Below are 207,415 nucleotides of genomic sequence, written 5' to 3'. Positions count from 1 at the left end.
TCTTGCTAGATCCCTCTGGGTGCCTGACACCGGCCCTAGCAGTCCCAAAATCTTGATCATACATTCACCTGATGATTCAAGTCAAATACACAGTGAGATGTCCGGCAAAAGTGGCGGTGATGATGATGGCTGGAACTTTGCCCCCCCCACCCCACCCCCATCAATTGAGTCCTACTGCATCAGATCATGGATTGAAAAAAATAATAGTGACAGGTTCTTTTTTGTAAAGCACATCTACCACCAGGAGAAGGATTGTAAACCAGGCACACTGACATACTGGTGTGTGCCCCCCCTGGCAGGATCTGCTCTTGTTTTATCTTCATATGTCCTGGTTTGTTAGAAAAATAATACTTCCAAAATGATGCAAATGAGCCTTAGGTGCTCCAGGCTCCATTAACACCTATAGAGCCTGGAGCTCCTTAGGCTCGTTTGCATCATTTTAGAAGTCTTTAAAAAAAAAAACAGGCCATAAAAAGCTAAAGAAGAGCAGATCCTGTCAGAGGGGGCACACACCAGTATGTCAGTGTGCTTGGTTTACAATTATTCATTCTTGGTGGTAGATGTCCTCTAAAGGGGTTATCCGGGTATAAAATTTACATGAGGCTATGGAGGGCTATTTAAAAATTACAAACGTGTACTTACCTCATCCGGTGCCGCTGATGTCCTGCTCCGCGGTCCGTCTCCTCTGTGCGCCGGTTTGTATACAGGGGCGCACAGGGAGCTTCCGGCCGGCATGAAACTCCCATCCAACACCATCTTCCAGCGCTTATAACGCTGAGAGATAAGGACGGATAGAAGGAGCCAGCCACATCCCGGAACGTAAGCTCCCTGTGCGCGGCTTCTGTGCCCCTGTAAACAAACATGTGCACGGATCAAACGGACCGCAGCATGGGACATCAGCGGCGCCGGAGGAGGTAAGTACACATTTATTATTTTTAAATAGCCCGCCCCAGCCCGGCCATAAGCATCTTTTTATACCTGGATAACCCCTTTAAGGAGAATTTTTAGGGAAGAAAAATTGCCGATACGAGGGAATATGACCCAATGCCGGTCCAGCGCTCTCTGCCAATCTCTGTTTCCAATGCTCCACCAATCATGTCACAAATCAGTGGCCTGGGCAGTTTGGTGGAGAGGTCGGTGACCACCAGAGACAAAGCACAGAGCAAAAAGGAGAAGACATTCCCTGCCCTTGAATAACTTGGTAACTTGGATAAGTAGTAAAAGCTGGATAACTCCATGACCTACATTACTCAGTGATGTTTGCTGGGGACGTGATAGAATCATCTAATCATAGTAAAGAAGGTTGAACAAAGACAATGGTCAACTAGGTCAAATCTATAATCCCAGAAGAAGGCAATAAAAACAAGAAACAAATCGCTCCGAACATAGAAATGAGAACAAGTTCCTGGATCGGTGTCTGGTGTATGGAAATCTAGTTCTCACATGGTCAATCGCCTCGTAATACAGAATCCTGACTCAAGGTCATGGCTATGGCTTGGGCATAGAAGAGGCAGGTCCTCTGTGTCTTTCATTTTTACCTGTTTTTAAAGGGCCACCTAAAAAGCCAATGGACCTTTCCATGCAGAGATGTAAGTGGAAACTCCAAATGTACATTTTGCTGCATCCCATACATGATAGTTTTGTCGCCTGGGACCTCCCAAGACACCGGGGTCGGGGTATGAACCTTTCCACCCTCTGTAGCAGTTCCCAGACTGCTGGACATAACACTTACACAGGCAAAACTAAAAACACTTCCCTTGAATTCATAACCCATATGATAATTTACATGTTTTTGACCTTTTAAACCCTATATAAAAAAAACTGATAAATGACATCCTCCCGATCACTAGGTGGTAATTGGATCTTATGAAATCAAAGCCGATTCTAAATTGACTTCTCGAATGTGGAGACAGCAGAATCTTCTTCAATATTCTCTCATTTCTTCTATTCCGGAGGTGTCACTAATCGCTTGCAAGAATATCCGTTTTTCAATATTTATGAGTATTATAGTCGTGTTTCATCATATTCAGGATATGGATGGTAACGTATGATTATCCATCAGCCATGACCAGTGGCATCTCATGACCCATCACTACTCCCAAAATATAGAATAGAATATCTCAGTCAATAGAGCATGTGCGACCAGAGGGCAACTGGAGTACAGTGGACCCACATTTTCATGACCCATGTGGGTCCCATCAATGAGACCTCCACCAATCTCCATGTTAGCTCCTAGCCTATGGATGGGGGCTAACTAGTTGTTGCTGGACTTTCGGCTCTATGTTGGGAAGATACCTTTATAATATGAATTAGATACAGCGGCTCAGCTCTGTGTATGGTGGATACCTCTATAATGGTGGCTTAGATACAGTGGATCAGTTCTATGTACCGTAGATATGACTCTAATGTGCTATGTATGGTAAGATGTATAGTATCCCGTTGTACACAGTGAGCAGTGATCCGGTTCTAGTTACATTCTGCGACAATCAATGGGAGTAGAGCCAAATCTCCTGTCTCCTCCATACAGACATACAGACGTGTCCTGGTAGAATACCGTCACTCCACAGCCGCCTCCCAAAAATACCCTGACCTATTGCTAACAAAAAGGTTCATAATCCCCGAAACAAAACCATGTCTGCTTATCATAACTCTCAGTGCACAGAGCAGGTGAAGGATTTATGATACTTAGACTGCCAGACATCAAATCACATTTATCAGTGTTGTGCGTGGGTCATGTGTCCCTCTCTGCAGGGCAGGTGGGTGGGGGGTTGTTTTGATTGCCATCTTGATGTCAGGGACATGTGCTATAATCTGGATGTGTGATCTAAAGACCCTGAACCAGCAGGGACTGCAAATATATGTCCAGTCCTCACTCTCTGATGATTAACATAATCATATATAGAATCTCAATAAGAATAAATGATGTTTTTTCTTATGTTCTCTGTCCGCGATGATGATGGGGAATATTTTTGTATAACGGAATTTTAATGAAGGTAAAACACTAATTTGCACAGATTTGCATCAATATGTTATAGGATGGAGCAGCAGCAGCTGGTAACTTTCTCTTCCACTCTTTCCTAATGACACAGAAGATAATGTAACCGGAATCACTGCCAAGCAGCGCCCTCCCCCCCCCCCCCCCCTCCTTCCCGCTCCGCTATCTTTCCATCCAATCTTAATTAATGACTTGATTACTGGACACCTTTATGAATAGTAAACATGCGTGAGGTCCCCGATCCGGGTCACCTCATTTACTGCACTTCATGAGACTGGAATATATTAGCGCTGCTAACAGACATAGGAAATGGCACAAAAGGACACGGCCGTTCCAGCTGTTAGCGATTAGATCCACCACCTGTTAAAGGGAATGTGGTATCAGTAAATTACATATAATTCAAATACTTTTTTTTTTGTATTATAAACAAATATTTTTCAACAATAATTTTTGAATTAAAAGAAAAAAAATTTATATTTCACTTCCCGGGCGAATATTCACATCGGTCACAATTTGCTGTTGCGTCCTGGTTTCTTCAATTCACTTGTGAGCTTAACTGTACAGAATGGAACTGAATGAGCAGAGTCATAGAAATGACAGTGGACAAAGTCTCCTTTTACATAGACAGAGGCCTAGAAATGTTGTAATCAGCTCATATATATATATATAGAATACACCATAGGTTTTGTACGTGTCACTTTGCTGTGTAGCCCTGGACAAGGTGAGCAGAGTCATCTCATTCTCACTTATTAAGGTATTGCCAGCTCCACTGGATTGCTGGTAACTTAGATATGGCTGGTTAAGAAGGTTCTGACACCATTATGGTAATTATTGGGGACATTCCCAGGAACACTTTTTCCCGATAAGTGCATCTTAAAATTATAAATTTAACCCATGCACAACTCCCCTGTTACTCCTTAGTCCATATTCCTTCACTTTCTGGAGGCTGAAATCATCTACGTCATCTATCTGACTGCCATAAATTTTAGCGCTTCTAAACCTGATGCACCTTCTATAGAAACCATAATGGAATGAAGTATACATTTCAAAATGGCCGACCTGGAGAAGTGTTTAAAAATTGCTTAACTGTGTACATTAAGAAACAGAACAAGTTCAAAGGTCAATGACTAAAATTGACAATCAATAAAAATAAAATAACATGATGCATCCCTTCCTTCCTCTACCACAGCAGGAAATCCCAGCATCAGTCATTCTAATCATGTATAAAACAAAGTGCCTAAAACGTATCATGGGTTTCACATGTAAACTCCGTGAGTTGTAATACAAAGTATGGAATGACCCCTATTTATAGGAAGGGGGTGGGGAAGGACTAGAATTTTGTAGAGAATTCTCAGACTGGTTCTATAACACTTCCTCCATGAAAGTGAGACAATCTGCCGAAATCCATTTTTAGACAGAACTATTGGAGCAAAACAAAGCAACCTGCGGTAAGACATGAGTGCAATTAATCTTAATATTAGAGACGTTTCTAGAAACAAAGTTCCTGTGACACGTCTGGCATTTCGGAGATTAGCAATGGTTTGGAAAGTCTCCAGATAACATCATCGGCCACATAACTATAAGACAGACCTGGAGTCGGGACAGATACTCTCTACGTGTGACTGAGGTCATCGCGAGGGCCGTGTCCATAATAAGAGGTCACTACTTATAGAGAGCCTCACGAGGTGACACAACCTATACACTGGCGGAGGGATGGGTGGGATTATGCCAGGAGAGAGAGAGTATTCCGATTATTATCTGCGTATTGTCCATCCATAACAAGATTTATCCCCTAGATGGTCATCTACTCATACAATGGGGTGTCCTCAGGTCATGATATGGTGGTGGCATTATCTGGTCATATGGTCTTGGTATATGTACACTCTATAGAGGTCGTATTATCTGCTTACAGTATAGCGGTGTTGTTTACTGGTTATAATATGGAGGTTGTATTTAGTCTTAGTCCAGTCACAATCCTGGCTTGAGTGTGGTCATGGTTCGGTGGTGCCGTTATCTACTCACAGTATGAGGGTTGTGTAATCTGGTCACAGTATGAGGGTTGTGTAATCTGGTCACAGTATGAGGGTTGTGTAATCGGGTCACAGTATGAGGGTTGTGTAATCTGGTCACAGTATGAGGGTTGTGTAATCGGGTCACAGTATGAGGGTTGTGTAATCGGATCACAGTATGAGGGTTGTGTAATCGGGTCACAGTATGAGGGTTGTGTAATCTGGTCACAGTATGAGGGTTGTGTAATCTGGTCACAGTATGAGGGTTGTGTAATCTGGTCACAGTATGAGGGTTGTGTAATCTGGTCACAGTATGAGGGTTGTGTAATCTGGTCACAGTATGAGGGTTGTGTAATCTGGTCACAGTATGAGGGTTGTGTAATCTGGTCACAGTATGAGGGTTGTGTAATCGGGTCACAGTATGAGGGTTGTGTAATCGGGTCACAGTATGAGGGTTGTGTAATCTGGTCACAGTATGAGGGTTGTGTAATCGGGTCACAGTATGAGGGTTGTGTAATCTGGTCACAGTATGAGGGTTGTGTAATCTGGTCACAGTATGAGGGTTGTGTAATCTGGTCACAGTATGAGGGTTGTGTAATCTGGTCACAGTATGAGGGTTGTGTATTCTGGTCACAGTATGAGGGTTGTGTAATCTGGTCACAGTATGAGGGTTGTGTAATCTGGTCACAGTATGAGGGTTGTGTAATCTGGTCACAGTATGAGGGTTGTGTAATCTGGTCACAGTATGAGGGTTGTGTATTCTGGTCACAGTATGAGGGTTGTGTAATCGGGTCACAGTATGAGGGTTGTGTCATCGGGTCACAGTATGAGGGTTGTGTCATCGGGTCACAGTATGAGGGTTGTGTAATCTGGTCACAGTATGAGGGTTGTGTAATCTGGTCACAGTATGAGGGTTGTGTAATCTGGTCACAGTATGAGGGTTGTGTAATCGGGTCACAGTATGAGGGTTGTGTAATCGGGTCACAGTATGAGGGTTGTGTAATCTGGTCACAGTATGAGGGTTGTGTAATCTGGTCACAGTATGAGGGTTGTGTATTCTGGTCACAGTATGAGGGTTGTGTAATCTGGTCACAGTATGAGGGTTGTGTCATCGGGTCACAGTATGAGGGTTGTGTCATCGGGTCACAGTATGAGGGTTGTGTAATCTGGTCACAGTATGAGGGTTGTGTAATCGGGTCACAGTATGAGGGTTGTGTAATCGGGTCACAGTATGAGGGTTGTGTAATCGGGTCACAGTATGAGGGTTGTGTAATCGGGTCACAGTATGAGGGTTGTGTAATCGGGTCACAGTATGAGGGTTGTGTAATCGGGTCACAGTATGAGGGTTGTGTAATCTGGTCACAGTATGAGGGTTGTGTAATCTGGTCACAGTATGAGGGTTGTGTAATCGGGTCACAGTATGAGGGTTGTGTAATCGGGTCACAGTATGAGGGTTGTGTCATCGGGTCACAGTATGAGGGTTGTGTAATCTGGTCACAGTATGAGGGTTGTGTAATCGGGTCACAGTATGAGGGTTGTGTAATCGGGTCACAGTATGAGGGTTGTGTAATCTGGTCACAGTATGAGGGTTGTGTAATCTGGTCACAGTATGAGGGTTGTGTAATCGGGTCACAGTATGAGGGTTGTGTATTCTGGTCACAGTATGAGGGTTGTGTAATCTGGTCACAGTATGAGTGTTGTATAATCTGGTCACAGTATGAGGGTTGTGTAATCTGGTCACAGTATGAGGGTTGTGTAATCTGGTCACAGTATGAGGGTTGTGTAATCTGGTCACAGTATGAGGGTTGTGTAATCGGGTCACAGTATGAGGGTTGTGTAATCTGGTCACAGTATGAGGGTTGTGTAATCTGGTCACAGTATGAGGGTTGTGTAATCTGGTCACAGTATGAGGGTTGTGTAATCTGGTCACAGTATGAGGGTTGTGTAATCTGGTCACAGTATGAGGGTTGTGTAATCGGGTCACAGTATGAGGGTTGTGTAATCGGGTCACAGTATGAGGGTTGTGTAATCGGGTCACAGTATGAGGGTTGTGTAATCGGGTCACAGTATGAGGGTTGTGTAATCTGGTCACAGTATGAGGGTTGTGTAATCGGGTCACAGTATGAGGGTTGTGTAATCTGGTCACAGTATGAGGGTTGTGTAATCGGGTCACAGTATGAGGGTTGTGTAATCTGGTCACAGTATGAGGGTTGTGTAATCTGGTCACAGTATGAGGGTTGTGTAATCTGGTCACAGTATGAGGGTTGTGTAATCGGGTCACAGTATGAGGGTTGTGTAATCGGGTCACAGTATGAGGGTTGTGTAATCGGGTCACAGTATGAGGGTTGTGTAATCTGGTCACAGTATGAGGGTTGTGTAATCTGGTCACAGTATGAGGGTTGTGTAATCTGGTCACAGTATGAGGGTTGTGTAATCTGGTCACAGTATGAGGGTTGTGTAATCTGGTCACAGTATGAGGGTTGTGTCATCGGGTCACAGTATGAGGGTTGTGTAATCTGGTCACAGTATGAGGGTTGTGTAATCTGGTCACAGTATGAGGGTTGTGTAATCGGGTCACAGTATGAGGGTTGTGTAATCGGGTCACAGTATGAGGGTTGTGTAATCTGGTCACAGTATGAGGGTTGTGTAATCGGGTCACAGTATGAGGGTTGTGTAATCTGGTCACAGTATGAGGGTTGTGTATTCTGGTCACAGTATGAGGGTTGTGTAATCTGGTCACAGTATGAGGGTTGTGTAATCGGGTCACAGTATGAGGGTTGTGTAATCTGGTCACAGTATGAGGGTTGTGTAATCTGGTCACAGTATGAGGATTGTGTAATCTGGTCACAGTATGAGGGTTGTGTCATCGGGTCACAGTATGAGGGTTGTGTAATCTGGTCACAGTATGAGGGTTGTGTAATCTGGTCACAGTATGAGGGTTGTGTGATCGGGTCACAGTATGAGGGTTGTGTAATCTGGTCACAGTATGAGGGTTGTGTAATCAGGTCACAGTATGAGGGTTGTGTAATCGGGTCACAGTATGAGGGTTGTGTAATCGGGTCACAGTATGAGGGTTGTGTAATCGGGTCACAGTATGAGGGTTGTGTAATCTGGTCACAGTATGAGGGTTGTGTAATCTGGTCACAGTATGAGGGTTGTGTAATCTGGTCACAGTATGAGGGTTGTGTAATCGGGTCACAGTATGAGGGTTGTGTAATCTGGTCACAGTATGAGGGTTGTGTAATCGGGTCACAGTATGAGGGTTGTGTAATCTGGTCACAGTATGAGGGTTGTGTAATCGGGTCACAGTATGAGGGTTGTGTAATCTGGTCACAGTATGAGGGTTGTGTAATCGGGTCACAGTATGAGGGTTGTGTAATCTGGTCACAGTATGAGGGTTGTGTAATCTGGTCACAGTATGAGGGTTGTGTAATCTGGTCACAGTATGAGGGTTGTGTAATCTGGTCACAGTATGAGGGTTGTGTAATCGGGTCACAGTATGAGGGTTGTGTAATCTGGTCACAGTATGAGGGTTGTGTAATCGGGTCACAGTATGAGGGTTGTGTAATCTGGTCACAGTATGAGGGTTGTGTAATCGGGTCACAGTATGAGGGTTGTGTAATCTGGTCACAGTATGAGGGTTGTGTAATCGGGTCACAGTATGAGGGTTGTGTAATCTGGTCACAGTATGAGGGTTGTGTAATCTGGTCACAGTATGAGGGTTGTGTAATCCGGTCACAGTATGAGGGTTGTGTAATCTGGTCACAGTATGAGTGTTGTATAATCTGGTCACAGTATGAGGGTTGTGTAATCTGGTCACAGTATGAGGGTTGTGTAATCTGGTCACAGTATGAGGGTTGTGTAATCGGGTCACAGTATGAGGGTTGTGTAATCCGGTCACAGTATGAGGGTTGTGTAATCTGGTCACAGTATGAGGGTTGTGTAATCTGGTCACAGTATGAGGGTTGTGTAATCTGGTCACAGTATGAGGGTTCTGTAATCGGGTCACAGTATGAGGGTTGTGTAATCAGGTCACAGTATGAGGGTTGTGTAATCTGGTCACAGTATGAGGGTTGTGTAATCGGGTCACAGTATGAGGGTTGTGTAATCGGGTCACAGTATGAGGGTTGTGTAATCGGGTCACAGTATGAGGGTTGTGTAATCCGGTCACAGTATGAGGGTTGTGTAATCTGGTCACAGTATGAGGGTTGTGTAATCTGGTCACAGTATGAGGGTTGTGTAATCTGGTCACAGTATGAGGGTTGTGTATTCGGGTCACAGTATGAGGGTTGTGTAATCTGGTCACAGTATGAGGGTTGTGTAATCTGGTCACAGTATGAGGGTTGTGTAATCTGGTCACAGTATGAGGGTTGTGTAATCGGGTCACAGTATGAGGGTTTTGTAATCTGGTCACAGTATGAGGGTTGTGTAATCGGGTCACAGTATGAGGGTTGTGTAATCTGGTCACAGTATGAGGGTTGTGTAATCTGGTCACAGTATGAGGGTTGTGTAATCTGGTCACAGTATGAGGGTTGTGTAATCTGGTCACAGTATGAGGGTTGTGTAATCGGGTCACAGTATGAGGGTTGTGTAATCGGGTCACAGTATGAGGGTTGTGTAATCTGGTCACAGTATGAGGGTTGTGTAATCTGGTCACAGTATGAGGGTTGTGTAATCTGGTCACAGTATGAGGGTTGTGTGATCGGGTCACAGTATGAGGGTTGTGTAATCTGGTCACAGTATGAGGGTTGTGTAATCTGGTCACAGTATGAGGGTTGTGTAATCTGGTCACAGTATGAGGGTTGTGTAATCGGGTCACAGTATGAGGGTTGTGTAATCTGGTCACAGTATGAGGGTTGTGTAATCTGGTCACAGTATGAGGGTTGTGTAATCTGGTCACAGTATGAGGGTTGTGTAATCTGGTCACAGTATGAGGGTTGTGTAATCTGGTCACAGTATGAGGGTTGTGTAATCGGGTCACAGTATGAGGGTTGTGTAATCTGGTCACAGTATGAGGGTTGTGTAATCTGGTCACAGTATGAGGGTTGTGTAATCTGGTCACAGTATGAGGGTTGTGTAATCTGGTCACAGTATGAGGGTTGCGTTACAAGTTTTCACTGTTTAATGGTGGTGTTTACTACAAAATGGTGTTGACATAGTGGTTAATGGTTGCAGGTTGATGTTCTTTTGTCATGGTTGGGGGATGGTGTTATCTAGTCATAGTATGGTGGTGGTGGTATCTAGTCACAGTATGGTGGTGGTGGTATCTAGTCATAGTATGGTGGTGGTGGTATCTAGTCACAGTATGATGATGGTGGTGGTATCTAGTCACAGTATGGTGATGATGGTATCTACTCATAGTATGGTGGTGGTGGTATCTAGTCATAGTATGAGGTGGTGGTATCTAGTCACAGTATGATGATGGTGGTGGTATCTAGTCACAGTATGGTGATGATGGTATCTACTCATAGAATGGTGGTGGTGGTATCTAGTCATAGAATGGTGGTGGTGGTATCTAGTCACAGTATGATGATGGTGGTGGTATCTAGTCATAGTATGGTGGTGGTGGTATCTAGCCACAGTATGATGATGGTGGTGGTATCTAGTCACAGTATGATGATGGTGGTGGTATCTACTCATAGTATGGTGGTGGTGGTATTTAGTCATAGTATGGTGATGATGGTATCTACTCATAGTATGGTGGTGGTGGTGGTATCTAGTCATAGTATGATGATGGTGGTATCTAGTCACAGTATAGTGATGGTGGTGGTATCTAGTCACAATATGGTGGTGATGGTGGTATCTAGTCACAGTATGGTGATGGTGGTATCTAGTCACAGTATGTTGGTGGTGGTATCTAGTCCCAGTATGTTGGTGGTGGTATCTAGTCACAGTATGTTGGTGGTGGTATCTAGTCCTAGTATGGTGGTGGTGGTATCTAGTCACAGTATGTTGGTGGTGGTATCTAGTCACAGTATGGTGATGGTGGTATCTAGTCACAGTATGGTGGTGACGGTGGTATCTAGTCACAGTATGATGATGGTGGTGGTATCTAGTCACAGTATGGTGATGATGGTATCTACTCATAGTATGGTGGTGGTGGTATCTAGTCATAGTATGGTGGTGGTGGTATCTAGTCACAGTATGTTGGTGGTGGTATCTAGTCAAAGTATGTTGGTGGAGGTATACAGTCACAGTATGAGATGGTGGTAACTAGTCACAGTATGGTGATGGTGGTATCTAGTCACAGTATGGTGGTGGTGGTATCTAGTCACAGTATGGTGATGGTGGTATCTACTCATAGTATGGTGGTGGTGGTATCTAGTCATAGTATGGTGGTGGTGGTATCTAGTCACAGTATGGTGATGGTGGTATCTACTCATAGTATGGTGCTGGTGGTATCTAGTCATAGTATGGTGATGGTGGTATCTATTCACAGTATGAGATGGTGGTAACTAGTCACAGTATGGTGATGGTGGTATCTAGTCACAGTATGGTGGTATCTAGTCACAGTATGGTGGTGGTGGTATCTAGTCACAGTATGGTCATGGTGGTATCTACTCATAGTATGGTGGTGGTGGTATCTAGTCATAGTATGGTGGTGGTGGTATCTAGTCACAGTATGTTGGTGGTGGTATCTAGTCACAGTATGTTGGTGGAGGTATACAGTCACAGTATGAGATGGTGGTAACTAGTCACAGTATGGTGATGGTGGTATCTAGTCACAGTATGGTGATGGTGGTATCTAGTCATAGTATGGTGATGGTGGTATCTAGTCAAAGTATGTTGGTGGTATCTAGTCACAGTATGTTGGTGGTGGTATCTAGTCACAGTATGGTGATGGTGGTATCTAGTCACAGTATGGTGATGGTGGTATCTAGTCACAGTATGGTGGTGGTATCTAGTCACAGTATGTTGGTGGTGGTATCTAGTCACAGTATGGTGGTGGTGGTATCTAGTCACAGTATGGTGATGGTGGTATCTAGTCACAGTATGGTGATGGTGGTATCTAGTCACAGTATGGTGATGGTGGTATCTAGTCACAGTATGGTGGTGATGGTATCTAGTCACATTATGGTGATGGTGGTATCTACTCATAGTATGATGATGGTGGTATCTAGTCACAGTATGGTGGTGGTGGTGGTGGTATCTAATCACAGTATGATGATGGTGGTGGTATCTAGTCATAGTATGGTGATATCTAATCACAGTATGATGATGGTGGTGGTATCTAGTCATAGTATGGTGATGGTGGTATCTAATCACAGTATGGTGGTGATGGTATCTAGTCACAGTATGGTGATGGTGGTATCTAGTCACAGTATGGTGGTGGTGGTATCTAGTCACAGTATGGTGGTGATGGTGGTATCTAGTCACAGTATGGTGATGGTGGTGGTATCTAGTCACAGTATGGTGGTGGTGGTGGTATCTAGTCACATTATGGTGGTGGTGGTATCTAGTCACTGTATGGTCGTGGTGGTATCTAATCACAGGATGGTGGTGATGGTGGCATCTAGTCACAGTATGTTGGTGGTGGTATCTAGTCACAGTATGGTGGTGGTGGTATCTACTCATAGTATGGTGGTGGTGGTATCTAGTCACTGTATGGTCGTGGTGGTATCTAATCACAGAATGGTGATGGTGGCATCTAGTCACAGTATGTTGATGGTGGTATCTAGTCAAAGTATGTTGGTTGTATCTAGTCACAGTATGGTGGTGGTATCTAGTCACAGTATGGTGGTGGTGGTATCTAGTCACAGTATGGTGGTGGTGGCAGTATATAGTCACAGTATGAGATGGTGGTATCTAGTCACATTATGATGATGGTGGTGGTATCTAGTCACAGTATGAGGTGGTGGTATCTACTCATAGTATGGTGGTGGTGGTGGTGGTATCTAGTCACAGTATGGTGACGGTGGTATCTAGTCACAGTATGATGATGGTGGTGGTATCTAGTCATAGTATGGTGATGGTGGTATCTAGTCATAGTATGGTGATGGTGGTATCTAGTCACAATATGGTGGTGATGGTGGTATCTAGTCACAGTATGAGATGGTGGTATCTAGTCACAGTATGTTGATGGTGGTATCTAGTCACAATATGGTGGTGATGGTGGTATCTAGTCACAGTATGGTGATGGTGGTATCTAGTCACAGTATGGTGATGGTGGTATCTAGTCACAATATGGTGGTGGTGGTATCTAGTCACAGTATGGTGGTGGTGGTATCTAGTCACAGTATGGTGATGGTGGTATCTAGTCACAGTATGGTGATGGTGGTATCTAGTCACAGTATGTTGGTGGTGGTATCTAGTCACAGTATGTTGGTGGTGGTATCGAGTCACAGTATGAGATGGTGGTATCTAGTCACAGTATGGTGATGGTGGTATCTAGTCACAGTATGGTGATGGTGGTATCTACTCATAGTATGGTGGTGGTGGTATCTAGTCACAGTATGGTGGTGATGGTATCTAGTCACAGTATGAGATGGTGGTATCTAGTCACAGTATGGTGATGGTGGTATCTAGTCACAGTATGGTGATGGTGGTATCTACTCATAGTATGGTGATGGTGGTATCTACTCATAGTATGGTGGTGATGGTATCTAGTCACAGTATGGTGATGGTGGTATCTACTCATAGTATGGTGGTGGTGGTATCTAGTCACAGTATGGTGGTGATGGTGGTATCTAGTCACAGTATGGTGATGGTATCTAGTCACAGTATGGTGGTGGTGGTGGTATCTAGTCACATTATGGTGGTGGTGGTATCTAGTCACTGTATGGTCGTGGTGGTATCTAGTCACAGTATGGTGGTGATGGTGGTATCTAGTCACAGTATGGTGATGGTGGTGGTATCTAGTCACAGTATGGTGGTGGTGGTGGTATCTAGTCACAGTATGGTGGTGGTGGTGGTATCTAGTCACATTATGGTGGTGGTGGTATCTAGTCACTGTATGGTCGTGGTGGTATCTAATCACAGGATGGTGGTGATGGTGGCATCTAGTCACAGTATGTTGGTGGTGGTATCTAGTCACAGTATGGTGGTGGTGGTATCTACTCATAGTATGGTGGTGGTGGTATCTAGTCACTGTATGGTCGTGGTGGTATCTAATCACAGTATGGTGGTGATGGTGGTATTTAATCACAGTATGGTGATGGTGGCATCTAGTCACAGTATGTTGGTGGTGGTATCTAGTCACAGTATGGTGATGGTGGTATCTAGTCACAGTATGGTGATGGTGGTATCTAGTCACAGTATGGTGGTGGTATCTAGTCACAGTATGTTGGTGGTGGTATCTAGTCACAGTATGGTGGTGGTGGTATCTAGTCACAGTATGGTGATGGTGGTATCTAGTCACAGTATGGTGATGGTGGTATCTAGTCACAGTATGGTGATGGTGGTATCTAGTCACAGTATGGTGGTGATGGTATCTAGTCACATTATGGTGATGGTGGTATCTACTCATAGTATGATGATGGTGGTATCTAGTCACAGTATGGTGGTGGTGGTGGTGGTATCTAATCACAGTATGATGATGGTGGTGGTATCTAGTCATAGTATGGTGATATCTAATCACAGTATGATGATGGTGGTGGTATCTAGTCATAGTATGGTGATGGTGGTATCTAATCACAGTATGGTGGTGATGGTATCTAGTCACAGTATGGTGATGGTGGTATCTAGTCACAGTATGGTGGTGGTGGTATCTAGTCACAGTATGGTGATGGTGGTGGTATCTAGTCACAGTATGGTGGTGGTGGTGGTATCTAGTCACATTATGGTGGTGGTGGTATCTAGTCACTGTATGGTCGTGGTGGTATCTAATCACAGGATGGTGGTGATGGTGGCATCTAGTCACAGTATGTTGGTGGTGGTATCTAGTCACAGTATGGTGGTGGTGGTATCTACTCATAGTATGGTGGTGGTGGTATCTAGTCACTGTATGGTCGTGGTGGTATCTAATCACAGAATGGTGATGGTGGCATCTAGTCACAGTATGTTGATGGTGGTATCTAGTCAAAGTATGTTGGTTGTATCTAGTCACAGTATGGTGGTGGTATCTAGTCACAGTATGGTGGTGGTGGTATCTAGTCACAGTATGGTGGTGGTGGCAGTATATAGTCACAGTATGAGATGGTGGTATCTAGTCACATTATGATGATGGTGGTGGTATCTAGTCACAGTATGAGGTGGTGGTATCTACTCATAGTATGGTGGTGGTGGTGGTGGTATCTAGTCACAGTATGGTGACGGTGGTATCTAGTCACAGTATGATGATGGTGGTGGTATCTAGTCATAGTATGGTGATGGTGGTATCTAGTCATAGTATGGTGATGGTGGTATCTAGTCACAATATGGTGGTGATGGTGGTATCTAGTCACAGTATGAGATGGTGGTATCTAGTCACAGTATGTTGATGGTGGTATCTAGTCACAATATGGTGGTGGTGGTATCTAGTCACAGTATGGTGGTGGTGGTATCTAGTCACAGTATGGTGATGGTGGTATCTAGTCACAGTATGGTGGTGGTGGTATCTACTCATAGTATGGTGGTGGTGGTATCTAGTCACTGTATGGTCGTGGTGGTATCTAATCACAGAATGGTGATGGTGGCATCTAGTCACAGTATGTTGATGGTGGTATCTAGTCAAAGTATGTTGGTTGTATCTAGTCACAGTATGGTGGTGGTATCTAGTCACAGTATGGTGGTGGTGGTATCTAGTCACAGTATGGTGGTGGTGGCAGTATATAGTCACAGTATGAGATGGTGGTATCTAGTCACATTATGATGATGGTGGTGGTATCTAGTCACAGTATGAGGTGGTGGTATCTACTCATAGTATGGTGGTGGTGGTGGTGGTATCTAGTCACAGTATGGTGACGGTGGTATCTAGTCACAGTATGATGATGGTGGTGGTATCTAGTCATAGTATGGTGATGGTGGTATCTAGTCATAGTATGGTGATGGTGGTATCTAGTCACAATATGGTGGTGATGGTGGTATCTAGTCACAGTATGAGATGGTGGTATCTAGTCACAGTATGTTGATGGTGGTATCTAGTCACAATATGGTGGTGGTGGTATCTAGTCACAGTATGGTGGTGGTGGTATCTAGTCACAGTATGGTGATGGTGGTATCTAGTCACAGTATGGTGATGGTGGTATCTAGTCACAGTATGTTGGTGGTGGTATCGAGTCACAGTATGAGATGGTGGTATCTAGTCACAGTATGGTGATGGTGGTATCTAGTCACAGTATGGTGATGGTGGTATCTACTCATAGTATGGTGGTGGTGGTATCTAGTCACAGTATGGTGGTGATGGTATCTAGTCACAGTATGAGATGGTGGTATCTAGTCACAGTATGGTGATGGTGGTATCTAGTCACAGTATGGTGATGGTGGTATCTAGTCACAGTATGGTGATGGTGGTATCTACTCATAGTATGGTGATGGTGGTATCTACTCATAGTATGGTGGTGATGGTATCTAGTCACAGTATGGTGATGGTGGTATCTACTCATAGTATGGTGGTGGTGGTATCTAGTCACAGTATGGTGGTGATGGTGGTATCTAGTCACAGTATGGTGATGGTGGTGGTATCTAGTCACAGTATGGTGGTGGTGGTGGTATCTAGTCACATTATGGTGGTGGTGGTATCTAGTCACTGTATGGTCGTGGTGGTATCTAGTCACAGTATGGTGGTGATGGTGGTATCTAGTCACAGTATGGTGATGGTGGTGGTATCTAGTCACAGTATGGTGGTGGTGGTGGTATCTAGTCACAGTATGGTGGTGGTGGTGGTATCTAGTCACATTATGGTGGTGGTGGTATCTAGTCACTGTATGGTCGTGGTGGTATCTAATCACAGGATGGTGGTGATGGTGGCATCTAGTCACAGTATGTTGGTGGTGGTATCTAGTCACAGTATGGTGGTGGTGGTATCTACTCATAGTATGGTGGTGGTGGTATCTAGTCACTGTATGGTCGTGGTGGTATCTAATCACAGTATGGTGGTGATGGTGGTATTTAATCACAGTATGGTGATGGTGGCATCTAGTCACAGTATGTTGGTGGTGGTATCTAGTCACAGTATGGTGGTGGGGGTGGTGGTATCTAGTCACAGTATGGTGGTGGTGGTATCTAGTCACAGTATGGTGGTGGTGGTGGTGGTATCTAGTCACAGTATGGTGGTGGTGGTATCTAGTCACAGTATGGTGGTGGTGGTATCTAGTCACAGTATGGTGGTGGCGGTATCTAGTTTACAGTATGTTGGTGGTGGTGGTATCTAGTCATAGTATGGTGGTGGTGGTATCTAGTCACTGTATGGTGGTGGTGGTATCTAGTCACAGTATGGTGGTGGTGGTATCTAGTCACAGTATGGTGGTGGTGGTGGTATCTAGTCACAGTATGGTGGTGGTGGTATCTAGTCACAGTATGGTGTAACTACAGGGCTAGCAGCCATAGCAGCTGGAGGCCCCAGCATCTCCTGTACTGGGTGGGTGTGGTGTGTATATATGTGTATCTGCTGTACTGGGTGGGTGTGGTGTGTATATACTGTGTGTATGTTGTATTTGTGTATTTGCTATGTGAATATACAAATATGTATACAGTATTTAAGGGTAAAGTTGGCCCCATTCAGAGGTCTGCTATGAGGCCCTGTCTCTCCCAGTTCCGCTCCTGCCGCCTGCCCCCATAGTAGGTACACCTCTACCTGCCTCTAAGGTAGACCACTTAGTGCCCACAGACCTCGTATATCTCCAGCCCGAGTAACTTCAAGGATTCCTTGTACAATTACAGACAATCAACAACAATGACTTATGGAGCAAAAACTTGGAAATTTCTCACAAGGTTAAGGAACATGGAGAAGAGGAACGTTGATGAATGGGAGATTGTGACACGGCGACAAGTCGGGCAATTAGATCTGATGTATGAGGCCGAGACCAGGAGAGGAGACAAATGAATAAGGTTTAGTGGACGATAAATAAGCGCGGTGAGCGAGCGCGGATAATAAATGCTGATTATTCCACAAAACGTCTAATGACAGAGAAAAATGATGACGCTAATAACTACACGGAGCGGGATAAGTAAATTACAACGTCAGAGAGACAACGATTATAAGAGAGAGGTCAGGGTGTCCCCGTGCTCCTGGCATTGTACCTCTGGCTTCCATGTACCCCCCTGTCATGTGACCATTGCCCCCGACTGACCAACCAAGACTGGCGAGTGGTCCTCAAAACAACAAACATACATTGATACATTGACCAAGGGAAACGTTATTTCGGTTATTACATAACTTGTTTTCTGCAGTCTTTGTAAGTTTTCCCCTTCTATAGGCTCGGTCTCTAATCCTCCGTTATCTCAGAGCCGGTAGCGGGAGACCGGCTGCTATGATGTCTCCCATACACTGCACACAGCAAGTAGAGGAGAATGGGGCAGATTTACTTACCCGGTCCATTCGCGATCCAGCGGCGCGTTCTCTGCGGTGGATTCGGGTCCGGCCGGGATTCACTAAGGTAGTTCCTCAGACGTCCACCAGGTGGCGCTGCTGCACTGAAGAGCATCGGAACGTACTCAAGTTCACCGGCCTATTCCTAGTGAAGGTAAGTGCAAGCTCCACAACACTTTTTGTTTTTTAAATGCGGCGGTTTTCCCGAATCTGTCGGGTTTTCGTTCGGCCACGCCCCCCGATTTCCGTCGCGTGCATGCCAGCGCCAATGCGCCACAATCCGATCGCGTGCGCCAAAATCCCGGGGCAATAGAGGGAAAAACGGCGCAAATCGTAAATATTCGGGTAACACGTCGGGAAAACGCAAGCCCTTAGTAAATGACCCCCAATGTATTCAGAGAGCATTGAAGTACTGACTCAAACTTATGTAAATAAGCACTTAGGGTAAGAGAGAAACTTACTTTTATCTCCAGCAGCGGGTTATAAAGGACACTATGGAGCAGTACTGACTTAAATTTATGTAAATGAAGAACTTCGGGTAAGAGAGAAACTTACTTTTATCTCCGGCAGCGGGTTGTATAGGACACTATAGAGAAGTATTGACTTAAATTTATGTAAATAAAGCACTTGGGGTGGGAAAGAAACTTTATTAAAGTAGCACCAGCTGACCCTGTTTGTACCTGTGCCTTTTATATCTCACTGAGATGCATCATGAGAATAATACAGGGCATTATAGTGAAGTACTGACCTCTTCTGATGTGGATAAAGCACCTGGGGTGAGATAGAAACTTACAATTATCTCCAGCATCCTCTCTATGCCTGTGTCTCTTTTTGCATTCATAAATATTGTCAGTTTTATATAGGACATAAAAAAGAATAACTTGTATTGATGTAAGTAAAGCATTTGTGAAGAGAGAGAACTTACTTTTATCTCCAGCAGAAGAATATATAGGGCACTATGGAGAAATAATGACTTAAACTTATGTAAATAAAGCACTTAGGGTGAGAAAGAAACTTTATAATAGCAGCAGCTGCCCCTGTTTGTACCTGTGCCTTTTCTATCTTACTCAGATACATCATAAGAATAATATAAGACATTATAGTGAAGTACTGACCTCTACTGATGTGGATAAAGCACTTAGGGTGAGATAGAAACTTAGAATTATCTCCAGTATCCTCTCTCTCCCTGTGTCTGTCCTTACATTCATAAATATTGTCAGGTTTACATAGGACATTATTATAAAGGAATAACTTGTATTGATGTAAACAAAGCCCCTGTGGTGAGAAAGAAACTTACTTTTATCTCCAGCAGCTTCTGCCTGTACCTGCACTTGTCTCCCAGAAGCAGCAGTAGGATTATATAGGACACTATAGAGAAGTACTGACTAACAGTTATGTAAATAAACCACTTGGGGTGAGAAAGAAACTTTCTAGTAGCTCCAGCTGTGTCCGTTTGTACCTGTAGATTTTCGCTTTCACTCAGATGCATCATGAGGACAATATTGGACATTATAGTGAAGTATTGACCTCTACTGATGTGGATAAAGCACTTGGGGTTAGATAGAAACTTACAATTAATTTGAGCAGTTTCCACTCAATTGATCAGTTTCCTCTCACTTTGCATCTCAAGTATTCTGATACCTTTGTGAGTCCAGTCAGTGTTGGACTGGCCCACCAGGGTATCAGAGGATCCTCCGGTGGGCCCAGACTCTAACCCAGTACTGGACCCCAGAGATACAGCAGAAGACAACCCAATTTGGAGGAGGATTCTAGAGTTGATTTTCTAGAAGTTGATGGAGGGTGGGCCCCCAGCATAATTTATCTGGTGGGCCTGAGGAACCCCAGTCCGACACCAAGTCCAGTCCATCTCGGTCAACCAAGACAGATTCAGCAGTGATTTCTGAGCTATTTTTAAGTTACCTTTTCATGGGAAGGAGCCTGATAAGTGAAAGAAGAAACAGAAGGGACCCATTTTAGTCCGATAAGATATAATAAATAGTATAATTATAAAATCACTTGTCTAATAAAATTTATTGACCCTCAAACACATTCCCATGATTCTGTGGGGATCCCAGTGAGCAGACCCCCTCCTGTGATCAGACCCTCATCCGCCTGAGGCTAGACGATACGTGTCATTGGTGGGAAATCGCCGAAAATTGGATCTAAACATAACATAGGGAACTAAACCTTTTTTTCTAGGAAAACCACAAAAACTGAAAGAAAACGAAAAAAAAGAATTTAAATGGATAAATAATAAGTAAAAATAATAGACAATATCATTGACATGTAGAGGATATTGTGAGAACCCCGACTCCAAGAACATTGTTCCCATAAGTCAATGTATTTTGTAAAACGGGCACTCGCTCTATAACTGCGGTCTAGGGGCGAGCCCAGAGGTCAGGGAAAGTTTACAGTGTTCAATATTTGATGTGCAAAATGTATTTTTATTGGCCAAATCTGGGGAAAAATATATAAAAAATGGATTAAAAGAAGTGAAAGTATGAAGTGGATATTGATCCCCCTAGGACGGATCGGGGCAGATCAGGCGACTTCTCTGTGAGATTGTGAGTGGGTTTTAATTTGGGGGCCATAGTTCTCAGGCAATGGGGTGATGGACACATTTCGTACTTTGGTGGCCGTGTGTCTCTTGTTTTTTGGTGTTGAAAAGACGTTTTGTGTAAATGGAGGTTTTTCAAGTCCTAATCACTTTCTACAGGGGTAGCAGCCATAGCAGCTGCTAAGGGGCCCACAGTGTCAGGGGGCCCTTGCATCTAGGATATTTGGTGTCAATATGCTCTATGTGTGTATTTGTGATTTGTACTTGTTGTATATGATACTGTATGTATGTGTGTATAAGCTACATGTATGTATATATGGTGTGAATATACTTTATGAATATTTTAAAGGGGTAAGTGGGGTCCCATGTAGAAGTCCGCTATGGGGCCCTGCCTCTCCTACGACACTGCCTAGTGCCTAATTTATTACAAGACCTACGCTACTGCAAGACCAGCAGGAAAGTCGCCCCAATACAGTCCTGATTTAGCGTTACTGTACATTATTCACATTCATAGTATCGGAAGCCGGAGGACAGGAAACATATCGGCGCTCAATGAGTGCAACTTCTTAATCGGGTTAGGTCTCACCTCTACGATAATCCATTCAGGACCGACCCTTTTCCAATTTTTTTCTCCCCCCTTATTTAAAGCTAAAGACTTTATTTTTCCATTTACAGAACCATATGAAGGTTTGTTAGTTATGGGACAAATTGTGAAAGTCACACAGGGAACCGTTCAGGGTCAGTAAGGCAGGACCCCTGCACCACTGTCATTTAGGTGCTGCAGACTAGTTCAACTATGACACAGCAAGTTCAGTTAAACCAAAAGGTTGGGTTCAAGTTCGGATACCAGAGCCTCACCCCTACTGGTAACACCCAGGATATATGTTACCGATTGTGGGGGTTACCTTTTAAACTTAGTCAACCCTTTTAACTGCAGAGATCAGTGAATTGTACAATACAGCAGACACCTGCCCTGTCATCCGGTGGGGATCCTTGCTTTGTCATTGGAAAGTGGCATCTCCTGTGCTCCATGTTGCTTACTCTGCAGGATGATGTCTCTGTCTTGTCCCTCACTACTCGGGTAAGTAATGATCCCTCACTCATTTCCAATGTATGTATCACTGTGGGTGCAGATTTTTTCCAGTATATACTGCTATGGATGTGAGGAAAATACTAGATTAAAAAATTGAAAGCTAAAAACACTAAGCAGTAATGTAAGATCGGATAGAAGCATTTTGGCTAAGAGATGATCTTCCACCCATGAGATCTATTGGTGAACATTAATCTACAGCGAGTTGCAGTGATTCTGAGAAGTAAAGGATAATGGCCAGGAATGGGGAGGCGAGAACCATTCCACTGGGCTGGAATAGATAATCTGACACTTCCCACCTGACAGTAGTCAGCATAATTTACAACTTAGGTGCACAGTGTGGTCGAGAAAGAAAAATTGTAACCCTGCCGGAATACGTGGATCTGCATCTGAAGGATAAATGGAGAGTTGGAGTAGTGAAAAGTTCTCTTCACACGCATTTCATATGTATATCTTTCTTAGAAAACAATACTATACAGGGGTACAACAGCTATGAGTCGAGTTAAGCCTCTTGCCTCAGGCGGCACCACCTGTAGTAAGATGAGGGGCAGCATCAGGGGCGCAGTTATCTGCTGCAAAGCAGGACCTGACACTTAAAGTAGTGTCTCTTTACACTCAATGTCAGCATAGGGACGGGAAACTGCAATAACCTGATATATTATTACTGGATGGGGCAGAGGGGGCGCCGTTGCATAGTTCGCCTCAGGCGGCAGAGAAATTAGGTTCACCCCTGATACTATGGTTAAGATTTTGGCTATCTTCACAAATCAAAGCTCTCTTCCCCAAACATTATTCCATAAGTTATTACATTTTAACTTTTTAGAATAGGAGCAGGTAATGAAATGTCTTCTTTGAAGGGGATTTCCAGGAATCCTCAAAATTCCAGTGGCGGAGAGATGAGGCAAGGGTGCAAACCTTGTTCCAGAACCCAGTTCCATTGTTGCAACTCTCTCCGTCGTCGTCAGTGAGCAGCCAAAGTGGTTTCCTTTGACCTCACTTCTGGCCGGGCCCGAGGTGTTGAAGACCAGGAGAACCACCACAACGTTGCTGATCTTCCGACGGATATTTTAGGACAAATAACGGTAATATAAATATAAATTTAGAAAATAAGTGGCACGAAGCCTGTAAGTCTATGAATTACTGTGTAACACCTGTGGAGAAAGCAAGGCCCCTGCAGAAGTGATGGACTGTGTTCCTCTATATTCGGCGCAGCCTCCACTTAACAGGACAATTATTCACGCCAGTCGTGTGGTCCTGTCAGACGGTGCGGAGAGCGATTCCTGCTCCGGCTGATTGATGATCAAAGCGCTCACAATGATAGAGGTTCAAGGCGAGAAAAATTGAAGTTTAAGAAAATAGCATCTGATCCTTCCACCTGCTCAAAGAAGCCGTAAATCATTACACCCAATCCCTCCGCGTCGCCCTACGGAGATTGATTCGCTCCAGAAGTCAGTGATTTCAGTTATTCAGTTTAACGAGGAGCTTCTTTCATTTCCTTCATTGACTATTTCTTACAATTATCGTCCAACGTTAGAAAAACATGGCTGCTTTTGTTCGGGGGGAAAAAATGCCACCTCTGCCTATTGGTTGTGTCTGGTACTGCAGCTCGGCTCAATAGAAGTGAAGAGGATAGCACTAGTGTAGGAAGCCAGGATACTCAATGGTCTTGGCTGTGGTCCCACCACTTGCCACGTCTACGTCTTCTTAAGTGGATGAACGTCTCTTCTTAGTCTTCTATGTCTCTTAAGTGGATGAAGATGAGCATGAAGAATACATGCAGTTATTTTGAATGACATGCAATCCCATGTACAATCTACGGACAGGAGGGGCATAGAAGATCCCACCATCAGCCATGACATGAAATCCACCGGCCTGATATTGTTTGGACCACATTGTCCCATCAGAACATGTCACATTACAACGAGGACTCCTGGGAATCGCTGAAGGTGTCCTGCTAATATCTGGCACCAAGATGATAACCATAGAACTTCTTGGTCTGGGGCTTCATGCTTATTATTTGGGGTGCATGATACGGTAGGTCCGGGAACACCACTGAGATACCAAAAACTGTAGAAATTGACAGGGAGGATCGGGTATTTCTGAGACCCATCTCTAGAAGTTTCTACTCTTAATGGTAGAGCAAGATGCTTATAGTTTGAACTGTATTGGCCTCCTGAGGACACTCGTTTGGGGCCCCAATGATCTTCGTGGCCCCCAGCAATGACTTGGGTTGTTTTATTGGTAGATCTACCCCTGGATAGGTGCTAGGTGAATTGAACATTTGTAGTGGTTTCCATTTAGTGTACGCCCTCTGCATATTGAATACCAATAGCACTTAATGGACCCCGTTGATTTGCATTGGGTTTTGGCACATTTTGCTTCGGTCTTCTTAATTTTGACATCGGAATCGTAACTGACTGCATGTGTGGCTATTCCCATTCCCTTTCAATGAGGGCCACACTGTGCGTATTGAACCGGCTACACCAGAGCAGTAGAGTCTCCAGCCCTCAACTTAAATGGAACCTGTCATGAGGTTTGGTGGGACCTTACACCTCCAGCGTATCCTTAGACTTAAAGCAGTTGGCTACTCTTTTACATAAATTGCCCTTGAAATCTTACTGCCTTAAAAATAAGAATAATCCCCGTTTATCGAGTGATTCAGCAGCCCTGCTACTTACTTTAGTGCTGTCTGTAGATTCTCTGTGGATCTTTGTTAACATGTCTGAGCTCTGATGAATAGGAGGAGCTGTAGCAGGAGATTATGACTAGATTCTTCTCCATCCCCTTCCCCTCTTCCTGTGTCAGTGAGACGGACTATGAGAGAAGAAGTTAAACCTCTAAAAGTTAAGGATTCTGAAAGTCTTATTAACGGGGGGCAAAATTACAGAATAAACCTTGCCCAATTGGAGTGCAGTTCTAAGCAGTACTGTATGTGTCCAGAACCATCTAGGTCTCATTTCTGGAAAATCTAGGCGGAACCATTAAAGGCAAAGAAGTGAAACACAAAGCTTCTCTCCACAAGCTGATCACAAAATTATCCCCAAACTGCAGCGCCCCCAGAGGAGAAACGAAGCATTACACAATCTCCTGTAACATCAAGGCCATCCATGGAAGTCACCTACTTGTTGGGTCCACCGAAAAAAAGAAAGTTTCCCAAGTCTGTTCTCCTTCTTTATATAGAAAACCCTTGGGATTAGAGTAAACTGTAAGGAACGTGGATCTGAAATAGAGACCAGAACAATCATCTCCTTCTTATTGTGGCATCACAGATGTGGATCTCATATACATCGCAATTGGGTCTCGAGTCTCTTCCTCCCTGTTGTGCTGACAAAGCGCAAACCGGTTTATAGGTTGTACAAGACAATAATGGAAATTGTAGGAACAAGCGGGATCGGTGAATACAACATTCATAATTTTGATGATACTTTAGTGCTGTCTGTAGATTCTCTGTGGATCTTTGTTTACATGTCTGAGCTCTGATGAATAGGAGGAGCTGTAACAGGAGATTATGACGCATTCTTCTCCATCCCCTTCCCCTCTTCCTGTGTCTATCAGTGAGACGGACTGTGAGAGAAGAAGTTAAACCTCTAAAAGGTAAGGATTGTAATTTAGTGTAGGATTATGGTAATTATGTTACTGCAACATAATCCAAGATTTATAGATGAGCCCTCCATTAAAATGGTCAGAATGTGGTTGAAGGGAACCAGTAAATTACATTTAACTCACTCATCTACCGCCCCCCTCAGGTAAGGGATGAAATGACCTTTCTCAGATTCCTTCTTTCATGTGAATTCTCACCTCTTATCCATAAAAAAATCACCTCCAAAGTCATCTGCAAATCAGCTGAGAAGAGTCACCTTTTTTCCAGATGTGAATCACGCTTAGAGGCTTGTGGGTGTGAATTACACCAGACACCCCTATCCTGGGTTCAGTAGCACATAAAACCATGATGCAGGTGTTGTTTTAAGGTTGAGTGGCCCAACTTAGATTTAGCGCAGGATTAAGAAAGCTGTGGAAGATTAAAGGGGTTGTCCGGAGGTTGAAAAACATGGTTGTTTTGTACAAAATCAGTGCTTCACCTGACCATGGGTAGTGTGGGGTAGTGCAACTTAGCCCCATTCATTTCCATACAGATGAGCTGCAATACCAGCACGAACCACGGTAAGAAGAGGAGCTGTTCTTCAAAAAAAAAAAACTAGCCATGTTTTTCAACCGCCACACAACCCCTTTAAGGGGTGGCCCCTAGGGTGGAACTTAAAAGAAATTTACAATCAAAATCCATCCTGATAAAACAGGGACACTTTCTCATAGATCCAGAAACCGTGACTGTGAGAATCTCCTTATATTTGTTATCCATGGTCTCCGCCCTTCTAAAATCAACTTTTAGAATTATGTTAATGGAGGGTGTTACCAAAGCCTCTCCATGCTATAGCTACACAGACTGTTACACTGACTCCTTCTGTTCCCTCAGCACTCCCCCCTTCCTGCCGACTGTGGGAATCTTCTTATATTTGTTATCCATGGTCTCCTTCCTTCTAATATCAACTTTCATAATTATGCTAATGAGTCCGAAGGACTCTGGTAGGGTGTTATCAGAGTCTCTCCATGTTGTAGCTTCACAGGTTGTTAGACTGTGCAGGAACACTTCCTCCATCTCACAGTGGGAAGAGGGAGCGGGAAGTGCTGAGGGAACAAAGGGGAGTTAGAGACAGTGTAACAGCTTGTGAAGCTACAGACTAAAGCCTCCCGAGAGCCCTTCAGGCTCATTAGCATCATTTTAAAACTTGTTTTTAAAAGGAAAGAGACAATGGCTGACAGATATAAGTCACTGTGCCTGGATCTATGAGTAAGTGTCCCTTATCATGAAGAATTTTGTTAGAAGATTTTCTTTTGGGACACTTCATAGTTTGCCCTCCCCATGGGGTTTTCCCCTCCCTGCCCCCCCCTCCTATTGTGTTTTCCAAGATTGTCTAGAACTCCCTGTCGCTCCATTGTCTCCTTTGTAATTATTTCTGTGCAGAATTTTTGATATAATAAGAAGCGACTATAACAAGAAATGTTTCTGAAACACCCTGCAGGAACATTGGAGCAGACTTGGCAGACGTGGGGTACAAGGTTTCCCAAATGAGCTGAAGATTCAAGGTGACTATAAAATCTACATATAATATATTCATATGACTGGTGGCAGAGAAGGAGGGGAAGTGCAAGACTAAAACTACATTTCAGTAAGTTATTTTTCTGCTCGGAATCCAAGAGATCAATTGTGATCTGCAGGAGAATCTGACAGGAAGTGAATCATTTCCCTACAGCACTCCCGCAGGATGGAGGAGGTATTACAACGTGTCATGTCAAAATCAATAACTAGAAATTACAATGTATAAATTTGACAGTTATTTAGAGAAATAGTTTCAAAGCTTCCCTTAAAGGGTTTTTAAAATTATTTTTTAACAAGATCAACTTAGATAGGGCTCATTGATACCTCTACTTACTAATAGGAACCATTGAATTCTTACTAACCTTGGACCAGAAGGTGATTCTGCTCTTCCCACATACCCAAGCGTGTGCTAGGCATGCTGGGTAGCTCTGCACCCGCGCCCCCATACATCTGCTCCGCTCTGTTTACTATTCCAGGGCTTTCCCTGGTGTTTGGAGGCTCCATACATAAAGTATAAGGATCAACCCCTGTAATAGATAAAGAGCAAATGACTTGAATATATTCAATTTACGGCTTTAGATGTCGCGTTGGCAGAAAACCACAGGATATAAATTCATTCCCCGGGAGCCGCTGGCGCGGACATTACACATTCACAGAATCTTACATTTATATTGTATTTCTGAATATCATTTCTAGTTCAATCTTAACAGAAATATAAAAGGAGCAAATTCACCTGGAGCCACATCTCTAGTCTATATCTTGGATACAGATACATGGAAGTCACTTTACAGACGCACTGAAATACTTACCTGTATAATTAATTATTTATATTGTATTATACTTCAGAGCTGCACTCACTATCCTGCTGCTGGTGCAGTCACTGTGTACATACATGACATTACTTATCCTGTACTGATCCTGAGTTACATCCTGTATTATATCCCAGAGCTGCACTCACTATTCTGCTGCTGGTGCAGTCACTGTGTACATACATGACATTACTTATCCTGTACTGATCCTGAGTTACATCCTGTATTATACCCCAGAGCTGCACTCACTATTCTGCTGCTGGTGCAGTCACTGTGTACATACATGACATTACTTATCCTGTACTGATCCTGAGTTACATCCTGTATTATACTCCAGAGCTGCACTCACTATTTTGCTGCTGGTGCAGTCACTGTGTACATACATGACATTACTTATCCTGTACTGATCCTGAGTTACATCCTGTATTATACTCCAGAGCTGCACTCACTATTTTGCCGCTGGTGCAGTCACTGTGTACATACATGACATTACTTATTCTGTACTGATCCTGAGTTACATCCTGTATTATACCCCAGAGCTGCACTCACTATTCTGCCGCTGGTGCAGTCACTGTGTACATACATCACATTACTTATTCTGTACTGATCCTGAGTTACATCCTGTATTACACTACAGAGCTGCACGCACTCAGTTTGTATGTTCTCTCCGTGTTTGCGTGGGTTTCCTCCAGGTCCTCCGGTTTCCTCCCACACTCCAAAACATACAGGTGATTGTGAGCCCCATTGGGGACAGGGACCTATTTGACATGCTTTGTGCAGCGCTGTGTAATCTGTGTGCGCTATTTAAATAAACAATTATTATTCTCGTGCACCAGCCTATGATAAATCCCCTCCCCTCTTGTGTATGTACAATACAATATGTGTGCAGATTTGATGTGTATATAAATGTATGGATGTGATTATACTGTATGTATAAATGTATATATGTGTGTGTACTATACATGTATGTGTGTAAAGGTATATAAATATGTGCGTGTACAAATTTATCAATATTTTTTTTTTTAGGGGAAGGGGGCCCCATACAGAAATCTGCTATGGGGCCCTGTTTTTCTAGTTACACCTTTGAACAATCTGAAGCTGGAGTCTTTAATTCAGCCATAACGGAGAAGTTCCCAAAGACCCTCGTAGAGTCGGCTGCATCTGTCTCACATTTTAAGTTGCTTTATGTAAAAAAAAAAAAAAGGAAGGCACCTCGGGGGACTTCACCTTTAATACAGCAGGAACAGCACAAGCCTCCAGCAGTCACTGGAAATCACAAGACAAAATGGAAAACGCTTGCGTCTCGCAGGAAAGAAATGAAGAGAAGCACAATTTTAGTAAAACCAATTGTTCCAACAATATCTCTGCTGCTTCTCCTCTGACAACGTCTGGAGACCGTCCCCCGGGAGCCGCCTCATCCTCTACCTGCTGATTGTTCTACTTCTACCAAGTTCTTCCAGAGAACAATCCATAGAGATGGAGAGCCCTATAAAACAGAGACCTGGTGCCACACATGGGATAAGCTGATTCCGATGGACAGCTAAGGGTTAAAAGTAAATAATCTTATTCAGAAGTTTATTCTGTATCTTATGTGGATGAGATACATGTATTATTACTATAAACATAAAAAAAAAAATCTTTGTACTGCTTTACTAGTATAAGTCTATGGCTTTGCTTCATTGGCACAAGTCCACAGCTCTGCTTTACTGCAACACGTCTACAGTTCTACTTCATTGCCACGAGACTATGGCTTTACATCATTCGCACAGTTCTGATTCAGGTTTTCAGCTCTATATTATGGGTACAAATCCTGAGCTCTGCTTCATTGGCACATGTCCACAGCTCTGCTTTACTGCAACAAGTTCACAGCTCTGCTTTACTGCAACAAGTCTACAGCTCTGCATTACTGCAACAAGTCCACAGCTCTGCATAACTGCAACAAGTCCACAGCTCTGCCTTACTGCAACAAGTCTACAGTTCTACTTCATTGCCACGAGACTATGGCTTTATATCATTCGCACAGTTTTGATTCAGGTTTTCAGCTCGATATTATGGGTACAAATCCTGAGCTCTGCTTTATTGGTACATGTCCACAGCTCTGCTTTATTACAACAAGTCTACAGTTCTGCTTCAATGCCACAAGACTATGGCTTTACATCATTCGCACAGTTCTGATTCAAGTTTTCAGCTCTACACTATGAGGCTCATTTACTAAGGGCCCGATTCACTCATTTTCGTCGGGTTTCGAAAAAATTACCAGTTTGCACCATTTTGCCCCTGGTTTTTGGCGCACGCAATCGGATTGTGTCGTATTGGCGCCGGGTTTCTTACAACGGAAATGGGGGGGGTGGGTGTGGCCGTCTGAAAACCCGATGGTTTCGGAAAAACCGAGGTATTTTTTTTTAAAAAATGTGTCGCTTGACACGCACTTACATGCACCAGGAAGAGCATGGTGAACTCCGGCGGACCTTGGCGCAGCAGCGACACCTAGTGGATATCGGGCACATGACCTTAGTGAATCCCGGCAAGCTCCGAATCAACGTCAGACAACGCACCGCGGGATCGCAAATGGACGAGGTAAGTAAATGAGCCCCTATGGGTACAAATCCTGAGCTCTGCTTCATTGGTGCATGCCCACAGCTCTGCTTTACTGACACTAGTGCACAGTTCTGCTTTATCTACACAAGTCTTTGCCACTAGTTATAGCCCTGTTTCATTACTACACATTTACTAGTTTGCTTTACAGATGAAGCAAAGTTAAACTTGTAAACATGACTGTGACTATTCAATTCTTTTTGTTGTGTACTATGATTAGATATAAGGTCATTGCCAGGAGTGTCCAATATATTTTGCTAGATGTGTAAAACTGCTCCAGCACTGCTTCATGGCTACCAGTCTATTCCTCAGGACTGACCCAGCTCTTTCATAGTCACATAGACTAAAGCTTTATTGTAGAGCTCCGATTTATTGCTTGAAAGACTAAAGCTATAATGTTCAAAAAGCATCTCTAGAGCTACGGGAGTGTGGCTAAGAGATGTGTGAACTCACCGTAACAGAGATAAATAGGGCAGCACGGTGGCTGAGTGGGTAGCACTTCTGCCTTGCAGTGCCGGGGTCCTGGGTTTGTATACCACCCAGGTCATCATCTGCAAAGAGTTTGTATATTCTCTCCGTGATTGCGTGAGTGACCTCTGGTTCCTCCAGTTTCCTCCCACACTCCAAAACATACTGGTAGATTGTTTAGATTGTGAGCCCCATGGGGACAGGGACCAATTCGGCTTTGTAATCTGTAGGCACTATATAAATAAAGAATTATTATTTATAGAGCCACATAAATGGACACCAGTATAATACATAGTGTGGGGTGGTCCAGGGGTCCGGTTACAGATTTAGCATTGGAGCCTCCTAAACTCCCTGTGTGTACTGTCCTAGTGGTCTGTTATCATAACCTGACTACTGCTCTATCTTATAGCAGATGTTTCTGTCCTCGAGATGACAGGGAAAAAACTCATAAACAGGTAAATATTCCCTGGTGTCCCGGAGAGAATCCGTATGATCCAATTACATCCCCGCTCATAACCACTGATATTACGAGCAGAAGTAGCTGATTGCATTGTATTTCCGGATGCCCGGCTACACTACAAATGTATATTCACAGTTATATGGTGAGTTTCCCATTAAAATGAATCCAGACCCCCCCACCTATGGAATTCCGACTCTAGTAAATGAAGGCTGGAGCTTTATCTAATGGCTGCAGCAGCCGAGGTCATGCAATTAATGTTACAGAGTGCCTTGGAATTGATGCAATGTATCAAGAGGATTGCAGTCCCATTAAAGGAGATGACACTAAAAGGGATCCCCTTATCTCTCCAGCGCACGTGTCACCGGCCACGTCAGCCAATGAATTACAATTACGGATCATTCCACCTGAAAATTACAATACAGGTCAGCTGTGAAGAGTTAGAAGCCTTCGAGTCGTCTTCTTGAAAGATGGCCGACAACCTCATAACGGGAGGTAACCCAACTTCACTGGACTTCTGATGGCGTGATACGCAGCTCCTGCGAAATATATAGAAGATTCAGTAGGGAAATGCTGTTCAGGGCACTAAGAAAGCTGGATGACAAACTCCATGATAGTACATGGCTGCAGATAACAGGCAATACTCACATATGGACGGGGTCTTTTATTGCAGCCGGAATGAGGATTCTGAAATCACAGACAAGGTTGGGGCGGTTTTTGGGTTAAAAACAGACTTTTTTGTGTTCTCATAAAATCCCTTTAAGGGCCATTTAAAAATGGTTGACCGGATCCATTTTTTCTCCATTGATTTCAATAGACTTACAATGTTTTCCGTAAGTTTCTTCCGTTATTTGAAGGGATAGTTGGAATAAAAAAAACGTATGGCTATAAAAAAAAAAAGTTAAATGGAAATTAACTGACACTAATGGGAAGTGAAGTATCTATTTTTCAACGGACCAGGGCCAGTTCCCATCTGTGCTTTGTTTTTGGTTTTTTCAAAAAGTGGATTGCAATTTAAAGGAAACCTACCATTTGATTTGATTCATTGTGAAGCAAACAAACCGTGAGAATGCTGCAGCTACACTGATGCAGAAACATATCTTGTTCAATCCCTGTGCTGAGTGGTTCTGCTAAAAAAACAATTCAGCATAATAAGGCTCTGTCGCTCCTGTGGCTGCCTCCTCGCTTCTCCTCTTACCCTAATCATGCACTGCTCCAGAGAATGATGTCATCACTGTGTTGTCCCTGACAGGCAGAAGTAATCAATCAGATGCTATGGATCAAGCTCAGGTTGATTAGTCCCGTCTAGACAGTTCAGGAAGCTCTGTGTGTAAAATCCAGGCTGAATGCAACCTAGCTTTCTCAAGGTCCTGAATGTTATAATTGTTTTGTCAGCAAAACCCCTTGGATCAGGGATTAAACAAGATATGTTTCTGCATCAGTGTAGCTGCAGCATTCTCAAGGTATGTTTGCTTCATAATGCATCAAATGATAGATTTCCTTTAATCAGCTGTCTGGACGGATACATTAATAGCAAAGTATCAAAGTATCAGTTTTTATAACGGATACCTTTGACGGATACTGGGATACTTAGTTTCATAGATATCCGCTTTGTTATTCCAATTTTCCGCTACAATAATAGAAGATGTACAAACGGACACTAACAGAGACTGTTGCTCTTTGAAATCAGTGGGGAAAAAGGAGGATCTTTTATTTATCCGTTTTTAAAAGGAAACTGCAAAATGGAAAGCAAAAACGCAGACAGGAACCGGCCCTCGGACTGTTCATTCAGTGATTTTTTAACTTCTGGAAAAAAACGATATAATACATCTCACATTCATTCAAATGAAGCGACTTTGGAGATGGTCTTTATGAAAAGGTGCTCAGATTCTCCATGGTAACAGACTACAAACAAAACCTGCGTAGTCTGATCCTGCAGTCATGTTCCCTTTCTGGCTGATCCTTCCGCCTAACTAACATATTCGCATTTATTACAGTAACGAGTAGGAGACAGATGAATGACAATGTGAATGCAGGATCAGACTACGCCAAGTTTTCCTGTTGTCTGTTGCCTTGGAGACACATTGCAGATGCTGAAGACACATCAATCAGGATTCTTAAAGGGGTTGGACACTTTTCAATAAATCTCTTCCATTAGACCTGTCTCTGCATATACACTCAACGGCCACTTTATTAGGTACACCTGTCCAACTGCTCGTTAATACTTAATTTCTAATCAGCCAATCACATGGCGGCAACTCAGTGCATTTAGGCATGTAGACATGGTCAAGACAATCTCCTGCAGTTCACACCGAGCATCAGTATGGGGAAGAAAGGTGATTTGAGGCCTTTGAACGTGGCATGGTTGTTGGTGCCAGAAGGGCTGGTCTAAGTATTTCAGAAACTGCTGATCTACTGGGATTTTCACGCACAACCATCTCTAGGGTTTACAGAGAATGGTCCGAAAAAGAAAAAACATCCAGTGAGCGGCAGTTCTGTGGGCGGAAATGCCTTGTTGATGCCAGAGGTCAGAGGAGAATGGGCAGACTGGTTCGAGCTGATAGAAAGGCAACAGTGACTCAAATCGCCACCCGTTACAACCAAGGTAGGCAGAAGAGCATCTCTGAACGCACAGTACGTCCAACTTTGAGGCAGATGGGCTACAGCAGCAGAAGACCACACCGGGTGCCACTCCTTTCAGCTAAGAACAGGAAACTGAGGCTACAATTTGCACAAGCTCATCGAAATTGGACAGTAGAAGATTGGAAAAACGTTGCCTGGTCTGATGAGTCTCGATTTCTGCTGCGACATTCGGATGGTAGGGTCAGAATTTGGCGTCAACAACATGAAAGCATGGATCCATCCTGCCTTGTATCAACGGTTCAGGCTGGTGGTGGTGGTGTCATGGTGTGGGGAATATTTTCTTGGCACTCTTTGGGCCCCTTGGTACAACGCCACAGCCTACCTGAGTATTGTTGCTGACCATGTCCATCCCTTTATGACCACAATGTACCCTGTAACATCTGATGGCTACTTTCAGCAGGATAATGCGCCATGTCATAAAGCTGGAATCATCTCAGACTGGTTTCTTGAACATGACAATGAGGTCACTGGACACAAATGGCTCCACAGTCACCAGATCTCAATCCAATAGAGCATCTCTGGGATGTGGTGGAACGGGAGATTCGCATCATGGATGTGCAGCCGACAAATCTGTGGCAACTGTGTGATGCCATCATGTCAATATGGACCAAAATCTCTGAGGAGCTTCCAGCACCTTGTTGAATCTATGCCACGAAGAATTGAGGCAGTTCTGAAGGCAAAAGGGGGTCCAACCCGTTACTAGCATGGTGTACCTAATAAAGTGGCCGGTGAGTGTATATGTACCTGTGTTGTTGCCTTCTTAGAGAATTTCAACCTTTCTCTGTTCTCACTAGTGATGGGTCATTCGCGAACAAGCCGCCTCACTGAACCCCGCCCCTAAACTGCTCACCACGCCCCCTTTAACCCGATAAAAATCGGGTTAAAAGTGGAGTGGTGTGGGGCGACTGACTGGTCTGCGGCTCCCTATTATATATTTAATAGGGAGCCGTTCAGGAGCCAGAAGAGACAACTCACTAAGAAGAGCTGGAATTTCCATCACTAGTTCTCACCATGCTGCCCTCTGTAATACTCTTTTTCTCCTGTGGGGGCATTGCAGTAAAACTGATTATCCTTTAGACACAATCCCCTTGATCACTGCTGATTGCAGAGATTTTACCAGCAGAGTAGATATTAGGAAACCTACTAACAAAGGGGGATTATACAAAGTGGAGGATCTCCTTAAAGGAAATCCCCCATCAAAACCCATAATGATAAACCAAGGACATCACTCATAGATCCAGGAACGGTGACTGTGAGAATCTCCTTATATTTGTTATCCATGTTCTCCGCCCTTCTAAAATCAACTTTTATAATTACATAAATGAAGAACTCTGGGGAGTGTTACCAAAGCCTCTCCATGCTATAAGCTTCACAGGCTGTTACACTGACTCCTCCTGCTCCCTTAAGCACTCCCCCTTCTGCCTGCTGTAATCTCATTGCTGCAGAGGAAGTTTCAGCACGTGGAGGGAGGGGGAAAGTGCTTACGGAGCAGGGAAGTGAAAGAAAGTGTAACAGTCTGTGAAGCTACAGCATGGAGGGGCTTTGGTAACACCCCCAGGAGCCCTTCAGGCTCATTAGCATCAATTTAAAAGTTGATTTTAGAAGGAAGGAGGCCATGGATAACCCCTCCCCCCTCTCCTCCTGCGCTATAAATCCGAGGTTCTTGCATACATAAGAGACTTTCATATTAAAGCCAATTCAGCTGGAGTGGACTCAGACGCTCTCAAAAATGACAAAATATGTTTACCTGGCAGGGCGCACGAGGCGGCGGCGCCACCGTTTATCAATGCAAAGATGAAGTCGGAGTAAATAGAAATTATAATTGAAATTCAGCAGTGAGAATTGCCGCAGATTTTCAGGCTGCGAGGAGCTGATTGAGAAGACAAAGCTATTCTGGCAGCGGTGAGCGCCGGGAGCCGGCGGGGTATTATTGTCAGCTAAAGTGCCGGCTCGCCCCTGAATTTTAACCTTTTGGAACGGTATAAATATTCATTACGCGCTAAGCTGATACATTATGTATAGAGTAATCAATGGCGATTTGCATTGAATTGAAACCATGACAATTGTGAGCAAAGTGGAATAAGTTAAAGGAGTCTCCAGGTCCATTCTTTTATAGTTTTTTTTTTTTTTTTTTTTCAGTTTAAAGGAAAAATAACATCAAAAATCCATCCTAATAAACCAGGGACACTACTCATAGATCCAGGCACCAGGACTGTAGTATCTTCTTATATTTCTTATCCATGGCCTCCTTCCTTCTAATATCAACTTTTAAAATTATGCTAAAGAGCCAGAAGGGCGCTGAGGGTATTACAAGAGCCCCTCTGTACTGTAGCTTCACAAGCTGTTACACTGTCTCCCCTACCTCAAATCACGTACAACTTCCCTCTCCCACTGTGTGCTGAAACTTCTCTGCTGCCATGGGATTATATCAGACAGAGAGAGGGGGAAGGGAGCAGAGGGGTAGATAGTGTAACAGCCTTTGAAGCTACAGCACATAAGGGCTCTGGTAGGGGTCACCAGGTCACTAGAACAGTTTTATACAAAATTTCCAAAGTATCAACGTAAAAATGTGTGAGCTCTGCAGAATAGGAGGAGCTGTAGAAGGATCCAACATGGCCGCCATAGTCAACACCAATCTTGAAAAGTCCCCCCCCCCCCCCCCCCCCATATACAGGAAGTTGATTTCACCAACCATTCCCATTTTATGTAGCAGGCAGCCACACTGCGCTCCCGAATTTTTCAGGGATGGGTCCGTACACCATGACTTCCTATAGAATCCAATATCTGGTTTGATCGTCCATTTTTTACCAGGACAACGGGGTTTTTTTTCCATAGAAAAGCTGATTTTTTGGACAGAAATAGACATTTTCCACTCTGAGCCTCCTCCGTCGTGGTGATTGTTCTCAGCGATCACTTTCATCTTCTACCTGAATTCTCCAATATATTACATGTCACCGAGTTTTTAAAAAGTGCTAAACCTGCGGCTGCCGGAGGAGCGGCTGATGGCTCATTCTCCAGCTCATGTCTGTGATTTGGAGGGAAAAGCTCGGATCTTATTCCCTGTGGAGTCAGTAATTCGGGGCTGTTAGATGGAAATGACAGAGTACAATGGAGCAGGTGACACTGACCACCGGTCACACTGTCAGTAATGGGCTGACAATCCATCAGCCGCTATGAAAGATGCTTTACTATGAGCTATAGGGGTGCGGTATTATTTATCACTCATATGGGGGCTGTAATGGATAGGGGAACTATGACAGTATGCCTTATACCTATACGTAATAAGCAAGATCTCTGCTAGATGTCAGGAAATAGAAAACATATTACTGATATTAAAGGGATTGGCCACTTTTCAATAAGTCTCTTCCATTAGACAGGTCTCTTGTATCTGTAGCCTGTGTCTTCAGCCTTTCCCTGTTCTCACCCTCTATCAAAATTACAGAACAATCTGATCACAGTCACAGATGGGCGAACCATCAGAGAGTCTCTGTAGAAAGAATCTGTGGACCCCCTGGACCACCGCGAGGGTAGGTAGTATGTTCACGGTGGCAGCCAAGGTAGCAAGCAGGAACCGTCCGAGCCTGGGATGACAACAGGAGCGCAATGTTGGTACACAGGATGGCACAGGAACGCTGGGATGGATCACTGGAGTAGGAACCACACGGACGGACCTCGGGAAGGCAGGACCTCAGGAAGGCAGGACCTCAGGAAGGCAGGACCTCAGGAAGGCAGGACCTCAGGAAGGCAGGACCTCAGGATGACCACCGGAATACAGGACCGCTACAAGAATACAGACACACGGAGGAATCCTGGGAACGCTGGAACACTAGGAAACACAGGAGGTCTTTCACTTCAGGGATAATGACTTGAAAATCCGGCGGTGAGTAACGGGAGGTGCCGGATTATAAGGGTGAGCCGGATTAGCCAGCGCCAATCAGAGGGACGCTGGCCCTTTAAATCGCAGAGTACCGTCGCGCGTGCGCCCTAGAGAGCGGGGAAACACGCAGGGCCTTGTCCTGGACAGAAGCTGGAGCCAGGACATAGAAGACCGGGACCAGAGCCGGACCAGGAGTGGGGAGAGCAGAGTGCAGGTCGGGGGAACAGCGCGCCACGGGGAAGGGCACGGGTGCATCCGCGATCCGCACCGAGAATCGTGACAATCACTTGAGTTTTTTTCATAAATAATGTCATTTCTACTGATGAACATTTCATGTATTTTTGTAAGGGGTCACCAGGTCACTAGAACAGTTTTATACAAAATGACCAAAAATGTGATGCTGATAATTAGAGAAGAGCAATGACTGTAGCACAGAGAAAGATTCTAACAACATTTTCTGCAGGTCCCAGCAGTCACCAATCAGTAGGAAGAGTACAGGACCTCAGCCCCCGGCCACAGAACCTCAGCCCCCGGCCACAGGACCTCAGCCCCCGGCCACAGGACCTCAGCCCCCGGCCACAGGACCTCAGCCCCCGGCCACAGGACCTCAGCCCCCGGCCACAGGACCTCAGCCCCCGGCCACAGGACCTCAGCCCCCGGCAACAGGACCTCAGCCCCCGGCCACAGGACCTCAGCCCCCGGCCACAGGACATCTCTAGCCTCCGATCTGCTGTGATCCTGCTCCGCTCTCCTTCCACAGTTCTGTGACTTCCACAGTTCCACAGATCAGGACTCCGGGCTGTGACCATTTCATTGTGTCAATGTTTTCTGGAACTACTTTACCTGTTTCGCTGTGTGACAGGGGGCAGTGTCCTGCATGATAATTACTGCTGTTTGAGCGATGAACATATGGAAAGGAAAACGTGTTGTTGAAGAAGGTTGTGATACTTGTATTCACTCTGCCACGTAGCTGCATGAGAGGTCCGACTTCTGCTGCAGAAAACATTCCCCAAACCATGACACTTCCTCCACCTCCTTTCACTGAATTCTTTACACACTTTTGGTTCAGTCTTTTACCAGGTTGTCGACGAAAATAATGTTTCCCATCAGATTCAAATAAATGAACTGTGGACAACTTCTCATCTGTCCACACAACATGCTCCACAGCAAAGGTCTAACCTTTTGACTTTTAGTTATATTCTTGTACATAGGGGGCAGCATTATAGTAGTTATATTCTTGTACATAGGGGGCAGTATTATAGTAGTTATATTCTTGTACATAGGGGGCAGTATTATAGTAGTTATATTCTTCTACATAGGGGGCAGTATTATAGTAGTTATATTCTTGTACATAGGGGGCAGTATTATAGTAGTTATATTCTTCTACATAGGGGGCAGCATTATAGTAGTTATATTCTTGTACATAGGGGGCAGTATTATAGTAGTTATATTCTTGTACATAGGGGCAGGATTATAGTAGTTATATTCCTATACATAGAGGGCAGTATTTTAGTAGTTATATTCTTGTACATAGGGGGCAGTATTATAGTAGTTATATTCTTGTACATAGGGGGCAGTATTATAGTAGTTATATTCTTGTACATAGGGGGTAGTATTATAGTAGTTATATTCCTGTACATAGGGGGCAGTATTATAGTAGTTATATTCTTGTACATAGGGGGCAGTATTATAGTAGTTATATTCTTGTACATAGGGGCAGTATTATAGTAGTTATATTCCTGTACATAGGGGGCAGTATTATAGTAGTTATATTCTTGTACATAGGGGGCAGTATTATAGTAGTTATATTCTTCTACATAGGGGGCAGTATTATAGTAGTTATATTCTTGTACATAAGGGGTAGTATTATAGTAGTTATATTCCTGTACATAGGGGGCAGTATTATAGTAGTTATATTCTTGTACATAGGGGGCAGTATTATAGTAGTTATATTCTTCTACATAGGGGGCAGTATTATAGTAGTTATATTCTTGTACATAAGGGGTAGTATTATAGTAGTTATATTCTTGTACATAGGGGGCAGTATTATAGTAGTTATATTCTTGTACATAGGGGGAAGTATTATAGTAGTTATATTCTTGTACATAGGGGGCAGTATTATAGTGGTTATATTCTTGTACATAGGGGGCAGTATTATAGTAGTTATATTCTTCTACATAGGGGGCAGTATTATAGTAGTTATATTCTTGTACATAGGGGGAAGCATTAAAGTAGTTATATTCGTGTACATAGGGGGCGGTATTATAGTAGTTATATTCTTGTACATAGGGGGAAGTATTATAGTACTTATATTCCTGTACATAGGGGGCGGTATTATAGTAGTTATATTCCTGTACATAGGGGGCGGTATTATAGTAGTTATATTCTTCTACATAGGGGGCAGTATTATAGTAGTTATATTCTTGTACATAGGGGGCGGTAATATAGTAGTTATATTCTTGTACATAGGGGGCAGTATTATAGTAGTTATATTCCTGTACATAGGGGGCAGTATTATAGTAGTTATATTCCTGTACATAGGGGGCGGTATTATAGTAGTTATATTCCTGTACATAGGGGGCAGTATTATAGTAGTTATATTCTTGTACATAGGGGGCAGTATTATAGTAGTTATATTCCTGTACATAGGGGGCAGTATTATAGTAGTTATATTCTTGTACATAGGGGACAGTATTATAGTAGTTATATTCTTGTACATAGGGGGCAGTATTATAATAGTTATATTCTTGTACATAGGGGGCAGTATTATAGTAGCTATATTCCTGTACATAGGGGGCAGTATTATAGTAGTTATATTCTTGTACATAGGAGGCAGTATTATAGTAGTTATATTCTTGTACATAGGGGCAGAATTATAGTAGTTATATTCTTGTACATAGGGGGCAGTATTATAGTAGTTATATTCCTGTACATAGGGGGCAGTATTATAGTAGTTATATTCTTGTAAATAGGGGGCAGTATTATAGTAGTTATATTCTTGTACATAGGGGGCAGTATTATAGTAGTTATATTCTTGTACATAGAGGGCAGTATTATAGTAGTTATATTCTTGTACATAGGGGGCAGTATTATAGTAGTTATATTCCTGTACATAGGGGGCAGAATTATAGTAGTTATATTCTTGTACATAGGGGGCAGTATTATAGTAGTTATATTCCTGTACATAGGGAGCAGTATTATAGTAGTTATATTCCTGTACATAGGGGGCAGAATTATAGTAGTTATATTCTTGTACATAGGGGGCAGTATTATAGTAGTTATATTCCTGTACATAGGGGGCAGTATTATAGTAGTTATATTCCTGTACATAGGGAGCAGTATTATAGTAGTTATCTTCTTGTACATAGGGGCAGTATTATAGTAGTTAAATTCTTGTACATAGGGGGCAGTATTATAGTAGTTATATTCTTGTACATAGGGGGCAGTATTATAGTAGTTACATTCTTGTACATAGGGGGCAGTATTATAGTAGTTATATTCCTGTACATAGGGGGCAGTATTATAGTAGTTATATTCTTGTACATAGGAGGCAGTATTATAGTAGTTATATTCTTGTACATAGGGGGCAGTATTATAGTAGTTATATTCCTGTACATAGGGGGCAGTATTATAGTAGTTATATAGCTGTACATAGGGGGCAGTATTATAGTAGTTATATTCTTGTACATAGGGGGCAGTATTATAGTACCGGTAGTTATATTCTTGTACATAGGGGGCAGAATTATAGTAGTTATATTCCTGTACATAGGGGGCAGAATTATAGTAGTTATATTCCTGTACATAGGGGGCAGTATTATAGTAGTTATATTCCTGTACATAGGGGGCAGTATTATAGCAGTTATATTCTTGTACATAGGGGGCAATATTATAGTAGTAATAATGAATATAGGAAAACTAATATTTTAGTTACATTCTTAAATTGTAACTGTAGAAGGAGCTGGACTGACAATTTACAGATGGTCATGATTTTTATAATTCAACATCTTTGTGCAATGAATTAGAAAGAAGAATATACATGTATTTAGAAGACAGAATAGAAGCTTTTACACAATTTATAGCGCGATGCTGACTGTTGATGTAATGTGGTAAGGGAATCATCTTTAAATAGCATAGTAGGTAAGTGGTGCTCCCGGCCATCAAGTGTGAGACAGGTAAAGTATTCCAAATTGTTTCAAACCTGGAGGAAATTCACTTCACTTATTCTGTGACAACTCATTCTGAGAGCCGTTACTAAAAGTATAGGGTTTAGAAGACTTTCCCATCCTAATTGACACCTGGAAGACATTACATCTAAGAAGAAAAGAACAGTCTAATTTTCAACATCACTGAATTTCTGCAATCTATACAGAGGCAACAAATATCTCCAGTAACAACTTATCATACATCACCCCGCTAACTCCTATAATACTGCCCCCTATGTACAGGAACATAACTACTATAATACTAACCCCCTATGTACAAGAGTATAACTACTATAATACTGCCCCCTATGTACAAGAATATAACTACTATAATACTGCCCCCTATGTACAAGAATATAACTACTATAATACTGCCCCCTATGTACAAGAATATAACTACTATAATACTGCCCCCTATGTACAGGAATATAACTACTATAATACTGCCCCTATGTACAAGAATATAACTACTATAATACTGCCCACTATGTACAAGAATATAACTACTATAATACTAACCCCCTATGTACAAGAGTATAACTACTATAATACTGCCCCCTATGTACAAGAATATAACTACTATAATACTGCCCCCTATGTACAAGAATATAACTACTATAAAACTGCCCCTTATGTACAGGAATATAACTACTATAATACTGCCCCCTATGTACAGGAATATAACTACTATAATACTGCTCCCTATGTACAAGAATATAACTACTATAATACTGCCCACTATGTACAAGAATATAACTACTATAATACTGCTCCCTATGTACAAGGATATAACTACTATAATACTGCCCCCTATGTACAAGAATATAACTACTATAATACTGCCCCCTATGTACAAGAATATAACTACTATAATACTGCCCCCTATGTACAAGAATATAACTACTATAATACTGCTCCCTATGTACAAGAATATAACAACTATAATACTGCCCCCTATGTACAAGAATATAACTACTATAATACTGCCCCTATGTACAAGAATATATCTACTATAATACTGCCCCCTATGTACAAGAATATAACTACTATAATACTGCCCACTATGTACAAGAATATATCTACTATAATACTGCCCCCTAAGAACAGCAATATAACTACTATAATACTGCCCCCTATGTACAAGAATATAACTACTATAATACTGCCCCTATGTACAAGAATATAACTACTATAATACTGCCCCCTATGTACAGGAATATAACTACTATAATACTGCCCCCTATGTACAGGAATATAACTACTATAATACTGCCTCCTATGTACAAGAATATAACTACTATAATACTGCCCCCTATGTACAGGAATATAACTACTATAATACTGCCCCATATGTACAAGAATATAACTACTTTAATACTGCCCCCTATGTACAGGAATATAACTACTATAATACTGCCCCCTATGTACAAGAATATAACTACTATAATACTGCCCCCTATGTACAAGAATTTAACTACTATAATACTGCCCCTATGTACAAGAAGATAACTACTATAATACTGCTCCCTATGTACAGGAATATAACTACTATAATACTGCCCCCTATGTACAGGAATATAACTACTATAATACTGCCCCCTATGTACAAGAATATAACTACTATAATTCTGCCCCCTATGTACAGGAATATAACTACTATAATACTGCTCCCTATGTACAGGAATATAACTACTATAATACTGCCCCCTATGTACAAGAATATAACTACTATAATTCTGCCCCTATGTACAGGAATATAACTACTATAATACTGCCCCCTATGTACAAGAATATAACTACTATAATACTGCCCCCAATGTACAAGAATATAACTACTATAATACTGCCCTCTATGTACAAGAATATAACTACTATAATACTGCCCCCTATGTACAAGAATATAACTACTATAATACTGCCCCCTATTTACAAGAATATAACTACTATAATACTGCCCCCTATGTACAGGAATATAACTACTATAATACTGCCCCCTATGTACAAGAATATAACTATTATAATACTGCCCCCTATGTACAAGAATATAACTACTATAATTCTGCCCCTATGTACAAGAATATAACTACTATAATACTGCCTCCTATGTACAAGAATATAACTACTATAATACTGCCCCCTATGTACAAGAATATAACTACTATAATTCTGCCCCTATGTACAAGAATATAACTACTATAATACTGGCCCCTATGTACAAGAATATAACTACTATAATACTGCCCCCTATGTACAAGAATATTGCTACTATAATACTGCCCCCTATGTACAAGAATATAACTACTATAAAACTGCCCTCTATGTACAAGAATATAACTACTATAAAACTGCCCCCTATGTACAAGAATATAAATACTATAATACTGCCCCCTATGTACAAGAATATAAATACTATAATACTGCCCCTATGTACAGGAATATAACTACTATAATACTGCCCCCTATGTACACGAATATATCTACTATAATACTGCCCCCTATGTACAAGAATATAAATACTATAATACTGCCCCCTATGTACAGGAATATAACTACTATAATACTGCCCCCTATGTACAAGAATATAACTACTATAAATCTGCCCCCTATGTACAAGAATATAACTACTATAATACTGCCCCTATGTACAGGGATATAACTACTATAATACTGCACCCTATGTACAGGAATATAACTACTATAATACTGCCCCCTATGTACAGGAATATAACTACTATAATACTGCCCCCTATGCACAAGAATATAACTACTATAATACTGCCCCCTATGTACGAGAATATAAATACTATAATACTGCCCCCTTTGTACAAGAATATAACTACTATAATACTGCCCCCTATGTACGAGAATATAACTACTATAATACTGCCCCTATGTACAGGAATATAACTACTATAATACTGCCCCCTATGTACAATAATATAACTACTATAATACTGCTCCTATGTACAGGAATATAACTACTATAATACTGCCCCCTATGTACAGGAATATAACTACTATAATACTGCCCCCTATGTACAAGAATATAACTACTGTAATACTGCTCCCTGTGTACAAGAATATAACTACTATAATACTGCCCCCTATGTACAAGAATATAAATACTATAATACTGCCCCCTATGTACAAGAATATAACTACTATAATACTGCCCCCTATGTACAAGAATATAACGACTATAATACTGCCCCCTATGTACAAGAATATTACTACTATAATACTGCCCCCTATGTACAAGAATATAAATACTATAATACTGCCCCCTATGTACAAGAATATTACTACTATAATACTGCCCCCTATGTACAAGAATATAAATACTATAATACTGCCCCCTATGTACAAGAATATAACTACTATAATACTGCCCCTATGTACAAGAATATAACTACTATAATAGTGCCCCTATGTACAAGAATATAACTACTATAATTCTGCTCTTATGTACAAGAATATAACTACTATAATACTGCCCCCTATGTACAAGAATATAACTACTATAATTCTTCCCCTATGTACAAGAATATAACTACTATAATACTGCCCCTATGTACAGGAATATAACTACCATAATACTACCCCCTATGTACAAGAATATAACTACTATAATACTGCCCCCTATGTACAAGAATATAACTACTATAATACTACCCCCTATGTACAAGAATATAACTACTATAATACTGCCCTTTATGTACAAGAATATAACTACTATAACACTGCCCCCTATGTACAAGAATATATCTACTATAATACTGCCCCCTATGTACAAGAATATAACTACTATAATACTGCCCCCTATGTACAGTAATATAACTACTATAATACTACCCCCTATGTACAAGAATATAACTACTATAATACTGCCCCTATGTACAAGAATATAACTACTATAATACTGCCCCCTATGTACAAGAATATAACTACTATAATACTGCCACCTATGTACAAGAATATAACTACTATAATACTGCCCCCTATGTACAGGAATATAACTACTATAATACTGCCCCCTATGTACAAGAATATAACTACTATAATACCGCCCCCTATGTACAAGAATATAACTACTATAATACCGCCCCCCTATGTACATGAATATAACTACTATAATACTGCTCCCTATGTACAAGAATATAACTACTATAATACCGCCCCCTATGTACATGAATATAACTACTATAATACTGCCCCCTATGTACAAGAATATAACTACTATAATACCGCCCCCTATGTACAAGAATATAACTACTATAATACTGCTCCTATGTACAAGAATATTACTACTATAATACTGCCCCCTATGTACAAGAATATAACTACTATAATACTGCCCCTATGTACAGGAATATAACTACTATAATACTGCCCCTATGTACAAGAATATAACTACTATAATACTGCCCCCTATGTACAAGAATATAACTACTATAATACTGCCCGTTTGTACAAGAATATAACTACTATAATACTGCCCCCTATGTACAAGAATATAACTACTATAATACTGCCCCCTATGTACAGGAATATATCTACTATAATACTATCCCCTATGTACAGGAATATAACTACTATAATACTGCCCCCTATGTACAGGAATATATCTACTATAATACTATCCCCTATGTACAGGAATATAACTACTATAATACTGCTCCCTATGTACAAGAATATAACTACTATAATACCGCCCCCTATGTACATGAAAATAACTACTATAATACTGCCCCCTATGTACAAGAATATAACTACTATAATACCGCCCCCTATGTACAAGAATATAACTACTATAATACTGCTCCTATGTACAAGAATATTACTACTATAATACTGCCCCCTATGTACAAGAATATAACTACTATAATACTGCCCCTATGTACAGGAATATAACTACTATAATACTGCCCCTATGTACAAGAATATAACTACTATAATACTGCCCCCTATGTACAAGAATATAACTACTATAATACTGCCCGTATGTACAAGAATATAACTACTATAATACTGCCCCCTATGTACAAGAATATAACTACTATAATACTGCCCCCTATGTACAGGAATATATCTACTATAATACTATCCCCTATGTACAGGAATATAACTACTATAATACTGCCCCCTATGTACAGGAATATATCTACTATAATACTATCCCCTATGTACAGGAATATAACTACTATAATACTGCCCCCTATGTACAGGAATATATCTACTATAATACTATCCCCTATGTACAGGAATATAACTACTATAATACTGCCCCCTATGTACAAGAATATAACTACTATAATACTGCCCCCTATGTACAAGAATATAACTACTATAATACTGCCCCCTATTTACAAGAATATAACTACTATAATACTGCCCCCTATGTACAGGAATATAACTACTATAATACTGCCCCCTATGTACAAGAATATAACTATTATAATACTGCCCCCTATGTACAAGAATATAACTACTATAATTCTGCCCCTATGTAAAAGAATATAACTACTATAATACTGCCTACTATGTACAAGAATATAACTACTATAATACTGCCCCCTATGTACAAGAATATAACTACTATAATTCTGCCCCTATGTACAAGAATATAACTACTATAATACTGCCCCCTATGTACAAGAATATAACTACTATAATACTGCCCCCTATGTACAAGAATATTGCTACTATAATACTGCCCCCTATGTACAAGAATATAACTACTATAAAACTGCCCTCTATGTACAAGAATATAACTACTATAAAACTGCCCCCTATGTACAAGAATATAAATACTATAATACTGCCCCCTATGTACAAGAATATAAATACTATAATACTGCCCCTATGTACAGGAATATAACTACTATAATACTGCCCCCTATGTACACGAATATATCTACTATAATACTGCCCCCTATGTACAAGAATATAAATACTATAATACTGCCCCCTATGTACAGGAATATAACTACTATAATACTGCCCCCTATGTACAAGAATATAACTACTATAAATCTGCCCCCTATGTACAAGAATATAACTACTATAATACTGCCCCTATGTACAGGGATATAACTACTATAATACTGCACCCTATGTACAGGAATATAACTACTATAATACTGCCCCCTATGTACAGGAATATAACTACTATAATACTGCCCCCTATGCACAAGAATATAACTACTATAATACTGCCCCCTATGTACGAGAATATAAATACTATAATACTGCCCCCTTTGTACAAGAATATAACTACTATAATACTGCCCCCTATGTACGAGAATATAACTACTATAATACTGCCCCTATGTACAGGAATATAACTACTATAATACTGCCCCCTATGTACAATAATATAACTACTATAATACTGCTCCTATGTACAGGAATATAACTACTATAATACTGCCCCCTATGTACAGGAATATAACTACTATAATACTGCCCCCTATGTACAAGAATATAACTACTGTAATACTGCTCCCTGTGTACAAGAATATAACTACTATAATACTGCCCTCTATGTACAAGAATATAACTACTATAATACTGCTCCCTGTGTACAAGAATATAACTACTATAATACTGCCCCTACGTACAAGAATATTACTACTATAATACTGCCCCCTATGTACAAGAATATTACTACTATAATACTGCCCCCTATGTACAAGAATATAAATACTATAATACTGCCCCCTATGTACAAGAATATAACTACTATAATACTGCCCCCTATGTACAAGAATATAACGACTATAATACTGCCCCCTATGTACAAGAATATTACTACTATAATACTGCCCCCTATGTACAAGAATATAAATACTATAATACTGCCCCCTATGTACAAGAATATTACTACTATAATACTGCCCCCTATGTACAAGAATATAAATACTATAATACTGCCCCCTATGTACAAGAATATAACTACTATAATACTGCCCCTATGTACAAGAATATAACTACTATAATAGTGCCCCTATGTACAAGAATATAACTACTATAATTCTGCTCTTATGTACAAGAATATAACTACTATAATACTGCCCCCTATGTACAAGAATATAACTACTATAATTCTTCCCCTATGTACAAGAATATAACTACTATAATACTGCCCCTATGTACAGGAATATAACTACCATAATACTACCCCCTATGTACAAGAATATAACTACTATAATACTGCCCCCTATGTACAAGAATATAACTACTATAATACTACCCCCTATGTACAAGAATATAACTACTATAATACTGCCCTTTATGTACAAGAATATAACTACTATAACACTGCCCCCTATGTACAAGAATATATCTACTATAATACTGCCCCCTATGTACAAGAATATAACTACTATAATACTGCCCCCTATGTACAGGAATATAACTACTATAATACTACTACCCCCTATGTACAAGAATATAACTACTATAATACTGCCCCTATGTACAAGAATATAACTACTATAATACTGCCCCCTATGTACAAGAATATAACTACTATAATACTGCCACCTATGTACAAGAATATAACTACTATAATACTGCCCCCTATGTACAGGAATATAACTACTATAATACTGCCCCCTATGTACAAGAATATAACTACTATAATACCGCCCCCTATGTACAAGAATATAACTACTATAATACCGCCCCCCTATGTACATGAATATAACTACTATAATACTGCTCCCTATGTACAAGAATATAACTACTATAATACCGCCCCCTATGTACATGAATATAACTACTATAATACTGCCCCCTATGTACAAGAATATAACTATTATAATACTGCCCCCTATGTACAAGAATATAACTACTATAATTCTGCCCCTATGTAAAAGAATATAACTACTATAATACTGCCTCCTATGTACAAGAATATAACTACTATAATACTGCCCCCTATGTACAAGAATATAACTACTATAATTCTGCCCCTATGTACAAGAATATAACTACTATAATACTGCCCCCTATGTACAAGAATATAACTACTATAATACTGCCCCCTATGTACAAGAATATTGCTACTATAATACTGCCCCCTATGTACAAGAATATAACTACTATAAAACTGCCCTCTATGTACAAGAATATAACTACTATAAAACTGCCCCCTATGTACAAGAATATAAATACTATAATACTGCCCCCTATGTACAAGAATATAAATACTATAATACTGCCCCTATGTACAGGAATATAACTACTATAATACTGCCCCCTATGTACACGAATATATCTACTATAATACTGCCCCCTATGTACAAGAATATAAATACTATAATACTGCCCCCTATGTACAGGAATATAACTACTATAATACTGCCCCTTATGTACAAGAATATAACTACTATAAATCTGCCCCCTATGTACAAGAATATAACTACTATAATACTGCCCCTATGTACAGGGATATAACTACTATAATACTGCACCCTATGTACAGGAATATAACTACTATAATACTGCCCCCTATGTACAGGAATATAACTACTATAATACTGCCCCCTATGCACAAGAATATAACTACTATAATACTGCCCCCTATGTACGAGAATATAAATACTATAATACTGCCCCCTTTGTACAAGAATATAACTACTATAATACTGCCCCCTATGTACGAGAATATAACTACTATAATACTGCCCCTATGTACAGGAATATAACTACTATAATACTGCCCCCTATGTACAATAATATAACTACTATAATACTGCTCCTATGTACAGGAATATAACTACTATAATACTGCCCCCTATGTACAGGAATATAACTACTATAATACTGCCCCCTATGTACAAGAATATAACTACTGTAATACTGCTCCCTGTGTACAAGAATATAACTACTATAATACTGCCCTCTATGTACAAGAATATAACTACTATAATACTGCTCCCTGTGTACAAGAATATAACTACTATAATACTGCCCCTACGTACAAGAATATTACTACTATAATACTGCCCCCTATGTACAAGAATATTACTACTATAATACTGCCCCCTATGTACAAGAATATAAATACTATAATACTGCCCCCTATGTACAAGAATATAACTACTATAATACTGCCCCCTATGTACAAGAATATAACGACTATAATACTGCCCCCTATGTACAAGAATATTACTACTATAATACTGCCCCCTATGTACAAGAATATAAATACTATAATACTGCCCCCTATGTACAAGAATATTACTACTATAATACTGCCCCCTATGTACAAGAATATAAATACTATAATACTGCCCCCTATGTACAAGAATATAACTACTATAATACTGCCCCTATGTACAAGAATATAACTACTATAATAGTGCCCCTATGTACAAGAATATAACTACTATAATTCTGCTCTTATGTACAAGAATATAACTACTATAATACTGCCCCCTATGTACAAGAATATAACTACTATAATTCTTCCCCTATGTACAAGAATATAACTACTATAATACTGCCCCTATGTACAGGAATATAACTACCATAATACTACCCCCTATGTACAAGAATATAACTACTATAATACTGCCCCCTATGTACAAGAATATAACTACTATAATACTACCCCCTATGTACAAGAATATAACTACTATAATACTGCCCTTTATGTACAAGAATATAACTACTATAACACTGCCCCCTATGTACAAGAATATATCTACTATAATACTGCCCCCTATGTACAAGAATATAACTACTATAATACTGCCCCCTATGTACAGGAATATAACTACTATAATACTACCCCCTATGTACAAGAATATAACTACTATAATACTGCCCCTATGTACAAGAATATAACTACTATAATACTGCCCCCTATGTACAAGAATATAACTACTATAATACTGCCACCTATGTACAAGAATATAACTACTATAATACTGCCCCCTATGTACAGGAATATAACTACTATAATACTGCCCCCTATGTACAAGAATATAACTACTATAATACCGCCCCCTATGTACAAGAATATAACTACTATAATACCGCCCCCCTATGTACATGAATATAACTACTATAATACTGCTCCCTATGTACAAGAATATAACTACTATAATACCGCCCCCTATGTACATGAATATAACTACTATAATACTGCCCCCTATGTACAAGAATATAACTACTATAATACCGCCCCCTATGTACAAGAATATAACTACTATAATACTGCTCCTATGTACAAGAATATTACTACTATAATACTGCCCCCTATGTACAAGAATATAACTACTATAATACTGCCCCTATGTACAGGAATATAACTACTATAATACTGCCCCTATGTACAAGAATATAACTACTATAATACTGCCCCCTATGTACAAGAATATAACTACTATAATACTGCCCGTATGTACAAGAATATAACTACTATAATACTGCCCCCTATGTACAAGAATATAACTACTATAATACTGCCCGTATGTTCACTGCACTTCAATATGGCTCAAAATAACTCCTGGTAATTCCCTTATTCATTGAAGAATTGCACAATCTCCTCTGCACTGGGAGCTGCGGTCTTCGGGGACCCCGGTGGGTGACTATTACTCATCCCTGTCTATTTTGGCTGCAGGTCTCCACTGATAAAGAGGAAATGACTGAATGTAGGACAGGACTATTTTTAACAAGTTTGAATAAAAAAATCCTGTCTTCATGTCTTCTATGAGTCGTGTCATTGGCTGATAAAACCCAACAGAATCTAATTGCGCTCAATGGCGGTAGAATAATTCATAGCACACGGGTATATGGCGGTAAGCATTTACTTACATACAAGAGGAAGAAGCTCCATGTCAAGAGATTTTCTGCTGATTGTCTCTTGAAATCAGGAAAGATTTACAGAATATCTCAGAACTGTCAATCAAGAAGCAGAAAGCTGGAAAAACAAGAGGTGCATATGTTTACATCGAAACACCCCCTCGTACAGGGCTACCAACAGGAATTTCGGGGCCCCTGACCCTCCACCTTATCCTCACTCACATTAGTTTCCCACCTTATGTTTGTGATAGATATAGGACCAGAACCAAGCTTACTACATAGGAATGTTACCAGAACCTAAATTACTACATAGATAAAGCAGTGGAACCACGATGTATCATAGATACAGGACCAGAAATAAGCTTACTCTACAGATATGTTACCAGAACCAAGCCTACTACATAGAAACAGCACAGAAACCAAGCTTACTTACCTAGATACCGGACCAGAAACCCACCTACCAAGATTTATACCTAGATACAGGACCAGATACAAGATGTTTACTACATAGATAAGGTACCAGAACCACATATTACTGCAACAATGCGTATTACATGGATACAGCACCGTAATCTCACCAATGGATGGAGGGGCATCCTCCTCTGCTTTTGATATAGTGCACATGTGCTTTGCTGACTCTTTACATACCAGGCCAACTACACAGGCACAGTACGCATGCGCCATTACAGCGAGAACCACTAAATATTATGGGACTGCAGGAAACTTCTGACATTCCCATAGTATTAAATGGAGGAGCTGAGTGGATGCTCAACCTGCCGCTCCATCCATTAGTGAGACCGGGACCCGCATTCCCGTGATCAGTCAGACCCCCTCCAATCGGTTTGGTATCCCCTATCCTTTGATTAGAGGATGACAATTAAACTTTGTACAATCCCTTTAAGCATTTACCCCTTACTTTTGTACATGGTGTTCAGTTAATAGAATTAAAGCTTATAGTGACTATATATATGTGTAATATATATATATATATACACACACACATATATATACACATATATATAGTGACAGGATTACAGCCAGCATGGGAGCCTCTCTGTATCCCAATATGCTGCCGGCTGCTTTGCTGTCAGGTCGATTACTCACGTCCTGCACAGGTAATTCCAGGCTCTGACCACTGTCATCTGCTGGGCTTCACCCAAATAAGAACTTCCAGTAATGATGTGAGTGTTACAGATAGGATCCATCTGTGCAGGTCCAGGTATATCCAAAACAAATGTACAAGTACATGGCACTCCATTCATTCTCTTCGGCACTGCCGGAGAGGAGCTAACATAACTCCGCAATCTTTGACCGCCCTCCTTGTTGCAGTTAAGACTTCTGCTCCATTTTCATTCTGTGGACCCCACTGGATATAGGGGATTACATTTCACCTTGTAATAATTGTAATATTGCACAGCCCTTTTTATTAATGTATTATTGTTTAATTAGCAACATGGATGACAATATGACTGCAATATCAGACTACACAAACTTTTTGTAGTCTGTTACCATGGAGACCTTTTATACATAGTATAACTGTGGAGTCTGTTATACATAGGAACCTTAAGCCAACTAGGAAATGGTAAATTAATGGGAAACTCTCACCACCGATCCACTCCCCACCAAACCATCTTCGTCCATGTTCCACGGATTCCTCTATCCATGGGATTAGAGACACCATTGCTCTCCCCTCTGTTACTAAATATCCAGACAAAGAGGCCAAGGAGCTACAGTCAAGCTGCCCCACCTTCTCCCAGCCGCTGACACTCCTAACACTGACCCCACTCTGGCAACGCCATCCTCCTCTGCTTTTGATATAGCGCACATGTGCTTTTCCTGATCTTACCTGGCCAACTACACAGGCATTGCACGCATGCGCCATTACAGTGCACACTGAGGGAGAAGACATCTGCTAGCCACTCCGATGCTCAACGATGCCGTGCACGTGCACTCTGGTACATGGCCAACCAGGTAGTTTGCAATGCCACAATGCACACTGCAAAGGCGCATGCGCAGGACACATGTGACGACTGCTGAGGTAGCTCACAGGTGCACTGCTCATGTGCAATATCTCAAAAGCAGTGGAGGATGAGGTCATTAGAGCGGGGGGCAGGGTTAGGAGTAAAGATAAGATCCCAAGATCATGTTTGCCCATCTGACCCGGATATTGCCGAACAACCAATCCGGCAAATTGACCGCCCCTAGCAACTAGCCATGGCTTTGATTGGCCAGAGGGATTCCCCCTGGCCAATCACAGCCATGGCTAGTAGCTAGAGTCGTCAATTTGCCGAAATGGCTGTTCACAACCAATCCGGCAATATATCTGGGTCTTCTCTTTCATCCCCCATGGCACGATTACCCAGACAGTACAGGATTAAGAGAAGAAGTGCTACTCATCTTCATGGTCCCTCTCAGCTCTTCTCATTAACCTCTGACCCCTATTTAAACAAGAACACTCCTCGTTGTAGGTTTCGCCATTAGTGTTTTATTCCGCAGCCACGTTTTCCATTAATCTCTTAATTTAGATTTGACAACTTCATTTACTGTGGAAAGCGTAACAAAAAAAGCAGCCGGCACTACGATAGCGGAACGTGAAGCAATTAAATTAAAGAGTAGAAAAAAAATTCGGTGACAGGCAAATAGAGAAATTGATTTCACCTAAGAAATTAATATTAACAATTTAAATTTACATATCATTATGGAAGCTGCACAGTCAGACAGTATCGGGGACCAGAATATATAGGGGTACAGTATAGTGATATTGACTATTCCGGCTGTCCTCAAAATAGAAGAAATAGACATTAAGTGTTTAGGGAGTTTTAACTGAACTCTGCGAGGGCGGTAACATTTAGTGGGTGTGGCAGCAACACTAACTCTGTCTGGATTGGTCAAACTAAGCAGTAGTGTTCACTCAACTCTTCATGGGTGGTAACACTAAGTAGTGCTGCCACACCCACTATTGTCTGGATTGGACAAGCTAAGTGGGAGTGTGCACTCGACTCTTCATGGGCGGTAACATTTAGTGGTTGTGACAGCACTACTAACTCTATTGTTTGGATTGGACAAGTCAAGCGGAGGTGTTCACTCGAATCTTTGGACAGGAACATGAAGCAGACACACCACTAGCTCTAATATCTAATAGTTGAAATAGTAATGGTACATACTCAACTTTTTAGGGGAGGTAACATTTAGCGGGTGTGGCACCATCATTAACTTTGTTGAAGTTAAAGCAGGGGTTTTTAATCGACTTTTCAGGCGGGAACATGGAATGGATGTGGCAGCACCACCAGTTCTGATATTTGTGTTAGAGGAGCAAAAACTGTTTAAGCAGAGGTGTTAACACAGCTCTTCAGGGGAGGTAACATTTAGTGGGTGTGGTAATACTACTAACTTTGTTGTCTAGAATGGACAAGTTAAGCAGGGGTTTTCACTAGTCTCTTCCGGCGGGAACATGGAGTAGTTGTGTCAGATCCACTAGAGGAGAGAAGTGTTGAAGCGGTGGGGTGAACATCGATTTTTGGAAGCAGGAGCATTACGTAAATTTGCCAACACTACTAGCGCAGTTATCTAGCTTGGACACGTAAACACAACTTAGTGGGTCTGTCAGCCTACCTAGCTTTGTTGTATAGCTTGGCAAAGCCAAGAAATTAAGCAGGGGTGTTAACTTCTTTTTTCGGGGGCGGAACATTCTCCACGTGTGGAAACCACTTGCTTAGTGATCTAGGTTGGACAACATAAGTGTTTAAGCAGGGGCGTTAACTTCACTATTCAGGGGCGGAACATTCTCCACGTGTGGAAACCACATGCTTAGTGATCTAGGTTGGACAACATAAATGTTTAAGCAGGGGCGTTAACTTGACTCTTCAGGGGCTGGAATATTTAATGGGTGTGGCCACCACTAGTTTATAGACTTGAGTAACACTTATTAGCAGTACTGCTACTGTTTTTCATTGACCTGTACATGAATGTAGCGTTGAATGAAGAGATTAAAGGGGAAGGCATTTTTCTGGAATGTGAATACAAATAAGAAAACTACAGTCAATCGAATGGCTGACAACAAAGTATCGATTGTATGCAGGGGCTCAGACAAGACGTTCAATATGTTGTCCCTTTAAAAATTATATTATTATTAATAAGGTTTCAGCACCAGTACTTTTGACCACTATTTTGGAGCACTAGAGTGCATGGGTCAAATTGGGCATAGCCCCTGGGACACCACCCTTTGTCCACAGGCAGTGTCTGGTATTGAAGATTTCAACTGCATGTGTTGAAATCATCCAAAAGACTTAATCTAACCAAGTGCATCAGTCATAACCATGATCCATTTTTATAGTTTCACATAAAGACTCTTGCAATATCTGCAGAAATCTACCAAAAAGACTTGAAAAATGTTCAGCAAGTTTTTAATTTGTAATGAAAAACCATCTCTTCTGCATTCACAGCTAGAGCTGGAATTGCCCAGGGGTCAATTTAAAAAAAAAAAAATATATATTAATTTTATTTAAAGATACTTTTTTATAGGGGGTGTGGCCTGTGACTTCCTAGTTTCCTCTCTTCCCAGTTCTTCGGGAAGTTATGGACACCCACACAGAACCTTGGAGATAAAAAATAGACACATTTTAAGCTTTTGTAGATGTAATGTGTGCTGGACATGTAGACCTATCATCATTATTATACATTAATAGACTTAAAGGGGTTGTCCCGCTAAGAGCATTTTCTCAAAGAATATGGAATAGGTGTTTGATAAATGTTGGGCTAACTTCTGGAAACCACTACAATCATAAAAACAGGGGTCCCTAGTGTGAACAGCACCACAGGCTCCCGAAAGTAAGTGAACATTAGCTTTTGTTTTTGCAATGATTCGACGTTTAGGTCACATGATACACGTACAAAGCTGCTGATTGGCTCAATGGCATCATATGATACCACATGTGACACCACAGATCCCGATTCTTTCTCTTATAGTGTTGAAGTAGTAACTGCACTGTCCTGTTGAGCTGAAATTTTATGTGAGGTGTCATACTAGCGAGGCAGCTTTAAATATTTCAAATAAGATGAAATCCAGCATTTTAGCGTAAATGTTAAAAACTTAAATATGAACAGATTCCACACTGAATACAGACAGACCAACAGAAACGTTCCTTATAAACCTGTACAAATAATATATAACGCAGCGGAGGAGAATCCGTTCCACGCATGAGAGGACGAGTTTTGTGTGATCCTACAGGTTTATTCTAAAGCAGGGAGTGCACTTCCATCCCGGGGATACATCACATTGGCCCGGTCAGAGGGGATCCACGGGAATTATCTTTTTGGCCGGTCTAGGTCATCGATAGCCGCCAGTAGCTTCTGCCTGGCCTTTTTATTGATGTGGGATCCGAGGCAAACGTTCACCAGGTTGGTCAGCTGCTTGGTGGAATATTCCTGGTGCAAATAAGACAAAAATAAGTTACATTCACGACCACGGGCTGGGTCATTGCACCCTGATTGGTTAGGGTCAAAGTGCAAAGACCCTGATTCCATGACAATAAATGGGATTATGTATAAATTAAGTTTTTTTTTTGGTGCAAAACATTATAAAAGGAACTGTACAGGATTATAGGTTATCCAAGTGCCCTGGGGGTGTGTCCTCACACTGCTGTGCTCTTTGCTCACTGCTTTTAACTTCTCCACAGCTTCTTTCTTCTGCTCTGAGTAAATGCTGTGTAGGTATAATTTTAATTGCAGTTACCCAGTGCTTAGGGAAGGGGCTATGGAGCAGAGAGCTAAGTGCACAGCAGTGTGAGGACACACAGATCTTCATTAAGAGCTCAAGTAGGACTGGGAACCGTAAAATATTCAGCTATAAAAAAAGTGTCAGAGTTCTAGGACCTCACGTGTCTGTGTGGTGTTGGACTTTGGATACCAGGGCCAATGGAACCAATGAGTAGCTCCAAGAACCATGATTCCATAACACCAATGCAAAATTCTATTTGGTTCTGACCCACAACAACAATGCTCATGTGAGGCAAGTATGATTTTGTTATTGGTTAGGGTGGGGTCATAGGAGGAGCCTTTAAGGCTCAAGTACGGGATGTCTTAAGAGTCTTCATAGTCCCGACCCAAGGTCAATGGACTTGCATGGAGGTGCCAAGTCTCACCCTGTGCTCCTTGATCCAGCGCTCCATGTCGTTTTCGGTCAGGTAATAGGCCTTGATGTAGGTCTCCACAAACTCCTTATCGGGAATGGGCCGGATGTCGGTCAGCTTCTCCAGTTTCATCAGGAATTGTTGGAAATCGAGCTGCATCAGAGCTCGGCCCTCGTTGCTGCACTTCTTCACGTTGGCGTAACTAGAGAGCGAGGAACAGCGCTGAGACTATGACTACAAGAAGAATAATTACATCCCTGCCCTGGTGACCTGTACACCCCCTTTAAGGGATCAGCACCTTCATCTACATGGTGATCACATATTACGGCAGCGAAAGGTGCTACCTGTTGATTACTACAGAGGCAAGAGGCGGCCAGCACTGTGGTAGGTGCCCATTATACGAGATCTCTAGGAGGAGGCGGCTTTCTTCTTCATGTTATAAGACTGAGACTTCCTATTCTGTAAAGATCACCTTATTTTCATCAAAGACAGAACAACAACCACAGGTAACATCTACATAGCATAGCATGATGTCACAGCTTCTCCTCCCCCTACCTGTACAATGACCTCTATATAGATAACACTGACCCATCATTACATCACTACTGACAATAGATGATGTCACAGCTTCTCCTCCCCCTACCTGTACAATGACCTCTATATAGATAACACTGACCCATCATTACATCACTACTGACAATAGATGATGTCACAGCTTATCTCCTCCCCCTCCCTGTACAATGTCCTCTATATAGATAACACTGAGCCATCATTACATCACTACTGACAATAGATGATGCCACAGCTTATCTCCCCCCTCCCTGTACAATGACCTCTATATAGATAACAGTGACCCATCATTACATCACTACTGACAATAGATGATGTCACAGCTTATCTCCTCCCCCTTCCTGTACAATGACCTCTATATAGATAACACTGAACCATCATTACATCACTACTGACAATAGATGATGTCACAGCTTATCTCCCCCCTCCCTGTACAATGACCTCTATATAGATAACACTGACCCATCATTACATCACTACTGACAATAGATGATGTCACAGCTTCTCCTCCCCCTTCCTGTACAATGACCTCTATATAGATAACACTGACCCATCATTACATCACTACTGACAATAGATGATGTCACAGCTTATCTCCTCCCCCTTCCTGTACAATGACCTCTATATAGATAACACTGAACCATCATTACATCACTACTGACAATAGATGATGTCACAGCTTATCTCCTCCCCCTCCCTGTACAATGTCCTCTATATAGAGAACACTGACCCATCATTACATCACTACTGACAATAGATGATGTCACAGCTTATCTCCCCCCTCCCTGTACAATGACCTCTATATAGATAACACTGACCCATCATTACATCACTACTGACAATAGATGATGTCACAGCTTATCTCCTCCCCCTTCCTGTACAATGACCTCTATATAGAGAACACTGAACCATCATTACATCACTACTGACAATAGATGATGTCACAGCTTATCTCCTCCCCCTCCCTGTACAATGTCCTCCATATAGAGAACACTGACCCATCATTACATCACTACTGACAATAGATGATGTCACAGCTTATCTCCCCCCTCCCTGTACAATGACCTCTATATAGATAACACTGACCCATCATTACATCACTACTGACAATAGATGATGTCACAGCTTATCTCCTCCCCCTTCCTGTACAATGACCTCTATATAGAGAACACTGAACCATCATTACATCACTACTGACAATAGATGATGTCACAGCTTATCTCCTCCCCCTTCCTGTACAATGACCTCTATATAGAGAACACTGACCCATCATTACATCACTACTGACAATAGATGATGTCACAGCTTATCTCCTCCTCCTCCCTGTACAATGACCTCTATATAGATAACACTGACCCATCATTACATCACTACTGACAATAGATGATGTCACAGCTTATCTCCTCCTCCTCCCTATACAATGACCTCTATATAGATAACACTGACCCATCATTACATCACTACTGACAATAGATGATGTCACAGCTTATCTCCTCCCCCTCCCTGTACAATGACCTCTATATAGATAACACTGACCCATCATTACATCACTACTGACAATAGATAATGTCACAGCTTATCTCCTCCCCCCTCCCTGTATAATGACCTCTATATACATAACACTGACCCATCATTACATCACTACTGACAATAGATGATTTCACAGCTTATCTCCTCCCCCTCCTGTACAATGACCTCTATATAGATAACACTGACCCATCATTACATCCCTACTGACAATAGATGATGTCACAGCTTATCTCCTCCTCCCTGTACAATGACCTCTATATAGATAACACTGACCCACCATTACATCACTACTGACAATAGACGATGTCACAGCTTATCTCCTCCCCCTCCCTGTACAATGACCTCTATATAGATAACACTGACCCATCATTACATCACTACTGACAATAGATGATGTCACAGCTTATCTCCTCCTCCCTGTACAATGACCTCTATATAGATAACACTGACCCATCATTACATCACTACTGACAATAGATGATGTCACAGCTTATCTCCTCCTCCCTGTACAATGACCTCTATATAGATAACACTGACCCATCATTACATCACTACTGACAATACATGATGTCACAGCTTATCCCCTCCCCCTCCCTGTACAATGACCTCTATATAGATAACACTGACCCATCATTACATCACTACTGACAATAGATGATGTCACAGCTTATCTCCTCCCCCTCCCTGTACAATGACCTCTATATAGATAACACTGACCCCCTCATTACATCACTACTGACAATAGATGATGTCACAGCTTATCTCCTCCCCCTTCCTGTACAATGACCTCTATATAGAGAACACTGACCCATCATTACATCACTACTGACAATAGATGATGTCACAGCTTATCTCCTCCCCCTTCCTGTACAATGACCTCTATATAGAGAACACTGACCCATCATTACATCACTACTGACAATAGATGATGTCACAGCTTATCTCCTCCTCCTCCCTGTACAATGACCTCTATATAGATAACACTGACCCATCATTACATCACTACTGACAATAGATGATGTCACAGCTTATCTCCTCCTCCTCCCTATACAATGACCTCTATATAGATAACCCTGACCCATCATTACATCACTACTGACAATAGATGATGTCACAGCTTATCTCCTCCCCCTCCCTGTACAATGACCTCTATATAGATAACACTGACCCATCATTACATCACTACTGACAATAGATAATGTCACAGCTTATCTCCTCCCCCCTCCCTGTATAATGACCTCTATATACATAACACTGACCCATCATTACATCACTACTGACAATAGATGATTTCACAGCTTATCTCCTCCCCCTCCTGTACAATGACCTCTATATAGATAACACTGACCCATCATTACATCCCTACTGACAATAGATGATGTCACAGCTTATCTCCTCCTCCCTGTACAATGACCTCTATATAGATAACACTGACCCACCATTACATCACTACTGACAATAGACGATGTCACAGCTTATCTCCTCCCCCTCCCTGTACAATGACCTCTATATAGATAACACTGACCCATCATTACATCACTACTGACAATAGACGATGTCACAGCTTATCTCCTCCCCCTCCCTGTACAATGACCTCTATATAGTTAACACTGACCCATCATTACATCACTACTGACAATAGATGATGTCACAGCTTATCTCCTCCTCCCTGTACAATGACCTCTATATAGATAACACTGACCCATCATTACATCACTACTGACAATAGATGATGTCACAGCTTATCTCCTCCTCCCTGTACAATGACCTCTATATAGATAACACTGACCCATCATTACATCACTACTGACAATACATGATGTCACAGCTTATCCCCTCCCCCTCCCTGTACAATGACCTCTATATAGATAACACTGACCCATCATTACATCACTACTGACAATAGATGATGTCACAGCTTATCTCCTCCCCCTCCCTGTACAATGACCTCTATATAGATAACACTGACCCCCTCATTACATCACTACTGACAATAGACGATGTCACAGCTTATCTCCTCCCCCTCCCTGTACAATGACCTCTATATAGATAACACTGACCCATCATTACATCACTACTGACAATAGATGATGTCACAGCTTATCTCCTCCTCCTCCCTGTACAATGACCTCTGTATAGATAACACTGACCCATCATTACATCACTACTGACAATAGATGATGTCACAGCTTATCTCCTCCCCCTCCCTGTACAATGACCTCTATATAGATAACACTGACCCATCATTACATCACTACTGACAATAGATGATGTCACAGCTTATCCCCTCCCCCTCCCTGTACAATGACCTCTATATAGATAACACTGACCCATCATTACATCACTACTGACAATAGATGATGTCACAGCTTATCTCCTCCCCCTCCCTGTACAATGACCTCTATATAGATAACACTGACCCATCATTACATCACTACTGACAATAGATGATGTCACAGCTTATCTCCTCCCCCCTCCCTGTACAATGACCTCTGCAGTCGACACAGTGCATGCACCTATGGTCCATGTGACTGCTGTAGAGCAAATCTTTGAATGCAGTTAATTAAAAATGGCCGCCCTGTAGTCATGTACAGGAAAAATACAAGAATCATAAACATACTAGAATAAACCTTGGCCGCTGTCTGTTCTCATTAGCAGAATATTCTCAGTGATACGTTCTCTATAAGGACGAGCCCCGTCCCGGTTTTGAGGACGCAGCACATTTACGGGTCTTGCCTCATTGCATTCTGGGAGCTGTACCTTCAGTATTTTATTTTTCGCTGATGTCGCTGTCCGAGCTCTTGCAGTGTTTGTGCTTTGGTGTAATTGTTAATAGTTTTATAAAAATAATCAGATTTTTCTTTTACATGTAAGCTTTTTTTTTAAGCAATTACTTTATTAGGATTTTACCCATAAGGAGTTTTTTCTTGCTGCATAGATCTAATTTCTCTTTATTATAATACATTACATAGTTTGCATGTAAAACAGCCACATTATCAGGACAGCTTCAGGGTCCTTCTAAAGCCCAGAGTCGTCCCCCTATCAGCCCTGGTGATCCCTTACACCAGGATCGGGATCAGAAGAGACCTCCCATCCTCGTGATCGCTACTGATCACACCATTAGAATCCATAAAGGAGCTTTCTATTGGGAAGTGCTGGGAGTCATGGGAACTGCTTCAGCCAATCAGTGGCATCCTCGGACCGTAGAACCTCACAAGTGATGAGCCAATGAATGGCTTTCTCGAACCATGGGACATCACAAGTGATCAGCCAATCAGTGGAAAACTCGGACCATGGGACGTCCCAAGTGATCAGCCAATCAGTGGCCTCCTTGGATCCTGGGACATCACAAGTGATCAGCCAATCAGTGGCAAACTCGGACCATGGGACGTCACTAGTGATGAGTCGATGATTGGCATGCATCGACCATGGGACGTTACAACTGATCAGCCTATCAGTGGCCTCCTCAACCCATGGGACGTCCCAAGTGATCAGCCAATCAGTGGTCTCCTTGGACCATGGGACATCACAAGTGATCAGCCAATCAGTGGCATCCTTGGACTGTAGAACCTCACAAGTGATGAGCCAATGATTGGCTTTCTCGAACCATAGGACATCACAAGTGATCAGCCAATCAGTGGCCTTCTTTAGACCATGGGATCATCCAAACAATGGCAAACTCGGACCAAGGAATGTCACAAGTGATGAGGACATCAGCCAATCAGTGGCCTCCTCAGACCATTTGACAATTAAGGTTTAATGGCTTGAAGAGTCAACTTAAGTCAGTCCTATAACCCCCAGCACTTCTAACAAGGTCAGGGTGTGCCCTGATAGGTAGGGGGCGCGCACTGGCCATTTGAATCCCAACTGTCACGCACCAGTTACGGGGGGTGAATAAACTTCCCCTTTTTTATTGCTCTCCCCCATTTATTAGTTTTTCATAATCACAACTTTTCCTATTTTTCCATTGCCTTTCTAGTCCGGGACCTCCGCACTTCCTCTTTAGGATAACGTTTTCCAAGTCATTTCCTCACTTTGCTCGGTTTTCAAGGTCGTTCCAAGAGCGGGGGAATCAGAAGTCAGTGATATTTGGTTATTTTATTACACTCACCCATCCATTTAATTAGTTTTAGGCGCTGATCTCCTATACATTGTGGAGGTGATAATACAATAATCTCGGAATAGATATTTCCCTGCAGGAGGCGCCGCTCATCAATCATTCCTGGCGTCTCCTAACTAATGACACTTACCCCTCCACCAGCGTCCTATTAGCCAGGCGGATGCAGTGTTCCCATAGGATGTTGGAGACCGGGAGGGGGATGCGCACGTGTCTTGACAGATCTGACAACTTCTTATTAAAAAGCTCGAATTCCTGCAACAAAACGTCACTAATAAATATCACACCGATAGCGTCAGGATAAATGATGAAAAACTGGAGTGAAGAAGCCCTGGAGAGATGTGTCATTAGACCTTTGTGTACGTTGTTAGTAGCAGCAGGACTGTGAAACGTAGATTTATGTTCCTGGATTGCAGCTTATGTGAACGCACTGTCCTCACACTGCTGTGTTCTGGGCTCTCTGCAGCCCCTGTAAGGTATAATACTTAGAGAGAAGTGTTCTAATATGTTTATGTATGTAGTTAGTAGCCGTATTATTGCAGTATTGGGAATTTTTTTATTTTATTATTATTATTATTATTTATATTCCAGGATTGTAGCTTCTATAAGTGTACTAGGGGTGTGTCCTCACACTGCTGTGCTCTTAGCTCTCTGCATTAAACTGCACTTAATATCCTCTCTCATTGCTCTAAGTGACTCTATTTAACCAGAGGCCTACTACAGCTTTTACTTAGAGCGTAGGTAGAGAAGCGGCTGTGGAGCTGTGTTGTGCTGAGAGCCCAGAAGTGTGAGGATGCGGCTCCTAGTGCACTTGAAGAATCTAGAATTATGGAAAAGGAATTTATTTTTCACAGTCCTGCTGCCACCAGCAACACACACACACAAATGTATAATTACACCTCTCTATAGAGACAATATCCAACACTGGTTGAAGAGAGCACAGAGCACAGCAGTGTGAGGACACAACCCCTAGTGCACTTATAGAAGCTACAATCCTGGAATATAAATCTACATTTTATGATCCTGCTGCTACTAACAACACACACAGCGGTAAAATTACACATCTCTTTAGGGACTTACCTAACACTGGCTGCAGACAGAATAGACCACAGCAGTGTCAGGACACACCCCTAGTGCACATGGAGAAGCTACAATCCTGGAATATAAATCTATATTTTAGGGAAGGCAAAAAGTGAGAGTGTAGAGGGGACCGTGTACCTTCAGTAAGGCGTCGACGTAGACATTGTGCTGCGACATAATCTCCTTCACGTCCCACTTCACATTGGTCATAAGTAGCAGGAGCTGCTCGTAATCGATGGCCTTAGCAGCTACGATCCAGTAAATCGGTTTGCGGAGTTCGCTGGCGGTGGACACGGTCTACGGAATGAACCAAAAATACAACAATTTTAGTATAAAGGGGCTGATTCTGGTGCAGTCACAATTTTCCCTCTAGCCCAAACCTTTACCAAGCCAATAAGTTTTTTTGCCTCTCTACTGTCAAGTGGGTGGGGCCAGACTTGTCTGCCCTGAACTAGAACCACTCACCTGACAGTACGGAGCTTCAGGATTCAATATACTAATTAGGATCTGTACTGTCAAGTGGGTGGTGGAGGGTTGGGAAAAGAAACTATGGCTCCGCCCATCTGACAGTACAGAGGCAAAAATAACTCTTGAACTCTGGGGTCTACAGAGAAAGTTCCAACTGGGTCATAATAAGGAAAGTGCTACCTACTAAAGGAAGCAAAGAGTTGGAGTTGGTGGAGGTAGTGAAACATTCACTTTAAGCCCCTTTAAGAGGATAATATAGGGATTGTTCACTTCTGGGACCCTCCTGTGCCTTATTTTATTTTTTGGGAAAAGTTATGCGGGATACAAAAACCACGGCTGTGCTACTCCTGTCCTCATTCATTTGCCTAGACCTGAGCTGCAGTACCAGACACAGCCATGGACAAGTGTGGCGCTGTTTCTGGACTACAGCCATGTTTATTCTGAATCCCGATCAGTTGGCTCTGCTACATCAGCGCACTGTCCGTGGCTACGCAGAAGGTTGTGTGCGCTCGCTAGGTCCCTGCATTGTCCTATGTAATAAGCCGAGCTGAACGGAGTCGGTGATTGACTGAGCACAATGATGATTATACACGTCCTATTGTCATGCGTCACGTTCCTCCATCCCCCCAGCAGTACCGAGACACCGAGACTGTTCCGTAGCCGAAGTAATGAAGATTTATCACACGGAAAATCTAATTCCGGAGCCTCGGACCCGAAATAGAAGAGGAGAAAAATAACATTGCAGAGGAGATATGGATGTAGCAGTGCTGAGAGTGGTAGCATAGCAGAGCTGAGAGATCACGTCTCATATCAGGGTCACAGCAGGTGGGGGTCTCTTTCTTTCTGATACTATCATTGGGGGGGTCACTGTCACTAAGGCACTTACTGGCTAACACTGGCTTTGGATACTCTGTGACATAGAGTATTGTCTGGCACTGTTCATGGGGCGTTCTTTCTGTATATGGGGTAAGTATCTGCAACTGACTAATAATAGGGGCAAAGTGTGCCTGACACTGTATATGGGTGCGCTATCTGTTACTGACACTATTTATAGTGTGTGTCTGACACTGGATATGGGGCAGTATCTGTAAAAGACACTATTTATAGGAGCACTGTGTGTCTGACACTGGATATGGGGCAGTATCTGTAAAAGACACTATTTATAGGAGCGCTGTGTGTCTGACACTGGATATGGGTGCGCTATCTGTTACTGACACTATTTATAGTGTGTGTCTGACACTGGATATGGGGCAGTATCTGTAAAAGACACTATTTATAGGAGCGCAGTGTGTCTGACACTGGATATGGGGCAGTATCTGTAAAAGACACTATTTATAGGAGCGCTGTGTGTCTGACACTGGATATGGGGCAGTATCTGTAAAAGACACTATTTATAGGAGCGCAGAGTGTCTGCCACTGTATATGGGGGCAGTATCTGTAACTGACACTATTAATAGGAGCGCAGTGTGTCTGGCACTGTATAAAGGGCAGTATCTGTTACTGGCACTATTAATAGGAGCTCTGTGTGCCTGAAACTGGATATGAGGCAGTATCTGTAAAAGACACTATTAATAGGAGCGCAGTGTGTCTGACACTGTATACGGGGGTACTATCAGTAAGTTACTTTATATATGGGGGCATTGTCTGAATGACACTGTACATGGTGGCACTATCTGTAACACACTATTTATAGGAGCGCAGTGTGGTCCTATAAAAAAAAATACAAATACATTTATACAAATCTTATTCACATTCTGTTCTGCACAGGTAAATTGTACACAATAAGACTCCCCCCTAGACACCGTATCCCAGATGATGAGAGGCACATTTATGGGCGCTGTTACTCAGAGCACAGACCTGGGAATAGAACTGCTGCAGGAACGGCTTCTTGGCTGCCGGCATCACAGAGTCAAGATGATTCTGGAGAAATTCAAACTGTTCTGCCAAGAAAACGCTGGAAAAGAGAAATCCTTGTGGTTAGATGAGAGGGGGGTGATGGCTGCAGGGCCATGGAGGGAAATCGTCATCAAGCTGAACTGTCTATGGTTCCAACAACCCAAATGGTGGGACGGGCCAGGATCTGTTACTGCTGGATGAAGTATTAGGCTGGGTTCACACTACATTTTCTGTATATGTTCAGCGTATATATGTCGGAAAAGCTCCTGTGGATGGGCTGAGCGTATACATTGACATTTAGGGGCAGATTTACTTACCCGGGCCATTCGCGATCCAGCGGCGCGTTCTCTGCGGTGGATTCGGGTCCGGCCGGGATTCATTAAGGCAGTTCCTCCGACGTCCACCAGGTGGCGCTGCTGCGCTGAAGAGCATCGGAACGCGCTCAAGTTCACCGGCCTATTCCCAGTGAAGGTAAGTGCAAGCTCCGCAACACTTTTCTTTTTTTTAAATGGGGCGGTTTCTCCGTCGGGTTTTCGATCGGCCACGCCCCCCGATTTCCGTCGCGTGCATGCCCGCGCCGATACGCCACAATCCGATCGCGTGCGCCAAAATTTTGGGGCAATTCAGGGAAAAATCGGCGCAGATCGGAAATATTCGGGTAACATGTTGGGAAAACGCGTATCGGGCCCTTAGTAAATGACCCCCATAGTGGCAGGTGCTGACATAGTCATTGCCTCCATTTGACCGCTATACGTCGCATCCGACGAAAAAGGCGGAACGGAAAGACGTAATAAGCTATGTTTTTCCATCCCGCTCCCTCCTGCTGAGCACCCCGTACATCCACAGTAACCAATCGTCGACTACTGCTCATATATACAGGACAGGAATAAACACTGTATATGTAATGGGTCGAGGGCAGCAATAATAACATAAATAATAACATAAATATAATAATGGAATAAAAAAAATAAAAGCTGAATGTGAAGATTCCCTGGTAGTACGGTTCCCATTGGGAAAAACAAGTTCACACAGCGCCACCTAGAGGACAACAATGTTGACGGGAAAATAAATATTACAGTAACAATATTATATAACAAAGGTCGGGGCTTGTATGGCATTAAATGTCCTGGATGTGAGAATATGACAGGTGACTGGGCCGTAAATGGGTGAGAAATACCAAACCCCACCCAAAATGGGTGGACCTGTTGGGTTAAGGGCCGGTGTTGGGAGGTCCTGGTCCAGCTATAGAGTTGGCTTAGGGAATAATCAATACTTACAGGGACTCTGTAGCCACTACTCTCTGGGAGAGCCCATACAGGGTGTTACTCTCTGTCAGTACCACCATGTGGCTCAGGTGTGGACTTGGGACCTTCTCTTTTCGCTCTTCTCCTGGGGCTAGAGACCCCACATTTTCACTGCCCACCTCCTACAAACAAAACAATGTGTGTTATTGCAGCTTTCTTTCCAATATACCGTAGGCTTCCCCTCTAGTTATGCCCCAGGTTATTGAGGACAATGTGGAACACCAGGCACCAATTGTCAATCATAGGTCTGTATATGTCCCTAAACTATGCGACTACCAAACAAGATGCAAGGATACAAAAGTGTAAAACGTTATGCATATCCTACAATCAATATCTGACCCTTGAAACAGGCCTTGGAAATTGGTTATATTAGAGACTCATCTGCACAAAGGGCGACTGCACTTATCTGTGCAGAGCAGGATACTTGGATGGGTGAGTGGTCTTTGTGGTCTCCTATTGGAGACTGCCATGTAAGCATAACCTCTGGGAAAAGATATGCAAATAAGATACATTACTGCAGGTGACCACCCTATAAGAGAAACACAATTTCTCCCTCAACTTCTATACTCTGTATGGATTCTAAAGAAAATTCTTCAGAGAGTTACTCTAGGATGGTATTTATTATTGAAAATATTGGAAAGGGAGGAGGGAGGTGAAGCTGCAGGTCCTGTCACTGTATCTCATTGAAGCTAGATGCTGTGAGAGGGGAGAAGTAACTGCAGTTTCCCTTACTGTGCCTCTGGGAAGATAAATGCTGTGATAGGGGATAAGTAGCTGCAGTTTCCCTTACTGTGCCTCTGGGAAGATAAATGCTGTGATAGCGGAGAAGCAGCTGCAGTTTCTCTCGCTGTGCCTCTAGGAAGATCAATGCTGTGAGAGGGGAGAAGTAGCTGCAGTTTCTCTCGTTGTGCCTCTGTGAAGCTGCACGTTGTGAGAGGGAGGATTAGCAGAAGCATTTTTGGAATGTGTGGTAAGTGAGGAGCTGCGCAAAAATCAAACATCACACCAGGAAAAGACAGCCATTTTTGGACAGGTGCAATATCATATTTAACAGTCATGTATCCAAAAATGAGAGAAGACAAGTAGTTGCAGCTCCTCTCAATCTTCCTCTGTGAAGCTGTATGTTATTAGAGGGGAGGAGTAACTGCAGCTCCTTTCACTCTTCCTCTATATGCTGCATGCTGTGAGAGGGGAGAAGTAACTGCAGCTCCTCTCACTCTTCCTCTATATGCTGCATGCTGTGAGACGGGAGAAGTAACTGCAGCTCCTCTCACTCTTCCTCTGTTAAGCTGTATGCTGTGAGAGGGGAGGAGTAACTGCAGCTCCTCTCACTCTTCCTCTGTTAAGCTGTATGCTGTGAGAGGGGAGGAGTAACTGCAGCTCCTCTCACTCTTCCTCTATATGCTGCGAGAGGGGAGAAGTAACTGCAGCTCCTCTCACTCTTCCTCTGTGAAGCTGTATGCTGTGAGAGGGGAGGAGTAACTGCAGCTCCCCTCACTCTTCCTCTGTGAAGCTGAATGCTGTGAGAGGGGAGAAGTAACTGCAGCTCCCCTCACTCTTCCTCTGAAGCTTTATACTGTGAGAGGGGAGAAGTAACTACAGCTCCCCTCACTCTTCCTCTGTGAAGCGGAATGCTGTGAGAGGGGAGGAGTAACTGCAGCTCCCCTCACTCTTCCTCTGAAGCTTTAGGCTGTGAGAGGGGAGAAGTAACTGCAGCTCCCCTCACTCTTCCTCTGTGAAGCGGAATGCTGTGAGAGGGGAGAAGTAACTGCAGCTCCCCTCACTCTTCCTCTGTGAAGCGGAATGCTGTGAGAGGGGAGTAGTAACTGCAGCTCCTCTCACTCTTCCTCTGTGAAGCTGTATGCTGTGAGAGGGGAGGAGTAACTGCAGCTCCTCTCACTCTTCCTCTATATGCTGCATGCTGTGAGAGGGGAGAAGTAACTGCAGCTCCCCTCACTCTTCCTCTGAAGCTGTATGCTGTGAGAGGGGAGAAGTAACTGCAGCTCCCCTCACTCTTCCTCTGTGAAGCTGAATGCTGTGAGAGGGGAGGAGTAACTGCAGCTCCTCTCACTCTTCCTATGTGAAGCTGTATGCTGTGAGAGGGGAGAAGTAACTGCAGCTCCCCTCACTCTTCCTCTGTGAAGCGGAATGCTGTGAGAGGGGAGGAGTAACTGCAGCTCCTCTCACTCTTCCTCTGTGAAGCTGTATGCTGTGAGAGGGGAGGAGTAACTGCAGCTCCCCTCACTCTTCCTCTGTGAAGCGGAATGCTGTGAGAGGGGAGGAGTAACTGCAGCTCCTCTCACTCTTCCTCTGTGAAGCTGTATGCTGTGAGAGGGGAGAAGTAACTGCAACTCCCCTCACTCTTCCTCTGTGAAGCGGAATGCTGTGAGAGGGGAGTAGTAACTGCAACTCCCCTCACTCTTCCTCTGTGAAGCGGAATGCTGTGAGAGGGGAGTAGTAACTGCAGCTCCCCTCACTCTTCCTCTGTGAAGCTGTATGCTGTGAGAGGGGAGGAGTAACTGCAGCTCCTCTCACTCTTCCTCCGTGAAGCTGTATGCTGTGAGAGGGGAGGAGTAACTGTAGCTCCTCTCACTCTTCCTCTGTGAAGCTCTGCGAGAGGGCAGGAGCAGCAGAAGCTCTATGGGAATGTGTAGGCAGAAAATAACATCACGTCAGAAAAGGTTAGGCCCTTTTTGACAGGTGCAATAGCATTTTTGACAGTCCTGTATTTTGTATTCAGTCCAAATCTCAGAAATCCAGCAGGTGATGAGGACTGAGCGGAGGCTGATTGCATTAAGAGGCAGCAGAATCATGTAAGAGCCACTTCTCCAGCAGGAGGACAAAGCGCAGGGCTCCAAGTATCTTATCCGCGCCTTGTCTGAGAGCCCTCCAGCTCTGAGAAACCATTGTGTTTATCGACTCAAGGCTATAACCACCTCGAGGGTCAATACACGATAACACATCATCAAATATAGAAATAGCAGGAATACAAGAAAATCCCAGACCTCAGGAGCTATGTGCACAGGAAAACTCCATCCAAATTTACAGCCAGTAGAGAGACCTTTGTGTATATTTTTAGTAGCAGCAGGACTGTGATATATGGATTTATATTCCAGGATTGTAGGGGGGTATGTCCTTACACTGCTGTGTTCTGTGCTCTCCGCAGACAGTGTTAGGTATCGTCCCTGGAGAGATGTTACCAGATGCCCTCCATGCTGTAGCTTCACATGCTGTTACACTGTCTTCCCTTGCTCTCTCGGGACTTTCGCCGTCTTCGCTCAAGTGCTCCAGCACAGTGTAGCAGCCAGTTAAAATACAGCACAAAGGGGCTCTGATAACCACCCCAGAGCCCTTCTGGCTCATTAGCATAATTCTAAGAGTTGATTTTAGAAGGAGGAAGGCCATGGATATCAAATATAAGAAGATTACCACAGTCACAGTACCTGGTTTATCATGATGGATTTCGGTGGTAGTTCTCACAGCACAAAGGGGCTCTGATAACCGCCCCAGAGCCCTTCTGGCTCATTAGCATAATGTTAAGAGTTGATTTTAGAAGGAAGAAGGCCATGGATATCAAATATAAGAAGATTACCACGGTCACAGTTCCTGGTTTATCATGATGGATATTGGTGGTCATGCTAACGTTATGTATGTGAACCCCTTATTGAATGTGCAGCACCTACTAATGATACTACTACTCACCACGTCAATGAGACTTTCCTGAATCCTGTTTAGCGTTGTCCTTAGTCGGCTGCTGCTGAGTCCCAGTCCGGTGGATTCATACTGCGAGAAGAAATATTAGCGGATAATATTCAGATGACTGAGAGACGGACATCCTGTATATACAGAGGGAAGAGGCGACGCTCTACTTACTGCATCGTTTCTCCCGAAAAACGTGTATACGGCGTACAGGTAGTAGTCGAAAAGCTGCGACATGCAGTGAATGACATCGAAGGCGATTGGCTTCAGGATAGTCATCATCTGCAGGTATTTTCCTGTAGGTAAAGACACAAAAGTGGTCAAAAACTAAATTTTTTGGATCACTTTTAACCGAATTTTGGCTATTGTAGTCAAAAACTTTACATAAATATTTTGTGTTGGATCATGTAGTCCACCAGATATAACCTTACAACAAACTTAATATAAGGCACTAATTCACTGTGTGCACATTGGGGGTCATTTACTAAGGGCCAGATTCGTGTTTTCCTGACGTGTTACCTGAATATTTCCGATTTGCGCCGATTTCCCCTGAATGGTCCCGAGATTTTGGCGCACGCGATCGGATTGTGGCGCATCTGCGCCGGCATGCACGCAACAGAAATGGGGGGGGGGGGGCGTGACCGAACGATAACCCGTCGGATTCGGAAAAACCGCCAAATTTAAAAAAAGAAAAGTGTTGCGGAGCTTGCACTTACCTTCACTGGGAATAGGCCGGTGAACTTGAGCCCGTTCCGATGCTCTTCAGCGCAGCAGCGCCACCTGGTGGACAGCGGAGGAACTGCCTTAAGGAATCCTGGCCGGACGCGAATCCACCGCAGAGAAAGCGCCGCTGGATCGCGAATGGACCGGGTAAGTAAATCTCCCCCAGTGTGAATAAAGCTCTTGGGGTGAGAAAGAAACTTTCTTTTATCCCCACTAATCTCTGTTTATTTCTATTATTCTGGTCTTTCACTCAGAAACATCAGCAAGATTATATAGGACATTATAATCAAGATGTGACCTGCACTGATCTAAATAAAGCTCTTGGGGTGAGATAGAAACTTTATTTTATCCCCACTAACCTATGTTTGTTCATATCAGTCTCCTCTTTCACTCAGAAGCATCAGCAAGAGTATATAGGACATTATATTCACGATGCGACCTATACTGATTTAAATAAAGCTCTTGGGGTGAGATAGAAACTTTATTTTATCCCCACTAATCTCTGTTTCTTTTTATTATTCTCCTCTTTCACTCAATAGCTTCAGCAGGATCATATTGGACATGACAATTGAGATGTGACCTGTACTGATTTAAATAAAGCTCTTGGGGTGAGATAGAAACTTTTTTTTATCCCCACTGATCTGTGTGTGTTCCCATTACTCTCCAATTTCACTCAGAAGCATCACCAAGATTATATTGGACATTATAATCGAGATGTGACCTATACGGATTTAAATAAAGCTCTTGGGGTGAGATAGAAACTTTCTTTTATATCCACTAATCTATATTTCTTCCTGTTACTCTCCTCTTTCACACTGAAGCATCAGCAGGATCATATAGGACATTATAATCGAGAGGTGACCTGTACTGACGTGAATAAAGCTCTTGGGGCGAGATAGAAACTTTTAACTCCACTAATCTAGGTTTACTCTTATTACTCTTCTCTTACACTCAGAAGCATCAGAAGGATCATATAGGACATTATAATTGAGATGTGACTAGCATTGATCTAAATAAAGCACTTGGGGTGAGATAGAAACTTATTTTATCACCAGCAGTCTCTGTTGGTGCCTGTTCCTCCTCTTTCACACAGAAGCACCAGCAGGATCATATAAGACAGTATAAAGCAGAACTAATTTTTGCTGATGTAAATAAAGAACTTGGCTGATATAGAAACTTACACAAAGCTCCAGTACCCTCTATCTGTACCTCGACTTCTACTCTCTTACTAATCCTACCTCTCCTCTCCTAAGACTTCTATGTAATCTGAAATCTTTCTGGGCTGAAGGCTGTCCTGATACCGTAGCTCAAAACAGATTCAGTAGAGTTTTTAAGAGTGAGTGAGGACTTTAGGTGGGAGGGATTAGAGAAGGGGAGGAGCCTACTAACGGGAAAGAAACCGATTTTTTCTTTAGATTTTTAGATTTGCCTTTTCTATTGATTTACATAAGGTTTGTTGAAGAGTTGGTGACCACTTCACCTCTGCTAGTCGATGCTTGCAATCATCATGATGTCCACCCGATCATCGTAGGCAACGCCTTCCAGGCAATATAGATTTTTTACGCTTCCTGCACAGACTTTTGGGCTTTAGCGCGGCCTCATGCGTTCTTACATAATGTCCGCATGGCTCAAAGCAACCGAATCACAAACCTGATCTGCTCAGTGAAGGGAAAAACTGTAAACCTACTGAATGCTACGGGCAATACTGACACATCTATCTGTATGAGCTAGAACAGAATCAGCAGACACTGAACCAGCAGGGATTACCCAATGATGTGAAGTAAGAGTTAACAAAAATGTTTCATATAACTCAGGATGTAAAAGAAGTTCTGTACTTTAATAATATGACGGGTTTATGTTTTATGCTACAAATAAAAAATCTTCCCTGGGGCGTCAAAAAAACCTAATAACCTGATATATTACAACTGGATGGGGCAGAGGGTGGGGGGGCAACATTCAATAAGTGACAGAGGGGCTACATACAAAGCTATACCTGATCAAACAGAGTTACTATCTAAGCACCCAGAAATACAGAATAACTTGAACAAAACTAATTAACTTACTGGCTATTCATAATGAGATGACTCTGCTGATCTTGCTCTAGTCTATACAGCAAGGCTGTATAGACTAGACAGGAAAAGCCAAAACAGGAAAAGCCTACCTGGAATAAAACTTTTTTTTTTTTAAACAGGGAAAACTTAAAAAATAAGTTGATGCAGTTAGGCGACAACCACACAATCTTGTGTTGCTGCCTTCAAAGTGGGTGGTCACCCAGGATTCCTGAACTGAAAAACTACCCAAGTGGTCCGTGGCATTGGGTGTCCACAGCCAATCGGTGGCCTCAGTGGTACAAGGTGTGGAAATGGAAAAGCTGAGTAGTGTTGACACAAGTTTTTCTCTTGCAACTGCCTCCCTGACTTTATACTTTAGTTTGTTTTTTAAAAGCATATAGAAAAAATTATTAAAAAAAAACACTGTCTTCCCAGCAGGCAAAGATGGTCCTGTTTCTATCGGCCGAAGTGATGCTGCTTTGAGGCATCATAGGAATGCTAATCATGGGAGCACAGTGAAAGTGAAATCTGTAAATCTACATGTTGTTTGATCGAAAGAATTTTTGCTGCTATTTTTACCATCAAAACAAAGAATGGATAAACCAGCCAGGGACATTACTCCTAGATCCTGGCACTAGGACTGCCGTAATCTTTTTACATTTGTTTTCCGTGGCCTCCTTCCTTTTAAAACTATTTTTTTTTTTAATTCTGCTATTGAGCCCGAAGAGCACTGGGGGGTGTTATCATAGTCCTCTGTGATGCAGCTTCACAGGCTGTTACACTGTGCATGAGCACTTCCCGCTCCGGCGGTGTGATATTACATCAGGCAGAGGGGGGGGGGGGGGGGGTATAGTGAGGGAGCAGGGGGACACAGTGGCAATGCCCTCCATGGCCATTTTGGCTCATTAGCATAATTATAAAAGTTGATTTTTAGAAGGAAGGAGGCCATGGATAACACATATAAGAAGATACCACAGTCCCGGTGCCTGGATCTATGAGTAATGTCCCTGGTTTATCAGGATGGATTTTGATTTAAGAAGTTCATCACAAAATTTGGATTTAAAGTTTAATGTTAAAAGCCTGGAGATCTAATGAAACAAAGAATTGTGATTTATTTTGAAGAACGGCTCTGTAGAACCTGGATGGCATTCGGCACAACCCGCAATGTAACCAAGTCCTTAGAGGTTACATCCCAGACAAGGAATGAATAATTGTATTTATTCTGCAGTAACATTTCCCTGGAGAAAGTTCTGACACTTCCAGCTCCACAAAGCAAATATCAGCCGTGTACAATCCCTTTAAATATATCTGAAATGACTCTCACGTCCGCGGCCTCCTCCTATGCCGACAGTATATTTATAGAGGCAGGAAATTAATCTCACCGATTATTGCTAATTACTACCTTTATGTCACATCCTTGTGATCTAATGAGAATTAATCAGACTAATCGTCCTCAGGGCTGTGATGGCAGCTACAACAATGTTTGCAAATTCCTAACAAAGGTTTAATAGAATCTAATATATTGGAAATGACATTAAAGAAATTAAATATAGACAATGGGGGTCATTTACTAAGGGCCCGATTCGCATTTTCCCGACGTGTTACCCGAATATTTCCGATTTGCGCCGATTGTACCTGAATTGCCCCGGGATTTTGGCGCACGCGATCGGATTGTGGCGCATCGGCGCCGGCATGCGCGCGACGGAAATCGGGGGGCGTGGCCGAACGAAAACCCGACGGATTCGGAAAAACCGCCGCATTTAAAAAACAAAAAGTGTCGCGGAGCTTGCACTTACCTTCACCAGGAATAGGCTGGTGTACTTGAGTGCATTTCAGCGGACTTCAGCGCAACAGCGCCACCTGGTGGACGTCGGAGGAACTACCTTAGTGAATCCAGGCCGGACCTGAATCCACCGCAGAGAACGCGCCGCTGGATCGCGAATGGATCGGGTAAGTAAATCTGCCCCAATATCTGCATTGACAGGTTTGATTTGAACCTACCAATGGTTATGTGGTTAAGTCACAATTCAGACTAGAGAAAAGTTAAAGTTATTCAAGGAAGAATTGTCCCCACACACAACAAACCCTTTAATAGTATCATTTAATAGTCTTCGCTCCACTGATTCTGGAACAGTTGGAATTTTTTCTCTAGCCCGCACCGTTCCTGAGAAATCAGTGCTAAAACACTTGCCCTTTTTTCACTGACAGATGGGAGGTGTCAGATTAGGACCGCCCCAACCTTCCAAGTAAGAGCCTAATTAGCATACTTGGTGCCGAAACTTTCAGCACTGATTGCTCGTGAACGCTGGGGGCTAGAAAAAAAATTCCAACTGTGCCAGAATCAGAGGAATCGCATCTATAAAAGGGCGCAAAGAGTCAAAGTTGGTGGGGAGGTGCTCTTCAAAGCTGTAAATGTTAAAGTAATTCTACTATGTTCTGTATTTCCTTTTTGGTGAGACACAATCATGTTACATTTTAGAATGTACTCTTTATATTTCATTTATAATATAGTTTTATTTATGTCTGACTAGCTTTGCCTTTAAAAATTTACAACTTTTCATTTTTGCATCAAGAGAGCTTTGTGAGGACTTCACTTTCATAGTATCATAGTTTATACGGTTGAAAAAAGACACTTGTCCATCAAGTTCAACCAAGGAAGGGAAGGGATTGGATGAGGAAAGGATTTAGGGGAAACAATTCTATATAACATAACCATCAATGTTATTTAGGTGTAAAAAGGCATCTAGACCCGTCTTGAAGCTCTCTGCTGTCCCTGCTGTGACCAGCGCCTGAGCTCTCTGCTGTCCCTGCTGTGACCAGCGCCTGAGCTCTCTGCTGTCCCTGCTGTGACCAGCGCCTGAGCTCGGCTATTCCACAGATTGACAGTTCTCATAGTAAAAAGGTTTAAATCGGAGATTTTAAAGAGATGAACAGAAAATAGTGAGTGTCTTTTTTTTACTATGTGATTTAAAATTTTTAATTTGATGCAAATTAGCTTCCCCACGAGCTACAAGTGGGACTGCGTCTGCTAGTGCATGATTTAATTTGTCATCCTGGAATCTAAATGAGGTGTCAATTCTTGCACTAAAAGAATATTTTAGGTATCATTTGGAAGACTAAAAATAACAATATTGGTGCATGAGCAATCAAGGCCACGCCCCTGCTAATTTGCACAACAAAAACTAAATGTACTCCATACTACCCCTCCCCCGAGATCCCAGGGGGCTGCATTCACAACCCTATGGGGCTCATTTAGTAAGGGTCTGAAGGCCGCACTTTCTTCGGGTTTCCCGAATATTTCCGTTTTGCACCGCATTGCCCCGGGATTTTGATGCACCCAATAGAAATTGGGGGCGTGGCCGTCAGACAATCCGATGGATTTGGAAAAAACGCAGAATTAAAAAAAGGATTTGTATCGCAAGATCAGCACTTATATGCACCAGGAAGAAGAAGGTGAACTCCGGCGGACCTCGGCGCATGCAGGAAATTGGACGCACGATGTTAGTGAATCACGCCGGACCCAAATCCTCGTCGGACAACGCAGCGCGGGATCGTGACGGGACCAGGTAAGTATATCTGCCCCATTATGTGCACACTGATACTAGTTGATTATATATGGTGGCTACCACGGATGATACATTGGCGCTTATTTACTTACCTGGTCCTGTCACGATCCCGCGGCACGTTGTCCGACGTGGATTCAGGTCCGTGCGCCCGATGTACAGCAGGTGTCGCTGCTGCGCCGAGGTCCGCTGGAGTTCACCTTCTTCCTGGTGAATGTAAGTGCTTGATCTTGCGACACAAATCGTTTTTTAAATTCCACGTTTTTTCCGAATCCGTCAGGTTGTCTGAAGGACACGCCCCCGGTCGCGCGCGCTTAAATCCCGGCGGAATATGGTGCAAAATGGAACAATTCAGGAAACCCGACGAAAGTGCGGCCGCGGAGTCCTTAGTAAATGAGCCCCATTGTTTGAAAAAAATTCATGCTAATTAAATAGAAGCAAACAAGAAAATTAATTAGTTCTGCAGACAAATCCAGGTAAACATGATTTCCTATACAAGCCCCCCCCCCCAGATTACACAGCGAGTCCCCAGTAATAACCAGAACACAAAACAAACACTAATTTTAATTTTCTAATTCAATTATGAGAGTGACGGCGCGTGTGCACATAACCTGTCACATCACAGGCGCCGCATGCAAATTACCAGGAAGAGGCGTCAGAGATAATTTATCAGGAAAGCGTTTACCGTACTCACCCACAAGGCGAATTACATTCAGTGTAGTGTTCGTCAGGATGGGCGCATTCACCTTGTTCAGACTATAATCTGATCTCTTCCGACTCCTCAGGGTCTCCCTGGAAACACTTTATTAAGACCAAATAGATAAGTTAACGACACTAACCAGCAATTAGGATAAATGTCCCTACACAAGTATAGGAGGTGCAAGGAGTCAGGAGTTACATCCTGTATTATACTCCAGAGCTGCACTCACTATTCTGCTGCTGGTGCAGTCACTGTGTACATACATGACATTACTTATCCTGTACTGATCCTGAGTTACATCCTGTATTATACCCCAGAGCTGCACTCACTATTCTGCTGCTGGTGCAGTCACTGTGTACATACATGACATTACTTATCCTCTACTGATCCTCAGTTACATCCTGTAGATCTTTTATTTTATATAAAAGTAAAAAAACATAACAATACAAACAAAACATAATATACACTATATACAATATCTTACCTGCTGGTCCAGCCCCATTCACACCTAGCAAAAACAATAACTTATAATACACCAAAATTAATAAACACCAATTACCACAACCCCCACCCAACACAAGCCACACCCGCAAATAAACAAAAATGACTATAAATATACATAAACCCACCCCACACCCTCTAATAACAAACCACCCCACACAGATCACATCCCACACCCATTTTTTTTTTTTTTTAATATATAATAACAAATACACACAACACTACACTAAACTAAATCCCTCGCCCGCACCCTCCCCTTCCCCCCAGACACTGGTCTAACGTCCAAAGTTTGCGTTAAGTAGTCCAGACCAGTGCCCAGGGTCATAGAGTCCAAGGTCAGTTCGTAAATCCCATCACCATCACCCCCCTCCCAACCACCATCACCCCCCTCCCAACCTAACACTAATCCCAAACCCCACTATATACAATATATACAGTATTTACAACATAACATAAAGAAAACAGAATACAAATAAAATCTGAACAACATAAATACAAACCACATAAAGCCCAGGTTCGGCGCCTGCAGCCCCAACATCACTACATGCCCAGAACACAAAACAAAAATCTACAGTGCAGCATCAGCCCAACACCAGGAGCGGAGATGACAGACTAAGGGACACTAAAGGAGAACCCCCTCCAAAGGAGAGAGGCCCTCCCCGTGCCCAGCCTCTCATACTCCAGAGAGCGCACCTTCACCAGGTCACCCAGAATGTTCCTAACCACCTCATCCACCGGGAGGATTTTACGCTGCGTCGAAACTAAACACCGTGCGTTCCACGTGTGGTACCTGACCACTAGACTAACTAGGAATAACGTGCAGCGGTCCCGGCCACCCAGGCCTCTGAATGCTCCATAGGCCCACTCCGCATAGGAGAGACCGGCCAACCCGGGCCAATGGATGGAAGCGCCCACCCGGTTGTACACCTCTGTGTTAAAGGGGCACTGAAGCAGGAAGTGGTCCATGCTCTCCAGCAGGCCACCGCACTCCTCCCGGGGACAACCCCTTTCCTCAGAGCTCCTACACTTCAGATTGCCCCTCACACACAGCTTTCCATGGAAGCAGCGCCAAGTCACGTCCCAAAACTTCAAGGGGATCCTTATGGAATTCAATAAACTCAAACCCACCCCCAGATCCCGACTTGGGCAATCCCTGAGGGCCAGAGGCTTCTGGAAATGGGTCAACAGAACCCTCTTGTCAAGGACTTTCCTCGACATGGTCCTGATCTCCCACATTCCCAGACCCCACCGGCGAATCACCTTCAGAACCGGGGTAGCGTAAGCCGGAAGATGCCCATGCGGTGTACGGAGATCCTTCACTTGCCCTCCTGTCTCCCATTCCTGGAAGAAAGGCCGAAACCATCCCCTGCAGGAGTATACCCACGGAGGAGCCCTCTCTTTCCAGAGGTTTGCTACATTGATCTTAAGAAAGGTATTCACTAGGAACACCACAGGGTTGACCATACACAACCCTCCTTGTCTCCTCGTGCGGTAAGTAACCTCCCTCTTGATAAGGTTCAGCCTATTCCCCCATAACAGCTGGAAGAACAGACTGTAGACCCGAGTCCAGAGGGGTTCTGGCAACATGCACACACTGCCCAGATATATCAGCAACGGGAGCAGGTAAGTTTTAATCAGGTTAACCCTTTCTCTGAGGGTCAAAGACCAACCCTTCCACTGGTCCACCTTCTGAGCGGCGATCTTAAGCCTGCCATCCCAGTTTTGCATGGGGTAATCCCCCTGGCCAAATTCGATGCCGAGAACTTTGGCAGAGTCCTGGGGCCCTGGAAGAGTGTCCGGGAGATCAAAGCCTGGATCCCCCTCTCCCAGCCAGAGACTCTCACACTTATCCCGGTTGATCTTGGACCCAGAAGCCTCTGAGTAGCGGTCAACCTCTGACATCACCCATTGCGCCTCCCCTCCCGAGGACACGAAAACGGTGACGTCATCGGCGTACGCTACCACCCTTAGAGTGGCTTCCGGTGCTGCCCGATCCATCCCGACTCCCACCAACGGCCCACGATCAACCCTCCTAAGGAATGGGTCAATCACAAACACGTACAGTAGTGGGCTCAGAGGACAACCCTGGCGAACACCAGACCCAACCTCAAAAGAGCGGCCAATCCAACCGTTCACAAGCGGGAAACTCTCTGCCCCTGCGTACAAAACCTTTAGCCAATTGACAAACTCCCCCGGCAGGCCATACCTCAGAAGGACAGACCAGAGGTACTCGTGGTTAACCCGATCAAACGCTTTTGCCTGATCCAAGGACAGCAAGTACCCCTTCCAGTTACCAGCCCTTCCCTGCTCCACTGCCTCCCGGACACAAAGCACAGCACTAAATGTACTGCGGCCTGGAACAGAGCAGTGCTGGGTCCCTGAAAGGAGCCGGGGTGCAAACTGCACCAGCCGATTAAACAGCACCTTTGCCAAAACCTTTCTGTCCGTATTGAGAAGCGCTATGGGACGCCAGTTCTCAACACGAGATCGGTCCTTACCCTTTGACAGGATGATCAGGGCAGACCTCCTCATTGACTTCGGCAGAGCGCCCGAGGAAAGACACTCATTGAATACCTCAGTCAAGAGGGGAACCAAGGCTTCCTTAAAGGTCTTATAAAACTCAGATGTTAAGCCATCCGGACCTGGCGATTTCTTAAGGGCGAGCCCTTCAATCGCCAGGCTGACTTCCTCTTCCCTGATCACTTCGGTCAAAACATCAAGAGAAGGGTCTACTCCTGGCTCAGGGACAGTTTCAGCCAGGAAAGCCGACATCACATCCCGATCTAGATCTTTCCTGCCCAAGAGGTGTGAGTAGAAGGATCTGACGACCTCCAGAATCCCTGATCTGGACCTTTTCAGGGATCCCGTACTGTCAACCAGTCCCGTGACAACTTTACCATTCACTGACATCTTGCAGTTTCTGTAAGGGTCGGGCGAGCGGTATTTCCCGTAATCCCTCTCAAAAACCAAAGATGTGTGTCTATCGTACTGACACCTCTTCAGAATAAAATGTCGGCCTCAACGCGGCCGAGAAAATCAAAGGCCGCAAATCTAGCCGCATCAGACTTAATGCTGGCGACATTAATGGACGCCAGCGTCAACGGAGTGGGTGCCGCCATCATGAGTGATTGAGTTAGACGGCTTTCTTTTTACCCATCTTACCACCACCCTCGGGAAATGAACACCCCCTTTTTAGACATATTGTGGTGTCCATCTCCCGCACCTCTGATGCTTCAGGGGCAGATCCAGGACCTGCCCCCTCATCCTCGTCTCCAGACTCTGGGCCAGTCTCCCCTCCTGAGGACCCTGACTCCCCAGGGGGAGACTCGGCACCCCCTGCAGGCTCCGCCACCTCTGGCCCTTCTCCCTCAGCCCCTCCATCGGCAGGAGAGGCTCCATCCAGGGCCAGGAATCGATTTGAAAGTTCGACCAGCGGGGGGTCGGTTGCACCTTCCTTGGGTACCTTAGTCAGGGTGGGAGGAGATCTTACACCTCCCTTCTTTTTACCCTTTTTCTTCTTTTTGGCGCCACGCTTACGCTTTTCCTCTAGCCACGCCCTATTATCCTCGTCCATACTCTCATAATGGGAGGAGTCTGAGGACGTGGCACCTTCCTCTCTCTCGATCCTCCTGACCTCCTCATCCAGTACATCATCCCCTGGGGCCTCAGCGACAGGTGTGGTCTCCAGGACAGCGCCAGAGGTTGTCCCAGCAGCCCGAGACTCCCCCCGCTCTCTCTCCTGTTGACGCTTCTCTAGACGCCTTAGCTGGGCAGGCGTCTTTTTCCTGTCTTTCTTCCCTGGCCCCTCCATTCCTCCGCCTTTGCTAGTCCCCTCCCCAGCAGATTCAGCCTCATGGCTTTCATCCGCTGAGGTTGAGCCTGCATTAGCGAAGGAAAGAGGACAACGACTGTACGGGTGACCGAGATCACCACACAGGTTACACCTAATCTGTCCCGTACAGGATGCAGCGAGATGGCCGACACCCCCACACAACGCACACTTCTGCACGGTGCAGTTTGCGCTGAAATGTGTGGGGTCACCGCACCTGTGACACAGCCTAGGCTGCCCCCGGTGGAAGATCAGGATCCGATCCCTCCCCAGGAAGGCTGATGAAGGGATGTGGGCGACTGAGTTACCTGAACGCCTCAACTTCACCATGAAGGTCCAGGCCCCTGACCAGATACCATACTCATCACGATTTTTCTCGGGTAATCCTAGCACCTCTCCATAACGATTCATCCAGGTCATGATGTCAAAGCAAGATAGTGATTCGTTACGGGTAAGAACGGTCACTTTCTTGAGTTCGCTCTGGCGGGACACTGCTTGCACAGCAAAGTCCCGCCACTCGGGCTCGTTGTATCTCAGCTCATAGTTAGACCAGAAGAGCTCAAGCCCCTCCGGCCGAACAAAGCTGATATCAAACTCAGATGTACCATAGGGATGGATCAAGGCAAAGATGTCAGCCGCCTTGAAGTCCATCTTCAGTAGCAGCTCAACTACTCGTGCCCGAGGGGGACACACATCACTGCCACGCCACCGAAGACGGACCACATTCCTACGGTTAGCACCCGGCCCGGTTGTCGGGAGCGACCATGATGTCTCCCTGCCTCTTTGCTCTCGGAAGGCAGACAGGCCGTGCCTCTCTATCCAAAACGACAAATCAACCTCCTGCCCCGCTACATTGATCGTCCTTTCTCCCTTCTGTAAGGCATGCAGGAGCCGCCGTTGCAAAAAGCCGTCCCCAGAGCCCAGAGACGAGGATGATGGACCCCTACTTCCCCCAGCAGCGACACTGGCATAGCTCTTAACGGGGGCCGCCACTGGGGGAGCAACCGGACCAACCCCTGCACCCACCACATTAACACCACCCACCTCCATGTTACACTCAGCCGCGCCACTCACACCACCAGTCACTCCATCACTCACCCCCAAAGCTGGAAAAGATTCTCCACCACTCACACCATTCACATTATCCACCACAACATTACTGACACCATTCACACTGGCTGGACCAGCACCAACATCAGGGGACATGACCACCTCCCCATCTTCAGGCACAAGGGACGGGGGTCCCCCCGCAGCGCATCGCCCAGAGGGGACCCCAACTTGTGTCACACTTGTGCCCTCCACATCATCGGTAGCAGATGTTATTTTACTTCTCCTGGGGCTTGGTAACATTCGCCGCTGTTCTTTAGCCGGTGTGAGGCGCCGCTGATCTCCAATTTCCGTAGAATTCACATTATCCCCAACACCAACACAGAATAACACTTTTTGTCTGGGAGGTCCGGAGCCCTCAGCCTCAGCGACCCCTCCACACTGCCGCCGCCCCTCAACTAAGTGATCAGCGGCAACAGCATGAAGAGGCGCAGAGGCACCGGAAGCTGCCACCAGTGCCGGGCTATCCCCCCCTCCCACCGGGGGACGCACCACAGCACTGGATTTTGATGTTATTGCCACTGCCGAGCCGCCCTTACTGTCCGGCCTTGCGGCCGATGTCTCCCCTGCTCCCCCACTGTTACCACAAACAGAGACGGAGCCCATCGCCACATCAGATGTCACACCTGTAATCTCCCTGCACCTTTGCACCGGGTCCACAGCAGATTTCGGGGGGGTTTGGGTAGCAGGGCTTGCACAGTGAGCTGACCCTGCGCTTTGCCCGGGGGGGTGTACAGGGAGGGGGGTAAAGATGAAACGTACCTCTTCTTGCTGCTTGGGCCTGGTCTTCTTCGCCTTCCTCCGGCTGCTCCCCCCAGCGGCTTCCTCTGGGAGTTCGTCACCAAAAGAAAAGTTCTCCATGCGCACTGGGGACTCGAGCAGCCGGATCTCCGCCATGAGCGCCCCTCCCTGGCTGCCGGTGTCACTGTCCTCCCCCGAGCGAGGTGTTACTGCTGGCTGTCCAGCAGGGGGCCCACTGCACGAGGCCTGCTGATCTTCCTGCAGGCCGCCAGGTGGGAACTGCTGCTCGTTATCATCATCATCCTCCTCCTCCTCCACCTGGCTCGCAGGCTGCAACCCCTTCAGCCTTTGCTCTCTGGTATCAGCCATTTGAGCAAATCTATCATCATTTACAAGTTTTTCTTTAAACGGACCGCTGTTGTCCAATATGAAAGTTTTTCTTTTATCAAGCTTAGCAATCTCTGCCTTCAGGTGGTTAATTTCTCCATTAATTTCTATTTTGCGCTTCTTTGGCGCTGTGTTCGCCCTGGCGCGGGCACAACGCAGCTCCTCCCGGAGCCTCCTGATGGTCTTAGTCGCCTCTTCGTACTCACAGAGGTGGCTCTGGACCCGGGAGGCATAGGTGGACAAAGACTCCCGGGGCCCCTGCACCGCCCAGCCTCCCACCGCATGGTCAGCCTTACCTCTGTGAGCACTCCGCTTCATGTCTCCAGCCCCGGAAGGACCGCTCTCACCTGCACCATCATGGACGTCCGGCTTCTGGGTTTGCCTCTTTACACTGGACCCAGGGGGAGCAGGAGCAGTATTACTACGACTCCTGGTGGAACGTCTCACCCCTGAGTCCTCCATAGCGCTGGCCGGTTCCTGGCTACCCCTGCCCCCCGCCGGCCTGGCCCGGGAAGCAGGAGCCTGGGGCTTGCCGCTCTGGCTCATGCCTGGAAACCCACCCCCTCCCTGGGAAGGGAGAGAGCAGGCCCCAGGTGGAGGTGGATTATTCCTGGAGCTCAGAGCAGCAGCAGCACACAGCCTCTCACAGCAACAGACAGCTAACGATGTAACGAGCTCCAGAGATGCACTCACTATCTGCTGCTGGTGCAGTCACTGTGTACATACATGACATTACTTATCCTGTACTGATCCTGAGTTACATCCTGTATTATACCCCAGAGCTGCACTCACTATTCTGCTGCTGGTGCAGTCACTGTGTACATACATGACATTACTTATCCTGTACTGATCCTGAGTTACATCCTGTATTATACACCAGAGCTGCACTCACTATTCTGCTGCTGGTGCAGTCACTGTGTACATACATGACATTACTTATCCTGTACTGATCCTGAGTTACATCCTGTATTATACACCAGAGCTGCACTCACTATTCTGCTGCTGGTGCAGTCACTGTGTACATACATGACATTACTTATCCTGTACTGATCCTGAGTTACATCCTGTATTATACACCAGAGCTGCACTCACTATTCTGCTGCTGGTGCAGTCACTGTGTACATACATGACATTACTTATCCTGTACTGATCCTGAGTTACATCCCGTATTATACTCCAGAGCTGCACTCACTATTCTGCTGCTGGTGCAGTCACTGTGTACATACATGACATTACTTATCCTGTACTGATCCTGAGTTACATCCTGTATTATACTCAAGAGCTGCACTCACTATTCTGCTGCTGGTGCAGTCACTGTGTACATACATGACATTACTTATCCTGTACTGATCCTGAGTTACATCCTGTATTATACTCCAGAGCTGCACTCACTATTCTGCTGCTGGTGCAGTCACTGTGTACATACATGACATTACTTATCCTGTACTGATCCTGAGTTACATCCTGTATTATACTCCAGAGCTGCACTCACTATTCTGCTGCTGCTGCTTTGGATGAGCTTGAATGCAAGTGTTCCATTTCCGTGCAGCTCCCCCACAGGGGAAATAAAGTATTACACAGTTTACATTTAAATCAATAGGCCGTTAGTGTAATACAAGGACATACAGGGTCCTCCAAAACAAAGACTCTCTTCATTCCCGCTTACACTGTGGCTAATAGGTAAAAGTTGTAAATGTGGAACCCCCCTGTTGAATTAGGATTCCCTTAAATGTTTTTTATAACCAGGACCACTTAAAGGTATACTGAGATCATAGGAAGACTACAACCATCTTCATATTTTGGGGTGCAGTCACCTTTTAGACGGTACATCTCCGGTCTGCTCGTCAACGTAATCCCTCTTCAGTTCCTCGGGGACGTCGCTGTCACTATCGTACTCCTGATAAGCGCTTTTCTCCAGCTCGTCTGATTCGTACTGCGGGAGAAGATGTTAGGTTTATTTATATTACCAGGATCTCACATGTCTGCGGGGCTTATACACCACAACACCCCCTCCCCGCTGCACAGCAATGACACCCACAATTACGGGAAACGTTATCACTGCTGTAAAGCGGCCCCCATGCTGGGGCTCTGCGGGAACCACAGAGACAAATCGGTTTATAAGATCTGCAACGTACAAGTAACGAAACGCTGAAAGGAAACAGCTCCACAAGAAGGATTACAGGGAGGAAAACGGGGGTCATCCCGCACCAGAGGAATTAGGGGACTCATTATCTCCATGGATTCCCAATGATCCTGGATATTAAAGAAGTCAATCTCTATATACAAATGAGCTGATCTGTGCACTAGGGGCAGGGCTGTACAGGTGAGTGCACTTATGCAAATGAGCTGATCTGTGCACTAGGGGCAGGGCTGTACAGGTGAGTGCACTTATGCAAATGAGCTGATCTGTGCACTAGGGGCAGGGCTGTTCAGGTGAGTCCACTTATGCAAATGAGCTGATCTGTGCACTAGGGGCAGGGCTGTTCAGTGTGCACTTATGCAAATGAGCTGATTTGTGCACTAGTGGAGGGTAAGTCGCGTGAATGCACCTATTATCACAGAGAGAAGAAATCTGTCCCCGCTATCGGCTCCTAACACTCCCTCTCTGACGCTCGTTCACCACGCAGAAAAACTCACGCTTGAGCAGCGAGTATTACGCCCGCGCGCCTGCGCAGTTAATCGCTCATTGGCAGGATGCTATGTGGCAGTTAACTGTTCAGGCGTAGCAAGGGTGGTTGGCTCACCGCGCATGCGCCAGGTTTGCTGCGCGGTGAGCCGACGTCAAAGAGGGGGGGGGGGGGGGGTTATGAAATGTGGGAGGGTTAGGGATAAAATATTAACGAGCGAGGGCAGTGCCTAGTGTTATGCTAATTAACCAACCAATGTTAGATTTGAAAAGAGCCATGAACACGGGACTGGGCCTGGACTTGTTGGCAGGGAGCCAGGTAAGCTTTATCAGGGGATATTACAGGAACGGAGGGCAGCAGAGATCTGAAACTAATAGTTATGTAATGTACTAGACAGTGCCTGTTGCAGCTTGTCACCAATGAAATTGTGCCTTCTGGTGATATGTTTTTTTTTTAACCCATGTTAAGGGGAACCTATGTCCATCAAGTTCAGCCAAAAAAGGAAAGGGAAGGGAAGTAAGGGAAAAAATTCTATATTATAATATTCTGGGACTGTAAGGAGAAAAGTCATTAGACACTTTATCAACTTCTCCTTATCTATCAACTGTCAGTGGATACATGACAAAAAGCTACACAAACTGCTTAAATAAGGAAGAAAGGCAGGTGAAAAAGAAGGACACAGGAACAGATGTCTCTAATGAAGTACATTACAATGTTTACTGTTATATTTTCCACTTTTCATTTATAACATTTTATTGAAAGTCAGGTTATGCTTTTAATAACTGTCCCCCCATCTATACACCAGTAGGTAAGGAAAAAACCTCTCATAGAAAACAGTACAGCTTCACTATTCAAGATGACATACACTTTAACTAGCACTTGGCTGAACATTGATGAACCTTAAGACCCGTTGCAATGTGTTAGCGTAGAAAGCAGAAATTTTAGAGCGAGAGAACAAAAGAATCGGCCATGTTGAAATCCGTTATCTGTTGTGAGGGGAGAACAAGGAGACCCTAACACACAACAGCTGGTTGGCTGGATTTGAACCAAATTCCTACAATGTATTTGGCCTCTTTTAGCTTCTTAGTTTGAGCCCTGAAGAGGAGGAAAAACTCTTGCTGGAATAAGGCCTCATCCTATCGCAACCCCTCCTAACTCGGGGAGGTCTTACCCCATTAGCAGCGAGAACATCCTCGGTTTCGTCATCTTTTAATACAGACGGGATCTCAAAAGGATTGCCTCCGTTAGTGTACTGCTCAAACAGTGAAACGTCCCCAGGATCCCCGGAGGTGGTCTGCTTGCTCGGAGACATGGATGGAGAACGCGATTGGCCCAAACACTTGAATTCCTGTGTAAATAACAAAAATTTGCTGATTAAAAATGTAATTAAAAGAAGACTCGGCCAAATCAGTAAAGCCTAAAAAAGATAAAGTTCTCTATGTCTGCAGACACCACTAGAGGGAGCTCATGGCAAACAGAGATACAATACATTTCAGTAGGCAATAAATTACTGAGCTACCACTAATGGTGGCTGCAAAAACCTAAAAGGGATCGTAGACTTTCAGCAGGTAATTTATATTGTTTGTGTAATAAGTGTAAACACTTCGATGTGTTGTAGTTCTTCGCTTCCTCTCATTCTATAGAAAGCTTCATTGTTTACTTTCAGTGGTTAAAAACCAGTGCCTGGTCATTTGATGTCACAAAGGTGCACGGCTCGTTATATCCCTGGTCATGTGATGTCACACAGGTGCAAGGCTCATGCTATACCTGGTCGTGTAGTATAAAACAGGATGTAACTCAGGATCAGTACAGAATAGGTAATGTCATGTATGTACACAGTGACTGCACCAGCAGCAGAATAGTGAGTGCAGCTCTGGAGTATAATACAGGATGTAACTCAGGATCAGTACAGGATAAGTAATGTCATGTATGTACACAGTGACTGCACCAGCAGCAGAATAGTGAGTGCAGCTCTGGAGTATAATACAGGATGTAACTCAGGATCAGTACAGGATAAGTAATGTCATGTATGTACACAGTGACTGCACCAGCAGCAGAATAGTGAGTGCAGCTCTGGGGTATAATACAGGATGTAACTCAGGGTCTGTACAAGGGCATATATCTACTAATGTGCAGTAAAATAAAGCTGTAGGTTGTATGATTACTTCAAAATAATAGATTAAGAGGTGGTCTATAGTTTGCCAGGTCTTGATGCATTTATCCCAGCAGGCAGCATTGCTATTGCATACATTCAGGTCCATAGGTTTACATTGAAAAATCAGATCCTGCAATAAAAGCCTTCATCCTACACAAAGCTAAACACGATACATAATAGCAAATTATCCTCACTAAATCCCATTACGACAGCTCTATAGTTACTGTAACTTCAAGGAAGCACTAAATGAAAATACATTACATATAAAAACAAAAGTAGAAAATACAAAAGCACAAACTATAGAAAGTCATAGAAAGCGATATCTACAATACATAAGTCATCTTCAAGCAGCTCTTAAATTGTATCATAATGACCCCAAATGCAATCTGAGAAGACTTATAACCAACATCCAGTACATAGGGGGCAGTATTATAGTAGTTACATTCTTGTACATAGGGGGCAGTATTATAGTAGTTATATTCCTGTACATAGGGGGCAGTATTATAGTAGTTATATTCTTGTACATAGGGGGGTAGTATTATAGTAGTTATATTCTTGTACATAGGGGGCAGTATTATAGTAGTTATATTCCTGTACATAGGGGGCAGTATTATAGTAGTTATATTCCTGTACATAGGAGGCAGTATTATAGTAGTTATATTCCTGTACATAGGGGGCAGTATTATAGTAGTTATATTCCTGTACATAGGAGGCAGTATTATAGTAGTTATATTCTTGTACATAGGGGGCAGTATTATAGTAGTTATATTCTTGTACATAGGGGGCAGTATTATAGTAGTTATATTCTTGTACATAGGGGGCAGTATTATAGTAGTTATATTCTTGTACATAGGAGGCAGTATTATAGTAGTTATATTCTTGTACATAGGGGGCAGTATTATAGTAGTTATATTCTTGTACATAGGGGGCAGTATTATAGTAGTTATATTCTTGTACATAGGGGGCAGTATTATAGTAGTTATATTCTTGTACATAGGGGGCAGTATTATAGTAGTTATATTCTTGTACATAGGAGGCAGTATTATAGTAGTTATATTCTTGTACATAGGGGGCAGTATTATAGTAGTTATATTCTTGTACATAGGAGGCAGTATTATAGTAGTTATATTCTTGTACATAGGGGGCAGTATTATAGTAGTTATATTCTTGTACATAGGGGGCAGTATTATAGTAGTTATATTCTTGTACATAGGGGACAGTATTATAGTAGTTATATTCTTGTACATAGGGGGCAGTATTATAGTAGTTATATTCTTGTACATAGGGGGAGTATTATAGTAGTTATATTCTTGTACATAGGGGGCAGTATTATAGTAGTTATATTCCTGTACATAGGAGGCAGTATTATAGTAGTTATATTCTTGTACATAGGGGGCAGTATTATAGTAGTTATATTCTTGTACATAGGGGGCAGTATTATAGTAGTTATATTCTTGTACATAGGGGGCAGTATTATAGTAGTTATATTCTTGTACATAGGGGGCAGTATTATAGTAGTTATATTCTTGTACATAGGGGGCAGTATTATAGTAGCTATATTCTTGTACATAGGGGGCAGTATTATAGTAGTTATATTCTTGTACATAGGGGGCAGTATTATAGTAGTTATATTCTTGTACATAGGGGGCAGTATTATAGTAGTTATATTCTTGTACATAGGGGGCAGTATTATAGTAGTTATATTCTTGTACATAGGGGGCAGTATTATAGTAGTTATATTCTTGTACATAGTGGGGCAGTATTATAGTAGTTATATTCTTGTACATAGGGGACAGTATTATAGTAGTTATATTCTTGTACATAGGAGGAAGTATTATAGTAGTTATATTTTTGTACATAGGGGGCAGTATTATAGTAGTTATATTCTTGTACATAGTGGGGCAGTATTATAGTAGTTATATTCTTGTACATAGGAGGAAGTATTATAGTAGTTATATTTTTGTACATAGGGGGCAGTATTATAGTAGTTATATTCTTGTACATAGTGGGGCAGTATTATAGTAGTTATATTCTTGTACATAGGGGGCAGTATTATAGTAGTTATATTCTTGTACATAGGGGGCAGTATTATAGTAGTTATATTCTTGTACATAGGGGGCAGTATTATAGTAGTTATATTCTTGTACATAGGGGGCAGTATTATAGTAGTTATATTCTTGTATATAGGGGCAGTATTATAGTAGTTATATTCTTGTACATAGGGGGCAGTATTATAGTAGTTATATTCCTGTACATAGGGGGCAGTATTATAGTAGTTATATTCCTGTACATAGGGGACAGTATTATAGTAGTTATATTCTTGTACATAGGGGGCAGTATTATAGTAGTTATATTCTTGTACATAGGGGGCAGTATTATAGTAGTTATATTCTTGTACATAGGGGGTAGTATTATAGTAGTTATATTCTTGTACATAGGGGGCAGTATTATAGTAGTTATATTCTTGTACATAAGGGACAGTATTATAGTAGTTAAATTCTTGTACATAGGGGCAGTATTATAGTAGTTATATTCCTGTACATAGGGGATAGTATTATAGTAGTTATATTCTTGTACATAGGGGGCAGTATTATAGTAGTTATATTCTTGTACATAGGGGCAGTATTATAGTAGTTATATTCCTGTACATAGGGGATAGTATTATAGTAGTTATATTCCTGTACATAGGGGATAGTATTATAGTAGTTATATTCTTGTACATAGGGGGCAGTATTATAGTAGTTATATTCTTGTACATAGGAGGAAGTATTATAGTAGTTATATTTTTGTACATAGGGGGCAGTATTATAGTAGTTATATTCTTGTACATAGTGGGGCAGTATTATAGTAGTTATATTCTTGTACATAGGGGGCAGTATTATAGTAGTTATATTCTTGTACATAGGGGGCAGTATTATAGTAGTTATATTCTTGTACATAGGAGGCAGTATTATAGTAGTTATAGTCTTGTACATAGGGGGCAGTATTATAGTAGTTATATTCCTGTACATAGGGGGCAGTATTATAGTAGTTATATTCCTGTATATAGGGGGCAGTATTATAGAAGTTATATTCTTGTACATAGGGGGCAGTATTATAGTAGTTATATTCTTGTACATAGGGGGCAGTATTATAGTAGTTATATTCTTGTACATAGGGAGCAGTATTATAGTAGTTATATTCTTGTACATAGGGGGCAGTATTATAGTAGTTATATTCTTGTACATAGGGGGCAGTATTATAGAAGTTATATTCTTGTACATAGGGGGCAGTATTATAGTAGTTATATTCTTGTACATAGGGGGCAGTATTATAGTAGTTATATTCCTGTACATAGGGGGCAGTATTATAGTAGTTATATTCCTGTACATAGGGGGCAGTATTATAGTAGTTATATTCCTGTATATAGGGGGCAGTATTATAGTAGTTATATTCTTGTACATAGGGGGCAGTATTATAGTAGTTACATTCCTGTACATAGGAGGCAGTATTATAGTCCTTATATTCTTGTACATAGGGGCAGTAGTTATACTATTTTATAGACAGGTTAGTATTATATGGTAATTTGTTATACAGTATAACAGATGTCATTTCCTCCGGTAATTAGAACAGCCATTTACATAGCACAGTTTCTGGTGATTATGGTAATGATATTATAGTGAGGAGCTCAATGATCCTTACTTTAATGTGCGGATGTATTTCGGTAGCATGTACATGGGTGACAGTGAAATCTCCATTATCACCAGAGTCCCTCATCCTAATTTCTTTCACTTTTTAAATCAGAAGAACATGAAGAATACGTTGTAGGAATCATTACGACGGCCGTTACTGTGTCAAAAGTCCACGTCGGCCATAAATCATTAATATTCTGTAATGACTGAGAAGCCGTCATGTGGATGGGAGAGAGAAGACGAGGAGGCGCCATCGTGCTATTCCTCATCCTGACTATTAATGTGTTTTCCAGAAGCGCTAAGTCTTCTAATGATTGAGCTCCTGGCCCCCTGCCCGAGGAGGGAGCAGCACAGAGATTGGGGGCAGAGCGATTCATGGAAAGAAATCAGCAAATGAGAGATAAATTGTCTGTGTGGATCAACATCTCAGTCAAACATTTTCATTTTTCTGTCGCAAAGTTGCATGAGGGTGCTCACAACTTTGACCGCAAACAGACATTAAAGGAAGTGTAAAATGGCTCAATGTATAGTAAGTGTGTATTAAATTTTTAGGGCATTTTATCATCATTTTTATAAATTTATACACTAGTTTATTAAAAAAAAATTACAATATAGTTTACATTATAGCTCCTTTATACCGAGATTTTTACAATAAATGGACTCAAAAGGCAGCCAAAGCAACTTAATGGGGCAGATTTACTTACCCGGTCCATTCGCGATCCAGCGGAGCGTTCTCTGCGGTGGATTCGGGTCCGTCCGGGATTCACTAAGGCAGTTCCTCCGACGTCCACCAAGTGGCGCTGCTGCACTGAAGTTCAACAGCCTATTCTTGGTGAAGGTAAGCGCGAGTCCCGCAACACTTTTTTTTTTTTTTTTTCAAATGCGGCGTTTTTTCCTAATCCATCGGGTTTTCGTTCGCCCCCCCCCCCCCCCCCGATTTCTGTCGCGTGCATGCCAGCGCCGATGCGCCACAATCCGATCGCGTGCGCCAAAATCCCAGGGCAATACAGGTAAAAGCGTCACAAATCAGAAATATTCGGGTAACACGTCGGGAAAAAGCTAATCCCTTAGTAAATGACCCCCACTTGCACCTCCAACAAAAATCCCTGTATATGGATCAATAAAGCTTTATTATATTGTATTGTAAGTAGGATTTTGCTTGTTTTTCACTATGGGTAAAATATGTGGCATTTATATCCTCTGCAGATTTTTAGCTTTTATTTTTTGGAGATTATATGCATCCAAGTTGAAGTTAGTCCCAAAATTAGCCAGAAAGTGGTGCTTTTAATGCATTTTACAGAAAAATACAGTTCAATGTAAAGTTGCATGATGGCGCCAATAAATGTAAAGTATTTCGACAATGCGCCAGGAGTCCGCTTTTAGTATGTAAAGGATAGGATAAAATTTGCTTTTTTAGTGTCATTTAAAAGGGGTTGGCCATTATCAGAAAACTTTAGCAAGTTAATGTAAACCTACAACCGCAGATCTACCTATTAAGATAGATCCGGTGGCAGGTTCCTCTAGTGTAGAGTAGGATTGCCCTTTTTAGGGCTTATTCTTTTGTGGCCCAGAACTTTTATAAATTTTACTTCCCCCAATACGTAAATTTCCTAAAGAGGCTACTGGGGCGTGGAGTAGGCGGAGCTGAGGCTACACGGCGCGGCTACTCCTTGTCCCAGTGGCCTCTTTGATCCTCCTACCAATGCATTCTTCAGCTTCACGCACTCGTCCACAAAGCCGGGTTTTGTGCATGCGCAGAATGCAGGCCGCCGGCTGTGCAGTCTCATCTCTGAAACCGGAGCTACTGCGCATGCGTAGAACCCAGCCTCGCAGATGAGTGTGCGCAGCTCCTTGTAGTTGTGCGCTGAAGATGCATTGGTAGGCAGAACGCAAGAGGCTACCGGGGCGTGGAGTAGCCGCACAGTGTAGCCTCGGCTCCGCCTACTCCACGCCCCTGTAGCCTCTTCAGCAAATTTGCATATTGGGGGAATTATAATTTATAAAAGTTCTGGGCCACAAAAGAATGAGCCCTAAAAAGGGCTCTACTACTCTACAGTAGAGGAACCTGCCACCGGATCTACCTTAATAGGTAGATGGGTGGTGGTAGGTTTCCTTTAAGTACACATGACATGGTGATGTGATGGACACACCTAACTCACACACAGTAGTACAGGTTTCTATTCACTGGAAGTTCAGTGGTGAACGACGCCTGATTTGATGAGCAATGCCGGATCTTCATAGTACACTAAATGCAGCGCCATATATTGTATAGTGGCTGCTCTTGGTATTGCACCTAAGTCTTATTGACCGAGCAACAAGTAGGCAATGTCACTGATCAATGAGACATCACATTATTAAATACTCAGATTAATGTGATTAATACATTAAAAAAACAAAATAAAAATTAACGACTCCCCCTTTAAATCGGTTACTAAAGAATACACACACTCCGTTTAGGGATCACCACTCACGTGTAGCTGTAATATGCTAAAGCTGGACTTGACCGGACAAAGCTCCCAGGTCTCGTTTTCAAGGAACATTCTGAGTTCTTCGAGGCGCGTTCTAGAAAGGAAAAAAAATAATTCTATAAAAAAAAAAAATCAGCAGCTATTGAATTTAAAGAAGACGCTAAAAAAAATGAACGATACATTGTAAAAGTTCACGGAGGTCTTAAAATCCTGGGAACAGAATATGAATTAATTATGGACGGTAATGAGCGGTTTATAGGACGCGGCGAGGGTTAAACGCCGCAGAGATTTAGACATTCAGTCCGTAAAACTTCACCCCGGCAAACGACAATTCATTAACCTTTCCAAAGTGGTCACCCGGGAACTTCAGGTGCCCCCCCCCCCCACACCCGGCAGCCGAAACCTGCGCCGCTGCTAGAATGGAGAATAAGGGGACAATATATAGACATCGCCGCTGATGACCGCGCTCCTGCCGGAGAGGCTAATTTCGGAGCGGACCACATAATGACTCTCATTAATGATGTGTTTTTGGGCTGAGAGTAAATGTGCCAAAAAAAAAAAAACCCTTAAAAACTAAAATCCTGTCCCTGAGAAACAGCCAATGACTTCTAATTAATCGGAAATTTTAATATGGCGAATGAGGAATAGGCAGAATTCGTGATTTGTACGATAAAAATGTACATTTTTTCGATTCGGAAATAGCGCCACTCATGTAAAAAGGCTGTTTGTGGTACTGCAGGTCAGACCTTTCCCATAGAAGAGATGCTCTGTTTTGGGAAGAAATTAAAGGGAACCTGTCAGCAGGTTTCACCCCACTAAACTACCAGTGTATTGATACAATGGGGCTCATTTACTTAACCGTTTCAGTCGCGATCCAGCGGCGCGTTGTCCGACGAGGATTCGGGTTCTGGCGGGATTCACTAAGGTCGTGCGCCTGATATCCCCCAGGTGTCGCTGCTGCGCCGAGGTCCGCCGGAGTTCACCTGCTTCTTCCTGGTGCATGTGAGTGCTTGATCTTGCAACACTTTTCGTTTTTTTAAATTCCGCAGTTTCTCCGAATCCGTCAGGTTCTCCAACGGCCACGCCCCCCCATTTCCGTCACATTAAAGCCGGCGCGATTACGCCGAAATCCGATCGCATGTGCCAAAAATCCGGCGGAAAAATTTGGGAAACCCGATGAAAGTGCACCCGCGGAGCCCTTAGTAAATAAGCCCCAATGACAGGAGATGATAACCCGATCCTCTAATCCTCATCTCATGCTCTTGTATGTAAGTTTTCTCTTGTGCTTCACTTCTTTTCTGGGATCCTCTACCTCATTTTCAGTGACACGGTTAGTAATTATTCTCCGGTTTTTGGTGGAAGGAGATCACGCGATTGGTGATACGATTTGACCTACCTGTGATAATTTTTAAAATAGTTCACACTTTGCTTCCTAACGGATTCCTGTAAAACCTCGGATTTGCTGCCGCAGAACTCCTCTCCGACCTGCATGAGCCTAGACGGGGAGACAGGAATTAACAGGTCAGCGATCAGAAACGTATAGTCACAGTACTGGTTTTAGTAGATAATTAACTACAAATCTCAGGCTGATATTTCACAGTCCTGCTGCTACTAACTAATAAACACAAAGGCCTGATTACACATATATCCAATAACAATACCTAACACTGGCTGCACAGAGCACAGCAGTGTGAGGTCACACGCCCAGTGCAGTTGGAGAAATTACAATCCTGGAATATAAATCCATTTTTCACAGTCCTGCTGCTACAAACAACATACACACAGGTCTGATTAGACTGATCTCGAAGGCCAATTTTTAACAATGGTTGCAGAAAGCACAGCAGTGTGGGGACATACCCCCAAGTGGAGACACTCCAATCCTGGAATCCACTTTCCACAGTCCTACCGCTATATATGGCATACACAAAGGTATGATTACACATCTCTCCAGGAACAATACCTAACACTGGCTGCATAGAGCACAGCAGTGTGAGGAAACACCACCATGAGGAGAAGCTACAATCCAGGAATCCATTTTCCACAGTCCTGCTGCTACTAACAACATGCACAAAGGTATGATTACACATCTCTCCATGAACAATAGCTAACACTGGCTGCATAGAGCACAGAGCACAGCAGTGAGAGGACACACCACCATAAGGTGAAGCTACAGTCCAGGAATACATTTTCCACAGTCCTGCTGCTACTAATAACATACACAAAGGTATGATTATACATCTCTCCATGAACAATACCTAACATTGGCTGCATAGAGCACAGCAGTGTGAGGACACACCACCATAAGGTGAAGCTACAGTCCAGGAATCCATTTTTCACAGTCCTGCTGCTGCTACTAATAACATACACAAAGGTATGATTACACATCTCTCCATGAACAATACCTAACATTGGCTGCATAGAGCACGGGGCACAGCAGTGAGCGGACACACCACCATGAGGAGAAGCTACAATCCTGGAATCCATTTTTCACAGTCCTGCTGCTACTAACAACACGCACAAAGATCTGATTACACATCTCTCAAACACTACTTTACGTGGTTCTCCCAATATCAACGCTCATTGCCTAAATCTAATCACTGAAGGACCTCTTAGGATAGGCGATTTAGATGTGTCCACCCTTAAAGGAATTCCCCTGGTAGTTTATATTCATCCGTCTTGGGTTTATTGGGGTCCGACACCCAGCACTCCAATGATCATGATAGGAAACAACTTTAAAGGATCAATCCTAGAATGATCCCTTTAAGACACATAAATGAAAGAAATCCGTGTAACAATGTTGCACAGTGAATGACTAGATTCACATCCCCTTTAAGGACCGTTAAGGACCTACCTGCTGACTATATCCAGCACTACAATGAAGTCGTCATACTTGAAGTTGGACATATCGGTTCCGAGCAGATACGTCTTGACCTTGAGCTGAACGTCCTGTAAGACACAGAGGGAGGCATCAGGGATAATGCGATGTAGCAGAGTGGACGAGGCTCCGCGTTCCTGCGCCCGACCTGCACAATATGTTCGCGTTCCGGGGAAGAGAACATTCTTTTTGACAATCTGTCTCCTCTTATTGTACACAAACGACAACAACGATGACAATATCAGACAACGCAGCGGGACGGAAAATCGGAGCAGAGGTTTCGAGGTTTTCTCTTCCTGGAATTATCTGAAGCTTAAATTACGAAATTACCATGAAAATAGAAAAGCGAGACTCGGGATCTTGTAACCCATGCTTAAAGGGAAACTCCAAACAAAACATAGGATAATATAGGGAATATTTCAATATTTGTGACCAGGCAGTACATCATTGCTATGGACTGTCCGCTGAGAGATGTGTAATCAGACCTTTATGCATGTTATTAGTAGCAGCAGGACTGTGATACATGAATTTATATTCTAGGATTGTAGCTTTGCCAAGTGCACTGGGGGCGTGTCCCCATATTGCTGTGCTCTCTGCATCCAGTAATGGGTATTGTCCTTGGAGAGATGTGTAATAATATAATTGTGAATATTGATAGTAGCAGCAGGACTGTGAAAACACACCTCCAAGATTGCAGTTTCTGGGGGTTGTGTCTGAACTGAGCTGCTCCATAATCCCTCCTTATTGCTCTGGATGATGGTTGAAGAATTCAACAAGAGGGGAGGGACTATGCAGCAGTTTTATGCAAAGATCACAGCAGTGTGAGGACACGCCCCCAGTGCACTTGAAGAATCTACAGTTCTGCTGTTACTGACAACACACAAACACAAAGGTAAGAATACACATCTCTCCAGGGACAACACTAAACACAAACTGCAGATCGCACAGAGCACAGCAGTGTGAACTCACTTGGAGAAGTGCACTTGGAGAAGCTACAATCTTGCACCATAAATCCATATTTCAAAGTCCTGCTGCTACTAACAATATATACAAAGGTCTGTTTACACTTCTCTAAAGAGACAATACATAACACTGGCTGAAGAGAGCAAAGAGAACAGCAGGGTTAGGACATACCCTAGGATAATACTGTAATATAAATCCATTTTTCACAGTACTGCTGCTACCCACAACAGGTCTGATTACAGATCTCTCCAGGGACAATGTATAACATTGGCTACAGAGAGTACAGAGAACAGCAGTGTTCTGACATACCCCAGGTACAATCCTGGAATATAAATTCATATTTCACAGTCCTGCTGCTACTGGCGACATTCACAAAGCTCTGATTACACAGATGGTACATAATATCGCCTGCATGGTCACACCTACACTAAATTCTTAAAGGGAAAGTACCAAAGATCACACAAAACACAAAGAAAGACATTCGTTAAGAGATCTATGGGAGAATTCTGGAATAATTTTACCCCATTTTCTCGAGTTTTAGAGGCTTTAAGGAAAAAATGGGTGTTGTTTATGGAGAAAGTTTGCTCCTCTTGTAAATAACCATTGGAACAACCAAATGGGGTGGGATTATAATAAAATCATGTAATGAAAGAGTAATCTGGATGAGAAATCCCCACCAGCCCATCAGCAGCACCCAGCATCACCAGATTCTAATGAGCAACATGTAATACTCCACTCCCCCTCCGGAGGCAGTGCAGGGGCAGAAATCACTTGCTGCTGGGATTCCTTGCAGATTAGTGAAATCAGCTGATAGTTCATCCCCATTGTACACATTTACACTTATCCTTGTACCTTTCACCGATTTGTAAATTAGCTAAAGGGGCTTTCATAATCAGTGATAGTATAAGGCCGGAAACCCGCTATAAGAAAACGTAAGCAACAACGAAAGCGGATTACCTGCCATATGCGCGTCAGTCCGTGCTCTAGTTTTTTCTTTATATAATTTCGATCAAAATTGTTCTCTTCTGTAGCGGACGCACTGCTATTATCTGAAAAATAGAAAAACAGCAGAATGTAAGCCAGAAAAAATACAGCATTAAAGGGGTTAACTCCCCTCCAGGAAGACTACAAAACTGCTTCCTCCACTACTAAAACACGATTCTCTGAGGCTACTGTAGGCAGGCGAGTTCTAACGCCGCCCCAGGTCTAGAGCGCACGCCGCCCCAGGTCTAGAGTGCACGCCGCGCCCCGGTCTAGAGTGCACGCCACGCCCTGGTCTAGAGCGCACGCCGCGCCCAGGTCTAGAGTGCACGCCGCGCCCAGGTCTAGAGTGCACGCCGCGCCCAGGTCCAGAGTGCACGCCGCGCCCAGGTCCAGAGCGCACGCCGCGCCCAGGTCCAGAGCGCACGCCGCGCCCAGGTCCAGAGCGCACGCCGCGCCCAGGTCTAGAGCGCACGCCGCGCCCAGGTCTAGAGTGCACGCCGCGCCCCAGGTCTAGAGTGCCCCTCGCGCCCCAGGTCTAGAGTGCCCCTCGCGCCCCAGGTCTAGAGTGCCCCTCGCGCCCCAGGTCTAGAGTGCACGCCGCGCCCCAGGTCTAGAGTGCACGCCGCGCCCCAGGTCTAGAGTGCCCCTCGCGCCCCAGGTCTAGAGTGCACGCCGCGCCCCAGGTCTAGAGTGCACGCCGCGCCCCAGGTCTAGAGTGCACGCCGCGCCCCAGGTCTAGAGTGCACGCCGCACCTAGCCAGTCCTCAGACATGACACCAGTAAGCAAGCATAAAACAGGGGCACTTACTCATAGATCCAGGCACCGTGACTGTAATAATCTGTTATCAATGGCCTCCTTCTTTCTAAAAGTAACTTTTATAATTATACTAAATCAGCCTGAGGGGTTACCCTAGCCCCTCTGTAAAACATTGTCTCACTCTCCTCCCAGCTCCCTAAACACTGCCCCTCTATTCTCTGGCTTTACAGACTGTTACATTGTCTCAACCTCCCCCCCCCTGCAATTTAGCATTACAGACTATTACAATGTCCCCTCTCCCTTCTCCCTCAGCATGGGGAGGGGGGGGGGGGGTTAAAACAGTGTAAAAGTCTGTAAAGCCAGATAACAGAGGTGCAAGCGATTTCGATGGTGATGGAAATGGAAAACGAAAAAGTGGCCTCGAAGATCCCCGATGACCTGAAATGTGGTCATCTCCAGAGCCCACTATGGCCTGGAGCAGGGAACTGTAAGCTTTTTGGAGAGGGGGCCTTGATCTAAAAATCAGTCCAGGATCTCAGTAGGTCACAGTAGATGGATCTCCACTGGATCTGACCCTTTGGATAGAATTGTCAAAATCTTCTCTGCACTTCGGAAGTTTGGAATTACGACCAAACTTCCTTGTAAAGTAGTGTCCGGGATGAAGTTCCTACCGAATTAATCATCTTTAACTTCTGCCGCTATCTCCTCCGACCCGTCCTAATTAACATTCTCCGAAAAACAAGATGGTAATGTGAGGAGAGCGGAGCCCGTGACCTCTCGTCTCCATCGCACGGTGAATAAACTCCGAGGTGCCATCTGCAAGTCAATGAGGATGTACAGAAAGTACAGGTTCTTCAGACGGCTCAGCCACGTCCTCGGGAGCCCTGAACAGGAAGATGTTAATGATAATCCGCTCTGAGCGCAGGTCTCCTGAGATGCCTACGGGGCCCACGTGTGGTGCCCTATGGTGACTGGGCCAAAAGACCAAATAAGGGCGGAACAGGACGGCCAAACATGAAGACCATAGACTCCGTCTGCCTCAATGGCCGCCGGACACAAAGCTGGGCCAAGGGTGGTCATTCCCGTGCACTTACCTATCGAGCCACGAGGCTCAATGATACAAATGTAATACTTCTGGCTCCGTATGCGGCTACTGATACTCGTGGTGATGTCCTATCCCAAGGAGAGGAGACCATGTCCTCCATGTAATAAATCTGGAAGCGGCGCACAGCGTTTTATCACTACCAGCTCATCCCATAAAACCCGCAGCCTCTTGTATCCGACACCATAAAAGACTAATCTGCAGCTTGAGGAGATGTCATTATACTTAGTGCCGGCTGCCGGAGCCAGAAGCGGAAAATCAATCTCTATATAAAATAAAAACATTCTTCATCTTCTAAAACACCTCGTAACAACCTGAACGGAGGAGAGCAGAGCACCCGGTACCTACCCCCAGCCACCCTGAGAATACACAACTAGCAGGACATGCAAGATATACAAATATACAAATATAAGCACTGTACAAAGATAAATCAAATGATAGAAGATATGAGATAGATAGATAGATAGATAGATAGATAGATAGATAGATAGATAGATGATAGATAGATAGATAGATAGATAGATATGAGATAGATAGATATGAGATAGATATGAGATAGATAGATAGATAGATAGATAGATAGATATGAGATAGATAGATAGATATGAGATAGATAGATAGATAGATAGATATGAGATAGATATGAGATAGATATGAGAGATAGATAGGAGATAGATAGATAGATAGATAGATATGAGATAGATAGATAGATATGAGATAGATAGATAGATATGAGATAGATAGATAGATATGAGATAGATAGATAGATAGATAGATAGATAGATAGATAGATAGATAGATAGATAGATATGAGATAGATATGAGAGATAGATAGGAGATAGATAGATAGATAGATAGATAGATAGATAGATATGAGATAGATAGATAGGAGATAGATAGATAGATAGATAGATAGATAGATAGATAGATATGAGATAGATAGATAAATATGAGATAGATAGATAAATATGAGATAGATAGATGATAGATAGATAGATAGATAGATATGAGATAGATAGATAGGAGATAGATAGATAGATAGATAGATAGATAGATAGATAGATAGATAGATAGATATGAGATAGATAGATGAATATGAGATAGATAGATAAATATGAGATAGATAGATAGATGATAGATAGATAGATAGATAGATAGATAGATAGATAGATAGATAGATAGATAGATATGAGATAGATAGATATGAGATAGATAGATAGATATGAGATAGATAGATAGATAGATAGATAGATAGATAGATATGAGATAGATAGATATGAGATAGATAGATAGATAGATAGATAGATAGATAAATATGAGATAGATAGATAGATGATAGATAGATAGATAGATAGATAGATAGATATGAGATAGATAGATAGATATGAGATAGATAGATAGATATGAGATAGATAGATAGATAGATAGATATGAGATAGATAGATAGATATGAGATAGATAGATAGATATGAGATAGATAGATAGATAGATAGATATGAGATAGATAGATAGGAGATAGATAGATAGATAGATAGATAGATAGATAGATAGATAGATGAATATGAGATAGATAGATAAATATGAGATAGATAGATAGATGATAGATAGATAGATAGATAGATAGATAGATAGATAGATAGATAGATAGATAGATAGATATGAGATAGATAGATAGATATGAGATAGATAGATAGATAGATAGATAGATAGATAGATATGAGATAGATATGAGATAGATAGATAGGAGATAGATAGATAGGAGATAGATAGATAGGAGATAGATAGATAGATAATTCCACAAATAGGCAGCACTCCTGGTTAGTGTTCAAAAGCAGTGGGGTATCTTTATTCCATGTGCAACGTTTCAGCTCACACAGAGCCTTTATCAAGCATGATAAAGGCTCTGTGTGAGCTGAAACGTTGCACATGGAATAAAGATACCCCACTGCTTTTGAACACTAACCAGGAGTGCTGCCTATTTGTGGAATTATATACTTAGGACGCTTCAGCCAGAGTGCCAAGGACTTTGCACCTGACCTAGTTGCTGTGCTGCTCTGGACTTTCCAATACTTAGATAGATAGATAGATAGATAGATAGATAGATAGATAGATAGATATGAGATAGATAGATAGGAGATAGATAGATAGGAGATAGATAGATAGGAGATAGATAGATAGGAGATAGATAGATAGATAGATAGATAGATAGATAGATAGATAGGAGATAGATAGATAGATAGATAGATAGATAGATAGATAGATAGATAGGAGATAGATAGATAGGAGATAGATAGATAGGAGATAGATAGATAGGAGATAGATAGATAGATAGATAGATAGATAGATAGATAGGAGATAGATAGATAGGAGATAGATAGATAGGAGATAGATAGGAGATAGATAAATAGGAGATAGATAGATAGATAGATAGGAGATAGATAGATAGGAGATAGATAGATAGGAGATAGATAGATAGGAGATAGATAGATAGGAGCTAGATAGATAGGAGATAGATAGATAGGAGATAGATAGATAGGAGATAGATAGATAGGAGATAGATAGATAGGAGATAGATAGATATGAGATAGATAGATAGATAGATAGATAGATAGATAGATAGGAGATAGATAGATAGGAGATAGATAGATAGGAGATAGATAGATAGGAGATAGATAGATAGATAGATAGATAGATAGATAGATAGATAGATAGATAGATAGGAGATAGATAGATAGATAGATAGATAGATAGATAGATAGATAGGAGATAGATAGATAGGAGATAGATAGATAGGAGATAGATAGATAGGAGATAGATAGATAGATAGATAGATAGATAGATAGGAGATAGATAGATAGGAGATAGATAGATAGGAGATAGATAGATAGGAGATAGATAAATAGGAGATAGATAGATAGATAGATGATAGATAGATAGATAGATAGGAGATAGATAGATAGGAGATAGATAGATAGGAGATAGATAGATAGGAGATAGATAGATAGGAGATAGATAGATAGGAGATAGATAGATAGGAGATAGATAGATAGATAGATAGATAGATAGGAGATAGATAGATAGGAGATAGATAGATAGGAGATAGATAGATAGGAGATAGATAGATAGATAGGAGATAGATAGATAGGAGATAGATAGATAGATAGATAGATAGATAGATAGATAGATAGATAGGAGATAGATAGATAGGAGATAGATAGATAGGAGATAGATAGGAGATAGATAGGAGATAGATAGATAGATAGATAGATAGGAGATAGATAGATAGATAGATAGGAGATAGATAGATAGGAGATAGATAGATAGGAGATAGATAGATAGATAGATAGATAGATAGGAGATAGATAGATAGATAGATAGATAGATAGATAGGAGATAGATAGATAGGAGATAGATAGATAGGAGATAGATAGATAGGAGATAGATAGGAGATAGATAGATAGATAGATAGATAGATAGATAGATAGATAGATAGGAGATAGATAGATAGGAGATAGATAGATAGATAGATAGGAGATAGATAGATAGGAGATAGATAGATAGATAGATAGGAGATAGATAGATAGATAGATAGATAGATAGATAGATAGATAGATAGGAGATAGATAGATAGATAGGAGATAGATAGATAGATAGATATGAGATAGATAGATAGATAGATAGATAGATAGGAGATAGATAGATAGATAGGAGATAGATAGATAGGAGATAGATAGATAGGAGATAGATAGATAGGAGATAGATAGATAGATAGATAGATAGGAGATAGATAGATAGATAGATAGATAGATAGATAGGAGATAGATAGATAGATAGATAGATAGATAGATAGATATGAGATAGATAGATAGATAGATAGATAGGAGATAGATAGATAGGAGATAGATAGATAGATAGATAGATAGATAGGAGATAGATAGGAGATAGATAGATAGGAGATAGATAGATAGGAGATAGATAGATAGGAGATAGATAGATAGGAGATAGATAGATAGGAGATAGATAGATAGATAGATAGATAGATAGATAGATAGATAGGAGATAGATAGATAGGAGATAGATAGATAGGAGATAGATAGATAGATAGATAGATAGGAGATAGATAGATAGGAGATAGATAGGAGATAGATAGATAGGAGATAGATAGGAGATAGATAGGAGATAGATAGATAGATAGATAGATAGGAGATAGATAGGAGATAGATAGATAGATAGATAGATAGGAGATAGATAGGAGATAGATAGATAGATAGATAGATAGGAGATAGATAGATAGGAGATAGATAGATAGGAGATAGATAGATATGAGATAGATAGATAGATAGATAGATAGGAGATAGATAGATAGATAGATAGATAGATAGGAGATAGATATGAGATAGATAGATAGATAGATAGATAGGAGATAGATAGATAGATAGATAGATAGATAGATAGATAGATAGATAGGAGATAGATAGATAGATAGATAGATAGATAGATAGGAGATAGATAGATAGATAGATAGATAGATAGATAGATAGATAGATAGATATGAGATAGATATGAGATAGATAGATAGATAGATAGATAGATAGGAGATAGATAGATAGGAGATAGATAGATAGATAGATAGATAGGAGATAGATAGGAGATAGATAGATAGGAGATAGATAGGAGATAGATAGATAGATAGGAGATAGATAGATAGGAGATAGATAGATAGATAGATAGATAGATAGATAGATAGATAGATAGGAGATAGATAGATAGATAGATAGATAGATAGGAGATAGATATGAGATAGATAGATAGATAGATAGATAGATAGATAGATAGGAGATAGATAGATAGATAGATAGATAGATAGATAGATAGATAGATAGGAGATAGATAGATAGATAGATAGATAGATAGGAGATAGATAGATAGATAGATAGATAGATAGATAGATAGATATGAGATAGATATGAGATAGATAGATAGATAGATAGATAGATAGGAGATAGATAGATAGGAGATAGATAGATAGATAGATAGATAGGAGATAGATAGGAGATAGATAGATAGGAGATAGATAGGAGATAGATAGATAGATAGGAGATAGATAGATAGGAGATAGATAGATAGATAGATAGATAGATAGATAGATAGGAGATAGATAGATAGATAGATAGATAGATAGATAGATAGGAGATAGATAGATAGGAGATAGATAGATAGATAGATAGATAGATAGATAGGAGATAGATAGGAGATAGATAGATAGGAGATAGATAGGAGATAGATAGGAGATAGATAGATAGGAGATAGATAGATAGATAGGAGATAGATAGATAGATAGATAGATAGATAGATAGATAGATATGAGATAGATAGATAGATAGATAGATAGATAGATAGGAGATAGATAGGAGATAGATAGATAGATAGGAGATAGATAGGAGATAGATAGATAGATAGATAGATAGGAGATAGATAGATAGATAGGAGATAGATAGATAGGAGATAGATAGATAGGAGATAGATAGATAGATAGATAGATAGATAGATAGATAGATAGATAGATAGATAGGAGATAGATAGATAGATAGATAGATAGATAGGAGATAGATAGATAGATAGATAGATATGAGATAGATAGATAGATAGATAGATAGGAGATAGATAGATAGGAGATAGATAGGAGATAGATAGATAGATAGATAGGATAGATACTATATACATAGATGATAGATAAAACATTTTCCCCTCACCAGACGCTGCTTGTGGTTCCTCATGATCAAATTTTTCATGCCACTCCATTGTACGGAAGTAGCTCCGCATGACTTCCCATAGTGCTTTGCAGAGGTCGGTCAGACATGGAATGTAGCTGTCCGATGTTATATGCTGAAAAGATACAAAGCGCAACATATTATTCACCAATAGGATCATCCTACTGGACCGATGACGGGTTAGAGACAAAGCCCAGTATATAGTATTTTACTTATATTTGTTTACTTATATATCCACCTCCCAGCAGTCACCTGTTCCCTTGCACTACCAGCCTGACAAGAAGTGTCAGGGGTCATGGGCTCTACTTTGGCCAATCAGGGGTTGCAATAGTCCAAGGTGATGTAGAGCAAGTGATGCAACCGGAGATGGCTGAGGCCACTGATTGGCCGGCATGGAGTACACATGACCAGGGAGGTAGATTAGGAAAAGTCCCTTTTTTTCATACACCCCCGCCCCCTGAGGCATTTTTTAGGATACATGGAAAACACCATTTAGGATTTTAATTAAAAATCGCCGAATATAATTGAATTTCCTTCTGCGGGTCTGCTCTCCTGCTGCACAAGTTCTCTAGAATTGACTGACCTGAACTATCAGACTTCCTCATAAAAAATGCCATTTTTATGTGAGCTTTAAAAATGCAACCATTTGTCACATTATAAAAGTCCATATCCTGCACACAACCCAACAGGGTTCAGATTTCAAATCTGGGTTCCTACTAGGTTTCTTTTACACATAATTAAAGTGGATTTGTCAAATCTGTGATCTGATGGCAGCAGGACATTGAAGGAGACACTAAGGGGATGTACAAAACCCCTGCCAGGTTTAATAGAAAAAGCCTGTGACTCCACCCATACACTAAGTCTAAGCCTGTGAGTCATTGTGCCCCACCCATTCACTAAGTCTAAGCCTGTGAGTCATTGTGCCCCACCCATTCACTAAGTCTAAGCCTGTGAGTCATTGTGCCCCACCCATTCACTAAGTCTAAGCCTGTGAGTTATTGTGACTTCACCCACTCACTAAGTCTAAGCCTGTGAGTCATTGTGACTTCACCCACTCACTAAATCTAAGCCTGTGAGTCATTGTGACTTCACCCACTCACTAAGTCTAAGCCTGTGAGTCATTGTGACTTCACCCACTCACTAAGTCTAAGCCTGTGAGTTATTGTGCCCTACACACTCACTAAGTCTAAGCCTGTGAGTTATTGTGCCCCACCCACTAAGTCTAAACCTGTGAGTCATTGTGAACATACCCACTCACTAAGCCTAAGCCTGTGAGTCATTGTGACCCCAACAACTCACTAAGTATAAGCCTGTGAGTCATTATGCCCTACCCATTCCCTAAGCCTGTGAGTCATTGTGATGTCTCCTACTCACTCAGTCTAAGCCTGTGAGTCATTGTGCCCTACCCACTCACTAATTCTAAGCCTGTCTGTCATTGTGACCCCACAAACTCACTAAATCCAAGCCTGTGAGACTCACTTCTTCTGTCTAGGAGAAAATCTGTGGCCAGAATGCAAATGAATCCTCATTATTAATTATATGTAAATGAGCATTTCGGTGCACCATGGACGTGGTCAGGAAGCCCAGTGCACCCTTCCTTGCTCAGTTTCATAGCGCCCTTTCAAATTTAATAGCCGATACCCTGCTCCTGCTGTGAAGTTGTGCACAAAAGGGTGCACCAGACCTTATGGCCATGCCCATTGTGCACCTAAATGCTCATTTGCATATAGATATCAATGAAGATTGCTTTGAACTTGTGTCCTCCTCTTATGATTCAGGACACTTCAGCTACAAGACTGTATATTATACGTGTGACCCGGTTTAGGGGGTAGGTGCCCTTTAATTGTGGAATTGTGGTTACATCAGAAATAACAAGGGAGTGAGTCACTTAAAAAATGTTAATTTTCATATTTAAAAATCAAACTTCTCATAATCTAAAAGGTGACAGGACAGAGGTGTTTATTCGTCATCCTCGACCTTACGCTCCAGGGTGGAATTCAAGGTCAGAAAAAAAAAAATTTCTGTCTATTTTTGGCCTCTGATAATAAGAAATATTAACATTTAAATGATATATACCATGAAAATGTTTTATTAATCATCCTCCCAGCAAATAACCAAATGTACATGTTCAGCAATTCAGGGAGCGACGCAAACAATATACTAAAAGCAATATAGAGGCTGTACACCCTAAAAACATCAATATACGGCAATTAAACCGTGCAGGTCTAGTGAATACATGAATATATAACAAATCTAAGCCCCGTGTAGGAGAAGCCGTCCTATAATGTGTCGTATTCTATGGCATCTTATAGAGGGGGCCGACAAGATAAGGAAAACAACATCGAAGACCGATCCTCAGGATAGCCAGGGCCCATTCCGGCTTTCTGCTGTCTGTGTCCGACTAAAGTTGTGCAAATAATATAATGAAGGGCAGGAGTAAGTTGGAGAGGAAAGACAGCAAAATCATGTGGGGTACAACATGGATGAGTGCGTCGGAGGGACAGGCGGGCTGGATGGGGAGGGGGCACTGACAGGCGTGCTGGATGGGGAGGGGGCACTGACAGGCGTGCTGGATGGGGAGGGGGCACTGACAGGCGTGCTGGATGGGGAGGGGGCACTGACAGGCGTGCTGGATGGGGAGGGGGCACTGACAGGCGTGCTGGATGGGGAGGGGGCACTGACAGGCGTGCTGGATGGGGAGGGGGCACTGACAGGCGTGCTGGATGGGGAGGGGGCACTGACAGGCGTGCTGGATGGGGAGGGGGCACTGACAGGCGTGCTGGATGGGGAGGGGGCACTGACAGGCGTGCTGGATGGGGAGGGGGCACTGACAGGCGTGCTGGATGGGGAGGGGGCACTGACAGGCGTGCTGCATGGGGAGGGGGCACTGACAGGCGTGCTGCATGGGGAGGGGGCACTGACAGGCGTGCTGCATGGGGAGGGGGCACTGACAGGCGTGCTGCATGGGGAGGGGGCACTGACAGGCGTGCTGCATGGGGAGGGGGCACTGACAGGCGTGCTGCATGGGGAGGGGGCACTGGTGATTGCCGGAATGAGAGCAATGGAAGCAACACGGACGGTTGCGGCTGATGAGCAAGGAAACACTGACCAGTGTGATTGGTGCAACCAAGGGGGAGGCAACATTGTCCTGAGTGACATGACAAAGGGGGAGGCGACAATGACCAGTGTGATCGGTGCAACCAAGTGGAAAGTTATATTGACCAGTGTGACCAAGGAGAAGGCAACACTGTGCTGACCAACATAAAAAAGGAGGAGGCGACACTGTTCTGGCCAATATTATGAGGAGAGACCAGAAAGCGACACTGGGGAATGCAAATCTGTTATAACTGGTGACCAAGAGGAAGGCAACCATGCGGCCATGGGGGAAAGGTGCAACGGAAAAGAGGGCGTCCTGCAACAGAGCGATCAATGACCACCAAGGGGGAGGCGACAGTGACCACAGATTCCGAGGGGGAGGCGACAGTGACCACAGAGTCCGAGGGGGAGGCGACAGTGGCCACAGAGTCCGAGGGGGAGGCGACAGTGGCCACAGAGTCCGAGGGGGAGGCGACAGTGACCACAGAGTCCGAGCGGGAGGCGACAGTGACCACAGATTCCGAGGGGGAGGCGACAGTGACCACAGAGTCCGAGGGGGAGGCGACAGTGGCCACAGAGTCCGAGGGGGAGGCGACAGTGACCACAGAGTCCGAGCGGGAGGCGACAGTGACCACAGAGTCCGAGCGGGAGGCGACAGTGACCACAGAGTCCGAGCGGGAGGCGACAGTGACCACAGAGTCCGAGCGGGAGGCGACAGTGACCACAGAGTCCGAGCGGGAGGCGACAGTGACCACAGAGTCCGAGCGGGAGGCGACAGTGACCACAGAGTCCGAGCGGGAGGCGACAGTGACCACAGAGTCCGAGCGGGAGGCGACAGTGACCACAGAGTCCGAGCGGGAGGCGACAGTGACCACAGAGTCCGAGCGGGAGGCGACAGTGACCACAGAGTCCGAGCGGGAGGCGACAGTGACCACAGAGTCCGAGCGGGAGGCGACAGTGACCACAGAGTCCGAGCGGGAGGCGACAGTGACCACAGAGTCCGAGCGGGAGGCGACAGTGACCACAGAGTCCGAGCGGGAGGCGACAGTGACCACAGAGTCCGAGCGGGAGGCGACAGTGACCACAGAGTCCGAGCGGGAGGCGACAGTGACCACAGAGTCCGAGCGGGAGGCGACAGTGACCACAGAGTCCGAGCGGGAGGCGACAGTGACCACAGAGTCCGAGCGGGAGGCGACAGTGACCACAGAGTCCGAGCGGGAGGCGACAGTGACCACAGAGTCCGAGGGGGAGGCGACAGTGACCACAGAGTCCGAGGGGGAGGCGACAGTGACCACAGAGTCCGAGAGGGAGGCGACAGTGACCACAGAGTCCGAGGGGGAGGCGACAGTGACCAACGAGTCCCAGGGGGAGGTGACACTGACCACAGAGTCCGAAGGGGAGACGACACTCACCAGTGAGACCGAGGAGGAGGAGTCACTGCCAATGACACTGAGGGAGGGGAGGAAGGGAATTGTTGATCATTAATCTAGAAGGTCCGAGGGGGAGGCGACAGTGACCACAGAGTCCGAGGGGGAGGCGACAGTGACCACAGAATCCGAGGGGGAGGCGACAGTGAACAGAGAGTCCCAGGGGGAGGCGACAGTGACCACAGAGTCCCAGGGGGAGGCGACAGTGACTACAGAGTCCCAGGGGGAGGCGACAGTGACTACAGAGTCCCAGGGGGAGGCGACAGTGACCACAGAGTCCCAGGGGGAGGCGACAGTGACCACAGAGTCCCAGGGGGAGGCGACACTGACCAACGAGTCCCAGGGGGAGGTGACAGTGACCACAGAGTCCCAGGGGGAGGCGACAGTGACCACAGAGTCCCAGGGGGAGGCAACAGTGACCACAGAGCCCCAAGGGGAGGCGACACTGACCAACGAGTCCCAGGGGGAGGTGACACTGACCACAGAGTCCGAAGGGGAGACGACACTCACCAGTGAGACCGAGGAGGAGGAGTCACTGCCAATGACACTGAGGGAGGGGAGGAAGGGAATTATTGATCATTGATCTAGAAGGTGCAGCGCTGAGCTGTATAATGAGGAGCAGCAGAGATTTGGTCACACTGTTCAGCACTTCTGTATCTATTCATATAGCGCTAAACCCCCTGCACATCATCTCTGCGGAGCTGAACATCAGGACCTTCGCCTCTTTATATTCTACAGAGAGAGAGAAAGCGCAACGTGACAGCAGAGAGATAAATAAATCCAAGCTCACAGGCGACAACGGAGCAAATATTCCAGTCCTTCAAAATGTATTCAGTGGCAATGAAATTTATGACACATGAAGCAGAGGAAAGTTTTCATGACTAATAAGTCGCTCGTGGGCACTAAGCGCCGCGCCACCCCCATCCCATCATACCAACACAATGACACAGAAGTATCCAGTAGCAAACGCTCATTTACTAATGAAACCTTCAAGGTGCCCCGGGTCTCACAAGTGAGCGGACGTCCGAAGACAAATGACTCAAATGTAAATGCAGAGGAGATAATGCAGGAGCCCCAATGAATATTAAGGAGGCAGAGACAGAAGAAGACAAGGATGTGACGGGTTATTATCCTGAGACTCGGGAAGGAGAAAGAAGTCTCCTGTGTTCTCCCGGCATGTGGTGGATAATAAAGTCAGAACTGTAGAGCATAGGGTTCCATTATCTTCCGTAGTGACAGGTGGATGTGTAGAGTATAGGAGACTGCAATATATACAAGTCACATTCTACACCGGAGGAAGCGGGAGACCTGAATGTTTATCATAATGGAGAGAGTGAGCAGAAGAGAGGGAGAGAGCCAGCGAGTGCAAGAGAACTAGAGAGAGAGACAGCAAGAGATCCAGCAAGAGAGACAGCAAGAGATCCAGCAAGAGAACCAGCAAGAGAACCAGCAAGAGAACCAGCAAGAGAGACAGCAAGAGATCCAGCAAGAGAGACAGCAAGAGATCCAGCAAGAGATCCAGCAAGAAAGACAGCAAGAGAGACAGCAAGAGAGACTGCAAGCACAAGAGAACCAGCAAGAGAGACAGCAAGCGCAAGAGAGACAGCAAGCGCAAGAGAACGAGCAAGAGACAGCAAGCGCAAGAGAACCAGCAAGAGACAGCAAGCGCAAGAGAGACAGCAAGCGCAAGAGAACCAGCAAGAGAGACAGCAAGCGCAAGAGAGACAGCAAGAGACAGCAAGCGCAAGAGAGACAGAAAGCGCAAGAGAACCAGCAAGAGACAGCAAGCGCAAGAGAGACAGCAAGAGACAGCAAGCGCAAGAGAGACAGCAAGCGCAAGAGAACCAGCAAGAGACAGCAAGCGCAAGAGAGACAGAAAGCGCAAGAGAGACAGCAAGAGACAGCAAGCGCAAGAGAGACAGCAAGTGCAAGAGAACCAGCAAGAGACAGCAAGCACAAGAGAGACAGCAAGCGCAAGAGAACCAGCAAGAGAGACAGCAAGCGCAAGAGAACCAGCAAGAGAGACAGCAAGCGCAAGAGAATCAGCAAGAGAGACAGCAAGCGCAAGAGAACCAGCAAGAGAGACAGCAAGCGCAAGAGAACCAGCAAGAGAGACAGCAAGCGCAAGAGAACCAGCAAGAGAGACAGCAAGCGCAAGAGAACCAGCAAGAGAGACAGCAAGCGCAAGAGAACCAGCAAGAGAGACAGCAAGCGCAAGAGAACCAGCAAGAGAGACAGCAAGCGCAAGAGAACCAGCAAGAGACAGCAAGCGCAAGAGAGACAGCAAGAGGCAGCAAGCGCAAGAGAGACAGCAAGAGAGACAGCAAGCGCAAGAGAACCCGCAAGAGAGACAGCAAGTGCAAGAGAACCAGCAAGAGACAGCAAGCACAAGAGAGACAGCAAGCGCAAGAGAACCAGCAAGAGAGACAGCAAGCGCAAGAGAACGAGCAAGAGAGACAGCAAGCGCAAGAGAACCAGCAAGAGAGACAGCAAGCGCAAGAGAACCAGCAAGAGAGACAGCAAGCGCAAGAGAACCAGCAAGAGACAGCAAGCGCAAGAGAGACAGCAAGCGCAAGAGAACCCGCAAGAGAGACAGCAAGCGCAAGAGAACCCGCAAGAGAGACAGCAAGCGCAAGAGAACCAGCAAGAGAGAAAGCAAGTGCAAGAGAACCAGCAAGAGAGACAGCAAGAGATCCAGCAAGAGAGCCAGTGAGCGCAAGAGAACCAGCAAGAGAGACAGCAAACACAAGAGAACCCGCAAGAAAGACAGCAAGCACAAAAGAACCCGCAAGAGAGACAGCAAGAACAAGTGAACCAGCAAGAGAGCCAACAAGCGCAAAAGAACCAGCAAGAGAGCAAGCGAGAGCAAGAGAACCAGCAAGAGCACCAGTGAGCGCAAGAAAACCAGCAAGCGCAAGAGCACCAGTGAGCGCAAGAGCACCAGCAAGCGCAAGAGCACCAGCAAGCGCAAGAGCACCAGCGTGCGCAAGAGCACCAGCAAGCGCAAGAGCACCAGCAAGCGCAAGAGCACCAGCGAGCGCAAGAGCACCAGCGTGCGCAAGAGCACCATCGAGCGCAAGAGCACCAGGGTGCGCAAGAGCACCAGCGAGCGCAAGAGCCCCAGCGAGCGCAAGAGCACCAGCGAGCGCAAGAGCCCCAGCGAGCGCAAGAGCCCCAGCGAGCGCAAGAGCCCCAGCGAGCGCAAGAGCCCCAGCGAGCGCAAGAGCCCCAGCGAGCGCAAGAGAACCAGCGAGCGCAAGAGCCCCAGCGAGCGCAAGAGAACCAGCAAGAGAGACAGCAAGCGCAAGAGAACCAGCAAGAGAGACAGCAAGCGCAAGAGAACCAGCAAGAGAGACAGCAAGCGCAAGAGAACCAGCAAGAGACAGCAAGCGCAAGAGAGACAGCAAGAGGCAGCAAGCGCAAGAGAGACAGCAAGAGAGACAGCAAGCGCAAGAGAACCCGCAAGAGAGACAGCAAGTGCAAGAGAACCAGCAAGAGACAGCAAGAGATCCAGCAAGAGAGCCAGTGAGCGCAAGAGAACCAGCAAGAGAGACAGCAAACACAAGAGAACCCGCAAGAAAGACAGCAAGCACAAAAGAACCCGCAAGAGAGACAGCAAGAACAAGTGAACCAGCAAGAGAGCCAACAAGCGCAAAAGAACCAGCAAGAGAGCAAGCGAGAGCAAGAGAACCAGCAAGAGAGCCAGTGAGCGCAAGAGAACCAGCAAGCGCAAGAGCACCAGTGAGCGCAAGAGCACCAGCAAGCGCAAGAGCACCAGCAAGCGCAAGAGCACCAGCATGCGCAAGAGCACCAGCGTGCGCAAGAGCACCAGCGTGCGCAAGAGCACCAGCGAGCGCAAGAGCACCAGCGTGCGCAAGAGCACCAGCGTGCGCAAGAGCACCAGCGTGCGCAAGAGCACCAGCGAGCGCAAGAGCACCAGCGAGCGCAAGAGCACCAGCGAGCGCAAGAGCCCCAGCGAGCGCAAGAGCCCCAGCGAGCGCAAGAGCCCCAGCGAGCGCAAGAGCCCCAGCGAGCGCAAGAGCCCCAGCGAGCGCAAGAGCCCCAGCGAGCGCAAGAGCCCCAGCGAGCGCAAGAGCCCCAGCGAGCGCAAGAGCCCCAGCGAGCGCAAGAGCCCCAGCGAGCGCAAGAGCCCCAGCGAGCGCAAGAGCCCCAGCGAGTGCAAGAGCCCCAGCGAGCGCAAAAGTACCAGCAAGAGAAGACAGTCCTCCACCAACCCCAGTCACTCACCGTACAGAGGTCCTTATAAGGCAGTTTCTGAAACTTTGTGTCTGAATTTCCGGCGCACAGTTCTACGTATCCGAGGACCACCTGGAACACGGTGTTGTGGATCGCCTGAGTGAAGTGCATGTGCAGCTGGTCCATCGCTGTCTAAAAGGTCAAGTGGAAACATTGAAGTGAATGATAAGTTTATTTAAAAGATGTATACAAAAACAATTACTTATATGTGTGAATTGTCAATGTATTTGGGAACCAGAAAAGGTTAGTCCTAAAAGCTTAGAGGGTGCCCTACACAATGTTAATATGTGTTTGGGAATTTTAGATCATCAAATGATGATGAAATTACTTTTCTGCCCCAGTCTAAACAGCAAAGCAAGCAAGCTAACGATAGAAGAAGGGAAGTGTCAGATTACTGTGACTGCTGTAATAGCCAGAATGAAAGTTGTAAAATGTGAATAGTAACAAACTATTTTCATGATACATCCAGAGCTGTGGAGTCAGAGTCGTGATAAAATGGACCAACTCAGATTCCACAGATAAACAATATAAATAAAAAAAATATGAAATTGTATTCCTGGTGAGCAGCATTTATTGGTTTAAGGGTCATATTCCTCAACTTTAAGGGGTCACAGCAGTAACAAGACGCTCCAACAACCACAGTACAGCACAAAATGCCACCCCACAAATTATAAATTCCACATCACAGCAATAAATAACCCCCATATTGTAAATACTGCACTCAGAGAAAACAATTATTGTGGAGACCCCAGAGCAGACAACGATAATAATGTAGAGACACCCAGAGTAGACAAATAACTAAAAGACTAACCCCAGAGCACATTAACAATACAGGAGACCCCAGCAAACACATTGGATTGTGAGTATCAGCAGGGTGCCGGCTGCAACTAGTGGCCCGTCAGAGGCGGGTTGTGCACCCCAGGTTTTCAGTTGAGATGTATGTAGCTGCACTTTATGTACATGCTCAGTAGTGAAGCTCTTCCTCTACAGATCAGAGAAATACGGCACTAGGAAGGAATGTCCGCATTTATCACAGCGCTGCTAGAGGGACCAGGAAAGCAGGTCAGTGGCATTGTGTAGTTTGAGTCGGTGACCATTTCTGTGGGGTTGGAGTCAGAGTTAGGGAAATTGAGGAGAGAGAATTTTGGCTTACCAACACCTACAGCCACAGCCACATCCATAGATAGAAATGAGATACGAGATAGATATGAGATAGATAGATAGATAGATAGATATGAGATAGATAGATATGAGATAGATAGATAGATAGATACGAGATAGATAGATATGAGATAGATAGATAGATAGATAGATAGATAGATAGATAGATAGATAGATAGATAGATAGATACGAGATAGATAGATATGAGATAGATACGAGATAGATATGAGATAGATAGATAGATAGATAGATATGAGATAGATAGATAGATAGATAGGAGATAGATAGATAGATAGATACGAGATAGATAGATATGAGATAGATAGATAGATAGATAGATAGGAGATAGATAGATAGATAGGAGATAGATAGATAGAAGATAGATAGATATGAGATAGATAGATAGATAGATACGAGATAGATAGATAGATAGATAGATACGAGATAGATAGATATGAGATAGATACGAGATAGATAGATAGATAGATAGATAGATAGAAATAAGGATAATCTTAGTCACAGCATTGTGCCTATTTATGCACTTGATTCTCGCAGTGCTCTGGATTGGTGCCCGCAGGCGCTGCCCGTGAGGTGCCCTTTTATGTTCCGTTTACTTGTGATAACCGTACAGAAGCCACAGGCAGCCGCATACATTTATTGTTTCACTTCTGTATTGGATAAAATCATCTGCATAAATATAAACAGCCCTGCAGGATAATCCTACTGATGTATGAAGAGGATATATCCAGCGCTCACACATGCCCCTCATGGATCCGTGGACCCTGGGGTTTGGTTAATAGATGACTGGCAGTGGTAGCAAGTTGCCCCCTTACCTGTGTTTTTCCCAGGAGTCTATACGCCTGCTGCACCTTGGTGTAATGAGCAACATCAAAGTTCTTGCAGATCTTACAGAGCGCCACATCCAATTGTTCCTACATGGAAGAAAAAAATTGTACGGATAAATGTACCTTTAAATAAAATAAAGTAATAGTACAAACATTTTGTATCTACAACCCTGTACCAACCCAGACTAAAAAACACTATAACAGTATTTATCCCGTATGAAAAGAAACTTGTAAAAACATAAAATGTAATAGATGTGGGGAAAAAAGCGAGAAAATTGGAGCAGCACTTGTGTAGGTCAATCACGGCTGCAAGTCTTCAAAAGTGGCTGATCCAGACGCATCAAAAGTTCACAAGAAAAACATAGTAGAGAAGCAGCATTACTTAAAAAAGTATTTCGTTATTCCACCATAATAAAAAAAAGCAACGTTTTGCCCCCTCTCTATGAAGGCTTCATAATGCCTTCAGAGGGCGAAACGTTGTAATAGAGTAATAGAGATGCCCAAATTGAGATAGAGATGCCCAAATTGACGTCTAGTAATAATCCATCACACAAAAAAAAAAAAAAATTTAACACAACTGAAAAAAAATGTTAAAAAACTTTATGAATCCCAAGTTTACAAATAAAAACAACAGGTCTTTATGAAAAAAAAACAAGCCCCCCACAGCCACAGGGACGAAAAAAAAATGTTAAAAGTTATGGCACTTGGAAGGAGATGATGCAAAACTGTTTTTTTTTCCCCAAAAGGATTTAATTATGCAAATGTATATATATTTGATATAGCTGTGTGTGTATTAACCAGAAAATAACATCTTGATATTATTTTGATTCCACAATAAGTGCAGAAAACACTTTGCTTTATCTTTAAAGCAAACTGCACAGAAAAGGGTAATAAAAAGGTATTAGTAGGAATTATGAAACCCTAAATTGTGCTATTAAAAACTACATTTAGTCCTGGAGAAAACAAGACCCCATAAAACTATTGTGAGCGAAAATAAAAAGTATAGCTTGTAAGAGGAACTGAAGAAAAAAATAATTAAAAAACAGCCTACCCATTAACGTGGAAAACAGGTGTACAGAGATAAACGGTTAAAGAATTTTTTTTAAGGGAAAATCAGTCCATTTACGTAAAGGATCCATGAGGCTCAGACCACTGGGAACACCATGGATTGCGGCAACTGAAGTGCTCCAGTCTTACAGTACTTTACTATCAATTGCCTCTTCAAGGGAACCTGTCACCACATTTTTCACAAATACAGCTAGTGGCAGGTTCCCACAGAGCCCTAGTAACCGAATCCAGCAGCTCCACCCCATGATTTCTCTACATTCAGCAGTAATTTCATGTGACCAGGGTGACATCATTGCAGGTCCTTTAACCTCCTAACATTACCAAACTGTACACCAAGTATATATCTCATTAAATCACAGCACATCATATCACATGGAATCACAGCAGTCTGCATGCAGAGGCGTAGAAGTCCTTGCAGACATGCTGTGATTGTTTTATGTGGTCAGATATATGCATGGGGTACAATTTGCTTATGTTAAGAGGCTAAAGGACCTGCGATGACGTCACCCTGGTCACATGACATTAGACCACGCCCCTGATACACTCTCTATAGATCCGTAGATACCAGGTTTATAACTCTGATTTTATGTGGGGATGTGAAAGAAACAATTTACCTGAAAGAATTGTGTCAGTTAGTTAATAGGGCTCAATAGGAACTGTATTTGTGCAAAATGTGGTGACAGGTTCCCTTTAACTAAAAGGGAACAGAGGGCCATGCCTTAGTGATAAGTGGTGGGTCCCAGTTGTTAATCCCACACTAATCCCCAATATATCATGTTGAGTATTATGACCAAAACATGGCCGTCTTCGTAACATCTTCCTCTTTACACATCCAAGCTGCAAAATTTGACAAGCCTGGCACGAAACGAGGACTAAGTGAGAGGAAACATATTCAATCTCCAACGCAAGCAGCCGGCTCCGAGAGTGACACGTCGGAATGGTTTTTTTACCGGCAGTGCTGCAGGATGTGGATTTTTCAATTTCTTTGAGCCGGGAATACGATTATCTGTATTATACAGTACAGCCAGTTAAAGGGAATTGCAGCCGTCAAGACAGAAGAGACGGAATATTTAAAGTAATCCCTGGGTAACAGACTGGGATTAGATAAGAATCCCCCCCCCCACCTAGGATAGAGAATGACTGTATAATGAGACGCATGCGGATGGAGATATGCTATTTCTATCGTGCCGAGGGATATGCTCCCTGAAGCCTAAACTTGAGGAGATCATACATTGCATTAATGGTGTGCGCACACTACTACTGAAGTGGTAAATGCTGCGATAGCGACTCGCTTTATGGCAGAAAACAACCAGAGTGTTGTGAGTTTGCTCTAAAGAGATCACGGACGCCATCTTGAAAGCCGTCATATTGGATCAAGTTTTTCCAATGGGAAGTAGTAGATCAAAAACCAGATTTGTCTAAGAAATTGATTGCTGCAAACAATGGGGCTCATTTACTAAGGGCAGAGTGCGCACTTTTGTCAGACTGAGTACCGTTTTCAGGGCTTAAACGGCTTGCACAGGTATTAAAGAAGTGTGTGCGCTGGGATTGTGGCGCGTGCGCTGGGATTGTGGCGCATGCGCTGCTTCCATGCGACACAAATTAGGGGGCGCGCCGTTGGACAGTCTAACTGATTCGGACTGAGTGCAGGATTTTACTTTCAAATTGTGTCGCACGCCCTAGCACTGAGATGCACCACTAAAAAGATGGTGAACTCCGGCGGACCTGAGCGGGGAAGCGACACATGCAGGATATCGGGCGCACAATCTTAGTGAATTGCCGCGAGGTACATTATAGACGGACAATGCACTTTCGGTGAACTCCGGTGACCCAGTAAGTAAATGTGCCCCAAAATCGCTTCTGACCCAACACAGTAAGTTGAAACAACAACCAGGAACGTTCCCTGTGACGCACAGCTATGTGTCGTGTTGTCTCCGGAGCTAAGGGCGCTGGTTCCAGTCGTTATGAACCCGCATGAGAATCTATCCAGAATGTCTGTGGTTAAAATTTTTGAACCGCAAGAGATATTACAGATCTGATTGCGGCAATCTGATCTTCTGTGATCTGTTACATGATAGCTTTCAAAGATGGCGGCCATGTTCCACACACTGCCTAAAAATTAGGCCCTCATCCATCTCTTTTTAGGGAATTCAGATATGTTTCCTTTTGACACATTCTTCCCTGTCCCACTTCAGGGCAGTCGAAGGGGCATGTTTCTGACTTACAGAAAGCTCCCCTCAAGAATTTAGCCACCATTTTAGGAAAGACCCAATTGCGAAGTGAATAAAGCAAGTGTCAGACAGCAGGTTACAGGACACATGACTATTACTTCCTAATGTCTAATCAGGTTTTGTTTTTAAGGTAGCGGTGACTTAAATACTCAAATTTGTCCTTGATGCTCATAGCAACCAATCAGAATGCTGCTAACATTGTCTCAGAACAGTGCAGTCACTGGAAGCTGAGCTCTGATTGGTTGCAGTTGTCAACAAGGCCATAAACGAGGCCTACTGCTCCATCCCAGACCCTAACAATATTTCCTCCTTTTCCTCCATAATCTCACATTACTTCCAAAGCAAAATACATTTATTCCTTCCAACTTCCTCAACGATAATCTTAAAATTCGTTTTTTTTTAAAGCAGACAAGGTTTTCTCCATAAGATTACAATTTGCCGCTTGATAAGGATTTGACTGGTGATGTGTGGGAAGCAAATATTTATCTTTGTTGACAGATGGGATGTGTCTGCCTCGCTGGAAATCTTATTTCTCCAAGTGTAATTTTCAAGCTAATTACGAAATAAAGACAAAAAGTGATTTTCCTAAATAATCAGCCTATGGATGGGGGCGAAGGCCTTTATTTTTGATTTATTTTTTGTCATTCTTTGACGCTAACATGACAAGGTGGTCACTTGGGGGTAATCTGTGAGAGAACTTTAAGGCACATACTCAATTTCCCTGTAGCGCCACCAATGGGGAAACTAAGCATTACACAGTTGTCCACTGCAGCCAATGATCACAGAATCTACCATCAAAATTCCTCCTGATAAACCAGGGACATTACTCATAGATCCAGGCACCAGGACCGTGGTATCTTCTTATATTTATTATCCATGGCCTCCTTCCTTCTAAAATCTACTTTTATCATTATGTAAATGAGCCTAAAGGGCTCTTGGGGGTGTTACCAGTGCTCCGCTGTGCTGTAGCTTCCAGCCCGTTATACTGTTAAGGAGCACTTCCACCCTTGAACTACGTGAGATTGCAGCAGGCAGAGAGAGGGGGATAGGTGCATTTGGATCAGACCCAAACAATCACGGCACATTTAATGTAAGGATTTTCACTACCCCCATAAAAGAACACTATTAGGCTACATTCACATGAACGTATGGGGGACGTATATATGGCGAACGTATATATGGCGTATATGCGTCCCCCATACACTGCAATGGGCGCACGGCCCTGTACGGGAGCGGTATGGTGCAGCACACGTGTGGCACCATACCGTTCCGTTGCCGGGAGAAAGATACATGTCCTATCTTTCTCTGGAATACGGCGCTGTGCTACTTGTCAATGTGAATGTAGCCTTATACTGTATACATGTACTGACCTCTGCCTGACTGTCCCAGGCTGTCTTTGACTATTCTTTGCTGGATGCTTGGTACTTAAAGGAAATTTGTCAGTACAATTTAAAACCCAAAACTAACAATCCTCCAAACCTTAAATCCACCTTTGTTCCTAACACCCCCTCTTTTTAATCATGAGAAATTGGCACAAAAGTACTTTGGTTTGGGTTCCTGGAGTGTTGCAAGACCACTGCTCCGCCACTGCAATACCTGCCAGAGCTGATAATTTCAACCCTTCTCTACAACTTGTGAACCTTCATCGCTCGATGTCTCTCCAGGGCCAGTTTACTATTTTGCATGTATGATATTACGGAGCCGGTGAATGCACAGATGAAGCCGGCTACCGCTTCAGCACTCCACCCACACAGTGGGGGTCATTTACTAAGGGCCCGAATCGCTTTTTTCCATCAGGTTTACCGAAAATTACTGATTTGCCCCGGTTTTTTGGCGCACGCAATCGGATTATGGCGCATCGGCGCCGCAGGAATACAGGGAGACAGACAGAGACACATCATGATGTGTATGGAATAAATCCACTTGTTTTTTCATCCACTACATGGAGTGCTGCTGAATTCTTTGTATCTATCCACATGGAGGATCGCCATACTCCGCTGGCTTGCACCCAGGATTAAATGGGTATTCCCATGAAGACAAGTTTTTTAAATGTACTCAGGATAACAAAATAAGACATTCTCTAATTCACTGTTATTAACAAAAATGCAGCATTTCACAGATATAATTACACCCCGTCTCTATCAGTCCTGCTGTACACAGTTTCAGTCACCCCCAGACACGACCCTGTAACTTCTGACTTGGGGTCGGGGAAGCCATCTTGGATTTCTGTGTGACGCTCTGCAGCTGAAATTTCTGTCTCTCTCTGCTCACTGTACTCTAGCCACACCCACTGCACTCTAGCCCCACCCCTACTGTCCAGGACAGAGCTCACTGACAGACACTCACTTCTTGCCAGCAAAAAACACATCATGAGGAGAGAGAAGCTGCAAGCTACAGGCAGATAAGTTCTTTATCTGGAGAAGGGGGAAGGACGCACAGGAGATCTCATAGTGTGAGGGCACGTATGTAACAGAGCTGACAGTGTGTAATAGGCATCTCATGCATCTCATCAACTCTGATCTGTCTCATCTCTCTATGTGTCAGATACTAGTACAATGTTCAGAAGGTATATAAGTGTAAATAAACCCTGGACCCTTATAATCTAAGCACATTATCATCTCACAGAACTAGATGGATCATAATGTCTCTGCTTAGAGAGTCCCCACTCACACTCTGGAATCTTACACTGACCATCACTGAGTGATAGTAGCTAAAACAGCAACTAAACTGAGTAAACTTGTAAAATAAGGGGTTAAAAATGATCTTTATTGGAGATTTAGACTTGAGAATTTTCATTTGTTGGAAAACCCCTTTAAGTATTTTTTCAGTGCTGCTCTGGACTTGATATACATTTTTACTACAGAAACTGACCCCTTCCCCCCACCCCCAGCCAGAAAAGCTTAATGAAGAGAAAACCAATATGGATACATGTATATGCAGAGTGATAGCGTCCTGCAGCAGTTATTCCATGTGACTACATGATGGATATTAGACGATCGCACCGTCAATGCGCAGAAACCGCCTCATAAATTATTCATTCTCCCAATAAAGTCAATACCGTCAGCTGCGGCCCTCGCGGGAAATCACCATGATCAAAGTGTGTGTGTATTATGTGCGCAATAATCATCCGTAATCTACAGATAAAAGGAACCGGCGCGTTCCCAGGCCGAATCAGCCGACAATCACGGCTCCCGCCCGGACGCTGGGGCATTACAATACTGACACGTGTAATTTATACAATGTACACGATTACAATGGAAATCACAAAGGGGCAAAATATTCTATAAAAGAACATAAAATGATACAAAATACAACACAAAAGCAAAGGCAGACCCAGGCGAATGACACGGAACAGATCTGTGAAATCAATTTCTACAACTTCACATCAAATCCATAGAAATTAATCCATAATACGGATTAGTAGCACAATATCATTTTGTCGCCCGGCCATCACCAGAGGGAGTACAAAATGTGACTGTCACCCCTCCTGAACAATCTGGTGATTGTGTTTTTTATATACTTACTCCCTTTTCAAAAGATACGGCCTTCTGAAGTTTATATGTTAATTAGCGCCTAGTCAGGGGGTGGTAACCTTTCATTTCCTCGGGGGTGTGTCTTTATATCCTGTATGACAACCAAAGGTCACTGCCCACTCGGCTATAATATACTAATTCACACAAAAACTTTTCGGGGCCATATCTCTTGAATGGGTGAACGGATTAAAAAACAAAAAACAAACACAATTGTTCAGGAGAACAGCGACAATCACATGATTTATGTCAGATAGCATTTTATTTTCATGGTGGCATCAACCTCTTGAGATTTTGGAGCAAAATAGGCATCGGCTATCCAGAGGAAAGGTGATAACTTGGTAATCTGTGGGCATCTAATGCAAGGACCAAGAACGTTTTGGGGAATTCTGCATATCCCTTTTATATACATATGGGGGTAAGTCATACAGGTCAGTGGCCACTCCATTCATTTCTAAGGGGGGAGTTTGGACACATCTATCTTCTCCGTCAGTCTGGAAAGGTGCAGAAAAAACACCTGTAAGACCTGTAATCCGGCGATTCACTAAGGTAGTGCGCCCAATGTCCACCAGGTGTCGCTGCTGCTCCGAGGTCCGCCGGAGTTCACTGGAGTTCACCAAGCTATTGTGGGTGCAGGTAAGTGCGTGTCAAGCTACACTTATTTATTTTTTTAAAATAAGGCAGTTTTCCCGAATCCGTCGGGTTTTATTATGGCCACGCCCCCCCATTTCCGTTGCGTGCATGCCAGGCCCTATGCGCCACAATCCGATTCTCGTATGCCAAAAAACTGGGGAAATTCAGGGAAAAAAAAATTGGTGCAAAACGGTAAAATTTGGGTAACCCGAATGAGAAACACAATTCGGGCCCTTAGTAAATGACCCCCAATATGTAATTAGTTGTTATAGATGGATTGCAGCTTTTTATTTGCTGACAAGTGTGAGCAATCACCGCATATACCCAAGTATAAGCCGAGGTACCGAATTTTACCACAAATAACTAGCAAAACTCGACTCGAGTATAAGCCTAGGGTGAGAAATGCAATACTCTTAAATAAAATTCCCAGCTGCGGCTTCCCTTAAAAATAATAAACTTATATAATTAACCTCCCTTACTCCCAGCAGCACCTCTTCTCCACCTCCCGGCTTCTCCCAGCACGTCTAAGCGCTCTGCCCGTACACACATTATGACGACAGTAAGTGGAGGCTGTGTGCGTGAGCAGAAGTCATAGATGCCTCTGCCCGCCCTGACAGGAAGAGAAGTGGAGCTGCAGGGAACACTGGAAGGTAAGTATATAAGTTCATTATTTTTATATAGTTGTGTATAAGCCGCATGGGCCTTTTTCAGCACCAAAATTGTGCTGAAAAAAGAAGCTTATACCTGAGTATATACGGTTTGCACATCTTAACACATTGCGTATATTGGTAGTTCAGTACGTGGACATGAGGAGTAATCATTTTTGGAGTTAATATGACTTTTATTCTACAATTATTTTTTTAGCAGTTTTCCCCTCTGCAGTCTTTGAGTGTGATTTTAGTCCTCCCTGAGCTGCTAGGTGGAGGTCTAGAGGCCGCATCTCAATTCCTGATGGCTTCTCCTCCTTCTCCTCCCCCTCCATAGAACTTCTAGGTTTGAACCTCATTGAGCCTCATTCTGTCCATCTTGCTAGCAAGACTGAAAGCAGAAGAGATTTCGGAGTAACACTTATTTTTATCAGGAAGTGTGAGAGGAGCCAAGTAAGTGAAGAAAGAAACACTTTCCTCTGATGAGATCTATTACAAAAATATTTAAAACGTACCCATCAACTTTTATTAACTTTTTTGGGGGTAAAAATGTCATTTTTCCAGCATCAAGTGGAGATATTTATTGTCTGTGCACCTAAAGGTTTTCTAACAAATCTTACCTACCATCACAAAGCCTTAAAACCCAACTGAGAAGATAAAAGAGGCGGAGCTCTCCAATCATTCCATACTGACAATTCTAATTGGTCGGGAGCAACTCCTCCCAGAGCCCCATACATCTTGTCCACATAGATGCCAAAAATCACATAGGCTTGAATATTTGTTATGCTCTTCCGTCTTGTCTGATCACTTACCTCGATTTGTTCCAACGTGTCCTGCAGCTTTGAATTCAGTTCGCTGAAAAAGTAGAGAAAAGGAAAAAAAAGTAGTTACGGTAATTATAGTAATTGGGAAAAGAACAATAATCCTAATCCACTCAGTCCAGGTTGGTAGAAGTGTGCTCGCTCTCTTGATTGGATATCCCACTTACAGCGCAGCAAACACAAAGAGAGCGAGCACACTTCAGCTCTGCTACATCTACAGAATGATGGTAATTACAGAACATGACACAGTATAGAGATGGAATACAGAACACAGGACTGACAGGTCTATTACATGTATTACCGGACTCCAGGCAGGTCACAGCTAATCCCATTGTTACTACATGTATACGGATTGCTGGAGGCGCAGCTTCATTATGGAAAGTATTAATGTGAGAATGAAAGGAATCGATTAGGACATCGCAGGGGGGAGGATGTGGCAATGTACATGATAATAGGTCGGATATAATGGGAATGAGGAGGGGGCCACACTACGCTCCATAAATTTCTTGGCTTGTATGGAGGAGCTGTGTACATACAGGAACACAGTGGGGGAGAGTCATTATGCCTTTTCCCTTTCCCTGCCAGTTTTTGGCATTCTCTGAGCCGCACACCACTATGGCGGGGAGTGGGAACGCCTGGCCTGCCACATTTACTATAGTCTCCTCCAGAAAACCGGAGACTATAGCAAAAAACTCAGCCTAGTCTACAGATCAGAACTGGCGGAGTCTTTATGAATTCCCGATGCCTCAGTGCATGAAGGCTATACATCTCCCTGCACTGCCTACACCATTAGGTATCGTAAGAAAAAAGAATACCTATGTAACATAAAACATTCAATAGGGAAAACCACAGAGAATAAATATGTAGAATTACTCTCAATAGTCTTGGATTTGAAGGTCTGTGCCAGGTCAGTAGCAAACATGTGTCCGTTTCTCAATTTATGCTGCCACCAGTTAGTCCTCAGTGCGGTGTCATCCCTGCCACCAGTCAGTCCTCAGTGCGGTGTCATCCCTGCCACCAGTCAGTCCTCAGTGCGGTGTCATCCCTGCCACCAGTCAGTCCTCAGTGCGGTGTCATCCCTGCCACCAGTCAGTCCTCAGTGCGGTGTCATCACAGCCACCAAACAGTCCTCAGTCTAGTGTTAATAATAGCACCAGTTAAGCCTCAGTCTATTTTAAATACTGCCACCAGCCAGTCCTCAGTCTAGAATATACACTGCCACCAGTCCAAGCATAGGCTAGTGTATACAATGTCACCAGTCTGTCCTCAGTCTAATATAATTCTTGCTGTCAGTCAGTACACAGTCTAGCGAAAATACATACTGTGCCAACATAAAACTCAGTAAAAAATATTACGTATCAAAATAATCTATTAAAAAAGTGCCTCATACACCATAAAGCTTCTCATATATATCTATATATGATGCTTTTTCCAGGGATGTGAGCAACATGCAAATAGTATCTTCACTTCTCGGAAAAAGCAAATCTGGCAAAGAAAAGTCATTACAGTAGAGCAGTAATGAAGGTGAGAGCAGAATAATGTAAAGACATAATAAATAGGTGCCAGAATCTATTAAAAGTCTTAATAATGGCGGGCGGCCAGGAGGGAAGTGCAGACGACAGGTAAAACTAAGGAGCAACTCTGACCTGTAATTATACTGACCGACGTAAAAGGGTAGTTAAAATGAGTGTCAGATTATAGCAATAGCACAACTGGGATTATAGGACATTAAAATATACATAAAATCCAGACCAAGGATCTAAGTAACTGCTCCCATCTGACCAGGGTACAAGGGAGCACAGATTGTGTACACCCTCAACTGACAGCAGTTAGCCCTCTGCCCCTGTAGATACCCCTCCATGGAAGGTGACCAGTGCACCAGTTTGTGTACACCCCTCAGCTGACATCAGTTACCCCTCCGCCCCTGTAGTTACCCCTCCATGGAAGGTGACCAATGCACCCCAGATTGTGCACACCCCTCATCTGACAGCAGTTACACCTCTGCTCCTGTAGATACCCCTCCATTAAAGGTGACCAGTGCACCACAGAATGTGTACACCCCTCAACTGACAGCAGTTACCCCTCCATGGAAGGTGACCAGTGCACCATAGATTGTGTACACCCTCAACTGACAGCAGTTACCCCTCTGCCCCTGTAGATACCCCTCCATGGAAGGTGACCAGTGCACCAAAGATTGTGTACACCCCTAAACTAACAGCAGTTACCCCTCCGCCGCTGTAGATACCCCTCAATGGAAGGTGACCAGTGCACCACAGATTGTGGCTTCCCCTTATTCATTTAGTCATGTATGGATACAATGGAGAAGATTCACTGAAACTGGTTCCAACCTCTAATTCTGGCGCAGCACTGGACTTGGGGTAGATTTCAGCTATAACCTGCTTCGGCATTCTTGCTGAAGGTTATAGTAAATTTGGAAGGTCAGGGCGTCACCAGCCCAACCTGCACCCCACCCTGATGATTATTCCTAAGAGTGGAGTGTGGGATGTAAAACCTGCCAAAAGTCATAATGCCAGTGCGCCAGGAAGTGTGATTTTTTCATGCCTTGTTCACAAGAAGATCCCAATTATACAGTGACCCTAATTCCACATTGCCTAAATCTAGATAAAACATAGAATGATAGACATACACCACCCATGGCCTAGATGGTTCACGTATCTCATCCGCCAATGTGTTCCATGAGCAAAGGAGACAGGACGCACTCTCGAAAATCCTGTAATTATAGCCGTCCGTACTCACAGCACATACATTGTTATTTCTAAAAACTCCATGTGAATAATGGGGAATTTCCAAGGCAATAGAAATGAAGCCTGCGGAGGACTCTCACAGCGCAGCTTCCAATGATTGGATTTCATTTAGCGCCACATGTTTCAGGGTCACAGATTAGATTTCACGCGCACAGTATAACCTGACCGTATAGATTGCCTGAAAAGCCAATACAATTATATAGGACATGACTATACATGCCAGACAAGACATCTTAGGAAATACCATCCATTGTAGGGCAGGGGAGACTTCAGTATAGATTTATCAGAGGAGCGTATTGATTGGTTAAGAGTGCGATGTTGTTTTTAATGATTGAGCCAAGAATAATTAATGTTAAGGAGTCGTATTTAAAGGGAACCTGTCATCTCCCAAGTCACATATAAACTCAAATGTAAGCATGTAGTTCCTGAGAAAAATCTATGGTGCAGAAAAATCTTAAATTTTTTTATTTATATGCAAATATAAATATATAAAATATATTGGGGATCATTTACTAAGGGCCCGATTCGCGTTTTCCCGACGTGTTACTCGAATATTTCCCAATTTCCCCAGGATTTTGGCGCACACGATCGGATTGTGGCGCATCGCTGCTGGCATGCACGCGGCGGAAATCGGGGGGCGTGGCCGAACGAAAACCCGACGGATTCGGAAAAACCGCCGCATTTAAAAATAAATAAAAATCTGTCGCGGAGCTTGCACTTACCTTCACTCAGCCCGGCTCGGTTTATTCCAGTGCGTTCCAGGGAACTTCAGCGCAGCAGCGCCACCTGGTGGACGGCGGAGGAACTACCTTAATAAATCCCAGCCGGACCCGAATCCACCGCAGAGAACGCACCGCTGGATCGCGAATGGACCGGGTAAGTAAATCTGCCCCATTATATGCAAATATAACCATGTCTTCCATGGTTGTGGTCTCTTTGATCCAGTGTCCCCTCTCTTGAACCGAGTGAGCACATAAGGTTTTTTTTATTATTGTAGAACGTCCCCAATAGAACATTAAATGAAACCATAAGTTTCCATACAATTTATAAAAATTATCTGACAAATTCAGAATAAACCTCTCTCGTTGTAAGTGAACTAACGGAACCAGGATTACCCAAATTATTTAAAATTTGCCAAATGCCACAATGATGAGAGAGTGAGAATTTTGTTTTAAAGGCATTTTTATGACTTGATACAGTATCAAAAAGTTCCATACATTTCATTAGTGTTTGGTACCATTGCCCTTGTATAACATGGGTCACAAGTTTTGGATCTCTCACAATAGGTGGTAGGAATTTTGGCCCAATCCTCCAGAACTGGTGTAAATGTAGCCTCTTGCTCGCACCAGCCTTTTCAGCTTTGCCCAAAATTTTTTAGGTAGGACTGAGATTAGGGCTTTGTGATGGCCGCTCCAAAACAATGGGGCAAATTAACTTACCCGGGTCCAGTGGCGATCCAGCGGCGCGATCTCCAACGCCGATTCGGGTTCTGCCGGGATTCACTAAGGTTGTGCGCCCGATGTCCACCAGGTGTCGCTGCTGCGCTGAAGTCCCCCCCATGGAAGTTCACCTTCTCCGTCCCGGTGTATGCGAGTGCTGATCTTGCGGTTTTTCCGAATCCATCGGGTTTTCATGATTTCTGACTATTTTGTGACATGCACCAGTCCCTCCACAACATAGTGCTGCCCCCAGCTTGAGGATGTTCTCAGGTTGCTCCCCTTTTCCTCCAAATGTAACGATGGTCAATGTGGCCAAACAGTTTGATTTTAGTTTTGACACTCTTACCAGCTTCAGAATGTTCATAAGGTCTTTGGATTTTGTTCTTGGGTTGATCTGCACATTTTTGACCAAAGCACATTCATCTCCAAGACACAGGACCCGTCTCCTTCCTGAGTGGCATGATGGCTGGACATTCCCATCTTCTTTGCACTTGCTTATAATTGTTTGTACAGATGAACAAGGCACCTTCAGTGTTTTTGGAAATTTCACCCTAGGATGAACCAGACTTGTGCAAGTCCACTATTCTCTTTCTGATATATTGGACAATTTCTTTAGACTTCCCATGATGTTACACAAATAAGCAGTGTGTTATTGGTGTACCTTAAAATTCATCCACAGGTGTGTCTCTGATTAACTGAGATGTTGCCAACTGACCTATCAGAAGCTTCCAAAGACATGACACCATCATATGGGCTGTCCCAAATTGGTTAAAGGCATAGTAATCTGCCTTTATTCTGATTTCATGTCAGATAGGTGGCACGGTGGCTTAGTGGTTAGTACTACAGCCTTGCAGCGCTGGGGACCTGGGTTCAAGTCCCAGGGTCAACATTTGCAAAGAGTTTGTATGTTCTCTCCACGTTTGAGTGGGTTTCCTCCGGGTCCTCCGGTTTCCTCCCACACTCCAAAACATACTGGTAGGTTGATTAGATTGTGAGCCCCATTGGGGACAGGTAATCTGTGTGCGCTATATAAATATAGGAATTATTATTTCTAAGTACATGTTATCTAAGAAAAAATTCTTTTTAAGGATAACGATCTTAAAAAGTCATTAAACTTTTGGAACCTTATTTTCTTTTCATTACAGAAATGAATACAACAGGTGATGACAGTAAACTTCGTAATTTACGAGCAGCTTCTTCGTCTTTTTTCTGCTCTTTCTCCTGTAGCGAGCAGTGTATCTGAAAGCACAGAGCTCTATCCACTTCAGACAGATAAGGAAGCTAACGATGAACTCTTTCCATATCTGGAGAATATTTCACTGAATGATTCATCTCTCTGAGGAGGTTATACAATCCAGTGAGTGTCTATATGGAGTCACAGGATAGGGGGTAACTTGCTGATTGGTGGGGGCTCCACAGATCACGAGAATTGCTGTTGTACCCCAAACAAACAAGAGTAGCCAGTCAAGTTTATGGTGGCTTCTCTATTTGTGATAGCCAAGTACTGTAATTACCTATCTCCACCAGTTCCATAGACAATTAATTAAAGGGAACCTGTCACCAGGAGACCCATTTTTAGCACTCCCCCAGTCCCCACAGAGCATAGTACATACACTGCCAAAGTGTTTTTGTATAAAAAATAGGTTTTACAGAAAAAAAGATATGTTATATTGTACCTTTCATTAGCATCTGCTGTGTGACTAGGCAATTGCCAATTGGGAGGGGCTGGAAAGGAGCAGTTCCCCCCCACCCTTGGGAAACATGTGACCTTATATATGAATAACTCCCCACACTCAGGATTGGCTGTAGAGGAGCAGGGGGCGTCGCTAAGCCAGTGATGGGTGTTTTCATATATTTGAAAAGGTCACATGGAGAAGCTGTTTCCCAAGGGTGGCGGGGGACTGCTCCTTTCCAGCCCCTCCCAATAGGCAACTGCCTAGTCACACAGCAGATGCTAATGAAAGGTACAATATAACATATCTTTTTTTCTGTAAAACCAATTTTTAATACAAAAACACTTTGGCAGTGTATGTACTATGCTCTGTGGGGACTGGGGGAGTGCTAAAAATGGGTCTCCTGGTGACAGGTTCCCTTTAAGTGGTAACATTCATGTCCAACATGCAGCTCCATTCTTTTGTGGTGCACTGGGTGTACAAAGGACACCTTTTCTCAAGATCCATAAGGGTCATACCACTGAGACCCCCACTGATCAGCAAGTCATCCCCTATCCTCCCCTAACCTGTGACTGGACAATTCCTTTAAGTCCCTAGGAAGATTATAATGTTCTTATCTAGTCAGTGGTGTAAGGGGAGAGAGAGCTGATTTACTTGAATAAAGTAGATTACATTTTGTTTCCATTATCTTTACTTTTTGTTTATAAAATTTTGTCGAAATTTTAGTTATGCTTCAATTGTTGCCACCAATCTGAAAATGGAAGACACTTGTGATACATTGTATCCTTACCAATGGTAACTCTACACTTAGGACCGCTCTTGGGGCTGCAATCAAATCCCATTCATCGTAATTATTTATATACAGAAAATACACGGAGGCGCCAACACTTGTCTGTGAGATTTTCGCTCTTTTCTCGGATCGTCTGTGATTCCAGGCTCCATAGACGATGCCAGACGCACTTCACAGTAATTAGCATTTCACTCCGCTTTCTACCTTATAGCACTTAAGACTTTATTTCTGCTATAAAAAAAAACCACAATCGTTTCATCATCGTCTTCCCTCAATCACTGCACTAATGAAACGGCTGAGAATAAAAGTCGCTAATCACTTTTATGACTTCTGCGGAGGAAGAATCTGGACACATTCAAATGGGAATTACCATAAAGTGTACGGAATTTTATAGAATTACTAAGAGGCAATGTGTCACCCGAAAGTGACTTAGTGTTTAAAATTAAGTTTTTAAGAAATCTTTTTATTTTATTTTTTTTCATATTTTCCAGATCATAAAAAAATAAAAGTTTTTCACTCTGACAACTGAGCCTCACAATCTCACACTTCATGTTATGTAATACTAGAATGAATGGTAAAACAATATATACAGATAACACAGGATCAACCAAGGGCAATAGGTTACATCACAGTTCCTTTGTGCTTAATGACCTCAGCGGAGGTCACTGAGCATGCCCACAACATTCTCCCATTGGAACCAGTCATCTCCATTATATAATATCCTATGATCTATGTGGCTGAAAGATAGACAGAGAGACAGACCGATGGACAGGCCCATGGACAGGCCCATGGACAGGCCCATGGACAGGCCCATGGACAGACCCATGGACAGACCCATGGACAGACCCATGGACAGACCCATGGACAGACCCATGGACAGACCCATGGACAGACCCATGGACAGACCCATGGACAGACCATAGATAGAGTCATACCTTATACAGCTGTAGTGTTTGAATGTACTTGCAGCCTTCTGGCACTCGAGGCACAGCTGGATGGCTCCGGGGTAGTCTTCCTCCTTCAATCAGACAACATAAGACAACATTAAGATTTTCTCCATCTCTGCCACCTGTAAATGGAATCCATCCCGATGACCTTTCCCTGTGATTCATTACCACTGAAAACAAGGATCTCAGTATTAGGAACCTAATGATTAATAATGAAAATCCTATTCTGTCTTTGATGGAAAATGCCTTTTGAAATGAGGTTTTCTGATCGCATTACAGATTATGTTATTGAAGACCTAAGTTAAGCTCTTTAGTTCCATTGAGTGGGGGGGGGGGGGCTCTCCTATTTTTCAGATACTGATGATGGGTCACCAGTATTAAAATCTGATTAGTGATCAGGAATAACTTTAATGATTTAGAATCGGAAGCACTTCCAGGACCTTTCACACAGTTTACATCTGAATTACTTACAAAATTCACCATTGTGAACCAAGCAGGACCCCAGACTTTTTGGATGCACTTTTTATATGTAGGTTGTCGTTTTAAATTTGTTTTAGTTGAAGTAATAAAGTGTTATTTTATGCTTTCTACATTTTGGTTATTGTTTCCCATTTTTTTTGTAGTGTTATTTGATTTTGGGAACAATCTATTCAATCTGGTGGGGCTACATTGTGTCCGTGCCCCCTATTACTTGTATCGGTGTTCTTTCATAACATGTAGGGAGCAACTCCCTGAATGCGGCTGTAAATGGCAGGATTGCTTCAAAGGCAAATGTGCGGCTGTCTGCTCCATAAGACTGACAGAGCGACAAGGGGTCCGGCAGAGGTACGCGGGACTCCATCAGACCCCTCGTTTTCATGATCTGTGGGGGTCTTAGCACTGATAACCTATGCTGTGGAGAGGGCCAAACCCCTTTAAATCTGAAACAATAGAAAGCGGAGTTTAGAGATAAATCTACATCTCCATCATGTGAACAGAAACCCGTATCATCCAGGTGAGACGCAAAGGGATTTACACAGTCACATATGGCTGCCTGTATAGATGAAGAATGGAATCAATAAACAGGATGATGGACAGTATATAAAGCTGTAGTAATTACATGGAACTAGTCCACTTAAGGAGACTTAAAGGGGATGTCCAGGCTTACAGAAATGAAGTGGCATAATATTGAAAAAACATATATATATTATATGTACATACACACAGTGGGGCAGATTTACTTACCCGGTTCTGTCACGATCCCGCGGTGCGTTGTCCGACGAGGATTCGGGTCCAGCCCGATTCACATAGCTCGTGCGCTCGACTTCCTGCATGTGTTGCTTCCACGCCGAGGTCCGCCGGAGTTCACCTTCTTCTTCCTGGTGCTTGTAAGTGCGTGTCTTGCGACACATTTCTAATTGTTAAATCCTGTGCGTTGTCCGATTCTGGCGGGTAGTCCGGCGGCCAGCCCCCCATTTCTGCCGCGTGCAAGCCGACGCCGATGTGCCAAAATCCGATCGCGTGCGATCAACGGAAATGTTACAAAATAATAATAAAGAAATATTAATGGAAATATAAAAAACTGTTAAAAAAAGGTAAAATAGAACTACTAAATGTCACAGTGGAGTGATCTCGGTTTTAAGCTCTTCTACACTTGGATATGATATCTGCCACTATAACTGTAAGAGCGGCAGAATTACAGCACGATCGCTGTCTACAACGGCCACTATCTAGACAAGGGCATGAAGTTAAAACATAAAATCAGACGCTTGTCAAAAGCACGTTAAAAAGGGATTTTTTTCCCCTACAGTAGTGCAGTCTGACTGAGGCCTTTAGATCAGAAATTATAGTGAAAATCCCCTATTTAAAGAGAGTCTGTCATGCTAATGAACCCACCCAGAATAAAGGCTTCATTAAAAACTATGATTAAACCCACTGCCCTTATCCCTAAATGTGACCAGGCTGTCATCATAAAAGGTCCTGGAACATTTGCAACGTCTACTCATGTATATATCTGATAACATGAAATCACAGCATGCCTCCATGGAGGATGGGGAGGAGTAGAAGTGATTTCATGTGATCAAATATATGCATAGTGTACAGTTTACCAATGTTAGGAGGCTAAATGACCTGTGATGATGTCACTCTGGCCGCATAACATGCTAAGAAGAGGCATGGGACATGGGGAGATGTAGACAGAAGGGGCCGGGAGAGGAAAACAAGCCTTCTCTGATGCCAGGCAATATAACATAAATTAGATTTTTGTGAATGTAAGGAAACTTATTTTTGGAAAAATGAAGGTTGTCAGTGAGTTCATAGAACTCTATGGGAACCTGTCACTAGATGTATATGTGAAAATGTGGTGACAGGTTTTCTTTTAGGCCGCCCCCACCCCCCGCCTAAGGGGAGGTGAATCCTAAAAACCAGGCAAGTAAACAGTACACAATAAAAGTGCTAAAGTCTATAAACTAATGATAAATCTCTCCCGTCAGTAAGTCATTTATTACACCTTTCCGTCCTCTCGTGATGCGGTCACCCGCGGGGAAGATGATTTGTATAACATGGAGGCATCTCCATCAGACGGAACTAATTAGCCCCCCCCCAACAAAATGCAAATGAGACAGCGATAAATACAGACACACCCACCTCCAGCATCTCGCTCAGGCGGACGTCCGTTCTTTGCTGGAAAAGAAGAGAACAACAAGTGATTAATCTGCTGCCGATAAATAGAGAAATACTCGGAGCGGGCGGCAGCGGGGGGGACCTCACCAGGGTCTTTATCGTGCGCAGGGACTTGAGCAGACCGATCAGTAGCTGCCGCTTGCGCTGGTTGGCCAGTAGTCCCAGGCTCGCCTGCGTAAAGCCTTCCTTAGCCACGTTCAGGTGTCTAAGATAGAAAACATAAGGACGTTACATGAAAGAAGAACCAGTCCGGTGGCGATCAATGGAAAGAGGTGAAGGTCCTGGAGGTCCGAAGTCCTGTGGATATCCTCTAATGATGGAAACACCCCAAAGGGAGCCAGAGGGATGTAACTTTTGAATAAGAAGAACCTAAAAGGCAGTATATCCCCTATTTACATTTATTTTAAACCTATAGGACTCACATATTTTTCTTAATTTTATGCATTTGCGTGGCATAAAATTTTTAAAAAAAAGGGGGGGGGGGGGATATGACATCATCTAACAATTCTATGGGGCACATTTACTTACCCGGTCCATTCGCGATCCAGCGGCGGGTTCTCCGACGCTGATTCGTGTCTCCCGGCGTTTCACTAAGGTAGTGCGCCCGATGTCCACCAGGTGTCGCTGCTGCGCTGAAGTCTGTCGGAGTTCACTGAAGTTCACCATCCTACCCTGGGTGCAGGTAAGTGCGTGTCGAGCGACACATTAATTTTTTTTAAAATACGGAGGTTCTTCCGAATCCGTCAGGTTTTTTTTCCGACGGCCACGCCCCCCAATTTCCTTCGCATGCATGCCGGCGCCGATGCGCCACAATCCAATCCGATTGGTAATTTTTGGGAAAACAGACAAAAAAAAACGCAATTTGGGCCCTTGGTAAATGACTCCCTATGATTTTGTGGCCATGGTCTGTGAACTCTGCAAATACCAATATGCTGGACAGAGATGAGCTGTGATACTACCTAAATATTTTAGGGGAAAGTGGGCGTGCTCTGTGACTATTGAAGAAGTAATTTTACAGGGGAGATAAGATGTCCCCTGCTGATTTGGTGATGTTGTGAGCATGCTCTGTGACCTGTGTAGAGGTCATTGTGCAATGAGGAGATGAGCTATGACATGAATTGGTTCTATGGGACAGTGTTGTGGGCATGCTCCATGAAGTGTGGAAGGGTCATTTTACAGGGAGAGGGAGAAGATAAGTTATAACATTCCCTATTAATTCTATGATATTGAGGGCATGCTCTGTGACTGTTGCGGAGGTCAGGATGGGTAAGCTGCACCATCACCTGTAGGGTCTGAGGGGGAGTGTTGTAGGCATGCTCTGTGACCTGTGCAGAGGTCGCTGTGCAGGGAGAAGCTGAGCTATGACATTACTTCATTCTTATCTAGTGTTGTGGGCATGCTCCATAAAGAGGTCTTTTATGGAGAGGTGAGGAGAGAGATCGGACATCGCCTTTGGAACATGATGGATCCTGTGTTATCTCTAAATTGAAGTTACCCATCATTGTAATCCTGCTTGCGATGATAATGAGTGGACTACTGAAAAGTGATCTCTACAGAACAGGAAATGTCCAATAACAGAGAGAATCCAGACAGAACTGTAAGTTTTCAGGGTTAAAAAAAAATAGATTAAACAGGAAGATTATTTAAAAAATTGTAAATTGAAAAATCCTTAAAAACGTTTAACATAAAAACTTGAGATAAACAGGAAATCATCGTCTGATGCCGTTTAACACAATATGATGACAGCTCTAACGAGCCGGAGCGTCTTCAGAGAGCCCAGACGTCCTCTCAACTCTGTAACTTGTAAGAAAATATAGAATTTCTTGTGTAATGCACAATAGACCTGAGCAAATGTGAAAGAAAATCAATTCTTCTACCTCTAAGCGGCAGACACAGCAATTACTGAGAGAGGTCTCACTGTGATTACAGCACCGGGGGCAGCGCCTAATGTGCCCCTGGATATCTAGTTACAGGCCAATGGGGGATAGGACACGCGCTGCCCTATTACAGGTGCGGGTTATTGTATGGGGTGTTCCATAGGGGGTCGCATCATAAATACTGAGGCTCCGTACATAAGAGCCAATGCAACGTATGGGTAACAGCCTTACAAGGGCTATGCTGTCACAGAGAAGACACAGGCTATGCTGGGACACAGATACAGAGAGAAGACACAGGCTATGCTGGGACATATATACAGAGAGAAGACACAGGCTATGCTGGGACACAGATACAGAGAGAAGACACAGGCTATGCTGGGACACAGATACAGAGAGAAGACACAGGCTATGCTGGGACACAGATACAGAGAGAAGACACAGGCTATGCTGGGACACAGATACAGAGAGAAGACACAGGCTATGCTGGGACACAGATACAGAGAGAAGACACGGGCTATGCTGGGACACAGATACAGAGAGAAGACACGGGCTATGCTGGGACACATATACAGAGAGAAGACACGGGCTATGCTGGGACACAGATACAAAGAGAAGACTCGGGCTATGCTGGGACACAGATACAGAGAGAAGACACAGGCTATGCTGGGGCACATATACAAAGAGAAGACACGGGCTATGCTGGGACACAGATACAAAGAGAAGACTCGGGCTATGCTGGGACACAGATACAGAGAGAAGACACAGGCTATGCTGGGGCACATATACAAAGAGAAGACACGGGCTATGCTGGGACACAGATACAGAGAGAAGACACAGGCTATGCTGGGGCACAGATACAGAGAGAAGACACGGGCTATGCTGGGACACAGATACAAAGAGAAGACACGGGCTATGCTGGGACACAGATACAGAGAGAAGACACAGGCTATGCTGGGACACAGATACAGAGAGAAGATACAGGCTATGCTGGGGCACATATACAGAGAGAAGACACGGGCTATGCTGGGACACAGATATAGAGAGAAGACACGGGCTATGCTGGGACACATATACAGAGAGAAGACACGGGCTATGCTGGGACACAGATACAGAGAGAAGACACAGGCTATGCTGGGACACAGATACAGAGAGAAGACACAGGCTATGCTGGGGCACAGATACAGAGAGAAGACACGAGCTATGCTGGGACACAGATACAGAGAGAAGACACAGGCTATGCTGGGACACAGATACAGAGAGAAGACACGGGCTATGCTGGGACACAGATACAGAGAGAAGACACAGGCTATGCTGGGACACATATACAGAGAGAAGACACGGGCTATGCTGGGACACAGATATAGAGAGAAGACACGGGGTATGCTGGGAAACAGATACAGAGAGAAGACACAGGCTATGCTGGGGCACATATACAGAGAGAAGACACAGGCTATGCTGGGACACAGATATAGAGAGAAGACACGGGCTATGCTGGGGCACATATACAGAGAGAAGACACAGGCTATGCTGGGACACAGATATAGAGAGAAGACACGGGGTATGCTGGGACACAGATATAGAGAGAAGACACAGGCTATGCTGGGGCACATATACAGAGAGAAGACACAGGCTATGCTGGGACACAGATACAGAGAGAAGACACAGGCTATGCTGGGGCACAGATACAGAGAGAAGACACAGGCTATGCTGGGGCACAGATACAGAGAGAAGACACAGGCTATGCTGGGACACAGATACAGAGAGAAGACACAGGCTATGCTGGGACACAGATACAGAGAGAAGACACAGGCTATGCTGGGACACAGATACAGAGAGAAGACACAGGCTATGCTGGGACACATATACAGAGAGAAGACACGGGCTATGCTGGGACACAGATACAGAGAGAAGACACAGGCTATGCTGGGGCACATATACAAAGAGAAGACACGGGCTATGCTGGGACACAGATACAGAGAGAAGACACAGGCTATGCTGGGACACAGATACAGAGAGAAGACACAGGCTATGCTGGGACACAGATACAGAGAGAAGACACAGGCTATGCTGGGGCACATATACAGAGAGAAGACACAAGCTATGCTGGGACACAGATACAGAGAGAAGACACAGGCTATGCTGGGACACAGATACAGAGAGAAGACACAGGCTATGCTGGGACACAGATACAGAGAGAAGACACAGGCTATGCTGGGACACAGATACAGAGAGAAGACACAAGCTATGCTGGGACACAGATATAGAGAGAAGACACAGGCTATGCTGGGACACATATACAGAGAGAAGACACGGGCTATGCTGGGACACAGATACAGAGAGAAGACACAGGCTATGCTGGGACACATATACAGAGAGAAGACACGGGCTATGCTGGGACACAGATACAGAGAGAAGACACGGGCTATGCTGGGACACAGATATAGAGAGAAGACACGGGCTATGCTGGGACACAGATACAGAGAGAAGACACAGGCTATGCTGGGACACAGATACAGAGAGAAGACACAGGCTATGCTGGGACACAGATACAGAGAGAAGACACAGGCTATGCTGGGGCACAGATACAGAGAGAAGACACAGGCTATGCTGGGACACAGATACAGAGAGAAGACACAGGCTATGCTGGGACACAGATACAGAGAGAAGACACAGGCTATGCTGGGACACAGATACAGAGAGAAGACACAGGCTATGCTGGGACACAGATACAGAGAGAAGACACAGGCTATGCTGGGACACATATACAGAGAGAAGACACAGGCTATGCTGGGGCACATATATAGAGAGAAGACACAGGCTATGATGGGACACAGATACAGAGAGAAGACACGGGCTATGCTGGGACACAGATACAGAGAGAAGACACAGGCTATGCTGGGACACAGGTATAGAGAGAAGACACGGGCTATGCTGGGACACAGATACAGAGAGAAGACACGGGCTATGCTGGGACACAGATACAGAGAGAAGACACAGGCTATGCTGGGGCACATATATAGAGAGAAGACACAGGCTATGATGGGACACAGATACAGAGAGAAGACACGGGCTATGCTGGGACACAGATACAGAGAGAAGACACAGGCTATGCTGGGACACAGGTATAGAGAGAAGACACGGGCTATGCTGGGACACAGATACAGAGAGAAGACACGGGCTATGCTGGGACACAGATACAGAGAGAAGACACAGGCTATGCTGGGGCACATATATAGAGAGAAGACACAGGCTATGATGGGACACAGATACAGAGAGAAGACACGGGCTATGCTGGGACACAGATACAGAGAGAAGACACAGGCTATGCTGGGACACAGGTATAGAGAGAAGACACGGGCTATGCTGGGACACAGATACAGAGAGAAGACACAGGCAATGCTGGGACACAGATACAGAGAGAAGACACAGGCAATGCTGGGACACATATACAGAGAGAAGACACGGGCTATGCTGGGACACATATACAGAGAGAAGACACGGGCTATGCTGGGACACATATACAGAGAGAAGACACGGGCTATGCTGGGACACAGATACAGAGAGAAGACACGGGCTATGCTGGGACACAGATACAGAGAGAAGACACAGGCTATGCTGGGACACATATACAGAGAGAAGACACAGGCTATGCTGGGACACAGATACAGAGAGAAGACACAGGCTATGCTGGAACACAGATACAGAGAGAAGACACGGGCTATGCTGGGACACAGATACAGAGAGAAGACACGGGCTATGCTGGGACACAGATACAGAGAGAAGACACAAGCTATGCTGGGACACAGATACAGAGAGAAGACACAAGCTATGCTGGGACACAGATACAGAGAGAAGACACAGGCTATGCTGGGACACAGATACAGAGAGAAGACACAAGCTATGCTGGGGCACAGATACAGAGAGAAGACACGGGCTATGCTGGGACACAGATACAGAGAGAAGACACAGGCTATGCTGGGACACAGATACAGAGAGAAGACACAAGCTATGCTGGGACACATATACAGAGAGAAGACACAGGCTATGCTGGGACACAGATACAGAGAGAAGACACAAGCTATGCTGGGGCACAGATACAGAGAGAAGACACAGGCTATGCTGGGACACAGATACAGAGAGAAGACACCGGCTATGCTGGGGCACATATACAGAGAGAAGACACGGGCTATGCTGGGACACAGATACAGAGAGAAGACACGGGCTATGCTGGGACACAGATACAGAGAGAAGACACGGGCTATGCTGGGACACAGATACAGAGAGAAGACACGGGCTATGCTGGGACACAGATACAGAGAGAAGACACAAGCTATGCTGGGACACAGATACAGAGAGAAGACACAAGCTATGCTGGGACACAGATACAGAGAGAAGACACAGGCTATGCTGGGACACAGATACAGAGAGAAGACACAAGCTATGCTGGGACACATATACAGAGAGAAGACACAGGCTATGCTGGGACACAGATACAGAGAGAAGACACAAGCTATGCTGGGACACAGATACAGAGAGAAGACACGGGCTATGCTGGGACACAGATACAGAGAGAAGACACAAGCTATGCTGGGACACAGATACAGAGAGAAGACACAAGCTATGCTGGGACACAGATACAGAGAGAAGACACGGGCTATGCTGGGACACAGATACAGAGAGAAGACACAAGCTATGCTGGGACACATATACAGAGAGAAGACACAGGCTATGCTGGGACACAGATACAGAGAGAAGACACAAGCTATGCTGGGACACAGATACAGAGAGAAGACACAGGCTATGCTGGGGCACAGATACAGAGAGAAGACACAGGCTATGCTGGGGCACAGATACAGAGAGAAGACACAGGCTATGCTGGGACACAGATACAGAGAGAAGACACCGGCTATGCTGGGGCACATATACAGAGAGAAGACACGGGCTATGCTGGGACACAGATACAGAGAGAAGACACGGGCTATGCTGGGGCACATATACAGAGAGAAGACACAGGCTATGCTGGGACACAGATACAGAGAGAAGACACAGGCTATGCTGGGACACATATACAGAGAGAAGACACGGGCTATGCTGGGACACAGATACAGAGAGAAGACACGGGCTATGCTGGGGCACATATACAGAGAGAAGACACAGGCTATGCTGGGACACAGATACAGAGAGAAGACACAGGCTATGCTGGGACACATATACAGAGAGAAGACACAGGCTATGCTGGGACACAGATACAGAGAGAAGACATGGACTATGCTGGGACACAGATACAGAGAGAAGACACTGGCTGCTACATGTGGCTACCAGCGGCTACTATGGCGGCGTCCTGGTGTCATTACCTCCTGCCATTCGTACAGATGACGGCGGCCAGCTGAAGACTCGTCTGCAGAGACGTCACCCGCTCCAACTCCTGCAAAACAAGGGAGATTTACCATCACACGTTGTCTCCTAAGACTCAGCAGCCGCCGTGTGAATAAGGAAAGTTACAACACAAATAAAACTATTTGCTGTCACATCGTGCGCCCTGCCGGGAACGTTCCCGCTGCTTGTAAAGATCCTAAATAACAGCATTTATCTGATGTGTGAAGGGATGTACATAAAGACAACTGCCAGACAAAGGATCTGCTAAAACACATCCCAGCGGGCGCCAGCACAAGGATTTCTCAAGGACATGAAGTAAGGAGTAAGAATGGCAGGTTCCAGATTTCCCAAAAAAATATAAAAAGAAAATAAAAATTCTTGAATTTTTCCCCTCAGTTCCAGCACCTGTGCTCCCGTCCCCCCTGGGGCCTCCAGTGCTGTAGGACTGGAAGGGACGATGTCACTTTTAATTTGTATGGGATGTTCATTCACACGTGAGCACTTGGCCAGAAGTCCCATCCACTATTCATTCGGTTATTATCACTCCAGGCTCCATAGGATTGAAAGGTCTGGGGGGGACCAGAGCAGTGGTGACGGAACTGGGGGACTTTTAAATGACAGGCAACTCCTTTAAAATGGTTGTCTTAAAGGAGGTTCCCATTATCTGCACCCCTCAGTTACAACCCACAGCAAAAAATGATGGGGCTTATTTACCAAGGGTCCCGCGGCCGCGATTCTGTCAGGTTTTCTGACTTTTTTGGGGATCGCACCACTGGGACAGGTATTTAGTAGGCGATTGTGTCGCACGCAATCGGATTGTGTCGCAATCGCGCCAGGTTTCATGCGACACAAATCGGAGGATGGCCGACCGATTCGGACAAACCGCGGGATTAATCTTAAAAATTGTGTCACAAGCCAAGCACTTACATACACCGGGAAGAAGAAGGTGAACTCCTGCGGACCTGATCGGGGAAGCGACACATTCAGCAAAATCGGGCACACGATCTTCTTGAATCGCGGCACAACGTCGTCAGACAATGCACTTTCGGGATCTCCTCCGGACCAGGTCAGTAAATGTGCCCCGATGTCTTGCACGCTGGAGTACAGGACCTGTTAGATGGTCCATTGAACTCTTAAAATATACTAATGCAGGGGTCGGGAACCTGTGGCTTGGGAGCTACATCTGGCTCGAAGACAAATCTTTAATAACTAGCGACCAGCGGTGTGCGCGTCTAAGACACCCGCAGTGCTGATCACTGTATGCAGTGTGTTACCACAGTCTGTATCCATTGTGCAACCCAGAAGTGGACACCGGCATCCTAAGCAACAGCGACGGCCCGGGTCATTGAGAAGAGCGCAGGAGCGGTGTGGAGCCAGCTGCTGTGACTATAAAGCTAATAGGGGCATGTGCTGCGGCTACCAATCTACTGATCCCGACCCCTGATCTAATGTGTAGTGAGGGTCTCCTGATGGTAGATGTGAGGTGGGTAAGGATCGGACATTTGGATTTCCAAGCCAAAGGTTTTTTTTTTCTTTTTTTTTTAATACCAAGCAACAGGAGAAGGAGAGAGGCCACAATAAGAGGAAGAGGGAAGACAGGGGGCCACAATATGAGGCAGAGGGATGACAAAGGGCCACAATATGAGGGGGAAGGAGGCCACAATATGAGCGGGATGGAGGACAGGAGGCCACAATATGAGCGGGATGGAGGAAAGGAGGCCACAATATGAGCGGGATGGAGGACAGGAGCCCACAATAGGAGGGGGATGGAGGACAGGAGCCCACAATAGGAGGGGGATGGAGGACAGGAGCCCACAATAGGAGGGGGATGGAGGACAGGAGCCCACAATAGGAGGGGGATGGAGGACAGGCGGCCACAATAGGAGGGGAATGGAGGACAGGAGGCCACAATATGAGGAGGATGGAGGACAGGCGGCCACAATAGGAGGGGAATGGAGGACAGGAGGCCACAATATGAGGAGGATGGAGGACAGGCGGCCACAATAGGAGGGGGATGGAGGACAGGCGGCCACAATAGGAGGGGGATGGAGGACAGGCGGCCACAATACGAGGGGAATGGAGGACAGGAGGCCACAATATGAGGGGGATGGAGGACAGGAGGCCACAATAGGAGGGGGATGGAGGACAGGCGGCCACAATAGGAGGGGGATGGAGGACAGGAGGCCACAATACGAGGGGAATGGAGGACAGGAGGCCACAATATGAGGAGGATGGAGGACAGGCGGCCACAATAGGAGGGGGATGGAGGACAGGAGGCCACAATAGGAGGGGGATGGAGGATGAGAGGGGCCACAATATGAGGGGGATGTAGGACGGGGTCACCTATCACCCTGAATCTTAGGGTTCTTCTTTACCTCTTCTCCAACAATTGTTTAGTTTGGCTGCACAGCCAGGTTGAGGAAGAGTTGTGGTCTTCCCAAAATTCTTCCATTTAAGGATTATGGAGGCCACTGTGCTCTTAGTAACCTTGAGTGCAGCAGAAATTCCCTTGTAACCTTGCCTTGCCACAATTCTGTCTCTGAGCTCCTTGGGCAGTTCCTTAGACCTCATAATTCTCATGTGCTCTGACGAGCACTGTGAGCTGTGAGGTCTTAATACATACAAGTGTGTGCCTTTCCTAATTAAGTCCAATCACTTTAATTAAACACAGCTGGACTGCAATGAAGGAGAAGAAGCATCTCAAGGAGGATCAGAAGGAAATGGACAGCATGTGAGTTATATAGCAGTGTCACAGCAAAGGGTCTGAATACTTATGACCATGTGTTATTTCAGTTTTTCTTGTTTAATAAATTAGCAAAAATATCTACATTTCTGTTTTGTTTCTGTCAAGGAGGCGGCACAAAGTACATTAAAGCGGATGTCCGAGGGCATAAAAAACCCTTGGGTGGCTGGGATGGGAGAGGTTAAAAAACATAAACATGTACTTACTTCTGTGGTCCCTCCCGGCCTCCAGCGCTGCCATCACTCCAGTTCATGCCACGTGTAAAAAAACAGGGGCACGGAAGCAGCGCTGTGCTCAGCTTCCGGCCCTCCGAGATTGCAAGCCACGCCCACTCGTCCTGCATGATACAAATCTGGGAATAGGGACGGGTAGGTGTGACTGGTCACCTCGCCTGCCTGGAAGCTGAATGCAGCGAGGCTTCCGTGCCCCTGTTTGTTTACGGTATGGACTGGAGGGATGCTGGGAGTAAATGGTTATCTTTTCAACCCGCCCCATCACCCCTTATGGAGGATATAGATGGACAGAATAATGACAGTTATTAATAATAATTACACAGGTTACTGTCACACAGTTATAAGGACATCACAGCTCAGCCTCCCTGACTGTATACTTATGGTATGGAGAATATAGATGGAGAGGATAATCACAGTTACTAATAATAATTACACAGGTTCCTGTCACACAGTTATAAGGAGATCACAGCTCAGCCTCCCTGACTGTATACTTATGGTATGGAGAATATAGATGGAGAGGATAATCACAGTTACTAATAATAATTACACAGGTTCCTGTCACACAGTTATATATAAGGAGATCACAGCTCAGCCTCCCTGACTGTATACTTATGGTATGGAGAATATAGATGGAGAGGATAATCACAGTTACTAATAATAATTACACAGGTTCCTGTCACACAGTTATATATAAGGAGATCACAGCTCAGCCTCCCTGACTGTATACTTATGGTATGGAGAATATAGATGGAGAGGATAATCACAGTTACTAATAATAATAATTACACAGGTTCCTGTCACACAGTTATAAGGACATCACAGCTCAGCCTCCCTGACTGTATACTTATGGTATGGAGAATATAGATGGAGAGGATAATCACAGTTACTAATAATAATTACACAGGTTCCTGTCACACAGGTATAAGGAGAACACAGCTCAGCCTCCCTGACTGTATACTTATGGTATGGAGAATATAGATGGAGAGGATAATCACAGTTACTAATAATAATTACACAGGTTCCTGTCACACAGTTATATATAAGGAGATCACAGCTCAGCCTCCCTGACTGTATACTTATGGTATGGGGAATATAGATGGAGAGGATAATCACAGTTACTAATAATAATTACACAGGTTCCTGTCACACAGTTATATATAAGGAGATCACAGCTCAGCCTCCCTGACTGTATACTTATAGTATGGAGAATATAGATGGAGAGGATAATCACAGTTACTAATAATAATTACACAGGTTCCTGTCACACAGGTATAAGGAGATCACAGCTCAGCCTCCCTGACTGTATAATTATGGTATGGAGAATATAGATGGAGGATAATCACAGTTACTAATAATAATTACACAGGTTCCTGTCACACAGTTATAAGGAGATCACAGCTCAGCCTCCCTGACTGTATACTTATGGTATGGAGAATATAGATGGAGAGGATAATCACAGATACTAATAATAATTACACAGGTTCCTGTCACACAGGTATAAGGAGATCACAGCTCAGCCTCCCTGACTGTATACTTATGGTATGGAGAATATAGATGGAGAGGATAATCACAGTTACTAATAATAATTACACAGGTTCCTGTCACACAGTTATATATGAGATCACAGCTCAGCCTCCCTGACTGTATACTTATGGTATGGAGAATATAGATGGGGAGGATAATCACAGTTACTAATAATAATTACACAGGTTCCTGTTACACAGATATAAGGAGATCACAGCTCAGCCTCCCTGACAGTATACTTATGGTATGGAGAATATAGATGGAGGATAATCACAGTTACTAATAATAATTACACAGGTTCCTGTCACAGAGTTATAAGGACATCACAGCTCAGCCTCCCTGACTGTATACTTATGGTATGGAGAATATAGATGGGGAGGATAATCACAGTTACTAATAATAATTACACAGGTTCCTGTTACACAGTATAAGGAGATCACAGCTCAGCCTCCCTGACTGTATACTTATGGTATGGAGAATATAGATGGGGAGGATAATCACAGTTACTAATAATAATTACACAGGTTCCTGTTACACAGATATAAGGAGATCACAGCTCAGCCTCCCTGACTGTATACTTATGGTATGGAGACTATAGATGGAGAGGATAATCACAGTTACTAATAATAATTACACAGGTTCCTGTCACACAGTTATAAAGAGATCACAGCTCAGCCTCCCTGACTGTATACTTATGGTATGGAGAATATAGATGGGGAGGATAATTACAGTTACTAATAATAATTACACAGGTTCCTGTCACACAGTTATAAGGAGATTACAGCTCAGCCTACTTATGGTATGGAGAATATAGATGGAAAGGATAATTACTGTGAAATGCCCTTGCTAGAAGAGATTGTTTTGTCTATATGGCTGGTCATGCAATGCTGTGCTGAGGCATCATGAGATGGATAGCAAACCAGAAAAGAAATGTACAAATGAATAAATTGTTCAGCAGACGAGAGGCTGTACTGCAAAAAATAACACAAATATAAAAGAGGAGCAGGGTGTAATATAAAGAACTTTAATTCATGCCGTCCCGTTTCTAAAGTTGTATTAGTAATTTTTATCAGCAACCACCAGGTGTAACTGCCTTCACAAAATAAGAATTAGTATGGACAAGGGAAGGGGGTGAAGGGTGCCATGCAATGTGCCAACCGCGTCCCGATCTCACCGTCTGATGCTCCTGAGAGTCATAGACAGAGGCACAAAGTATTTGGAGATGTGAGGATAATTGTTGGGATGTAACACTGTGTGATCTCAGCGCCTCCTCCCCACCCCGTCACGGACTTATACCGAGATAATTGCCGGCCTTGGAGGGGAGCGGATCAATATTTGGCACAGTCAATCTGTGCGCTCCGCTAATGCAAATGCTGGGCTGTAGTTACTCTTCAAGATCCACTAATCAGAAGGGAATATTGTCTGGCGGCAGGTGAGGACGCGGCGCGTGTGAGCGGAATCCAGAACTCACAACAAATAGCGCCGCAGCCGCAGGGCACAGACGACTCCTTCCAAAGTCACAATGGAGAAGGGTTACAGCCGGATACTAACGTCCGAACCAAGGAAAACAAACTGTAGACCTTATGGAATCAAGTATGAGGGGTCAGCAATAAAGGGGGCGTCCAGTTTTATCTTTTGTAGTCATACCCTTTAAAAGTTGAACAGTCACCACTGCCACTATGTTTTAGATAATGGGGCAGATTTACTTACCCGGTCCTGTTGCGATCCTGGGGTGCGTTGTCCGTTGAGGATTCGGGTCCGGCGCGATTCACTAAGATCGTGCGCCCGAGTTCCTGCAGGTGTCACTGCTGCGCCGAGGTCCGCCGGAGTTCACCATCTACTTCCTGGTGCATGTAAGGGCTTGATCTTGCGTCAAAATGCGGTTTTTAAATTCCGCGTTTTTATCGAATCCGTTGGTTTGTCCGACGGCCATGCCCCCCCCCCCCCCCCCCCGATTTCTGCCGCGTGCATGCCGACGCCGATGCGCCACAATCCAATCGCGTGCGCCAAAAACCCGGGGCAATTCAGGGCAAATCAGAAATATTCGGAAAACCAGACGAAAGTGCGGCGTTCGAACCCTTAGTAAATGAGCCCCAATGTATTCATTGACAATTGGGTGAAAACCTTCCCTTTCCAAATATTTGACAACTGGGCGGTCACATTCCCTGTGCAATCATTTGGTAACTGGACATTTTCCCTTTACAATAATTCGACAATAGGGCGGAAACCTTTCCTTTCCAATCATTTGACAACAGGGCAGTAACGAGACCGGTTCCAAACATTTGGTAACTGGAGAGTTAAATTACCCTTTCCAATGTTTTGAAAACTGGGCGGCAACATTACCCTTTCCATTAATTTGACAACTGGGCGGTGACATTAACCTATTTTAATAAATTGACAACTGAGCCGAAAGTTTCACTTTCCAATAATTTGACAACTGTGAAGTAACAGTAACGTTTTTTAATAATTTGACAAGTGAGTGAAAACATTCCCTTTCCAATCATTTGACAACCGGATGGTAACATAATCCTTCTCAACAATTTGACAACTAGGCGTTAAATGTCACATGTGGTCAGGGTCACGGTCCTAACCGTAAATTTAAAAAATTTTTTTGGAGGAATAACACAGGAAGAGAAGAGTTGAGACAATGTATTATATGTAAATAAATTTGTTATATCAGATAGGACACTGTGTACAATCTCCTCAGCTCCCCCTGCTCTATAACAAGCTGCATGCAGAAAGGACACTATGTACAATCTGCTCAGCTCCTCCTGCTCTATAACATGTTGCCTGCAGATAGGACACTATGTACAATCTCCTCAGCTCCCCCTGCTCTATAACAAGCTGCATGCAGAAAGGACACTATGTACAATCTGCTCAGCTCCTCCTCCTCTATAACATGTTGCCTGCAGATAGGACACTATGTACAATCTGCTCAGCTCCTCCTGCACTATAACATGCTGCCTGCAGATAGGACACTATGTACAATCTGCTCAGCTCCTCCTGCACTATAACATGCTGCCTGCAGATAGGACACTATGTACAATCTGCTCAGCTCCTCCTGCTCTATAACAAGCTGCCTGCAGATAGGACACCATGTACAATCTGCTCAGCTCTTTCTGCTCTATAACAAGCTGCCTGCAGATAGGACACCATGTACAATCTGCTCAGCTTCTCCTGCTCTATAACATGCTGCCTGCAGATAGGACACTATGTATAATCTGCTCTGCTCCTTCTGCTCTATAATATGCTGCCTGCAGATAGGACACAATTGACAATCTGCTCAGCTCTTTCTGCTCTATAACAAGCTGCCTGCAGATAGGACACCATGTACAATCTGCTAAGCTCCCCCTGCTCTATAACATGCTGCCTGCAGATAGGACACTATGTATAATCTGCTCAGCTCCTCCTGCTCTATAATATGCTGCCTGCAGATAGGACACTATGTATAATCTGCTCAGCTCCTCCTGCTCTATAAAATGCTGCCTGCAGATAGGACACTATGTACAATCTGTTCTGCTCTATAACAAGCTGCCTGCAGATAGGACACTTTGTACAATCTGCTCAGCTCCTCCTGCTCTATAACAAGCTGCCTGCAGATAGGACACTATGTACAATCTGCTCAGTGCCTCCTGCTCTATAACATGCTGCCTGCAGATAGGACACTTCGTACAATCTGCTAAGCTCCCCCTGCTCTATAACATGCTGCCTGCAGATAGGACACTATGTATAATTTGCTCAGCTCCTCCTGCTCTATAACATGCTGCCTGCAGATAGGACACTATGTAAAATCTGCTCAGCTCCTCCTGCTCTATAACATGCTGCCTGCAGATAGGACACTATGTACAATCTGCTCAGCTCCTCCTCCTCTATAACATGCTGCCTGCAGATAGGACACTATGTACAATCTGCTCAGCTCCTCCTGCTCTATAACATGCTGCTTGCACATAGGACACTATGTAATGTTATACAGAATACACTGTATACAGATATTTGTTGACATTCTGTATTTCACCACCTCCCCCCATCATGCGGGATCCATGACACAATCCATGTGACTACAACCGCTCAGTTATTATTAATAAAATTGCAGCTGAGATCTGATGTAAGAGCCGCTCCAAAGCCTGAAGTGGGACTTGAGTTTTTTGGCGCCTCCTCACAGACGCACGATACAAAAAGCCTCATCCAGCAAAATCAAATTGCTTTCCACAAATTGCCTTGAACGCTGGAGATTGGATGCAGATTGCCCCAATTTGTCTCCCTCAGAGAAACGATTAAATGAGTGCAGGGGTCACCGCCAAGCACATGGCGTCCGGCGTATACAAAACCGTATCAGGGGGGAGAGCGGCGAGGTGCTGGGCTTAAAGGGCTGCGGCAGAGAAGTGACAAGAGAAATGTTTAAAAATTCTGGAAAACCCCACAGGGACTGGTTACCCCATCGCACAGGGACTTCCCCTAATGTCTTACAGGCCATGTCCAAGGTCAAGGAGGTCACTGACCGGGGAAGAGTTGCTGAAGACCAGATGGATCGCTGCAAGGGTGTGTACACTTATGGAAGTTATTTGGCATCCCTGCCCAAGCATCCATGGAATTTTCCAGAATTCCAGAAAAAACCCATTTAAGAGATTCCATTGCTTAAAAAATTAATGACTGCCTTCTCCAAAAGGGTCTCATCTGCTGCAGAACCTCATAATACACACCTCAGCTGCTGCAGAACATCTCAATACACACCTCAGCTGCTGCAGAACATCACAATACACAACTCAGCTGCTGCAGAACATCACAATACACGCCTCAGCTGCTGCAGAACACCTCAATACACGCCTCAGCTGCTGTAGATCATCACAATACACGCCTCAGCTGCTGCAGAACACCTCAATACACGCCTCAGCTGCTGCAGAACACCTCAATACACGCCTCAGCTGCTGCAGAACACCTCAATACACGCCTCAGCTGCTGCAGAACACCACAATACACGCCTCAGCTGCTGCAGAACACCACAATACACGCCTCAGCTGCTGCAGAACACCACAATACACGCCTCAGCTGCTGCAGAACACCACAATACACGCCTCAGCTGCTGCAGAACACCACAATACACACCTCAGCTGCTGCAGAACACCACAATACACACCTCAGCTGCTGCAGAACACCACAATACACACCTCAGCTGCTGCAGAACACCTCAATACACGCCTCAGCTGCTGCAGAACACCTCAATACACGCCTCAGCTGCTGCAGAACACCTCAATACACGCCTCACCTGCTGCAGAACACCTCAATACACGCCTCAGGTGCTGCAGAACATCACCACACCTCAGCTGCTGCAGAACATCTCAACACACACCTCAGCTGCTGCAGAACATCTCAATTCACACCTCAGCTGCTGCAGAACATCTCAATTCACACCTCAGCTGCTGCAGAACATCTCAATTCACACCTCAGCTGCTGCAGAACATCTCAATTCACACCTCAGCTGCTGCAGAACATCTCAATTTACACCTCAGCTGCTGTAGAACATCTCAATTTACACCTCAGCTGCTGCAGAACATCTCAATACACACCTCAGCTTCTGCAGAACATCACAATACACACAGCTGCTGCAGAACATCTCAATTCACACCTCAGCTGCTGCAGAACATCTCATTACACACCTCAGCTGCTGCAGAACATCTCATTACACACCTCAGCTGCTGCAGAACATCACAATACACATCTAACTGCATGAAAAACAATATAAACCCCAATATATTTATTTAAAACAAAAACTGACCACTTCTAGCCTTTATCATCACTATGTAGGACAAAACCAAACAAAAGCAAAACAACATAAATAAAACCAGAGAGAGCCGCCACCAGCACCCGCTCTACGCCCCCCCCCCCCTGAAATCTTACGTTAGTCTGCTAGAAAACAAATAACAGTGAGCTGGGGAGGAAGAGGTCAATAAAAGCTTTATAAAAAGCCAATTTGTGGAAGTCAGAATGGATGGGACTCAGCCGAGCGTGACCCCCGATATCACATGGAAGAGGCGGCCGAGCGCTCACGTCCCTCACTGGATAAAAAGTGGAGCAGCAGCGAACGGGGGACGAGGTCACAGAGAGGAAATTCTCTTGTTTTGTTCCCAAGAACAAATGATATTACAAGAGACAAACGAGGAAGACAACAACATTATAATGACTGCGAGCGAGCGACTGCTCTGCGTGTGCCCGTAACCCCTCCAGGACCCGGCCTAGTTTAAGGCTCAAAAACCTGCTGTATGATAGGATCTTCACATTTCGACAGAATGATTTTGCTATTGTTTTTAGTATATAGAGGATGTGTCTCCTGTGTGGTGCAGTATATAGAGGATGTGTCTCCTGTGTGGTGTAGTATATAGAGGATGTGTCCCCTGTGTGGTAGAGTATATAGAGGTTGTGTCTCCTGTGTGGTGTAGTATATAGAGGATGTGTCTCCTGTGCGGTGTAGTATATAGGGGATGTGTCTCCTGTGTGGTGTAGTATATAGAGGATGTGTCTCCTGTGTGGTGCAGTATATAGAGGATGTGTCTCCTGTGTGGTGTAGTATATGGAGGATGTGTCTCCTGTGTGGTGTAGTATAGAGATGATGTGTCTCCTATGTGGTGTAGTATATAGAGGATGTGTCTCCTGTGTGGTGTAGTATATAGAGGATGTGTCTCCTGTGTGGTGTAGTATATAGAGGAGGTGTCTCTCCTGTGTGGTGTAGTATATAGAGGATGTATCTCCTGTGTGGTGTAGTATATAGAGGATGTGTCTCCCGTGTGGTGTAGTATATAGAGGATGTGTCTCCCGTGTGGTGTAGTATATAGAGGATGTGTCTCCCGTGTGGTGTAGTATATAGAGGATGTGTCTCCTGTGTGGTGTAGTATATAGAGGATGGGTCTCCTGTGTGGTGTAGTATATAGAGGACGTGTCTCCTGTGTGGTGTAGTATATAGAGGATGGGTCTCCTGTGTGGTGTAGTATATAGAGGATGTGTCTCCTGTGTGGTGTAGTATATAGAGGATGTGTCTCCTGTGTGGTGTAGTATATAGAGGATGTGTCTCCTGTGTGGTGTAGTATATAGGGGATGTGTCTCCTGTGTGGTGTAGTATATAGAAGACGTGTCTCCTGTGTGGTGTAGTATATAGAGGACGTGTCTCCTGTGTGGTGTAGTACATAGAGGATGTGTCTCCTGTGTGGTGTAGTATATAGAGGACGTGTCTCCTGTGTGGTGTAGTATATAGAGGATGTGTCTCCTGTGTGGTGTAGTATATAGAAGACGTGTCTCCTGTGTGGTGTAGTATATAGAGGATGTGTCTCCTGTGTGGTGTAATATATAGAGGATGTGTCTCCTGTGAGGTATAGTATATAGAGGATGTGTCTCCTGTGTGGTGTAGTATATAGAGGATGTGTCTCCTGTGTGGTGTAGTATATAGAGGATGTGTCTCCTGTGTGTGTAGTATATAGAGGATATGTCTCCTGTGTGGTGTTGTCTATAGAGGATGTGTCTCCTGTGTGGTGTAGTATATAGAGGATGTGTCTCCTGTGTGGTGTAGTATATAGAGGATGTATCTCCTGTGTGGTGTAGTATATAGAGGATGTGTCTCCTGTGTGGTGTAGTATATGGAGGATGTGTCTCCTGTGTTGTGTAGTATATAGAGGATGTGTCTCCTGTGTGGTTTAGTATATAGAGTATGTGTCTCCTGTGTGGTGTAGTATATAGAGGATGTGTCTCCTGTGTGGTGTAGTATATAGAGGATGTGTCTCCTGTGTGGTGTAGTATATAGAGGATGTGTCGCCTGTGTGGTGTAGTATATAGAGGATGTGTCTCCTGTGTGGTGTAGTATATAGAGGATGTGTCTCCTGTGTGGTGTAGTATATAGAGGATGTGTCTCCTGTGTGGTGTAATATATAGAGGATGTGTCTCCTGTGTGGTGTAGTATATAGAGGATGTGTCTCCTGTGTGGTGTAGTATATAGAGGATATGTCTCCTGTGTGGTTTAGTATATAGAGTATGTGTCTCCTGTGCGGTGTAGTATATAGAGGATGTGTCGCCTGTGTGGTGTAGTATATAGAGGATGTGTCTCCTGTGTGGTGTAGTATACAGAGGATGTGTCTCCTGTGTGGTGTAGTATATAGAGGATGTGTCTCCTGTGTGGTGTAGTATATAGAGGATGTGTCTCCTGTGTGGTGTAGTATACAGAGGATGTGTCTCCTGTGTGGTGTAGTATATAGAGGATGTGTCAGCTCTCCCTTCACCAGTGGCAGCAGAATGACCACGCAATGCGTCTTACCTTGACATAAGAAGGCTGCTTTTCTAGAATCAGATCTGCTACTTTCTTGGAAACCTATAATACAGTTGAGAAATATTAAGTTAACAAAACAATACACCAATATATGTGAAATCATCACACACAGGAACAAAACAGAAGATTGCTTATTGTTATTCTTATACTTCATAACTTGTGGTAGGGGTCCCTGCGGTTACAGGAGTACTGACCATAGCACCTCTCATTATAACATTACAATTGTTTATGTAATTACATTTTTTTTTTTTTTAAATAATTGTACCCACAGATCTGCACAGACACAGCTCTCCTGGCAGCTACACACAGAGAGCATCACATGACCTCCCCCTCCTACCTCCAGAGTGAGTAGAGAGCAGTGGCCCCTCCCCCCCTGTGAGTCCATAGAGTTTATAGGATGATTCAGAGGGACTATCAGCACAGTCAGGAGACTTAGCTACTGCAGGGACGGGCTAAACTGAGGAGGATAGCAAGGAACATGCTGGATACATGTAATCAAGATAATAGGCAAAGCTGTTCTGCATCATAAAAGCGACTGATTGGTGATTAAAAAATATATTGATCTTGTGCTTTGAGTGTTTTTTTTTTTTTAGTTAATAACGAGTATTGTGGACATCAGTTGCGTCTCTTACATAACGTCCGTTTTTAATCGCCATCATATTGCGAATCCGTAGAGTTTATCTTTGTAAAATTCTGCATAACAATACAATAAGCAAAGAAGAAACAAACATTTTTTTGTATAAAATTTATGAGATGGATGTCGGGTTAGTGGCGACTAAATGATAAATTCCCCCCCGAGCAAACGGCGGCTCGCGACTATACGAATCTGCGAGCGCGGGATGACACTCTAATTCAATTTAGGAAGATGTTACGGGCCGCCGGCGGATTCCCACTTGACATGCAAGACGCGTCTCCTCCCGAAAAACACGAGACGCAACTTATTTACTCTGCAGAAATAAAGAAAAATCATTTAGGAGGAGGTGAGCGGCGCCCGCTCCGTAATCTAATAACCGGGAGGGGGGGCTGAGGGGGAGGGGGGGGTGTATAGTCGTCATCACAGGAACCTTTTCCTTTCGGATTTCGGAGGAAACGCGCTCAGGAGGGAGACAATTACATTTATTGGCGGTCTTGCATTATACATGACGTCCTTAAAGGGACGCGGCAATTTTCTGATCCGTCCTCTCAAGACTTCAAAGTTTAACATGGTGTAAGAGCCGCGCCGCATTAAAGGAAATTTCATTCTGACATTCGAGAGCCATCATTACTAATTCATACCTGTCATATATACATCATGCATCCGCCTCTGCCGGGAGGAACTGGAGGTAGCGCTCAGCAGAGAGGGGTCACATACACATCCAGATACACATTTACTTACGGTCTGATGGATAACATATAGCACTTCCCTCAGCGCCTTTATATGACAACTTATGCTCCGCCCTCTGAGATCCGACAATTAGCATGACATTGGACAGTCTCCCCTAGTAGTGATAGGAGGACACACTGCCCCCTGCTGGTGTGATGATGTGGGGAGCCATGGTATAGGACAGTCAGTAACCCCTAGTAGTGATAGGAGGACACGCAGCCCCCTGCTGGTGTGATGATGTGGGGAGCCATGGTATAGGACAGTCAGTAACCCCAAGTAGTGATAGGAGGACACGCAGCCCCCTGCTGGTGTGATGATGTGGGGAGCCATGGTATAGGACAGTTACCCCTAGTAGTGATAGGAGGACACACTGCCCACTGCTGGTGTGATGATGTGGGGGCCATGGTATAGGACAGTCACCCCTAGTAGTGATAGGAGGACACACTGCCCCCTGCTGGTGTGATGATGTGGGGGCCATGGTATAGGACAGTCACCCCTAGTAGTGATAGGAGGACACACTGCCCCCTGCTGGTGTAATGATGTGGGTGGTCATGGTATAGGACAGACCCCCTAGAAGTGATAGGAGGACACACTGCTCCCTGCTGGTGTGATGATGTGGGGGCCAAGGTATAGGATAGTTACCCCTAGTAGTGATAGGAGGACACACTGCCCCCTGCTGGTGTGATGATGTGGGGGCCATGGTATAGGACAGTCATCCCTAGTAGTGATAGGAGGACACACTGCCCCCTGCTGGTGTGATGATGTGGGGGCCAAGGTATAGGATAGTTACCCCTAGTAGTGATAGGAGGACACACTGCCCCCTGCTGGTGTGATGATGTGGGGAGCCATGGTATTGGACAGTTACCCCTAGAAGTGATAGGAGGACACACTTCCCCCTGCTGGTGTGATGATGTGGGGGCCATGGTATAGGACAGTCACCCCTAGTAGTGATAGGAGGACACACTGCCCCCTGCTGGTATGATGATGTGGGAGCCATGGTATAGGACAGTCAGTCACCCCTAGTAGTGATAGGAGGACACACTGCCCCCTGCTGGTGTGATGATGTGGGGAGCCATGGTATAGGACAGTTACCCCTAGAAGTGATAGGAGGATACACTGCCCCCTGCTGGTGTGATGATGTGGGGGCCATGGTATAGGACAGTCACCCCTAGTAATGATAGGAGGACACACTGCCCCCTGCTGGTGTGATGATGTGGGGGCCATGGTATAGGACAGTCACCCCTATTAGTGATAGGAGGACACACTGCCCCATGCTGGTGTGATGATGTGGGGAGCCATGGTATAGGACAGTCACCCCTAGAAGTGATAGGAGGACACACTGCCCCCTGCTGGTGTGATGATGTGGAGAGCCATGGTATAGGACAGTTACCCCTAGTAGTGATAGGAGGACACACTGCCCCCTGCTGGTGTGATGATGTGGAGAGCCATGGTATAGGTCATTTACCCCTAGTAGTGATAGGAGGACACACTGCCCCCTGCTGGTGTGATGATGTGGGGAGCCATGGTATAGGACAGTCACCCTTAGTAGTGATAGGAGGACACACTGCCCCCTGCTGGTGTGATGATGTGGGGGCAATGGTATAGGACAGTCACCCCTAGGAGTGATAGGAGGACACACTGCCCCCTGCTGGTGTGATGATGTGGGGAGTCATGGTATAGGACAGTCAGTCACCCCTAGAAATGATAGGAGGACACATCGCCCCCTGCTGGTGTAATGATGTTGGGGGACATGGTATAGGACAGTCAGTTAGCCCTAGTAGTGATAGGAGGACACATCGCCCCCTGCTGGTGTGATGATGTAGAGGTCCATGGTATAGGACAGTCACCCCTAGTAGTGATAGGAAGTGACACTGCCCCCTGCTGGTGTGATGATGTTGGGGGACATGGTATAGGACAGTCCGGAGGACACACTGTCCCCTGCTGGTGTGATGATGTGGGGAGCCATTGTATAGGACAGTCAGTCACCTCTAGAAGTGATAGGAGGACACACTGCCCCCTGCTGGTGTGATGATGTGGGGAGCCATTGCATAGGACAATCAGTCACCCCAAGTAGTGATAGGAGGGACAGTAACAGCTATGCGCGGCATATCTTGGCCCCCATATTGATCACCAATGGAACAATTATGAAGCCTGTCTGGACGCCAACATATGTAAGCAAATACAGACGACCCCTAGTTACAGACGGACCTCTGGATGTTGGTAATTACTGTACTTTAGCCTTAGGCTACAATAAACAGCTGTAACAGTTATTATAGGTGTCTGTAATTGTTACTCCTGGTTATTATAACATTCCAACATTTTTAAAATCCATTTGTCACAGAGACCAAAATAAATTCTGTCTGGATCTACAATTATAAAGTATACAGTTTCGACTTACATACAAATTCATCTTAAGAACAAACCTACAGAAACTATCCTGTACGTAACCTGGGAACTGCCTGTATACAGATAGACACCATATAGATCTATATAGGGGCGGCATGGTGGCTGAGTGGGTAGCATTACAGTCTTGCAGCACTGGGGTCCTGGGTTCGAATCCCACCCAGGTCAACATCTGCAAAGAGTTTGTATGTTCTCTCCGTGTTTGCGTGGGTTTCCGCCGGGTCCTCCGGTTTCCTCCCACACTCCAAAAACATACTGTTAGGTTGTTTAGATTGTGAGCCCCATGGGGACAGGGACAAATTTGTCATGCTTTGTGCAGCGCTGTGTAATCTGTGTGCGCTATATAAATAATTATCATTATTATCCAGACTAGAGGAGCCAACGCTATTCGCACATGTTTAGTATATAGCAGCACCTGTTGTAATGTTGTACTGCGGGGGGTGTAACGGGGGCGGCAGAATTTATCATGTAATTGGTCCTATAAGAATTAGAGCAAAGGTTCTATACAGGGAAAGAAAATCTATATGTGGATTTCAGATGCTCCGTCTCCCTTCCTCCCTCGCTCAGCACTTTCCCATCCTGCAGCATCTCCAGGGCTCGGGGATTGGGATATCATTTGAGATGTAAATCGCTGGATTTCCATTAAGAACTGAAAAGTCAGCGGTCTATAAGGAGTCGTCCACCGCTAATCCCCCTCCTCCAGCGCTTTATCGATAAAACGGTATATATTGTGCTATCTCCCCTTGTATGTAAATCCGGGGAGGATTATACTCCATCTAATAATAGTCCAAACCTGAGCCAATCCACAGACATACACCACACTCACCGCAGCCTGCTCCCTCCTCAGCTTCTCTCTATACTCCTCTATTTCATGCAGCGAGAGGACCGGGGGCAACTTCTACAAAGGGGGAGACAAGGAGAACCATTATAATCCAGTATAACAGTCATCATATACACCGTACAGAACATCATATGTTACCTTATATATATAACCCGGAGTACAGGCGGTCCCCTACTTAAGGACAACCGACTTACAGACGACCCATAGTTACAGACAGACCCCTCTGACCTCTGGTGACCTCTCTGGATGCTTTACTATAGTCCCGGGCTGCATTGATCAGCTGTAAGGTGTCTGTAATGAAGCTTTATTGATAATGCTTGCCCATTACAGCAAAAAATTTTAAAATTCTGATTGTCACAGGGTCAAAACATTTTTTTGTCTGGATCTACAATTATAAAATATACAGTTTCGACTTACATACAAATTCAACTTAAGAACAAACCTATGGACCCTATCTTGTATGTAACCCGGGGACCGCCTGTATTATAATAGTTATATTCTTGTACATAGAGAGAGAGACGACTCTCACCTCAAGCTCATATTGCACAATGTCAAGGGAGTCATTGGAAAAATAAATTTCTTCGATGCTGTTGATGATCTCTTGCTGGGCTAGCGGATCTGTTGCCTGCTCCCGAGGCTCCCGCTGCTCCTCCTGCACAAATACAAAAATATACAGTAAGTGAATACTATTAAATTAGCCAAGAAAATTTTACTTACACAGAGAAAATAAAGTGCCGTTATGTCCGCTTCTATACAACCTAGAAAAGATTTGTTTCTATACCCACTAGGCTTGTAGTCTTTATCTGTATCTCAAATTCCCAACTAGGTCTTTAGCTATCTGTATCTTCTGTTCTTTAGATCAAACAACCATACTCCTGATGTGATCAGAAACATCACTTCAGGTGCCCCCATCTATGGTTCTGTAGTATCTAGAAAAATGTTGCTGGTGTTATATTAAAGATAAAAAATCTCATCTTTCTGACGTCATAAGGATTGTTTTTCTGTGATCTAAAGAACAAAAAAGATACAGATATTTAAAAATATCTTTGGAAATGTGAGCAGCAGATAAAGATCCAGTTCACAGAACCACCAGCCTTGTGCAATTTAAAAGATGAGATCCTTATCTTTAATATGACACCAGCAGCATGTTTCTAGGTGCTAGAGAACCAAAGATAAGGGCATTGTCTAGGACTTTATATTGATGGGCTATCCACAAAATAGGATTCTTTTCCCTGCTTCCCAGTAAGGAATATTCTATGGTTCAGGCAAATGGAACGCGGGAAGTGAAAAATGAAAAGACAAAAATAGAAAAGGAAAAAAAAAAAAAAAAAAAAAAAAAAGAGCGTGGATGCAACAAATACAAATCGACAGCACAAATTTTCCAATTCCGATTGTCGCCGATCACAAAGGATGTGATGGATTTTATGTTTATTTGATGTTTTATGCCTCACATTTCACTGTTGCCTGGTGACAGAGTAAATTATGATGTGCGCCAAAATCCCAAAGACTTGCATATGGGAATATAAGGAGGCGGTGACACAAGTGATTCATGAGCCTCCGTAACACTTTCAGAAGCCGAGCAGCGGCTAATTGAGCTGCAGCGGCTGAGCAGACGATATTCATGGAAAGTTGCGCTTGTTTGATTGCAATCCGATTTCTTTGTCAGCCACCTAATAGAGCGGGAATACGGAATGACAATCCCACGGTGAACCGGACTAGCCCTGTACCGTCCGGGAATACCGAATGAGTCTGCCCTTCCCGGAGCGTGTAGTGTTACAGGTCCTGAACCTCCAAATTCTTATATAAAATTATAGCAATATAGAGGTCGCATTAATGCTTGTACAAGAGTCACAGACGCTTGTACAGGCAGTTTTACTCCTAAAAAAAAAATGTCATGTAGATTTATAAAGTTTTTTGGTCTCCCTCAGTCCTGGACATGAGCTTCAGCGGATTAATGTTCCTTCGCTGCTGCAGCTTGTGGCTCGGATAGAAAATCATGTGAACGGAGCGGTGTCATTCGGTAATGGGCGCCTTCTATAGAGGCGGAGGAGCTGGAGCAGAGAGGAATCCTGGCACAATCCTGCAAACAATGCAATCAGCAGGGGGCTGATACAATCAGTCTCCTGTCACAGCAGCCCCCCGAATGCCTGCAGGGAGATCCTGTGACATCACTAATATGACATCACAGGGATTCCCTAAGCAGAGAAGGTACAATGTGCATCCTCTCTGTATATCTGTGTATACAGATCACTAATAACCATCCAATCCGATGTTACTATAAGATCACTGTTATATGTGATCTGTATAAAAGAATAACAGGGAACAAATAAAAATGAACCACAAATGCCATTTAAAAAAATAATTTTCAAAAATGTAAAAAAAAATTGAGTTATTCTCTCATCCCCCACAAAAAAAAAGAAGAAAACATATTTAAAATAGAAAAAAGCTGCAAATGTATCCAACACAGCATCAAGCCATAGTCTAGTCTGAGTGCTTGGCGGCATCAGGCATAGACTGGCAGTGCCAGTCACATAGTGTGGTCGGGGGGGTTAGCGGCACTAATTGTAGTCTGGTTCCGTGGGGGTGGGGGTTGTGGCACAAACACTTGTTTAGTCCGGGAAGGCACGACCAGTCATAGTCTGGTGTGTGTGTGGGGTTATTGGTGGTGTCAGCAATTGTCTGGTGTGGGAGGGGTCAGCAGTGCCAGTCACATAGTCACAGTCTGGGGGGCTGGCGGCATCAGCCATAGTCTGGTTTGGGGAGGTGAGGGTTGTGGTGTCAGCCATAGTCTGGATGGTGTTTCGGCAACACTAGCAATAATCTGGTTTGGGGAAGGGGGATGGTGACATCAGCCATTGTCTGGGGGGGGGGGGGGGGGTCAGCGGTACCAGTTATAGTCTGATTTGTGGGGGGGGGGGGTATTGGTGGTGTCAGCAATTGTCTGGTGTGGGAGGGGTCAGCAGTGCCAGTCACAGTCTGGGGGTCAGCGGCATCAGCCATAGTCTGGTTTGGGGAGGTGAGGGTTGTGGTGTCAGCCATAGTCTGGTCTGGGGGGGATGTTGGCAGCACCAGTCATAATCTGGTTTGGGGAAGGGGGGATGGTGGCATCAGCCATTGTCTGGTCTAGGGGGGGGGGGTCAGCGGTACCAGTCATAGTCTGATTTGTGTGTTGGGGGGTTATTGGTGGTGTCAGCAATTGTCTGGTGTGGGAGGGGTCACCAGTGCCAGTCACAGTCTGGGGGGCTGGCGACATCAGCCATAGTCAGGTTTGGGGAGGTGAGGGTTGTGGTGGCAGCCATAGTCTGGTCTGGAGGGGATGTTGGCAGCACCAGTCATAATCTGGTTTGGGGAAGGGGGGATGGTGGCATCAGCCATTGTCTGGTCTAGGGGGGGGGGGGTCAGCGGTACCAGTTATAGTCTGATTTGTGTGTTGGGGGGTTATTGGTGGTGTCAGCAATTGTCTGGTGTGGGAGGGGTCACCAGTGCCAGTCACAGTCTGGGGGGCTGGCGACATCAGCCATAGTCAGGTTTGGGGAGGTGAGGGTTGTGGTGGCAGCCATAGTCTGGTCTGGAGGGGATGTTGGCAGCACTAGTCATAATCTGGTTTGGGGAAGAGGGGTGGTGGCATCAGCCACTGTCTCGTCTGGAGGGGGGGTCAGCGGTACCAGTCATAGTCTGAATTAGGGGGGTTGGTGATGTACAATTATTATAATTGTCTCAATTTGTTTAAGCACATAAATAACCATCTATTACCATCACATACGCCTAGGAGTTACGTTGTGTTGCTAATAATTACTCATCCTTGGCTAAAAAAATACTCCTCAAAAGACGTTAAGAGGAGCATTATTACCCTCCTGGGAAAATTTTAGTGCGATCACTAATCCAACCCCTACAGTCACTAACATTACAGATCAATAATACAAGTAAAAGAGACTAAGAAACTTTCAGAGAAAAGTACTTCTTTCTCCACTTACTTGGCTCTTACCATCCTCCCCTTCTCTCCTTATCTGTTTTCTACTTCACAAACTCCACTGAACTCCTTCTTGCTAGAAAAATGAACAGAGGCTAACTGTGTCTAATTAGGTCAACAGAGGTCTACGAAGAGGTAAGTCATGGCAGCTAGGTCTACACCCACCAGCATAGAGAGGATTGTAAAGTCACCATCAGGGTCTCAAGAGAGTTAGAACAAGATGAGGGTCATTATGAATGGCTGCCCATATATTAAGAGGATGATGCATAATAGTGGTGCGTGTACGTAGCAAGTGAAGGACCTCTCGCTCTTTGATGTTGGTCATACAGACCTGGGTTGCCTTCCGGACACTGGTCACACGGACAAAAGGCGTCAAGAGGGCAGTAGTCTCCGTAGCCCATCCGGAAGTCCTCATGAATTCAATGCTGCACCACTGTCTTCTATGGGACCACAAAAATACAGCAGCTGATCTGGAACGGGTTGGAGGACTTGAGGTCCCCAGTTTTGCAGACCATGGGAGGTCAAGGCAATTGGACCCACCACGAGCATACAATTATTACCTATCCTGTTTTTCAGCATCTGATATTGGGCGTCATTGCAGTGAAAATCACGTGAAGTTGGGCAAGACGCTTGTTTTTAGTTCCTCCTACTACCTCGAGTAACATCACATTGGGGGTTGTTTATTAAAGGGTCGGGGATTGCACTTTCGTCGGACTGTTCGCGGTTTTTGGGATATGCACGGCTGTGACAGGTATTTAAAAGGTGTCTGTGCTGGGATTGTGTACGCAATCGGATTTTGGCACAACAGCGCAGTTTTCATGCGACAGAAATCGTGCCGTTGGACGATCCGACTGATTCGGACTGAGCGCGGGATTTAACATTCAAATTGTGTCGCAAGACAACGCACTTACATGCACCAGGAAGAAGAAGGTGAACTCCGGGGACCTGAGCGGGGAAGCGACACATGCAGGATATCCGGCGCATGATCTTAGTGACTCCCCGCACAGCGCATTATACACGGACAATGCACTTTCGGGGAACTCCGTGGCCAGGTAAGTAAATGAGCCCCATGAAGTTTCATAGCAATAACCAGAGAACTACTCCCCCCCCTGCAGCTTCTACCTCCCCCAAAAAATAACATCCCCCTCAGTGATCGGAAACATCTTCCTAATCCCATCCACAGGAATCATAAAGAGCGGCTGTCGCTCCGTCCATCCCGAAGCCTCACATCATCTATAAATGAGATACGTGACTGCGCATACAGAGGAGGCAGCGCTGCCCCACATAAGACACAACACAAAGCGGAAAATAACTATTCTTTCTTCTTTATTTTTTTAATTTTTTTTTTTTTTTTTTTTTATAAACAACTGGATATTAAAGGTCAGATACAAGAGGTGGCAAATACTGATAAATGTACCATACAAAATGTTCTGTTCTAATAATGAACAAATGATAAAGAAAAAAAAAACACAAAATAATTATGTGCCATTATCTATACAGAGGTCGTTGTACAGGGAGAGGAAGGAGATAAGCTGTGACATCATCTATTGTCAGTAGTGATGTAATGATGGGTCAGTGTTATCTATATAGAGGTCATTGTACAGGGAGGGGGGAGGAGATAAGCTGTGACATCATCTATTGTCAGTAGTGATGTAATGATGGGTCAGTGTTATCTTTATAGAGGTCATTGTACAGGGAGGGGGAGGAGATAAGCTGTGACATCATCTATTGTCAGTAGTGATGTAATGATGGGTCAGTGTTATCTATATAGAGGTCATTGTACAGGGAGGGGGAGGAGATAAGCTGTGACATCATCTATTGTCAGTAGTGATGTAATGATGGGTCAGTGTTATCTATATAGAGGTCATTGTACAGGAAGGGGGAGGAGATAAGCTGTGACATCATCTATTGTCAGTAGTGATGTAATGATGGGTCAGTGTTATCTATATAGAGGTCATTGTACAGGAAGGGGGAGGAGATAAGCTGTGACATCATCTATTGTCAGTAGTGATGTAATGATGGGTCAGTGTTATCTATATAGAGGTCATTGTACAGGGAGGGGGAGGAGATAAGCTGTGACATCATCTATTGTCAGTAGTGATGTAATGATGGGTCAGTGTTATCTATATAGAGGTCATTGTACAGGGAGGGGGAGGAGATAAGCTGTGACATCATCTATTGTCAGTAGTGATGTAATGATGGGTCAGTGTTATCTATATAGAGGTCATTGTACAGGGAGGGGGAGGAGATAAGCTGTGACATCATCTATTGTCAGTAGTGATGTAATGATGGGTCAGTGTTATCTATATAGAGGTCATTGTACAGGGAGGGGGAGATAAGCTGTGACATCATCTATTGTCAGTAGTGATGTAATGATGGGTCAGTGTTATCTATATAGAGGTCATTGTACAGGGAGGAGGGGGAGGAGATAAGCTGTGACATCATCTATTGTCAGTAGTGATGTAATGACGGGTCAGTGTTATCTATATAGAGGTCATTGTACAGGGAGGGGGAGGAGATAAGCTGTGACATCATCTATTGTCAGTAGTGATGTAATGATGGGTCAGTGTTATCTATATAGAGGTCATTGTACAGGGAGGAGGGGGAGGAGATAAGCTGTGACATCATCTATTGTCAGTAGTGATGTAATGATGGGTCAGTGTTATCTATATAGAGGTCATTGTACAGGGAGGGGGAGGAGATAAGCTGTGACATCATCTATTGTCAGTAGTGATGTAATGATGGGTCAGTGTTATCTATATAGAGGTCATTGTACAGGGAGGGGGGAGGAGATAAGCTCTGACATCATCTATTGTCAGTAGTGATGTAATGATGGGTCAGTGTTATCTATATAGCGGTCATTGTACAGGGAGGGGGAGGAGATAAGCTGTGACATCATCTATTGTCAGTAGTGATGTAATGATGGGTCAGTGTTATCTATATAGAGGTCATTGTACAGGGAGGGGGGAGGAGATAAGCTGTGACATCATCTATTGTCAGTAGTGATGTAATGATGGGTCAGTGTTATCTATATAGAGGTCATTGTACAGTGAGGGGGTGGAGATAAGCTGTGACATCATCTATTGTCAGTAGTGATGTAATGATGGGTCAGTGTTATCTATATAGAGGTCATTGTACAGGGAGGGGGGGGATAAGCTGTGACATCATCTATTGTCAGTAGTGATGTAATGATGGGTCAGTGTTATCTATATAGAGGCCATTGTACAGGGAGGGGGAGAAGATCAGCTGTGACATCATCTATTGTCAGTAGTGATGTAATGATGGGTCAGTGTTATCTATATAGAGGTCATTGTACAGAAGGGGGAGGAGATAAGCTGTGACATCATCTATTGTCAGTAGTGATGTAATGATGGGTCAGTGTTATCTATATAGAGGTCATTGTACAGGGAGGAGGGGGAGGAGATAAGCTGTGACATCATCTATTGTCAGTAGTGATGTAATGATGGGTCAGTGTTATCTATATAGAGGTCATTGTACAGGGAGGGGGGAGGAGATAAGCTCTGACATCATCTATTGTCAGTAGTGATGTAATGATGGGTCAGTGTTATCTATATAGCGGTCATTGTACAGGGAGGGGGAGGAGATAAGCTGTGACATCATCTATTGTCAGTAGTGATGTAATGATGGGTCAGTGTTATCTATATAGAGGTCATTGTACAGGGAGGGGGGAGGAGATAAGCTGTGACATCATCTATTGTCAGTAGTGATGTAATGATGGGTCAGTGTTATCTATATAGAGGTCATTGTACAGTGAGGGGGAGGAGATAAGCTGTGACATCATCTATTGTCAGTAGTGATGTAATGATGGGTCAGTGTTATCTATATAGAGGTCATTGTACAGGGAGGGGGGGGATAAGCTGTGACATCATCTATTGTCAGTAGTGATGTAATGATGGGTCAGTGTTATCTATATAGAGGCCATTGTACAGGGAGGGGGAGAAGATCAGCTGTGACATCATCTATTGTCAGTAGTGATGTAATGATGGGTCAGTGTTATCTATATAGAGGTCATTGTACAGAAGGGGGAGGAGATAAGCTGTGACATCATCTATTGTCAGTAGTGATGTAATGATGGGTCAGTGTTATCTATATAGAGGTCATTGTACAGGGAGGGGGGAGGAGATAAGCTCTGACATCATCTATTGTCAGTAGTGATGTAATGATGGGTCAGTGTTATCTATATAGCGGTCATTGTACAGGGAGGGGGAGGAGATAAGCTGTGACATCATCTATTGTCAGTAGTGATGTAATGATGGGTCAGTGTTATCTATATAGAGGTCATTGTACAGGGAGGGGGGAGGAGATAAGCTGTGACATCATCTATTGTCAGTAGTGATGTAATGATGGGTCAGTGTTATCTATATAGAGGTCATTGTACAGTGAGGGGGAGGAGATAAGCTGTGACATCATCTATTGTCAGTAGTGATGTAATGATGGGTCAGTGTTATCTATATAGAGGTCATTGTACAGGGAGGGGGGGATAAGCTGTGACATCATCTATTGTCAGTAGTGATGTAATGATGGGTCAGTGTTATCTATATAGAGGCCATTGTACAGGGAGGGGGAGGAGATCAGCTGTGACATCATCTATTGTCAGTAGTGATGTAATGATGGGTCAGTGTTATCTATACAGAGGTCATTGTACAGGGAGGGGGAGGAGATAAGCTGTGACATCATCTATTGTCAGTAGTGATGTAATGATGGGTCAGTGTTATCTATATAGAGATCATTGTACAGGGAGGGGGAGGAGATAAGCTGTGACATCATCTATTGTCAGTAGTGATGTAATGATGGGTCAGTGTTATCTATATAGAGGTCATTGTACAGGGAGGGGGAGGAGATAAGCTGTGACATCATCTATTGTCAGTAGTGATGTAATGATGGGTCAGTGTTATCTATATAGAGGTCATTGTACAGGGAGGGGGAGGAGATAAGCTGTGACATCATCTATTGTCAGTAGTGATGTAATGATGGGTCAGTGTTATCTATATAGAGGTCATTGTACAGGGAGGGGGGGGATAAGCTGTGACATCATCTATTGTCAGTAGTGATGTAATGATGGGTCAGTGTTATCTATATAGAGGCCATTGTACAGGGAGGGGGAGAAGATCAGCTGTGACATCATCTATTGTCAGTAGTGATGTAATGATGGGTCAGTGTTATCTATATAGAGGTCATTGTACAGAAGGGGGAGGAGATAAGCTGTGACATCATCTATTGTCAGTAGTGATGTAATGATGGGTCAGTGTTATCTATATAGAGGTCATTGTACAGGGAGGGGGGAGGAGATAAGCTCTGACATCATCTATTGTCAGTAGTGATGTAATGATGGGTCAGTGTTATCTATATAGAGGTCATTGTACAGGGAGGGGGAAGAGATAAGCTGTGACATCATCTATTGTCAGTAGTGATGTAATGATGGGTCTGTGTTATCTATATAGAGGTCATTGTACAGGGAGGGGGAGGAGATAAGCTGTGACATCATCTATTGTCAGTAGTGATGTAATGATGGGTCAGTGTTATCTATATAGAGGTCATTGTACAGGGAGGAGGGGGAGGAGATAAGCTGTGACATCATCTATTGTCAGTAGTGATGTAATGATGGGTCAGTGTTATCTATATAGAGGTCATTGTACAGGGAGGAGGGGGAGGAGATAAGCTGTGACATCATCTATTGTCAGTAGTGATGTAATGATGGGTCAGTGTTATCTATATAGAGGTCATTGTACAGGGAGGAGGGGCAGGAGATAAGCTGTGACATCATCTACTGTCAGTAGTGATGTAATGATGGGTCAGTGTTATCTATATAGAGGACATTGTACAGGGAGGGGGAGGAGATAAGCTGTGACATCATCTATTGTCAGTAGTGATGTAATGATGGGTCAGTGTTATCTATATAGAGGTCATTGTACAGGAAGGGGGAGGAGATAAGCTGTGACATCATCTATTGTCAGTAGTGATGTAATGATGGGTCAGTGTTATCTATATAGAGGTCATTGTACAGGAAGGGGGAGGAGATAAGCTGTGACATCATCTATTGTCAGTAGTGATGTAATGATGGGTCAGTGTAATCTATATAGAGGTCATTGTACAGGGAGGGGGAGGAGATAAGCTGTGACATCATCTATTGTCAGTAGTGATGTAATGATGGGTCAGTGTTATCTATATAGAGGTCATTGTACAGGGAGGGGGAGGAGATAAGCTGTGACATCATCTATTGTCAGTAGTGATGTAATGATGGGTCAGTGTTATCTATATAGAGGTCATTGTACAGGAAGGGGGAGGAGATAAGCTGTGACATCATCTATTGTCAGTAGTGATGTAATGATGGGTCAGTGTTATCTATATAGAGGTCATTGTACAGGGAGGGGGAGATAAGCTGTGACATCATCTATTGTCAGTAGTGATGTAATGATGGGTCAGTGTTATCTACATAGAGGTCATTGTACAGGGAGGAGGGGGAGGAGATAAGCTGTGACATAATCTATTGTCAGTAGTGATGTATTGACGGGTCAGTGTTATCTAAATAGAGGACATTGTACAGTGAGGGGGAGGAAATAAGCTGTGACATCATCTATTGTCAGTAGTGATGTAATGACGGGTCAGTGTTATCTATATAGAGGTCATTGTACAGGGAGGGGGAGGAGATAAGCTGTGACATCATCTATTGTCAGTAGTGATGTAATGATGGGTCAGTGTTATCTATATAGCGGTCATTGTACAGGGAGGGGGAGGAGATAAGCTGTGACATCATCTATTGTCAGTAGTGATGTAATGATGGGTCAGTGTTATCTATATAGAGGTCATTGTACAGGGAGGAGGAGGAGATAAGCTGTGACATCATCTATTGTCAGTAGTGATGTAATGATGGGTCAGTGTTATCTATATAGAGGTCATTGTACAGTGAGGGGGAGGAGATAAGCTGTGACATCATCTATTGTCAGTAGTGATGTAATGATGGGTCAGTGTTATCTATATAGAGGTCATTGTACAGGGAGGGGGGGGGATAAGCTGTGACATCATCTATTGTCAGTAGTGATGTAATGATGGGTCAGTGTTATCTATATAGCGGTCATTGTACAGGGAGGGGGAGGAGATAAGCTGTGACATCATCTATTGTCAGTAGTGATGTAATGATGGGTCAGTGTTATCTATATAGAGGTCATTGTACAGGGAGGGGGGAGGAGATAAGCTGTGACATCATCTATTGTCAGTAGTGATGTAATGATGGGTCAGTGTTATCTATATAGAGGTCATTGTACAGGGAGGGGGGGGGGATAAGCTGTGACATCATCTATTGTCAGTAGTGATGTAATGATGGGTCAGTGTTATCTATATAGAGGCCATTGTACAGGGAGGGGGAGGAGATCAGCTGTGACATCATCTATTGTCAGTAGTGATGTAATGATGGGTCAGTGTTATCTATATAGAGGCCATTGTACAGGGAGGGGGAGGAGATCAGCTGTGACATCATCTATTGTCAGTAGTGATGTAATGATGGGTCAGTGTTATCTATATAGAGGACATTGTACAGAAGGGGGAGGAGATCAGCTGTGACGTCATCTATTGTCAGTAGTGATGTAATGATGGGTCAGTGTTATCTATACAGAGGTCATTGTACAGGGAGGGGGAGGAGATAAGCTGTGACATCATCTATTGTCAGTAGTGATGTAATGATGGGTCAGTGTTATCTATATAGAGGTCATTGTACAGGGAGGGGGAGGAGATAAGCTGTGACATCATCTATTGTCAGTAGTGATGTAATGATGGGTCAGTGTTATCTATATAGAGGTCATTGTACAGGGAGGGGGAGGAGATAAGCTGTGACATCATCTATTGTCAGTAGTGATGTAATGATGGGTCAGTGTTATCTATATAGAGGTCATTGTACAGGGAGGGGGAGGAGATAAGCTGTGACATCATCTATTGTCAGTAGTGATGTAATGATGGGTCAGTGTTATCTATATAGAGGTCATTGTACAGGGAGGGGGAGGAGATAAGCTGTGACATCATCTATTGTCAGTAGTGATGTAATGATGGGTCAGTGTTATCTATATAGAGGACATTGTACAGGGAGGGGGAGGAGATAAGCTGTGACATCATCTATTGTCAGTAGTGATGTAATGATGGGTCAGTGTTATCTATATAGAGGTCACTGTACAAGGAGGGGGAGGAGATAAGCTGTGACATCATCTATTGTCAGTAGTGATGTAATGATGGGTCAGTGTTATCTATATAGCGGTCATTGTACAGGGAGGGGGAGGAGATAAGCTGTGACATCATCTATTGTCAGTAGTGATGTAATGATGGGTCAGTGTTATCTATATAGCGGTCATTGTACAGGGAGGGGGAGGAGATAAGCTGTGACATCATCTATTGTCAGTAGTGATGTAATGATGGGTCAGTGTTATCTATATAGAGGTCATTGTACAGGGAGGGGGGAGGAGATAAGCTGTGACATCATCTATTGTCAGTAGTGATGTAATGATGGGTCAGTGTTATCTATATAGCGGTCATTGTACAGGGAGGGGGAGGAGATAAGCTGTGACATCATCTATTGTCAGTAGTGATGTAATGATGGGTCAGTGTTATCTATATAGAGGTCATTGTACAGGGAGGGGGAGGAGATAAGCTGTGACATCATCTATTGTCAGTAGTGATGTAATGATGGGTCACTGTTATCTATATAGAGGTCATTGTACGGGGAGGGGGAGGAGATAAGCTGTGACATCATCTATTGTCAGTAGTGATGTAATGATGGGTCAGTGTTATCTATATAGAGGTCATTGTACGGGGAGGAGGAGGAGATAAGCTGTGACATCATCTATTGTCAGTAGTGATGTAATGATGGGTCAGTGTTATCTATATAGAGGCCATTGTACAGGGAGGAGGAGGAGATAAGCTGTGACATCATCTATTGTCAGTAGTGATGTAATGATGGGTCAGTGTTATCTATATAGAGGTCATTGTACAGGGAGGAGGAGGAGATAAGCTGTGACATCATCTATTGTCAGTAGTGATGTAATGATGTGTCAGTGTTATCTATACAGAGTTCATTGTACAGGGAGGGGGAGGAGATAAGCTGTGACATCATCTATTGTCAGTAGTGATGTAATGATGGGTCAGTGTTATCTATATAGAGGTCATTGTACAGGGAGGGGGGGGGATAAGCTGTGACATCATCTATTGTCAGTAGTGATGTAATGATGGGTCAGTGTTATCTATATAGAGGCCATTGTACAGGGAGGGGGAGGAGATCAGCTGTGACATCATCTATTGTCAGTAGTGATGTAATGATGGGTCAGTGTTATCTATATAGAGGCCATTGTACAGGGAGGGGGAGGAGATCAGCTGTGACATCATCTATTGTCAGTAGTGATGTAATGATGGGTCAGTGTTATCTATATAGAGGACATTGTACAGAAGGGGGAGGAGATCAGCTGTGACGTCATCTATTGTCAGTAGTGATGTAATGATGGGTCAGTGTTATCTATACAGAGGTCATTGTACAGGGAGGGGGAGGAGATAAGCTGTGACATCATCTATTGTCAGTAGTGATGTAATGATGGGTCAGTGTTATCTATATAGAGGTCATTGTACAGGGAGGGGGAGGAGATAAGCTGTGACATCATCTATTGTCAGTAGTGATGTAATGATGGGTCAGTGTTATCTATATAGAGGTCATTGTACAGGGAGGGGGAGGAGATAAGCTGTGACATCATCTATTGTCAGTAGTGATGTAATGATGGGTCAGTGTTATCTATATAGAGGTCATTGTACAGGGAGGGGGAGGAGATCAGCTGTGACATCATCTATTGTCAGTAGTGATGTAATGATGGGTCAGTGTTATCTATATAGAGGTCATTGTACAGGGAGGAGGAGGAGATAAGCTGTGACATCTATTGTCAGTAGTGATGTAATGATGGGTTATTGTTATCTATATAGAGGTCATTGTACAGGGAGGGGGAGGAGATAAGCTGTGACATCATCTATTGTCAGTAGTGATGTAATGATGGGTCAGTGTTATCTATATAGAGGTCATTGTACAGGGAGGGGGAGGAGATAAGCTGTGATATCATCTATTGTCAGTAGTGATGTAATGATGGGTCAGTGTTATCTATATAGAGGTCATTGTACAGGGAGGAGGAGGAGATAAGCTGTGACATCATCTATTGTCAGTAGTGATGTAATGATGGGTCAGTGTTATCTATATAGAGGTTATTGTACAGGGAGGGGGAGGAGATAAGCTGTGACATCATCTATTGTCAGTAGTGATGTAATGATGGGTCAGTGTTATCTATATAGAGGTCATTGTACAGGGAGGGGGAGGAGATAAGCTGTGACATCATCTATTGTCAGTAGTGATGTAATGATGGGTCAGTGTTATCTATATAGAGGTCATTGTACAGGGAGGGGGAGGAGATAAGCTGTGACATCATCTATTGTCAGTAGTGATGTAATGATGGGTCAGTGTTATCTATATAGAGGCCATTGTACAGGGAGGGGGAGGAGATCAGCTGTGACATCATCTATTGTCAGTAGTGATGTAATGATGGGTCAGTGTTATCTATATAGAGGTCATTGTACAGGGAGGAGGAGGAGATAAGCTGTGACATCTATTGTCAGTAGTGATGTAATGATGGGTTATTGTTATCTATATAGAGGTCATTGTACAGGGAGGGGGAGGAGATAAGCTGTGACATCATCTATTGTCAGTAGTGATGTAATGATGGGTCAGTGTTATCTATATAGAGGTCATTGTACAGGGAGGGGGAGGAGATAAGCTGTGATATCATCTATTGTCAGTAGTGATGTAATGATGGGTCAGTGTTATCTATATAGAGGTCATTGTACAGGGAGGAGGAGGAGATAAGCTGTGACATCATCTATTGTCAGTAGTGATGTAATGATGGGTCAGTGTTATCTATATAGAGGTTATTGTACAGGGAGGGGGAGGAGATAAGCTGTGACATCATCTATTGTCAGTAGTGATGTAATGATGGGTCAGTGTTATCTATATAGAGGTTATTGTACAGGGAGGGGGAGGAGATAAGCTGTGACATCATCTATTGTCAGTAGTGATGTAATGATGGGTCAGTGTTATCTATATAGAGGTTATTGTACAGGGAGGGGGAGGAGATAAGCTGTGACATCATCTATTGTCAGTAGTGATGTAATGATGGGTCAGTGTTATCTATATAGAGGTTATTGTACAGGGAGGGGGAGGAGATAAGCTGTGACATCATCTATTGTCAGTAGTGATGTAATGATGGGTCAGTGTTATCTATATAGAGGTCATTGTACAGGGAGGGGGAGGAGATAAGCTGTGACATCATCTATTGTCATTAGTGATGTAATGATGGGTCAGTGTTATCTATATAGAGGTTATTGTACAGGGAGGGGGAGGAGATAAGCTGTGACATCATCTATTGTCAGTAGTGATGTAATGATGGGTCAGTGTTATCTATATAGAGGTTATTGTACAGGGAGGGGGAGGAGATAAGCTGTGACATCATCTATTGTCAGTAGTGATGTAATGATGGGTCAGTGTTATCTATATAGAGGTCATTGTACAGGGAGGGGGAGGAGATAAGCTGTGACATCATCTATTGTCAGTAGTGATGTAATGATGGGTCAGTGTTATCTATATAGAGGTTATTGTACAGGGAGGGGGAGGAGATAAGCTGTGACATCATCTATTGTCAGTAGTGATGTAATGATGGGTCAGTGTTATCTATATAGAGGTCATTGTACAGTTAAGAGGAGGAGGAGATAAGCTGTGACATCATCTATTGTCAGTAGTGATGTAATGATGGGTCAGTGTTATCTATATAGAGGTCATTGTACCGGGAGGAGGAGGAGATAAGCTGTGACATCATCTATTGTCAGTAGTGATGTAATAATGGGTCAGTATTATCTATATAGAGGTCATTGTACAGGGAGGGGGAGGAGATAAGCTGTGACATCATCTATTGTCAGTAGTGATGTAATGATGGGTCAGTGTTATCTATATAGAGGTCATTGTACAGGGAGGAGGAGGAGATAAGCTGTGACATCATCTATTGTCAGTAGTGATGTAATGATGGGTCAGTGTTATCTATATAGAGGTCATTGTACAGGGAGGGGGAGGAGATAAGCTATGACATCATCTATTGTCAGTAGTGATGTAATGATGGGTCAGTGTTATCTATATAGAGGTCATTGTACAGGGAGGAGGAGGAGATAAGCTGTGACATCATCTATTGTCAGTAGTGATGTAATGATGGGTCAGTGTTATCTATATAGAGGTCATTGTACAGGGAGGGGGAGGAGATAAGCTGTGACATCATCTATTGTCAGTAGTGATGTAATGATGGGTCAGTGTTATCTATATAGAGGTGTTTTATGGTGACATATCTAGAATACAGCAAACCAATTGTTCTTCCAGGCAATTTTAACTTGCAATAGATGCCAAGAAGCTGAATATTTTATGCGTTAAAAAAAATGAATAAATGGAAAATAAGTTAAAAACATCCTTCTAAATCCAGTTATACTTCAAGAAATATTCAGGTCTCCATAACCACAGATCACGGTGACAACCAAAAATCTGAATTTCTATCATGGGAGAGCGGCCGGAGGCTCGTCAGCTGATGTCATTTACTTGTGCGGGTCAGGACTGACCTCATATATTTTTTTCTTATATTGGGTTTGATGGAAGATGTGATAGAAGACTTTCATCTGCTGCAGTGGAATCACGGCCAGCGGTCGTACCGGAAGAGAGATGTGCGGAGCGAGAGCTCCCCCTGCTGTCCAGAGCAGGGACTGCACTGATATATGAGAGTAAAAACACCAACTTCCTAAACTGTACTAATTCCTTCATTTAATAAGAAAAAATCCTTTATTTATATAGCGCACACAGATTCCACAGCGCTGCACAGACTTGTCACATCAGTCCCTGTCCCCAATGGGGCTCACAATCTAATCAACCCACCAGTATGTTTTGGAGTGTGGGAGGAAACCGGAGGACCTGGAGGAAACCCACGCAAACACTGAGAGAACATACAAACTCTTGGCAGATGTTGACCCTGTAACTTGAACCGAGGACCCTAGCACTGCAAGGCTGTAATGCTAACCACTGAGCCATCGTGCTGCAAACCAGGTTCAATAGCCCCCTCATAATTCAATATGCTAATTAGATCATATGAGCGGCTGGACTGAAGCAACATGGTGCTGTCCATCTGTAAGTACAGAGCCAGAACAAATGGGACCAAATGACCAAGGGACCGCAAGGGGTCAGAAAAAGACTCCAACAGCGATGAGATCAGTGAAGTCGATAAAAGGATGGGAAAAACTAAACTTGGTGTTAGGTCGTAGTTAATTCAAAGTAGAGCTTGTTTTTTTGGGGGACAAGCCGAAGTTTGTAACTGTGTCACACAGAAAATCTCTACAGTTGTAGTTATTTTGCTTTAGCTGCCGCCTGTGAGAGACACAGATCAGGCAGCAGCTACATAAAGTACCTGACCTCCCTTCTCCCATACAGAGGAGCTACATCCTGTAACCTTCACTGAAGTGATGGGAATTACAGCTCTTCCTAGTGAGCTGGATCATTAGGCTCTGCTCACTAAGAAGATCCGGCTCTTCAGGCTCCTTATTGCATGTATAACAGGGAGCCGCTGTCCAACCAGTACCGACACTCCACACTACTTTTTACGCGACTGTATTGGGTTAAAGGGACGTGGTGAGATGGTTAGAGGGGTTAAGTGAGCCATCGGCTCACTGAGGGGAGCCGGCTCCTGTTGTGTGTGCGGCGGTTTTTCCGAATCCGTCGGGTTACCGTTCGGCCACGCCCCCCGATTTATCTTTCTTTATGCCCCAATCTCTCCACACCTCTTTGCATCTGTGTCTCCCCCCAAGCCCCTTGTAGCAGCCCGTGAAAATACAGCATGGAGGGGCCCTGGTAACACCCCAAGAGCCCTCTGGCTCATTAGCATAATGGTACAAGTTGATTTTAGAAGGAAGGTGACCATGGATGACAACTATAAGAAGATACCACAGTCCCGGTGCCTGGATCTATGAGTAGTGTCCCTGGTTTATCAGGATGGATTTTGATGGGAGGTTTCCTTGAAGACGTGAAGTTTATCTACAGGAGGACGTCTGGCTGTACTGTATTCAGCACACAGCGATGCATGGAGCCGACGGGCAATGTCCTTTATCACATAATAAACTACAGAAGAGAAGTCGCAGAGTTATAGCGGGAGTTAAAATGCTCGTAAGAGAAAGTGAAGCGGAGGAGATTACGAGCGCTTACAGATCCGGACGTAACGAGCCGCTCCCCATTATCTGCAGGTTCACTTCATTGTACTTTATGGATCTCATAAGAAGAACCTTCCCGGAAAATCTCCTTTGGTCACAAAGCATCCGCTAACAAAGTGCAGAGATAAAACATATTGGGGGTCATTTACTAAGGGCCTGAATCGCGTCTTTACGGCGGGTTACACTAATTTTTCCGTTTTGCGAAGGTTTTCTCTCAATTGCCCCGGGTTTTTGGCGCACGCGATCAGATTGTGGCGCATCGGCGCCGGCATACACGTGATGGAAATCGGGAGGTGTGGCCGAACAAAAACTCAACGGATTCGGAAAAACCACCGCATTTAAATAAAAAGTGTCGCTGGACACGCGCTTACCTTCACCCAGCAATGGATCGTGAACTCCGGCGGGCCTTGGCGGACTTCAGCGCAGCAGCGCCACCTGGTGGACGTCGGAGGAACTGCCTTAGTTAATCACCGGAAGACCCAAATCCACCGCAGAGAACACGCCGCTGGATCGCGAATGGACCGGGTAAGTAAATCTGCCCCATTGGGTTTAACTATTTTAATCTGTATCTTTTGTTTTACATTTTTTTTTATTTTTTTTTCAGAAAATCTGCAAAACTTTAATATCAAAATGTGAACACAGACTTAACGGGCTTCCAGCATTGTGGGGGTTTTCCGGGCAGAAATGCTCAGGATAGGGGGATTAGCTTAGAACAATCAGTGTCTGATGACGTAAGATGTAACATGTGATGTAAGAGGAGCCAACATCCTATGGGTGGTGGCACACGTGGCGTTTTGAAACGCATCCGTTTTTGACCAATTTTACCAATTATCTTAATTAAGATAATTGGAAAACTGACAAAAACGGTAAAAAAAAACGAATGCTTTTTTTAATGGACTGCTTAAAAACGGCCTAAAAAGGGGTTCAAAACGCCACCCAAATATTTGAGGAGGAGACTCATCAGCCGTTGCGGGACTTGTGACCCCAGAGAACAATCCTATACAACAATTTGTCCTTATGGACCCCCCCCCCACTCTGAGTGAAAGCTATAGCCTTTTGGATTAATTCTACTTCAGTCCCTTAAAGCCAGGAGAAAAGACTGCTGAGCACTTTAATACAAAGAGCTAAGGACACAGCAGTGTGAGGACATGCACACACTGCAGAAGCTACAATCCTGGAAGATAAATTGATATTCCACAGTTCTGCTGCTAATAACAATATACACAAAGGTCTGATTACACAGATTACACAGGGACATTGTCAGGATTACAAAATTCCCTAGGGATGATACCGGACACTGCCTGCACAGAGCACAGTACACAGTAGTGTGAGGACAACTCCCCAGTGCAGAGAGAAGCTACAATCCTGAAATATAAATCCTACAGCTACTGACAACATAAACAAAGGTCTGATTACACATCTCTCCAGGGACAATAGTTAACACTGCCTGCACAGAGCACAGCAGTGTGAGGATACAACCTCAGTGCACTTGAAGAATCTACAATCCTGAAAAAATAAATCCATATTTCACAGTCCTGCTGCCACTAACAATATACACAAAGGTCTGATTACACATCTCTCCAGGGACAATAGTTAATACTGCCTGTACAGAGCACAGCAGTGTGAGGATACAACCTCAGTGCACTTGAAGAATCTACAAGCCTGAAAAAATAAATCCATATTTCACAGTCCTGCTGCCACTAACAATATACACAAAGGTCTGATTACACATCTCTCCAGGGACAATAGTTAATACTGCCTGTAGAGAGCACAGAGCACAGAAGTGGGTGGACACAACCACAGTGCACTTAGATAAGCTACAATCCTGTAAAAAAAAAAATATATATATACACATTTTTTTTACAGTCCTGCTGCTACTAACAACATACACAAATGTCTAATTACACACCTCTCCAGGGAAAATACCTGACACTGGCTGCAGTCTGTATGGTCACACCTGCGGACAGGTGCCGCGCTGTTTTTGGACCAAACCAGAACCATTTTTAGAATCTTTGCAGCCTCACGTTACTAGACGCATCATTGACCAAACAGAGGAGCAAAAGAAAGCACAAAACATAAATTAAAGGGAATGTGAAGGAGGGGACAACAATGTGCAGACACTTCAAAGAACTTTATCAAGGATTCGCTTTAAAAAAGCATCATAAAAAGGAATAAAAGATGAATAAAGTTTTTTTTTTTATGCTTTGTGCTGTTTTTGTGTTTTTATTATATTTTCGCGCTGTGCAGATACCGGCCTAAAAATCACATTAAGGGTGAAAAAAATAAAAGTAAAATAACGAGACAAATTAATTAACATCGTCCCTCTCCCTTTATATACTGCAGGCACGGAGGAAGCGCCGGCGCATATCTAATGATGCCGTCCGGGGGACAAATACTAATTATCGCAGCCCACAAACACCGGGAGACATAATTCAGTTCCCCGACAGAGACGCTTCATTACACGAAGGAAATACAAGAGTCCATAGAAATTCCACACAGACCTCCGACTAAGAGAACGAAGCAGGGGAAAAAGGGATTATCCCTTCTAGACGGTTGCTCCAGGGTTAAAATAATCTGATCTGAGGGACCAGGAAGCAGCGACTTTACACTTGATTGTGTATGGGCAGCACGGTGTCTCAGTGGTTAGTACTACAGCCTTGCAGTGCTGGAGACCTGGGTTCAAGTTCGAGGGTCAGCATCTGCACATCGTTTGTATGTTCTCTCCATGTTTGCGTGGGTTTCCTCCGGGTCCTCCGGTTTCCTCCAACACTCCAAAACATACTGGTAGGATGATTAGATTGTGAGCCCCATTAGGGACAGGGACTGATTTGGTAAGTTCTGTGCAGCGCTGCATAATCTGTGTGCGCGCTATATAAATAAAGGAATTATTTAATTTATTTATTATTTGTAATGAGACTCCGACTCCGACTCAGGGTGACACGGTCTCCCCCTTCTGAGAGTCATTGCATCATGTGACCAGGGCAGGATTCATGCTGCGGTACTAGAGAATCCTCCTTTCCAGCGCGTGGCTAAATACTTGCCCAGGCAAGAGGCCTTAGTTTGTGTTCAGTCAGTGAGATAGACATCATACGTGGGCCATATTTCCCAGGCTGTACTACCAGTATCATAGTCATTTATTACTGGCTCCACACTACGCTCCTAAACAGTAATCAGTCTGTGTTCAGTCAGTGAAATAGACATCGTATGTGGGCCATATTTCTCAGGCTGTGCTACCAGTATCATAGTCATTTATTACTGCCTCCACACTACGCTCCTAAACAGTAATCAGTCTGTGTTCAGTCAGTGAAATAGACATCGTACGTGGGCCATATTTCTCAGGCTGTGCTACCAGTATCATAGTCATTTATTACTGCCTCCACACTACGCTCCTAAACAGTAATCAGTCTGTGTTCAGTCTGTGAAATAGAAATCATACGTGGGCCATTTTTCCCAGACTGTACTACCAGTATCATAGTCATTTATTACTGCCTCCACACTACGCTCCTAAACAGTGATCAGTCTGTGTTCAGTCAGTGAAATAGACATCATACGTGGGCCATTTTTCCCAGGCCGTGCTACCAGTATCATAGTCATTTATTACTGCCTCCACACTACGCTACTAAATAGGGATCGTGTAGTCCAGCAAAGACTACTGGCGCAGAAGAGATTCACCTAATAAGTTACCTTGGCTGGAATCTGGAAGTTTTCGACAGGACTGAGATCATGGACGCTTTCCTGGGGACTCTTGAGACCCTAAGAAAAGTGAAAAAAATATTTAGCTTCATACAGATTTAATGCCCTAGAAATCTGCTATATATCACAACAAAGTCCATGCTTTATGGGGTTTTCCACTATCGGCAATTCTTACTGGTCATTAGTTTTGATCTGAACCAAAATCTGAATTCCCGTAGCGCCACCACAGGACACAAGAAGTATTACATAGTCTGTATTCAAATCAATGGGATGTCTGTGTATTGCAGGACAGGACCGGTCCTCCAGAGACAGGGAAGTACAGGATCAATATTCATAAGCCAGATATCAACCCAAATTGACTCTTTTTGACTCCCATCAGTTTATAGCAACCTTCACGTTTCTATTTGTATTGGCGGTATAATTTGGGCATTGTATGAATGTGTATATGTGTCTTATATTTAAAGGGGTATTCTCATCTTTCATTGAATTCATCTGCCACAGATATACACTCACCGGCCACTTTATTACATACACCTGTCCAACTGCTCGCTAACACTTAATTTCTAATCAGCCAATCACATATCGGCAACTCAGTGCATTTAGGCATGTAGACATGGTCAAGACAATCTCCTGCAGTTCAAACCGAGCATCAGTATGGGGAAGAAAGGTGATTTGTGGCCTTTGAACGTGGCATGGTTGTTGGTGCCAGAAGGGCTGGTCTGAGTATTTCAGAAACTGCTGATCTACTGGGATTTTCACGCACAACCATCTCTAGGGTTTACAGAGAATGGTCCGAAAAAGAAAGAACATCCAGTGAGCGGCAGTTCTGTGGGCGGAAATGCCTTGTTGATGCCAGAGGTCAGAGGAGAATGGGCAGACTGGTTCGAGCTGATAGAAAGGCAACAGTGACTCAAATCGCCACTCGTTACAACCAAGGTAGGCAGAAGAGCATCTCTGAACGCACAGTACGTCCAACTTTGAGGCAGATGGGCTACAGCAGCAGAAGACCACACTGGGTGCCACTCCTTTCAGCTAAGAACAGGAAACTGAGGCTACAATTTGCACAAGCTCATCGAAATTGGACAGTAGAAGATTGGAAAAACGTTGCCTGGTCTGATGAGTCTCGATTTCTGCTGCGACATTCGGATGGTAGGGTCAGAATTTGGCGTCAACAACATGAAAGCATGGATCCATCCTGCCTTGTATCAGCGGGTCAGGCTGGTGGTGGTGGTGGTGCCATGGTGTGGGGAATATTTTCTTTGGGCCCCTTGGTACCAATTGAGCATCGTTGCAACGCCACAGCCTACCTGAGTATTGTTGCTGACCATGTCCATCCCTTTATGAGCACAATGTACCCTGTAACATCTGATGGCTACTTTCAGCAGGATAATGCGCCATGTCATAAAGCTGGAATCATCTCAGACTGGTTTCTTGAACATGACAATGAGGTCACTGGACTCAAATGGCCTCCACAGTCACCGGATCTCAATCCAATAGAGCATCTTTGGGATGTGGTGGAACGGGAGATTCGCATCATGGATGTGCAGTCGACAAATCTGCGGCAACTGTGTGATGCCATCATGTCAATATGGAGCAAAATCTCTGAGGAGCTTCCAGCACCTTGTTGTATCTATGCCACGAAGAATTGAGGCAGTTCTGAAGGCAAAAGGGGGTCCAACCCGTTACTAGCATGGTGGACCTAATAAAGTGGCCGGTGAGTGTATAATGGAAGACTTTGTGGCAAATGGTGTCATGTCTACAAATTATTTGCTACTTTTTGGTTACTTTTTCCCCAGTTTCCCCGCAGTCATGTAGCAATTTCAATTCTGCAGAAAACAAGGATCATCCTTTTCTGCAGTCACAAAGGTTGCTCCAGGGTTAAAATTATTCACCTGATCTAAGGGACCAGGAAGCAGTGAATTTACACTTCACTCAAGGTCACAGGGTCTCTAAGCCCCCTCAGACACAGCAGGGTGAAGTGTAAAGTCTCTGCTTCCTGGTGCCACAGACCACAGAATTATTTTTATCCGTGGAGCAACCAGCAAGCAATAATAATATTTCTATTATTAATAATATTCAGACGTCGTATTGCTATAAATTCTTGTTGCCTTCACTATTTTTGTCCCCTATTTCCCCTCGGTGATGTAGCCATCACTTCCGCTACGTTCTCCCTCTCCATACTGATGATGTCGGTGTAATACTGGACCATTGTTCTCATTTATAGACAGGTTTGGCGCATCAGCCGACCATCTGCGTCCTGCACATCAAGCCTCGCCGCGCAGCAGGACAAATATGGAAAGATTCATTTCTAAAATGTTATTATTGTCATTTTTTTCCCATGAGCGCTTGGGGTTTGATAACATCGGGAGTAAAATGCCAAGCGGTGGTCTGCAGGTGCCGGATCTGCATAATGCGCTCCCCGTCTTGGAAAACACACAAATGTCTCCGATGGAAGGATGACCATCTGGATGGAGGGAGCCGGGAGCCGCGCCAGAGACCAGCGCTGCGCACCGGATAATTCTCATATCATTATCTGTACAGAGAACCTGATAATCACAAAGTCCTCAGACGTCTCCGCACCGATGATTAGATGCCACCGATCCAGGAGATTACGGTCAATGATGATGACAAATGAAAAATCCTTGAAGGAAATCTACCACGAAAATCCTTTGTACCTCACTGTGCTCCGGTACTGATAGTGACAGAGGTCTGGGCCAGAGCCCAACGCTCCACACCGCACCGGATAATTCTCAAATCAGGTTTTCAGTACAGATAACAATAAGATCCAGGCACCGGGACTGTGGCATCTTCCTATATTTGTTATCCATGGCCTCCTGCCTTCTAAAATCAACTTTTTAAAATTATGCAAATAAGCCCCCCTGTGCTGTAGCTTCACAGACTGTTACACTGTGAAGGAGCACTTCCCCCCACCCACTGTGTGAGATTACAGCATTGAGAGGGAGAGGTGCTGAGGGAGCAGGTGGGAGGGTGAGAAGTATGTGAGGCTGCAGCTCTGGTAATGCACCCCATAGCACTTCTGGCTTATTAGCATAATTATAAAAGTTGATGTTAGAATGAAGGAGGCCATGGATAACAAAAATAAGAAGATATCTATGAGTAATGTCCTGGTTTATTAGGATGGATTTTTATGGCAGATTTCCTTTAAAGGGGTTGTCCCATGTTGATTAATTATCCCACAACCACAAGAAATAAAGAGAATATGGGTCCCATGCTCTGTCCCAGAGCAGGGGGTCACCCTAACCTTTAAAGCGCCAGACCCCGCAGATTGCCCCCATAACACCGTCACCCCGCAGATTGCCCCCATAACACTGTCACCCCGCAGATTGCCCCCATAACACTGTCACCCCGCAGATCGCCCCCATAACACTGGCCCCCCGCAGAGTATCCCCATAACACCATAATCCTATGTCCACATAACATCAGCAACCGTAGAGCATCCCCATAACGCCCCCACCCAGTGTCCCCCATAACACCCCCACCCAGTGTCCCCCATAACACCCCCACCCAGTGTCCCCCATAACACCCCCACCCAGTGTCCCCCATAACACCCCCACCCAGTGTCCCCCATAACACCCCCACCCAGTGTCCCCCATAACTCCCCCACCCAGTGTCCCCCATAACACCCCCACCCAGTGTCCCCCATAACTCCCCCACCCAGTGTCCCCCATAACTCCCCCACCCAGTGTCCCCCATAACTCCCCCACCCAGTGTCCCCCATAACTCCCCCACCCAGTGTCCCCCATAACTCCCCCACCCAGTGTCCCCCATAACACCCCCACCCAGTGTCCCCCATAACACCCCCACCCAGTGTCCCCCATAACACCCCCACCCAGTGTCCCCCATATTATACACAACCTTTTATATCTGACTGATATAAAGAGTCAGGGCCTGACACTATAGAGTCCTCTGTCCCCCATGCTTTACACTGCAGCTCCTCTTACTGTGACGAGCTGCAGTGTCACAGCACAGGCTCAGCAGGAGACACAATTACAATATTACAGGGGAGCAGCAGCCAGACCCAGGCCTCAGCAGAGAGCAGCCTCCACCTCCCCTGTGACACTCACCTGCCGGGTCATCAGGCTCTTAATCTTCTGCATGGCTCGGCCCGGGCTCTGCCCCCTCCGTCTCTGTCACACAAGGTGGTCCCGCTCCCCAATATTGCGACTAAAAATTGGTCCCTCTCGGCAGCCGTCCACAGTGGGTCATGTGACAGCTGTTCGGCCGGTTTGACAGCTGCAGCATAGCATTGTGGGAATCGTAGTCCGGAAGCGTTTACAGCTGGTAATGACTCTTGCTATTGAGTGACCGCTAGAACTGCGTCTCCCAGAAGTCCTCGCGGTGCTGAGGTAGAACGGGCCCGTAGAGGGGACAAACTTGTTCCACTATATCACAGTTTTGTAAAAAATTAGGAAAGATTGTGGTTAATGACAGGAAGAGGCTGCATGATTTGTACTAGGCTTCCAGTGTGTATTATACAGCGCTGCAGAATATGTTGGTGCTATAGTAATAAAATATTTATTTTATATAAGACGCGTTATATGTTTTATAACCATAACGTTTTGATGGAAGGTTGTCACGGAGGATGCTGGAAATTGTAGGAGTAGCCACACCCCAGTTCATAAACCTCACCCATAGGGTGTACAAAATACCCAGAAATGCTGTTCAAATACCCTTGCCCCTCTCCATAGGGATATATGGCGCATACCTCCCAACATTTGTGAAAAGGAAAGAGGGACAAAATGGCGGCACGCGCCACACCCCCAATCACTCCCTGGCCACGCCCCAAATTTTAGCCATATTAAAATAATAAAAATCATCTCAATAAAAAAAAAAAAATTATCCTCATTGGGATTTGAACCCAGAACCTGCAGTGTCCATGTACAATAATAACACAGCGCCTCAACCAACTGAGCGATAACCTCTGTGATTAACAAGGTGGAGAATTTTGGTAACTAAGAACTATGACTATATACTGCCTTGGTATATAGGGAGGGATCTTCTCAGATTATTGTAATTATTGAGACTATTATTATTATTATTATGGAGATTATTATTATTATTATTATTATGGAGATGATTATTATTATTATTGAGATGATTATTATTATTTTTACCATTATTAATAATCATCTCCATAATAATAAAAATAATAAAATTTATAATAATAATAATAATAGTCTCAATAATTACAATAATAACCTCTGAGAAGATCCCTCTCTATATATCAGTGCATTAGTCTGTGTCACAGTGTAAATGGCAGATAACACTTCTTAGTTACCAGAAATCCTCAGCTCTGTGTCACTGGGCTTATAGCTCAGTTAGTTAAGCTGCTGTCTATGGTGCACAAGGTCCCAGGTTCGAATCTCAGCCTGGCCAAAACTTTATGTAATTTAATTATATAAAGAGCTTGTGTCTGGGGAATCCCTGGAGACCATATATGGACAGATACTGATCTGACCTGATGACGTGGTCCCTGCTCTCTCCGCTAAGCCGACACTTCTCTGAAAAGGATTCCCTCCCGATGTCTGCTCTGGGGAACCCTAGGAGATGTAGTGACCATATATGGACAGATACTGATCTGACCTGATGACGTGGTCCCTGCTCTCCGCTAAGCCGACACTTCTCTGAAAAGGATTCCCTGCCCGATGTCTGCTCTGGGGAACCCTAGGAGATGCAGTGACCATATATGGACAGATGCTGATCTGAAGCTGATGACGTTGTCCCTGCTCTCTCCGCTAAGCCCGACACTTCTCTGAAAAGGATTCCCTCCCGATGTCTGCTCTGGGGAACCCTAGGAGATGCAGTGACCATATATGGACAGATACTGATCTGACCTGATGACGTGGTCCCTGCTCTCTCCGCTAAGCCCGACAATTCTCTGAAAAGGATTCCCTGCCCGATGTCTGCTCTGGGGAACCCTAGGAGATGCAGTGACCATATATGGACAGATGCTGATCTGACCTGATGAGTGGTCCCTGCTCTCTCCGCTAAGCCCGACACTTCTCTGAAAAGGATTCCCTCCCGATGTCTGCTCTGGGGAACCCTAGGAGATGCAGTGACCATATATGGACAGATGCTGATCTGACCTGATGAGTGGTCCCTGCTCTCTCCGCTAAGCCCGACACTTCTCTGAAAAGGATTCCCTCCCGATGTCTGCTCTGGAGAACCCTAGGAGATGCAGTGACCATATATGGACAGATGGTGATATGAAGCTGATGACGTTGTCCCTGCTCTCTCCGCTAAGCCCGACACTTCTCTGAAAAGGATTCCCTCCCGATGTCTGCTCTGGAGAACCCTAGGAGATGCAGTGACCATATATGGACAGATGGTGATATGAAGCTGATGACGTGGTCCCTGCTCTCTCCGCTAAGCCCGACACTTCTCTGAAAAGGATTCCCTCCCGATGTCTGTAGAAGCCATTCTGTACTGTGAGTTCAGACTTTCAAAGTATTTACTCTGCGGACACAGCGGGACCTGGGGGGAGAATCCGTGACAATCTCATAGCTGCCCGTGACGCGGGGCAGAGGTACGAAAAACGGGAAAGTCCCGTCAAAATCGGGACGGTTGGGAGCTATAAATGGCGCACAGCGCCATATTTCGTGGAAAGATAAGACATATCCTATCTTTTCCCCGGGCACGGTAAGGTGCCGTGCGTATGCTGCTCCCCTATGGCGCTGTGCGCCCATTGCCATCTATGGGGATGTATATATACGTCCCCCATGCGGCCGTGTGAATGTTGCCTAGGGATAGCATTCAGTGGGTGAAAAAGTCTATTTTAAACATTACAGAAACAAAATTAAATGTACCGTATTTTCCGATGTATAAGGTGACTTTTTAACCCATAAAAATCTTTTCAGAATTCAAAGGGTCGTCTTATGTGCTGGGCAATAAGCTGCAGCAAACACCCACCCATAAGGCCCCTTCCACACTAGCGTTGCATTTCACGTCAGGGTGCAATGCGTGAAAAACTGACGTTTTTGGCTGCGTTTTTGTTCCATTTTTCCTTGGAGTCATTAGCGTTTTTGCATTTTTCACGCGCGTGTTTTTCGCGTTTTTTTGCGTTTTCGGTGCGTTTTTCACGCACGTTTTTTAAGTCAAAAGGACCATGGTTTGGGAATAAAATGTTTTATTTAATTGAAAAAGAATGTCTTCTGATAAGTTATCAGATGTATGCAAACATCTACAATCTATTCTTCACTGTTCCGCGCGTATATTATCTCCCGACAAGTTAGCAGATGTGAAGAACAGTGAAGAATAGAATAAAAACAGTGAACACAGTGAACACAGGATCATTTAAGTGAAAAACACAGTGAAGAATAGATTACACATGTTCGGCACATCTGCTTACTTGTCGGGAGATACGCGCGGAACGGTGCAAACAAAATAGTATGTGAAGAACAATATATATGTGTGAAGAAGACATTGCAGATGTATGGAAACATCTGCAATGTGTTCTTTACACACATGTATATTGTTCTTCACATACTATTTTGGGCGCACCGTTCCGCGCGTATCTCCCGACAAGTAAGCAGATGTGCCGAACATCTGTAATCTATTCTTCACTGTGTTCTTTACTGTGTTTTTCACTTAAATGATCCTGTGTTCACTGTTTTTATTCTATTCTTCACTGTTCTTCGCTGTGTTTTTTTAATTAAATGCTCGATCTCGAGCAGGGGAATTATTCACATCACCTAGCAACCCATCCGTTTAAAACGCATTGCACTCGCATTGCACTTGCAATGCTTGCGAGGGCAATGCATTTTTGATGCGTCTCCATAGACTTGAATGGGGCGGGAAAAACATGCGTAAAACGCAAAAGTATAGCATGCTGCGATTTTGACGCGCGTCAAAACAAACGCAAGCACGCGCGTGAAAAACAACGCAAATGAGGAAAGGCCCATTGGAAACAATGGGACAGAGTGCAATGCAAGTTCTGCGCGTCAAAAGCACGCGCAGAACTCGCGCGTGAAAAACGCTAGTGTGGAAGGGGCCTAACACCTGCGATCAGTGCTAGCCGTCGCCATCTTGGCTTAGATTGTCGCTCCCCGTGACGTCATCTGGGAGATACCATGTCAACCTTGGGTCTTTGTAAGCCAGTGGCACATTGTAATAAATGATCAGTTAAATCCCCATATACTGCCATACTGTAGAATGGCAGTATATGGTAGGAACAGACAACCTAGGGTTAAAGTACCCAAGGGGGTCCAAAAAATAGTAAGAAAACTATATAATTAAAAAGTATTACAATTAAAATCACCTCCCTTTCCTTAGAACTGATATAAAAATAAGTAAAATTCTGTAAAAATTCAACAAAATTCACCTTAGGTATCGGCCCGTCCCAAAATGCCAGATCTATCAAAATATAAAAACCGGTGTTTAACCCTGTAACGGAGAAAAAAGCGCCCAAATGTCCGAAACACCACTTTTATGCCATTTTACATCACATATGTAAAATAAATGTAATAAAAAAGTGATCAAAAGGTCGCACAGTCCTCAAAATGGTAGAAATTAAAACGTCGACTCATCTCACAAAAAATGACACCTCGCACATCTCCGTGCACCGAAGTATGAAAAAATTATTAGTGTCAGAAAATGGGGAAATTAATTTTTTTCTGCAGAAAATAAGCCCTCACACAGCTCTATACACAGAGAAATTTAAAAGTTATAGATTTTTGAAGGTGGGCAGCGAAAAATAAACAAAAAAAGGCTGTGATGCAAAGGGTTTAAGGAGACCCCCTACACATCCTCTGCCCCTTCCCCCAGTGTCCAACCACAAGCCTTTATGTTGGGGAAACAGGTCAGAGACTCCATCAACGTGTGAACTCACACAGAAAGGAAAGATCTGCCAGCGGCTGCACTGCACATTTCTCCAGACAGGACCACGCTATGGGGGATCTGCAGATTACTATTTTAATGGGACATTTTAAGACACAGAGGGAAAGGAAAGAATGGGAGTATAAATTAATGAGGAGATTCAACACCTAGCAAAGTGGTCTTAACATTCATGCAGCTTCATGACCTCCTACCTCTGACCTGGAGGCCAGGGCTCATGTGTCTCGCCTCATAGGTTTTTAATGTTTTTATTGCCATCCTGTTGTAAATAAGATGTCCCTGTTTTTATCAATCTGTTGTTTTAGAGGTTTTTTTAATATCCTTTGATGATCCCTGTTTAGTGTGTATAAAGTGCTGTGAATTTTCTGTTTCATGCATAACATCATGTCTGACGAAGAGAACTAGTATTCTCCAAAGCTCCACCATCAAATATACTCAGTTAGCCTCAAAAAGTTATCGCCTGATTTCTGCACTCTTCTTCTGCTCTCCATGGCTAACACGGTACAGATCTACACTACTAGCACCTTCCCCCATTGTGGCTAATACTGTTTTTATAGTGCCTTTGCACTTTCATGATATATCTCAGTAGTCACTGGAGAATAGTTATTCATTCACATGCAGTGAGCGCCCCCTAGTGGGAACATACTTGTATGTAGTCATTGTTTGATTCTCTAGTTATAGAGAGCTATAGAGGAGATTTGTAGTTCTGATTCCTATAGGAAGAAATTTAATGACATCAGCACTATTACTATTTGTTATTTGGATACTACATGGCAGTATCATGTGTGTATTGTAATTTCATGTGAGTACTTTATGGTAGTATTATGTGAGTACTCTAGTGTAGCATGTGTGTATTGTAGTATCATGTGCGTACTATATTGCTGTATAATAATAATTTTTTATTCATATAGCGCACACAGATTATGCAATGCTGCACAAAGCATTTCACATTGATCACAATCTAATCAACCTAACAGTTTCATTGTTTTGGAGTGTGGGAGGAAACCGGAGGACCAAGCGGAAACCCACGCAAACAAAGAGAAAACATACAAACTCTTTGCAGATGTTGACCTGGGTGGGATTCGAACCCAGGACCCCAGTGCTGCAAGGCAGAGGTGCTAACCACTCAGCCACCGTGCCTCCCACATATGACAGTAATCACAGTATCATAGTATTATATGCTTACTGTATGGTAGTATCATGTGCTCTTAGTATAGTATCATCATAGACTGTAAGCTCTTGTATCACCCCCTCATCCTCATAGACTGTAAGCTCTTGTGTCACCTCCTCATCCTCATAGACTGTAAGCTCCGGTTTTCACCCCCTTATCCTCATAGACTGTAAGCTCTTGTGTCACTCCCTCATCCTCATAGACTGTAAGCTCCTGTGTCACCCCCTTATCCTCATAGACTGTAAGCTCTTGTGTCACCCCCTCATCCTCATAGACTGTAAGCTCTTGTGTCACCCCTCATCCTCATAGACTGCAAGCTCTTATGTCACCCCTTCATCCTCATAGACTGTAAGCTCTTGTGTCACCCCTCATCCTCATAGACTGTAAGCTCTTGTGTCACCCCCTCATCCTCATAGACTGTAAGCTCTTGTGTCACCCCCTTCATCATCATAGACTGTAAGCTCTTGTGTCACCCCCTCATCCTCATAGACTGTAAGCCCTTGTGTCACCCCTCATCCTCATAGACTGTAAGCTCTTGTGTCACCCCCTCATCCTCATAGACTGTAAGCCCTTGTGTCACCCCTCATCCTCATAGACTGTAAGCTCTTGTGTCACCCCTCATCCTCATAGACTGTAAGCTCTTATGTCACCCCTTCATCCTCATAGACTGTAAGCTCTTGTGTCACCCCTCATCCTCATAGACTGTAAGCTCTTGTGTCACCCCCTTATCCTCATAGACTGTAAGCTCTTGTGTCACCCCCTCATCCTCATAGACTGTAAGCTCTTGTGTCACCCCCTCATCCTCATAGACTGTAAGCTCTTGTGTCACCCCCTCATCCTCATAGATTGTAAGCTCTTGTGTCACCCCCTCATCCTCATAGATTGTAAGCTCTTGTGTCACCCCCTCATCCTCATAGACTGTAAGCTTTTGTGTCCCCCCTCATCCTCATAGACTGTAAGCTCTTATGTCACCCCTTCATCCTCATAGACTGTAAGCTCTTGTGTCACCCCCTCATCCTCATAGACTGTAAGCTCTTGTGTCACCCCCTCATCCTCATAGTCTGTAAGCTCTTGTGTCACCCCCTCATCCTCATAGACTGTAAGCTCTTGTGTCACCCTCATCCTCATAGACTGTAAGCTCTTATGTCACCCCTTCATCCTCATAGACTGTAAGCTCTTGTGTCACCCCCTCATCCTCATAGACTGTAAGCTCTTGTGTCACCCCCTTATCCTCATAGACTGTAAGCTCTTGTGTCCCCCTCATCCTCATAGACTGTAAGCGCTTGTGTCACCCCTTCATCCTCATAGACTGTAAGCTCTAGTGTCACCCCTTCATCCTCATAGACTGTAAGCTCTTGTTGCACCCCTTCATCCTCATAGACTGTAAGCTCTTGTGTCACCCCTTCATCCTCATAGACTGTAAGCTCTTGTTGCACCCCTTCATCCTCATAGACTGTAAGCTCTTGTGTCATCCCTTCATCCTTATAGACTGTAAGCTCTTGTGTCACCCCCTCATCCTCATAGACTGTAAGCTCTTGTGTCTCCCCCTCATCCTCATAGACTGTAAGCTCTTGTGTCATCCCCTCATCCTCATAGAGTGTAAGCTCTTGTGTCCTCCTCATCCTCATAGACTGTAAGCTCTTGTGTCACCCCCTCGTCCTCATAGACTGTAAGCTCTTGTGTCACCCCCTCATCCTCATAGACTGTAAGCTCTTGTGTCACCCCTCATCCTCATAGACTGCAAGCTCTTATGTCACCCCTTCATCCTCATAGACTGTAAGCTCTTGTGTCACCCCTCATCCTCATAGACTGTAAGCTCTTGTGTCACCCCCTCATCCTCATAGACTGTAAGCTCTTGTGTCACCCCCTTCATCATCATAGACTGTAAGCTCTTGTGTCACCCCCTCATCCTCATAGACTGTAAGCCCTTGTGTCACCCCTCATCCTCATAGACTGTAAGCTCTTGTGTCACCCCCTCATCCTCATAGACTGTAAGCCCTTGTGTCACCCCTCATCCTCATAGACTGTAAGCTCCTGTGTCACCCCTCATCCTCATAGACTGTAAGCTCTTATGTCACCCCTTCATCCTCATAGACTGTAAGCTCTTGTGTCACCCCTCATCCTCATAGACTGTAAGCTCTTGTGTCACCCCCTTATCCTCATAGACTGTAAGCTCTTGTGTCACCCCCTCATCCTCATAGACTGTAAGCTCTTGTGTCACCCCCTCATCCTCATAGACTGTAAGCTCTTGTGTCACCCCCTCATCCTCATAGATTGTAAGCTCTTGTGTCACCCCCTCATCCTCATAGATTGTAAGCTCTTGTGTCACCCCCTCATCCTCATAGACTGTAAGCTTTTGTGTCCCCCCTCATCCTCATAGACTGTAAGCTCTTATGTCACCCCTTCATCCTCATAGACTGTAAGCTCTTGTGTCACCCCCTCATCCTCATAGACTGTAAGCTCTTGTGTCACCCCCTCATCCTCATAGACTGTAAGCTCTTGTGTCACCCCCTCATCCTCATAGACTGTAAGCTCTTGTGTCACCCCCTCATCCTCATAGACTGTAAGCTCTTGTGTCACCCCCTTATCCTCATAGACTGTAAGCTCTTGTGTCCCCCTCATCCTCATAGACTGTAAGCGCTTGTGTCACCCCTTCATCCTCATAGACTGTAAGCTCTAGTGTCACCCCTTCATCCTCATAGACTGTAAGCTCTTGTTGCACCCCTTCATCCTCATAGACTGTAAGCTCTTGTGTCACCCCTTCATCCTCATAGACTGTAAGCTCTTGTTGCACCCCTTCATCCTCATAGACTGTAAGCTCTTGTGTCATCCCTTCATCCTTATAGACTGTAAGCTATTGTGTCACCCCCTCATCCTCATAGACTGTAAGCTCTTGTGTCTCCCCCTCATCCTCATAGACTGTAAGCTCTTGTGTCATCCCCTCATCCTCATAGAGTGTAAGCTCTTGTGTCCTCCTCATCCTCATAGACTGTAAGCTCTTGTGTCACCCCCTCGTCCTCATAGACTGTAAGCTCTTGTGTCACCCCCTCATCCTCATAGACTGTAAGCTCTTGTGTCACCCCCTCGTCCTTATAGACTGTAAGCTCTTGTGTCATCCCCTCATCCTCATAGACTGTAAGCTCTTATGTCACCCCTTCATCCTCATAGACTGTAAGCTCTTGTGTCACCCCCTCATCCTCATAGACTGTAAGCTCTTGTGTCACCCCTTCATCCTCATAGACTGTAAGCTCTTGTGTCACCCCATCATCCTCATAGACTGTAAGCTCTTGTGTCACCCTCATCCTCATAGACTGTAAGCTCTTGTGTCACCCTCATCCTCATAGACTGTAAGCTCTTGTGTCACCCTCACCCTCATAGACTGTAAGCTCTTGTGTCACCCCCTCATCCTCATAGACTGTAAGCTCTTGTGTCCCCCCTCATCCTCATAGACTGTAAGCTCTTGTGTCACCCCATCATCCTCATAGACTGTAAGCTCTTGTGTCACCCCCTCATAGACTGTAAGCTCTTGTGTCACCCCCTCATCCTCATAGAGTGTAAGCTCTTGTGTCACCCATCATCCTTATAGACTGTAAGCTCTTGTGTCACCCCCTCATCCTTATAGACTGTAAGCTCTTGTGTCACCCCCTCATAGACTGTAAGCTCTTGTGTCACCCCCTCATCCTCATAGAGTGTAAGCTCTTGTGTCACCCATCATCCTTATAGACTGTAAGCTCTTGTGTCACCCCCTCATCCTTATAGACTGTAAGCTCTTGTGTCACCCCCTCATCCTTATAGACTGTAAGCTCTTGTGTCACCCCCTCATCCTCATAGACTGTAAGCTCTTGTGTCACCCCCTCATCCTCATAGACTGTAAGCTCTTGTGTCACCCCCTCATCCTTATAGACTGTAAGCTCTTGTGTCACCCCCTCATCCTCATAGACTGTAAGCTCTTGTGTCACCTCCTCATCCTCATAGACTGTAAGCTCTAGTGTCACCCCTCATCCTCATAGACTGTAAGCTCCTGTGTCACCCCCTCATACTCATAGACTGTAAGCTCTTGTGTCACCACCTCATCCTCATAGTCTGTAAGCTCTTGTGTCACCCCCTCATCCTCATAGACTGTAAGCTCTTGTGTCACCCCCTCATCCTCATAGACTGTAAGCTCTAGTGTCCCCCCTCATCCTCATAGACTGTAAGCTCTTGTGTCACCCCCTCATCCTCATAGACTGTAAGCCCTTGTGTCACCCCCTCATTCTCATAGTCTGTAAGCTCTTGTGTCATCCCCTCATCCTCATAGACTGTAAGCTCTGGTGTCACCACCGCATCCTCATAGACTGTAAGCTCTCGTGTCACCCCCTCATCCTTATAGACTGTAAGCTCTTGTGTCACCCCCTCATCCTTATAGACTGTAAGCTCTTGTGTCACCCCCTCATCCTCATAGACTGTAAGCTCTTGTGTCACCCCCTCATCCTCATAGACTGTAAGCTCTTGTGTCACCCCCTCATCCTTATAGACTGTAAGCTCTTGTGTCACCCCCTCATCCTCATAGACTGTAAGCTCTTGTGTCACCTCCTCATCCTCATAGACTGTAAGCACTAGTGTCACCCCTCATCCTCATAGACTGTAAGCTCCTGTGTCACCCCCTCATACTCATAGACTGTAAGCTCTTGTGTCACCACCTCATCCTCATAGTCTGTAAGCTCTTGTGTCACCCCCTCATCCTCATAGACTGTAAGCTCTTGTGTCACCCCCTCATCCTCATAGACTGTAAGCTCTAGTGTCCCCCCTCATCCTCATAGACTGTAAGCTCTTGTGTCACCCCCTCATCCTCATAGACTGTAAGCCCTTGTGTCACCCCCTCATTCTCATAGTCTGTAAGCTCTTGTGTCATCCCCTCATCCTCATAGACTGTAAGCTCTTGTGATCAGGGCCCTCACTCCTATTGTTCCATATGACAGTTTGCACTTGTAATGTAATATGATATTTGTATATGTTCCCTATGATTTGTAAAGCTATAGAAATAAAGATTATTATTATTATCTTAATATTCTTTATTTACTGTTATGTATTTTTTTTCCTCCTTGTATATTGTCAGTATTCTTCCCCTTTGTTCCTCAAGTCCTTGTGTAGAAAATAGGGAAAGAAGACGACAGTGGAGTTGTTATGACAAAATATTTGATATTCTTCGGAGCACATGTATCAGACTTTCGGCTTGACCGCCTAAAACAGTCTCCCTTCAAAGTTCTCCAGTGTTCTCCAGTGTTCTGCAGAGTTATCACCTGAATCCAGATGTGAAAGTAGCGACTTTTTTTTAAAAAGTCACAAATTTTCGTGCAAAACTACAGCTTCCCCTGACCTGGCATAGAAACTAGCTGGGGAACTGTTTAAAAAAAGTCTTCAAATTCGCTAAAGACCAAACGCCACATTTATCAATAAGGAAAAAGCGCTGAGATACATCCGACCAAAAAAGCCGGACTTATGATACATGTGACCCTGAATGTCTATATTGCACTGTTAACCCCTTAAGGACGCAGCCATTTTACAGCTTAAGGCTCAGCCCGATTTTTTGGATTCTGACTTGCTTCGCTTTATATGGTTATAACTTTTGAACACTGTTACTTATCAAAACGATTCTGAGATTGTTTTTTCCCCACATGTTGTACTTCATTTTAGTGGTAAATTTTGGCAGATAAGTTTTGCGTTTATTTACAAAAAAAAGAAAATGTGATGAATTTTTTGAAAAATTTGCCATTTTCGAAATTCTAAATCATCACGTTTTCAGGCAGATAGATTTACCAGCTAAATAAGTTGCTGAATAACATTTCCCATTTGTCTACTTTACATTTTCATAATTTCTGAAATGTCTGGATAATATATTTTGACGTCACGCGGCTTGCAAATAGAATATCGCTTTTCCGGATTTTCAGAATTGACTATTTTGGGGATAAATACAGTTTGGAATGAAATTTTACATATTTAGCATCAAAACCCCCTATATAACCAACCCATTTTCAAATCTGCACCCCTCAAGCTATCAGAAACAGCTTTTACGAAGATTGTTAACCCCTTGAGATCTTCATAGTAATTGAATCAAAATGGAGGTGAAATTTAGAATGGTCATATTGTTCCCTTATACGTTCATTTAGCACCAAAATTTACACATTTCCAAAATATAAAAAGAGAAAACCCACCATACAATTTGTTCTGCAATTTCTCCTGAGTACAAAGACCCCCCACATGTGGCCGTTACTTGTTTTATGGGGGCACAGCGAGGCGCAGAAGGGAAGGAGGGCGCTGCAGCTGCCAGGAATTTAGTTTCCTCATTGGCCCCTTTTGAAGGCTATAAAATTTTCGCTTTTTCGTTATTGGGGCCATGTGACGGCATTTTTTTTGCGGGATGAGATGCTTTTTCCATTGTTACCATTTTGGGGTTGGTATCACCTATTGTTGAAAATTTAGGAACTTTTTTTGAGGGCAGGAGTAGAAAAGCATCAATTCTGTACTGGATTTTTGACTTTTTTTTTTTTGGTGTTCACCGTATAGACTAATAATCATGTTATCTTTATTCTATGGGTCGATACGATTACGGGGATACCAAACATGAATATATTTTCTTACGTTTTACTAAATTTGTCAAACAAAACCCTAATGTGGGGAAAAATCTATAATTTTTGTATTGCCATCTTCCAAGTGGCATAACTTTGTTACGTTTTTGGCTACGGAGCTGGTTGATGGCTTGTTTTTTGCGGGACATGTTGTACTTTGCACCAGTATCATGTCTGAGTACATATGGTTTTTTGGTCGCATTTTATATCATTTTTTGTGGGATTGAAAAGGTAAAAATCATAATTTTTGGAGGGTTTATAACAGTTTTTTTTTACGGCGTTTATCGTGGGGGTTCAATAATGATTTACTTTTATTCTACGGGTTGTTACGGACGCGGTGATACTATATATGTGGGGTTTGTGTTATGATTTAGACTTTTTTTTTGAGTTATATGTCTCTTTATATGTTTTGGGGGTTTGGGGCATTTTTAGTGATTTATGACTTTATTTTTTTATTGAATAACTTTTTTTTTTACTTTTTCACTTTTACACCATGGGACATGAAGAAGCAATCTTCTGATTGCTTCTTCATGATAATATTCTGCAATACTCATGTATTGCAGAGTATTATCAGTGTCAGCCTATGCACTTGCATAGGCTGGCACTTTGCCAGTAAGATGACGTCACAGACGCCATCTTACTGGCAATTCTTGCTAGTAACTCTGGGGTCCAGATCGGACCCCAGAGTTACTATAGCAACGATCGGCGCCCCCCGAAAACGGTTCGGGGGGGCCGATCGTGGGGGAAAGACCCCCCAGATACTTGTTAGATGCCGCGGTCGCGCTGACCGCGGCATCTAACGGGTTAAGCACCCGCGATCGGAGACAACTCCGATCGCGGGTGTTACACTGGGGTGCCGGCTATTAGTTACAGCCGGCACCCCGTGTTTCCCGATGCCGGTTCGGCTCTGATCCAGAGCCGAGCCGGCATAGGCGCCGTGGCGGATATATCCGCCACTGAGCGCTAAGTCACTGCGCTCCGTGGCGGATATATCCGCCGCGGAGCGCGAAGGGGTTAAAGGAAACCTACCATTTGATTTCATGCATTATGAAACATACCTTGAGAATGCTGTAGCTACACTGATGCAGAAACATATCTTGTTTAATCCCTGAGTTGAGTGGTTTTATCTTCAATGCACTGTGTTGTAGTATTATTATTTGTGTACTGTGTAGTAGTATCCTGTGTGTACTGTGTACTAGTAGTAGTAGTATTTGTGTACTGTGTAGTAGTATCCTGTGTGTACTGTGTACTAGTAGTAGTAGTATTTGTGTACTGTGTAGTAGTATCCTGTGTGTACTGTGTACTAGTAGTAGTAGTATTTGTGTACTGTGTAGTAGTATTATTATTTGTGCACTGTGTAGTAGTATCCTGTTCGTACTGTGTACTAGTAGTAGTAGTATTTGTGCACTGTGTAGTAGTATCCTGTGTGTACTGTGTACTAGTAGTATTTGTGCACTGTGTAGTAGTATTATTATTTGTGTACTGTGTAGTAGTATCCTGTGTGTACTGTGTACTAGTAGTATTTGTGCACTGTGTAGTAGTATTATTATTTGTGTACTGTGTAGTAGTATCCTGTGTGTACTGTGTACTAGTAGTATTTGTGCACTGTGTAGTAGTATCCTGTGTGTACTGTGTACTAGTAGTAGTAGTATTTGTGTACTGTGTAGTAGTATTATTATTTATGCACTGTGTAGTAGTATCCTGTTCGTACTGTGTACTAGTAGTATTTGTGTACTGTGTAGTAGTATCCTGTGTGTACTGTGTACTAGTAGTATTTGTGCACTGTGTAGTAGTATTATTATTTGTGTACTGTGTAGTAGTATCCTGTGTGTACTGTGTACTAGTAGTATTTGTGCACTGTGTAGTAGTATCCTGTGTGTACTGTGCACTAGTAGTAGTAGTATTTGTGCACTGTGTAGTAGTATCCTGTGTGTACTGTGTACTAGTAGTAGTAGTATTTGTGCACTGTGTTGTAGTATTATTATTTGTGTACTGTGTAGTAGTATCCTGTGTGTACTGTGTACTAGTAGTAGTAGTATTTGTGCACTGTGTTGTAGTATTATTATCTGAGTACTGTGTAGTAGTATCCTGTGTGCACTACTTGTGTACGGTTGTGGTATCATTAGTGCACTGTGTAGAAGTATTATTTTTTGTGTACTGTGTAGTGTCATGTGTGTTCTTTGTAGTATTATCATAAGGTATGGTGTAGCAGTATTATATGAGTACTGTGTAGTAGTATCCTGTATGCACTGTGTGGTAGTAGTAGTAGTAGTATTTGTGTACTATGTAGTAGTATCCTGTGTGCACTGTGTAGTAGTATTATTATTATTTGTGTACTTTGTAGTAGTAGTATTATTATTTGGGTACTATGTAGTAGTATCCTGTGTGCACTGTGTAGTAGTATTATTATTATTATTTGTGTACTGTGTAGTAGTATTATTATTATTTGTGTACTATGTAGTAGTAGTAGTATTTGTGTACTATGTAGTAGTAGTAGTAGTATTTGTGTACTATGTAGTAGTAGTATTATTTGGGTACTATGTAGTAGTAGTAGTATTTGTGTACTATGTAGTAGTTGTAGTATTATTTGTGTACTATGTAGTAGTAGTATTATTTGGGTACTATGTAGTAGTAGTATTTGGGTACTATGTAGTAGTAGTATTATTTGGGTACTATGTAGTAGTAGTAGTAGTAGTATTATTTGTGTACTGTGTAGTAGTAGTAGTATTATTATTTGGGTACTATGTAGTAGTATCCTGTGTGCACTGTGTAGTATTATTATTATTATTTGTGTACTGTGGTGTAGTAGTATTATTTGGGTACTATGTAGTGGTAGTAGTATTTGGGTACTATGTAGTGGTAGTAGTATTTGGGTACTATGTAGTAGTAGTAGTAGTATTATTATTTGTGTACTGTGTAGTAGTATTATTATTATTATTATTATTTGTGTACTGTGTAGTAGTAGTATTATTGTTTGTGTACTGTGTAATAGTATCCTGTTTGCACTCTGTATTATTATTAGTATTATTATTTGTGTACTATGTAGTAGTATCCTGTATGCAATGTGTGTTAGTAGTAGTAGCATTTGTGCACTATGTAGTAGTACCCTGTGTGCACTGTGTAGTAGTATTATTATTATTTGTGTACTGTGTAGTAGTAGTATTATTATTTGTGTACTATGTAGTAGTATCCTGTATGCAATGTGTGTTAGTAGTAGTAGCATTTGTGCACTATGTAGTAGTACCCTGTGTGCACTGTGTAGTATTA

At 43.9% G+C, this 207,415-nt stretch overlaps 1 protein-coding gene across 1 annotated transcript; it reads right to left on the bottom strand.

Annotated features, from left to right (window-relative positions):
- Nucleotides 1–55,488: 55,488 nt before the first annotated feature.
- Nucleotides 55,489–191,775, bottom strand: VPS50 (VPS50 subunit of EARP/GARPII complex). Its single transcript, XM_072154323.1, has 28 exons — nt 191,605–191,775; nt 187,511–187,579; nt 166,073–166,195; nt 165,529–165,600; nt 160,925–160,978; nt 148,110–148,180; nt 140,966–141,083; nt 140,843–140,878; nt 138,206–138,288; nt 130,595–130,637; nt 121,662–121,760; nt 119,658–119,798; nt 110,869–111,001; nt 103,230–103,321; nt 101,286–101,380; nt 99,831–99,929; nt 98,438–98,528; nt 91,312–91,488; nt 89,328–89,446; nt 80,943–81,049; nt 74,086–74,207; nt 73,915–73,995; nt 70,186–70,334; nt 68,870–68,966; nt 66,683–66,841; nt 65,598–65,719; nt 59,260–59,449; nt 55,489–58,543 (listed from the first exon to the last, which is right to left on the bottom strand). The coding sequence occupies exons 1-28, from the start codon at nt 191,635–191,637 to the stop codon at nt 58,424–58,426; spliced, it is 2,895 nt and encodes a 964-aa protein (XP_072010424.1). The 5' UTR covers nt 191,638–191,775; the 3' UTR covers nt 55,489–58,423.
- Between the last annotated feature and the right edge of the window lie 15,640 nt (nt 191,776–207,415).

This window comes from Engystomops pustulosus, chromosome 5 (assembly GCF_040894005.1).
Source record: "Engystomops pustulosus chromosome 5, aEngPut4.maternal, whole genome shotgun sequence".
NCBI lineage: Eukaryota > Metazoa > Chordata > Amphibia > Anura > Leptodactylidae > Engystomops > Engystomops pustulosus.
This window is presented reverse-complemented; position numbering and strand designations above follow the sequence as displayed.

Excerpts from the sequence above, each read along its gene's own strand:
- VPS50 (XM_072154323.1), bottom strand. The coding sequence starts at position 191,637 with ATGCAGAAGATTAAGAGCCTGATGACCCGGCAG. Across the intron at positions 130,638-138,205 it reads AAACACTACAGCTGTATAAG|CGAACTGAATTCAAAGCTGC; the intron begins GTATGACTCTAT and ends CTACTTTTTCAG. Across the intron at positions 73,996-74,085 it reads TTTTCGGGAGAAACGATGCA|TATGAATCCACCGGACTGGG; the intron begins GTAAGTAGAGCG and ends TTCTTCTCGCAG.